Raw genomic sequence first — 288,358 nt, 5'->3', positions numbered from 1 at the left:
AGAACCAGTGTGTGTGTGTGTGTGTGTGTGTGTGTGTGACTGTGAGTTGGGGGACTGTGTGTCAGAGTGTATGTTGGAGAGTGTGAGACTGTGTGTGTGACAATCTGTATTGGGGGACTGTGACTTGTGACAGGCAGAGTATATGTGGGTGTGAGAGAGACAGTGTGTGTGTGTTAGGGAAGTGTGAGAGACAGTGAGCCCACTGTCACTTTAAATCCCCCCTTTCCTCCTTCCCTCCCCTGCTCAGCCCACCTCCTCACCCCCACCCCTGCTGACTCACATGGAAGTTTCACTCCTCATGTCCTGGCCCTGTCCCCAGCCCAGCCCGGCCCCTGACAGAGACCGAACAGGGCAGGGAGGAAGGGTCCAGGGAGGGACTCCGCTCTAGGCAGTGGTGGGCTGGGCCGCAGCACCATCAGTGACCAGCCGCACCACTTTGGGCTCCCAAGGGCTGGGGCAGCGGAGCCGGAGGCTGGAGTGAGGGAGGGGTCAGGGTGGGGGTCGGGGAGAAGCCCACTGGCTCAGTGCAGGGGAGGGGCCAGAGAAGAGAGGATTCCAGCCACAGCCAGTGAGGGGAATGGTGTCCAAAATTTTCGGGTGCCCTGCGCAGCCACGTATGCTGCGTATACCTAAGGACGGCCTTGGGAGGGGCAGATTGGGTAATAAATGTACACTCATTAGGCTTCTAACCAGGGCAAGACGGTATATTCCAGAGGTGCAAGGCTGGGGGCTTGGCAGATTTGTTCGTACCTTTCTTTGTGTGATTCATGAGTGGCTCAGGAAGCATTCATGCAATCTCCTGGGGCTCCATATTCATTTGTATTGAGTGATGGCAGTGGCTGGAGGAGTTTGCTGATTGTCACTACCAAAGCATTGTGAGAGACAGCCCAGGCTGGAGAGTTAAGGGAGCACAGCGATACCCCAGTTCCAGTTCGTACCTCGGGGATCGCATAACTCACCCATATGGCCTTTCGGGAATATGCAGTATGACCTATTACTGTAGGTCACTATTTTTCTCACAGTGTAATTCCCCCTACCCCCAAAATAGCACCTATCCAAAAAGACCCACTTCCCACAGACCCAGAGCCACCAACTCTCCCTGCCAGCATGTGTAGCAGCTATGTTATTTAATAAGGATTTGTTACATTTTAGTCTGCCACATTGTCCCTGATTTCACAAGCAGAACAGAATCCAGGGGGGTTTAAACTCTGCATTTCACCAAACAAAAACTGGAATTACAATTAAACAAACATCTGTAAAATAGTCTCAATTTAATTTTATAATGTCCCCCTTGAAATGGCAGTCTAGGTAGAGTTAGCAACAGGAATAAAAACAATTCATATGTTTTTGGAGAATGAGCGCCTGCATATATGCAAGATCCAATTACTTTGTACTCTTGGCCATCAGCCATACCACCTTGGGCTGTGATCATGCCAGATCTCATAAACTAAGCAAGGTTAGGCCTGCTCAATAAAGTATTTAGATGGGGAATTCTCCAAGGAAAACCCAAGTGCTGCAAGAAGTGATGTAGGTGATTCACTAAATAACACTCTTCTCTCTGAGTCAGTTTTGAAGCAAGTAATCTCAGCTAGAGATTAAAATGAATTGTTATATTGGAGGTGGCAGTGTGGGGCAACAGAAAGAAATCTTTACACATGCACACACGCACGTACAGGTAAGTTGATCAGTCTGCAAAATGAAAACTGGGTCGCCCTATAGTTCAGGACAGTGCAGGAGAAGCTAGTATTTATCCTTCTGTGATACTTTCCTTGTTCTTTTCTCATCCAAACCTCTCTCCCTGAAGTTTAGGTCTTACCCTACAATCCCCTTTTCAAAAATACCACCAACACACCCATACCCTCATTTACCAATTGACTCCATTCACCCTTGTTACCAGATGTGCCCATTACTTTGGGATACTCTCATTTATTAGGGTTACTTTTCTGGGGGGCGGGGGGTGTCTGTAATTCTATCAATGTACTGCTTGTATCATTTATGTTTTCATATGGAGTTCTACTTCTCCCTTCTGCAAGTCCCTTCCCAATGGAGCTATCCTGCAGGACCTAGGTTCCCCAGGGCTGGGTTCCTCCAGCCCCAGACCTGGATGAACACACACACACACACACACATTAACAGAGGAAGTCTGTGTGGACCAGGTCAATCAGCACTTTCAAGCTGACCCCTTATATGCCCCTGGGCTCAATAGGCTGGGACAAGCAGCACTTTCAAGCTGCCACCCTTATGTGCCACAGTTACTGCACCGGAATAGAGTAAGTCTGAGCAGGCTGGGTTGAATAGCACTTCCAGGCTGACACCCTTATGTACCCCTTCACTCAGCAGACTGGGTCAAGCAGCACATTCAAGCTGCCACCCTTATATGACTCTGGACTCAGTAGTCTGGGTTGAGCAGCACTTCCAAGCTGCCACCCTCGTATAACACAGGTTCAGCAAATCCCTATCCCCACTTTCACGTTACTATTGTACTGGTAGTAACCCACTTGATGAGCAAACCCCACAGTATTTTTGGGTGCTACAGGCAGAGGTGAAAGTAAGCCAGTCCAGTCCGGTGTACCGGGAAGAGCTGGTATGCCGTGCCAGACTGGGCTGGCTTCTCTGGTGGTGATTTAAAGGGCTCAGGGCTCCAGCAGATGCGGGGAGGCCTGGGCCCTTTAAATCACCACCAGAGCTCTGGCAGCTGGGCTTAGGCAGGGATTCAAAGGTCCTGGAGCTCCGGCCCCTGTGGGGAGCCCCGCGTCCTTTAAAGCGCTGCCTGAGCCTGCAGTGGCAGGAGCACCAAGGCCTTTAAATCCCCACCCGAGCCCTGTCTGCAGGAGCCCTGGGATCCAGGCTCCAGCGGGAATTTAAAGGGCTCCCCACAGTGGCCGGAGCCCTGGGCCCTTTAAATCACCTCCAGAGCCCTACCTGCCACTATCTCAGCCCTAGCCCGAGCCCTGCTGCCCTGGGGTAGTGGCAGCAGGGCTCTCGTGGTGATTTAAGGGGTCCCAAGCACCCAGCTGCCTCTGCAGCTCGGAGCTCCATGGTGATTTAAAGGCCTGGGGCTCCCAGCCACAGCCATAGCCCCAGTGCCTTTAAATCTCAAAAGGCCCCTCCTCTTCTGGTTGAGGGCACACCTCTTCCGGTGGAGGCCACACCCCACTCAGGACTCCAGCGTACAGATAAGTCCTATCACCCCTGGCTATAGGATTCTTTAGCTTAGGTAAGAGAAGCCTTGCTGCAGAGTAAATGGGGAAGCTAAAAACACAAAAGAGTAAAGTTCAGAAAGAGAGGGAGAGAGAGAGAGGGAAGCAACCACCTTAACCATAAAAGTTATTTATTGAATAATAGTGATAACTACACAAGGAGAGCCTAAACCAACGTAACAGTTATATTATTAAAGGTTACAAAAGTCATATTTAGAAAACCTGAGGTAGAAAAGAAAACAAAGAGAGAGAGAGAGAAAGAGAGAGAGAGAGAACACTGGGATCTCACCAATTCATGAAGCTTGAACTGGTCAGGGTTCCCAGGTGATGGTGGTAGCTCAGGGTCCTGACTGCTGGAGACAGGTGGAGCCCCCAGCATGATCAGTCAGGAGAAGATGAAATCCCAGTGGAACTGATGCAGAGTTTAGATCCATGCTTCAGAACACTTACTTGAACATAGGTAGGGGTTTTTGTAGAGAAACAACAATGGTTCAAGGGAGAACACTAGATTTGTTTATGGGTAAACTGATGACTCAGGGGTTTTCTTTAGGCTAGACAATAGGGTCTGATAATCTTAGCTATGGGTGGTGTTCCTTCCAGGGAGCTAACAATGCATTTAGGCTGCTTCAGTATTTTGGATATCAATCAAGGATTCATTACTAGAATTGGTCTGATAACTGCTGAGCTGGGTGTGTGCAGGTGTGGGGTCATTAACATCTGGAGCAGAGATCCCTCACCATGCAGTGCTTCCCTGCTTTTCTGGTCCCAGAGTTCAATGCGGTTCTTGCCTTGGAATCTGTTCTCTATTCTGTATGCTAATGGAGATGCCTCCCTGTCCCATCTTTGATGCAGATGAGGCGAGGGAAGTTATCTTAATCTTGTCACCCTAGTCAGGAGGGGTCTAAGTGTGTCTCTCACCACCCTTCACTGCTTTCTGCAAGTCTTTTCTCTGATTGGTTTTGATTCAAGCAGTCGTTGGGAGGGGTGTCTTTCATGAGTCAGACTGGCTGGATACTGCACCCTGGTTCCCTAAGAACACAGAGCTGACTGGTATCACCCTGCACTGGACCCTTCCAGCCTAACATATTCCTCTCCCAGTTCAGAACCCTACTAACCTCCTCAGCTCCCTCTAGCTCCCATCAGCTCAGAAGCACACCTATGAGAGAAGATTCCTCTCCATGGCTTGAGCTGCCCCCTCAGCTCTGAACCCTCTCTCAGCCAACACAACCAGGATCAGAGAGCACCCACCCCTGCCACATACACACACACTCCTCCAAGGCCATACCCTTTCCCCTTCCAACTGGATAGCCACCATCATACTCCAAAACTCACTTCCCCACAGCTCAGAAATCCCTCCACACTACCCCTACACTTACTGCTGGGTTTCCAAAAGCAGGAACAAAGGGAGCAGGAAGCATGAGCATTTGATTTGAAATAGCCCCAGAGAGGGTTATATTCCTTGCTGTGTGCCTCCTCCCTCTGCTGCCTGCAGTCTTGCTGCCAGAATCATGCCCCCGCAACCTCCCCACCAGTAGTCCTGGTGCTGGAACAACTCCTGCCCCAACAGGAATCTCACAGGGGCAGCAAGTGGTAGTGCAACCTGCAGTATATCAGTCACACTACCAATGTGACATTATCGACTGGGCTCTAGCATCCTTAGCCCCTAACAAGCATCTTTTAGATGGGAGATATCTTTTGGATGGGACAATCCTGACCACTAATGATCATTAAAGATCTCATGACAGTTTTCACAAGCAAAGTGTTATCCCCTATGTCTTGTCCAAATTCCAATCTGGGCAACTACATTCTACCTAGCTAAACATTCAACCTAAGCTTGTAGTTTCACTTTAATAAGGCTTTCATCACATTCCTGTTTTAAGCAGGCCTATATTTTTGCTGTGTGTTATTAAACAACTGTGTTCTATTCCAGCTGTCGCTACATTTTATTGGTGATTAACAGATTCCTACATATAGAGTATATATTCTGTAAAATGCTTTGGGATCCTTTTGAATGAAATATATTAATAATATTGTAATAATAACTAGAGAGACAATTGTGTCTTGTATTAGTAGCCTTCATGTCATGCACTTATTAGATTACATATGCAATTATTGTCATAATTTAATGACAAGTGTTAACTTGATTAACAATAGTTTATAAATTAATTTTTCAAAATGACACAATCAATTTGAAATTTAGTCAATTTTTCAAAATGGGTTAAAAGTATTTTCACTTATTACATCTGTCGCAAACTCTCTCCCTACCATAGTCATAATCTTTTTATGGTTTTACAACCACATTCTCCTGTGTTTAAATGCTTTTCTCTCCCTCTATCCCAGTTGCTGTATGAAAGACCCATACAAAGAGTGAACAAGTGAAAATGATCATATGGAATGTTACGACAAATATAGGAAACAAACAGAATATTAAAAAAATCATTGTAATCTTCAGTTATGACAGTCTTGTTACTTGAAACAATAGTAGGTACAATTGCTATTTTTAGACAGTAATGGGTATTTTTGTTTGTTTTAGCTGATAATGTCCCTTTAAGAAACATTCTGCACAAAAGTGTTACAAGTGAATGTGGAATACTCATTAACATAGATAAATGTTATCTAGTTAAATATTGGAAGTAGCTGGTTTCTATTCTAATCTGACTCATTTGATGTGTTCGTGGTTATTACTACAAAATGTGTAATTGTATTTTTCTATGGTGTGGGGCATTTCTTTTTAGGAGTTTATGAAAAGCTGTGTTTAATTCAGGTTGAAAGCAACAGCCCACAATGCCATACTTCACAAATAGAACTAAGTGGAGATGGGAAATTTAGATTAAAGAGAACAGTCTCTTTAGCATTTCAATAGCATTTCTCTTGAACCACATTAATGGCCTGATCCCACTCAGTGATAAAACTCCTACTGAGGTCAATGGTGTGGCAGGAGCTAATCCTACACATTAAGGACCAGGTTCTGATACCCTTTCATGTTGAATAATGCTTCGCTGTTTGTGGCTCCATTGATGTTAGTGGGACAACTTGTGGAGTAAGGTGCTACTGGGTATCAGAATCTAGGTGAGGGTATCAGAATCTGGCCCTAAACCCCACAACAAACCTTTGAGGTAGGTTAGTAAACCTAGCTCAGCTATTCATTGCAAACTAAATGTATTACTAATCTAGCCCTGGTCTCTGTATAGAAATCATTTGTGAAGTATTCCTGATTCCTACTAACAGGTTTGTTATTTGTAAACAGTTTTGATGAATAATTTTTAACCTTTGATCTGTTCAGGAATTGTTTATATCAATTCGCCTTCATTCCCGCTGTGCGACTGACTGGTCATCTAAACCATTAGTATAATTTCTACTCAGTGACTGACTGGCTGGAACCTTTTAAACAGGACACTGACCAGTAGTGAACAACAAGTGTCTGGTATGAATTTTCAGATGGCAAACCATTTTTGTGTGTGGCTTTTGGGATCTACACTCATCTTCATGAACAGCTGGAAGTCACCTAAATATTTACAAATAGTGAATATGACCCTGCAAATCACAGTGAACTGAACTCAATGCTTTTATTCACAACATATTTGTGATTCAGCTCCTTTCACTGTCTGGCTATGGTAGCAATTTGTGCCTTTGAAAGTCTTCCTGCGTATTGGTTAGTATTATCTCCATTTTATATATGGTGAAACTGAGGCACGGAAAGGTTAGGTGACTCATCCAAGGTTATACCAATTGGTGTCAAAGCAGGGAAAGGTCCCATGTCTCCTGTTTCCAACTCATATATTTTAGGCTGTGATCTCTTTCTCAGGACCCATGTATAGTCTCCCACACCCACACCTAAAACCAAACTGGACCTTTGCTAAAGTTTTTTAAACAGTTGACTAAGATTGTTCCTCCCACTTCCTGTTTAAAGCCAAAACCAGAAATGGGAGCACTAAAATATTGAGACAGAGGCTTGTTCTCATGTACTTAATGGTGAAGATTGAAAGCAGAAGTGAGAGAAATCTGATGAGACAGTATATGTTGCCAGGTGTCTAGCATAATTTTGCATAATATAGTTCAGATAAGCTTCAGATAACCATCCAAAAGTTTGCACACTTGGCTCAACTGAAACCAAACTCAGAAACTTTCAAGGATCACCCACCACTGGTATTAAAAAAATGCCTATTTATCTTTATTATGACAGATGTAGATCCACAATAGGGAGATGATCTGAATAAACTAGGGCTTATCACATAACAGCTGTGGATATTTTCACAAACTGACCAAGTAAATCTGACCAGTGCTCAGTGTGAGTCACTTTACTTTCAGTAAATATTTATAATAAATACTGAATCAGCAGGGTCTGTGAAACAAGCTGCCCTGGTAGTCTACTAACAATCAATTTATTTTAATGAAAAAAACAAGATCAACAGTTTCTGTGATTTGGTCCAACTAAAGTCATATCTTTGTAAGCCAAGCAGAACAATCACAAAAACGTTTCCTAACTGGCACCACAAACCAAAACAGCTGTATACAACACAATGTTAAAGAAATGAAAGTCAGTGGGACTTGGGGTCCTAAATCATTTAGGGACTGAGGAAGTCTATACAACCCACAGCAGGGAGTCTCAGCACCTGGGCTGATGGACCTGGGCTCACGGCATACCACTATAATGCTAAAAACAGCTGTGATGGGCTTGGGCTAAAACGTGGGCTCTGAAGCCCACCTCCTCCGTAGGCTTTAGAATCCTAGTTTGAGCCCAAACAGCTACACAGCTATTTTTAGCATGGTAGCGCAAGCCCAAGTCTGTCAACCTGGGCTCTGAGACTTAATACCGTGGGCTGCCACTTGCTATATAGATGGTGCTTTTGAAAATGTTACCCCAGTCTGCACAGTAAACACAGGTTTTATACCAGTTTTACTATTTCAGTTTGAGGTGTGATTTGTTACTGAAATAACTAAACAACCCTTAGGCCTGGTCATCACTAGGAAATAAAGGTGTGTTCCTTCTAGATTAGACACTTGTAGTGTATTCTTTATGGGGCTGCATCTTTAAACCAAACCATTCAAAGACTCAAGCTGGTACAGAACATGGTAGTTCTCTTATTGAGCAGGGCTTCTTGCAGGGATCATGTGACACCAGTGCTTAGGTATCTGCACTGGTGGCACATACCCATGGTCTTCATGTGGAGTTTAAGGTGTTGGTCATGATCTATAAAGCCCAAAATGGGCTGGGAGCAGCCTACGTGAGGGATCTCCTCTCTCCCCATGTTTTACTGCCCCAGCTGTAGTCAGCATGGGTGCTTGAACTAGCTCCCTCAATCATACAAGAGAGAGGGGTGGAGTGTTTTCTGTTTGAGCTCCAGAACTTGCTCCTCCCTTGGTCTGAAAAAGCCCAAATTTAGTGACCTTCTGGGTATGCTGCTAAAGATACCTGTTGGACATCTTTGGAGACAGCTGAGGGTATGCTTCCTAGATGACGAAGGATCGGAAAAGGAGGTTTGTACATGGCTGGCTGGCTGAGTTACTGCAGAATTGACTCTTATAATGCTGCTGAGATCTGATTGCAGTGCTAGTGATGTGTTACAGTTCCTAGATCCCTGATTAGGCATCTTTTCAGTTATTATTCAAATCTAAATACTACCTGGTAGCTAATTTGTGGTAACTAACATGAGGTAAAATCCTTGTGAAGACAAGTAGTTTACCCCACCCTGCTAATATATGTGAAAACTACAAACTGCCTTGTCTTCTCTAGGATTTATCAGGTAGAAGTTTCCACAAGTTAGCGAATATATCGTAGATGTAGTCAATGGAGCTATGACAGTTTACAACAGCTGAGGATCTGCTCCTATGCATTTATGTTTGAGAAACTGAGATAGTTCTGATGATGCACAAAAGCCTCTCTTTAAAACTTGTAAAACTCATTTTCTAACCTTAGTATGTACATTGTACTTGGAATTGAATAGGTTCTATGCAACCCCTCTGTGTGTGAAGCTTGCTGTATGGCATACAAATATTTCAGTAAAATTTTATACCAGCTGTGACGTTGCACTCCATATGATTTTATGAAAATATGCTAATGAATGTGAATATAATGTAACTGGAATATGCTTCATACAAAAGGTCTCTTGTAAGGTATCATTACAAAGCTTATAATCTACTGAGTATGGTCATCCCATTTGTATGACTGTATCATTCTTGTATGTGAAACTAGAAATATGAAATATAACTCTGAGGTCCTATTGTAATTATGCAAAGTGTGGGCCATTAATGGTGGTTTGGAATCTTGATGGCTCCCATCAACTAGGACAATTGGTTGTAAATGGCTCTGTTTACTTGCAAGCCTTCCTATGAGTCAGGCCAGGAAGAATGAAGCATTGGGGTCTCACAGGACATGTGACCATGTCACCTGGTACTAGAATCCATCTTAAACCTGGGGCTTTTCCATTTAGAAGGAGGGGTGGGGACACAGAGAGACAAAGATTCCCGCCTTGTGCCAAAGCTATAAAAGAGGGTGGAAAAGATCAAAGGGGCTTGCCAGTCATGAGAAATCCCCTAGTTACCACCTGAGCTGGAGCTAACAAGGACTGTACCAGGGGAAAGGATTGGGCCCAGACTAGGAAGAAGTCCAGTCTGTGAAAGAAGCTCATTGGAACATCTCTGAGGGGGAGATTTTTATCTGTAATCAGTTTCTTGATGTATTAGGCTTAAACTTGCATATTTTGTTTTATTTTGCTTGGTAACTTACTTTGTTCTGTCTGTTATTACTTGGAACCACTTAAATCCTACTTTTTATACTTAATAAAATCACTTTTTGCTTGTTAGTTAACCAAGAGTAAGTGATTAATACCTGGGGGAGCAAACAGCTGTGCATATCTCTCTAACAGTGTTATGAGTTTACCCTGTATACGCTTTATACAGAGTAAAACAGATTTATTTGGGGTTTGGCTCCCATTGGGATCTGGGTGTCTGGGTGCTAGAGACAGGAGCACTTGCTAAGCCATTTTCAGTTAAGTCTGCAGCTTTGGGGGTGCGGGTCAGACCCTGGGTCTGTGTTGCAGCAGATTAGCTTATCTGGCTCAACAAGACAGGGTTCTGGAGGCCCAAACTCGCAGAGAAAATGGGCTCAGAGGTAGCCTCAGCACACCAGGTGACAGTCCCAAGGGGGTCTCTGTGAGCGAACCTGTCACACAGCTATACAATATTATTTCAGTTACAATTTGATCAGATTAAAATATGTCATACAGTTTGCAAATCCAAAGATTTAAAAGAAGTAAGATAAGATGGGTCCAGAGTGGAGGGGGAAAAGTATATTTAAAGCAATTTCATAATTTTTTTTGTTGTTTTGCAAAACACTGGCTGGAAACTGTCTTTTGTTTTTTAAAAATTGAAATGTTACATGCAATCCTTCTTTCATATGGGCCGATGCCCTTGCCAAAACCTGAGAGTGCACTGACGCATCGACCAGCGGACATTTGGAAAATGTTTGCTGACCTTTTAAAAAAAAAATACACGTCATTAAAAATCTGAAGTTTCTTCATCACTTGGCTCCTGCACTCCCCTTTCAACCTGCACCAGCCTGCTTCTGAAATAGCATTATTCATTATTGTCTAGCTTTTGTCTCTACTGAATATCAATGTCTATCAACCCTTTCTCCTTTAAATATTTTATTTCAGTATAAGATTTTTCCAGATCACAAATGAAAGTGGAAATGGATTCCATTTGCCTAAAAGAGAAAAGGTTCCATGCCACCCATTCTGGGGTCCTGAGTTAGTTACTTTGCTTAACTTTAAACATTCCATTAGTCTAATTGATCAAATTTGGGTCTAAAGTCAGAGCATATATTGTAGCAAGGAAAGGTTAACTATCATACATGCCAGTTTACAGTGAATTTGATCCATTTGCCTGTACTGACAGAGTTATCACTCCTATATATGAAATAGAGCTGTTAGATTAACTAGTGCATCCCACTTTCAGAGCAGGATCACTCCCTTCACTATTTTGTTTGCCCAGCCTACTTTTAAGTGTCCCCAGCATAGAAAAATGAAACAGTTAAAAGGAAGGGTTAAAAAATTTCTGATAAGCAATAATAGGGTTAAGGTATTACTAAAGAATAGGCCAATTATGGATAAAAGCTGGAAACTCTATGGTATTATCTTTTTTTTTTTTTAAAGTCCCAACCCCATTTTTTTCTCTTTTCAGCTCACCTTTAAGACTCTGGAGTTTTACCTGCATATCCTTAGGAATTGCATTATAGGTAAGGATAAGGAAACCACTTTCTGATATCAAAATGAGATGAATCAACATTTATTTAAGTTAAATAATGCCTGCCTTCTCCATGCTCAGAAAGGGCCTGATTCAAAGCCCATTCTTAGTCTTTCTGTGACTTCAATGGTCCTCGGATTGGGCTAAAACAGATAAAGTGCAAATCCCAATAATAATGTTATTATACTAATTAAATTTCAAAACCCAAGCAGAATCTGTTTAAGGCTCCTATCAGAATTTCAAATCAGCATCCTTTTGCTAGGATATTGCATGTCCTTTAGCACTGTGACATTACCCAGGGTACAGTTTGGACCAATGAAAAGCTGCATCTCCTCAGTTCTCCAACTTGGGGTGCCTTTTACAATGCTTTGCTGTGAGAGTTACCACTCCTGGTCCGCTCAGACACAGCCTCCAGCATGTAAATTAGTCCCTGTTATAGTGCATGAGTGCTATGCCCAGCCACTCTTGAATTACACTGCGGAGCAACACCAGCAAATTCCCAGGCACAGACTTTCCCCCAGCTCTCTACTGGACAGTACAAGCTCATATAAAGTCCATTATGCTATTAATAGAAAACGATCTGCACAAATCCTGTTATGCCAAATCGAATTTCCCAAACACTGCAATCCAAGCACACTAGTTTAGATAAAACAATAAAACAAGTGTATTAACTATAGAAAGGTAGATTTTAAGTGACTACAAGTCATGAGGCATAAAAGTAAGAATTGGTTACAAGAAAATAAAGTAAATCGCAACTAAAACCTAATTTAACAAGCATGCGTGAATTCAAAGCAAAAGGTCTCTCTCACTACATGTTCTAGCAGTCTTACTGGCTGAATTCCTTTCAGCCAAGATCCCTCCACAGTCCAATGATGCTTCCTTTGTCCTTCAAGTGTTGTCGATGCCATGAGTAGAGATGAAGGAAGAGATATTTGGCATCTGTGCCCCATTCTTATACCTTTTCCTCTCTTTGAGAATCATCTTCAGCTGGGGTTCAGGAGACCAGAAAATCTGTGGGGACAGGAATCTCCAGCTGTTTCTTTGCCAAGATATGAATTTCTTGCTCACACCATTTTTCCTGTCAAAGAATGGCCACGTAACCAGGTGAGAGTCCATTTGATTTCATTGACACTTGGCTGAGGCATCAGTTTGTATTTTGTGTCTGAGGAACTGGTTTGTGGATGTTTCCCCATGCTCAGTAACATCATACAGTAGAATCTTATAACTTTATATACAGTGTTGCCATACATATTTTACCAGGACAATAACACCAATAATAATCAGCAAATTATAAGTTTTCAAATTATACCTCATAAGCATACTTTGTACCGAATGTATAATAGTTTTGAAAAAGGGGTCGACATAGGGATACCAACTGTTACAAGTATATCCCATAACTGTTTGGGATTTTAGACTTTGTTGTGCAAAATTATTTTCCAACAACAATTTGGCCAAAATACATAGATAAAGTGTGAGTGAGAAAATTTGCTTGTTATAAAATACTTTCTTTTCGCCACACTCAAGTGCAGTACAATCACTAGTCAGTAACATCATGACTGCCAGAAAACCTCTCCAAACGTATCCATCCCAAGAGGACTATGCTGCTATCAAGTTTACTGTCCAGTTCTAGGACAGAGGTTTAATTGTTTCTTTGCTATAGTGACATTCACTGGGAACAGTGTGCTTAAAGCAATGCTTTCCATGGCAGATTTCTGAGTTACACTTTCTTAGATCTGGCTGAGAATTACTTGGATATTTGTGTCTTTTTTTTAAATAAAGCACCTTCAGCTAATTAGATCCTTCACTTGGCTACATTCTGACACCTCCTTTTGCCAAATAAGATGTCATCGCTTGTGTGATGTGGTGTCCAGCATACTATGCTATTGCAGAAGAGGTGGGAGTCTTAAAAAATGGTATGAATAAATACATTTAAAAATGTCTGCTCTGCTAATCATCTCTGGCATACACCTGTTCATTTTGCCCTGGGAACCAGAGTGTAACTCCTTCTCCCTTCTGGCTTGGGAAACCAAATTAAAGATTTTCCTGGGTGTCTGCCAATGAGATGGTATTTCTTCCTGTACTCCAGATCATTGAAAGACATGGATTAACTTCTCTCCTTTTCCTTCATCAGCTCCTCCTAGGAATGGGAGGATGAATAGCAGAGGTGGTCAAATAGGGGGAAAAAAACTATTTTTCAAATATAATATTCATTATGTGTCACCAGCATGTAAATAATATGTTTGCCAAACAGCTTTCTACAAAATCCTTTAAAGGGTATATGCTGCTACTTTGTCTCCCCTTTCCACTAGCTCTTTTGCTTGCTATTTACTGTTAACTTTCAGGGGTTCTGCTGGTAAGGAGATCTGTGAGAGATGCATGGTAATAATTTCCAGGAATAATTATCTTTAGGCTTTAAAAAAAAGGCAGCATTCATAAGCCACCATCAGTACCATGTTTGGATCTTTTCTACGATTTGGAAATGGTTGACACATTTTAAATTAGTAATGTGAAATTATATGACCAGCTGAAGGCTGTTTACTGTGTAAATATTTCGTTGGTAGGTTCACCAGCCCTTGGTTAATAAAGTAATACTTATTCAAGGCTATTTATGTTGATTTCTTTTAATAAGATGAGTGGATTTAAAGTTGACAAAACTTAGCACAGAGGATTAGGATATAAGATAGTGGCTCACTATTTGCCTTTCACATTTTATAAAAAAAAGTATACTGAATGACTAGTTAACAAAACAAAAAAAAAAACAACGTTCTAACATTTCCCTAATGTGAAATATATTAAATACGTATTAGAGTATAAATATTTGTTAATGGTGTAATACACTGAGGTCATTCTCATGAACCATCCAAAGTTAAACAAAAGTAATTCCCTGCTTTCTGATAAATATAACAAAAAGCATCCTACCAGCCTTAACTTCTGATTCATTTGTGCTTATAACATTGTTGAACAATCATCTCCTTGCGTATAAAAGACATCCAGTACAAGAGGAAAGACGCATGCACTCTTTTTACATCATGTCTTACTGTAAGGGCTTCATCATTCCCTCTGATATATGGCTCACAATATTGCTAATGGTAGTGTGCTCAGTGCCAACAATGTGCTCAGCCCCAGGAAACATATAGTCTTAGGCATCGGTCCTGCAGTGAGCTCTGTGCAGACAAATCCCTGCACCCGTATGGAGCTTATTGCAGAATTGGGGTCTACATGCTTCATCTCTATATTTGGGGCAGATTATGCCTGACCTGTATGCAAGCGTGCAGGGTGGGAAGGGTGCTCAATCCCTGCTCAAGGACCAGGCAGAATTACAGTTCTGGGGTCTGGGAAGCACATGTACTGTTCCATTTCTACTTCCTCAGGGTCACACAGTGCCCCAAAGAAGGAGAGGAGGTGAAGTCATGGCCCTGCAGTGACTCTGGCATGCAGTGGGACATATGCCAAATCACTAAAGCAATGTAGTAGCAGTCGCACTCACACCCTTTGCAACAGGGAGCTCCAAGAGGCATTCTTCCTCCATAAGGAAAAGCGCATCCACTGAGGTAGTATAACTCTGTATTACCCTTTCCTCTGGGCTACTCCAAGCAGACCCAGTTAAGCCCTTTGCAAGCAAGTTGGGGCAATGCACATAAATGCACAAGAACTGCAGCTGATTCTACAAGGTACCCAGCTATGCTCATCGATGTGTCATCACAGGGCAGGATTTAATCTTTAATATTTATTGCAATGTAAAACTTTCCACTAGCTGATCACAAATGTAGCCAAAGCTAAGGAAGCTCTGATGCAAGTTTCAGACAATCAAAATCCTAGTCTTTGTTTAAATACTGTACCATATGGCCCAATTAATATGCATTCTAAAGTGTCTGCAACTCAGCTAGTTACAGGGAGGTCCTCAGGCAGCATTTTAATTACATTTTATAGGTCTCTTGTAGTTTTGCTGCGTTTCATTACTTTGTAGATGAAAATCCCTTCTGTTGCGCACTCGTATGCAGCAAGGTGAGAGCTGTTCAGAGAGCAGTTGCTACAGAAATGGATATTAACTGATTAGCAGTGATGGGTGAACAGGGTCAGATTATATCTGTATTTAGGGGTCTTATTAGTAAGGTGCCCCTGCACACTCTGGAATTTCAAAACCCCAGGATGTGAAAGCCTTAGTCATGACTGGAGTAGGAGTAGCAGTTCCTGTTCTGGGACTAGGCATGGCTGAAGTTCCCACGGGTTGGGAGTAGCTCATCTAGGTGAGATTCATTTATATGCTGCAGACAATTATTATGTAAATCACACACATCCACCTGGCAAACCAGGACAACAACTCTAGCTCTTCAGTTCCCCAAACAGCATCTACCATTCAAACTAAAGGAAAACTGCTGAAGCTGCTAACAGTAGTAGACACTTGTACCTCTTGTGAGCCAGTATCTGGAGAGCAAACAAATTATCCATCTACATATGTTATATGACCAGCCCTGAAGATCTAGGAAGCTGAAAAGGACCACCTCCTGCCCCTTTTGTGCTTGAAGAAGAGTGTTAGAAAGCCACCAGATTCCCTCTCCAGGAGATATTTTTGGTTAAGCGCTGTGGGAAGCCTGTTCTGAAAAAGGGAGAAGGGTTTCTGTGAGAAGTGGGGAAGGGATCCAGGTTTGCAGAGAAGGAGAGTTCTTGACTGCCCAGCCATTCCTAAGTTTTCATGAGACATGAGGGCAGTCCATCTGAGCTGTGTTTGCTTATCTAGCTCTAACAAGAAAGAGAAGCTGTGTACAAAACATGAAGGAGCCAGAGAAGGTCTGGTGGTGTTGAGTGATACTGTGGGTGGTCCTACCAGAAGCCGAGTTAGGGCTATGGTTAAGCAGTGAAAATCTTTTTGTAAAAATTTGTGTACACACTTTTGCCTTTCACTTTAGGCTTTTTCACACCCTGAAACTTAGCTTTTCAGTGACTTTTTTGTAATTCACTCCTCGCTGCCCCTGCTGAAGCATCTGAAAATGGAAAACACCACTTTTGCTCATGGTTTGGTGCTGTGAAACTTTAGGTGGGAATAGTCTGTTTTATGTGCTGCTAAAATAAAATTCTTGCGAGATGAAGTTTATGACATGCAAAACAATGTAAATGATCAACTCCTGCCCTCCATTGTGCTCCACATTGTTGTCTGAAGCCACAAACTCAGGGGAGATTCCTACAGTCAGACACTGATTCCCCCCAGTTTATGCAACCGATTAAATGTAGCATGTGGTATTTGGAAACTGTCCTGCTGTAGGCAGGGCTAGCTCCACTCTTTAGCACAGCACTTTGGGATGACTCTTCTCCCAGCAGATGAAGCTAAGATGCTAGAGGTGTTTTAATTGGTGACAGCTTTGTCCTGCTGACAGTGTCAGCTTTCTTCTCTTGGGAGATAAGGGTAAACCATGATGTGCATGGTATATTGCCCTGCCAATATGCATTAGTGCTCTCTTAATACATACATGACTGCCTGGTTAGAGGGGCAAAAGTGCATGTTTATACTTGGTCATGACACGTGCATATATATTTGCAAGGTTAGAGCCCTAGATGCAAAATACATCTTATTCCAATCCTGAGCTATCCAGTGTGTGTGTGTGTGTATGTGTATCTACACACACTTATATACACACACACATATATAAACACACACATACATACTTGCACAGGCATACATATATGTTATACCTGCATAACGTATATACTACTTTTCAAACTTAAAAATAAAATTGGCTTGAGTTTAGTTTGAGGGATGGGCAACAATCCAGACCAGTTCTTATTTTAACTGAAACAGTTTGCCCAGTGCTAATTTTAACCCATACAATTTATTTATCTGCCAATGGTACTCTCATTCTCCCCACCCCATTACCTCACCTCCCACCACTGGAAAGTGTGATGTCACCAATTTGGTTAGATGTACTCTTTATTTATAAAATCCTACTATTGAAAGATGCATATTCTTCTTACCAGGCTTAGCTATCACTGCAGGGAAAAAGGAGATGTAAGCACTATCTACATATTGTAGATACATCCAGGGAAATAGTAGATTTAGGTCTTGAGCCTAATTATGCAAGCCATTCTCTCCCATTGATGTCATACAGGGAGGGCCTGGAATCTCTATCAAAGGTTGTGTGAAGATAAGTCTGACACCTTTACCTAGGGTGAAAAAAAAGCAAAGAGGAAATGCTGTGTGTAAACTAGAAAATCAGTTAGAGGCCTGTGACAAAGCTGTTTCCTTAATAAAGTTCTTGCAGTTTACAGAAGAATGACTCTGTTATTCTGTACCAAGCTTCAACACATGACCCAGACGTTTTCTGCCGTGCAAGGAATGTAATTTAAATTAGATTTAGAATCCTCTGTGTGCCCAATCATGTCATCTGCTGGAATGTTCAGATTATGTAGAATTAATTTTATGTTTTGTTTAAATAAATAAGTAGGATTCAAGTCCAATTATGTGAGTGTAACTTAAAAATAGAACTAGGACTAAATTCCTCCAGGGGTGTGGAGAGGTCCTGGCAGAGGGACCCAGCAGTGGACAGTTCCCCCAAGAGAGAAGGCTGCAGAAGTAGAAAGCGAGCTCATACTGGGGTATGCATAGGAGGTCAGCACAACCGTAAAACTAATCCACACTGGCTAGAAAGTGGGCGTGACTCAAGCAGCAAGAGTCTCTGCTGATTCAGCACCATCCTGCGGCTGGAGCTCCCAGCCTGAGATAAAGCTGCTTCCTTCCATTTAAACCACCTGCCTATTCTTCATTCAAATTCCCCGTGGGACACAAAGAGCCTTTCTGTGCCATCTGTAGAGAATCTGGCACACCATATTTAACTCAAATATTAAAATTCTGATTCCCCTGTCTTTTTTTCTCTGGTGAAAAGAGCCATGTAAAATGAAATGCTATTGGAATTGATTATCATTTTAAAAGATTGCCCTTTATTGATGATGCTGATGCTGATGTCTTTGTACTGTGTTAAGACATAGTGGTCTCAGTTAAAGATCTGTTCCCCATTCTGCTAGCCACTGTACACACAAATAACAGAAAGCCAGTCTCTGCCCTGAACAGTTTAGCTTTACAGCCCTTTGTGGCATGAATGACTTGCAAGTATTTGGCCTTCAGCTCAGTGAAAATAACTAAGGCTACGATTTTGTTATGGATATTTTTAGTAAAAGTCAGGGACAGGTCATGGGCAATTAACAAAAATTCACAGAAGCCATGACCTGTCCCTGACTTTTACTAAAAATGTCCATAACAAAACGGGGAGGGAGGAGGGTCGAGCACACTACCTGGCTGTGGCTTGGATCTGAGGCTCCTACCCCATGGCTGGGAGCTGGGAGGGACGCCCACCCACCTGTGGCGGCTGGGGAGTAGCAGGGGATCCTCTGCTGTCCCAGGACTGGTGAGCTGTAGGGGATTTCCAGGGGAGCTGTGAGGGTTCCCCTGCCGCTTGTGGCAGCTAGGGAGCTGCAGGCATCCCCCGCATCTGCGGGGACTGGGGACCTCCGGGGGATTCCCCCACTGCTTGTGGCAGCTGAGGAGCTGCAGGGGATCCCCCATCATCCACAGGGACTGGGGAGCTGCCAGGAATTCTGAGCCACCCGCGGGGACTGGGGGAGCTCTGGGGGATTCTCCCCCCTCCACCGGAGGCTGGGGAACTGCAGGGAACCCCTGCCACTCCGGGCAGCAGGGGTCGCCTGCAGCTCCTGGCCAGCACAGGAGGTGGGGGAACCCTGCAGCTCCCAGCCGCTGTGGGCTGAAGTCATGGAAGTCTGCAGAAGTCATGGATTCCGTGACTTCCGTGATCTCCATGACCAAATCATAGCTTTAAACATAACTCATAGCACTCTCAGTAGAGGCTGGTTGAAAAGTTTCCATCAAAATTGGGTTTGCTGGAAAATTGGGTTTTCAAGTAAAAGAGTTTTTCCATAAAGGTTGTCTGGTTTTTATGCAGAATTTTGATATTTCATTGAAAAACGGAACACCCCAAACTCAAAAGGCACATCTCCTATGATGCACTATGGTAGCTCAACACGAGGGCAGACCATGGTGTGTTGTGGGAGAAAGAGTCTGCCGAGGGAGTAGAATGGTGACACGAGTCATCTGACTTACAACTCCCATGAGGCATTGCGATGCCATTTCTGAATCTGAATGTTCCCTTTAAAACCAAAAGTTTTCATGTGAATTTTTGTGGGTTTGGCTGAAAAATTCTGACTTTTGATTTTTTGCCAAAAAGTTTAAATTATCTTGGGGGTAGGGGAGCAGCACATTTTCTGACCAACTCTACTTTCAGTTCATTGCCTACCAGTGAAGCCACCAACACCATGCAGACTTTTTATTATTACTCTTTGTATTACAATAACACCTATGTGTCCCAACCAAAATGGAGGCCACATTCTGCTACATACTGTACACAGTAAGACTCTACCCCAGAAGACCTAGAGTCTAACTAAACAAGAGAGATAGCTGTGGAAAAAACCTATATAGGTCGTCCAGTTCATTCTACTGTGAATACAGGGATATTTCCTAGAACATACACTTGCTGCAAGTAGTTTTTCTCATAGTCTAGTGCAGGGGTTCTCAAACTTCATTGCACTGTGACCCCCTTCTGACAACAAAAATTACTACATGACCCCAGGAATGGGGACTGAAGCCTGAGCCCACCCAAGCCCCACTACCTGGGAGAGGGGGCCAAAGCCTGGGGAGGGCCTGTAACCTGAGCCCCACTCACCAGGGCTGAAGCCTTCAGTCTTCAGCGGTGGGGCTCAGGCTTCATCCCCAGGCCCCAGCAAGTCTAAGCCAGCCTTGACAATCCCATTAAAATGGGGTCACAACCCCATTTGGGGTCGCAACCCACCGTTTGAGAACCATTGGTCTAGTGTTAAATATCTAAAGAATGGACCATACTCTACTGTTTAATGGATCTCACTGTTGAAGAAAAATCCTTTTCCTTAATTTATATAGTGCTATAAATGTGCACTTCTATTTACATTAGATAAAGCATGCCAAAGAATGGAATTCCTATTCTAAGTAGCTTACAGTCTAAAAGGAATGGATGAGTACAATACAGAACAATGGAAAACAGAACAAACAGAGTCGCTAGTGACCTTTACAGCTGGAGTGCTTCCGAGAACAATGCAGTTTTGAGAAAGTAAATGGAAAACAACCAGAAGGTATAGCATGGAAGAAGGTGTGGATTTACGAATGGAAGGAGACAGAGGAAGTAATCAAGAGGGAAATATAACAAGAACATAGGGGGTATAGGAGGAGATAAAAGTAAGATGTAGGAAAACATGAATTTATGGACCGTTTTGAAAATGAGAAATCTAAACTTTGTGGAAGAAGAGGGGGGTTGATTTTCTTAATTACATCCCCCTTACTTTTAGCTACACTGTTCTCTTGTATAATCCTGTACAAGGTTTGGCATTGTTCTAAAGTGAACCCATCATAGCTGTTACAAGCCTAGATGTTGAATGTCATATATTTCAGAAGGATGCTACATTAGGGTATGACCAACCCAGTGAGCCCTAAAGTCTTGAGTCTCTCCCACCTCCCATATTTTAACACTTTAGAACCAAATCCCAATACATCACTTTAGTCTCATGTTGAGGACAGCTCAGCACTTCCACTATATTGCAGCCCTTTATTCTCAGAGACCCAGCTCCCTGTGGTCAGCTCTGTTCCCTAGCCTGCTTCTCCTGTACCTCTTCACTCAGTCTCCTTCCTCCTGCCAGCCAACATACCACAGTGCACATGGTCAGCTTCTCGTGTAAGGCAGCTGGCACAGCAGCAGCTGCTAAGCTCATGCAGGTCCAGCCCACCTGGCTCACCACAGTGCTGTTGCTCCACTGCCTGGTGCTGGCCTTTCTGCCTCTCCACAAGGGCACCTGTTAGGCCAAGTCGTGTTTGGCACAACTGATGAGCATGGCCTTATGCACCAGGAGACGAGAAAAAGAGAGTGAACAGAAAGTTGAAGCTTGAGCCACTTGAGGTCATCCATTGACTTTTCCTCCAGTTATATTCCTCTAGCCCAACAACAGCTACAAACATGCTGAATATGAGAAACAGAAAGAATACATTTTTACCAACTATAAATGGAACTCAGTGGTCAAAATAAGAGCAGGGAAGGAGAGTCTAAACCGTCAATCAGAGCAGAACCCCACTCTGACATATGGTTGAGTTTATGGTTTTGTGTGATACTTAAAAATAACCGGAAAGGACACCACTTTTTAAAAAACACTGACTCTTAAAATAGAGTGTAAATGAAGGCATGTGATGCATGCTTTTATTAACAGCATGGGAAGCATAGTTACTTCTGGACAATCACACCTTTTAGCATCCAGGTTTAAAATTATACCTCAGCTGTCCATTCAACATGCTTCATGATTGAAGAGAGCATTACAAAATATTCCTCTAGAATTACAGCATTCTGATTTATGTGCTCTATTAATTCTATGTGAAAAAAGATCTTTAATAAAAGCAACTTTCTGCTGGTGAAGTATGCAGAGTAGGAGCCTTAGGGGATAAAAGTCCAATGATACTTTGAGTTCTTTTGATCCAAAATGGTCTGTCTCTTTGTGCCATGTTTATTCTCAGATAACCCAGGTTTCTTAATGCACTTTTAAAAAATGTGCCCCCCCCCCAAGAGTCAACTCTCTTTAGGAGGGTGGGAGCCAATTACAAACCTGTGATAGAGTGATCTTCTTAGGCAAATCTTCACCAGGTTGAAAAGAGTAAGCTACTGGGGATGCAAAAGAAGCTGTAATGCACATGCTAGAAACTCTCTGAATAGTGCATCATGATCTAAAGATGGATGTTAACCACGGGCCAGCTTCTGATGCCCTGCTCAAGTTCAGAAGTACCTTGTCTGCACCACCTTGGCCTTTTTGTTTAACAAAAAAAGGTGGACATATTAAGTCACATAGAGATGGAGAAGGATTAAGATTCCATGTAAATGAACTAACCTACCTGTGATCTGCTACCAGCCTAACTGAGACACAGGTCAAGGTGAAATGTGTTTGGAGACCTCAATTAGCTGATTGCCAGCACAGCAAACCCGCCCATTTTCTTAACTTGGTGAGCTTGGCTTCCAGCTAGCTCTACATTCATTAATCACTAAAATGCTCTTAGTCAGCCTTTTCTATTTAATTTCAGTATAGTGGTGATGGTGGTTATACATGAAGTTTTCTGTGGCTGTTCAGAATCTCTTCTTTGCTCCCACAATGGATACGAGAGAAGTTCCCAGATTATTAGAAGAGATGACGCTAGACCACATTAATGACATAACGTTTGCAAAGCACATTGAAGATGAAAAGTGCTGTATAAGTGCTACTCTAAATATTATTATTATTTATACAGTGTGCATAGTCACCAGTGGAAGCCTGGCTTTAAGTCCAATTGGGACGAAAGTGGAAGGAGGCTTTGCACAAATTCTGTATCCCACTACTTTCACTGCATCCGTGCAGCTGGGAAATGCAGATAACTAGCACTTTCAGTTCCTCTGCTGTCTGCCTTAATTACCGTATAAAGTGCAACCAAAAAGAAAGAGATCTGGGCAAGTGTAGGCTGCTGAAAAGAGAGATGTAAAATGTTTTTTTCAAGTAGTCCAGCCCAAAATCCATAATTACAATGGTTAAAACCGGCAAGTTGCATTCAAACCTAGGCAGCTCTGAAATGCTTTAAATATCAATTTGTTTATTAAAAGATATTCGGAGGAACAGCCTATTCTAAAGCTTTTGAATGTCCCCTTACCAGATGATGTGGGGAGGAGGGAAGGGGAGATTTGCTACAGTACAAAAAATTGAATGCCTATGTATGGAGAGGGAAGGGAATACATAAGAGTAAAGGGTTATGTGGGTAAGTAAGGTAGGGGAAGGGCAGTATGAATAGGGGAGAGGAGTAGGAGCATTTATTGAACAAATAGATAGAGCTGGACTATCCCATTGGGTCCCAGCAATGGAGATGACTCAGATGGAGTGGAAGGGAGGAGTATGGGCTCTGTACCTTTCCCCTAAATCCCAATGGAAGCCCCTCCATAGCTTCTCTGTGGAGACAGAACTCTGCAGAGCAGTGTTATTTGCATGGTTGATCTTCACAATATCTCTCTTTAAAACCCCACAGGAATAAACCAGATGATGCATACAAATCCCGTCAGGATTATCTATCTAGTTTTCTCCTCAGCACTCTGAACACCCCACTCAATCACTAGATGATCGAATGCCATAGCCAGTACATGGGAAAGCACAAAGTCCATGTAAAGGGGTCTACTAAAGGGGTCCTACTAAAGGGGTCAGTAGGCAGCATGGAGGTCCTGGGTTGCTGGGGAAATGGTCCTGCTCTCAAGCAAATCTCAGAAGATCCATGAATTTCATGACCTTGATCCTCTTCTCGTTCCCCAGGAATCAAGTCCCCTTTTGACTGTAAGGCAAAATAATTTATGAAGTAAGAGAAGAAAAATAGGCCCTGATGTTGCCAGTGGATAGCACCCGGACAGAGCCTCATCACCTTCAGGGGCCTCTGTGCAGGTCCATCGGACCAGATACATTTTCTGGATCCAGGACATAGGATGTAATGCATTTCAAACATTAGACCTAGTGAGTGTATAGATGAGGTACATTTGAACCAGTTACACCAGTACAATACCCTAACATACACACTCTACACTGGGGTAAGTCATAGTAGCACAAACACCAACTTACACCAAGGCAGTGCATCTGCACTGGGGAGGTTGTGGTAGTATAGCTATATTAGTGTAAAACCTCAGGGAAGACAGGGTATTGAGTAGCTGAAGTTGTTGGGGGAATAATACATAAAGAGATATAAACATGACTTGCATCTCAAACCTTTTCATTTCATTGACTTCAGTGGAGTTATGCCAGTTTATACCAGCTGAGGATCTGACTCAAAAGATATATTTTTATCTGCACCAAAGTATAGATGGCTGTTTGTTGGCTTTATATTTAGCTTTCAGACAACTACCATGAGACGCCAAAACACAAAGGCATATAAATACAGGCTGAGTGCTGGAAAACCTTTTAGACTATTGGCAACAAAACACATGAAAGCAATGTTAGGATTATGACGCCCAGACAAAAGCTAGAAACATTCCAAGTGAAGGCTGATGCTGTATTTTGAACGGGCCCTGCTGGTGTGTTTGTGTTGCAGAATGTACCCCGGTGAGATGTAAATGACTTTGTGAATGGTATAGAAAATGTTGTTCTTGTGTTTAAAGTGTCAGTTTGTGTGATTCCAGAACAGCTTCAACTTTGAGCCAAACTACTTCAGAGTCTTCAGAAGCGGCAAATTCCATGACTCAGCAGAAGCTGAGACTGAAAGTGCTTGTTTCAGCAGGGACTAGTGGTATTAAGATCCTAAAGTATCCAGAGGTTTCTATAATCCCCTAAAATATTTTCCATGCTGTTTTCCCCCATTTAGTTCTTGTACACTTATAAGAGAGGCCAGTGTCGCTAACAAGTTACAATCCGCATGTTTCACGATCACACCAGCTGGAGCCTTTTTCATCCAATGTGATTGTTCCCTAAGTCTTATTTATTTTGGGCCAGATTATGGATTCCCCTTACATAGCTATGCTGTGGGGAAAGGAGGATGGATAAAGAGCCTCCCCACCTTTGCAGAGCATATATAGGAGCTGGAGCTCTGGAGTGTGGGGCTGCTGCTCAATTATTTCATCAGGCCCTTTGTAAGCAACATTCCAAAAACCAGGGAGGGGCAGAAAGGAGGCAGAGCCATAGCTCTGGCCCCATGCTACAGAAGCCAGAAGGGCTGGGGAAGTACACTATGCCCTGGCACCTCTTAAAGTGATGTGGCAGATCCAGAGCGCTACAGGAGTCAGAACACTGCATGGCACTCCCCAGATTGGCACCGCATGGCATTGCTTCAACACGGGACTGTGGCTAACTGTCCCAATCTAGCTCTTCCTAGATTTGACACCAAGTTCTCCATTTATTACATTCATGGTTCTCTTCTACTTTTTTATACAAAGTAGGTGCTAAAGTTTTTAAAAATTGTTTTGCCACTTAATTGAATTACAGTGAAAAGTCATGAGGAAGCTGTATGACTCTGAGTATGTTCACAACTCACTGAAGTAGAACTAAACAATTTAGCTGCACAAACTTTCCAGAGGGGGCTGGGGGAGCTTAAGTTCATGAACATTAGATTTTATCATAGCTCCTCATGGGCCTGATGATTTGACCATTGAAGTTGAGAGGAGCTTTTATGTTGATTAAAATGTGTGAATATTTTATCCACTATCCCACCAGTTGGAAACATGCAACTCTGGACTAGATCTGTCTTGAGGAAAAGTTTAAATGTTTGCCCATTTGCCCCCTTAAATAGGCCTCAGGTCCTGCTTCTTATTTTATTATCCAGGTACTTCTGCCACTTCTGTTTCTTAATAATGCAGTAGGGATTGAACTTTTCATTAGCCACACAGTATCAGCGGGGCAGCATGTTAATCTGTATCCACAAAAACAACGAGAAGTCCGGTGGCACATTAAAGACTAACAGATTTATTTGGGCATAAGCTTTTGTGGGTAAAAAACCCACTTCTTCAGATGCATGACTCCATAAATCTGTTAGTCTTTAAGGTGCCACCTGACTCCTTATTGTTTTAGCCACACAGATTCCATTGGCAGTAATCAGCAATATGATCCCATATGCTGTACACTACTAACCCCTAATAACAATCCCAAGAATGGCTGTCTCTAAGTGTTTCTCTGCTAGTACTCTGACCCCCCTCCAACCAAAATTACCTCCAGCCCTAAATCCCAACATGCTGGTGCATCGGCGGCTACCTATGGATTATTGAGGGTACGGAATGACATTAGCATTTTGGCACCAGTCAATGTTACAAGAGTACTCTATCACTGTATACATTTAGTTAGTTAACAGATAGGGTGCCAGTAATGGTGCTTAAGGATAAGTAGCATAGCTCCTAGGCAGGGCCGCCTCGGGGCGGGGGGGGGGGGGCAAGTGGGGCAATTTGCCCCAGGCCCCGGGCCCTGCAGGGGCCCCGCAAGCCCTTGCCTGGTGGCGGTCCGGGTCTTCGGCGGCATTTTGGTGGTGGGGGGCCCTTCAGTGCTGATGAAGATGCGGAGCGACTGAAGAGCCCCCCGCTGCTGAAATGCCGCCGAAGACCCGGACCGCCGCCAGGTGAGTACAAGCGCCGCAGCTCTCCCACTTTGCCCCAGGCCCCCTGAATCCTCTGGGTGGCCCTGCTCCTAGGTTTGACAGGACAAATAAAACTTGTAACTGTGCACTGTAAATGGCTTCTTCTGACAGCTCTTTACCCCTGCTGTTAATAATAAGTATTCAAGACATGTTTATACAATGTTCCTTTAGCTTCTACCAAAGGCTAAGGGTACATTTAAAGTTTTTTACTAGGATCAGAATACTATTGCTGTTGTCACCCAGTGATGCACCAGCATCATGGAATTTACACTTGAAGAAGTTTTCAAGAGAGACAGAGTTTGGGAAATCCTTGGCTATGGCCAAGAAGCACTCAGTACAAATCAGAGGAGGGCAAAGGCTACAGTGGTAGTATAAAACTTACCTTGCAGTCTTCTGATCTTGGGGCAACGGATGTGCAGAGCTAATCCTCAAGCATAAATTACAGTAACCTGGAGTCAAGTATCAGAGGGGTAGCCATGTTAGTCTGGTTCTGTAGAAGCAGCAAAGAATCCTGTGGTACCTTATAGACTAACAGACGTTTTGCAGCATGAGCTTTCGTGGGTGAATACCCACTTCTTCGGATGCAAGTGGTGGAAATTTCCAGGGGCAGGTATATATAAGCAAGCAAGAAGCAAGCTAAAGATAACCTGGAGGATCGTGGAATAGCTCCAATGGGCAGAAACCTCAGCCAGAGCCTGGCTAAGGGTAGTGGTTTCACAGCCATGACCCCATTTGTCTGGACACACACTGTATGTTAGCAGCAGAGATAAGGGTAGTGTGGGACCCTCTATACCAGCTCTGTGTCACCAGAGGATTCTCCACATGCTGGAATGATCCTTGCAGGGCCAGATACATCAGCACTATGGTCAGAATCGGCTGGAGGATCTAGTGACAAGTGTCTGAACTGAGCAGCTAGTAGAGGGGTGGCAAACTTTAAGAAAGTTTGGGGGCAATCTTCCCTCAGAAAAACATTGTGGAAATATATCATTTGGTGCAGTCTATTGCATTTTAAAAAGTGCTCTTCAGAGGCAGTTTCTGACCAAGGATAAAAGTGAGCCTTGGGCATATTTAGAGAACAGAACTCTATAGGAAGAAGGTAAATGCTCTTCCTTACACCACAGAAGTTGGTCCAATAAAAGATATTACCTCACCCACCTCGTCTGCCCTACACAGTTTAGTTCGAATACTGAAAATGGGAGTGGCGGAAGAATTGTTAAGTATAAAAGAAGAGCTGGGCCTGAACCAGAGACTGTAAATAACACACTGTTAGATTTGGGGGAACGTTGGATACATATATACTGAGCTGCTTAGAAATATGAAGTGCAACCCATCATAAACAGGTTAATTTTCATTGGCTGCAGCATCTGTCAATTAAGCTTCAAGGAATCTCTGGCTACTCTCTGGGTAGTGCCTGCCCCATCCATAGTTCAGCAGCAGGGACAGCTTCTAGTTTCCCTCAGTAGACAGGAAAATCAGAAAAAATATATATATTTTAAATGAAAATATAAACTAAGGCCAGATGCTCCCAACTTCTGCCCAGAACAATGAGGAGAAAGAGTGCAAAAAAGAAAAAGGAAGAAACCTCTCTAGAATTTGGTCAAGCTAGGCATACCACATGCTCCCCTACCTCTGAGCCTGTGGAAAGGCCAGAAAAGGCTCCATAGAAAATTGGGGTGATGGGTGAGGTAGCTGATAGACATCTGTTATGTAAAAAAAATGACCTACAGACAGAGCAAACAACTGTGTAAATAGCAAATAAAGCCTATTGGCACTGCTGAAAAACTTCCTAGAGAGGGGCTTGAAATTCCAGTGACATGGCAAGTGAATGGGGACGGGGGTTCAGGTCTGATCCTCACTGTTGGGACAATGTTTCCAGCAGAACCTGATATATCCAGGTATACCAGGTCTGAAATTAACAAGATGAAAGTCAATAAAGACAAATGCAAAGTACTACCCTTGGGAAGGAAAAATCATATGCACAACTACAAAATGGGGAATAACTGGCTAGGTAGTGGTACTGCTGAAAAGGATCTGGGCTTCTAGTGGATCACAGATTGAATATGAGTCAACAATGTGATGCAGTTTTGAAAAAGACTAACATTATTTTAGTGTGTATTAGCAAGAGTGTCATATGTAAGATACAGGCCAGTCCTGCTCTACTTGACGCTGGTGAGGCCTCAGCTGGGTAATGTGTTAGATATTAGAAAAAACTCTAAGGATAGTTAAGTACTGGAATAGGTTTCCAAGGGAGGTTGTGGAATCCCCATCATTGGAGGTTTTCATGAACAGGTTGGAAAAACAACTGTCAGGGATGGTCTAGGTTTAATTGGTCCTGCCTTAGTGTGGTGGAATGGACTAAGTGACCTCCAACATTCCATTTCTATGATTCTATCATTTGTCTCCTGTCTCTTCCACAAAGATTGCCATCCTCACCTTCTCAAAGGCGTGATCCACACAGAATATTCAGGGTATCTTCCTCTTGCATATATTTTTCTGCAGTGATGACCTGACCAGAAAGTGAAACTGGTTAGAAATCCTGGTGCCCTTTGAAGTCAATGCCACAACTCTCATTGACTATAATGGGGCCAGGATTTTACCCAGAATGTTAAACTAACTAGTCTAGTTTCATTGTGAGCAGTGAAGAAGTAAACAAACAGCATAGCTGGTGAAATGTAAACTAGAGACATTCTTTGCCTGCTCCTATAATTAAGAAATTAGTAGCACATATAAGGAATTTTTTTAAAAGAAGCTATGACTTGATACTATCCTTTGTTAATATTTTGCAGATAATTAAGTGTATATTCCCAAAGTAGAGGTCAGAGTCTGACATTCTGATTCAGTGGAATAGCACCTTTCTGCATGAGTGGTCCCACTGATTCTATGAATTCAATTTCACTCAAGGTACCAGTATCTGATTCTATGATTACTGTGAACTTTCAATTCAAAGCAAATGTAGGGCTTGTGTACATGGGGTTGGGGGGGGGGTGTTAAATCAGATCAAACTGAGTTAATCCAGTTTGAAAATGCGTGCATACTCACAACACAAACCACCACATAAACCCATGTAAACTGCATTTATATGGGAAATGCTTTGGATGAATCCTTAACGGTTCCATCGCACCATAATCTTGAGACAAAAGATAAACAACAATTGTGTGTCAAAGTAAAAGACAATTAGAAAGCTGATTTATACTAAATTAAAACTTTATTGACTAAAGTATGTTCTCCAGACAACATGAGCTGATGGACTATGGCTGCATACATGCAATGAAGTTGAACATGACAATAGTTTAACATGGAATGTCAAACAAATTAGGATACTGTATTATACAAAACCCCTTATCTGTGTTACTGCACAATGAAACCAAGCAATGTATTCCCTTGGTTGATTTGTGTTGAGCTAAAAGGCAATGTGGTTGAAGAAACTGGTAGATTTCTTTAGCATATATTTCAAATAAATTAGTTAGAATTGTACTCTTTAGAAACCTTTTCAGCTTCACTTTCATTCCGAACAAAATCTAAGTGCAAACATCAAAATTGCTGAATTCATCTAGAAGATTTAACTGTCAACATTGGATTGAACCAGACTTTTACAGTTGAGTATATGTTTGTGTGTAGGACAAAAACAAAAAAACCCCCAAAAAAACCAGTTACTGAAAAATTCATGTAGGCATATTTTATTATTAATCCAACTCAAAGCATTTCTTCTAAGTTTCTCACATTAAAGACTAAAGCTTGTTTACAGTACTAAAATCTCTATCATTCAAGCATCAATTATTACATAACAGAGAGAAAGACTAAATGATCTAATGGGTCTTTTCCATCTCTAACAGCTACAAAAGAAAATCATTCATGCCAGCAAGAGCATCACAGCTACTTTTTGGACCTGGTCATACAGTCCTTGCTCAGACAATACTCTCATTGGCATTCAAGAGAGTTTTTCCAGAGTAAGATCTACAGGATTAGGCGCTTTTAAAAAGAACCCCTCTATTCATACCTAACAAAATAATAGCATCCATCATAGGATACATGGAAAATAAGATATTGAATTAAAATAAAAAGTCAGACATGTGCTTTACTGCACTGCAGGAATCATATAATGTAAACACCATAGTGGCCCACATCTCCACAAATACCATCAGAAAACGTCAACTATAAGTTTGCTGTGTGTGTTTCTCAATGCTCAATGCTTGTGAGTGTGTCTTGTGTATGCATGTCTCCAGGGAACCCCCTTCCCCCCACACATCTCAAATACACATACATGTGTGATAGAATTAAATGAAGGTACCTTGATTGTCTGACTCCAACTCTTAAATCTGCAAGTGGTAGCAAAATGTTTTTTTAAGGCTTTCATTATACTGTATGTGTGAGATGTCGAATGTGAATATTGCTTTAGAAAACAAAACGTGGATGATATTGTAGGAATGACGTGGGTGTGCAGAGCATCCAAACTCCACGCACAACAAAATCTACCTGTATGAAGAATCGAGAAGCCTCTGATCAATGTATTTTGGTGAGCCTTGTTTGAAATTTTAGCTGATGTGATTCAAAGGATATAAAGTTATCCATGCACAAGTCTATTGACGCCAAGAGGATCAAAACAGGAAGTTTACATTCAAAGTGCAAATTTTAACAATGGAATGTTCTTGACAGGGAAATGATCAAAGACAATCCTAGGTCTTTCACTTGTTCAACAGGAAAAAAAATATCTTCAGCTTCAGGCAGCATTTCATTCTGAAAAAAGTGATTTTTTTTTTTTTTTTAGTACAACAGAAGACTTTAGAAATGAACACATTATGCACGCACACACTTAGATATTTACACCCTTTCTAGAAAAACAAACGCCTACCTTAGTGTTGGCTAATCTTCTCTTCTTTTTTAGTATTTAAATTCTTTAACTCAGCTGTTTTAAATACCAACATGTACTGTACCACCCCCATGCCACCCCTACAGCCCCAGAAAACACCAAGTAACTTAAAAGATTTTATGATTGTTAAAAACTCCTGGTTGAGACTATTAAGTACCACCTCCACTGGAACAAAATGAACACTGCATGCACCTTCCAATGCATTTCATTTCATAGCTGAACAGCTAGCAATGGTTAGATCTCCAGGTCATCAGGTCTAGGTCTACTACTGGCTCGGCTGCTGGCTCTGCTAGGAGGCCTTTGGTCCACAAGGGTGAGGGGCTGCAGCTCAAGCCCTGATGCCAGTTTTTTAGTGTTCTGGGGATCATCATGGAAATCAAAGGGCTGGGCATGAGAGTTGGAGATGGTGCTACCAGCCTGTCCCATTCTGTTCTGCTCAGCACTGTAATTTGCCCAGTTTTGCTCACTGGCTTGTTTATTGTAGTTACGACAGGAGGAATTGTTCCTGTCACCAGTAACAAGCTTGTAGCCTGGTGGAGACATGGGTGATAAGGGGGCAGTGGGAGAGGAACAGCCATTGAAATAAGCATATTTCGTGGATCCACATTCCTTGGCGGGACTCACAGTACCGGTGGGAGAGTAGGGGTCTGGTTTTCCTTTCACACGATCCTTGACACCCTTGAAAAACACATAGAAAAGCTCAATAATGTTCAAGGCAAGAGATACTAGAGAGACTACCAGCATGAAGATAATGAAGATGGTTTTCTCAGTTGGACGGGAGAGGAAGCAGTCCACTCTGTGTGGGCATGGGTCTCTCTCACAAGTGTAAATAGCATTCAGGCTAAACCCATAGACGTACCATTGTATCACCAAGAAGGCCACCTCAAAGACAGATTTAAAGAGAATGGTGATGATGTAAGTACGGAGCAGTCCTCCTCGCATTTTAACTTTGCCATGCACTTCAATTCCATACTTGAATTTCTTTATCTCTATTTGTTTGAGGTGCATCTCCACATTCACGCCATCATTTTGGACACCCTTGAGCTCTTCTTCTCTCTTGTTCAGTTTCTCTTCTTTCCGCATCACATAGAACACATGTGCCAGATACAAGAGGGTAGGCACAGACACAAATATGATCTGCAGAACCCAGAAGCGCACATGAGATATTGGAAAGGACTTGTCATAGCAGACGTTCTCGCAACCAGGCTGCTGAGTGTTGCACCGGAAAGCAGATTGCTCATCTCCCCAGGCTGATTCCACTGCTGTCCCCAAGAGCAAGATGCGGAAAATAAAGAGGACAGAGAGCCATACCTTCCCTCCTGCAGTAGAATAAGCTTGAACCTTGTCAAGAAGTTTTCCCAGGGCACTCCAGTCACCCATCTTCACAGGATGCTGGCTAAAAACAAAACAAAAATAGTAATAATTAAAGCTATGTTAATTGTATTCACACCTGTAGGTTTATAATGCATGTAAACCACCATAACACGGTCTTTATCTTGGTTGATGGATGTTAGTCTAGAGGGAGATAGGTAGGTGGCCAAGAAAAACTTTCTCTTTCTATAACAAGGAGAGTATTTCATAGTAGTCATTCCACTGGTGAGGTATCTAACAAAAGTCACTATAGGAAGTCCACATGCACAAAATATAGAGCCAGATTCTCTGCTGATAGCAGAACTGGCAGTCCACTGCTATAGTTCCAGGAACTTGGATTTACACTGATTTACACTAACTGAGGAGCTCACCATAAACTATTTATCTTCTATTTGTAGGCTTGTATTTAATGTAACTAAAATATATGACAAGTTAAATATTGCATTGCATTTCAGTGCCCTACGGGAAATGTGTTTGCCAATTTCATTCCACTTTTCAGTGGAAATCAGTCACCATCATAAAAGTTGCCATTCGAGTTGGCACGAATTGGCATCTTTGTTTTCACAGTCTCAGCACAGGTGCCAAAGCCTGAATGAGCCAGATCAAAGTGAAGGCTCAACGGGGAAGCAGTCTGGGGAAGTTTGCATTGACACTGCCCGAATATTCTCTGGATAAACAGAAGATTTCAAACACTTGGCTAGCAATCTAGATCGATCTTCACAAGTACTACATTCTGACTTCAATAAAAAAGTAAACACATTGCAATATCATGCAAAAGCAATGGCAAGGTTGCACAATTAAAATAATAAAAATCACAAAATACATACATTAAAATTCTTTTTGCAAGGTTAACTCAGCCAACTTTCATATCCAGTATATTGTATGTGATATGTTTAAGAATATAGGTCCCAAAGCGGAAAATATTTGCACACATGCTTAACTTTAGGTGACTCATAGTGTATATATTTAACACAGACAACAGGAGCAGAAAATATTAAATATATGAAATGTAGCCAAGCTAATGTTCACATAGTGAAGAAACCTTAATTTCCGCATTTCCTTATATGTGGCTTCCTTATTTTGTGTTGTTTTTAGCCTTGTGTTCATGTAATTTTTGCATTTAACTTTCTATTTATTGCTTTGAAAGAGAAAAAGGAAATAATGGAACAAAAAGGGAAGAAAATCCTTTCTATCTCCCCCATTGTTAACCATATAAGTACCACATGGGTGCCTTCAGCAAATGTGCCGTCCCTGCAGTGTGCAAGTAATAGGTATGCATTTCAAGTGAAATAAGGCTAGCTTAACTGTCTCTGTCAATTTGATATTGAAGTGTCCATTTCTAGATTATGTGTATTTGCAGCATATCTGCAAATACATAAATACCTTAAAATGTAAAGAAATGGTCAATTTTGCATGCTTGATTCCTGGCAGATGTAACAAGCACTGTTGCCTTTGGCCAAATGGTGTATGGTAACCTACTTAGAAATCTGTATCCTGGAAGATCTAACTGGCATTGAAAATTTTGCACCTAATAGAAGCATCCCTTTGGAAGCATGAATTGTCAGATGTAGTGACATTTAGTACCACGTAAACTGAGTAAAAGATTTTCCAATATTCATAACTTTATTAACTCCTGGCCAGTTTCTTTCACACTGGATTAGGGTTGTACTCCTCAGTGAGGGCTATTTACTTGCCAAGTTCTACATTTCACATACTTGTAATCCAGAAATGATTGAAATTGTTTTCTTTAAACTTTCGGGGCGGTGGGGGAGGGGAGTCCCTTCTAACCTCCTTAACCCACATGGACTCATCCTCCTCAGGGTATGAAGGACTCCCCATGATAACCTTTAAACCCCCTCGCATGATTAGCCCTTTCTCATGCAAGTAGTCCTTTGAAGGATCAGGCCTCTTTTAGAATTTAACACTAGAGGCCATGTATCAACCTCCAAAATGGTGATTCTGAGAATTATTGATTTGCCTTCCCATGTTAGTTCTGGGGAAAGAAGTTTGTCCTCACTGGTCCATTTTGACTGAGAAGAAGACTGGCACATTCATTTAAGGGTCTCTGAAAAAAGATTATGAGCCCGACAGCAAATTTTTTTAGCATAAAAGCTGGCAGGTTATGCTACGTCAATAAAACATTGCTTCTCAAGCCATAATTGTTGAAACAAAAAACAATCTGTTGCGGTGTATAATATATAAAGTTTGTTTAAAAGGCAAACTCCTTTCTCCATGTCCTATCTGTGGAAATCAACAAAAGCAAGGGTATTTTTTTTGTTTTGTTTTGTTTTGTTTTGTTTTCAAATAATAGCTTCTTGATTTTATTAACCAGTTTTTGGATGATTTGAAAATACTGCATTAGCAGGCTTTCCCCAGGCTCAGTGGATTTCGTTACAGTGTAAATGTTATTTCAGTTTGAAAGTATGATTAAAAAAACAGAAGAGGTGTTATTTCTAGGCAGTTATAGGCTGCTTGCTTTTTAATTGCACTCCACTTGGGTCCATTAATATAGGATGATATATTCCAGTTTTGATTTACTTAATCCCACACCTGCAGTATTTTTAGAATTTATCTCCTATTTTCCAATTTGTTTCAGCATGCAAAATTGTTGTTTCATTTTATCCTCTGGCAATACAAACTCCAGGAGGACACATTCCTTGCTTGAATTACTCATACAGAGTTCTGAAAAGCAAACTTTTTAAAAAAAAAAAAAAGAGATCAATTACCCTCCAGCATTTGCCAGTGATAAAACACCTACATCAATTCATAACATTGTGCTGTTAAGCAGATAACCTTGAAAGGGCACAAACATATTATTCCTTTGCTTAAGTAGAGACTATTGTTCTATGAAGCACAGTATTTCAGTTTGTTGCAGAGAAAATTCATTGATTGGATCTAAGTTGTTTACTTTCAGTGTACCAACAGAGAATTTCTATTAATGAATTTACAATATTTGTTTACTGGATATTACAAGAGTTTTTCTCCATTTCTGCAATGAACAATTATTTAAATGTTCTTACTGCTTTAAATTGCATTAAAACTAAAGATCTGCTTTAGTGAACAGCCTCTAATATCTCTTACCTTTTATGATTTAGACTGCTTTTAGCAATGTCATCCTAATGGAATGATTGCATCATAGCACAGTAGCTGATGTAACTGATAAGTAGTCAGACCCCCCCCCCCCAAATTCAGCAAGGTACTTAAGCATGGGCCTGGCATGTAAGTAGCTTAAGGTATTACTCATTACTATTTTATATTATGATATAGCTTGTTTTGAGATGGCTAATACAAAACTTGGACTGTAAAGCATTTTAGTAGATGGATTCCTTCTCAGTTCTAGTGTGTGTGCGTAGAGACAGAGACTATGCTATACAGAAAAAAGAAATATGACAATATTCATCTGTATGAGTTTTGGATGTCCATATGTAAAAGAAATTTGATCTGTACACCACAATTGAGAAATTTGAGAACTTTTTTTATGGAAGGCATTCATCATGTCATGTGGTTCATATTTTCCAGGGGGAATAGGGTACTCTGCTAAAGAGTCCAGGTCTGACTGCAATGTCAGTAGGTCACATGGTAATGAGTGGCTCAGGCGTGGGGCTGCAGTGCAGTAAGTGTGTGGGAGCTGAAATGGGGCTGTACAGCTGCAAGAGCAGTTAGGAAATGGACCAAGAGCGCTGGCCCTCCCCTAAACTCTTGCAAAAGCCTGCCCTTGAAATGCAAGTAGAAATAACTAACAAAAAAGAGCCTTTGAGAGGATTCCTGCCCCTTGAGCACCGATCACCATGAACCTTCCCCAAAAGCAGCCAACAGCTGAGGGAAAGGAGCTAAGATGCACGAGACTTGGGGTTGAGGAGGATTTTTTTTTTTTAAATGTTAAATGTATTCAGTCTCACAAAGGTTAGGGAAATGGTACTCTTACGTTCCACTGGGAAGGTGGAAGGTGGAAATGGTACTCTTACATTCCACTGGGAGTCCATCTGTAGGTCTGTAGATGCACTTCAGGGATAGGGAATTTCACCCACAAGACAGAGAGGGCACCCAACATGGTTGCACAGTAATTGTTGCTTAACAGTCATAACTTGTGTTCATTTGTTTTCTTTTCCAAGCTTCCAGTACTAATAACCACTGATGGATCCTCTCCTCTACCTTTAGCTGCTCTTTTTTTAATCTATCTCGTTCTTTTCTACCCAATCTACCTCTATGGAGCTTTACAGAAGGACCAAATGCAAGACAGAAAAAACACAAGAACTTCCAGTTGTACAAGTCAGGTCTCCAGCTGATGAAACCCATTAACAGCCTATGAACCATGCACTCATGTTTTGGTTCAAATTTATCCGTGGGGTAAGTGGCTATAGATCCCTTTGAAATCAGTGAAAGCTGCATCCACTTACTGTAGGCATGAATTTGGTCCTCTATGTTTAACATGTATAAGTTTTCAAATACGGAAGCCTGCAAAGAAAATGTGATATAAATGTGTATCCAGGTGCCCATATTCAAAGGGTGGAGGGAATATTATTTGTTTCACTAGGAACACTGCACAGACTTCCAGCCCCACAAGTGTCTTTTTACCTAAACTGAGGTTCATTTGATTTCAGTATCAGACTGTTCTCATTTTCCAGGCTAGGTACAAATGAGAGCTGAAAGCCCTTTACAATATTTAGTGTGTATACACACATATTGGCTACAAATCAAATCCATTGCATCCTTCCTTTTCCCCATTTGAACTCAGCCTGTTGCTCATCCTTCTCCTATTTGTATGCTTGTTAGGTATCATGGGTCAGTGCCAATGTTTAGCTTTGAAGGTTTTTAGGGAAACACTTCAGTAAACATTTCAAAGTCAGGGGACTTCAGGAGTTCTACAGCGCAGTGTGTGCTGTCCAGATGTTAAGATGGCAAGATGAAGGCTTAGTGCAAGTTCCCTCCACGTGCACAGACACAGAGAAATCAGAGACATGAGTTGTTTTCTCAGGTCTGTTTTGTTGTTGGTTTTAATGAAACTCACTTAGAAGACTCTCAGTGAACATTCTATTAAGAAAATATCCCAAACTGCAGGGCCAGTCAGTTGTACTACGACAGATGGGGGAAAATCTGAACTGGGCACAATAAAACACAATTGTAATGTCCCCCTGAAGCCCCTTCTTCAACCCCCTTGTTTTGTTCTTTAATTACTGGCAAGCACCCAGGCAACAACAACAATAAAGAATCACACCAGAGTTTTGCAATCTGCTATAACTTCAGACAAGAGTCAGTTCTGTGAAAGATGCTGCCCAAGAATTCCATTCCTCTTCAGTCCTGTACTACAGCTTTCAAGGCAGATTATCAGAAATGTATCCTGACACATATTGGGAGTATTCTCAGACTGCTTCCCTTAAGAACTTTCACAGGCATTGCCAGCGTGGTGAGGCAGATATCTGAGTGCTGCACGGCTCCTCTAAAATCCCTAACTGGGGTTGCTAACACAGAGTAACTATATACAAACTGGTTTAAAGAAATCCTTAACACACTTCTGGATTTTATCACATCCATTTAAAAGAAGGGGGAAAAATCCAGTAAGACAACGCGAACGTCACCAGATTAGTAGCAGCAGCATTTTAACAAACCTACTAATTAATAACCTTGCTTTGCACAAACTATTAAACATCTATCAAGATTTCCATATGAAAGCAAAATGTGGGGGGGGACATATGGGAAACACTGAGGATACGGTCTCTCTGTTATTAACTTCTGAGACCTTTTCAGTAGAACAAGGGATTCCAGCACACTGATTACTTTTAAATTATTATTTTTTTCTTAAACTAGCAAATTTAGACCTAGAAAATGGTTCACATTGAATTATTTTACCCAAATCCAATAGAGAGTCTCATAATCCAGTTTTGCAGATGAAGTTTTGCCATAGTTTACCTGTTGTAGAACTAGGTTAGTAGTTGAAAATTAAAATTATTTAGGGAAATGTTCAAAATGTAACAAAAACAAACAATAAATCTCCAGAAATGTTAACTGGATAACGTCTTTAAAAATGTTGTGCTGTTTTTTACAGTTGTGGTTTAAATACGCCAATAATGGGGAAAACAATAGAAAACTCCTGAAATCAAACAAAGTAAAAACTTTCCAACTTACCCCTGCTGATGATCAGTGAAGCAAGCAAACAAGTGCCTCTTTGGAAGAGTGAGCTAAAATGGAAAAGCAAGTTCAGGCTTTCAGACCTGTCTATTTAAACTTTAAAAGTCTACTGCTATTTTGTAGTTTTCATCCTTCCTTACCCACTAATGAAAGAAAAGTGCTGATACCTCGTAAAAAGTTTTTTTCTAACTTGGAACACTGGGAGAGCTTTTAACCAGCCACTGAAGGGAGGAGGGGAGAGGAGGGAAAGCTAGGGAATGGGGAGGAGAAAAGGGGGAGGAGGAAAAGCAAGAAGAGACTGCAGAAAACATTTTGGAATAAAGGAGAACATTTTGAGTGTATTGAAGTTGGACAAACGAAGGGTCACTCAGTAAGGAATATTTGAGATATACTAAGTGATACACTGAGTGGTAGTTTATCCAGAATGGGACTTAGGGTTACCTGGGACAAATGAGGTGGTTTAACTTTCTTAAGGAGTGTGGAGTCTTAGGAAAAGGGAACAGAGTGAGAGGAATCAATTTGTAACCTGAGCCAGGCTGCCAGGCTCTGGCTTGGGATAGACTATTTTGCCCTCTTCATTCTCCTCCCTGTGGAGTGGCAGTCACTACATAAGAAGTTTATCTTTAGTTTCTTGGCATATCTTTAGTTTACTTGCTTCCGTTTCCCTTAGGTGCTCAACAGAAAGTAACAGTGTGTTTGTTAATGTTACTTTTTCAGCCCTCTGGTTGCCTCAAGAGATACACAGCACATTATATATTTGGTGAAGATTTCAGGGGGGCAGCAAACTTACATTCCAGAAAATTCATGCCAGGAAACTTCAGTATAACACCCACAAAATAATGCAGGGCATTCAATCTCAAATAATCAGCATGGAGTAGTCATAGCATTTCAGTTCATTTCATTAAATGCACACAAGAAAAAGAAGAAAAAAAAACCTTCCAATTGGATTGAAGCCAAACTGGCTTTTGCCCCGACCTGCTTGTGATAAACCCCCTTACAACAAATGCTTTCTCTGTAAAACACAGTGAATTTTGTACTGTCCATTATGGTGAGGTTTCTCAGACACAGAGTCAAACAAGTGTCCCTATGAACTGGACCGTTCTGGACACTACATTAGGAATTTTATTTTTTATTTTTCTGTATCGTGTGGTGTTGGCTCCTTTATTGCCCTGGCCTTGGCAATGACTAGGATGGTTTAACAACTACTCCAACAGCTCCAAGTGACTGGACAGCTCCCTAGGACCATTTTTCTGTGATGCTCAACAGCTAGGGTTTTACAGGTTCATTTTGGGCCCTAATCCTCAGGGAAGGGTACTTCTGGATTCATTCAGGGTCCACAGCTTCTGGTTTCACTTAAGAGACTAAGAACAGGGAGAAGGCAAAATAATACCCTGATTTGGGGTAAAGTTCCCTACTCATCTTCTTCTTGGAACTATGGATGTCAAAACATGTAACCCTAAGCATGGATAATATCATAGTCTTTTGCTTAGCTCTTATAAAGTGCTTTTTACCCAGAGCTCTCAAAGTACTTTACGATTAAGGTAAGTATCATTACTCAGATGGGAAAAATAGGGCAAAGATATTTGTCCACAGACACACAACAGGTTAGTGGCAGGGCTGGCAAAGGAACCTAAATATACTGACTCCCAGTCCAGTGCTCACACTGTCTCCTGTTTTAAAAAGATAACATACGGGTTATCCATACACCACTAAACCCTCCTTTTCCTGCGGCCACAGCCTGATACACTTGATTCTCCATCTTGTCTGGTTTCCCTTGATATTGGGCTGTTGTGTGAGGTGTTATTTAGTTATTATTGTAGTTACCAAGCCCTGAGAGTATTGTTTTTTCTTTACTGGGAACTTTAACTCTGGAGAGAGAGAGCAGCTGGGTAGGAGGATTGGGACTATGTGCATTAGAGGGCCCTGGAACCTTGTTGAGAGTTAAAATAATTTACAAGCCATGGGGTTGGGTCCCTTCTTCCCTCCCTCCCTGAATATGGGTGAGGCTAGCCACTTAAGTAAATAAAATGTTCCTAATGCAACCTTGTATAGACTTTAGTTATTAAGTGGCATATGGATACAAAGCTCGTATTAGGTGACCATGGGAGTATTACCTGGACCCAGAAGGCCCCACACCTACTAAGGTGGGTGAGGAGATTTGGAGTGGCTTGTTTGCCATTGGTGGAAGTGTTGTTCCTCCCGAAGATTGCCTTAATTTGAGAGGGAATCAGATCCTCCCCTACAGTCCTACAGTCTGGCATGCTGGAATACAGTGCTGTAACCTATATGAGATACTTTCAGGGTCCTTGGGTCCAAATCTGACGTAGTTTATTTTTTTCTCCTATATCTGCCTGGAAGGTCTTTGTAATTCTTCATGCATGTTGTTCTCAAAAGAAAAACTTAGAAGTGTTTCCCCACCTAAATAAACCAACAGTAAATGTCAGCAACCCAACTTCATAGTGCAACCATACAATAATGAGCCAGTGCATATAAGCACTATAGGAAAAAGAAATTTGGTAATAATAGTAAATGTAATACTTGGCATTTCCGTCTGAAAGGACAGTGTTCTGTTTCAAACTTCCAACAGGATATTGTAAAGAAATAAGAAAGATTATTATTATTGTTGTTATTTTATGGCAAATACCTTGCCAATGTCTCTTTAAGAAGTAGACTTGTTTGTCACTGAATTCGTGTTTCATGGTTCGATTTTACCAGCTCTGCCACAAAAGGGGCCAAAATTCCACACACCTTTATTTGTGTGACAAATTAAACTAACTTTCAAACCAAGTGAACATTTTCACCCAGCTGCCCTCCAGCCAGACTCCTCGGTGTTCAGCAGAAATTTTGAAGGATGTCAGAGCTGTGATATTTGTAAGTCTGTTCCTAACAAAGAAGGACTAGGGGGTGAATGAAAAGATGGACTTGGGCTCTCACATGGAGATTTACTGTTATTGAACCCAAACATCTTTCACTTTTTTGGAATGAAATCTTAGAGCATGGAGTACTGGGACCAGTATTGCCATCTGATGATGTCTGCATTTTGAAGCAAAAGTCATGCTGTATGAAGCAACACTTGAGCGTGGCAAACGTGTCTGGGTTTGATCTGGCAAGCTAGAATGCAACCAGTGCAGGCAAGTTCAGGTTCCTACCCAAACATTTTATCCTCACTCAGCTTCTGTTTCATAGATGATTATGACTAAAACTCAGAGTCAATGTATGCAGTATTTCCTTTAATTCTCTGTTCAGTAATCACAAGAGTAAGATCCTTTATAGTAGGGAAATAGTTCAGAGATTGCAGTTCTGTTTCAATTTTTTTGGTCCAGGACTCATATTTATCAGAGAGAGGAAATTAACTACACATTCTGACAGTTTATTTAATATTTATTGTCTTTAATACAGCACTCAGTCCAGTATTCCTTTTCTATTTATTACACACACATATGGTATGGTGAACATATATAATTCTACACAAAGGCTTTATTCTGCAAGACGCTATTTTTTTAATCAATTGGTTCACCAGAAAAGTCTGAATAACTGAGTTTCATTTGAAATATAGCATTAATATGTCTGTATCAGGTCACTGATGTTAAAATCTGTGTGTCCAAATTGGTGGGCATTACAGAGGCAAAATTTCCCATTGACTTCTAATATCCACTCAGAGCAAAGGAGTGTCACTATCCTATTGGTGCTGTGGATGCACAGCACAGTCTTCCTGAACTGCAATCTGAGCATGCGGCTTTGTCTATACTGAAACTTTGTCTGCAAAACTTTTGTCATTCAGGGGTGTTAAAAAACACACATACACACACCCAACGACAAAAGTTTTACCGACGAAAAGCGCTGGTGTGTGAACAGCGCTTTGTCAGCAGGAGCGCTCTCCTACCGACAAGGCTGCCACTTGTTGAGGGTGGAAGTTTTTTGTTGGTGGGAGAGATTTCTCCCGCCAACAAACAGCAGCTATACTTCATGTCTTTTAGTGGCACAGTTGTAGTGGCACATCTGTGTGTCGCTAAAAGGTGGGTAGTGTAGACAAAGCCTGAGTGTGTTGACTGCAAATCTAACTTCACTGTACTCCCCTGTGCTGCTCAAACCTCCTTAACTGCAGTTCAGAGAATGAGGCCATTCAATGCAAAGTACACTCAGCTGTGCACACATGCACAACACTGGTTTTCTTGGGTGCATTACAGGGGAATTAGGCCTCTAACTAGGAAAGTAACATAACTATGACCCTAGATGACCAGAAAAATTTCAACATAATTCTTTGTTGTATGCTTAGGGTTATGGTTGGTACAGAGCTGCAATGCCCCACGTCTTGCTGATTCAGAATGCACGTTACCATAACTGTGCATGGTATCTTGCTTATCTTAGTTCTTAAATATGCAACCTTAACATTCTTTTAAAATAGTGGGGTTTTGTTTTTAAATTGTGAAATTAACAAAAGGAAGAATTATATTCTTCATAGCTTTGAAGTACTGCTTGTGTCCAACAAATTGACCATAGCCTTGGTAATTTCCATAATCTAGGACCATTGGGCTAGAACCCCCCAGAAGACCTTATCCCACACAATTTAGGACTGCAGGAGGGAGCACCACAAAACGCACAGGTCAAATACAAGCCCAAAAGTCTTTAGACTGTAAACCCAGGGGACAGGAATTGTCTCCTTTCTATGCTTGTACAGCACACTCGGGCCCCAATCCTGACTGAGTTCTTTGGGTGCTACTATTATTATAAATATTTACTGAGAATGAAAAACAATTGGGATATTCAAAAGATTCCTTCTTAGCAAGCATTATTGCCATTCCTTTCCACCCCCAAGGTATTGTGACTGTAGGGCTGTTGAAAAAAAGGTAGCAACAGTCTTTTCTAATGATTTTTACTCTCCTTTTACTCAAAATCAGGTAAACTATTTTTGATCAAACATTACAGTTAAAAAAATATAGGATATCATCTTTGGGCAGAGATCAAGATTGAAGAATTTCAGCTGAAGTTTTCCAAAAGTTAGAAGTGACTAAAACCAGGTGGTTGGAAAAGAATCCATTATTCAACCTTAACTATAACAATCACTGTCACTCCTGCTGTAGTAACATTTTGCGATTCTATCCTGACATCTGTCTAGGATCTCAGAGTGTTTTACAAACATCATTGAAAGTTAAGCCTTACTCTACCCCTAAAAGCTATGTAGTATGAAATATTTTAACACATAGGAAAACTGAAGCATGGAGAAATTAAGCAGCTTGCCCATGGCCACACAGCCAGCCATTGGAAAAGACAGAACTAGATCTGAGATCTACTAAATACAGCACCTCTCTCCAGTCTTTCTGAAATACTGTTTAAGCAATAAGAACAATTAAATCCAGTTTTGTTTTGTTTTTTAAATTACAACAGGTGTTGCTGAAGTAAATAGAGGTTTGAAGTGAGGACAGGCTGCAGGGGATGTGGCTCTCCCCACCCACTCCCAGTATAACAGCATGCAACTGAACAGCATTCTTCACAACTGAGATCTCACCAGTGTTCGATCATGGCAGTGCACTCAGTGCTGCTTGCCCACTTCTCGTGCCATATGCTGAGACATACTAATTCACCCCAATTTTATTCACTGGTTGGTGGACAGAATGTGGGGAGGGTAATGAATAGTTCCTCTGATTCCTTTTGACTGTGCTAGCAGAGCTAGCAGAACTTCATAAAGAGAACTTAAAGACTGAAAAGTGATGGCTCTGTTCAAATAAAATAAAAAATTAACTGACCAGTGTAACCGATTCTGGTTAATATGCACCCCCGCCCCCTCCGAACAAATCACCCTCCATCAAAGCAGTTGCATAAATTAAAAAGCCAGTCAGAAGAGCATTTCAAGCAGGGAAAGAAGAATGTGTCTATAGATACTTAGGAATTTGGCTCCACCTTCTGTACACAGTGAAAATAAACATGAATTAAATTGTGTCTCGAATGCCATTTTTACTTGTTATTGTTTTTACTTCCCAGTTCAGTTTCAAAAGCCTGCCCAGATAGGTTCTCATGTGTTTTAATGAATCTTCATCTCCACGTGTTGAAGTAGAGGTTTTTCAGTAATTCAGTTCCAAAGAGTGGGAGTATTTTTTATTTGGGAATATTTAAAATTCATTTTAATTTATAATTTTATATGGGAGTATTTTTAATTCACTTACGTTAGGGAATTGAAGTCAGGGTAGCGGCTGGGACTATTTAAAGATGTGTGATCATTAGATTCTTTTAGACTTTTTTGCTGTGTAGAAGGTGAGTGAAAGTCATTCAATTAGGGTATGTTAGAATTTAGAGCAGACTGTGCAGCACTTACTTACATTGGCAAATATTTACTCTCATTAGTAATCCCATTGAATTTCTTAGGACTCTGCCCACGAGTAACTGCTTGCTATAGTGAGCAAGGGCTCCAAAATCAGAACACTAACTAGAAATTTATGTATGAATACAAGGAGAAGAGGTTGCAAAAACCCTAAAGGTTTAGCAGTTTAAGACATTTTTGAAGTTATATTATTTTAAAAATGCTTCCATTATCATTTGAATGCTCTTATAATTTGACGTACAATTAGTCTGCACAATAATCTGCATGCCCGTGGTAGTTATAATAAATGAAATGATTAACATGTAAGTAATAATACTTACCAGAGCATTTACATAGCTGTTTTTTCTCCAAAGATTGCAAATATTAATTCATATCTGGTAACACCAATATCTACAATATCTCACAAGGCTGGGTTGGGAAATCTTACAGAGTGTCAACAGTATGCAAGGGGAAGAGAACCTAGGAGAACTGATTCTTTTCACCCTGAATTTAGAATTTTCTGGGTTTTCTGAGTTTCATTCAAATCCTTCAGATTATTGAAACCGAGTTTTTCATTTGGGCATCTGGATACATGAGTGTGAGGGTGGGAGACAAAGTGTTTTATCCACAAGATCAAACTAGAGAATTTAATTATAGTGTTCTGCAAATGACTTAGTACCAAGAGGTGTTTGGAAATACATTTTTTCTTTGAGTCCATGCTGTAAATTAGAAAAGAGACAGTGAGAGCCAATCATTTGTCAGTTGTGCATTTGTTATTCCTTCCCTATAGAAAGACCACGATCTAACTCAATTGCTAGCTTTATTTTTAACATATCAAAATTAGAAAAAAGTTTTAGGCAGCACTTTTGTGTGCACACAGTTATATTTAGATTGACTAGCTCATCCAAATGTAACTTGGTAAACGTGGGCACTCACCAGCATGCCCTCTTCTTATTCAACAACCATGACACGAAAGACAGTTGGTAATATGCCACACTGTAACTTGTTTGGGGTGCAGATAAGAGTAACATCACATGACCTAATTAAAATTACAACCCCCCACCAAGATTGACGACTGAGAGAAACAGTAATTGGTGGGATGACTATTAACTAACACTCTTTCTCTTAGGACTAGTTCAGGGGAAACAAAATCAACAGATGGTTTTGATATTATTTATGAGACTATCCCAAAAAGGTGGTTCCACATTATACCTCTGAGTTCTTTAAGGCACATCAACCAAATAGACAAAACAGTTTAACTTTGAAACAAAACTTAAACAAAATTGTAAATGTAACTGAACTGTGAAGGATGTGCAATTGAATTACACAGTATACAAGGTAAATAACTGAGTCAAAGTAGCACTATGTGTAAAGAAACAAAAAAGATTGAATTTATATTTCTTTATGTGGTTTTTAATCATTTTAGCCATAGTTATGTATTTGAATAGCAGTTATTTAGCTGAATGTTGTAATCAATCCAGATATACTTAAATCATCATATTCTAATATAACCTAAAGTATAGCCTAATCATCCTAGAAACAAACACAAGATATAAAAAATAAAGTGAGAAAAACTATATTAATACCATAAACACATTATTAAACCAAAATAGGTTTAAGTCTAATAATTCTTTCTATACTACCTTAGAATGAAATAAAAAGTTTCTAAAGCTTAATCCAGTATTCAAAAGCAAAAACTTTCAATCAGGTAACAACCATATAGCTCAATGCTAATATTTATCTACACGTGGGTAGTTGAAACCATTACAAGTGCAATTCTAGCACACTTCATTACAGTTCAAACCAAAATGGATACTGAAAATTGGTTTGACAAAGATTCTAATTCCAGTTTTTTTAACTGTTTAGGAAAGCAGTACTTTCCTCTTTCCCCGGTCAAAATCTTTCACTCCCTTCATAGCACAGTGTTCACCAGTAGAATATGAGTGACACATATTGTTTTGCTCAACATCTCTACACTGAAGCAGGATAAGACAATCTCACCCTCCACTCTGAAGTCTTCTGGAATCCCTGCGTAGAGGTGTTTTTCATGTCCTCAATCTTTTGGAAAGATTCTATTTCCCAAGGCAACTTTGGTTAGGATACGGGATCCTAGTACTCAAAATCCTCCAAAAGTTTTGTCCATGGAGGATTTGGTTAAAGAAATGCTTCTGTTTTGGGGAGAGGAAGATGACCTTTTCAGGACTATAAGAAGTGAGTAGAGACTCTCTGGATCAGGATCAAGACAACTCTTCACTCAGGGTGTATGGATCTTTAGATGAGGCTGCTACTCCACCAACCGGTGGTGGTAAGGGTCTCCTTTTATGCACAAATTTTCCATTCAGTTGCATAGATAGTTTTGGGCCATCCCCTTGTGGACCATCTTCTGATATCAGCACTTTTACCATTGGATAGAGCAAATTTGTGGGATGACCATTCTTCAGGTTATAGATAATATCCATCACTTAGGCTAGTCAGGGGTCACTGACTTCTTTCCACCCATACAATAGCTGGCATTCAGACCTCACAAAGGTGCTTTCTAGAATCTCAAAATTCTAAAAGATAATTCAGAATATTATGCCAACAGTATTATTCTGAGGTCTTTTAGTTCTGTTTTCTGCTGTTAATTTGTTTTCTAACATTCAAGAACAGCTATAGCAGTCTCTTTGCATTCTGTTATATATGTACAATACTCTTAAACTCCTTCAGTCTTGAAGCTTAAAGTTCATTTTTCATTTACTTAAAACTAACTTCAATTCCAGTTTATCTGTTCCAGCCTCAAATATAGGAAAGGTTATCCCCAAAGTTTGCTAAACATTGAACAACTTCCAAGGCTCATTATCAAATTAACATTTAAGTTCCAAACACCAAAATATTCTTTGCCATTTCAAATTAAACACTTTTACCTTAACCAAAATTAATGCAGTAAACAACTTTCTTTGTGGGGATGGGCATGAGGCAGACAGACAGGGTCATGGAAAGTCTGATTTCTCAACCTCCAGCAGCCCACCTGGATGGTTCTTGACGATTGCACTTTCTGCCTGCAGGGAGGCAGAAAAGCAGCCAGCATGCTAAAAATTTTGCATTAGGTCTCTCAAAATGGATTTTTTTTGGTATATTTGACTTTTCACCTTGATTCAGGATGGAAAACTTTCAAAAAAGTGAAATTTCTCATGGGAAGGGACTTCCATTTTCCAGCCAGCTCTATTCAAAACAAAGATGAGGACCTGCTTTATTTCAATACTAATTCCCATCTAGTTTCTCCAGTATTTTGACTATATTTTAATGATGACCCTGTAGTAGTGGGGTGCCTTCTTGTGGCTGGTGCCTCCCTTTTGATGGTTGTTTACATTGCATTTCCGCTCCCCATCCCCCACTCTCCAGGACTCGCATTGCTTCCTCTTTGTGACCCAGCCCTCTTCTGGGGTATTGAAGTCCCACTGTATGAACCATCCACGTGCCATTCCAGACAGTTTTCCAGCCCAAGGCCAGGTCCTGTGCCATTTTCCTAGCAGCTAGTTGGGGAACCTGGGCCCAACTGGGAATTCTAGTCCAGGGACCCTACGTCCAGCAACTACGGTCTGTTTTCTCCCAGACCATGCCACTATCTTCCTGGACTGCTTCCTACTTCTCTATCTTCTGCCCCCACCCCCACTACCGCCCCGCTCTGGGTTTACCAACCCAAACTCTCTCTTACCAGTGAGTAACTGAAGACTACTTTTCAGCTCTGACTTCTTGCCAGACTCTGTAGCCCCAAATAAATCTTCCTTCTCACAAGAAGTGACTGCAGACCACTTCCCCTGCAGCCCCTTCTGTTCTCAGCTTCATCCCTTTATACGAGCCCAACCTGCTACTTCTCAACAGGACTTCATGTTCCATTAAGCTTTACTGGTCCTTGAATCTCTTCCAGGTGTGGCTTATAAGGTTAATTGACCTAATTTAACCTGCTGTGCCTTTTGAGGGGTGGACATCCCATCACAGACCCCTTAAGTGTGACTGTAGAAATCTTACTAAAAAGAATTACTTGTGTGCCTAGTATAGATGCCTAAATTATGGTATTCTTTTGATGTCTCTATGACAGATATTTACTTTGTGGTTGGTACAGAAGAACATAAGAATGACCAATGGTCCATCTAGCCCAGTGTCTCTGACAGTGGCCAGTACCAGATGTTTCAGAGGGAATCAACAGAACAGGGCAATTATCGAGTGATCCATACCCTGTCATTCAGTCCCAGCTTCTGGCAGTCAGAGGTTTAGAGACACCCAGAGCTTGGGGTTGGGTTAATTGTCATTGATGGACCTAGGGTGACCAGACAGCAAATGTGAAAAATCAGGACAGGGTGGGGGGTAATAGGAGGCTATATAAGAAAAAGACCCAAAAATCAGGACTGTCCCTATAAAATCGGGACATCTGGTCACCCTAGATGGACCTAGCCTCCATGAACTTATCTAATTATTTTTTGAACCCAGATATATAATATTGAACCCAGGGTGAAGTAGAGGGTAAATCTTTTCTCTTGCATGCCTTGCAGCTGAGAAGGTTTCAAAGATGAGAGAAGGTTGGTTGTCTGTTCTTCTTCCAAGCAATGTATTTCTCTTTCAAAAGAGCAAATAATGGTTCCAGACAATGTGAACCTATAAACAAGAGACAAGGTCTTTCTTTATGTGCTCTGCAGAGCACATTGCTGGCACACAGTACATAATAATAACAAATGCAATAATAATAAATAATACAAATAGTTATTACAACATATAATATAATACAACATCGTATCTGGAGAAATTTTGACCAACTCTAATTTTAATATCTATTAGCAAAGTTATTTTCCCCAGCTTCACGTGTATAGCTATAACTAAAGATCTTTGTCTTATATAGTGTGACAATGATCTCTTTTAATTTTTGGCAATGTGCTGAGAAGCCAAAACATTGATACTTGTTTTTTTAACATCTGTTTCCAGACATAAAATAAAAAACTCAAGGTACCGAACCATAGAAAAGTGTGTGAATAAAATATTTTGTTCATCTCTGACTTTTAAAGATGTGCACAGAACAAACAAATACAATCTGTATATATCTGGTAACTCTCAGATGTACCCATGACATATTAACTTCTGGAAATGGTGAATGCTTAAGATATTTCAGGAACAGGCAATCTTTGTAAGTCTCTGTTTATGCTTGCTAATAGTCTGGCATCCCACAGAGTAGATTCCTTCCTTGAAACATAGAAATTAGTCTCAGGTGTGGAGCCAGTTAGCCTGATAAAGGTGGAAAGAGCTTGCCAAAAAGATTTCTAGAAGAGGAACCGTGCCACTGAGCTAGAAAGATTAGACAGCCTAAATCCTAGGAAAGTGAGAACACAAAGCAACAGCTGCAATCCCAGTGTTAAAACCAAGATGAATCCTATTTCTATTATTTCAGTAACAAATATATGGTTATGCTATATACATATCAAATCATTTCATGACTCAATGTCCACTTAGTGTAAAGTGATACCTATTCACACACAGGGCAAAATTATTCTGTCTAATCCCCACTGTCAGATCTCCATCGCATACTCAACATTTGTTCCATGCACAGAATTCCCAATGATGTCAACAAGAATTCTACATACAGAGCAAACAGGGTCTATGCTGTAGAAAACCATACTGTAGTTCAGAGAGAAGAATTTTGCCCTTTGAGTGGCCATGTGTGTGTGTGTGTGTATATATATATATATAAAACAAAAGACAGGCAACCGTGAGTTATGTGGATATACATTGTAGCCCTAAGGATTAATCTGCTGGTCTGTATAAATATCTTTCTTATAAATTTAAGTATTTGATGTAATAGGCTTATAGATTTATATTAAGAATAAGTGGCTGTAATGCAAGACACCTACAGGTCAAACATCCTATATGACACTAAGGCAACTTTAGCACATTTTGGGACCCTTACTCAGAAAAGTAATAATAGACAAAATACCTACGCAAATGTTTGGAGACCTTTAACTGAACCAATAACAGTAAAGGGTGGAAAAAGGGGATTTTTGCCAACAAATCTAACAAGTACATCACAAATGCGTACATACCTGTCATTCATACGCACATACATACTGGCCTATGGGGCAAATGTACCCTAACATTTCCTTGGGGAAAAATTAAATTTGGGCATAGGAGGAAGGATTTCCAACTAATGCCCTATAAAAAGGTGAGACAGCTCACCAATTAGGCAGGCAATCTACCCATCTATCTGCTCCTGTCTACTCTTCATTGCCTCCACCTTCAACTACGTATCGATGCTACCCATGTACAACGACTATTAACTATTAATAGGCCGTAGTATTATTTCTTTTCAAACTGTAAGTGAAAAGGGATTTAATTTCCCTTATGTTTTATTTTAGTTAAAGCATATAGAGTTAAATTAGAAAGATTAATTAATTAAATAACATTAAATTCAGTGGATAAATTACATCAACACTACTAACACACCCCAAATCAGGCTACAACATAACCTTTCATAGCTAGTCTAAATATACATTAGCTTTAGGAAAACACATTCTAAACAGCACTGTACACTAAACAATGTACGACAGTCAGTTTTGACTTCTCTATAATCTCGCAAATGTGGGCTTGGCAGTCCAGGGAATAATCATGCACTTGTTTCCCTTTTATTTTATAGGTTGTCCTGCAGAAAAGTTCAGGCCCGTAGAGCTTGCCCATGGCATCCAAGACTAGATGGCAACATCTTTATCTCAGAAGAAAGGAAAGGTCATGAAGGAGTGAAATACAAACATGAGTACTTTTTCTTATGTTCATGATATAATTTAGAAAATGCATGCAAAGTAATAATACTGTGTTCAGTGTTAATTCTGAATCTTAACTCTGTCCCTTGTACTTATGCCTTAAAGTATGGTCTATCTTTATGCCATTACAAATTATTTGTCAATTAATACAAGCTGGAATTTCCAAACAACTTCACAGATAAAAAATTACAGATTGTTATACAAAATTTTCAGACTTTGGTTGACTTTTAAAGAGACAAGTATGACTAAGGATAGAGTTTACCCCACAGAATCTTTATTCCTAGTGATAATGCATGAAGCACAGCTTGACTTTCAGGTCCCAAACTCAATTTGCTGCATTGGCACTTAGAAAAAAACATCACTGCAAACTGAGCAAACGTAACAGGGAATACACTGAGAGAAAGGAAGCATGGAATGCCACAGTGCAATTTGTACAGTCTCCTTTCAGATTTTAAAACACAATTTTAAATTATTAAATAAAAGTCAAATTTATTAAATTAGAATTTTCCTCCAGGGTTTTTTTTTAAAATATCACTAAGACAGTTGTGAATCAATGAGTGCTTTCCCCAGTGTGAGGCTCTTCTTCAAAGAAAAAAATATGTATGTATTTATTTATTTATTTATTGGTTTAGGAACAGAAGTGAAGTTTAGAAAGTTTGGGTTCTCTAGAAACTACTGGATGTTAACATTTCACATCACTTCCCACTAGAGGGAGATGTTACATAACAAGCTCTTCCTCCCTCTCCTCCCACCCCCAAAATCCCTCCCAATCCCAGTACATCTGCTCTAAATCTGCTCACTAATTGTGGGTTACAAAAACACTTATTCATGACCTGCACACTTTTTATTATTCATTGATATCTGTTTGAGATAACAAAACAAACCCCAATATTTTCAGCAAATACTTTTTAAAAAAGTGTTGTGTTGTTGTTGCAAGAAATACTTGGCTGTGGGTATCAGCTATTGACAAGCAAAACTCATCAGCTTTTTGTTTGCAGAGGTGAATCATTGTGCTTTCAGTAGATTCTCCCTCTTCTCATTTCACTTTGACCTTTAGGTTTGAATGAAACTAAAATCCCAAACCCACACAATGTCTTGAATGGGTTCCACCTGAAACTATAAATTGACCCCAAGTTGCTTGAAACTCAGTTCAGTTTTTTGAAACTTATCCCAGGCTTGTTGGAACCATGCACTACATTTGCCAAAAGGTTTACAGACCCTGACAAAGCTCTACAAAGCTGACTCAGTTTTGATTTTCCAAAGAAACCTAAGGTGAATTTTTGAATTTTTTTTCACAACTCTACTACAACTCACTGTGGCCACTCTGCAAAATCCCTCTGGGTTCGCCAAGAACATGAATATGATAATACCATTTATTGTGACTCAGTGGTGCCTCTCTTAATTTGCCTCTCGCCTGTGCATCTCTGCAACATCTACAAAGCACATTACATATATTATACAACCATTTGGGCTTGCACCCAAGTCTTTCCAATGACTTGTTGCAAAACAATCACATCCATTGCATTGTATGTTCTTTACTATGGTTGCATTTTAATTCATACAAATATTCAAGCTTTTAGCATCATGCTGTATTCTAGCAGCAATAAAAACACATCATGTATTGCCGTCTGTGGTCTAATCTGTCAATGATCCATCTATAATAAGCTGATAAGAGATCACTGACAACTGATTTGATCTACTCCAATTGGGAAGTATTTAACTATTGTGGAACTAGTTGCTTTACCAACTGTTTAAATCTCACAAGAATTTCTGACAAGTGCTGAAGTTTCAATAATGGGGTAGTGCCGCTGAGCAAGAAGGCCGAGGATTTAGATCCCTGCACCTTTGTCTATCTACAAAGGCACTGCAATTCTTTTAAAGTAAATTAATAGAAGCAACACCTCTGGATACTAATAGTTTGGGATTTAATGTCACAGAAGAAAAAAGCTTAATTTGCTAGCATTGTAGGTCACTTCCAGAAATACCACTTTATACATTTGAGACATTCAGGGATGCTGTACAAGCAAAATGGGTCAGCGAATACATAGATAATATGGTGCATCTCTGGTACATGTAGGTGACAGGAATTTAAAATCCTACTCATTTCTGTTCATAAAACAAAAAATATACCATTTAGTTAAATAATGGGTATCTGTCCAACTCTGTTGAGGAAAGTGAAAGTTACTATAAAGGACAACAAATCGGTGGATTTTTCCAATTTTGAGATGCAAAGGGTGGAAATCGGAAACCCATAAATTGTACTATTTCCACCACTGAATTTAAGTGGTAGTATCAGTCATGCTGAGCTGGCTGCAATATCCACCCTAAACATTATACTTGATGAATTTAGCTCCTTTTCCTGTTCATAAATGATTTTCACACAGACTTTGATTGTTACAAATTTATTGATTATTCAGAATAATTCAGCTAAAGGTTTATGTGAATATATTTCAGCCTAAGGAATGCACATCATGAACTATTCACTGTGACTGCTGCTTTTAGTATTCAGTGTCTGTAACTACTATTTGCACTGTGTGAGTGTGCACATAGGTCATATGGTATTATTTTTATTTTTATTCTCTGATTGAATGAGTCTTAAACCCATAAAGAACTTTGCAGATGTCCACCTAAATGAACACTTCTGGTACAAATACTTGTGTAAATGCACATTCACGTGAATATTTCTGACACTTTGCCTTTCAACAAATATTCTTTCAAACAATGTTTTCCTTTCGCTAATATCCACAAAAAGCTGTAAAGTGTTATGAATATGCATTAGCCAAACACAAGTTATTTAATCAAACATGTTACATTATTAAGCTCAATGCAAGGGTACCTTGATTTAACGTAATGACCTGTCATATGCAGAAGATCAGACCATATGTTTTAATGGTCCCTTCTGGCCTTAAACACTATGAATCTTATTCATCTATGAATGCTGTTGAAGCAGATTTGTGTTTTTTATTGAAGTAAGTTTTCATAAACACTTTCTTGCAGTATTTATTTAAGGATATCACATCTACTCTGGTGGTGGGTGTGTTAGAAGTCTAGATAGATCAAAAAGGTAGGAAGGTCAGTGGAATTTACAATTCAAGTCAGTGACATACAAATTGAGAATGAAGATGGTAGCAGCAAAATAATTTTTAGTGCAGATACAAGAAATGAAAAATAAAGGAAAAACTGCCAAGGACTTTCTGTACTGAAGGAAGGAGCTCAAGAATGAAAACATTCTTAAATGGACTGTTGAGGAGCTCAAAACCAAAATAATAGAAAAAAAATGTCACCTACACAAGGTTACCATATTTTTCTTTTCATAGCTTGCGTTATTTAAAACTAAACTGGTCAAAGCACAAGATAGTATGCTGTAGGAAACAAGCCCTCCAATGGCAAAGGGATAAATGAGATGACCTAATAAGTTATTTCCATTCTAATTCTTATTATTTTACATTCATTCTTTGTGGGATGTGAATGTAAAATGTAGTCACAGGAAAATCAGACCAAGTTGTGTTTTGATTGTGTCCTCTTTGAAGGTTGCAGAGATTTATCACCATGAAGTGAACAGTGGAACAAGATATTGTCAAAGCAGTGGGTGATTTTTAAACATTGACACAAAGAAGATGAAACATTCACCTGAAAAAGAAACATCAGATAAAGCTTAAAACTTCTTATTGAAAGCCATGCACTGCGTGATGGATGAGCACAGATTCATTCAAAGCACAGCACTCTAGTAAACTGTAATCTCTGGAAGAAGACAGCATATATATTCAAAACTTCCCATTAGTCAATCAATAAAGAATTACACCTAATAGGATAGAAGCTATATGAATGTGGGTGGTTTGTACTGACAGTGTTTTTAAAAATGCCCCTAAATGTATATTAGGCATCAATAACAACAATAAAATGGCCCAATAGTGACATTTTAAGCAATAATTCACAGCAAATATCATACTTGACAAATTTAGCCTCATTTTGTGCTCGCTGAATGTCTGCAATAAGACTGAGATTTCCTTGGTTGTAGTCATTATTCATATTGACTCTGTTAGCTTGTTGCAAAATATTTGTTTTGGTTTCTACTTGGATTGATTGTAAGCAGTTTACTTCAAGTATTCATTACTCAGTAATTAACTCTCATATTGGACCAAATATTACCCAGCTATTGCCGAATTGCAGTCTTGGAGACCCTTTGCATCTCAAAATTGGAAAAACAAAAACAAATGGGATGCATTTAAAACTGACTTATTCTAACCAGTGAACTATAAAACTATGAACAAGTCAAATCTTTCCTATATTCAGAAGAACACTACGCAGTACTTGTGTTGGAGTTTAACTGACCCCATGATCAAACATATTTTAAAAAAGCTACATACTATACAGATGTTGGGGTCTCACTGAAGCCATGTTTACAGAATGAAAATATATAGCAACAGTAACAATATAAAAGGCACAAACAAAGCAAAGTGGCAGTAAATGGCCTACTATTTAAAAAAAATTGAGTGAATAGGTGGCATGTTCTGAATGTACAAGGTTCATACACTTTGTACATTTGTATGTATTTTTCTGTCTAGTTCTCTGGAGCAGATGTAACATCTTCTCCGTTTCTTAGACTGTGCATCAGTACCCAGCATATTAGACACTATTTCCCTGGAAGCCTGAGGCAGGGCTGCGATGTTCCTTTCCTATATCAGTGGCTTCACCATTTCTGTACATAGGTCTCTGAGAAACAGCTGTCACTTACTCAAAGATTTATTATGCCATGTGCAATTCAACAAAATCCAAACAATATATGTATTCAGACATGCCATGCACATGTGCAATGCAACAGTGAGTCTTTTCCCCAGCAACACCGACTGACTTTGCCCCAGCAATAGCATCTGTCAATTGTGGGCTTGCCAGAAAATGTGTCTGACAATTGGGGCTTCCCCAGAAACTCTTTCTAGCAAGTGTAGGCTTCTGAGAAAATAATATGATGGCTTTATCTCAAAGAAACTCAATTTGCTGGACAACTGTTATGATACAGGACACATATGTTATCTGGATTTCAGAGACACACCCCTCCCTCCCACCCCCATGACCCTTTTGGTGCATTTTTTGAAAACCCCAAACCACTGAAACTACAATGATAAAAACAATACTGAAAGAGTCATATAATCAAATCAGAACTGTGGCCTCAAAACAAAAACAATCTTATGCTGGAATACCTGAGTAATTAATTTGGGTTTTAACTGACTCAGTGGTTTGAGCATTGGCCTGCTAAACCCAGTGTTGTGAGTTCAATACTTGAAGGGGCCACTTAGGGATCTGGGGCAAAATCACTACTTGGTCCTGTTAGTGAAGGCAGGGGGCTGGACTTGATGACCTTTCGGGGTCCCTTCCAGCTCTATGAGTTAGGTAGTGACTTTTTTCACTACACTAAAATAACAATAGGTATACAGAGAAAACTAACACTAACAGGTTGTTCTCATCATAGTTTGAGAATTCTTAAAGAAAGAAGAGGTAGCCATTTGCATATCATGTTTTACTTAAATGTTTATATGAGTTTGGCGTCCAAGAGCCCCTCAAACACCTTGGAAGTGTAGTACTTTCATTTTCCCCATTGATTAACATTCATGGGTCTAATTCATCCCAGTACCTTTTTAGTGACTTTTTTGCTACACAGAAACCAAAATAAGTAGGATGATAAAACCAATGAAGAATACTTGATGTATGAAGAAGCACAGATTTGACAGTAAAAATCTTATTTACACGTTGGGGTCAGATAGACCCCAAAACAGTAGGAGGGTTAAAATTTGAACCACATTAGGTGTTTTTGGTAGATCATGTAAGTCACATGTATTGTTTCTGTGTGCTCATGGGCCTAGCATAACTCTTAAAATCACATGTAGGGCTTGCACAAGTTAAAGGGGCTTTGAATCTCTCAGGGAGAAGAAGCAGACAAGCAGGTTTAAAGAAGTTTAGAACACTTGCAACCTTTCTCTTTCTGGGCCAGATAGGCCTTGTCTGAAGTATCATTCTTAGAAGCATTAGGATACTGCAAGGCTTAGAGTTGGATGCAAACACAGTGGAAATGTAGCTTTCACTTGTCAATTTCATGTGACAGCATCTACACCTGCAATGCTATTTGTGGATGGTTTGGGCAGCTCCTTGTCTAGCTCATTTAATTGCCCGTGTGCCAGAGTTTTGGGAACCCTGTCCCCCGGCTGTCACACAGTGTAGTGTTCCACACAAACTATACCCATGCTGGTACTGATATTTGAGCATACAAACTTAACATTCACCTTGCATGAACATTCCCTTGATCAGGTGAATGTTCATGGAAGCAGGGACCTTCAAGAGAATTAGGCACTCAACTCCCCCTGGATTTTAATGGGAGTTGAGCACCTACCTCCCTTAGATTCCTTTAAAAAAACAAGTTGGAAAGCAAACACTAAACGGGGCACAAGAACTGCCACAAAAAAAAGGGTCACAGACATTTTTAGATTTGAGCAAATATAGATAATGTTTTTCGGTAATCACTCAGCTACCATATTAACAATCCCTTCCTATTCCTTCGTTTTCTGCCATGCAAAGCATTGTTTGCCAAAGGGGAACACTGTTGGATTTTCTCACTACTATGAATCTGGTGGTGCAAAAACAGCTGGCATGCAACTGTATTTTACTTTGGAGCTTCATTACTAACATTCTGACTATTGCTATAATTTTGAATGAGTGCAACTTCTGAAATACTGCTACAGTGGAATGCAGTGTTTCCTGATTTGCCATTAAAGACTGAGACAACTTTTTCAAAGTTTTTAATAGGAATTCAGATCAGGGCCCTATAAGTGGCCAACTATAAATCAGGACAGTCTGTCAAAATAGACCCTTGATGGCTTTATACTCATCATAATACAAATCAAAATAATACGGAAACCATAATAATGAAAGGCTATTTCCACCTCCACCCACCCACCCACCCACCCACCCACACATACCTGCCCCTTCAGTAAGATTCTGTTTTAGTTCATTATCATTTCTTCTTTGGTAGCAGGAAAATACTTTAGTGATACAAACTTGTTCTCTACATCCCAGAGAATCTTTTAGCAGTCAGACTTGTGTCATAACTATAAAATGTGGGTTGGATTTATCCTGTGTTTGAAAGATGAGGCACATAGTTCTATAAAATATACTGCAGTTGTGCTAAAAATTAAATGGAAGTAATTCTGTAGACAGATCTGTACAACTGAACTGAGAAATAGAACATGATATTTTCCATTGTGACTTTAAACAGGTGAGTAGTCCTATAGATTTCAAAGCTAAGCACATGCTTCACTACTTTGTTTGATAAGAATTTAATTTCAGAATGACTAATTATCCCTTGGATTATCATACCTATTTAAAATGTAATGATTGTGGGTAAATGGAAACCATTCTATAGAATTAAGAAATGAGAGTCAGCTTTGCTCAGAAAAATAGGGCTCTCCCTGCTGAGTTTTGAGACTCTCTCATTTGCCAGTGTGAATATGCTGAGAAAAATCTTAAACAGTACTAAAGAAACAGACACGAGAGTTGGCAACAGATTCAAATTGTTCCAAACCAATGGAGCTATTAAATATTTATAGGAAGTTGAGTGTATCATTATCCCATTCCTAATGCAAATATGTTTTGTAGAATATTTTAGTGTGTACAGGGGAAGCCAGACTGTGTCTGTGTGTGTGAGAGAAGCATCACTAAGTACCAGAACATTAAGGCCCATATGTTCCCAACAGCTGCACAACTGGAAAATAGTCTGAAGTTGAGCAATTTCGGTCTAACGGCATCCACATGAATGCACAGGATGCATGGTATAATGTCATTGTCAGATTGCCACATATGTTGCTGTCAGCATAATGGTTGTGGAATCTGATCTTAAAAAGCCTAATTCTACCACCCTTACTCATGCAGAGCAATATCTTACTCTGCAAGTAGTCTCACTGATTTCAAATAAATGAGTAGAACCTTACTGCACAAGAATTCCTATTGCAATTAAATGGGACTACTTCTGGGTTAAAAGAACAGGAGTACTTGTGGGTATCCGACAAAGTGGGTATTCACCCACGAAAGCTCATGCTCCAAAACGTCTGTTAGTCTATAAGGTGCCACAGGACTCTTTGCTGCTTTTACAGATCCAGACTAACACGGCTACCCCTCTGATACAGGACACCTTAGAGACTTCTGGGTTAAGGTACTACTCAGAGTGAGCATGGGTGGCAGAATTAGGCTGAAAATGAGGGATATGCCAGGAGCAAAAGTGAGACAAGTCAATTGAAAGATAATATGCAATATGTGTTACTCTTCATAAAATAAGGTTTTCATGCTCAAATATCCATGCCAAGTTACCACCCCATACCTAGAGTAACTTGTGATCTACAGGACAAATAATCCACACTTGGGCAACATAAAATTAGGGTAACAGTTTCCTTTCTCATTCCAAAGTCACTCTTCAGATATAATGAATTTGAATTTGAATTTGATCCCTCATTAATTATGGACCAGACTATGACCCACTTAGTCTTACTGGTGTCTGATTACTCACACGAATAGTCAGACTGAAGTCAATTAAGGAGTAAGGGGTTCACAATCAACCTCTACATTATTTCTAGCATATTGTGTCATAGCAAATTGATATCATTTATATATCCTAATTGCCTGACTATAAATTGGAGAAGGATGAATCAAGTTCTAGGTATCCATTATGAAACTTCCACCTGTCAGGTTCATGGCAACTGAACCTATATTCCCGCTCTGTGGTCCAGTAAGGGTACCCACTCTATGCTCCGGCTTCCCAGACATCATCACTTTCTAACAGTTTTTTTTTCAGACTGCATAGTTCCCTGCCTATACTGTGTTTTTCCCAGCAAACTAGGCTGCCTAAGCAGGCCTGTGTCTGTGCTTTGCTTTCTCCTCAAAAGCTATGAGCAGTTGTGATTGCCCAGAGTTATAAGTTATCTCACAGCCCTTTTTAAGCAAGCACATTTATTCTTAACTTGGAAGCATTGCAGAGAAAACATATTACAAAGAATAAAAGAACTTACACACATGCCAATAAGCCAGTGGTTCTCAAACTTTTTTACTGATGACTCCTTTCACATAGCAAGCCTCTGAGTGTGATCCCCCTCCCTTATAAATTAAAAACACTTTTAAATATATTTAACACCATTATAAATGCTGGAGGTAAAGTGGGGTTGAGGTAGAGGTTGACAGCTCGTGATCCCCCCATGTAATAACCTCGCGACCCCCTGAGGGGTCCTGACTCCCAGTTCGAGAACCCCTGCAATATGCTTACCAGAAATCCCGCCCCCCCCCCACACACAAACACATGGAGTAGGGCTCTGGCAGCCCTTCAAACCACAGTAGGGGGTTTTCTGTGGTTACAAATTCATAAAAGCCTCTGCTCAGAATAAACACCCACATAAATAAACCAGTCTGTCCTTTATACAGCTTGGACCTTTGATCTTCAGATTCTGGGAATCTGCAAACAATGGTTCTCTCTTCAAGGTGTAGCTTCAAAAGGTTGGGTCTCGAGGTGGGAATTTTCATGCATCGCCCCCCCATCACCACCACTCCCATACACCCTCAGATATTTCCTAGGAAACCTATTTAACTTTGTCCCAAAAGTTTCTTCTTGTCTGGTACATTGTTTAAAATAGTCCTTTGAAGCTTATACCACTTAACTTAAAACAAAAAAAAGGAAGCCTGCTAAACAACCAGTGGGGCCCCTTGACGATCAAAATACAAAAGGAGCGCTTAAAGACGATAAAGTCATTGTGGAGAAACTAAATGGATTCTTTGCTTCAGTCTTCATGGCTGAGGATGTTAGGGAGATTCCCAAACCTGAGCTGGCTTTTGTAGGTGACAAATCTGAGGAATTGTCACAGATTGAAGTGTCACTAGAGAAGGTTTAGGAATTAATTGATAAACTCAACATTAACAAGTCACCGGGACCAGATGGCATTCACCCAAGAGTTCTGAAAGAACTCAAATGTGAAGTTGCGGAACTATTAACTAAGGTTTGTAACCTGTCCTTTAAATCGGCTTCGGTACCCGATGACTGGAAGTTAGCTAATGTAACGCCAATATTTAAAAAGGGCTCTAGGGGTGATCCCGGCAATTACAGACCGGTAAGTCTAACGTCGGTACCGGGCAAATTAGTCGAAACAATAGTTAAGAATAAAATTGTCAGACACATAGAAAAACATAAACTGTTGAGCAATAGTCAACATGGTTTCTGTAAAGGGAAATCCTGTCTTACTAATCTATTAGAGTACTTTGAAGGGGTCAACAAACATGTGGACAAGGGGGATCCGGTGGACATAGTGTACTTAGATTTCCAGAAAGCCTTTGACAAGGTCCCTCACCAAAGGCTCTTACGTAAATTAAGCTGTCATGGGATAAAAGGGAAGGTCCTTTCATGGATTGAGAACTGGTTAAAGGACAGGGAACAAAGGGTAGGAATTAATGGTAAATTCTCAGAATGGAGAGGGGTAACTAGTGGTGTTCCCCAAGGGTCAGTCCTCGGACCAATCCTATTCAATTTATTCATAAATGATCTGGAGAAAGGGGTAAACAGTGAGGTGGCAAAGTTTGCAGATAATACTAAACTACTCAAGATAGTTAAGACCAAAGCAGATTGTGAAGAACTTCAAAAAGATCTCACAAAACTAAGTGATTGGGCAACAAAATGGCAAATGAAATTTAATGTGGATAAATGTAAAGTAATGCACATTGGAAAAAATAACCCCAACTATACATACAACATGATGGGGGCTAATTTAACTACAACGAGTCAGGAAAAAGATCTTGGAGTCATCGTGGATAGTTCTATGAAGATGTCCACACAGTGTGCAGAGGCAGTCAAAAAAGCAAACAGGATGTTAGGAATCATTAAAAAGGGGATAGAAAATAAGACTGAGAATATATTATTGCCCTTATATAAATCCATGGTATGCCCACATCTCGAATACTGTGTACAGATGTGGTCTCCTCACCTCAAAAAAGATATTCTAGCACTAGAAAAGGTTCAGAAAAGGGCAACTAAAATGATTAGGGGTTTAGAGAGGGTCCCATACGAGGAAAGATTAAAGAGGCTAGGACTCTTCAGCTTGGAAAAGAGAAGACTAAGGGGGGATATGATAGAGGTATATAAAATCATGAGTGATGTTGAGAAAGTGGATAAGGAAAAGTTATTCACTTATTCCCATAATACAAGAACTAGGGGTCACCAAATGAAATTAATGGGCAGCAGGTTTAAAACAAATAAAAGGAAGTTCTTCTTCACGCAGCGCACGGTCAACTTGTGGAACTCCTTACCTGAGGAGGTTGTGAAGGCTAGGACTATAACAATGTTTAAAAGGGGACTGGATAAATTCATGGTGGCTAAGTCCATAAATGGCTATTAGCTAGGATGGGTAAGAATGGTGTCCCTAGCCTCTGTTCGGCAGAGGATGGAGATGGATGGCAGGAGAGAGATCACTTGATCATTGCCTGTTAGGTTCACTCCCTCTGGGGCACCTGGCATTGGCCACTGTCGGTAGACAGATACTGGGCTAGATGGACCTTTGGTCTGACCCGGTATGGCCATTCTTATGTTCTTATGTTATAACACGTTGCTGGGTTTACATTGGCCACATCTCCCCCCTACAGAAGTTACAGCTAATCCCATAATAATACATAAACTTTGCATTCAACGCAACATACTTCAAAGACACTTAATTGAATAAAGTTTTTCAAGGATATGATGGGAAATTACCCTATCTATCACACCATCATTTTTGATGTTCACTGGGACAATTCTCTTCCTACAGCAAAATAAATAGTTCTTCAAGGTGAGTTGAATTGTGTTGCTTTGAAATATGTTTTTGCATTAGGAACCTGACAAGTATCACATTTATGCGCTCTGTATTCATTCTTTGAAATATAACTACAGTCAGTTTCTAATATGCCAAACAGCTAAGCCTGTTTTCCCTGTCGTCTGTGAAGGAGTATTTTCTTGATATATCAAGAGCCATTGCAGCTAGCTGCCCACTTTATTGCCTCCCGGGAAAACAAATAACTGCAACTTCTAATATGAATGATAATTCCACATTAAATTGACAAATATTGTTTACAACACTGAATTCAAAACAGCTAAAAATAATTTAGGCAAATAAAGATATAATTGCTTGAGAAACAGCTATGTTAGAAAAAGCTTGCTGTGGTCCATGGTCAAGTTAAAAAAGACAATGGGATAAACTGATCCACCTACAAGGATCCATAAATACCTACATTTTAGTTTTGACTTGGAAAATTAGCCTTAATTTTGCTGCATGTAACTTTACCTTTCATGGCCCTGATCCTGCATCAGATCTGCATGGGCAGGCTCTTATGTCTGCATGGAGTGGCTTAGAAATCAGTGGGGCTCTGCATGGGTACAGAGCATGTAACAGCTCCAGTTGTAGGCTTGGGGCCTAAATGGCAAAGGCTTTGTACATGCTGCTGTTTAGTAAAAATAGCACAAACTAAATTTTCCTCTCAGTTACACTCTTGTAATTCCACTGAGATGAAAATTTGGTTGAATATTGTTATATGGCTGAACAGTTCTTTATTAACCTGGGTTTTTGTGAAATCTTATTCATCACAGTAGGTGCACTTCAGCAAGGCCTCCATACAAATAGTTACTAGTTAATGGTCGGGATCATTATGTTTGTATCAATCCACAGGAACCGTAAGATGATGATACCAAAATAAAATAATAATTGCTAAAAAATAGTGCAAGCGCTGGCCAAATTTCAATTACAATAATTCTGTTTAAGTCTTCCCTTTTGTTTCCATCAGAGAAATTAGTATTCACTAATTCACTGTCCTAATACCACTGTCATGTAATGTGTCTGGAATGGAATAGCTACTGCTTTTCATAAAGTAAGTGGCTGCATCTTAGATTAAGTGATCCCTGTATTTAGTCTTTACAAATGAACACTATAGGATTCCTCAAAAGGAAAAGTTCTCTATAAATGTTAAAAACTATACAATTTAAAGTTGAAGGATGGACTTGTGGTTAAGGTACTGCATTGGGACTTAGGAGATCTGAGTTGAATTCCACCACAGACTTCCTGTATGAACAAGTCAATTAATCTTTCTGTGCCTCAGTTCTCCATCTGTAGAATGGGGGATAATAATAATTTGTTTCTCGCAGCCCTTGTCTGATTTAGCTATTTAGATTGTAAACTATTTGGGGTAACTAAAGTTTCTCTAAATGTGTATGTAGTACCTCTAGAACAATGGGACACTGATATTGACTGAATTCTCTATGTACACAGTACGAAAAACAAATAATGATTTTACACAAAACTAGAACTGATTTATCTCATAGTTTTACATTCTGTTGAGTGGTTTTCTATAAAAGCCTTGTCCAAATGAAGTGTTCCATTTTTGTCTGGCATTTTTCTACTTTCTCCAGTAAACTTTAAAGATATATATCTACTCTGATGTTTTTGAGAAAAAATCCACTTAGACCACCAAAAGAGGCTAGAGCACATAAGGAATATAGAAACAAAATGTATGAACAGGAAGATTAAATAAATAAAATAGTTTTGAATTCATTTGCCACACTATTCTGTTACAGCAATAAAATATCAGGAAGACAGTTCTTAAGCAGTGTATTTTAAGTTAAATTGGCCCAGTTTAAAAGCTGGATTTTATTAACAGATTATTTTCAATCATTATCTTAAAATTGTTCCAAAGCATGTTCAGTACATCTTCAGGGTTATTTACAATCCTCACTGCCAAGGACAACTTGCAAATACTAAGCAGGATTGCTTTGCATTGCACAATTCTGCACATCAGTGTGTTTCACATAACCCAGTGAATGACCAGTTAACACTTGCTGCAGCGTCCCTCCACCCACGCCGCTTCCAGCAGCTCCCATTGGCCTGGAGCAGCAAACCGCAGCCACTGGGAGCCGCGATCAGATGAACCTGCCGACGCAGCAGGTAAACAAACCGGCCCAGCTCGCCAGGGGCTTTCCCTGCACAAGCGGCGGAAGAAGTTTGGGAACCACTGCTCTAAATAATTCCTAGAGCAAATCTTTTAGAAAATCATCCAATCTTGATTTTAAAATTGTCAGTGATGGAGAATCTACCACCACCATTTGACAGTGGCTCATTACATTCACTGTCAAAAATTTACACCTTATTTCCAGTCTGATTTTGTCTAGCTTCAACTTCCAGTTATTGGACTGTGTAATACCTTTCTCTGCTAGACTGAAGAGCCCATTATTAAATATTTGTTCCCCATGATACTTATAGACTGTAATCAATTCACAGCTTAACCTTCTCTTTGTTAAACTTAATAGCTACTTGAGTCTATCACTATAACACATGTTTTCTAATCCTTTAATCATTCTCTGAACCCTCTACAATTGATCAACATTCTTATTGAATTGTAGGCATCAGAACTGAACACAGTATTCCAGCAGCGTTCACAGCAGTGCCAAATATAGAAGTAAAAATAACCTCTCTATTTCTACTCGAGATTCCCATTTTTATAAATTCCAGGATCTCATTAGTTCTTTTGGCCACGACATCACACTAGGACCTCGTATTCAGCTCCTTATCCAGCACGACCCCCCAAATCTTTTTTGCAGTCAATGGTCCCCAGAAAAGGGTGATCCTGTAAGTATGGCCTACTTTCTTTGTTACTAGATGTATACATTTATATTTAGCCACATTAAAACAAATATTATTTGCCTGCACCCAGTTTACCAAGCATTCCAGATCACCCTGAATCAGTGACCTGGCCTCTTATTTATTTACCACTTCCCCACTTTTTGTGTCATCTGCAAACTTTATCAGTAATGATTTTATGTTTTCTTCCAGGTCATCAATGAAAATGTCAAATAGCATAGGGCCAAGAACCTACAACTGCAGGACCCCACTGGAAACATGCCCACTCAATGGAAATTCCCCATTTACAATTCAATTTGGAGACCTATCAGTTATTCAGTTTTTAATCCATTTAATGTGTGCCATGTTACGATACTGTTTTAGTTTTTTAATCAAAGTGTTATGCAATACTAAGTAAAATGTCTTATAGAAGTCTTAAGCAGAAGTCAACACTATTATCTTTATTAGCCAAACTTGTAATCTCATCCAAAAAAAGATATAAAGTTATTTTGGCAGAATCTATTTTCCATAAACCCATTTTGATTTACATGAATTACATTACTCTCCTTTAATTCTTTATTAATTGAGTCCCATATCAGCTGCTCCATATCTTGCCCAAGATTGATGTCAGGCTGACAGACCTACAATTATCTGAGTCATCCTGTTTACCCTTTTTAAAAATTGGCACACCATTAGCTTTCTTGCAGTCTTCTGGCACTTCTCCAGTTTTCTAAGACCTACCTAAAATCAATATTAATGATCCAGTGAGCTCCTCAGCCAACTATTTTAAAACTCTTGGATGCACATTAATCTGGACATGCTGATTTAAAAATGTCTAACTTCAGTAGCTTTTGTTTAACATCCCCCAGAGAAAGAATGTTACTATCACCATATGATGAGACTATATCACCTGTTTTTCCCCAAATATTGAACACTTCTGCCTTTTCTGATTTTATTTTATTGATAATTCTATGATTTCCATTTAATAGCCCATATTTATCTATATGTTATGCCAGTCAATGCTGACCTAAACCTCAGTGGAGTCCAGTGATTGATAATGCACAGTGGGAGGTTGCAAGGCTGTAACAGCAGCAGCAAATTCCCCGTTGTGGGGGAGAAAGAGGGCCTCTGCTGCCAGAACAGTAGGCAGGAACGGATGGGTCAGGGCATGCAATGATTCATTTCCTCTCCTTGGCAGAGCTCCTGAAGATAACCAGTGGAAGTTACTGAGGGCAGTGGACCATATTGTCAGTGAATTCGCAAACTCAGAAATGATGTATGTGGATGCAAATGAGTCACAGGGAGTCTAAATGTATGTCTACAAAGCAGCTAGGGTGTAGCTTTTGCTACACAAATGGCAGCTTGGGCTAACTGCCTGAGTGCAGTCTTGCCCAACCCTCCTGGGTGCATACTTGGGCAGCTTGTTGCCGCCTGAGCCACTGTGGCCACGCTGTGATTTTCAGGCACTACCTTGAGCAGAGCTAACATGTTTTCATCTATCTCAGCTGGAAATTACTCCTCCCAGCTGCTGTGTAGATGTACCCTAATTAAGGGTGAGGCACTGTCTATGTTGTTGTTACTCACATATCAATAGGGGTGAGCAGAAAAAAGTAACTTACATGAGAGTCTATGAATATATACGTTTACATGGATAACTCCCTACTTAATTTACTTTTTCTTGCACTTTCTTCTGACCCTTGGTCATATGATTAACACCATTTTAATCACCCCTCCACTCACTTAGACTCCTAGATATTCCTTTAGAATGATTCTCCTCTCACTTATCCCAGTGTAAATGAAGAGTGACTCCCTGATGGAGTTACACTGGTGTAAAACAGGGATAAGTGGGAGAAGAATCAGGCCATTTTAGCCTCATTTAGACACCTTTACATCCACTTACCAATGTACCACCTAATCAATTAGACACACAGATTCTACAGGAATGGGCAGCAGTATAAAACAGACAGATTAGATTTATGAGCTATAATCACAATAGAAGTAATTGTATGAAACTGGGCAAAGGAAAATGTAGGTTGTTTATCAGAAAAGTTTCCACAATGCCCTTGTCTAGTAGAATGCAGAATACTTTCCCATGGGTTGTGGCAGAAACCACACGGAGAACAAACTAGACAAAACAAAAAAAGTGTGGACTGGAAACACCATCTGAAATATCCCATGAGAAAGAAAACCTGCACAAGCATGCAGAGAGACAACATGACCTCAAGGACCAAACCTTCAAAGAGGTTTCAGCTTTGAGTGTAAATTAAATATACAATCTGTAGGCACAAACAGGTTCCATGGCTTTAAAATGGATTTTATTAGATCTTCAAACACCAAGCACCTGACTGTGTGCAATACATACAAATAGCTATCAATACCCCTTTGAAAAGTAGGCATGACAGATCACTTCCTTCTCTAACTTTAATGATTTTCTAGTAGTGTATATTAATCTATAAACATTTCACAAACATTAACATACTAAATACTGTCCAGCTGTCTGCAAACAGTAAGGTGGTATTTCCATCAATGAGTTCTCATAACATCAAACAACATGAGATATTCATCAATATCATTGGGTTCATTTGTATTATCTTAATGCTTAAGGTGGACTTACAACCTTGGGCTCGTTTGTTTGGTGAGGAATATGCCATTATTTACACTATGATAAATAATGAATTTTCATATCTGTATCACCACGCTTTATTTTCTCTTACTTCCCTCTTCTCAGCTGTCCCTGATTGTTGTGTCCTTTCTTCTTGTTTTCCCATGCTCATCTGCCTCTCTCATTTCTCCCTTCCGCTCCAGTCAAACACATTGGCTCTTGGTCTGCCACTGACTTCAGGCTTCTATTCTGTTTTTTGGCAGCTCTAAAGTTGTGGTTTTATATTCAAAAATACTGAAGTGGGAGTATTAAAACTCTTGGTTGAGCTTCCTTAAATAGAAATTGCAACTTTAAAGCTGTTGCTACTATTGACAGGCACAAGAGTATACATTTGCAGATTCAAAGAGCACATGCCATTGCTTAGAAAAGAAGGGTATAAAAAAAGAAAAAGCTGGAGAGTTTCAGCTGTAAAATGTGTTTCCCTCATGCTGCTGCAATAACTTCTTATTTATTTTTGCAAGATTGTTTGGGTTTTTTTTCATTCCATCATTTAGACCTAATGTTGGTATCAGACAGTCATAGGATTGTAAATATGTAGGGCAAGATTTTCAAAGGCGACTAGCATTTTTGGGTGCTCAATTTGATATACATCAAGTTCCAGAGGATGGATGCTCGGCACTTCCTGGAAATTAGGCCCCTTTAAAGTTTCTCAAGTTGGGCATCCAAAAACTGAGGCACCCAAAATCACTTATCACTTGGGAAAACGTTAGCCATAGAGTATTATTGTACTGTGACAGAGCCACTCTGAAGGGCCAGGTTACAACATGCTGAACAGTACCTTACACCAGTGTGGGCTGAGGGATGTGCTGGCCACCGCTTCCCGCCTCCCCCATTGGCCTGGAGCGGCAAACTGCGGCCAGTGGGAGCTGCAATCGGCTGAACCAGTGGACGCAGCAGGTAAACAAATCAGCCCAGCCCGCCAAGGGCTTTCCCTGAACAAGCAGCAGACCAGCTTTGAGAACCACTGCCTTACACGATGAGCAGTCCTACAGAAGTCATTCAGGTTGCTTATGGCATAAGGTTCTGCTCAGTGTGAACACGAGGATTACAGCCTGGCTCTCTGCAGTTAAGAGAGAGTGCCTACTGCTTTGATGAGTGCTGTTATTGTTTAGTAGCAGAGGAGAACTTGAGAAATCTACCCAGTTTCAAGAGACATGTATGGAGAATTCTCCTGCTTGATCCAGTCCTACATCATCAACTGTCTCTCCCAAATCTCATCTCACTGCCAAGTCAAATTCAACATTGCAAAAATTGAGCTTCTGGACCCCCCCCCCCAATCCTGCCTTCTCCCTCCCTTCTCTATCTCTGTCCACCATCCTCCCTGTCACAACCTTGGCATCATCTTTGACTCCTCTCGTATCCAGCCTGACATTAAAACCTATCTGTCTGTCCTTACAACATCTCCAAAACGGATCTTTTGTGTTCCAACCCTACCAAAACCATAGCCCATTCCCTCACCACATCTTGCTTTGACTACTCTAAACTAATCCCTTCTGATCTCCCTGGTTCCTACTGCATGCCCTTTCATGACATTGAACAGGCCATCACCAGATCCTCCTGCTACAGGTTTTACCACCACGAGGGGAAGTTCTGGCCCTCTCTCAGAAGTTTCATCCAGAAGTTATGGGGTTTGTTTGTTTGTTTCATTACTACCTGAAATTAATAGAGAGGAAATGAAAGGATAACTCTGTGGGATTCATTTAACTCATCAAAGCCAAAAAAATTGGAGTTAAGGTAAAAACCTTAGCCACCACCAATATGCAGGACAAGGTTAGTGTAGACAGGAATATCCAGCATCTGGCTGGAGCATGTTAAACAGCAAATGTAAAGTCTATAGCACTTATTTTTAAGTTAACATAAAAAAGTATTAGCTGACTTTTTCTAAACATTATTACAAATAATGTGTTCCTGGTACCTTCATGGATTTTAAAAGCAAACACAGAGAATCATCAACTTATCACATTTCACTGTTGCTTGTACAGATGGTTGTATGAGTTTTCTTGTATACTGTACACATGATGAAAAAAGATAGACTACACCTTCCTAATCCTAATTACGTACAGTTCATCACAACTGGGGAGAAAACCTGGCACCACTGAAGTCAGTGGGAGTTTTGCCATTGATTTCAGTGGGCCAAAATTTCACTCCAAGTGTCTTATGTTCAGGAGAGGCCCAAGGCTATGATTTCAGTCATGTAAAGCTTTATTTCCATGAGTAATCTTTGCTCAAATGAGTAAAGCAGTATCAGATTGTGCTGCAGGATAACAGGAGTTTAGCGGTTCAGGATGGACTAGCACTGCCAAAGCTGTGTCTGGATTGTCCCTGAGAAAGAACTACAAATTAAAGGGGACCTCTGTACATAGATCTCTCACCTGAATAACAGCAAGGCTCAGCTATCTCAGTGGCACAGTCCCCAGGCCCATGAAACCTTCTGAGAGCTCCACGGCTTGGGCTGCACAGGGAAAGGGATGCAGTTGTTGGAGCAAGAAGGGTGCCCATCTTTCCTTCTCTGGCTCCAGGGAAAACAGCTAGAAAATAATATAGAAACATGAATAAAATTATCTCAGTCTAAAAGATACAGTTAGTTACTTTGAGCAGTAATAATGTTTCCTAAGATTCTCCAACCCCCTCCTTAAAAGTTGTGACCAAATATTCATTTAACAAACAAATCTGGCTTAGATTTCCAGTTTCGTCCTCATAATTTGGTCACATTTTGAGAGGTTTTCACTGACTTGCTGAGGCTGGCTTAATTCAAATTAGGCTAGTAATAATACCAAATGTACCCTAAAAGTGTATTAAAAATATTAATTTGCTATGATCAGTTTAACATACAATTAGACATTTTCATTTTTCTTTCCCAGTCATCACCCAAGCAACTAATAATTACCTTCTGCAACACATTTAAAATATAATGTGCACCTGTAGGTTGAATGACTATTACCATAGTATTTACTTTAATACATTCTTGTATATAGAAAAATATAAGCATAGGATGGCATTCATTCATTGTCAATACCTCTAGGAGTTAATAAACAAAAATGTAATCTTTATTATAGTAAGGGTATGTTAGAATTCTTTAAATGGTACTGAAGAACAACATTATTTTCCTTTAATGCTTTTCAAACCATTTCAGAAAGTCAGACAAACAGTAAGGCATGGTTTACTGGCTCCCTAGACTCTGTGCTACATCCCTCTTGATACTCAATGCCTTGTGGACACATCTGTTTTGCTGATTTCATGCTTCTCTGTTCTCTTTCACTTTTGCAGACCACTGGACCACAACCACAGTCACATTTAAGAAATGTTCCCATGTCGCGGTTTCTGAAATTTGGCAGAGAGTACTATATTTCCATCCTCTGAGCCAAATGCTATTCCCAGTCAGTGCGAGCTGTGTGCATGTATTTCGGTGCCAAATTTGGCCCTTTGTGTTGATCCTGTTTCAGAATGGATTTCTGTGACTCAGCACTTAGTCTGGCTATTGGGATGTTGAGTTTTGTTTTTTAAAGAATAAGCAAAACAGATAATTCTTCATTAATGAACAGATTAATTCATTTTTACTCAAGTTTAGTTTTATTTTTTTCTTAAATCAAAGAAAAAAATTAAAACCACATTTCTGAGAGCTGCTCATATCACACAACCAGATTTGCTTTTCCCTTTACAAGGGAAAGAATATATAGTATTGAGCCTTAATAGATTTCATTTAAAACCGAAGCAAGATGAGATACTAGCCATGTTCAAACAGACTCTAAACTCCCATGATTTTCACAAGATGTGTTTTTGTTGCCTTGTATACATTCCAAACTTCTGAGCTCTACTCAAACAGTTGGATGTGGCACAAAATATACCATAAAAATGATGTATCACAAAATGCTGCTCCATTCTCCACAGAATGTGGGAAATTGATTCAGGTCAAAGCAATTATTAATAGCTTGAGATCCAAGATTTGCTATATTCACTCCTGGACCAGTCACAGATTTAAGGGCCCAGGGTCTGTTACTATTCAATATTTTCATTAATGACTTGGATAATGGAGTGGAAAGTATGTTTATAAAATTTGACGATGACATCAAGCTGGGAGGGATTGCAAGCACTTTGGAAAACAGGATTAGAATTCAAAAGACCTTGACAAATTGGAGAATTGGTCTGAAATCAACAAAATGGAATTCAATAAAAACAAAAGCAAAGTACTACATTTAGTCAGGAAAAATCAAATGCACAACTACAAAATGGGGAACAACTGGCTGAGCAGTACAACTGCTGAAAAAGATCTGGGGATTTTAGTGGATCACAAATTGAATACAAGTCAACAATGTGATGCAGCTGCAAAAAAGGCTAATATCATTCTGGATTGTATTAACACGTATGTCATGTGTAAGAAACGGAAGCTAATTGTTCCATTCTATTCGGAACTAGTGAGACCTCAACTGAAATACTGTTTCCAATTCTGGGCATCACACTTTAGGAAAGATGTGGACAAACTGGAGAAAGTCCAGAAGAGAGCAACAAAAATTATTAAAAATTTAAAAAAAAACATGAGGAAAGGTTAATAAAACTGGGCATGTTTAGTCTTGAGAAAGGAAGACTGGGGGGGTACCTGACAACAGTCTTCAGCTATGTTAAGGAATATTATAAAAAAGGATTGTGATGAATTGTTTTTTGTGTCCACTGAAGGTTTAATCTGCAGCAGGGGAGATTTAAGTTAGATATTAGGAAAAAACTTTCTGGCTATGAGGGTAGTTAAGCTCTGGAATAGGCTTTCAAGGGAGCTGTGGAATCCTCATCATTGGAGGTTATTTAAGAACAGGTTGGACAAACACCTGCCAGGGATGGTCTAGGTTTACATGGTTCTGCCTCAGCACAGAGAGGACTTGATGACTTCTCAGGGTCCCTTCCAACCCTACATTTCTATTATTCTATGATTTCATGAACCATCAAAGCTAAATTCACCCTCAGAAAGCTGTGATTTCAAATGTCTCAGTGATATATACTGTGCTGCATTCATTTCTAGCACATGTAAAGGGCACTGAGATCCGCAGAGGAGAAAGAGAAGAGTACTAGGGTACGATTAGATATCTTTTCACCACTGGACTTCATGTTAATCTGATCACCTTCTTGTTTTTCTGGCCCTTGGGTCAAATTCTACCCTGATATATATATATATATTACTCACTTCTCCCACTGAGGTTACATCTGTTGTTGAAGCCCCATGAATGCTCCTAAGGGCAAAATTGGCCCTTTATTTATCTAAAAAATATAGTGTAACAATACTGTATTTGCTATGTTGGCCCTTGTGAAACTATGTGTTCAGTTTCACATTGTAATAAAGATTGCATGTATATTACATAAAATAATCAATGTTAAAAGAACACTATTTAGGTTTCAAAGACAAGCATACAAATACCGTTATTGCAGTTGCTGCTGCAGCTACTGCAACCTTAATTCTGATCCCTTGTGTGTATAGCCTGTGCACTGGTCCTGTGGAAGAAATAATATGTGAGCATGTAATTGAAGACGGTATTGTGATACACAGCCATAAAGGAGAGGGGGACTGAATTAAGCTTTCATGAGCAACTGAAAATCTGACATTTCCAAAATTTCAAGTACTTGCGTTTGCAATGTAAATAACATTTGAGGGTTTCCTTTTTCAAATGTAATTTCCCAATTATTTTAAAGGAAAAAGGTAAATACAGCGTCTATTGTGTGCATCTAAAACAAGCTCCTCATCATGCATCATCAGCAAAGTTTCAAACCTTAGCATAACAGATTTCCCCTACTTGACCTATAGAACTAACTGGCAACAAGAGGAGGGATGGACAGCAGCTGGGTTTATGTCCTGGAGTCTGAGGGGCAATAGCTGGCTAGGAGGAACCCAGGTTGAGTTTGTCAACTTTCTCTTCTCCCTGCAATGCCTACTAGGTGGTGCCACAAGGTGCTGCCACCAGGAGTGGAGGGAGAGGGCAATGGGCTGCTGGGGCCATGTTATGCATCTGGTAGGTAGTGGCTGGGGGTGGGGACATTGGCCTGGCGCCTTCTTTATCCAGCTCCACAGAAGTTGGCACCAAAGGGGTGCATGGGCTTCTGGGACCTTATGCTGAAGAGAATTTCAGGGGACAAATAAGAGGGCTAGCCCACTGCCAACAATTGAAGGCCTGCTGTAAACAATTTAAGTGTGAGAACTTCCCAGAGAAAAGACTGCAAGAATGTCCTATAATGAAAGTGTAAAACAAGCTATCTAGAGAGGTCACTACCAGCTCCCTATAGAATATATGATGAAGAGAAAAGCTAATAATTTGAAGAAGAAAGAAAGAAAGAAAGAAAGAAAGAAAGATTATTCAAAGTTAATAGAGGAGCACAGGGAGTAACACACTTCTAGCTGATAACTGAAGTTGTACTAACAACTACCCATGCACAACTTTGAAAATATATCCTAAACTTTCCCAGCATGACATTTGTAACAACCCTGGGAAGTGCCATTAGCCAACATAAATGAATATGTGACTTCTAAGAAACTGAGCCCTGACATATTTTTTAAGGTTTCTACAAAGTCACCTTCAAATTTGCCCAGCAAGAAATGTTCAGCATTCGATTCATTAACTAATTTACTTTGTTCTTCCTTCACATTTCTTGGCTGAAAATCCAACAGGAGTTGATAAAAAGATGATAATTTATGAGACAGTGGGTCAAACTCATCCCGTAGTCTAAATTAATTGAAGGCAGTAGAGTTGCATCAGAGGATGTTTTCTCCACACTATTTTTAATACAGATCTGACAAAATTGTGAAAGATGCTGTTTTATAACATTTTGTATAAAATATATAGTGCCTCCAAGGAGCACTGACACTCCCCAGAGCACCAAACAAAAGTAAAAATTAATGGCCAGGCCTTACAAAAAGATATGTTTTAAACATCAGACAGAAACTTTCATTTTCCATTTATTTCAACCTTTCATCTAACCATTTCTTCATCCTTCTCAAATTTGTACAAGAAAGTTGCATTAAACAACAAAAAAATGAACAAAAATGCCCCAAATTCCTGTACATTTGTGCCCTCAGGTAGACCACCTGCATGGATCATTTAGGATGCTTAGTTTTCAAACTCCTTGTGACTTTCTTGTCTTCCAAACCATTTTTTATTGCCTTTCTTGCACGGTTTAATAGTCTTGCTTTCTCTCTCTCTCATAAAACTGCTGCAGGCCACAGCACACATGCTGTCAGAACTTTTACTTTTTGAGAATGTTAGTAATTTATTTTTCCAGTTCTTAAAGCCACAGAATGGCATCATGTGATTCGGTAGGATTGCTTTCTTCACAAGACAGTTGTGCAAGTCTTTCTTAGATATACATACAACCTACAGGATCAGCTCCAAATCCCCCTGAAGTCCAGTAGAAAAACTCCTGTTGACGTCACTGGGCTTTGCATCAGGCCCCGAAACAGCAGATTATTTTTTTAAGGTAAAATAAAATGCACTTACTGTTGGCTAAGTCAGGCTATTTTCATGCTGCCCATAGTTATGGCTGGTGCACAGGCACACCATCCCAGAAAGACCATTGGGAGACATCATTCCTCAGATATAGATCCTGGGGCTTCCCTATTGTGATGATGGGTGGGGCTTGTGTACATGGTGAGTTGGGGGCAGAGCCATGCAAATCCCACCCAGTTGTTCCTCGGGGTGCTTCTGGTGTGCAGTCCTAGGATTCCTCCAAGCACAGAGTTGTAATCCAGGTAGCCCTTAAGTAGTGATGTAAAGTGGGAGGGAAATCCTTAGTTCTTCTTGCACAACTATTTAAGAGCCAGGCATAATCAAGAACATATGGATGGTCCTACTAGGTCAGAACAATGGTCCATCTAGCCCAGTATCCTATCTTTGGACAATGGCCAATGCCAGATGCTTCAGAGGGAATGAACAGAACAGGCATTTATCAAATGATCCATCCCCCGTCATCCAGTCCCAGCATCTAGCAGTCAGAGGCTTAGGGACACCCAGAGCATATTGTTACATCTTTCACTATTGTAGCTAATAGCCACTTATGGACCTATCCTCCATGAATGTATCTAATTCTTCAACTACCAATACCTGCAGAATTTATTTTCTATCTGGTGTAGGCATCAAAGGGAATGAGAACTGCCACTGCTGACCTAATACAAGACATATTAAGTTAATTTGTGTAATAAGTGTAGGCCTCTCCTGCTTCAGCCATCATCCACATGGTCAGTCTTGTTCCTGAAAAGCACAGCTAGCATCAAAACAGAGAGCAACTGCACTTTATACTATGAAAAGATAGCACCGAAGACTTGGGGCGGGGGGTGTACATTAGAAGAGAGGGGGACAATTCATCTCTGGTGCAGTTCAGTCAATGTCAGTGGAATACTGGGTATCAGTCCTGTTTGATTTCATACTATGGATTTCTTATTTGGTGCATGATAAATATTCTAGAACTTTTTTAGCTCCACTGCTCAAAATTGGATACAGCTGGTCTGCATATGTCTTCAAAGCATGACAGCTTTGTATATGCAGTGAACTGTATGAATCCCATCAAAAACTGAAGTTTGGAAGCAATTCACCATTTGCATGCCTGAAAGGGAAAACAGATCTATTTGACGTCACCAAAATTAATGGTTATCTTCTAAGTTTGTCTCATTCTAGTTTCAGATTTTCATGGGCAGTCTATCAGTTATTATAAATTACTTGAGCACTTGGGCTTGACAATGACTGAGCTTCCCCTTTTGGTTGAAATTCACAATTAGTACTGAGGAGACTGATGATCCAACTCCCATGATGATTCTCTGTGTAAATTCTGGTTGCTTAAAATAACAAAATCATCTTCGCTACAGTTCCCCTTTTCTCCTGGGTGAAGGAAGATGTTGAATTTTATTTCCAGCATCCAAATTACTTTGAACGTATTACTTGGGAATGATACAGCAGTGCAAAACTCTTGCTGAGTCAAGACATTCTGACGAAATAGGAGAGAGAAAGGGGTTATAAAAATGCAACAAAACAGCATGTATGATTTAGTCTACATAGCTTGCATTCTCCATTTATTTGACACAGTGTATTGTTATACACTAAATTCTAGTTATTAACAATGAATAAAATGTCTGAGAGGATATTTTGCCTACAGTTAATGTCTTTAAAAAATTGCGAAGTTGAGTCTTGAGGACAAAAATAGTTTGCCAAAGATCTTTACAGAGGATAAAGCTAGTATCTTGGCTATGAAAGTTAAGCCAATGACACATAAATACTCAGGTGCACCAAATTAAAAGTCACATTCCAAGGAGAAAGCCAGTTCTGTGTCTTAAGATTTACAAACTAATTTCTTGAAAAGGCCATTAAAAAGTGACAGTGTGGTTGTAAGACGACATTGTACACACAATTTGTTATTTTAAAATTGTAATTCAAATAATTATAATTAAGTTATCCATAATAATTATATTGTCATTTGTAAATTTTGTACATGGGGATTTTTTTAATGAATTTCTATAACAGAAAAATATTAGTGAATTAAAAAGAGGTTCAGATAAGAGCAACAAGAATAGTCAGAGGGCTGTGACTGATTCATAAAGAAGGATTAAGGGAGTTAATATGTATAACTTAGCAAAGAGCTGATTAGGTGGCAACATAACAGCCCACAGATATCTGTGGCACATGTGGGTAAAAGCAAGAGTAATGGAAAATTTAGACTAAATTTAGGGGGGAAAGTCCCGCCAATTGTGGACTGTTCTCTGAAGGGAAGTGGAGAAATTTCCATAACTTTGGAATTTTGAAACTAGATGAGATGAAGCATTAGAAAATTTACTCTAGGGAGTAATCCTGCATTGGAAGACAGATGCATTGCATGAATGTATTGGTCTTTTTGTTCTGTAAATTATAAATTTAAGTCACAGCATTTTTGTTTTAGAACTAAATTGGCAAGGGGGACCAAAGTCTTCAGAAGAGTAGTCAAAAAAAATCCCTCACCGCCATCAATTACAATATTGCACAATTGGCTTGGAGAGTTATGGTGGATTTTCACCTTCCTCTGAAGCATCAGATATGGGTCATTGCCAGAGGCAGATTTCTCACATGGGGCTGAAGGCCTGATGTAGTATAGCTAATCCTATGTTCCTTTTAAACAATGATCCAAACCCTGCTGAAGTCAATGGGAGTCTTTCCACTGACTTCAAAGGGGTCTTAATCATCTCATAAAGAAATAAAACCAATGCCCAAGGATCAGGAAAGCCCAAGAAGTTAGATCCTGAACGCCCTTTGTTTACTAAGAGGGGAATTAAAATAGTGAAGAAGTAGGTTGGGGAGACCTTGTAAAGGGAAGTAACAGCTACAGTGCATGTTCCCTGTCTCCTGCAGCTCATCCTTGGGAACAATATGTTGGGGATCTGCTTGAAATTTGCAGGGGCCTAGAAGACGGGGCAGTTTGCAAGATTGCCAAGCAAAGAAACAAATATGTGCCCTGATCCCTAAGGAAGGGAATAACCCCCCTCACCAGTTTTATCATGGAAGTTAGCAGATTGGAATGAAGAAGCTAGTGGCAGCTTCCATACATAGGGAAGCTGTGTGTGTCTGGTCAGAGATTTGAGATCAGGTCCTGAGTAGCCTATGCATCTCCTCCCAATTTTCCTTCTGCTAGGCCACTATTCCAAATTTAAAAATGGAGGTTGTGCAGGAGATGAGGCAAAAACGAAGAAAGTTTTTTCCCCTCCTAAATAACTTTCCCCTTCCACTGCTTTTATGTCAAAAGGGAAGGATCTGGGACAAAGTTGGGAAAACTCATAATAATGTATGCTATAGACACATACAATTACTATACAGATCTACACTACTACAGTTTTATACAGTATATAATCTTATGCTCCTGGCATTCCAGGCTTGTAAAACCTAGGACTTCTTTAGGCTGCACACAAACAGGAATGTGCTGGAAATGCATATGAAAAAAAAACACCAATCATATTTAAAGTGGAGAGAAGAATGATACATTCTGATATCTGATTGTTTGCAGTAGATCATTTATTTCGCTTTCCAATTCAAGGACTGAAAGTACTAACAGCTGGGTGTCAAAAAAGACATTTCCTGGCTTTTTGCCTCGACAGCCAGTTTAAATTCAACTCTGGCCAGTATTAAGGAAAAGAAGTTTAGTGCTTTCAATTCCCTTTCTGAGAGACTATTGTTCCCATCACAGCAAGATCTCACATTTAGCACAGTTGAACAGAGTTATTAGTGGTTTTTCCTTTAAAATGATAGGACTAAATAAGCTTACAGAGGAAAAAAAAACATTCTCATTGCAACAGAAGATAATTTTCTCAGATTAGCAATGATTTTCAGTGGGCAGAGTCTTACAGAAAAGTCCTGTTTTACACTCACCAACAGTCTAGTTAGCTGAGCACTTTAAAGAAAACCAGTCCCCAGAATGTTGGTTAAACGAATCCCCAAACCACTGAAAATAAAACATCAAGAATAAGGTAATGAACTTGGATAGTGTGTATATGTACTACCGCACTCTACTGGATAGAATCAGAACTATTCAACTATGGGTCATAGGTCCTGTCCTGCTAACAGCTAATGAAGATTTTTTTCTTTAGTTTCAGTGGCATGGGGGCTTGTGCTCAATGAAGAGGATCTGAGTTCTTTAAGTGATGCTACCATAAAGCTATCCTGTGCATCATATCATGAAATCCTAGATGGTGAAAAATGTGTTATGATACAATCTAAGATGTACAGTTATCCTATACAATAAGTATGATGAATTAGTTCAGTAATATTTACTCTTCCTCTTCAAGAGGATTTAGACTTTGACAAGTAAATTGCTGATTTTCATACAGTTCCACCAAATCTACTAGATGAGGTAAGACGAAGCCAAATGGAGGATAGACCTCACATTTACTATCCTTATGCCAAGCTATTTGCACACAGCCTGTCCTACAGAAAGTGAACATCAGCTAAATGACCAGTCTGTACCTGTCACACATGAAAGCAAGTTTTTCTAGGTGTTTGCTCACAGAATCTGAAAAAAAATATTAATTATTAGCTCTACAATCCTGTAACTATGCATAATACAGACAAACACAATATGACAAGGGTCTCTGCCCCAAAAAAGTTTACAGTCAAGGTGAAACTTACTACAAAAGACAACATGCTGACCTGAGTGACTCTGTATAGCCAGAAAAAAGATTGACTAAATATGGCATGGAAACAATGGCTTCCTTTGTATAGGGTGGTACCTAATACCAAGGATTTCATACTTAATGATGCTGCATTTGCTGCTTCCAATGATTTTTTCCATATCTCATGCACATCTTCTGTGTAATTTTTTGTGGATGGTACAACAGATGCAATTCTGAATTACTCTGGTTTTCCTCCTTTAAATTAGGTCCTTAAGGGTAGATAATGTCATTTATGGAGGAAGAGAATGCTTGAGCTGGACATTTTGTCAGATATTTTAGTTGTACGATGGCTGCTGAACTTCTACCAGATCACACCCATTGATTTTGCAGGATAAAATATGTGATGAGTTGGTTCCTTATGAAGATATAATACTAGAGGTGTCACATATAAAGAAGGATAGTTTTATGATGAAAACACAGGGTTGGGAGTAAGCAGATATGTGTTTTATTTCTGACTTTGCTGCAGATATGAGGACTGATCCTGTTTCACTTAGGGCTTGATCTGAAGCTCACTGAAGTCAATGGAAATATCCCCATTATCTTTAGTGTGGGAATTGGATCAGGCTGTTGCCACTGGTCTTGCACTAGTAAACTTCAATTCTTCCGCTTTCAGTTGAGTTGGAGTGTTACAATTTACTTGAGCATAAGGGGAGAAAAACCAGGCCATTTATGTGTGACCTTAAGCCATAAGCAAGTTTTAAGCATAGTAAATGTAGTAGGAGGGAGAAAGAACACACACGAGTATCAGAAGTCCAGTCACATAATAAGACTTAAGTTGTAATATCACTAGGGAAATAACATTATACACCATTGTATTAAAACAGAAGCTTATTTTGGTTCATGGAGAATATAACTGATACATTAATCTACAGGAGGATGAGTGAAGTGAAGTTTAGATACAGGAACTAACATCCATGAGAGTAGCTCACCTACAGCTCATCACTTTTTCTCATATCATGGGATGACTCCAGTTCAAAGTAGCATTCTGTAATGTTGGATGGACAAAAGTGTCTTGGGGAAGAGGATTGTCCCACTGTCTTGTGCTACAGAGTTTAGCACAAGCTATCAATGAATGTAAAAGTTTGTAATTTGCTGCCCATGAGCTAAATCCTGCAGTGTTCACTACAGCTAAACAAGCAGTATTCTGACAGGGCTTTAAGTCACGTACACCAGACTGACCAATACTTAGGATAAGGTTAGGCTACTCTGTGGTTGGAACCTGTTTAATCTAAGATGTGTCTGGGAGCTCATATAAATGAGCTCACATCTCCTTCACTGACTTGCAATAGATCCTGATCCTTCTCTTTCCTGTTCAAGGACCGCAGAGAATACTGTTGTCTGGTGGCAACAATAACATCCACAGAAAGGGAGGGAGAGTTGGTATTGGTGGAGTGGAGAGTGGGAGAATTGAAGGGGGTTTGCTGTTCTTCCCTACTTACCGTTTCCTGAGGTATGGGGGTGTATTTTCCTTCTGGGTGGACCACTATCCCTGGCTGACAGCTCCATTTCACACAGCTGTTAGCTGGCTCTGGTGTTGGTAGTGATGGGGCCTGGCTCTTACTCAGTCTTCCTCTTCCTCCCCCACACAAGCACAGAGTCTGGAAATCTGCCTTCAGAGAAGGTGAAAAGGCTAGGTAGCTAAAGGGCAGTTCCAGGGTCACGGCTGAGGGGCCCTCCTCTGTCAGAACTGGATTACTGTCGCATGGGTCAATGGCTGCACTAGGATTTGGCAAGCTGAGATTCCAGTGGGAGTTTTGCATGCCTAAGAGCAGATTTGGCCCTATAAGAATATTTACCCCATGCTTAGCTAGTGGAACTAATTTAGGAGCAAAGAGAAATTAAGTCATTAGGACTGTGGAAATACACAGCATGCCAGACATTTTCAACTATTAGCAAACAGCTTAAATCTAGTCATAATATTTACTTTATTTAATTCTAACCTCTATTTTTGTAACTTGTTTTTGATGAACCAGCTTTTCAAAAATCTTTGCATAAGCTGTTTTTTGGGTTAATATATATACATTCTCCCCTTGGTAATTATAATTGTTGGAATGTATTCCATCTTCTCATCACTGCATAGTATCGTTTACAAGATGCTTAAGTAATTATTTACCTTTTAGCTTATTTTCTTCCTGTGTTTCATGATGCTAAATAGCAGCCAAAGTAGAGAATGTGTTGCCTTTTATTAGAGCAATAAAAGAAACAAGCTCTGGGACCAGAAAGGTCCCTCTGCTAAGGTACTGACAGGTTTAACAGCAAGGCTAATTTATACAAGACTGGCTATTGACCTAATTAATATGATTTACATAGTAGATACAAGAGAGGCTTAATTTTCACTTTATGAGAGGGTGGCTACATCAAAAACTGCTGCTGAAAGATGTTAAGATATTCTCACTAGTCTCTGTGCATAGTAGACCAAAATGGAAATCTGTGTAAGCATGGTCTGAATGAATGCTCCCCTGACAGCTAACTGGGAGGGGGAATGACTTTGGGTGTGTTTATGTAAATACAGTTTGCTCCTGCTCTGCTTACATATTCAGCAGATACAGCCATGTCAAAGTGATCAACTGGTGCTGGGTACAAATCACCTTAATACTGAAAGCAGGGGTAGTGAAATATGGTTACCAGTGTTGTAATTATTGTAGGAATACAGGAAAGCCATCTCTATTGAGGGAAGGATAGCTCAGTAGTTTGAGCATTGGCCTCCTAAACCCAGGGTTGTGAGTTCAATTCTTGAGAGGGGCATTTAGGGAACTGGGGTAAAAATCTGTGTGGAGATTAGTCCTGCTTTGAGCAGGGGGTTGGACTAGATGACCTCCTGAGGTCCCTTCCAACTCCACTATTCTATGACTGTCCTTAACTTGTCCCAAATAAGGTAGCTACCCTTCTCCTTAAGCCAGGGCCTCAAATGTCAGAGCCCTGTGAAAGTAGGAGGGGTGGGGACAGGTATCCCAGTCAGGGACCAGGGCCAGCACAACCCAATAGGCAGTTGCCTAGGGTGCTAACATTTGGGGGGCAGAGACCACAGCAGCCAGACCTTCTGCCGCCTCTGTCAGGGGCAGCATTTTGGGGGCAGGACCTTCTGCCACCTACAGCAGCAAAAAAGCTGGCGGTGCTCCTGCAGGGAACTGCACATCCTCTTTAGACTGGTTTAACATGTTTCTTCTCCTCCTCCCTCCCCCCCCCCCACAGAGTTCAAAGAATAGAGTTTAATAGATTTCATTAGGCACCTCTTTGTTATTTTAATTGCTCAATCAGAGCTAAAAACCAGTTTAGGTAGGACTGTGCTTCTGCCCTGCCTTCCCAGAACTGGAAATCACTGAGAGCTGAAATCACTTGTGGCAAGACTGTGTTTCTGCCCAGAACTAAAATCACTAAGAGACTGATGGGCAGAGGCCACCCTGGGAGCAGCGAGCAGGCAGCCGGCTGGCGAGAGCAGTGAGCAAGCTGGTGGCCGGCAGGAGCTTGAGCAGCGAAGCGATCATGGTGGCATTTACACACACACACCCCGACACACACACACACATTCCTGGCTGGAGGAGAATTCACACAAATGTACCTTTGAACTCTGGGTCTGTGCTGGGTCTGTGCTGAACTGGCACAACACCTGTGACCCGGATGTTAAGGGGGGCGCTCACTACAAGAACTTGGGTGTTGGACTCAAGAACCTGAAGCAAAGGACACTGCCCAGCGTGTTCTGGGGCGGGTGTCTTGCTCATGCTTTTATGATTATGAATCCTGTGTGTGCTGTTTTCTCAGATTAATGCTGGGTTACTTTTATTAAAGAAACTCTTTCTACCTCAGACTCTGCTTCCAAGAGGGGAAGAATTGCCTCGTAAAGGCACCCAGAGGGTAGAGTGAAATTTTCCCAGGTTACCCAGTGGGGGCTCGGGCCAGTTTGGGTTATATTGTTGAAAAGGAACCCCCTAGATTTTGAACCTGGCTCTTCTTGCTGCCCTCTCCACCTGGCAGAAAGGTTACCCCTATCTCAGGCAGCAGGAGAAGAAGCATCTACGGTGAGATTTTTAGGAAGAGTTTCCTCCTATTTTGGGGCTTCCCAGAAGTATGTCATATACTTGGGCTGGAACACAAGGTGAAAATCCAGAATAACACCAAATTCAAAACAAGTAACTGAGGAGCCCAGCAAAGATCCTGTTAGGCTTCTCCAGGTCAGCTGACTCCAGGAGGATGACGAGACTAGCAGAAGATCCTTGGGCCTCCTTCTCCCTCTAAAGATGCTTTGTCCTAGGGAAGGACCACGGAACTTTCCTCTCCAGATGACTTGTCATCTGATGATGGTGTGAACACTTTGATAGGTGTGTCTTAAGGAGTTCTTTACCAGTAATTTTTAACTTGCATTTTAAAATTTCTGGTTTAATTAAAGACTAGATTGTACCAGGCCATGCATGAATTCCCAAAGGCTGGGCCACAAGGTGTTTTTGTCCCCATCATCTTCCCTTGTGCAGGAGCCCAGTCCCAGGGGAAAGCAGAAGAACTAATCCTATGGAAGGCTACTGCCACTACCTGCTCTCAGCTAATACCCAAATGGTAGGTGTAATTTGGGGCAGGACTATTCCCCTCGCTAATCCTCTATATCAGGCCCAAAGTTGGCCCCCCAAAGGCAGAAGCACATGCTGCCCCTTTCAAAATGTAGCAGAGCTCTCATTCTAGCTTATGCTAAATCAGAGTCCCAGGAGGTTCTTCCACACCCCATCAAAATGCAGATCGTGTCTTAAAGCACTGACCGAAATGTCTATAATATTTATATTGCACTTTGGAACACTCTATGGTTAAGTGCCTTTTTGCTCATACTAAAAGCATCGGGACCATTCAGCTTCATTTTGTGGATCTCTCATACTAAAAATGCACAAGAGACAACCAAAGCCATAAAAAATCTGCTTAACACACACATAAACATAAAGCCCCTCCAGCAACATAGTATTACACTGCACGCAAGATTGCAGCTATAACATCCACTCATACAATTTCCATTTAACACAACCTCAACAAAAACCTTCAAACAACCCATTTTAAACTCAAATGTACACTGTAGAAGATTGTGGAATGATACAATACTGTGCTATAATATAACTGTTAAGTACCAATTTCTCTTTGTTATCATCAAAAGATACCTCATTTAGAAAGTCACTAACAGTGTTTAAGTATCAGTAAGTTACACTTTTTAAAGAACTAAAGCTAAGGCACCAGCTATGCTACTAAAACTTACAAGAAATGTGGCAATGCTTATCTAATGAAGGTTTTAACTCAGCCTCACATATGTTCCTTACATCCATTCTGTACCAACGTATAGTGAAAATAAATTAGTACCATAGGAGATGTATTAGGGAAAACAGAAGGCATAAGTTCATTTCACACCTAAGTATTAATTAATTTGGTCAGGCTTTTCTGGAATAATCAGCACTTGCACAGCTTCATTTGTTTTCAATGAGCCTCTGCAGTCTGTCTGCTTAAAAATCCATGGGGCCATAAATGCACCAGCCTGAATAGTAATGATCAAAGAGCTCTTGTGACAGTCTTTCACATTATAGTGCATACACTGCACTCACACTAAAAGTACTAGGTGTGATTCTCTCACTAATATTAGCATAAATCAGGTGTAATTTTATTGACATCAGTAGAGTTATATTGGAGCAAGAGGAGAACAAGAGCGGGGATATGTCTACACTATGAAATTAGGTCGAATTTATAGAAGTCGTTTTTTTAGAAATCGTTTTTATACAGTCGATTGTGTGTGTCCCTATGCAAAATGCTCTAAGTGCATTAAGTCAGCAGACTGTGTCCACAGTACCGAGGCTAGCATCGACTTCCGGAGCGTTGCACTGTGGGTTCCTGCGAGTAGCTATCCCACAGTTCCCGCAGTCTCTGCCACCCATTGGGATTCTGGGGTGAAATCCCAATGCCTGATGGGGCAAAAACAGTGTCGCGGGTGGTTCTGGGTACATGTCATCAGGCCCCCCTCTCTCTCCCTCCCTCCCTCCATGAAAGCAACGGCAGACAATCATTTCGTGCCTTTTTTCCTGGGTTACCTGAGCAGACATACGTCTCCTGGGTGCTGGCAGACGTGGGACTGCATTGCTACAGAGCAGCAGCTCATTGCCTTTTGGCAGCAGATGGTGCATTACGATTGATAGCCATCATCATCGTATTCCCGGGTGCTCTTTTAGCCGACCTCGGTCAGGGGCGCTTGGGCAGACATGGGAGTGACTCAGCCAGGTAATACCCATCTTCTGCCGAGCACCCAGGAGATGACGATGGCTAGCTGTTCTACTGCACCATCTTCTGGCAAGCAGCTGGGAGATGATGATGGCTAGCAATCGTAATGCACCATCTTCTGCTGAGCACCCGGGAGATGAGGATGGCTAGCAGTTGTACTGCACCGTCTGCTGCCAGCCTAAAATGTAAAAGATAGATGGATCAAAACAAGAAATTGACCTGATTTGTTTTGTGAAATCAATGGCCTGCTAAACCCAGGGTTTTGAGTTCAATCCTTGAGGGGGCCATTCTGTGTGACAGTTGTTTGTGTTTCTCCTTAATGCAAAGCCACCCCTTTTGTTGATTTTAATTCCCTGTAAGCCATGTCGTCAGTCGCCCCTCCCTCCATCAGATCAATGGCTGACAATTGTTTTGTACAAAACCAGGCAAGGAGGTGACGGCAGCGCGATGAGGAGAGGGAGATGGTCATAGACTTCTCACAAAGTACGGGCTGGGCAATGTGCCCCGGCAATGTGCACATCATGCTGATGAGCTCTGCATGAGCTCTGCAAACATGCTGGCCAAACAGGAAATGAAATTCAAAAGTTCGCGGGCCTTTTCCTGTCTACCTGGCCAGTGCATCTGAGTTGAGAGCGCTGTCCAGAGCAGTCACAATGGAGCACTCTGGGATAGCTCCCAGAGGCCAATACTGTTGAATTGCGCCCACACTATCCCAAATTTGACCCAGCAAGGCCGATTTCAGTGCTAATCCCCTCGTCGGAGGTGGAGTAAAGAAATCAATTTAAAGAACCCTTTAAGTTGAAAAAAAGGGCTTCATTGTGTGGACAGGTCCAGGGTTAAATCGAGGTAACGCTGCTAAATTCGACCTAAAGTCGTAGTGTAGACCAGGCCTGGGTACCTCCATTTGTCTCACATTGCTATCCATTTACGAAAAAGCCAATATTAATGATGTTGTGAGAATTATTCAAGATAGTAGAATCTGCATAATGAATTATACACCAATGCTTTCATACCAGGACACAAACAACATACTGTTAAGACATGACAGGTTAAACTGACTTTTTGAGAAACATGAAAACTCACTTTGCTAGAAAAATGACATAAAGGACTGGCTGAATTTCAAGCATCCTACCTATCAGTCATATAAAACCTCAAATTTCCAATGCATATCCACACTGAAGCAAAATCCATTTTCTTCCATATGGTCAGTACCTTCATTTCATCATTTTGGTTATAATTTGCTGTAATATCCATCTGACTCAAAGCCTATCGAATATGCAAAACAAAAGCCAAGTTAGAAAAAATAGCTTAGCTATATAAAGATATGATAGAGTGGTACTTTATTATTATTCATAAGAATCACCACTGACCTTCCATAAAAACAAAACAAAACAAAAAAAACCATGAAAAATGGTAGACATTTAGGCCCCAATCTTGTGAAGACTTGCATATATATATTTAACTTTATGTATGGGAGTAGATTTCAATGGGACTACTCACATGAGTAAGGTTAAGTACGCATGAAATCTTTTCAGGATTTGGGGATTAAAATGGTCCAGTTAAACAGGACATCAACAAAAATGGTAATTATTTTAGAAATCATTACCTATGAGGAAAGGCTGAAAGAAATTGGCATGTTTAGTCTAAAGAAGAGAAGACTGAAAGGGGACATGATAAGACTTCAAATATGTTTGAAGGGGTTGTTTGTAAAAGGACAGTGATCAATTGTTCTCCCTGTCCACAAAGGGCAGGGCAATAAGTAACAAGGTTAGTTCACAGCAAGGGAGATTTAGGTTATATATTGTTAAGATATTTCTAACTACAGTATAAGGATAATTAAGTACTGGAACAGGTTACCTAAGGAGGTTGTAGAATCTCCATCCTTAGAGGCTTTTAAGAACAAGTTTGACAAACACATGTCAGGGATGGTCTAGGTATACTTAATCCTGTCTCAGTGTAGGAAGATGAACTAGATGACCTTTTGAGGTTCGTTCCATTTCCACATTTCTATGGTTTCTATAATTAAAGAAACCTTGACCATATGTGAGCAGATAGGAGGAAGATCAAGGATCCAGTTCTGCAAGGTCAAACACTGATTAACTCCAATAGTTGAGAGTGTGCAGCAATTCTCAGGACTGAGCTTCAAATTACACTTGAAACAGGGCATTACAAGGATAAAATGAATTTTAAAAATCAGGTTTAAAAGCTATGGAATTCAATGAAAGGTTATTCTCTAATTCATATCAAGAACTATTTTTCTATAAAATTCCATGAAAATTACACTTAATTTACTGTTGTTTGTTTCTTCAATAAAAAAGTGGGAGGAAGAAGAAGAATTTGCTTACATTATATATATATATAAAAATTTCACCACAACTAGGGCACCTATTAACATGATTTTTTTTAAAGTGACTGATTTCATCACTACATTTATTGTATTGAGTTCTATGCAATATATTACACATCACTGCCATAAGGTATATAAAAAATAAGGTAATGAATATGAAACACATTGACATTACAATTATTTAGTGCTACAAAGCATCAAAGGAAGCTAGTGACATTAAAATGCTATGCACTGAGCAGGGACATTTCATTAAAATTCTTCAAGATACTAAATGAAAAGAGCCAAGTACACTTCAGCAGTAAGCACAACTGCCCAGATCCCCAAAGGTATTTAGGTGCCCAACTCCTACTGAAATCAAATTTGGGGATTTGGGTCCATCCTTCTTAAAACCAGAGGGTTCTGATTAAAGTTACTGGACCTATGGCAATTTACATCAGCTGAGGCTCTTCCCCTGATTTCTTCATCCCTTCAGTGAGCCCATCACCTTCCAAGGCAAGCACAGTGCTCAGGCAAGAAAACAGTACTGAGTAAGGGGGGGGGGAGGCCAGGAAGAGGAATAGAGAAAAAATATTCATTTACTTACAGAAATTATAATCATACTTCACTCTTGTGTAGCACCACTCATCTGAGAATCCTGAGACCTTTATAAACATTAATCAACTAATAAAAAGCTCACAACATCCATATGTCCCCATTTTGCAGATGAGGAAACCAAGGAATAGAGGAATTAAACCCAGATCCTCAAAGTTATTTATGCACTGATGGAAATCAAAACCTTTGAGGAACCGGGCCTAAAAGTCTCAGCTAAAGTCAAATAAGAAATCTGTAGGAGAGCCAGGAATAAACCTTGATCAGCTGACTCTCAGTGCCACACTTTAACCTCAAGATGATTCATACTTCTTGCCTCTAGAGCCTATGGTGCCATTTTTTTTGAGTGGCATAACCTAGTACTGTAGATTGAGAGTTTGCAATAAATTATGTTAGACAGAGCTTTCCATCTTCAATGCACTTTGCAAACATTAACTAGCAGGCAGTTCAGTTTCCATGGGGTTACTCTGCTGAGAGTGTGAACAAAGATGCCAATTAGAGCTGACTGTGATAGTGACTTTTGTGATGTGCACATAAAATAGCACATTAACCACTCCCTAGCCGATATGATGCCCTCTCACAAACTCCCAAATTGGCAAGCTTTTTGGCTGTTCCTGCTTTAAGGTCAAGGAGTGAGAGTTCATAGAAAATAAAAACTACTCTTTCATAGTCCATCTAAGTCAGGGTGGAAGCACATTTGTAAGGTAGTTGCAAGGAAGTCTGCACTGTTACTTTCTATGCTATACTTGTACTGTGGCTAACAGGGGACTTAGTTCTGCAGTGGTATCTATGTGGCATTTTTATGAACATTATATTTACTTTTAAAAGTACTAAAAATAAAACATTACTTTACTTCCTTGTCAACATACTAGTTTCAGCCTGAGAAATACTGTGCAAAGGGGTTAACTCTGCAGTATAAGTGTACAAGGGAGTTACTAGATAGCTTTTCTCTTGTAGGCACCTGGAATCAAATCTGGAATTAGATCACAAATGGGAATGAATTTGATGGATACAGCCACTGCTGGACCTTTACTTATGCCACAAACCTCTACAGTAACTATCAGTAAAATATTAACTATTCTCTTTCTTACCTGGAGCTTATTTTATGATGCATGGTAATTAAATATATTTGCAGACTTATTGGGCCAAATTCATCCATAACATAATTCCAATGAATTTATTGGAATTATACTAATTAACTTTAGAAAAGTCATACATGTAATGCATTTTTTTCTCTCCAAGAGATTAGGATTAATTATCTATTAACACCATATGTGTGTGTGTGTGTGCACGCTAATTACCTTCTATTACACAGCATAATTCACTTAGGAACCAAATACTAACTTCAGTGTACAGATAAAAGAACAAAATGTCATGGTGAGAAGGCATTAAAGCTATTTTTGTTATAAAATTCCTTCTCCCTTTTCCACTACTTCACACCAGCAGCTGTTTACATGAGATCTAAAAACTTTTCTAGATGTAAAATTACAGCAGTCTTCAAGAGCAATTAAACAACTAAAAGAAAATAAAAGTACAAAATATTGTCTTCCTGAATTGAAATAAACACTGATATTACTATTCATAATGCTTTTAATTTTTTTTAACAGCACTTGGGCAGTTGCAAACGTCATAGCTAGTTTACTGTTATTCAAAATACTTCAGAAACAAAGCATAATTCTTTCATGGTCCTATATATACACACTTCCACTAAAAAGTTGATATAGCTTGACATAGTCTGGAAAACTAAGGGCCAAATTCTGCCCTCACATACACACACATTATTAAAGTGAGCATGAGCATCTGAGAACAGAATTCAGTCCCAAGGAGAATCATAGAATATCAGGGTTGGAATGGATTTCAGGAGGTCATCTAGTCCAACCCCATTCTCAAACCAGGACCAATCCCCAACTAAATCATCCCAGCCAAGGCTTTGTCAAGCCTGACCTTAAAAACCTCTAAGGAAAGAGATTCCACCATCCTAGGTAACCCATTCCACTGCTTCACCACACTCCTAGTGAAAAACTTTATCCTAATATCCATTCTAAACCTCCCCCACTGCAACTTGAGACCATTACTTCTTGTTCTGTCATCTGCTACCACTGAGAACAGTCTAGATCCATCCTCTTTGGAACCCCCTTTCAGGTAATTGAAAACAGCTATCAAATCCCCCCTCATTCTTCTCTTCTGCAGACCAAACAATCCCAGTTCCCTCAGCCTCTCCTCATAAGTCATGTGCTCCAGCCCCCTAATCATTCTTGTTGCCCTTCGCTGGACTCTTTCCAATTTTTCCACATCCTTCTTATAGTGTGGGGCCCAAAACTGGACACAGTACTCCAGATGAGGCCTCACCAATGTCGAATAGAGGGGAATGATCATATCCCTCAATCTGCTGGCAATGCCCCTACTTATACAGCCCAAAATACCGTTAGCCTTCTTGGCAACAAGGGCACACTGTTGACTCATATCCAGCTTCCCATCCACTGTAACCCCTAGATCCTTTTCTGCAGAACTGCTGCCTAGCCATTCGGTCCCTAGTCTGTAACAGTACATAGGTTTCTTCCGTCCTAAGTGCAGGACTTGTCCTGTTGAACCTCATCAGATTTTTTTGGCCCAATCCTCTAATTTGTCTAGGTCCCTCTGTATCCTATCCCTACCCTCCAGCATATCTACCACTCCTCCCAGTTTAGTGTCATTTGCAAACTTGCTGAGGGTGCAGTCCATGCCATCCTCCAGATAATTAATGAAGATATGGAACAAAACCAGCCCCAGGACCGACACTTGGGGCACTCTGCTTGAGTTGAGTAATCTCAGAAAGCATTTTTGAAGCACTTTAAAAATGAACCAAGCAAACCTACTTGTGTATCATTTCTAATTAGATCTCCCCACCCCTTTGTATTCTCCCTGAAAGGAAAGGTACAGGTCACTACATATGAACATTACACATTAAAAGCTAAGGAAGCAGATATCTTAAGTGTCTGGCTCTACATACAAATAGAAGGAAGATGGGAAACACTTGAGGTGATGCTAGAGAGGAAATTCTGTCTTGTTGGGTACTGGTATTACAGAACTGTAGTGGGAAAACCCTATTCATGGAATGTTATAGTTCATATAAATGAATAAAATTTGTGTAAAGATGGGGGACAGAGGAAAGGAAGAGAGAGTGTGGTTTCTCTATACAAAAGCATTGTAACTCAGATGGAACAATGAAGTAATTGATAACAATGACACATTGTACAGGTTAAGTTGAGACAGACAGAAAACAAAAGGGAATTCACAGAAGTGTCAGCTGCAGAACACCACATCAGGAAAGAGGGGGAGTTGATGAATTGCTTCTGAAAAATACTAGTTTGACACTCTCAGAGGAATTAGTATTTAGCTAATTTACTAATTTAGGAATTAGTACAAAGAATCTTGAGCAAGAGATCGTGGACTAGTTGTACTCATTCACTGTAAGGAAGACAAGACTAAATGCAGGCAGTTATAAAGGTATTCAGCTTCTGAAAGGCAAACCTGCTGAAATTAAAAGGACAGTGTGACAGGATCTTATGGATACTAAATAGGGACTTACTAGGAGGAAAGAAGAAAAATTACTCATGTTCAGTAAAAGAATAGGAGAAGTACAAAAAAACAATTGACAATCCAACAGATTCCTTATAAAACAGAAGGGTAGTAAAGATTTATTTAAAAATCTGAGGCCCCCATGCGTCCCTACGTAGGGATAACTCACATAGGAGTATGTAAATTTATACCCATGGAGTTTCTTCCTTATTTTTCCATCAGCTGTGGTCGCTCAACTGACAAAATAAGTGAGGCTATCAGGGGATCCACTGGAGGCAATGAGCATCCATGCTTTTGTACTGCTTCCAAACCACCCTTAGCAGTATGGCCCCTTCCCTTCTGCAGAGCTGGAACTCCACAAAGCACTACATGTGTGGCTTCTAAGGCGTGGTAAACGGGGAGAGTTTCCTGCAGATATCATTTCTCTCTTCCATGATGACCCTCCCACTATACTGCAGCTGGGATCTGCAGGTCCCAATCCACTCTGCTTGGAGAAGTGCACACAAGTCTCCAAATGGGGATAATATGTATCAGATGACTCTACAATGGATGAAACCACCAATAACTGCTTTGCCCCAGCCTGTAACAAAAATGCTTGAAAACTATGTGAAGTATATTGAGTTCAAAACAAATGTGATGTGAGGAGGTAGATAAAAAGGATGTTGTTTGAATTAAAATATTATGTTGTCTGGTTTGGAGATAAAATTGGCTGACTGACTAGAAACAGAGTGATTATAAATGGTGCAAAATCAAACTGTGAAGAAGGACTGAGTGGGATTCCAAAGCACCATTTATATTCTCCACTTGCTGTCCATAGATAACTTTTGTAGTGTTAATGGGAGAGATGCCCAGACATCGGTTAGGCAACTCACCCCACAATGTTCAGTAATCCAAAGCTCACTGAAGTCAATGGAATGAATAATTTTAACTGTGTGTGAAAGCAGAGTGTTTTATTAACACAAAACATTTTAGTACTTTAGGAAACTTCTCCAGAAATCAACCAACCCCTTTAATCTGTGAATTTCTATCAGAGATTTTCTAAAAGCAAGCAAACAATAATAATCTGTGTTTTATTCTTTACTTTGTATTTATTCCATGCTTGTATAATGTGCTCACTTGGTATCTGAGATATCAAGCTGTAGTTTTAATATACCACATTCAAGTGGCATGATGATTGGTACAACTCTGTTTTTGTTTATAGTTTATTGCTTTACCTTGCATACATTAACTACAAAGAATGAATTTAAATCACACCTTTTAGTAATTCCACCACAAAAGAAAAATCACAATGGGAGATATTTTTGTGTAGTAATTGCAACAAAAAAAACCCACACTGTCATATTATTTTCCTTAATAAACTAATGCTTAAACAAATGTCAAATTTCAGGTCAATGGCTTAAAAAATCTGAGAGATTTGCATGGCAGCAGTTAAATATTGCTGCCACCTTCATGTTACAGATGGTATAAACCACAAAAAATAATTAGAAGAAAAATTACTGTTAGATTATATTGGAAAATTATGGTAAAACCACCAGTTCGCACTTATATCGTGCTATACATGTTCATAGTACTTTTCACATTAGCAATATGAAGTAGATTTTGTTATCCTCACTTTACCAATGAGAAAACTAAGAAACCAGATTGGACTCTTCCAGCTGGTATGCATACTTCCACCTTTTCATGTTCTCTGTATGTATAAATATCTCCTGTCTGTGTGTTCCATTCTATGCATCCGAAGAAGTGAGCTGTAGCCCACGAAAGCTTATGCTGAAATAAATTTGCTAGTCTCTAAGGTGCCACAAGTACTCCTGTTCTTTTTGCAGTATTAAGCAATTTGCCTAAAACCATACAAAAACAGTGACATACCCAAGATTAAGTTCTTGCATCCCCTGAAGTTATACCAAAGAAGAATTTGGCCCATTAAATCCTTGCCTTTGCCATCCAGACAGGTACTACTGTCACTGAGACTTGTTTTGCTATTGACTCATTGAGATTGTTATTCATTATTTAAGTGCAGAGTGTTTTCTCTGTATTGTATTGCACAGGGTGAAAGACTTTATGTGTGGTGTTATTAAGGACTAAACCCCAAGCTGGGAGCAAGAAAGTTCTGGGTTTTAATATTGGCTCTACCTCTTAGTCACTATAATAGTGATAAAGGCCATTAAGCCTTCATTCTTACCTATTTTGTAATGCAGTAAATAGAATAGCTTAAACTAATTACACACCAAATCAATAAGCAGTGCTCAAAAACATTATTAGGTACTGCAATAATTTAATGAGATGGGGGAAAGAGAAAAGCACAAATAACTGACCTAATGCTGATGCCTGATACCTTTTAACACTGAGATTTATACCCACATTTAGAGATGAACAATCAAACTATTTTGGTAGCCAATTAGAATACAAAATAAAACTATTCTAAAATATTGTAATTTATTATAATATCTGAGATCCTCTATATCCAACCAAGGATGCTGTTCCAAAGAAATCAGAAGATGACTAGGGATGGCTTGGTCTGGCCTCCCTTAAGAAAGTGTCGAAAAATGAGAGCATCTCAAAATGTATGAAGGTGTGACTGAAGAAAAACCCAATTTTTTCCATAACCATTTATGGGCATGAATCATGGAAAGTTAATGCTGCTGACAAAGAAAATGGAAGCTTTTGAAAAGTAGTGCTGGCAAAGACTCTTATGTATCTTCTAGGTGGGGAAAAAAAAAGTTGAATGCCTATGTTAGAAATACTGTTGGAGAGAAGCATACCCTGAAGTCAGAAATCAACAGACACAAACTTATGCACTTTGGTCACATTAGGCATAACAAGGAAAATAACACTGAGAAAGTTAGCATGGAAGGTATGGGGGGGGGGTGACATCATAGCAGGGGAAAACCTGAGAGGAGGTGGATGGATGGTGTGTAGCATGCATATCACGGGAAGGTAAGCTGCTGATTGCCCAAAGTTAGCAATGGATTATGAAGGCTTCCAAAATTTCTTCTACAATGTCACAGATTTTCACACATGGAATAAATTTATTTACTTATTTAGGGGAAACAGTTTCTTTAAAACAACTCCAAAGATAATTTTCCCTTTCATGGACCACAATTTTTCCATCTGTCATTGCCTTTCTCTGATAACATTTATTTCACCTTTGCCTGAAATCATGAGGAAACACTGAAAGCAGTTCCTAGATGTCTGCATTAATGTAATTATATTCAAAGACTCTGTATTAAAACAAATACAAAGAGAACTCATGGTGAATGCATAAATACAAATTTTGTCTGTTTGTTTTGTTTTTAAGAGAAAGCCTGCCACAGTTAGCTTAGTGTTAGTGTTTTCCATTGCCACTTGGAAGAAGGCCTGTCTTAGGGCTTGTCTACAGCAGTTGCAGCAATTTAACTTAGATTAGTTTAGTTAAACTGGTGCCATTTTTGTTTATTATATCAGTTTAAAATGGCTAATATCAGTTCAGTTTCTATTTCACTGGTGATAGCTAAACATATACAAACCAAGTTTAAACTGATGTACTAGAGTCCACAAACAAACATTGCACCAACTTAACTAAATCATTATAAAATCACACCTTTATACTGGTACAATTTTGTATGTGGATCAGGCCTAAAATTGTTATTCCTGGCCTCTCCTATTCCAGGAGAGGTTAGAGATTGGGACAACAAATCAGAAAGGACTCTTGCATAACAGTCCTGAGTGCCAACTCAGGGCTATCAAGTCAGATCACAAATATGAACTTTATTGATAAAAATGTAGGTTCATGTGTTCACAACCTGTGATTTTGCCACATACATTTTATAGGAAGTTTTTCTGTGGATATTTTGTGAAGAAAGAAAGAAAGAAAGTAAAGCTTGTACAGTAATTTACTTCAACTAACATGAGCAGAAGGGAGCAAAAGCCAACAGAACTGGGTTAGAAGGCATGAGAGGGAAAACATCAATTCCTCTTTGGGCTCCGCATGAGAACCTGGAAGTGTTTGACCCAGAAACTGTAGGACAGGAGCTCTATATACTGGGAGAAGCATACCAGAAAGCAGCTGTTCTCTGCTGCATCCTGTCCTTCAAGCTTGGTGATTGACTGCACAAAAATTAATACTGCTCCAAGAAGCTTAAATTCTATTCCAAGTATGCAACCTCTGTAGCGAAGGGAGAAATCTCCTGCACTTCCTTGATGAGGGCCAATTATCACCCTAGAAAGTACACTGCAGTCTCAAAGAGAGCTTTCTCCATTGATCCCCAGGATTTGCAGGGATGAAAGTCTTGCTCTCCGGCCTCATGGTCTCTTACCTTTTGTGACCAGAGATTTTGCCTCTGTTGCCTGAAATGCCTTACAACATTTTAGATTGAAGATTTGCAGAAACCTCGAGAAGGGTTTAAATTCAGAAAAATTATAAAGTGCTTAATTGGACATAAAATGAGTGGTGATAGTATCAGGATCCTTTGCAATGCTCAGAACAGTAATTACTTTTAGGAATAAATCTTTAATTAAATAAAAATTAAGAATAGTTTAAATTAGAAAATCTAATAAAGGCGGCTATCGGGTGATTTAATATAGTGGGAGATCCCACATCTAGGACACATGGGGGTCCATTGCCTATGATGTAATGATTCCACTTCCTGTGATGCAATGGTAAATTCCATTTTCTGTGGGGAATGACTCAGCAAAATTCCATAGCGATCCATTGAAGCCCATAGGAATACATGGGGCTTTCAAACAGGAAGTAGCTAGGGTTCATCCAAAGGTCAGCTGAAAAACTCCACAGGAATACATTGAGCCAATAAAAGTCTATGGGAGAAGGAGGGGCTACTAGTACACATGTCTAATTAGCATATAATTAATATATGCTAATATCTAGAAGCTGATTGGTTGAGCTTGAGTGCACATGACATAAATCCCTGAAAGTTGATTGGCTGAATTATGATAATAAATTATAGCTAATGAGCTGCCAATCTTATATAAAGGAGACAGCCAGCAGGCTAAAACCTTGTAGGGGACAGGAACCTGAAGGAGAGTGGACTCACAGAGCTGCGGCAACCACACCAGCAGAACCTTGCTGGGTAAAAAAGCTAACTATTGCCTTACAGCAGCAGAATAGCTAGCTACCCATGATTACAACCATTGACAATGCTCGTCAGCCTCAGACAACGCTCACTAGTGGCAATCGTTCACAAAGCAGCTACTACTGTAGCAGCATCACAAGCCACAGCAACGGCTTCTGTTAGTAGCTAATGGCCTTTCCTTCCTAGCAAAGCAGTTAAAACAGCACTGCAACCCACACTTGCTAGCATCGTTCCCAAGCAGCTCTTGCAACAGCAGTAACAGCAGTCCATGCAGGGTTCCAAGGTTGCCTTGGCAATAGCCGTTTCTACCACCCAGACAGCAGAGGCCACCGTTGCAGCTATAGGGGGTCCCTGGTATACATCCCCTTTTCCGTTGTTTCGGATATCTATCGCTAATCAATAGGGGAATGTGTTCTGATTCATGTTGGTCCTGATCTGCATATCTGTGGTTTGCACAGATCGGGACCGACGTAAATTGGAACATGTTCCCCTATTATACAGTACAGTACTTGCATCCCCCAGTGGCCCACAGGGCCGCCAATTAACTCCTCCCCCTTCCTCCCTCATGTGTGTCCTGCCTGCCATAATCAGCTGTTAGGCGGTGTTCAAGAGGCGCGGGGGAGGTGAGGGAGGAGTGGGAATGGGGGACTCCTTCCCGTCCCTCCCAATGCCTCCTGCCTGCTGCGATCAGCCATTAGGTGGCATTCAGGAGGCGTGGAGGGAGGGGGAGAAGTGGGGATGGGGTGCTTGGAGGAGAAGGCGGAACTGGACGGGAAGAGGCGGTGCGGCCCAGAGAACAATACTGTCCTGTACTCATCATGAGTGCAAAATGCGTTCAAAGTGTTAAGAGTGGGCCTGTGTCTAAGAGGCAACATAAGAGTGTAACATTAGAAGTGAAATTAGATGTTATAAAGCATATTGAAAGAGGTAAGCATGCAGCTGATGTTGCTCGTATTCTCGGTTTACTTACTTCTATGGTATGTTCAATTTTTAAGAGTGCTGCTTGAATTCGTGAAAGCACTAGAAGTGCTACAAAATTGTCATCAATGAAGATAATGAAACAGAGAAGCTGTACAATGGAGAAGATGGAATGTTTGCTGATTGAATTGATGACCTCCATGAAAAGAAAATGACTGTGAATTTAAGCTTGATTCAAGAGAAGGCCAAAAGCCTGTACACCGATTTAAAGGAAAGAGAGGGAAAGAGCTCAACAGCAGAAAAGGAGGCCTTCAATGCTAGTTGTGGGTGGTTCTACAGATTTCAGAAGTGTGCCAATCTACATAATGTAAAAGTCACAGGAGAAGCGGCTAGTGCGGATGAAGAAGCAGCTGAAATGTTTCCTACACAGCTATACACAATTGTTTCTGAAGGTGGCTACTCTTCAAAACAAGTTTTTAACGTTGATGAGATTGGCGTTCACTGAGAGAAGATACCAACGAGGACTTATATTTCTCATGCTGAAAAGACTGCCCCTTGGTGCAAAGCTTCAAAAGATCACTTAACCCTTCTGCTTAGGGGAAACGCAGAAGGCAATTACAAGTTGAAGCCCTTGCTTGTTTACCACAGTGAAAACTCAAGAGCAATGAGGGGCTACGCCAAGTCTTGTCTTCCCGTAGTTTGCTGGATAATTTGCTTCTGCTGGATAATGCAAGCCCATGAACTGGACTATGAAGCCCTCTGCCCGAACGTCAAGGTCCTATTTTTGCCACACAATACCACATTGTTGCTGCAGCTTATGGACCAGGGTGTAATGGCCACATTCAAGGCTTACTATCTAGAGAGGACGTTCTCCATGCTGATTAAGGAAACGGCAGGGGAAGGAAAGCCCAGTGTAAAGGAGTTTTGGAAGTCCTACAACATCTTGCACAGCATGGAAAACATTGACGCATCATGGGAAGAGGTCACTTTGCAATGTATGAACAGCATTTGGCGCCGTGCATGCCCAGATGCTGTCCACAGCTTCATGGGATTTGATGCCATTCCTGCTCTTGAGCAAGAAATTGTCAAGTTGGCAAAGGATGTCAGCTTCAAGGAGGTGAAGAAGGATGATGTACAGAAGTTGTTGGAGTCTCACGCTGAACAACTGACAAATGAGAAATGGACTGAGCTGGACCAACAACGGATATCTGAAGAAAGCAAAGATGATGATGATGATGATGACGACGACGTAGGGCAGGAAACCAGGAGTTTGGCAACAAAGAATCTCTCCTGTTTCTTTGGATTGCTGGATGAGATGATGGAAATCATACAGAGCGGTGATCCTTTTCATGAATGGTCTGCCCATGTCCCCAGAGCTCTCAATGATGCACTGGCTTGCTACAGGGAGAGCTATCATTCAAAAATTCATGCAGGAGAACAGACATTGATAAAATCCTTTTTTAAGACTTCTGCAACCAAAAAGTCAGCCACGGAAAAGCCAGCCCAAGAAAACCCAGCCACCACCCCTTCCTAAATTTAGCGTAATTGACACTGTTTATACTATCTTACTGTACTGTATTTACTGTATTAAAATGTTCTGTGTTTGAATGGTAGGGTTCTACATTATTTTATTAAATGTTTTATGTGTAAAATGTGTACTATTTAACCTGTCATTGCAAAAAGGTACACTGTTTAGGCAAAAAGAGCATTGTCATAGGTGAGTGTGGTGAAGTTGTGAACGGATCCCCCCGTTATTCTATTATTTCTTATGGGGAACAATTCCCCGGTATATGTTGTGTATACCTTTCCAAGTACGCAACCCCAATATATACAGGCGACCCTCTGTACCTCAGCAGCAGCCAAGCAGGCTTGTATATATGCTCCCTGAGGAGAAACTTTACCTCAGTGGAAGCAGGCAGCCCCTTGAACAACAGCACAGTTTGCCATCAGCGCTCCCTGAACATCGCTCCCAAAGCATAGATCAAGGGTCTGAAACTCCTGGCTCGTGGGCCATCTGCAGTCTGCGACCCTCTCCAGTGTGGCCTGCGGGGCTCCAGCAGTTTTAGGGCCGGGTCTCTCCCTTGGGCCCACCCCCTAGGTGATTTACAATGGCCCGGGGCCCTGGCAGCGCAGCGGAGCTGAGCGGCATCTGCCTGCTCGTTCCATGTGTCTGCTGGCCCCTCCCTGCGGCCCCGGAGCAGGGCGAGGCTATGCCTCTGTGCACTGCCCCTGTCCCGAGCACCCCTGAGGCCAATGAGAACCTGCAGGGGCGGTGCCTGGGGGCAGCAGCGCATGGAGGCCCCCCTCTCCACCTTGGAGCCCCAGGTAAGCGCCACCCCTCTGACCCCCTCCCAGATCCTGCACCCCCTCCCCTTTCCCACATACCCCTCCCGCCCCAAACTCCCTCCGAGTCTGCACCCCCATCCTTCCCCCCCGCCCCCAAACTCCCTCCTAGAGCCTGCAACCCCACCCTTTCCCCCCCACCCCCAAACTCCCTCCCTGAGCCTGCACCCTCCCTTCCCACACACACCATCCCTCCTCCAAACTCCCTCCCAGAGCCTGCAACCCCACCTGCACCGCCATCCCCTGCCTCAGGCCAGAGCCTGCACCCAGCACCCAAACTCCATCCTAGAGCCTGCACACCAGGGCCCCTCCCCCACCCAAATTCCCAGAGCCCAACCTCTCACCCCTTCTGCACACAAATCCCCTACCCCAGGCCTCCTCCCCCACCCAAACGCCTTCCCAGAACCGTAGGCAGGTGGGGGGTGGAGTTGGGGGGGGCAGAATTTTGGGAGGTGGATTCTGGGTGGCATGAGTGGCATTATTGGGCCGCTGGGAGGATTTGAGGACTGGCACTGGTCCTAAGCTAAATTGAGTTTGAGACCCCTGGCATAGAGCAGAAGGACTTCTAACATGATTCAGAGGGATGATTAAGAAAGCCCTTATAAGTCCAGTCTTTCTTTTATTTTACTATCCTAGAATGTATGAGCCTACAACACTATAAATCCTTGTATGTGCAGGTAACCCCATTGTACCTGAATCTGCTCTCCTACTGGTGTAAATCTGTACTAATAGCACTAAAATCAAACGAATCACACCAATGTAAAAGCATAGTAAGGGACCGGATAATCAGGTCCACTAGCTTCTCCTCTGAGTGAGGGTGGGCAGGGCGGAGTCTTTATTCCTTAATGTTGGAGATGCAGAGAACAGATTTTTTTCTGAAATTGTTTTAGGTAGTGCCTGGTTGTTCTTCCATAAACTCTGGACTTCCCTGGAAAGTTCTCCAAATTACTGACCCATGGGTAAAAGTAACCCATGACTTCTGCTCTCTTGCCATTACTTTATGATAAAGAGTGGGTGTATGGGGCTAGGGTGACCAGATATCCCGATTTTATAGGGACAGTCCCGATTTTGGGGTCTTTTTCTTATATAGGCTCCTATTACCCCCCCCACACCCCCGTCCCGATTTTTCACATTTGCTGTCTGGTCACCCTATATGGGGCAGATAAATTCCCTAAGTGTTTAGAGGGCAGACAGGCAAGAGAGCAGATGGACACTGTACAGAGACAGACTTCCTCTGCTTTGCACAATGATCTAGAACAGATATCAGGAGATTCCCGGAGAAAGCTGACAGCATGAGAGTATGGCTGAAAGCAGGAGTTGTGTGCAGCCATGTTGTAGCCCTGCTGGTCCCTGGATATGAACCAGACAAAGTGGGAGAGAGATAATATGCTCTATTGCACCAACTTCTGCAGGAAGGGACAAGCTTCACAGAGCTTTTCCTCTCGTTTGGAGACGGTAACCAGGAGATGTGCTCGTGGGATGGGGAGAGGGAGGAAGTGGGGTGGGTTCGGGTATGTGTCACTTAGCAGTGACTTCCCTCCCTCCCAGTGACCCCACCCCGCTCGGAGCGCTCGAGTAAACCGCAGCTGGGCCAGTCCCTCCCACCGCGCCCCGCCTCTCGCGATGTTGCTAGGGGGGGCGCGAGACGGCGCAGCAGGCGCGTGGCTAGTTGCTAAGGCTCGGCGCTTCCGCGAGCGGTCGCTGCGAGCAGTTGGGGGAAGCGGCGCTGGAGCCCCCGCCGTTGTCCCAAGGTGACTCCCGCCCCCCGGGAGCGCGGCGCGGCGCGGCGCGGCGGGGGAACCTCCAGCCCCACGTCCGCTCCTTCGCACTGGAGGCCTCCCGGGGCCTGGCTCCCGGGCTGGCACCTGCCCCTCCGCCGGGCCTGGCGCAGTGACTCGCTCCCAGCCCCTGCCCGGGCTGGGATCCCGGCGGGGAAGCGGGTGTCTGTGGGCGGCTGCCGGGCCCGCTCCTGTGCGAACCAACCGGGCGATGCTGCTCGGGGCGGGGCGAGCGGGGTCAGCCTGGATCCAGGGAGAGGGCCCCGCCCCGGGGGGGGGGAGTGTGTGTGGTGATGTTCAGCCCCCGCCCCCCGGTAACGCTGAAACAGACGCGCTGAGTTAAGGCCCCAGCCGCCCCCCGTCACCTAATGTCCGGGCAGCCCCCGTCGAAGCGGCTCCAGGACGCTGCGGAGCCTTAGCCAGGCCGGGGGAGCCGCGTTCCCAGCCCCACGAGTCAAGGGTGTTTCCTCCGCCCTGGGCAGCGGTGAGGCGGCCGCGAGCCGGCAGGGTAAACTCGCCCCACCCCCCGCGGGTTTCCGGCCACTTGGCCACTGCACATTAACGGGGTAGAAGCCTCCGCGTCCGGGGCAGCCAGCAGTTCAATTGTGGGGGGGTTTGAAAGCGGCTGAGTTGCTTCAAATCTGTAGGTTTGACAGGCACCTTCTTTAGGGGGGGAGTGACAAGGGCCCGTATTCTGATTTCAGCAATTGATGTGGATGAAGGTAATTGACATCACTTATGTTGTCAAGTGCACAGAGTACTGTTATTTGTAACCACTGTAAATTAAAAATCAGGCTGCTCTCTCAAAATTTTGAAAGGGACCTTGCCAAAATGAATAATGGGTATGTGCCCATTTATGTTTCTTTATAATATATAAGAAAGGTCTGAAAAACTGCTCCACCCCTCAAAAAACTCCCTCCCCACACATTACCTCCACTTGTTTCCATTAGAAATTCAGGTAATTTCTAGTCTGGACTCCTAGCAAAATGATTATATCATAGGTGTCAAGAGTACATGTTGAGCAATTGAATGGAATAGGAATTTTTAGTCAGACAGTTTTAAAATGCTGTTAATTTATTATTGAAGCTAAATTGATTTTAACATTTTGGATTAACATGGCTTTTGGTAAAATTCATTACCCCCTACTCCTTTGTTTAGAATGTTAAAGTTTAGTCCTACAAGCTTTTTCTCATGGATGGACCGTTATTCTTATGGAGCTGTGAACAGGGATCTGACTACATGGATCATTTTACAGGACAGGTCATAGACATCACAACGGAGAGGTCCTGTATCAAAACCAGGGAAACCTAGACTTGACATTTCAGTTAACCTTCAGTTAAAAGGTAGATCTAAATCTTTCAGGGAATCAAAAAACAAACAAAAAAAAGTGTCAATTAAAATAAAACACTTTTATGTTGTCCCTTTCAGCTGATGGTGTTTTAAACCAAATGAGTTTATTCAGAGCAAACTAGAAACAGTATTCATGATGTTTTTACAAACACTTTGCAATGGTCTCTTTCTTCCTTTGTTTTAATTTTTAGATGTGCCTGTTAACCAATACTCTAAATTTTTACACAATTTAAAAACACCAGGTTGTTTGTGTGTGTGTGTGTGTGTGTGTGTATATATATATATATGTGTTGTGTATATATAAAAAACCATTAAAATGTTAAATGACTCTTACTAAGGGGTTGAAGATTACATGTGGAAAGATCAAATTCACAAACTGATAATAGAAACACTTGTGAGGATGTGTCATTTACCTCCTTGGAATGCATTGAGTTTGATTAATTTTTTAGAAAGACTGAGGTTTTTAAAAATAGGGAATGGACACCATGGAGTTGTAAGAATACGACAGGGAATGCAGCCTATTTTAAAGCTATTTCTGACATGCTTTTTTTGGTAGCAAGAAACTTGAGCTAATTTTGAATTGTGTTTGATCAAAATGAAATGTTGTTGTACAAGTTTACTAGTTTGGCAAAGGAAAATGTTAAACCAATTAAAATAATGCCTGAAAATAGTATTTTAGTAGAGTTGCAAGCCCTGGATTGTATTAAATGTGACTCTAATCAATGATGTTTTGCCACAATTTGAATTCACTTTTGAAATCTCCACTATCATTAGATAAACAATTCAAATTGTGAACGTTATTGACTGTTGAAATATTGTTCAGGTTTTAAATATTAGAAATCTTCTGTGGAAAGTGGGTCCTTAAATTGTTCTGGGTATTTTTTTTTTTTTTTGGGATTCGTTAATAGTGGTTGTTAGTGGCAGTTATTCATTGTAGAGATTATATTAACTTTGCATATTTCATTTATATACAGGAGTTTAAAAGTTTTTTAGATTACTTTTTTTGAAATGATAAAAAAGCACTAATAGTCTCAAAATCATCCTTCCTTGATACAGATTATGAAAAATCCAATCACTGCTGGGGAGTAGGAAACTTTCCTTGGAAAACAAGACGCTTAAGCTATTACTCTAGGCAGAAATAAAGCTTTCCTTCCTTCCTTCCTTCGAAAGAGTAAACCTTCACAACATGAGCTGACGCAAGGATGTCTTGCTGCCTTGGCATACAGACAGCTCTAATGCCTTACTTTTGCTGCTCATAGTTTTCTTAGGCCTCTGTAGAGTGAAATTTACAAGTCTCTGGTCAGGCCACTGTGATATTGACAGCCATGTGGACAGTTTAAAAATGATGTTGATTTCACTTTGCTCTTGATGTTGGGAAAACTATGAGCACCAGCCAAGTCAGGCCCTGGAGCTATTCTTGGGGAGGAGAATCCAAAAATCAGAGGTTGTGGGAGGATGTTGAATAGGAGAGATCCTTTGGACTATAGAAGGCCCTGTGGTGAACTGAGAAAAGAAAGTAATTTCTCCCTTCTAACATGCAAACTGGTCCATGCTGTAAATTTATCAAGCACATATTAGTCAGAGGCTGGTATGAAAGAAAGTGCTTATAAGAGGGGTTCCAGTCCCAGGGCATCTTCCTAATAAGACTCCCAACACCCTTTCATTTTTCAGACATGCTTATGTATATGAAGGGTTGGGAGATGGGTTCTGGGTTTCTCATCAAGGTATTCTCTCTAGATCTTATTGGTGAGGAGGCCCCTATATTTTTATATCTGCTGCTATCTAACAGGCTTAGTCCTCTGAGTAGTAAGTGTTCAAGGGCTTGTCTGCATAAAAACTGGAAACAAAATAAATCAGTTGTAGTTCTCTCACTTTTAGTTATTTCAGTATAAGGCTGAGTGTGGGCATCTTTATTTCAGATTAAGAGTGTCCTATTTCAATTTAAATTACGTAGATAAGAAATTGATGTGCTGTTTTGAAGTAGGGCACTCATAAATGGAAATAAACTTCTTAAATCCTTTCTCTGTATGAATACAATTATATGTATATTACAATTTTTGGCAAAGTGAGGGTATAACTTCATATTATTGGTGACCAGAGGAAAAAAAGTGACATTTGTATAAGAGATTAGTACTCTTATTTTAGGATATTAAGAAAACAGACATAGGAAATGTACAGTTACAGTACTTTCATATGTTTCACACAGATGTCTCATTTCTCTTGTGAAGATGAAGCTCTGTTGCAGTCTATGCTCAGACAATTACTGCAGAGTGTGAAGGAAAAAATCACAGGAGCACCATCAGTGGAATGTGCCGAAGAGATTCTTTTACATTTGGAAGAAACAGATGAAAATTTTCACAAGTAAAAGTATTTTTGTTATTTTAATTTTATGGAGTCATCTAAGTGCTGTCAACTGTTCTATGAAGGGAAAATGTTTACTACCTGTATTGACTTATATATAAGAAAATACTTTTAACTTCCCTATTACCGATGAGCTCTGGAAGAATGTTACTTCAGAGATTTAATAAACTATATTTTACTAGTTCTTATTTTTTTTCTTCTGTTGGTATTTTCTTTCTTCTTTGGCTGAAATATTATCAATAGAGTAAATGATTCTTCAGGGAAAATCCATTGTCTCTAAATTTATTTAATTAACTCTGATAAAAGTGCTACATTCAGAGACAAACGAGCTAGGAAAAAAATCCTAATTGAAGGTTGCCAGATGATTTTTGTAATTGCTGTTGGGGTCCTTATTATTGTTCCTCATGTAGGTGAAATACAAGCAAGATGGATAAAATATGATCTTTTACAGGCACCTTTCACAGTTAGTCCTTAGCCAACTCTCTCTTTTTATATATTTTATAGGATTTCTGTTAGAAACTAGAATTTATTACATTTTGAATAAAACTCAAAATCTTCTCTATTACCTGTAACGACTTTTGTATGTCCAACTTGTGCTGATGCACACTCACATATTTACCTAGGTACTGTGTTCAAATTCTCCTGAGGCCACACTCATCTTTGCACTTCACCTCCATTACACAAACACAATATTGTAATAGTTTTGTGCTCAGGCTTCTAGCTAATGGAATGTATTTTGCTACATGGCAGATTTTATGACACAGTTGTGAGGTCTGAGAGAAGCCATCTAAGTTATATGAACTGAATGATGTTTAAGCTTTCGTGGGTGAATACCCACTTTGTCAGATGCACACAGTCATCATCTGAGAAAGTGGGTATTCACCCACGAAAGCTTATGCTCCAATATGTCTGTTAGTCTATAAAGTTCCACAGGACTCTTTTGTTGCTTTTTACAGATCCAGACTAAGCCAGCTACCCCTCTAATGCTGAAAGATGTTTAATTGTTAAAACCCGGGTTCTGTGACCTTCATTTCTTCTGCAAAAGCCAGTGACCTCAAAAATATCTTTAAATAATGCAAGGCAGTGCATTAACTGCACTCCTTATACTTTAACTAGGTGTCAGTGATGTGTTGTTAGTAGCAAGCTACCCGACATCTCTGAACTTGGGTGATAGCAAGTAAGTAAAGTAAAAACCAGAAATGGCTCTAAGCTATTTTTAAAACTAAATTCAGAATTTTAATGCCTTCACGTTTTCTTTTAATGATTTTAGATTTAGGGTTGTGCATTTGAGCAGTCCAAAAATAAATGGTCAGTGGACTGGTCAAATGTTCGTCAAAGTATTTTAAAGTACTGATTAATTAGAACAGTAAAAAATAAACAAAATATGATTTTTATGGCCTCCAACAGGCTTAGTCTTAGATGCTTATGCCTAATTACAAAAAAAACCAAATTACTTAACTATGTTATTTTAACTTAGAAAAATGTGCACAACAATGAAATGAAGCTTTAAAAATGAAAGAAGGACCAGGATGCAATCAAAAAAGATAGGCCATTGCCTGCATTGAGGAATTCTTGCTGGAATATTTGACAATATTTGGCCATGATCAAATAATAGGCAGTTATCTGATACTGTTTAACTGGTCAATTGACTGACTTTCCAAGCCTATTTATGTCTTAAATGGTTTTATTTCTAAAATTTATTTTTCACCTGTAACTTGTACTATGCAATTGTTAATGCCATTTTAATGCTAATATCGCTGCAGCCACTCAGACTTTGAGCTCTAGATCAGGGGTTCTCAACCTTTTTCTTTCTGAGGCCCTCCCAACATGCTATAAAAATTCCATAGCCCACCTGTGCCACAACTGTTGTTCTGTTTATAAAATCCAGAGCCAGCATTAGGGTGTATCAGGCAGGGCAATTGTCTGTGGCCGTGGGCCTCAGGAGGCCCCATGAAGCTAAGTTGCTTGCACTTGGGGTTGGGCTTCAGTCCTGCTGTGGCGGGGCTCCGGCTTCAGCTTTTTGCCCTGGGCCCCAGTGAGTCTAATGCTGACCCTGCTTGATGGACTCCCTGAAACTTGTTCGCAGCCCCTGAGGGGGACCCAGACCCCAACTGAGAACTGCTGCTCTAAATCAGTGGGTGTTGAACACGAGAAGAAAAGTGTACATTTTTACAATTACATTTTAATTTCTGGACAGTAACACATTTTGAATTAAAATAAAGTGACTTGCACATTATAAAATGTGAAATTAAGTTTTCTGATGTTTCTGAAGAAGCATTTGTAGCTTCTGGCAACATACTCCCCTCCACAAATGGTGTAAAAGTACACAGAAAATTCTACAAGGTTCATCTTTTGGAGCTCATCGTGCTCAAAGAAAATGAGTTGAGGGATTGAAAGAGAGGAAAGGAGATGATCCTAGAAATGCTATGGGGAAAGCAGTCTCAATCTGGAGCAGCAAAGATGAGGGTTAGCTTCTTGGGGGTCCTCGGCTTTTCACTCTTCTTAGCAAGTTTCTGTGTGAGCCATGCTGCTATTGACTGTCCCCCACCACTTGTGCCTGTGCTATAACACAGTTAGGAGTCAAAGATACTTAATTCTAATCTTACCAGAATTAACTTGCAATGAATTTCAGTAAGAAAATCTAGTTATGCTTGATGGAGCATGCATCACAGTCACTGTACTGGAGTTTTTGTACTGGAGTTGTACCCCTGTGACGTTCTTCTTTCAACTGAACCATAGATCCCTGGTGGTGTAGATGGGCTTTCATTGGTTCGCGAAGGGGTGGCAATATGCCCTGGAGACTCTGCTCCCCCAGTTCCTTTACCCTTTTCTTCTTCTTTGATGTTGAACAGCAGGAAACATGGAGCCCTTAATTCGAGTGTGCTGCAGAAGGACAGAATGGATGACACTGCTCTTTTCAAAGTTCAGTCAAAGCTGATTCACATCAATAATCTAGGATCTTTGGATTTTTTTTTAAATAATCAGATTTACTTTGTTTTCTTCAGACTTGGGGAACACTAACAATATAGCTTGATTGGAACTTGCATGCCCGTGCAGAAATTTGACTTCTCCATTATTTTGTTACAGACTAGTGAAAAAGATGAAAGAATGCTGCAAGGAGCAACACTGTAGTGTCAACTATAAAATAAATTTTGTCTCTCTTTAGGACTACAGTCTTTCTCTGCAGCAAATACACTGTGCTGTGATCTCTAAATTATTGTTATTATTTGAGAGAATGAAGCAGTTACTGCAAAAAAATAAATTTTCTGCAAACATAAAAAAAAAATGAGAAAAAAGACTTATGAAAACTTTCATTTGACAGACTGCCACAGTGCTGTTTTTTTATAGTAAGAGTAATGGCTGAGCTAACCTTATAAACAAGTGAAAGGAGAAAAAGACAGAAAATGAATGGAGAAGTTAGTTACCTTTTTCCTTGAAATGCATTTATGTTGCCTCTACTAGCAGTGACAATAAAATATGAAAGGGAATAAATGGAAGAGGAAATAATTTAGAGCCATTACACTTAAAGTGACTTAAGGTAGTCAGGAGTTTAATCTGATGAAAAGAACATTATATGAAATAGTTGGTATAAAAATGACTTGACTCTCTTACACGTTTTTAAAACGTTCAAGAAAAAAGAAACTACAGCAGCAACTGCAACAGCTGCTTTTGTTTTCATGTGCACTTTCCAGGATTGGACAGTTCATGTAATAAAGCCAGTATATCATATATAAGCACGTTCACTCCATATATTGATCCTTCTCAATTCACAGAAAGTAACTGCTCACGTACTCTCACTTTGCATCCACGTTTGATATAATGAAAATGTAGTATAATCCTACAAACAACTGTTGTGCAGTTGCTGTTGTGGTAACTTGCTGTATGTCTTGCCCCTAATGCAAAATAAACAGATTATCAAGATTACATTGCTCATGTAGTGTGGACATCTTTTTAAAAAGTTACTTCAAATAAGCCTGAAGCTACAGACTAGTCCTCAATGTGGACTGTTGCTTTTTGTTCATTTGAAAGCTAGTGATTCTAATTTAACAAAGTTATGACTGTGAAAATTGCTTAATGAAACTACAACATAGAAAATTTCTTTAAGGTTCCACGTACACACGTAAATATAGATATGCTGTTTATGGCCCTGATTTAGTAAAGCACTTAAGCACATGCTTATGTCCCATTTGCTTTAATGATGTAAGCAACTTTTGTCCTGAATAGGGATGTTTCTTGCATGGAGGGGCATGATCATGCAACTAGTGAATTGTGCACTGGTTGGTTCAAGAGCTCACTAGTTCTGCTGGAAGAGCTTGTAAACGGAGTTCAGATTTTTTCCTTGACAAACTCCAGTAATTTAAATGCAAAAGACTGCATTAATGCGATGTGAAGATTGCAAAGCTAAAATCAAAAAGTCAGGAAACTCAAAAGTTAAGCTTTCAACAAGTTTTAACTCAACTGCATAGCATTTATGTGCTGTTGTCCAGCTATACTGAAAGAAGGACAGAAGATAGTTGATATGGGTTTAATCAGGCTGCAACTTTATTATTAGATGTCTGGGACTACCTGGCAGATAAAATTGTGCATTGTAGGTAACCCCAAGTTCATTCCGTAATTACCCAGGGGGCTTCTGCCAGCTCCCCCTCTTTTTCCATCCAGATCCACCCAGCAAATCCATTGCTGGGACTTTACCATCCACTCCCCCTTGTAGGAGGGTTAAGGTGAGCTCTAAGAAAAGGGGGTTGGTTCCCTGCCATACCAATCATAGGAGTCCTCATCCCCCTTTTCTTTTTAAGTCCTTTTCCAAGCCATTTATCTGGTCACTGTATACCTTTTCTGTGGAGTACCTGCACTGGACATCTGCCCCACACTTAAATAATGAGTTGTGACATACAGCCTACTGCCTTTCATGCCATGCATGAAAAAAGCACTTCCTGAACCCACTGTGGGGAACATGAAAAAAACCCAAATCCACCTACGCTAATCTGGTGGTAAAGGAAAAATTCCTTCTCAGCCCCCCTAAAGAAGGGGTGGCTAGTGCACTGCCCACATCAGGTCTTGACCAAACCTGGTATCTCAACACCTAAAGGGGAGGGGAGGGAAAGTGGGTGCTGCCTCCGCTTGCTCCATGTGAAAGTGGCCTTCACACACAGGGCTGCTCCATTTAAACCCTTCTGCTCATCCAGTTCCAAGGGATTGAGTCAGCGTCATCATGTTGGTTCCTTGTTCCCTTTTGCAGCAGTTTTCCTCTCTCTCTCCTCCCAGCCATAAAACACTGTTCCCTTCAATAGGTTAGCCAGACAAATCCTCCCACCCTCTGCTTAAAGGTGTGGTGTCATTTTCTCTAATAATTTTCCTAGTTACATGTATAACTTGGATCAATTATTACTAATTGTCATAACGTATGCTTCAAGGTACTTTTTTTATCAGTGCATTAACGTTAATGTTCTTGGAGCCTTAACTTTTGCATTTCCTAACACTTTATAATTTTTGACTGTGGCAGCCTTAATATGTCATCAGTATAGATCTTTGCATTTAGGGGAAGATTTTCATAGGCACAAAAGGGAATTATGACTTACTGAGATATTCTTTTCATATGATATACCGATACTGAAGACATTCAAGAAAAGCAAAATTGTTTGTTTGGTGCATAGATTCTGGAATTAGGGGTGGTGGGGGTGTGGCAGCTCTCCCTGATTTGAAGTGGTGTCCATCATATACAAGATTTACAGTTTGGTTCTATGGCTCTCAGCACCCCACCTATACAAATTGTTCCAGCACCTCTGGTTTGGTGTCTGAACTTTTCACTCGGCTGAAAAACTCTTTAATTCTTAAAAGTACTGATACTTATAGAGATGTGTCTGCTGGAAAAATGTTGCATATGTAATGTTGAAAATGTTTGGAAGATGAATATCATGAAATACATTGCATTTTAATTTCTGGATATTTGTTTCAGCTATGAGTTTGTGAAATACCTTAGACAATACATATGTAGCACTCTGGGCTCTGTGATTGAAGAAGAAACAGAAAAATGTACCTCTGCTCAAAATCAGGGTGAAGGATCTGGTTATGACACTCTTGTCCAACATGTTACAAAGAAGACTCGGGAATCAAAAGAGTGAGTATGTGCACAAGATACATATAAAATTCCATTAAAAAAATATGCAGTTGGCAGGATTGTCTGGCACATCTTACTCTTTTTTCCTTTCATATTTTTGAGTCAATAATTCTTAATTATAATATTTATGGATGAAGGTACTTTGGTTCTAAAATCTATTTTTTTGTCATTTATAACTTTCCTCACAGATTGTCTTTTGGGTTGAAATTCCTCATGATTGTCTTATCTTGGAAATGAAACTATATTGCTGTCTAGGAAGGTTTGAAGACAATCCATTGAACTATTTAAGATTTCTGACTTTGTGTGGTTAGGGGATTATTTAGGATTTTGGTGGCACTTAAATTCAAATAGCTGTATTTTAAAATTCACACTTGATTTACAAATAGTCCTATATGATATATGAGGTCTTTGTCAAATATAGATGTGTGTATCTGAAAAATAATTTGTTTATGCACAATTTTTAAATTTCCTTATAGATTTAAGTGGACACTGAACATGATTATCTAGATATACATATGTTGAAAGCTGTAATTCAACTAAAGTGGATTAGTTTCACTTTTTAAAAATCCTGTCTGCATACAAATTCTCTGGTCTATGTTACACATCAGAACCATATTTATAATCATGTTAGGGGACATGTGAGTTGTAGCCAGATTTCTTGAAATAGTGGTTTATTTAGTGAAGGAATGACCTTAAATGGAAAGCCCATGTATATGCCAGATAATTCTTACAACCTGGTTAGCCATCCCTTCTTTGCAGATTCTCTTGATTCTCTTGCTTCATCTCTATTTGTTGTGTTGTGAATAGAAAGTGATTTTGTTATCAAACCCATTTGTTTTGATTTTAAGTTCTCAGTTCATCAGGAAGTGAAAACAATCAAAGTTTGTTTCCGTGTTGATAGAAATTCATTTTTAAATGCTTGCTTTCAGAAGACTTCACATCTAAAAGGAAACAAAACAACTGACGTTTTAAACTATGTTTAAATGGTGTCTTGTACATGCCACCTGTTCCAAAATTTGTCACATTATAACTGCAAGAAATTCAGTGCTCTGATAATGTTCTGTTTGGGTCTCACAGTCTAGTAGGTATGATTTCAAGACTATGGTAGCCCCTATCGTGGATAACTATAGTCTCCTTGTTATTAGCTTGATATATAACTATTTAAGTGGATGGGGGGGTCTGTCTTGGGAATTTGACCTTTTGATTATGAGCTATACATTTAATGATAATACTTCTGAAATAATTTTGGTAATATATAGGTAGGTCATACTACAATTGTCAGACACATAGAAGAACATAAATTGTTGGGCAAAAGTCAACATGGTTTCTGTAAAGGGAAATCATGTCTTACTAATCTATTAGAGTTCTTTGAAGGGGTCAACAAACATGTGGACAAGGGGGATCCAGTGGACATAGTGTACTTAGATTTCCAGAAAGCCTATGACAAGGTCCCTCACCAAAGGCTTTTACGTAAATTAAGTTGTCATGGGCTAAGAGGGAAGATCCTTTCATGGACTGAGAACTGATTAAAAGACAGGGAACAAAGGATAGGAATAAATGGTAAATTTTCAGAATGGAGGGGGTAACTAGTGGTGTTCCCCAAGGGTCAGCCCTAGGACCAATCCTATTCAACTTATTTCTAAATGATCTGGAGAAAGGGGTAAACAGTGAGGTGGCAAAGTTTACAGATGATACTAAACTGCTCAAGATAGTTAAGACCAAAGCAGACTGTGAAGAACTTCAGAAAGATCTCACAAAACTAAGTGATGGGGCAACAAAAGGGCAAATGAAATTTAATGTGGATAAATGTAAAGTAATGCACATTGGAAAAAATACCCCCAACTATACATACAATATGATGGGGGCTAATTTAGCTACAACTAATCAGGAAAGAGATCTTGGCGTCATCGTGGATAGTTCTCTGAAGATGTCCACACAATGTGCAGTGGCAGTCAAAAAAGCAAACAGGATGTTAGAATTATTAAAAAAAGGATGGAGAATATCTTATTGCCCTTATATAAATGCACGGTAGGCCCGCATCTTGAATACTGTGTACAAATGTGGTCTTCTCATCTCAAAAAAGATATACTGGCATTAGAAAAGGTTCAGAGAGGCAACTAAAATGATAAGGGTTTGGAAAGGGTCCCATATGAAGGGAGATTAAAGAGGCTAGGACTTTTCAGCTTGGAAAAGAGGAGACTAAGTGGGGGATATGATAGAGGTATGTAAAATCATGAGTGGTGTGGAGAAAGTGAATAAGGAAAAGTGATTTACTTATTCCCATAATATAAGAACTAGGGGCCACCAAATGAAATTAATAGGCAGCAGGTTTAAAACAAATAAAAGGATGTTCTTCCTCACACAGCGCACAGTCAACTTGTAGAACTCCTTGCCTGAGGAGGTTGTGAAGGCTAGGATTATAACAGGGTTTAAAAGAGAACTAGATAAATGCATGGTGGTTAAGTCCAATAATGGCTATTAGCCAGGATGGGTAATGGTGTCCCTAGCCTCTGTTTGTCAGAGGGTGGAGATGGATGGCAGGAGAGAGATCACTTGATCATTACCTGTTAGGTTCACTCCCTCTGGGGCACCTGGCCTTGGCCACTGTTGGCAGACAGGATACTGGGCTGGATGGATCTTTGGTCTGACCCAGTATGGTCATACTTATGTTCTCATTCTTATGTTCTTAAGAAGAAATTTGAAGTTTTATTGCAGGATGAAATCATTGCATGAGCAAGTTCATTAATTAGTGCCTAATTGTTATTTACAAATTACTTGAGAAACACGTTGCAAAAATATCTTTTATAAGTCAATCATTTACATTGAGAGACTACAAATCAGTTCTTAACCAACCACTGTTGGCTCTCCTTTTGGCACTAAATATAATAGTTTGTGGGATGTGCTTTTGAACTAAGCTTTTGAACTTCATATGTGTAAAGTTACCCATGTGTCTAAGTCTTGCAGGATTAGGGCAAAGCTCCCATTGACTTTAATTATGCAGGATCAGGGCCCAGGGCCTTCCTGAGCAGTTGCAATGCCAGCTTTGTTCTTTAATGTGAAGTCTTTAGCTGTCTCTCCCTCAAAAGATATACTAGTTTATATTAGCATAATTACAGTGGGAGTAGTTTAATGCTTTAAGCATTAAGTTTAAAATACCCCAACTCCTTGAATTCCTAGGTTTAAAACCCAGTAGCACTAACTCAGTTCTTTTGGGCTTTTCTGCATAGAGACTTAGTGTGCAGCAAGCCAGGATGTAAATCTACAGCGCACTAGCTTCTCATGCACTAACTGGCCATGTGGGTCACTAAAAGTTCAGATTGAAACTGTAGTTTGTCAAAGTGCCCTATGGAACTTTTAGTGCACGGTAGCAGGGTTCACATGGTGACTTAGTGCACAGCAAGTGTGAATGTGCCATTCACTGAGTCTCTGGGTAGTTAAGCTTTTTATCATTTTGTGGTGTATATAAACATAGTTTAGTGCAGTTTACTGTCTGTGGGTCTTTGGGCAAACCTTAAATATACAAGCTATGCCTGATGTATAGAAGCACCAAAGATCTCAGTGACTTTTTTTTTTTTCATACCAATGCTTGACCAAAGTTGCTCCTTGCCCAGTGTTGTGCAGCATGCAAATTTTGTACTGGGCTGCTGCCCTGCATCCCATACAGGACTGCATTTTAGAGGCGCTGAGCATATATAGTCTATGAAGTTCCTTGATCTCCTTCAGAATGAAAACCACTATTATACATGTAAAATACAATATTATTGCATAATTCCCTTTTACAGATCAAGTTTTGTTTTCTTGCATGTACATACAGTATTGACTTCACAAAGGTCTGGCAGCTGACTACTTTTCTCCATCTCCATTCTGTTTCTTGAATGGAGGGGGTTTATTAAACATTACAGAAATGGATTTGAATTGGTATTGGGGCCACACAGCTTACTGGAAGAGAGACTAGATAATGATGTGCGTTTATTTGAATTTGCTTTCCCACATGAATTATTTTTATGACTACCTGGTTTCATGACAGGAATTATCATAAGTATATATTTCAGTATCCATCGGGCAACAGTTCAACCTTGGATCACATTCTACTTTGGAACCATGTGACTAAAGTCATCTGGCATGGACAGGTATTTAGGAATACTCATCTTGCTCTGGAATCTGATCATTGACTCCTAATAGTAGAAATGATGTTCTGTTTTAGTACCTACTGCATCAAAATACTTCAGTGTTGATAAGCTTCATGTTGAAGCTATCACTAACAGTTATGTGGTAGCGATTTCCAATAAATATTCTGTATTGGATGACTAGTTGTCTACCACAGAGGAAGAGTGGACGTTATTTTGGGAATCTGATACAGAAATCACTGGAGAACAGCTAGAACTAAGGAGTATGAAAAAGCAACAGAGGATTACAGATACCATCAAATTTTATGGGGAAAAAAGAGAAGTGCAGTGTAGAATGGGTGCAATAAAAGTTGAGGCAAGTTAATGAAGAAAGGAGGAAGTGGACAATAGAGGAGAAGAAATGTGTTGAACAAGTAGTTAAGAGGGTTCACCAAAATTACCATAGTCAGTGGTGGAATAGTATGGCACAGCACATTGAGGAAGCCTCTGAAAGACATGACCAGAAATGCATATTTGAGATTTTGAATGTCATAATAAGACATCCATTCTCATGACTTCCACCAATTAAGGACAAAAATGGAAAATATTGCCAGGATATTGATGCACATTTTAAACGTTGGTGTGAGCATTTTTGAGAATTTATGAACAGATCCCTATCAAGATGTAAACTACAACTTAATCCAAAAATGAACTCAGTAGAAAATATGTCAGTGACATTAGAGGAAGTGATACCTGTGGTCAAACAGTTATCAAATGATAAAGTACCTGTCCTGGGTAACATTTCAATGAACTGCTAAAGAGTGGTTGTCTGGGTTTAGTTCACTGGCTTCATAGAGTTGTCTTAAAAGTTTGGGAAATCAGACACATTCCAGAAGGCTGGAAAAGGGGCTCCATCATGCCTTGAAAAGCAATCATATTGCTCAAATTATTGTGGAATAGCAATGTTATCAGTCCCAGGGAATGCTTTTATGATCATAAAAAAGATATTGCCTCAACTCTATAACAAGAGGCAACCAGTGTGGTTTCCATAAAGGTGATCTACAATCCATTCTGTGTATGCCTTGTCGAATGCTATTGTAAAATGACAAGTGCAAAAAAAAAAGAAGTTAACATTCCCTTTATTGACTTTGCAGCTGCTTTTGACTCAGTGCATCAATGAGCACTATGGTTATTGCTATGTCAGGATGGGGTACTTCATGATTTAGTGTGCCTAATGAACACTTTTCCATGGTACACTTAGTTGGGCAAGGGTCAACAGTTATTACGGACTAGTTTTCAGTAGAATCAGGAATAGGCCAGAGATGCATTCTCTCACCTACATCATTTGATATTCTAATAGACTATCTGATGACAAAGCTGAAGGAGGCCAAAATAGGCGGTGTGAAATGTAAAGATTCATTTTTAGAGGCTCTTGAGTATGCAGTTGCCTTATTTGGAGAGACTACTGACCAACTACAGCTAATGCTGGAAAGGCTGTTAAGAATTGTAGAATCAATGGAACTTAAGATCAATGGTGATAAAACGGAAGTTATGCACTCTGCCTATAAAATGGCTCGCCAACACTGCAGGTAGATGATGGTAATGACAACAAATGGGTGAATAGTTTTATCTATCTGAATATTTGGTTGACAACAGGCGGTTCTATAACTGAAGTCACATGTTGGATTTGTTTTACATCAGTGGTGTTTCAGCATCTTCAAAGCCTGTCTTGGGGCAGCAGGATTTCTGTGACAACAAAGATGCAAGTGTTTAATGCAGTGGTATTGATGACAAATGTGATGGGTGTGACTCATCACAGTGGTGCCACCTGCTGGCCATCGTGGAGATTAGCTCCGCATATCGATATGCCTTTTGATGGTGCCTTGCCCCCGTCATGTCTGCTCTTGGACCCACATCACTCAAAGGACCGCAGCATCCTCTTCATGATACAGCTGTATCATGATCTGTGCTGCCCCTTGCAGGGGCCATGCAGTCAACTGTCTAGCTACTGGCCTAGTGACAAGTGTGTGTTGGGGGGGACCCGGGCCCACCCACTACTTTGGGTCCCAGCTCTGTCGATGCGCAGCCATGTGCTGCATCCCCTCCAAGTCCTCAGTATATTTCCCTGGGCCACTTCCCCCAACCCCCAGCACCTTCTTTGCTCTTACCTCAGGGCCTCAGCTTACTAGTCCTAGTGGCCAGCCAGGAGCTCCCTCTTGCTTCCCTGTTCCTGCCCAGTACTGTTCTGTCCAGGGTGCTAGCTACCATCCACCTCCATGGCACCTAGTTCTCCCTCCTTGAGGTCCAGGTCTCCTCTGGTCTCCTCTGCAGCTCTTCGTATATGGGCCTTCTGAGCCTGGTTTGGCTGCACCTCACAGCCTCTCCTATTGGCCACTTCCTGTGCAGCCTCTCTAGGGCTCTATTAACCCCTTACATGCTAGTGTGGGGTGGACACCTCATCACAACAACCCTTTACGGGGAGCAGAAACGTGTCCATTAGAAACAGCTGAGGAGAGAAGACTAAATAGTTTTCAGTGTCAGAAGTTACACAGTATTCGTAACACCTATTAGTTTGATTTTGTCACAGACAGTCCTGGTAAGTTGCAGTCTTGTACCAGCTGAGAACAAGACAACTGTAATAGTGGGGTCATGCCCAACATACAGAAGAAGATACGGTTCTAAAGAAGGCTTATGGAACTTAGGTAAAAGGAAGCAGAACAGGAAGTAAACAACAAATGAGGTTGGAAGATGAAATTGAGGGGTTTAAGAAGCCTAACTCTTCCCATACTGACTCTTGATGAAGGAAGAAGATTTGCAAGAGAATATTTGAGGTGGAAGTTCATTCTGCGCAACACCATGGCTAGCTACATTATAGCCATGTAGATCTTCTGCTTATTAAACATTATACATTTTAGATTAACTTGTTTATCTGAAGGATACTCTGTCCATGCATTCTGTACTGCTGCTTCCGCAGAGGACTTTTGTGGAACAAAAAACCTTAATTAAACTTGTGGAGACAGTAACGGTAATGAGGATCAGATTTGGTCTCTTGTATTTTGTTAGGGCCGTATTCTGCTGATGGCTTGCACATTGTTCCTATTGAAAGACATCTCAGTGCAGAATACAGATTAGTGACAAAACTGGGAATGCGGGTCCCTATTCTGTTTGTTATAAATTTTAATATTGTTATTTGAATAGTTGTAGGAGAGCCACAAAATTTAAAAGCTTTTTGGTTTATTTTTAAAATGTATATATCTGTAGTTTTTAAGTTTGCACACACATTCTGTTAATTACTTAGGATCTGTATAGTGTTTTGTATTTATTTTAAAACCTTTTTAGTTCACTGAGTAAATTCAGTGAAATGTAAATAATGGCACACCTTATTCCATTATTCATAATTTAATTAGTGTTTTTTATGTTATTTAGTATTAACATTATCTTGACTTTGAAGGTACAGAGAAATGATGCATTCCTTGAAGAATGTCATGATGGTGGTGGTGGAATCTCTGATTAACAAATTTGAAGAAGATCAGATGCGTAATAAGGAGATGCATAGGAAAACCAAGAAAGAGCAACATAGTGCTTACTATACAGACAACTGCTCTGATAGTGACTCATCATTCAATCAGGTATGATATTACGATCTGGACTTGTATTGTGAAATAGTAAGAAACTTATACTTGTAGTAGAAAGAGAGCCTGAGACATAAGCCTTTGTATCAGAGGCCTGGTATGAGGCCGGACCTGCTCACAGAATCTGGCAAGAACAGGGCTAATATTGCAGAAATACATTTTCCTAAGAAGTGCTAGTCACAGAGTACTCACGCAAACACATCCCAATATCAAGTGGTACCGGTACGAGAATTTCCAAATATCAAGAATGGTACAAAAACATTCCCCAAGGATAACAGGAACACACTGATCCCTCCTAAAATATAAGGTCAGGCTGACAGAACGTAATATAAATGTTTTAATCAAACCAGCATGTACAAGGTGATGGGTGATAACTAGCCATGTCAGGGGACAGTAACTAACTGTGTCAGAGGGGCAGTACTAGCTTGTTTGTATTGGGGTATGAAGATATATCTCAGAGGGAGTATCTTTGTCTAGTCAAGGGAGGAATGGAAAGTCTTGCCATTCACTGAGCTGGTCCATTGTTACAGGCGTACATGTATTACTGGTCTGGTAGAGTCTGTGGGATACTAGTGCCTCATTGACAATAAACCTGGCTGGGTTCCTTCATCCCTTAACGGATCTTGTGGTCATTGGGAGGTTCACTCGAAGTCTGCTGTGCCAGCTGTCTGCGCAGGGCTGGGGCAGCACACAAAGGGATCACACGCACACAACCAAACATCTATTAACATGTAACCACACTTGTGATCTTGATTAATTTGATGTTTATGGTTCTCCGTCAGAGTAGTGAATAGTGATGAGATGGCAATTTCACTGTAAACCCCAGTTTTCAATTGATTACACCTTTTTTCAAAAAGTTCCCTGTTTGTTTGAGTATCCTCACATGTGGTCTCAACCTTGAAGTGATTTTTTTAAAGATGATGTCTAAAGAATCTTTTCAGTTGAGTAGTAGCAGAATTGAATCATTTTTAAAAAATGAAAGCCTAGATTCTGTAGCCAGATTCTTCTGCAAAGGGTCAATTCTTTTGCAGTTCTGTTGCCTTAGAGTTATGGAAAACATGGTTCCTTGCATTTACAATGTCTGTGAGCATGCAAGTGCGTGGACATATATAATCTGCAAAATATGTGCAAATAATGTGAGAAAAAGGTGGTTTACATAAACACAATATTCAGTTTAACTTTTTGCATTTTTACTGGAAGAACAGTATAATACTGTATATGTATTTATTTTCCAACATGCAATACTATGCTATATTATTAACTGCATGCCACATTACCTAGAATTGTATAATAGTTCTATAATACAGAGGCAGAATGGAGAAGACAGAATCTTATTACTGGACCTTTAAGTTTGCGTTTTCTGAACTTTGGCCATTTAAAATCTCAACTTTAATGTTGCATTAAGATAAACGCTAACATTCTAATTGTTCAAAAATAAATTTTCTATCCATAAAGTCTGATGATTTTAGTCATTAGTGATGCATTTTAATAGGATTTACTTAGTGAACATTTTACATTGTGTGTTACAGAGTTATACATTCATGAATCAAGAACAATTACAGCTACTTGTGGAAAGGCTTGACCCTGCTCAACCTAAGGAGGTAAGTCATAAGAATGTCTAAAATGTCACTCATATAAATGAAAACTTATGGTATATTTGAGAATATGGTAGATAAACATGGGTGAAATCCTGGCTCCACTGAAATGAATGGCAAAACTGTAAATACTTCAGTGGGTCCATGATTTCATCTTATGGACTTCAGCTTTATAGTTACAGTAATACAAATAATAATAACAATAGTTACGGTTGCAATCATCATTCCATTTCAGGGGTCGGCAGCCTTTGGCACGCGGCCAATCAGAATAATCTGCTGGTGGGCTGCGAGACATTTTTTTTTTACGTTAACCATCAGCAGGCATGGCTCCCTGCAGCAACCAGTGGCTGAGGTTTGCTGTTCCCGGCCAGTGGGAGCTGTGGGAAGCAGCGGCCAGCAGGTCACTGAAAGGTGTCTGGCAGTAATTTGCTTCATATATTTTGTTGTTTATTTTTTGCAGTGCTATTACTCCAGGTTGTGGCATTTGAGTAATAAAGTAAAGCAATTTAATGATGTAGTATAAATCTTGTATTTGATAACAAAATATATAGTTGCTATGGGAGAGCAAAATACTAATAGGAATCAACATAATCCTTAGATTAAGGTAAGGTAATAGGTAATAATTGGAGATATATCAATCTCCTAGAACTGGAAGGGACCTTGAAAGGTCATCAAGTCCAGCCCCCTGCCTTCACTAGCAGGACCAATTTTTGCCCCAGATCCCTAAGTGGCCTCCTCAAGGATTGAACTCACAACCCTGGGTTTAGCAGGCCAATGCTCAAACCACTGAGCTATCCCTCCCCTCTATAAGCTATCCCTCCCCCCTATAGATTAATTTAATTATGTATTTTAAAAAGTGTATGCTTTTGTGTTGTCCTCACTGTTTTGTCCAAATTATCTTAACAATCTACTAGCAGAAGAGATTTTTTTTTAATTCTTGCTTTTTGTGTCCTATCACTATGAGCTGATTCCCCACAAAAATCAGATTTTTAAGTATTTCATTGTAATGGTGCTGTTGACAGCATTGCTTTGTTTATATTTCTTCATTATTTCAGGTGCGCCAGGAAGCAATGCAGACATTGTGTTCTGCGCCTCCCTCTGATGTACTAAACTGTGAGAGTTGGTCTAATTTGCGTAAACATCTGACAATGTCTCTCTCGGATCCTGATTCCACATTCAGTGTAAGCAAATGGTTTATATGTAGCAATCAGATGTTTATCCATTCTAAACAGTTCACAGGAATAAACATGTCCATTTGTGACATGGTAGTCCAGTGGTCTGGCATGAGGTAACTAATTTGTATATTTATCAATTAAATTGTTCTTGAGGTAAAACAACTTACCACGTTTGTCCAGCACTTGATTTAAAGGTGACTGGCACAGGATTTTGTAATAACTGGACTTGTTCCCTGTATTGATTTTTTTTTATGATGTATGAAGATGCCTAAATATTGTTTTTGGTTTTTATAGATTTTTTTTCTGATTATTTTCCCCTTAGAAATATCTGTTTTTTCCTGGTTTTGCTAGAAGTCTCAAAGGATGTGTATTGTGTGTTCTCATACTTTAATTGAAAGGGTGTGGGTGTTTGTATTGAATCTTTAACAAAGATTTCCTTTCTCCAATATTATTTCATTAGTCATTGAAGTTAAAGTAAAATGTAACACTTTTTAATTACTATATCTATCTAGTGTACTGCACACTGCTTTATTCAGTAATTTCACTCCAGTATAGCCTGGAGGAGTTCCACAACTCTTAGAAGTGCTATTAGTGAGAGAAATTTTCAAAGGCATAAATTTGAGCAGCATGTCCATCATCCATTGTCTTTTAGTGGGAGTTTGGTGCCTAATTTCTTTAGATCCTTGTGAAAATGTCAGCCTACGTTAGTTTTAGGCAGTCAAATGAATTTCTGTGAAAACTAATCTACACGTTATAATATCAATCAGTTGGAGAATGTACCATGCTTTCCATTCCAGTAGAATGTGGTACAAGCTGGGTCCAATTCTGATTCTCTGAACCTAAAGATCATTGTTTAAGAGGCCATGACTTGAACTAGCGTGCGAAGAGATAAAGGATCTTAAAAAGTGAAACAAATTGGCAGAGATTACTGGAATTCACATCAGACCCAACAAATTACTCAGCATAGAGTTTACATATGTTTGAAACCTCACAGGTATATAGTTCAGTATTTGCATTCAGTTGCCATTTTTCAGACAAGCTTTACACAGCCAGTTAAATTCACATTTAAATCAGTGAGTATATGACTGTTATCCAAATTTTGCTTTGTGTAGACTGATCTTGACTGGGCTAATTTTAAAATGAATATAGTAAAGAATTTTTTTCTATTGAGAAGAGAACTTCATTATTTCTGTATTATAGTGCTGACTGTGGTACTGTATATTAAATTTGCACTTTAAAAGTTGTGTATGGAATGTTATTTAAGTTGTATCTTTTGCTTTGTTCTCTGCAACAGTATAAAAAATAAAATGTATTTATCATTTTGTTAAAAAGATTGCCTAACTACTATATAAAATGTGATGGTAATCTCTCACAGTAAAGCAGTGTATTTTCTCATTGTCACAAAAGATATGATACATCATGAAGATACAGTGTTGCATATGCACTGTTCAGAAAAAAAAATGATGCTTTCTTTATTACTTTTGGCATGATCTCTGGGACACATCTCCTGTGGAAAAAGCAATGCAAATTAAGTGATGTGGTTTTTTTTCCAGTGTGGAAGTGCCCTTTATATCTGCCAAAACTAAAATTGTGAAAGCTGCGCCAAGTGCTGCCATTTATCTCTCTCCTTGTTCCTAAGAAGTGCTTTCATTGGTTTAAAAGCCGTGGATAATCTTCATATCATTAGTGTTACTGTGTAAGTTACTTGCATTTTGTATGACATTAAAACAATTAAAATATACTAATATAGGCCCTGATCCTGTACCTGCATAGATCAGTGCAGTTCCATGTGGGAGCAGCAAATTGCAAGATCAGGGCACTGTTCCTTTTAGATTGTAGGATCTTGAGATCACAGACCTGTTTTGTACCCTGGTAATGCACCAGGTGCATCTTTAGTGCTATTTAAGTAGTCTGTAATATTGAGCATAACACACAATACATTTTAATTGCACCATATTATGCACCATGCTAATAAGGTTATTTGAGCATAGGTTACTAATTTTATTTCTTTTTCCTCTTAGGACAAAATTTTGAGATTCTATGCAAAGATCTTTTCATCTTCTCCACTAAATATGACAAGGGAAGTCTATACAAGCCTAGGTATGTGCATTTAATCATATTTTAAGAGTTTTTCATGTTTCATATGCTTTTCTGAAATCGCTTTAAAAAAAATCACAACCTAATGAAGTCTATATTACTAGTAATTCTGTTTTTCTCCCCCTCTTTTCAGCGAAACACTTAGAATTATACTTTCTTTCTGGAGAAAATTGTGTTCCTACTATTTCAGATGGTATAGACATAACTAACCCAGAAATAATTCGTTTACTTAAAAAGGTATAAGTTAGCTTTCTATCCCTTTTATTTTTTAATTATTAAAATATTATTAATTTAAAAAAAATGATAACTTTTATGTTCACAGGTGCGTCTTCTAAATGAGTACCAAAGAGAGGTTCCCTCTTTCTGGATTCGTCATCCAGAAAAGTATGTCACCTTTTTTCTAAGATAAATATTTTTTACATTACTGTTTAAAGGCATAGAATTTTATCAGAAGATTAGTAATGTGTATCGAAATGTCTGGATTGTGGGGGTGTTGGAGAGGGACTGAGAGCTGGTTAAGCATGGGACAAGGGAAAGGCCAGTGGATCTGTCATGGCATGGATCTATTGGATCACAAAACTACTTAGAGGCTCATTATGGATAGTGGTTTACTACTCCTTCCCTTCATTACTATTTTATTTTATTTTATTTTATTGGATTCTTTACAAATCAAAAGGCAAGGCCCCTATGCTGAGAATTTTGTAACCTAAAAAAAGAACACATGAGGAACTGGGGCTGGAGGGTGACAAAGGAAGTGGTGGAACTACTAGTGATATTCAGTGTATGTCTTATTGTTCCTTGTTTTCTTTCTCTTGTGCACATACAAAGGGTCTATATAAGGAAAGCACTTTTTGGATGGGAATGAGGAAAAAGGAGTTAAAGGGCCGCGTTGAAGAAATTAGTTTAAAGGAGCGATGCTATCCGTAGGTTATAGTAATGGGTGAAGTCCAGCTGTGTAGACACTTGAGGGAATGAATTCACTCTACAGTCGCTGTGTGATTTCAGTAACCCTTTTAGTCTGGCCTTGCTTGACAGATTTCATAGTGATCTGCATTTTCAACTGTTTCAGTGCATAGTTATGGATTGATTCAGGAATCAGTTGGTGAAATTCTATGGCCCATGTTATGGAGAGGGTCAGACTTGATTATCATTGTGGTTCCTTTTGGCTTTAAAATTTGGGAATCTCTGAATAAACATGTAGGATGATTACTGCATGTACAAAACATTTTTGTGCCCCCCTATGCCTTTTTTTTTTTTTTTTGGTATCATATTCTTTTCCTCTTTAATTTAGTATACTACTCAATTTCTTCCAATTAATTAGTCACAGTCTTAGAGAAAGTCCCTTTCCATTTCCCATCTGCCAGTTCAGGGCTATTACTTCATTATCTCACTCAACTGCTATCAGCTATGCAGGTGTCTTAGTGTAAATATATTTTTCGATGTATACTCTTTCCATTCCCACCATCCTTATTTTCTAATCATAAAGAATCATTTGACAAATAACCCTAGCTTTCTTCTCTCCATAGCTAGTTCAGCTTCTGGTTTTTAGTCTTCTGTGCCTTTCAGCCTTTTCTCCTACTATCTTTCAGCCTTCAGGGTCCCTACCTTTGGGGACGCAGGCAAACACTTTTCCCTGCTAGTTCCACTCCAGCTTGGCATCAGCTGCATGATATCAGTTCTCCATCAGTGCACTCAAAATAATCTACCTCCTCTCCAGAGTCTCTGGAAACCTTATCCTGTTCTTGCATCTTCTAGCATATGCCAACAGATGTCAGGATCTCCAATACTCAGTATGACTGCATGATGCAGGAAGTGTTGGTGATTGAGTATGTAGCACTCTTAATTCCAAGTTATTGATGGTCCAGTGCCACAGCATATCAGAGGTGCTTTGCTTTTGGAAGTGTTTTCTTTCAGATGAGAGAAAAGTGGCTAATCACTTTAATTAAAAGATCAGTGGCATTTTCCCCAACAGTCAGAGGCTTTGGCCTCAGGATTCTGGCCAAATCCAAGTCTGTGAGGCCTTGGCTACACTTGCAAATTTGCAGCGCTGCAGCAGGGTGTGAAAACACACCCTCTCCAGCGCTGCAAATTGCGGCACTGCAAAGCGCCAGTGTGGTCAAAGCCCCTCCCAGCGCTGTACGTTATTCCCCACAGGGAGGTGGAGTATGGACAGCGCTGGGAGAGCTCTCTCCCAGTGCTGGCGCTTTGACTACACTTAGCGTTTCAAAGCGCTGCCGCGGCAGCGCTTTGAAGTGCAAGTGTAGCCAAAGCCTGAGTAATTACATTCTACCTACTTAAATTCCCCTGCAGTTTCAATTGAAGGATAGTATATTCTTTTTCCTAGCAATTTGGGTAGTAGTTTTTATGCATAGTTAAACATTTACCTTCCTTTGTCTTGGAGGAGACTGCATTTCAATGGTGGGTAAACAATTAATAATAATAATTACTAGCTAACTTTTTTATATACTGTTTTATATATTGTTGGGAAGATGCTATATAAAAACATGCATGTTGTTATCCATTTTATTCACTGTAACACAGCAAGGCTGAAAAAGAACTTTAAAAGATCAAATTAAATGTAATTCAGTTTCCATTTACAGTGTATATATAATATTTCTCAATTCAAAAAGTTTTCCAGTATTATAAGCAAGATTATTTTTGAATGGTACCAATATAAAATTTAATTCGATTTAACACTTGACCAATTTTTTTTTCTAATAATCTCTTAAGGTATATGGAAGAAATAGTTGAGAGTACCTTATTGCTGTTGTCAGTAAAACGTGAGCAAAGACACCTTGTCTGTCCAAAACTTTTGGATCCAGTCTACTTCTTGGCTCTGCTTGATATCAAAGCCGTGTGGTTTAAAAAATGGATGGTAAGGAAAAATAGAAGGATCTGCTGATGAATTTTATGTATTTCAGAATGTTTAACTCATAAAGATTGGAAACAGTGATTCCAGGTTGTAACAAATTCTATAGACCAGCATTTCCCAAACTTGGGACACCGCTTGTGTAGGGAAAGCCCCTGGTGGACCGGGCAGGTTTGTTTACCTGCCTCATCCGCAGGTCCAGCCGATCGCAGCTCCCACTGGCCGTGGTTTGCTGCTCCAGGCCAATGGGCGCTGCTGGAAGCGGCGGCCAGCACATCCCTCGGCCCGCGCTGATTCCAGCAGCTCCCATTGGCCTGGAGCAGCGAACAACGGCTAGTGGGAGCCGCAATCAGCCGGACTTGTGAACGCGGCAGGTAAACAAACCAACCTGGCCCGCCACTGACTTTCCCTACACAAGCAGCGTCCCAAGTTTGGGAAACACTGCTATAGATTATAACATATGGTATATATACCTGCTAACGGGTTTTGGGGCAGAAAGTAATTGGTGCAGAAGTAGTTTAAAATGCATCTTTTGTGACAGTTTTTAAGTAAAGGTGATTATATTGTAATGAAAGGTTAAAATTTAAACATCATAAAACAATGAGAAACATATATAAAAAGTTGTGTGTGGCAATAGTCCTGGGCCATGTTAAAGACAAGGGTACAGGTGGAAGGATAGAGAATAGCTTCATTGGAAAGGTGTGGTTTTGGTTCCTTTTGAGGTTAGAATTAGCTATCTTCCAAGGGAGCAAAAAAGGATCAATTTGCATTCTGCCCCTCACAACTGTACCATTCAGGATTTGCATAGCTCCATATGAAGCCATATCCTGTCATCTAAGAATAGTTACTGGTTTTCTAGTTTGGTACATGTGTAACTGCACATTGTGTTTGTTTTCATTCTGGCCTATCTCTAGAACTACTGTAGTTTTATTGTAATCCTCTCTTTTTTATGGCAACTCTAATCTAATGGCAATAGAAAAACATACCTGTATGCAATAGTGATTAACATGAGTTAGAACTGAATTCTGTGCAGTAATTATTGGAATAGAATTGGAGAGTTTTGATTTTTGTGTTGCAAAGTAAAAATTAAATCAAATGATAGATGTTCACATTATTTCCATTTTACAATTTTAGCACGCAAATTATAGCAGAACAGTGGTACTAAGGCTCCTTGAAAAGAAATATAAATCTCTGGTAAGTCTATATTTGTGGTTGCCATATTCTGCTTGGAATTTATTTCCATTTTGTTCCTTGTGGTTTGAGCAGTTATTTGTTCCTGTCCTCCATTGCGGCTGGTCTTTCTTCCTTTGGTGGACCATGTGATAGTTTTTTAAATTGGCCAAGTCTTTGGTTTAAAAAAATTGTTTTAGAATCTGATAGTCTTTTATCAGTGCTAAATGCAATATGGGGCATGTGTGCAGATTTGAATAAGCGGAAATTGGAAAGTTTGATATCAGCTATTTAATAAATGAGACTGTTGTTTAATACTATTTATACATGTTGTATTATAGATTTGTTGCATAAGACATACATATAGATGATGATAAACATGTGGAAAATTGTCATAAAAACAAACGTTTTGAGTTTGGTTTTAAACTGTTTAATGAAAAAAGACCCCTCCTGTTAATGCAATATTAAGATTATGAAATCAAGCATCATCAATCAAAAATTGTAAGGCTAAGACAGAACATATCAAATATGTAAAGCACCAATGCTGCGACTTGTTCCATGTGAGCAGACCCCTGTGTGACAGTTATGGGGCCTGGGAAGTGTAAGGAGTTCAAACGACTATATTGAAATGTGTCAGCAGACATGGACTTTTAGCACAATGTGTTAAGTGGGTTTCCTGGGGAATCCTTGGAGAGTGAATAATGCAAATTCCACACCCTGGGCCATACAAAAGCCAAAAAAGATGGCTACTGACTTGTTACCTTGGCCTAAGCTCTATAAGAAACAGCTGAACTGTCCACTGGGGTCTGGTTCCTGGTCTAAAAACTGACATGAACTTGTAATCAAGGGGGCAAACCCAGCTGTGGGGTTTGAAAGACTGACATCTGCCAGAACCCTGTGTTTGAATTAGGGGTGACCACTGGTAAACATTTAGCATTCATGTAGGTTCTTTTTTGGTTTTATATGTTTTCTCTGTAATGTTTTTGCTTGAAGAATAAATACATCAGTGCTAGCAATATTGTTCAGGACTTATACATTTGACTAATATAGATGGATCCTCTGACCAAACATTTCAAATTTGGATCGCAAAACTTAGGCTTCTAAGTTCATATTTAAGCACCTAAATAAAAGTAGTCGATATTCAGAATTGCTGGCCACCAACTAATCCCATCAAAATCAGTGAGAGCTGCAAGTGCTCTCTAACTTTGAAAATCAGGCCACTTATTTAAATGATTAAACATCAATTTAGAAGCCTAATGTTAGGCACATATGTTTGAAAATGTTGACCCCAATCTTTCAGATCATCTTAATCAAATATCTAGCCTATAGCAGCATACACATTTAAGCCAGTGCTGAATTTGATCAGTCATATTCAGTGATATAGATACCATTGTATGGTACATTGGGAGGGAGAAGAAAAAGAAGAAATAGTTTGAGGCTTTGAAGACCAGATTAGGGATCCTTTTGAAGCAGGAGAAAAACATCTATATATGTAGTGGGCAAAGTGACTTTAAAACATGGCTATTAAATGTGAAAAGAGTCCATGAGTGAAATTATTTTAAAAGGATGATTAAAATGTGAGATAAGTTAAAGGAAGCAGTTGGCTTTTTAGTCATATGTAGCTTATTCTCCTGACATCTTTATGATGCTACCCTACAATATGTTTTTATTTAGTTAAGCGGTGGGAGGGGAGGCATTGTCTGGCTTGCAGAAAGAAGGGGTATATCACTTTAAGTGTGGGGAAGAGAGGCACAGACCCTGTTGCAAAAGCACTAGGAGTCAGTTGACTCATTCCTCAGGGACTGGAAGAGCTGGGGAGTTGATAAAGACAAGCTCAGCAAGAGAAGCCCCTTTTCACCAGACCAGGTGGAACAGCAATGAGTTGGCTGGAAAAAGGGGGGTTGGCGGAAGCCCCCAGGTAGATATTGAAATGAACATGGAGTTACCTGCCGTATATTATTTTATCTGCTGGGTTTTCTCAGACATCTAATAATAAAGTTGGGGGCTGATTAAACCATACCCAGTGTCTTTGTTCTTCTTCCAGTATAACTGGACAATGTTGTGATTTAGATTGGCCTGCTGAACTTCTTGACAGCCTGAAATAATTCCCACCACACAGTTTCCATATCAATGTTCTTGTATAACACTAAATACTGTACTACTTTTAGCTTTCATAAATATCTACACAGTACCCTTTTCGCAGAATAATCCTTTTGATACCTGTAGATCAGAGGTTTCTATTGATAAACATTATGGACTTGTCAGTGGCACTTGTATTGCTTTGGAAAATTTTCCCTCCTTTTGGTAAATGGCTGATGTGCAATCATATGAAAATTCAGGCCCTGTTGTTAAGAGGCAATCCTTGGATCTAAAGGAGAATTAATTTATTGTGAGGTGTTAGAAGTTTTATTGTAGTGTGCTTTTTTCAGATTAATGCATCTGTTCAACAGTGTGTTTACTACTTTGAATCATGTGAATCAGCAGTTGATGCAACTTCCAGAGTTAATGTTTTGCCCCAGCAGTACAGCAGTAAGTAATTATTTTATCATACATTGTACACAGGGCTGTCCAGAGGATTCAGGGGGCCTGGGGCAAAGCAATTTTGGGGGGCCCCTTCCATAAAAAATAGTTGCAATATTATAGAATATTATATTTCCGCGGGGGCCCCTGTGGGGCCCGGGGCATGGGGCAAATTGCCCACTTGCCCCCTCCCCCGGGCGGCCCTGGTTGTACAATTATATATATATGTGTGTGTGTGTATATATATGTATAAAACCTAGATTTTTATACCATGCTTATTACTGTGATATCTGAGCTCCACATGGCAAAAGAAGAATATACCCTCATGCTTTCACCCCACAAAAACCTCTTTATATATAATCTTTTGGAATAGCTCTTTGTCTTTTTCACTTGAAATGGAAAAAAAAAGTATATTTCAGTGACATTTGCTTATTTATGCTGTCTGGGAAATTTCCTTTACAGATATAGTACTACACATTTATTGGTGGTTCAAACAGGAATACATAATAGACAGGTATGATACTGAAAATTATAACAGAATTGTGAGAAATGTTCTTTTTTTTTTTTTTTTTTTTTAAGGCAATAACCAGAAGACTTTCTACTCAGGAAAAGAATTACAGTATATCTATTTTGTTCATTCACTGTGCCTTTTAGGAAGATTGTTGATATATAAACAAGGCAGAAACCTGTTTCCTATACGGCTGGAAAATAGAAAAGGTATGGGCAAGTGGAGGAAAAAGGAAGGTGTTTAATGACAATGTGTTTGTAGTTCAGCTGTGTTTCAAATGTGGTATTGTAGATGTTAGTTAGATTGTTCCTATTATTATTATTGTTCCTATTATTCAGCACTCGGAGTCTTTGTTAGACATAGTGGGGCCCAATTTGTTCATCCTTGATAGTAAGTAAATTTGTATTGTTGTCTGAGTAGTGAAAGTAGTAATGGAGCAGTTAATGTACTAAGAATGGTTAAATTATGATGATATTGAGATAATAAGTTAAATCCACAGTCTTGTTGCAAATTTATGGAAAATTCCCTTTACAATTAACTTCAACTTGTAATAGTCTTGAATGGAGTTTGTCCAACTATTCATAAATATCATACATGTATTCAATACCTTTAAAAAATAGGTCACCTCCTACTTCCACAGAAGATGTGGTAAAAGTTCAGTTGATTTAAATGGGAGAGGATCAAGCCATATAAGATGATCTGGAAGTATTTACAGTGGTTAGCTAAGTGGCTACAGTCCAAAATTACTGTAGTGTGTCATCTGTAGATAAAGCCATTAATCACAATAAAACAAGAAGTTGCTTACCTATGTTTAGAAAGTTCATTTTGTTATGAGGTTAATATAGTGCTTTATTTTATAGACTCCTTTTTTTCCTTTGTGATTTTTGTAGATTTCATATCCCTAACCGACCTGTTGGTACTATTTATTCGATTTATTTATTGCTCTCCCACTTGCCCAACGACAACTCTGACAGTGCACACAGGTAATATTGCCCCTTTTAATTAATTTCTTAATTGTATCACTTTGTGAATAAAGGAAGAATTCAATACCTTTTGTATCTGGTTACTTTTAATTTGGACATTTTAAATAACAGCTTTGCAAACTTTTTTTTGTTTTCTTTCTTTTTATATTATTTATATTAAAAAAGTAAACTAATACTTCTTGTGTTTGTCAGGCAATTATTCTCCAGCAATCCTTGTTACAGAGGTGCTGCAAATTCTGTGTGACCGAACTGAATGTGCTACTGAATGTTTATATACTAATACAGTGATAGATGCACTTCTTCATCCCATTCATAATTTACTGAATGGAAAAGAGGTTTGTAGTGTTCCCCTAAATAAACTTTAAATGTTTGTTTAAATCTTACTATATCAAAGAGATGTGTGTGAAAAATCAGTACTTTTGTTAAAGTGTATTCTGTGGTATTGGAAATCAGTACAACCTGATAGTGTGGATGTTGTTATCCATTATAAAGGTGCTTAATTGGTATAGTTTATTTTCATTACAGTATCACCTTTAATGTATGGATAGTCCATTCTCCATGCTGATTCAGCTCATGGACTCTTTCCTGGCAAAAACAACAAGGAGTCCTTGTGGCACCTTACAGACTAACACATTTATTTGAGTATAAGCTTTGGTGGGCTAGAACCCACTTCATCAGATGCATGGAGTGGAAAATACAGGAGCAGGGTACCACTCTGAAATCTTTCCTGGCAGTATCATTAAAGGTGATAATTATGATGAGGATGTGTACGTGCTTCAATTTGAACAGAGGCCATTTACTAATTTTCTTTATGTCAGTGAAATTCAGATCTCAGTGGTTCAGGAGCCAAATTAGCTATCAACATTACTCAAAAGAGCCACAGTAGTGTGAAATCATTGTTTCATTTACTATAGTAATACACACATGCACACTCTCATAGCAAATAAGTTAATAACGTAATTGATTGACCAATCAGGATGCTTTTACTATGTTAGTAATAATTTAAATTGGTTAATAATTAAATCACATATTGTTTTAATATCATGTGTTGCAAAGAGCCGCAGAAGACACATTAAAGAGCCCCTTGTGGCTCGCAAGCATCAGAGCTGGTCTACACTAGCACTATAAATCAATCTAAGTTAAACTAGGTCAGTTATGTAAGTTACGTAACTGAAGTTGACATAATTTGGATCAATTTACAGTGGTATCTCCGCCGTGCTATGTTGACAAGAGATGCTCTCCCGTCGACATAGCTTCCGCCTCTTGGGGAGGTGGAGTACAGATGTCGATGGGAGAACGCTCTCCCATTGACTTAGTGTGTCTTCACCAGACCTGCTAAATCGACACCGCTGCATCAATCGCAGCACTGCCAATTTAGCCAATGGTGTAGACATGGCTTCAGTTTGAGTATCACGGGTTTAGGCCATTGAACATCCATCATAAGGGTGATCATCGGTCACTACAGACCTGAGCCAGACTTGTACAAGCATATTTTACAGAAACATATTACAAATGTAAAAAGAAACTTTATAAGCCATTTACCTAAAAAACTAATGTATTTTTTTAACAAAACAGATGTATATAAATTGCCCTGAAACCTCTTTAATACATATAGCTGATATTTTGGCAAGGATTGCTGCTGTAGAAGATGGCCTTTCTCTTCTCCTTTATGGAGGAAACATGAACACTGCCAAAAAGGATAGGTAAGAGAGTACTTAAAAAAATTATGTTACTGCACTACATATGAGCCTGAAGTCATGTATTGTCCCCCTGTTATATATAAAGTACATATGTTTTGTTTTTGCTTTAAATAACAAAGTCTAATTACCAGATAGATTAAGGGAGTGTATCAGTGGAATGAACTCTGACAGGACACTGTAGTGTGAATGGCAAGGTGAAGGGGCACTTTTATAGACAGCAAAGAAGCAGCAGATTTTGACTGTTTAAATTTTTCCTTTGTAACATGAGGGCTTTGTCCTTTCAATAGATTTTTTAAAAAAGTAATTGGAGAATTCTTGGGTCAATTTAATGCTCGTGAAAGTAAGGAGTAAATAGTGTTGGAACAGAGTCAGCTCTAGAAAGGTCGATCACATGCCCCCTGCACCCATCTGTCTGTCTGTGCCAGCTTTAGATTTTTGCATTTTTCTCTCACCTAAAATCAGCTATCTGCCTAGCATAATAAAAACAAAAAAACCAGCTGATTGATAAAAATGTAGTTTACATTTACTGTTCCTTGTGAAAAGGATGTTTTCTGACTAGGTGAATTGTTGTCCATCAACAATAAGATTACCCAAACTTAATGTAGTATATATTGATTGGAGATTGACATAAAGTGTGAGCTTTCTTCTCAGTGCAGTGCATACTATCTCCACAGCATTCCCTTTCTGGAGGTTTTGGTATCTGAACTTAGATCAAGTGTATTGCATTGCCACGTAGGCTATCAGCCTCTGTTATCTTTGACATATTGATCTATAAAACAAAATAATTTTGCAAAATGAATTAACTTATTTTGTAGGGAGAAAGGAGGTATTATAGAGATTTGATCAGCAGTTTTACATAGATTATTATTTCCCTATTATGGGCTGTGTGTGCTCCATCCCTGTAATGGGCGGTAGGGCTTAAACCCAGCTACTGGGCAGACAAGTGGAAACTAGCCTTTAAAGACTGAGCTGCAAGTTCTGGAGAGAAGAGCTGACAGCAATGGCTTGTTAGGCTGTTTGGAGATGGAACTAGTAAATATGCTTCCTAAGTGAGGGAAGTCATAAAAAGGTAGCAATTTTTTGGGGTGGGGTGGAGAGAAAGGTAGAGTAAGAGCAAAGTGTTTCTGACTAGGGAGAGGAGGTCATTATCTTCTAACCTGGGAGACTTCTGAACCCAGCCTCCAGCTAAGGAAAAGGAATAACTGTTTACCTGGATTGTATTGGTGAGGATTATAGTGATGCTGTGGCAGGATGGTGAGACCCCATTCAGTGTGGGGTAAGTTCACCCCATCCTTAGAGCTGCACTCTGTTTCTAGGCAGTGGGACATAAAGGCTCAAGTCATTAGTATTGCCCTGGGCCGCAGGGCTGTAAGGCCCAATGGCCAGAGTCTCTATAATCGCCCTGATCTGCAGTGCAGTAGAGTCTCATGATCCATGCCAATGGGGAAGCCCTTCTCTGCAGTGAGGCCTAGCGGCCAGAGTCAGTAGAGATACCCTGGGTTTGCAGGGCATCAAGGCACCCTACTGGCCAGAGTCCATACAGTTACCTCAGTTTGCAGGGCAGTGTGGTCTAGAGGGTCAGATTCAATAGAGCGCCTCTCTGGGGCGGTGCTGTATGGCCTAACAGCCGAAGTCAATAGAGTTGACCCCTGGAGTAGGGCTGTATGGCTTAGTGGCCAGAGTCAATAAAGTTGCCCTCCAGGGTGGGTGGGGCTGTATGGCCAGGCAGCCAGTTAAGGGGTGGGAGCCGCCACTCAGGAGAGTGAGTGGCAGCCAGGTTTGGGGGGACCCGGGACCTCCATGCTCCACTGGGTCCCAGACCAGAGCCTTGGTCAGTGGCGAGGGTGCCTGCCACCGAGTCAGCAGGGATCCGTATGCAACATGCTGACTATCGTTTGGCAAATAGCTAGTCACCCTCCCGGGCTACTTCCACTGGTGGTGGTCTGTGCGTCTTCGGGGTCTCCGGGTTCCTCAGCTGGTGCAACTCCCTGTAGCTCAGACTTCCATGGAGTGTCCACAGGTAGCTGGATGTCTGCTTGGGTCTCGGTTCCTCTGGCTTCCGCAGTCCAGGGTTCCTGGGCAGGAGCCGGCAAGGAGCATCCTTCCTCTCCAGGGGTCAGCCCAGACTGAGCTGGGCTGCTCCCTTATACTGGTGCTACACCTGGAGCATTCCCAGTAGGGACATAGGGACATGGCTTCTTCTGCCCACAGTGAAGAGTTAACCCTTCTCCGTCCAGTGCAGGGTGAGTTCACCCCAGATGCTCAGAGACAGTAACCATTCTAAGAACTGTCTTTTGTTGCTTTTCCCAACCAGATTCTTAGCTGAAGAAAGCAGCTTTGTGTGGTTTGTGGGTACTTGGAGGAAAGTGGTTTAAATCACTGATTTTAATCTTGCTTTACAACCCTTGCACTTTTTAGTTATTTTCATAACGAAAGGTTGATTCTCATTGCTTGATAACCATTAAAATATGTTGATTTGCAATTAGATATAGCTTCACTTTACACTTGATTTGGTACTTCTTGCTGTAGAAATTGCATGAGCTAATCAAAATGGTTAATTTTATGCTGTTTATTAGTGACTACAAAACAATGTTTTAAAAGGGCTATTTTGTTTCCAGTCTTACAGCAGCTCATACAATTGTTCAATTTACAAAGAAACTCCTTGATGAAAATATTTCTGTTTTGTCTGGAACCGAGATGTTGCCAGCCCTTAAAGGAGCTTTCATTTTTGTGTGTCGTCAGATGTATGGTACCTGTGAAGGTCTGCAGGTGCTGATTCCTTATTGTTTGCATGAATCCATTGCTGACGCTTGGAAGAAGGTAACCATCTTATTGCAAACATACATTTTTTGTGAACAATAAAATATCTTTACTGTTCTTCATATTAAATCCTTTATATTTAATTTACACTGTTGTAGGGACACTGGTGTGCTTGAGAAGACCCTTTATTATACAACATTGTGCTCTACAGATAATTCCCATTCCCGAGTCGATTCATTTGCATGCAGGCATGGCAGGATCTGGGAAATTTTATACCATACCTGATGAGGTACATAGGCTGCCCTCAGTTGTCCACACATGAATTTATTTTTGACGATTGTCCATGAAAGAGCTCCTCTGGGGTTGTGACTCGCCACTGGTCAGTGCTCATCACATTTCAAAGGAAGATTTCAAAGTATCACTTTCTATCACCAACCATTCCTAATCGCCACTTATGGTTCCTGGTCTTGTAAAATTAAAACAAAAAAAATGCTTTAGTCATTTTTTAAAATGAATTTTCCTTTTTTTTGAGGGGGTGGGGAAAGACACACAAAAAAGGAATTTCAAACTGAAATTATTGGTTAGACCTGTGGTTCCCAAACTGGGGTTCACGAAATGCAGGGCAGGCCCGTCCCTGCACTCACAAGGCGGCGGGAAGTGGACCCGGCCCCAGCCCACTCCACTCTGATCCCCTGGCTCCCAGCTTTGGGGGGACAGGAGGCAACTGCCCCCCAGAACTCACTGGTGGTGCGGCTGGGGCCGGGTCACTGCATTTCCTGCTGCTCTTGAGTGCAGAGCTGCCACCTGCTGCAGTCCATGGAGTGGGAGTGGGGCTGAGGCAGAGCAGGGGCGGGGGCTGCGGCGGAGCAGGGGCTGGAGCAGCACGCAGCTGCGTAGGGCACCAGGAAATTTGGTGCCCCAAATTTCCTGGTGCTCTACGCAGCTGCATACTTTGCGTATGGATGGCCCTGCCTATTTCATTGACTAATATTTTTATTGCTCAGATAGGCTCGTCATGCACACATGAGCTACATGTTCTTATCTAACCATGTTGTGAGCTTAGCATAGTCATTGTCAAAAGAAAAAAAAACATTTGTTGCACATTCTGAGAGTGTAGTTGTCAAACCGTTCATAACATAGTCAAATCAAAACAAATGTTTAAGAGGATGAAGATTTTCATGCCAAATTTCAATTTTCTTCCCTCAAGCACTTTGAGGCTAGAGTTGATTTAAAGTAAGTCATTGAAATATTTCAGTTTTGAAAGTGGTAGAATTTTTTATTTTCCTTCACGCTCAGAAATGAATGGAATATTTTGGCTCAAATGTTCCCAAAATATTAACTTACAGACAGAAACCAGCTCAACCCTGGGGGAAAAATAGGCTTTGAAGGTTAAATTTTCAGAAAGATATGAGACTGAAAATGTGGGGAAGGGAGGAGTTAGAATGGAACAGCTACGGCTTCCACTACATTACTGTATATACACCCTATGATTAATGTGAATATAATATATATGTGTGTACAATATTAATTAAGTAATAATTTAAAGTAATATAAACAGTCACAAATCCAAATTTAAGCATTCATTTACAGTAATCAAAAGTCTGAATAGGAGATACTTTGAATCATCAGTTTATTTGGATATTTCCTGTCCCTGTTGCACACAGGTACTGCAGTGAAAGGCAAAGGTTAATTATCCAAAATAGTGAAAATAAAATAAGTTATTACCAGAATCTCAATTTTATAAAGATAAATTAGATTTCTAATTGAACAAAGCTGATCTTGAAGCTAGTGCTATCTGTTGCATTGAGAACGCTGGACTAGAATTCTGCTGACTTAAGTGAACTAGTTTACATATATTGTGCTGTAATTTATGTAACTCAGCAAGTTGTCTATCCTTGTGATGAGTATGCTATTCAGTCTAGCTTAAACAGTCTGTCTTACATCGTAACAATTAAATAAAGTATGAAATCTTGCAAGCTTTTGATGGGCATTTTCAATTACCTGCTGTGATGAAGTGCTACACACCTCTATGCACATTAAATTCTCTTGTCATAGCACAGAACATCATTTGGACAAAAAACCTAAATTTGATGTACAGAAGATGAATATGAAGAATACTGAGAATGTAAATTCCATCAAACATATAACTGTGATACAGCTGCTGTTCCGGTATCCCACATCGAGGCCAAGTTGAGATTACAGAGTGAATGTGCCCTAATAAACTGAATAAACTAGTAAAACAAACTGAGTTTTTAGCTTCACCATCTTGGGTATTTTTCTTTGTAGTTTTCCATTCCTGGTTTCTTAAAATTAGCTTCAACTTATAAAAAGCTTTACGAGTTCCAGACATTGGTAGTGTACCAAAGTGTTTGAACAGGTGATAAATCTCTGAAATTAGGAGTTGCTGGTTTTAAAGGATAAATCTGATGATTTTTAAAAGGTTCTAGGAGTATCAGAGGCAAGCACATTGCCATTTTGTAAGGTGTTGGAGTCCTCACCCAGCAACAAACATAAATTACTTACTCATAAAGTGAAAAGAGGTTACTCATTGTGTGGAGTAGTTTATTATTAAAAGGTAATTCCGAAGTAACAGTGGGTGCCACCTCTCAACCTAAGCACTTTTTCCCAGGGTTGGTTGTTTTTAGGGTTCTCTCTTTCAGGACCTGTCTGACTCAAACCCTAATTTCCCTGGCCTAGGGCAATACTCCCATTTCCCTTCTGTTTATGGTGCAATCTGAAGTAGAGTACTTCCACAGTGTGTCAGCATTAAGAAACCTGTAGATCCTTGCAAGGTTCCGACAGCTGCTAAGAGTGGGGCAATCGGAGAATCCCATTACTACCCTCCAAAATAAAAACTGTAAAAGTAGTTTGAAAATATAACACAAATGTGTCAGCTTTTTCTTGATACTAATATGTGGACTCACTGTTGGGACACTTATAAATCTCAATTTTTTGTACTTACAAATATTTTGATCATGGTATCTCTTTCCCAACTAATGGACCTGCTCGCTCTAGTAACTCTTTTAGCACTGCCCTTCTGAACAGGAGCACTTTTCAGTAAGACAGATAAGGAACAGTTTCACTCTGCAGGCTAAGCCACTAAAAAGTGCTCATGATCAAGTATATGGCAGTAATAGAATTCTGGGACAGATGCTGGCATGATTGAAAAGAAGGAGAGTTGACAGACCCAGAAAAAGCAATAGCATACTACACAATGATATTATGGATGTATTTGATGATGTGTATGTTACAATATAACTTCATTATGCTCATTGAAATTACACATCTGAAATTATATAATCTATAACATCCACTATCATTTGATTAAGTAGTGTAATGTCCCCATCGTTGCTTAAAACCTAAAAATCGTAAATCATTGATCTTAAAGTATTTTCTTCAAAAAAAAATATCAGATATCTTTTACATTAGCATCCCCATCAAAGTTGTTGACTTTTGCTGAATGTTGATAGGGTTGTTTGGTATATTTAATTTTGCATCGATTCAGAAGGTACTTCTTACTTCAGATCAGATCAAAGTTCATATGCAGTAAAGAGACCAGTATCCTACAGTTAAGAACACTGATCTCCATAGATGCAAATGGAATTAAAAAGTTCGTTCTTTTTGTGTGTGAAATTTTGTAATTAAAAAACAAGACTAAGTTATCTACAAAATTTCAGTGTGTGTAGTTTTATTTTAAGCAAGATTGGAAAAATATGTTATTTGCAATTCTTTCTATACCACAGAAGATATGGAAATAGAATTACAATTTTTCAGATTTTTTTCAGGATTTTTTCCCTCTGCTGATAAATAAGTGATATAGAAAATATTTACTTAACAACCTTAATATTTTCACACCTCTGATAAATAGTCCACAGTGTTTTACAACTTGGCAGATAAGTGTTTATTAATGTAATTGAACTTCTTTGATTCAGAATTCTGGCACACTATGCCAGGACACTCTGGATCTAAGTGTTTATTTTGGAGCATATTAATTTTGCTTTATTTTGTATATTGTAATGTTAGGTGTTATTTCCTGACACTGAATTTCCTTACCTCACATAAAAGGGTACTGATAATATCTCAGTATAGTGACAGTCATCGTGTTTTGAATTATACAGTGCCATTGTCAAAGGAAAGCATAGGAGTTTTGGTGGTTTTTTAAAAAAGCCAAAGAAAGCATTGAGAAAAAAAAAGTACCAAAACATTTGCAGGACATAAAAAAAGGCCTGATTGGAGAGTCAAAGGTTTTTTGGAGACCATGGCCTCACTTACATTTCTGGGTCAATTGTGACAAAAGAGCTATGGAAAAAACATAATAAAAAGGAGGGACTCAGAGTACAGGATATCATATCCAAATGATGTTGGATGGGTTGAAGTTGGAATGGTGATTGGAGTAGCACAGTTTGGGTGAATTACTCCTTTGCTGACTGTGGTCAAACAAGAACTGACTAGGAGGTTTCAAGAGTTAATGTTCAGTCATTAGTAGCTGGGGTAGTGACTTGTGCTTCCATCAGCTACCACTGACCAAAAAAACCCTCAAAAACTTGGGAAGTTCTGCCTGGCTTACACTAAGGAGCTAAGACCCAAGGGTGAGACTCCTACCAAAATGACATAGAGAAGCAGAATTACAATGTAATTCCCCACTACAGAAGCACGTACTACAGTGTGCAGTTTTTGTATTTTTTTTTGCTACTGTCATTTAAAAAATAGTCTAGTAACTGAAAAACTATGAAAGAAAGGTCCATAATAAAACTATATTTTATTAACAGAAATTATAGTATCAGAGGGGTAGCCGTGTTAGTCTGGATCTGTAAAAGCAGCAAAGAGGCCTGTGGCACCATGTAGACTAACAGACATATTGGATGCTGATGAAGTGGGTATTCACATACAAAAGCTCATGCTCCAATACGTGTTAGTCTGTAAGGTGCCACAGGACTCTTTGCAGAAATTATAGTGTCACCTTGAAATAAAGTATGAAATCGTGCAAGCTTTTGAAATATATTCCCTTTAAAACATATTCAGGATTTATTTCATCTAATCTATTTTATTTTATCTAACTGAGGCACTTATATGGCCCATTACTATAGTAGCTGAGTGCCTCAGAATCTTTAATATCTTTATCCTCACAATACCCCTGTGAAGCAGAGAAGGACTATTTATCCCCATTTTACATATGGGAATCTGTGACACACAGAGACTAAGGGCCAGATTTGTAAAGGTATTTAGGTACCTAAAGTTGCAGATAGAAGCCTAAATACCTTTTAAAATTTGTCCTTAAGTGCCTTGTGTACAGGCACATGGGAAGCCTGTTGACTGAGCAGGAAATTGAATTCAGATCTCCCAAGTGCCAGGCTAATGCCCTAACCATTGGACCATCCTTCCATCCTTTTTGTTATTGGTAGTCAGAACTTCTAAGAATGATGTAATAATAACTGTAGTTTTTATTTCATAGGCTAGTTCACTTTCAGAAAGGATTCCTACTCCTGTACCTGGGACAGACTCTATTTCATCAGGAAATCAAGAGTCACAAAACATGTAAGTACTGCTGTGTCTATCATATTTGGGTAAAATACACAAGTCCACCGCAGCCCAGATTTGTTGACCTTCAGGACAGTTATTAGGCCCATCTGTTTTCTTAGGCTTTTGCCAGGAACAGGTTGGTAGCTACAAGAAGGTACATATCTTGAGCTGAGGTTTCTCATTTTAGACCTTCCTAGCACAGGGGTCATTGAGTTATAAAGTTCTTCCCAGCTCTATGTAGTTATACTAAGTTCTATGTAGATGTGGCTCATAATTTGCTGTCTATGTGGATCAAAAATTGTCTGGGAAAATATCAATTAAAAGATGTAAAACAAGATAGTTGACACAGTTTTTCTGTGTCTTTGATTGTGTTATTAATTAAAAATCCTGTATTGTAGAATACCATCAATGCCTTCAAAATATCATATAGGGAGATTACCAGAATACTGGCTGAAAGCCAGTCACACAGTGAGAGAAAAGGCATCTCTCCTTTGATGTTAATACAAACTTCATTTCCCAATAGATGTTTGTATGTTAAGTTTTACATGATGAAAAATACATGCTTGTGAATGTGGGGTGTAAAAATATGTAATTAAACACTATTGATAGACTTGTATGTGTCTTTTTTTCCTTTTAATTGCTGTGGGATAGTTTCTAAAAGCTTCCATATGTAATTTGTATAGGAATTACAATATTTGTTTTTGGTGTATTTTTTTCCCTTTTGTGAAGTGACTGTAGTGACTTTAAATCAGTGTTGAGTAAGGAAACCCTACATGAAGTGCTCTGCTGGAGATATCTATCAATAGTCAATTCCAGTGAATTATAAACTACAATCCCTTCCTGACTGCTGAATTTGACAGTTTTTTTTATGGAATAAGAGACTCCGAGGAATTATTTTTAGATGAAGCTATTGCTTCCCACTAAAACAAGAAATGACTTCAAGATTCTAGGTACAGTGGCTAAAGTCTAGGATGGTGTTTGACCATTGTTGGAAGTGTGGTTTCTGCTTATTTCTGTCACTGCTGCTGGTGGGAATCAAACATCCACCAAGGAAGCTCAAACCCAGAAATGAGAATCCAGTAAGGCAATGTGTTCAGGGAAGCAGGATTACAAGGTGAATCCCATGGTGATGAGATGGTGTCTGGTGAGAGATTGTTTCAATGCTGGGCTTCTCTTTCTTGGGTAGAGGATGGTTTGGGTGTGTTCACACTTGCTTCTAATAGTCATCTTTTCCCCTGTCACCCTACCAATTCATATATATAATATGTTTCTCACTGGAGTCACTAGTTTGTGGACACATTTTAATCCCCCTCAAAAGTGGAATAGTTTGGAAAGAATGCACATATGCTTACTGAGCCCAGATGTGGGTTATTGTATGTAACAGTACCTCATTTTCATAAACAGTGCCCCCATTTTCTAGCATTGTTTCATGTCTAGTATAACACCTACAAAACAGTTTTAATAATATTTTGCAGTTATATAGTGCTTTTTATCTGTAGTTCTCAATATGCTTTACAGTGATGAGAAAGCAATCTTATTCCCACTTTACAGATGGGGAAATTGAGACACTGAGAGGTGACTTACCCAAAGTCACACAGTAAGTCAGCAGTAGATTTGAGAATTAGAGCCCAAGTCTTCTGGCTCTTGGTCATGTTATCTATCCACTAGACCATCCTATCTTACCATGTGAGATCTTTTTTGTGATCTCGAATTTCGATGCAGTATTTGTATACTATGCAGCTGTTCCGTACATAGTTTAACCCCCAAGAAGTAGTTGAACTTGCTACCATACACATAGGTCCAGTGAAAGAGATTTTTTTTAACCTGAAAAGTTTATATTTTCTCTTGCTTTTCACTTTTTTTATTTTTAAATCTTTTTTGATTCATTTAATTTTTCTATCATTTTCAGTATGGTATGGGAAGAGACTTTATTAGATGATTTATTAAACTTTGCTGCCACTCCAAAAGGTCTTCTTCTGCTTCAGAATACAGGAGCCCTCAATGAATGTGTAACCTTTATGTTCAGCAGATTCTCAAAAAAACTCCAGGTACGCATGTCAGAGTCTAGTACAATCACTTATTTAATTAAAGTAATTAGAAGGGAAAACCATAAACCATTGTTTATCTGTTATCTTATTGGAAGAGTTGAGTTAAACTGTAATCTTACATTCTCAATGTATGGTAAATTGATTTTATTTCAGTTGTTACTCTGCAAAATGTCAATAATAATGTCAGATATTGTCACTGTTACCTTTTAGCTCAAAATGTTAAGCAAAAGGATACTTTTTACACTACATTTAATTTTGGGACCTAATCCTTTAGTCAGACTCAGTGATGTATGTACAATGAAATATATGTACAGTGGTTGCCAGTAAAATGGCAAGATCTAACATGCCAGACATCGAATTACACAGGGAATTATGCATTCAACTATGGAGGAAAATATGTTACCACGTGGAATTTTAAAAGGTTTTGTGGCCCCTAGTCTTAATCGGTGAGTGCAAAGGATTTGGGAGGTTATAGTCTTAATAAGTTGTTGTTCTGTGTGCAGAAGTTGCAAGTTGCATGTGCTTTATATTATGCTATTTATACTTTGAAATAGCAAAAGGAGAGATTCCTTTACTTGCTAAACAAACATGCTTGTGTTGTAATCTGACCCTGACTGGTCTATATACATTTGTTTACAGAATTTAAAGTTCTGCAGGGAACAAGTAAAAATACATAAGAGAACATTTGAGAATATGAGTATCTTGGGTTATATTCTCCAAACTTCCTTTATTTCTTACATTTATTATGAATAGGTGAGTGGATGTGAAAGGTTTGGTTATGGAGTGATGGTTACACAAATGGCAGCGACATCTCCAGGTGCAGTAGCTCTGCAGCGTTCAGGTAATTTTAAGGGTGAACTTTATCATCGGCACTAACACATTGTAATATCATGAATTAAAATAATATAATTCTAAACAAAATAAAGTCAGATGTGATTAAGATAGATATGCAATACTAACAATGACTAGTTTGGAGTCTGCTGTTTTTTTTTTTCTTGGAAAATTATTCTTTTAAATGTTTTTTTCTTAAGTACAGAAATGCCTTATGCATTTAAGTTTTTGCAGATGGAAGAATATGATCTTGTATATTCATAGTAAAAGAATGTTCCTCTTTTTATTTTTATTTCATTTGTTTTGATTTCAAAGAAATGTATCTATCCTTTCACCTAAATGCATGAATACATTAATGAATGTTACAAAATAAACCGGTAATAAATCACAAACCTTCCTCATTCATCAACAAATCATAATTAATAAATACCAACTTCTTCTTCGAGTGATTGCTCCTATGCATTCCAGTCAGGTGTGCGCGCCGTGCTTGCACGGCTCTTCGGAACATTTTTACCCTAGCAACTCTGGCGGGCCGGCTGGCGCCCCCTGGAGTGGCACCGCTATGGTGCTGGTTATATACCCCAGCCGGCCCGTCCGCTCCTCAGTTCCTTCTTACCGCCCGTGACGGCCAGTTGGAACAGGAGAGTGCTCTCTGTCCTCCACAGCCCTAGCGTTTCTCTACTCTTGTATGTATATAGTTGTTTAAGTACTTAGTTGTTAGATAGTTGAATAAGTTAGTTAGTTATAGTTTAGGATAAGGGAATAAGGGGGGGTTTCCCCTCTTCTTCTGCAACCGGTGCGGGCTCATGCCCAAGGCACCGGGGTTTAAGCCCTGTGCGACTTGCCAGCGGCACATGCCGGTCGGGGATCCGCACGACTCCTGCCTGCGCTGCCTCGGGGAGACTCACTGTCCAGATAAGTGCCCTATCTGCACGGCCTTTAAGCCTCGAACGAGAAAGGAGCGGGACAGTCGTTTGAAACAGCTCCTCATGGAGGCAACGCTCCAGCTCCCGGCACCGACCCCGCCGGCGCCGAGGTCATCATCGGCGCGCAGTGCACCAGCGGCCCCGAGCCGCTCCGGTACCGAGGCTCCTCGACCTCCGCAAGCGGCACCGGCGACCCGGCACTGTTCCCTCTCCCCATCGAGGAAACGTAAGCCGGCGAAGGCGACCTCGAAGCTGCATCCTTCGGGACCAGTAGCCCAGCCATCACCGACGCCTCCGGTACCGGCTGTGGCGGTGCACAGACCGTGCACCGTACCATTGACTCCGGCGCCGCAAGGGCCGTTGAGTCCGGTACCAACCTGCTCCCCGGTGCCGACCGCGGTTGAGCTACAGCTCCCGTCCACGCCCGAGACGTTCTCGACGGCGAGAGAGGTCATAGAGCTCACAGAGGCACCGAGCCTCCGGCCCCCGGCACTGCCGGTGCGGGCTGTTAAGTCAGCGGGTAAGCCGGCTATGATGCGGCCCCCTTCCCCCGACGGACGGGATAGACGGCGCTCCAGGTCTCGGTCTCGCTTCCGGTCCCGAAGATGGTCACCGTCGTGCCGCTCCAGGTCCCGGCACCGCTCACCATCGTGGTACCGTTCACCTTCTCGACACCGGTCGCAGTCCTGGTACCGCTCAACATCGCGGTACCGGTCGCACTCCCGGAGACACTCCCGGTCCCGATCGCCGTCCCGTCGGCACCGCAGAAAGTCCGATTCCCGGCACCGTTCCTGGCACCGTGACTCCCGAAGCTGCTCCCGGCACCGCTGGTCGAGATCCCGGTCGAGCTCCCGGCACCGGTCGAGCTCCCGGCACTGCGGCAGTCGATGGTCTTGTTCGCCATCTCGGTACCGCGACGACCGGCACCGATCCTCGGCACCGTCTGGGGACAGACGGCGCAGTCCGTCAGCGCCTCCGCACCTCCGTGGCCATCTCGTCACTCATCGGTCGCTTCGCGGGCAGACAGCAATGGCCATCTTCCGGCTGCCCTGCAATGACAAGTTCACGGTGCGCAGCAGTGGGGCTTCTGGGTCCCCTGGGCCCAGTACGAAGCTCAAAGGCTTCCTTTCCCTCCGAGGACCCCAGCCTCCGAACGCAGGGTACCGGAGGCCACAGTAAGCAGACCGCCCCCTTCGCCACCAGGTGAGGCTCAGTTACCGCCTGATCCCGCGGAGCATCCACGGTCCGAGACAGCTGCCCACCCCATAGAGGAACCACTTGCGGAGGCCGTGGTCCAAGGTCTGTCCTCGTCATCTTCATCAGACGAGGCGGTGGCGGGGGCTTCTACGGCAGACCCTCCACCTATTGACTTGCGGGCCCACCAGGACCTTCTTCGCCGGGTGGCGAAGGCTATCGACTTCCCTGTAGCGGAGGTCACTGAGGACAAAGACCAGGTGACAAATGTAATTGGAGCTGAGGCTACAGTGCGGGTGGCCTTGCCATTCATCCGCACTATTCAGAAGAACGCCACTACCATCTGGCAGTCACCGGCGTCCGTCCCTCCCACCGCCCGCGGTGTCGAAAGGAAGTACTCCGTCCCCCCCACAGGGTACGAGTACTTATACACCCATCCTGCACCAGACTCGCTCGTGGTCCAGTCGGTCAACGACAGGGAGAGGCATGGTCAGCCAGCGCCAGCGCCGAAATCCAGGGAAGCGAGGCGCATGGATCTGTTGGGCCGAAAGGACTATTTGGCAGGGGGTCTCCAGCTCCGGATCGCCAACCAGATGGCCCTCCTCACCAGATACACCTTTGACATCATGGTGTCCCTGGCGAAATTCGCAGAGCTGATCGCAACAGCCTCGCGCCAAGAGTTCACGGCCCTCCTGGAAGAGGGCAAGAAGTCCTCCAGGTCCTTCATCCAGGCCGCTCTGGACTCCGCGGACTCGGGTGCTAGAACCCTGGCTTCAGGAGTAACCATGAGGCGCATCTCCTGGTTGCAGTCCTCCACATTGCCACCGGAGGTGCAGTACACTTTGCAGGAACTACCCTTCGACACTCAGGGTCTGTTTTCTGAAAAGACGGATTCCAGAATTCAGACCCTCAAGGACGGTCGAATAGCCATTCGCACTCTGGGTATGCACACACCGGCTACCCAGCGAAGGTCATTCCGGCAGCAACCCTACCGGCCATTTAATCAGCCTAGGTCGCGACCCTATAACAGCCACCGACACGGCCTAAAGCGCCGTAGACCATCGGGCAACAGGCGTAATCAGACCCATCCGCCTTCAAAGGCCCCTCAGGGCCCCAAGCAGGCGTTTTGATGGGACGCCCGAGGACGGCCCATCAGACTCTGTACCGGATCCTTCCCGTTTATTTTGCAACCGCCTTTCCCACTTCTTTTCAGCGTGGTCCCAAATAACAACGGACAACTGGGTGCTTCAAACAATCCAGTCTGGTTACCGCCTTCAATTTGTTTTGCCCCCTCCTTCCCACCCACCTTCCCCGTCCCTCTTCAGGGACCCCTCTTACGAGCAATTCCTCCTACAAGAGGTCGAGACTCTGTTGAGCTTGGGTGCCATAGAGGAGGTGCCTCACGACATGCGGGGCAGGGGATTCTATTCCCGATATTTTCTCATCCCCAAGGCGAAAGGAGGTCTATGTCCTATACTGGACCTCCGGGAGCTCAACAGGTACCTGCTCAAGCTCAAGTTTCGCATGGTCACCCTGGGGACCATCATTCCCTCCCTGGATCCGGGAGACTGGTTTGCCGCCCTCGATATGAAGGACGCGTACTTCCATATCGCGATTTACCCTCCCCATCGACGCTACCTGCAGTTCGTAGTCAACAACGTGCACTACCAGTTCGCAGTGCTACCATTCAGCCTATCCACCGCGCCGAGGGTCTTTACCAAGTGCATGGCGGTGGTTGCCGCAGCCCTCCGCCGTCGTCACATACACGTTTACCCGTATCTCGACGACTGGCTGGTTCGCGGGACATCCCGGCAGCTGGTAATGGACCAGATGACAGAAATACTATCCCTATTTCGATACCTCGGCCTTCTCATCAATGCCGAGAAGTCCACCTTAACTCCGTCGCAGTGGGTGGAGTTCATTGGAGCGGTCCTCGACTCCAGTTTGGCCAGGGCCTGCCTCCCTCGATCTCGGCACCAGACAATGGTCTCCATCATCCGAGACCTTCTCACCTTTTCCACGACAACGGTTCAGTCCTGCCTGCGCCTCCTGGGCCACATGGCGTCCTGTACGTTCGTCACCACGTACGCGAGACTCCGCCTTCGCCCGTTCCAATCCTGGCTAGCGTCGGTGTACCGCCCGCATCGCGACCCCATCGACATGGTGGTCACGGTCACGAAGCCAACTCTCGAGTCGCTCAGCTGGTGGCTGGACCCAGAGGTCGTGTGTGCAGGAGTCCCGTTCCACCCTCCTCGCCCATCCGTCACCCTGACCACGGATGCCTCAGCGTTGGGGTGGGGGGCTCACCTGGGCGACCTTCACACCCAGGGTCTCTGGTCGCCCCAAGCGCTCGCTCTTCACATCAACGTCCGAGAGCTGTGAGCGATCCGTTTGGCGTGTCACACCTTCCGCAGCCGCCTGCAAGGCCGCTGCGTGGCAGTGTTCACGGACAACACGACGGCGATGTTCTACGTGAACAAGCAGGGTGGAGCCCGCTCCTCCCTCCTCTGCACGGAAGCGATGCTCCTGTGGGACTTCTGCGTAACACACTCGATTCACCTAGAAGCGTCCTTTCTTCCAGGAGTGCAAAACATGCTGGCCAACCATCTCAGCAGGTCTTTCCTCGCCCACGAGTGGTCCCTTCGACCAGATGTGGTACACACGATTTTCCAACGGTGGGGCTTTCCCCAGGTAGACCTGTTTGCCTCCAAGGAGAACAGGAAGTGCCACCAGTTCTGTTCCTACCAGGGTCGCTCTCAGGGCTCCCTGTCAGACGCATTCCTGTACTCCTGGACGGATCACCTCCACTACGCCTTCCCTCCGTTCCCGCTCGTACACCGTGTGCTACTCAAACTTCGGAGGGACAGAGCCCACCTAATACTCGTCGCTCCGGCCTGGCCGAGGCAGCATTGGTACACCCTGCTGCTCGAGCTCTCCGTTCGGGAGCCCATTCCCCTTCCATTATGGCCGGACCTCATCACGCAGGACTTCGGCAGACTCCGCCACCCGGACCTGTAGTCCCTCCATCTTACAGCTTGGTACCTGCGTGGCTGACCCACGCAGAGAGGGACTGTTCAGCGGCAGTACAGCGAGTCCTGCTTGAAAGCAGAAAGCCTTCCACTCGCTCCACCTATCTCGCGAAATGGAAGCGCTTTGCCCTCTGGTGTGACCAGCGCGGCCTTAATCCCTTCCTAGTCCCTCTCTCTACAATCCTGGACTACCTCTGGTACCTTAAGGAGCAAGGTCTCGCGGTCTCCTCCCTGAAGGTACACTTGGCAGCCGTGTCCGCCTTTCGCCCAGCCATAGAAGGTCGATCCATCTTCTCGAACCAGATGGTTTCCCGCTTCCTGAAGGGCCTGGACCGGTTGTACCTGCCGATAAGACGTCCTACCCCGGCCTGGGACTTGAACCTCGTTCTGGCCAAGCTTATGGGAGCCCCCTTCGAGCCTTTGGCCACGTGCTCCCTGCTCTACCTCTCGTGGAAGACGGCTTTTCTCGTCGCTATAACGTCGGCAAGACGAGTGTCTGAGCTTCGTGCTCTAACGGTTGGTCCACCTTATACCGTCTTCCATGCAGACAAGGTGCAGCTTCGCCCACACCCTGCCTTCCACCCGAAAGTGGTGTCGGCCTTCCACGTCAATCAGGAGATCTTCCTCCCGGTCTTCTTCCCGAAGCCGCACGCCTCACCTCGGGAGCAACAGCTTCACACCCTGGACGTCCGCAGGGCCCTCGCTTTTTATATTGAGCGGACGAAGCCCTTCCGGCGTTCGACCCAGCTGTTCGTAGCGGTTGCCGATCGCATGAAAGGCGAGCCGGTCTCCTCCCAACGGATTTCCTCCTGGGTGACGGCATGTATCCGGACATGCTACGAGCTTGCTCGCGTGCCTGCATGCCGCCTCACCGCTCACTCCACGAGAGCGCAAGCCTCGTCTGCCGCCTTCCTGGCACATATTCCTATCCAGGACATCTGTAGAGCGGCCACCTGGTCTTCTGTCCACACCTTCGCTTCCCACTACGCGTTGGTGCAGCAATCTAGAGACGATGCAGCCTTCGGCTCAGCTGTCTTACACTCTGCCACGTCTCACTCCGACCCCACCGCCTAGGTAAGGCTTGGGAATCACCTGACTGGAATGCATAGGAGCAATCACTCGAAGAAGAAAAGACGGTTACTCACCGTAGTAACTGTTGTTCTTCGAGATGTGTTGCTCCTATCCATTCCAGACCCGCCCTTCTTCCCCACTGTCGGAGAAGCCGGCAAGAAGGAACTGAGGAGCGGACGGGCCGGCTGGGGTATATAACCAGCGCCATAGCGGCGCCACTCCAGGGGGCGCCAGCCGGCCCGCCGGAGTTGCTAGGGTAAAAATGTTCCGAAGAGCCGTGCACGCGCGGCGCGCACACCTGACTGGAATGGATAGGAGCAACACATCTCGAAGAACAACAGTTACTACGGTGAGTAACCGTCTTTTCTTTAACTGATATACCATCTTCATAACCCACTCACTTCTGAAAAGCCTGGGAAGATGGATAGGTCTGAACATCAAGAAACTAGCTCTTTAGGAACACTGATTGGTGAGGAAATGAGTTCCAGAATCAAGGATTCTTCACTAAACATGCTGTGCCAGAAAGCGTCTCTAAGTTAAACCAGGGACTGGCATCACAGCTCAAATAGCCTGCACCTAAACCATATAGTGTTTCAAAGATTAAAACTGATAACTTGAATTGCAACCAGTGTAGTCCTCATACTGAAGACACAACAGTTCCAATTTTCTCACTAATCTTTTAAAATTATCTGTATACATATTTCAGCTCCTGCACAACAGAATGGAGCCCTGTTGTATGTCACATAAGAGAAACCTTGTGGCTGATTGAAAGAAAAAAAAAAGCCCACTACTATTTTCTGGAGTCTCTCAGGAAATGAGGAACAGATTAAATTGAGTGACTCCTTCTGTTCCTCTATGGTCCGCAGCCACGACACATCCTATGGTTAATAGTATTGAAGGCAGATGAAATACCTGAAAGAATCAGCCCAGATCTTCTCCCCTACCAGAAGGCATTTATACAAACATGATGGTGGTCATAATTATCAGCCTATCATTTACAGTAGACAGTACTCAGAAGATATGTATTTCTACTTATCTTTCCCTTAATTTTCATTTTAAGATATATATTAAGATTTCTTAACATATTTTATAATCAGCTAGCAATATACATTACCAGGACCAGCCTTAGACCATATGACGTCCCAGGTGAGGAGCATCTTTGGTGCCCCCCCTCCATTTATTAAACTTTTGAATACCTTGTTTTTTTATTGCAGTTGTATCCTATTTCACGACTTTGATGCACAATTTGCATGCATGATTTATCCCTGGCATATAAAAAGATAAATTTGCACACTGTAAATCTGTATTTATTCATGCCATATATAAGCAAATAAAAATAAATTAGTTTCTAAGCTTATAGAAACTTTTTAATTTTAAGAATAACAGAAATGTACTAATATCAAGAAATTGACAGCTTAGAATGTTAACCCTAGTCTTTTAGTTCAAAAGGTCACTTTTTCTCGCCTTTGCCCTCGCACACTGAAGCACAGTGTCGGAGAGTTCCAAAGACTGGCCAATGGCATTTTCAAGTGATAAAATAACAAGTGATGTCAGTCTCTTGTCAACCATCATCGGTCGAAGATATGTTTTAACAAGTCTGAGCATTGAAAAAGCTGCACTCACCACTTGTAACTGTGACCAGCAGCATGAGCAGAATCCTCAAAGCTATCCACACATTTAGGAAGCGTGTCCTTGCGCTCTGCATCATGAATGAGTTGGAGAACTTAGAGTCAAGAGGGCTTCCAGTGTTGCCAAATGTCACAGATGTTGTCCAATACAACGTAGAAAACTTTATCAATGACGTCTGAACATTCCCCATGTGTCAGCATCTGGTGAAGGTCCGTACAATTTTCCTGTCCGCCAGCAGCTTATTAAGGTCATACAAAAATCCCCAGGTCTTTTAGTGGTGCTTCATTTGTCCAAACCTTTCTTCAGTGGACACTGTAGCAGTGTCAACGAGTGAGCAAAAAAGCTCCCTCTTGATTTTTTTCTTTCGCGCTTCCCATCACCTAATCTCTACCCTTGTAAACAAACTGTTCTGATCAATATGAGTATCCTTGAATATAGGCTCAACTCCTAAGATTTATGCCATTTCTTTGGTAGCAGTGATGGCATCTTCAAATCCGTTGTTTCTGTAGTCCACAACGAAATCAAGGCAACTTCTCATCAAAATAAAATAAAAAAAATAAAGGTAAATAATTGGAGATATACCAAACTCCTAGAACTGGAAGGGACCTTGAAAGGTCATCAAGTCCAGCCCCCTGCCGTCACTAGCAGGACCAATTTTTGCCCCAGATCCCTAAGTGGCCTCCCCAAGGATTGAACTCACAACCCTGGGTTTAGCAGGCCAATGTTCAAACCACTGAGCTATCCCTCCCCCCAAAGTAGTCCATCAACTGAGTTTCTAATGCCTTGCTTCCAATGTTTACTTGGAACAGGATATTATGCCAAACCACAACTGAGACCAGAAATTTGAAGTCAGTGATCTGGTTTGCCAGGCTTTGCATCTCGTGTCGGATTCTGGTCGCAGCTTTTCTCAACTGCACCAGTTTCATCAGAGCATCATAAACCTCAGTCATTTGGTACCTCACTGTCAATATGGCTCTCCTGGTGAGTGTCACTTACTGACTTTCTAGTCAGACTTGTAACACTGTCTGTGAGGATCTACTACCTGATAGTTTTCAGAGTAGCAGCCGTGTTAGTCTGTATCTGCAAAAAGAATTTTTAGTCTCTAAGGTGCCACAAGTACTCTTGTTCTTTTTACCTGATAGTTGATGCTGAAAACAAGATGTATATCCTTTGCAGTACTCCGAAGAGATATTGAATCTAACGCAGACGATGCTGCATCTGACACAATCAGGTTGAGGGAATGGCAGCCACAAGGCACGAAGAAAGCTCTTGGATTCAACACAAGGATCTTTGCCTGGATGCCACTTTTTCTTCCCTTCATGTTTACGCTGTTGTTGTAGCCTTGGCCGCGGCAGACCTGAATCTTTATTTTTGTTCAAAATATTCATAAACAGTTCTGTTTGGCCTTTTCCAGTAGTGTCATCCACAGACAGGAAACAGATAAAAACGTTCCTTTACTGTGACTAATGTCGGAAGTGCAGTTCATTATTATGGCGTAGTACTTTGCTTTGCCAAGCCGCATCAATATGTTATCAAGCACCTGCCTTGCCATAAAGTCAATCAATCAGTTTTGAATTGTTTTGCTGCAGTAATGGTCCACATCTTCTTTACAAGCTACTTGACATAGGTGTTCACGCATGATGACATCATATTTCTCCAGGAGTTCTATCAAACTAAGAAAATTACCATTGTGTTTAATGAACAACTTATCTGACTTTGGGTACGTCTACACGACGGGATTATTCCGATTTTACATAAACCAGTTTAGCAAAACAGATTGTATAAAATCGAGTGCGCGCGGCCACACTAAATACATTAAATCGGTGGTGTGCGTCCACGGTCCGAGGCTAGCGTCAATTTCTGGAGTGTTGCACTGTGGGTAGCTATCCCGTAGCTATCCCATAGTTCCCACAGCCTCCCCCGCCCCTTGGAATTTCCGGGTTGAGATCCCAGTGCCTGATGGGGTAAAAATCATTGTCGCGGGTGGTTCTGGGTACAGCCTCACCCCTCCCTCCCTGAAAGCAGCAGACAACCGTTTCGCGCCTTTTTTGCTTGGTGAACTGTGCAGACGCCATAACACAGCAAGCATGGACCCTGCTCAGCTCAATACCGCAATCGTGGATGTTTTAAACACCTCGCGCACTCTCGTGCAGTATATGGTGAACCAGGACCTTCAAACCGAGGCGAGGAGGAGGCGGATACGGCAGCGCGGTGATGACAGTGATGAGGATGTAGACACAGAATTCTCTCAAACCGCGGGCCCCTGCGCTTTGGAGATCCTGATGGTAATGGGGCAGATTCTATCCATTGAACGCCGATTTTGGGCCCGGGAAACAAGCACTGACTGGTGGGACCGCCTTGTGTTGCAGGTGTGGGACGATTCCCAGTGGCTGCGAAACTTTCGCATGCATAAGGGCACTTTCATGGAACTTTGTGACTTGCTTGCCCCTGCCCTGAAACGCCACAATACCAAGATGAGAGCAGCCCTCACAGTAGAGAAGCGAGTGGCGATAGCCCTGTGGAAGCTTGCAACGCCAGACAGCTACCGGTCAGTCGGGAATCAATTTGGAGTTGGAAAACCTACTGTGGGGGCTGCTGTGATGCAAGTAGCTAAAGCAATCACTAAGCTGCTGCTACGAAAGGTTGTGACTCTGGGAAACGTGCAGGCCATAGTGGATGGCTTTGCTGCACTGGGATCCCCTAGCTGTGGGGGGGCGATAGATGGAACCCATATCCCTATCTTGGCACCAGAGCACCAGGGCACCCAGTACGTAAACCGGAAGGGGTACTTTTCAATGGTGCTGCAAGCACCATTGATCACAAGGGACGTTTCACCAACATCCACGTGGGATGGCCAGGGAGGGTTCATGACGCTCACGTCTTCAGAAGCACTACTCTGTTTAAACGGCGGCAGCAAGGGAATTACTTCCCAGACCAGAAATTAACAGTTGGGGATGTTGAAATGCCTGTCGTTATCCTGGGGGACCCAGCCTACCCCTTGATGCCATGGCTCATGAAGCCATACACAGGCAGCCTGGACAGTGGTCAGGATCTGTTCAGTTACAGGCTGAGCAAGTGCAGAATGGTGGTGGAATGTGCATTTGGCCGTTTAAAGGCGCGCTGGCGCACATTACTGACTCGCTCAGACCTCAGCCAAACCAATGTCCCCAATGTTATTGCTGCTTGCTGTATTCTCCGCAATCTCTGTGAGAGTAAGGGTGAGACCTTTATGGCGGGGTGGGAGGCTGAGGCAAATCACCTGGCCGCTGATTACGCGCAGCCAGACACCAGGGAGATTAGAAGAGCACACCTGGAAGAGATGCGCATCAGAGAAGCTTTGAAAACGAGCTTCATCAATGGCCAGGGTACAGTGTGACTGCTGTGTTTGTTGATGAACACCCACCCCCCTTGATTGACTCATTCCCTGTAAGCAACTCCCCCTCCCCCTTCGAGTACAGCTTACTTATGCAAATAAAGGCACTATATTTTAAAAATCATGATTTATTTATTAATTCATTATAAAAAGAGGGAGAGAAGTAAGGGTGTGGTTTGGGAGGAGGATAGGAGGGATGGAGAAGGGCAGTAAAAAAATTTCACAGTAATGACAGCCTTCTGGTTGGGCTGTCCACGGGGGTGGAGTGGGCGGGTGCACGGAGCCTCCCCCCATGCGTTCTTACACATCTGGGTGAGGAGGATGTGGAACATGGTGAGGGTTGAGGGTGGTTATACAGGGGCTGCAGCGGCACTCTGTGATCCTGCTGCCGTTCCTGAAGCTCCACCAGATGCCGGAGCATGTCAGTTTGATCACGCAGCAGCCCCAGAGTTGCATCCCGCCACCGCTGATTTTCCTGCCGGTCTTCCTGCCGCCACCTCTCATCTCGGGTGTCTCTCCTGTCCTCACATTCACTGGCATCTTTCCTGTAATTTGATACCACGTCCTTCCACTCATTCAGATGAGCTCTTTCCTTGCGTGTAACTTCCATAATATCCGAGAACATTTCATCTCGCGTCTTCTTTTTCCTCCGCCTTATCTGGGCTAGCCTTTGGGATGGAGTAGGGAGGCTTGAAAAATTTGCAGCTGCATGAGGGAGAGAAGTATTTAAAAAGATACATTTTACAGAACAATGGTTATACTCTTTCACAGTGAACAGCACTATTCACCTTACATAGCACATGTGATTTCCCTACAAGGTCGCATTTTTCATCTTAATACTGAGTGCCTGCAGCTCTGGGGTTACAGATCTCACAGACACAGGTCCGGGCATCAGAATTCAGCTTGCATGCGGCCATGGTAAGCCACTGTCTTTCGGCTTCTGCAGTGATTTACCCCTCCCCCCAACGCATGGCTAATACCATGCTAGCTCCCTGCTAATCAACACCCTTCCCCCCACCCCCACTGCCTGTCTGGTAGCTTGGGGAAGATCCCCACTGACCAAACACGAAAAAGATCATCGGCATTTCACTCCTCCCCTCCTCCCGCTTGGCTACGTGCAGGAAAGGGTTTTCTTTTAAGGTGCTGCAGTCCACGAACCCAGTAGGAAAATGGCCATCCCCCTTACTTAAATTCCTGATTTTCAACCAGGTTACCCTGAACGATATCACTTTGCTGAGGATAACACAGCGAGATAAAGAACGGATGCTTCTTGAATGCTAGCAATCACCGGGACCATACGCAGCTATACTTTGCCATGCAATGATACCTGATTACTTGCTACATGCATGGCGTGGTAAAGTGTCCTACCATGGTGGACGGAACAAGGCTGCCTTGCCCAGAAACCTTCTGCAAAGGCTTCTGGAGTACCTCCAGGAGCGCTTCATCGAGATGTCCCAGGAGGATTTCCGCTCAATCCCCAGACATGTTAACAAACTTTTCTAATTAACTATACTGTCAGAGAATGCATCCCAAGTCCTCAGGGCAAATCAATCATTAAAAAATGCTTGCTTAAAAAACAATGTTTGATATTTGCAAAGGTACACTCACCAGAGGTCCCTTCCATGGCTTCATTGTCTGGGGTAGTGGGTTGGGAGGGTAATTCCGTCAAGGTGAGAAAAAGCTCCTGGCTGTTGGGGCTCACGGAGTGCTGTGTGCTCTCTGCAAGGTCGTCCTCCTCACCTTCTTCATCGTCATCTTCCCGTCCGCATAATCCTCAGCCATGGCAGAGTTTACAACCCCCACCTCAGAATCCACGGACAGGGGTGGGGTACTTGTGGCACAGCCTCCTAAAATAGCATGCAGCTCAGCGTAGAAGCGGCATGTTTTTGGCCCTGCCCCGGACCTTCCGTTTGCTTCTTTGGTTTTCTGGTAGGCTTGTCTGAGGTCCTTGACTTTCACTCTGCACTGCAGTGAGTCCCTGGTGTGGCCTTTATCCGTCATAGACCTTGCAATTCTTTCAAATACTTTTTCATTTCGCCTTTTTGAACGCAGTTCTGTTAGCACTGAATCCTCTTCCCAGATAGCGATCAGATCCAGTACCTCTCGTGCAGTCCATGCTGGGGCTCTTTTTCGATTCTCAGGAGACTGCATTGTTACCTGTGCAGATGAGCTGTGCGTGGTCACCTGTGCTGATGAGCTCTCCATGCTGGGGAAGCAGGAAATGAATTTCAAAACTTCGCGGGGCTTTTCCTGTTTATCTGGCCAGTGCATCAGAGTTCAGAATGCTGTCCAGAGCGGTCACAGTGGTGCACTGTGGGATACCGCCCGGAGGCCAATACCGTCGATTTGCGGCCACACTAACCCTATTCCGATATGTTAATCCCGATATTAGCGCTACTCCTCTCGTTGGGGAGGAGTACAGAAACCGATTTAAAGAGCCATTAAAATTGATATAAGGGGCCTCTTAGTGTGGACGGGTGTGGCGTTAAATCGGTTTAACGCTCCTAAAACCGGTTTAAACGCGTAGTGTAGACCAGGCCTTTGAGAAGTGTTGCTTCTGTAATTTATTGGAAACATCATACCCTCATTCAAAATTCTGAGATCATTATCGGCAGATTTTAGGATTGCTGGTCATAAAGCAGGATCTGAGGTATTGATTTGTGATGTGCATTTTTTCTCACTTCTGTTTCTGTCATCATGCAAGGCTGATTCTTCTTTATCATTTCATGTAAAACAGATTTTTCTTTATCATCACTCTCCTTTATGCTGCCTGGAAAACTGGACGATTCTCCATCACTTTCCTCACATTTCCATTCCTTCAAGTAAATCTGCTAATTCCTTACTAATAGGACTGCCATCATTTACGCTTCACTTCTCAATTTCTTCTGCACTGGGATGATTGCTACTGCCTAAAGCCCAGTCTATGTCGTTCTATTTCAGATATTTTCCCTATCAGATTTGTCCATTGCTGCAAACTAGATTGAATTGAGCTTTTCACTTCCTATAGTGAGCTCCTGAAGGCTTCTTCAGGGGCATCTTTTATTTTCTATGGGGGGAAAACAGTCAGCATTAGGGAGAGCAAAAGTCTGTGTTCTGCAGACTTAGAAAGTAATCAAACATTACATGGTAAGCATGGCAAAAGAAATAACAGTATTTCTTTTATATCGTTGCATAGATAGGGGGTTTGATAGATATTTCTGGCATCTCATTAGATATGTCCTTTATTAGTCACTACTTACACTCTTCAAGTCTTAAAATACAAGTACACTTTCACAATTACACAATAAAACAAAGTTTGCTATATTGCAATTGGGCTCTCACTTCATTCTTATATCTCATTGACTGATTGGCGATGCCCTGTCCATTAAAAATCCACAAGGACATGGCTAACAACAGTGTAGGAGGGTCAGGGAAAATGTAGTTCTCAGAAAGTCTGGAAGGTTCCATGAGTTTCTACAAAGGTCCAAAACATTCTAAGTGGTTAGTGAAAAATTAATCCTCATGCAGAATACCTGAAACGTTTTACTTCAAACATTCTATTTTCCCTTTTGTTGGTAACAACAAAAACAGTGCCCCTAGCACAGGGCCCCCAAAGCCCAGCACCCCAGGCGGTCGCCTGGATCACCTGTCCCTAAATCTGACCCTGTATATTACAGTAGACTGGCACGGGCAGCTGTGCAAAACCACTCTCTCTCTTTAGGTAAATCTAGTTGACTTTATTATGCAAGTGCAAGTGAGTTGTTTCTAGACAAGTTGTCTTAAATCCTGTGTCTTTAGACTCAATGATATTGTGTAATATATCGTTCCCAAATTGTGGTCTATAAAAGCTAGCTTGTGACAAAATACTGGGTCATCTTTGTTTCCAGCTACTTAATCTCTTAAAAAACAAACACAAATGGAAAAATATATTACCTACGGTAATATTACTTTTCCTTGTAAACAGTTGCTGTAGTTGTCATAATGATGTTATTTGATCATCAGTGGGAAGGACGGTGGTGTACCTACCATATTATGGATAGAAGAGGAGAGTAGTCCCTGAGGCAATCTCTTTTTAAAATTTGGTCCACATTGTATAGAGTTTTGAGTTTTATTTTACTTGTTTTTTAAGCATTTTTGTGACTAAATCAAATATTAATTTTTAGGGTTTATAAAAACACTTATAACTGAATTATGGGCTATTCTGGAGTGTGGAAGAGATGATCTTAGAGTAACTCACCCCAGTTCTACTCCAGTAGATCCTATTGACCGAAGCTGTCAGAAGGTGAGAAATTATCTTATTTTGTGCAATTTATTACTACTGTGTATAAATACACAGGTGGTTTCATTAATATCCTAAATGAGACATTTCATCAGCATTGTTTCTAATTTAGCCACTTAAGGCAGAATTGGTGTAGTACAACAAGCAAAACAATGACTTAATGAAATAGGTTCCTGTGTTTATATGGAGGGTCACAATTGCAAGGGTCATTTAAGTCCATTTAAAACTATATCATAAAAAGAGTGATAAAGAGGATCATCTTGACAAAATGAGGTCTTATAATAGCATAAATTGAGATTTATGAGCAGTGTTGTAGAACAGCATATAAATGTATACCTAAATTGGCTAATGTTTTAGATGGTATATGATTTGATTTTATATTTGATTTTCAGTTAGTTTGATTTTCATGAGGTTACATTCTTTCAAGTGGAAAGCTCTCTTTCTGATAGTGGTTACTTTGTCTTACTTTGTCAAATTTTACGAGCATGGGATGATATAAGTAGTATAGCATTTGAAAATCATTCAACATTTATTGCCATAATTGTACTTCATTCAGACCCATGGAAGAATTCTTAGCTTTCACTGAGCTATTCGTTTCTGCAATGTGACAGCCCATCAGTTCACACAGTTCTCACAAGGTGCATGGGCACTACCCTTAGGCTACCATAAATGTGTCTTTCATTAGGATATGAGTAATGTTCCGCATTTGTTTGGGCAGCTCTGCCTGTTTTAAACTTCACACTGCAGAGCAGGTGAGGCTGAGATCTGGGCCTAACTTCTTTACATTGTTGTAATTAACTGCCAATTACATGCTATCAAATGTCTGGTTATATAAATACAAAAGTTCACAGGAGCAACCTTTTTAAGTCTTTTCTAGCGCTGGTAAATTTGCTATCCTATCCTGCTATTTATGAACTGATAGGTGATCAGGAGATACCAAATAAACCAGAATATTCTCTCCGTGAAGTTCCTACAAATGTTACTGTAAGTAATTTTTTCTTTGATTTTTTTTCAAAATACTACAATATAGTTAGACACTTTGCCTGAGCAAGTATTATGTTAATAATTAAAGACATGCTCTATTTTCTGCTCAATGATAGATTTTAAAGTGTTTTTGCATTTTTTATTATGTGCAGCATGAGGGCAGCATATGCACATAGTATATTGGGTAATATAAAATCTTTACATAATTTGAAGGTCTTACTTTCCTTCCTCACTTGTGTTATAAATCTGTTCCCAGGGATAATAATGATATGTATGAACGTCTCCAATTTAGTGTGTGTGTGTGCGCATGCGCATATGTATGCATATATTTGTATCATAGATTATTGTGTGTGTGTATGTATATATATATCAAAGCCTTGATTCCGCACCATTGACTTTAATGGAAGCAAGAACATTAAGCACGGACACTTTAAAAAAAAAAAAATATATATATATATATTTGTAACGTTTAGAAAAAAAAATGCTGTATTTTTACACATAAATTAACCTTAAGTGTAAGAAATATAAGAAGATGCATAATAATTTTACAATGCCTTATTTTTTCAGGATGTAATTGACAGACTTATAATTTTGAATTCAGACGCTAAAATTCACTCCTTATTCAATTATGAACAATCACACATCTTTGGTCTGAGGTAAGATCCACTCTTCAAAATGAGAATACAGTACGGCAAATTTCTGTTGGTTTCCAATAAACCTATATTATTGCTTCTTATTGTGCATGAAAGTGAAATTCAGTTAGTTAGTTATTTTTTTTAACATGGAAAAGTTGAATGAAAAATGCATTATACAGAATTAGGAAACCAGCAAAGCCAATATTTATTTAATATTCCTGTACCTGATGCAATAAAAGCAGTTGCACAAGGTTATTCAGCATGGATGGTTGAAAAGCAAATGTAGTACATCCATCATGACACGTGAAACAAACTTCTTGCTAAAATACTGAAATAAATTGAGGATTTTACATTACCATGTGCATCTTTATATATTTAATTTATCTACAATGAATGCATTTCAGAAGTTCATTCTGTTTTAATTATATTACCAATTCCAGCAATATTCCCTCTGCTTAAAATGGGAGGTACCACTAGAACCAGTAATATGTCTAGAACTTGAATGAACATTTTAAATGTGGCTACTGACTATGATGCTCATCAATATAGTGTCTGTGTGGTTGCCAAGTATTTAAAAATAGAAATAACAATCTATAGTTTTCTTTCTGCTTTCCTAGCCTGAAGGATAAATAGTTTGCTTAGGATATCTCTACTAAGATGTGATCCATACTGTGAAAAAGTTTGATAATGTCTGATTGGACAAAATAATGGTCTCAATGGTTTATGAAGTCCAAAGTTAGTTTTCTATAGCCTTACTTATACAAAATATCAGAGTAAATTAATCTGTACTGTACATGCAAATAATAGTGAACTATGTACTGTAGATTACATCAAATAATCCAGGTAACATCTTTCATCTGGCAGGACAGGTATGAGATGTACAGTGGCAAAGTTTTGTGATATGATAAGTACAGTTTGTACCATGAAACTGGGAGTCAGAGATTGTTTCATAAAATAATATAGGACTATAGGAGTCTTAAATTAGGTAGAAGTGATGAGTCTGCAGATAGCATTTGAAAAACTAGTAGTTACTTAGGCACAACTGTGAAATCCTAGCACCATTGAAGTCAATGGCAAAACTCCCTTTGATTTCAGTAGAGCCAGGATTTCACTCCCAGTTGGTCAGGCTGTTCTAAAAAGGAACTATGAGTTTTGTCTGTGTTTATACTGAGGTTTTCATTAAGGCCTGTCTACACTGCAAACATAAATAAATGGGGTGTTCATTGAACCATAAAATCATGAACTCCAATGTATGTTTTATACACAGAGATAAAACTTTCAGCTAATCTCTTTGAATGGGTTCAGAGCTGACTCCCTGATTCCTTTTAGATTGACAAAATTAAACAAGTACACATATTCCAACCTGATTGTGAATGCTTTAAAAAAGTGTGTTTAACAAGCTTGTACCCGGTGTACGTGGGTACCACAACCATGACACTTGAAACCATTTTAAAAACACCTATTTAAGTAGATCAGAGGGGTCTTAACATTTAATGAAGAACTTGAAGCATAGAAGGAAATTTTGCACTGGATTATGAAAAGGACAGAAAGTAAGTGAAAGCTTCTGAGGATAAGGAAGTTGTTCTGTTTCTCAGTTCATGTAAAGAGACAAACTGCCTCATTTTTAGGCTTGGTAGAACACTTTTATTTTTTTATAATTTTGACAGATATCAATATTTAATTTTAATCATTTTTTCTATATTTATTTATTTTAAATTTTCATAGTTGTGAAAAATGATGGGTGTTAAGCATTTTTTTTTTGTTAATTGGATTTTTCTCAGTTCCTGGAAATTATGGGTGGTCAGACAATGGGAGAGGGGGCCAGACACTAATTATTTAATGACCGTAGACACTGATATTCAAAAAGTTATTTTTAGAACTATTAAACCAAAAAATTGTCAACATCACATGTCAAAATGTACAAAGTAAATAGCCTTAAATCAAATTTTAATTCTCAAGCAGCAATTTTTCTTGCTTTGTCTATCTGTAAATTTCAGTTATTACTGATGGAAATATTTTTTCGTTGGTCTATGTGTTGTGATAGACCCAGGCTAGTTGGGAACAGCAGAGTAATCCTGTTGGTTTCCAGGGAGCGGATAAAGGACCTCCCTCCAGCCTAAGGGGAGGATCCACAGGTAGCAGCAGAATAGTAGAAGGCAGATATACTGGCCACTGGATAAGCAGTTTTCTGTTCTCTGACTGACTAGAGCAGTGGCTGCTCCAGGCTAATGAGAACACCTGACTCCAGTTAACCTTCTAAGAGTCAAGTGAGGCTGTTAAGCACCTGACTCTAATTAAGGCCCCTCTGATGCTATAAAAGGGCTCACTCCAGTCAGGCCAAAGAGAGCCAGGGAGCAGAGGAGAGGAAGTGTGGCTGAAGGGCTGGGTAATGAAGACACCCTGAAACCACTGGAAAGGGAGCCCTAAGGTAAGGGTGAAGAAGGCATTGAGAGAGAGAAGCGGGGGAGCTATGGGGAAGTGGCCCAGGGAAATGTAGCAATTCTGAGAGTGAAAGGTCGGCTGCCAACAGCTGCTGCGATTAGGATCCCTGGGCCGGAACCCGGAGTAGAGGGTGGGCCCGGGTTCCCCCCAATGCACCACTACAGAAATACCTCCTGGGAAGGGAAGAGGTCCCTGTCAGGACAGGAAACTCAACTGTTCTTGAATAAGCCTGTAGGGACAACAGAGACTGGGAATTCTCTCATCAACCTTCTTGCTGGCTTATGATGAAAAGGGCTCAGTAGACTGTAACCCTGGCCCTAGAGAGAAAAGGGCTATTTGGAGGGTCACAGTGAGCCTCTGAGGTTAGCATAAACCGCCTGGAAGCACGGGACTCATGGGGACAAGGTCGGAACTCTGCCACAGTGTATATAGTGAAATCAACATTTATCAGCATTTACTGATAAACATTTAATTCTTCCAAGCCTATGCATGTTTATTTCCCCACCAGCAATGATGCTGAACTCCTTTGTAAAGTTCTTTGAGATCTACTGATGAAAAACTCTATATAAACCAGATAGTATTATTATTATTGTTGTTGCTACTATTATTTTAGGGAAAAAATAAGTAATGTGCTATTCACAATATGAAAAATGTCCTGCATATCAAAGTAGGTAATGTTTTAACATAATATTAAATGGCTGCTACATTAGGAAATCTAAGGAAAGATTCTTTAACTACTGAACCATAATTTTCGGTGGGGCCGCCTAAGCTCCTTTTATAACCTCAGTGATGCCTTGGATCTACATTTCCCACAAACGTCCCCCCTTCTCCTGTCTTCCCTCAAAGGCCCTGTTTATTGCCAACTTTCCTCCCGTTAGAAGAAGGGAAGATGCAACTCACTCTAGAGCCTTTCAACACTGCTCATTACATTTATTAGAATGACAAAGTGAGTCACTAAGTCCTCTGATCTCTAACAAACTCTGAGCCCCGTATAAGGGTATACAATATCAGAGGTGGGAGTACAAGCCATGATCTCTATATTAAATGACTTGTCACCTTCTTTTCAAATATTTTTAGCCATAGTAGTAAGCTTGGCATTTAGTTTCCATTAAATAGGTATCCAAGAAAAATTAGCAAAGTCTATGATATCTATCTTCTTTGTGATATCTCAGGTGGCTTAAATATGCTTTCTTAAGCTGTCAGTTTGATTAAAGAGAAAACTGTATATATTATTGTCAAACAATATCTACAGTATTTATGAAAAGAATAATTTGAAGGGTGTTTTGACAAGTGTTTGACCACAAGAAAACACTTCATAACAAATATCGTTATGATTTATTACATAGCTTTCTTCTGTATTTATGGTCTTAAGTGAATGGCTTAGGTGAGACCAAAAGCACCACAAATCAGAGACAGTCTGCTATTTCTTACCCAAATATATTTTAAAGCAATATATTAATATTTTGGAAACTATATTTTCAAAACTGTTTAAACTTGTCCCTTTACTGTACTGATGGTCACTGATGTTTTAATACTTTTAAAAATCAGACCACAAAATGCATTCCTCATAAAGTGTACAGGATAGTGGGTTAAAGCTGAGAAAAAATGAAAATATTCTTAGTATCCTCTAGTTTTATGTTGCACATTTATAACATCAGTAACTCATTTCAGCTGAATACTGTCTATTCTTGAGTGTGTTTGAAGCATCCAGCTTCATGTTACATTTCCCTTTTGTACCTTAAGTTTGAAAATTGTTAGTAAATAGCCTGAATGTTTCCTTATTGTTTTAATGTTTTTTCATGAGTTTTGGAAGGTGCACACATACTATTTAACTGGTAATAGTATTAGAATTCGTAAATACAACTTTTATTCTGACTAATTCAGTTCCTTATACAAGGATTCTGTACCATTACATACTCATTTCAACTTCCTGCACCTTTCAACTCCATGGAGTCAAACTTCAAAGATATATATTTCACTAGAATCCATTTGAAATTAATTTTGATCTACTTTCCTAAAATTGCTGAGTACAAAGATGTCTGGCTTTTTCAAAAGAAACATTGTCTTGTATAGTCAGCATGCTCCCCTGCCTAATTCGTTCACTGATATCAAATTTGCTAGTATATGAAGCAACTGTAATGTCAAGCACTGAATTGTGGCATCATTGAACAAAGCTGGTAGGAGCAGCAGGTTAGTTATAATGGATAAAGGATCAGTGTAGACACAAATATCTAGTTAAATTGACAAAGAAGAGAAATCAAATATTGTAAAATTCAGTAGCAGCTGAAGATTGAGAACAATCTATCACAGCATGTTTTTGGTGATTTTTTTTTTTAAATCAGTGTAGTAGACTTAACAAACTTATATAAAAAGGCTCTAAAGTCTTTCTCTCTTTCGATATCAAGAGAACAGGACAATATGTGACCAAGAAAATATGCTAAAGTAGCTTTCATAATGCTAAAGTAGCTTTCATAATGTGTTCTGTACTGTGGGTTGTTGGGATGGTCATTTGAAGGCCTGTATGCATCTCACTCTTTGAAAGCAAGGATGGTCAATTTAGTTTTAGCTCATGGTTAATACACAGAATTCTTACAAATCTTCCACCTAGAGCACAGAAATTCTAAATTTGCTTTCTTGCATTTCAAACACAAGTTTTGGGTTAAAAACTCTTGTCTCCCTCAGTCATATGCTGTGCTGGTCTAACTTCAAATTTCATTGTACCTCCTAAACTTAGTCTTAGTTTTTAATATAGTTGTTATAGATCATTTCCCATAATAGTGACCTTTTTCAACTGAAAGATATACAGGTATCTAATTAATCTTTTAAGCTTTTATGTTATATTTTCTGGTGTTACTGTTTTCTTTTGAGTAAGCATGACCATTGTTCCTGAGTTGAGGGTCAGATCTCCTTGTTGGTTGTGATGAAGATAGATTAAAGATGACACTGTGTGGACCCCATTATCAGCTTCCTTTTTTAAGTGTCTATCTGTTCAGCACTATAGAAATCAAGGTAGAGAAAATGCTTGGTAGAAATGCATAGTAGAAGTCACAGTAAAGAAAATAAGACATGCCTTTGAGCTGTCAGTGTCTCAAAATCCATAAAAAGGGGCCCCAATGTAGGTGGCCGACAATTACAGGCCAGTAAGCCTGATATCAGTACTGGGCAAACTGGTTAAAACTATAGTAAAGAAAAGAATTTTCATACACATAGATGAACATGGGGAAGAGTCAACATGGTTTTTGTAAAGGGAAATGATATCTCACCAATCTATTAGTTGAGGGGGTCCTGGAGATTGTTCACAATGGGTATTCCATCCATTTTACCTCCCTTCTCCCTCCACAACACCCTTCCCCATCACTCTTCAGGGACCCTTCTTACAAGAGTTTACTATGACAAGAGATAGATAATCTCCTCCAGTTAGAAGCCTGGAACCAGTACCTCAGCATGTATGAGGCAAAGCTTTTTATTCTAATACCCAACAGGAAGGGAGGTTGGAGACCCATACTAGACATCAGAGCACTCAACAAGTTTGTCAAAGCTCAAAAATTCAAGATGGTCATGCTAAATATGAGTATTCCAGTATTGGAACAGGAAGATGATTTTCAGCCCTCAACCTTCAGGACACCTACTTCCATATCTCAATCCTACCGTCTCACAGATGGTTCCTCAGATTTACCCTGGGACAAGAACATTACCAGTACAAATGACTCCCCTTCGGGCTATCATCTGCTCCGAGAGTATTCTCCAAGGTTCTCTCAGTAATGGCAGTACACTTATGCTCCCAAGGGATCACGATTTACCCCACCTGGATGATTTCCTCCTCAGAGCCTGTGACAAGAGGCTCGCCAAGTCACCAAATCTGCAATGAACTTGTTAATGGAGCTGGGCGTTCAGATCAATGCCCAGAAATCAACCATCTTTCTGGTACAGCGCCTGGTTTTTTTAGGGGTTGACTTCGACTCGGTACAGGCCAGAGCTCTCCTACCTCAACACAGATTCTTCTCCTTGGCCACACTTGTAGAGACCATTCAAAAGAGCCCACAAATATCAGCCAGACACTGCCTTCAACTCTTGGGGCATATGTAGGGCCCTACCAAATTCACAGTCCATTTTGGGCAATATTAGAGTCATAGGATTTTAAAAATCATAAATTTCATTATTTCAGATATTTAAATCTGAATTTTCGTGGTGGTGTAACTGAAGGGGGTTGGGGGGGGGTGTCTCGGTATTGGCACCCTTAAATCTGCACTGCTACTGGCAGCGGCGCTGACTTCAGATTTGGGTGGCCAGAGAGCAGCAGCTGCTGGATGGGACTCCAGCTCTGAAGGCAGTGCAACCGCCAGCAGCAGTGCAGAAGTAATGATGGCATGGTATCGTGTTGCGACCCTTCTGCACTGGTGCCTTCAGAGCTGGGCCCTCGGCCAGCAGCCACCACTCTCCATCCACCCAGCTCTGAAGACAGCACAGAAGGGTTGCAATACCATGACACCCTTACAATAACCTTACAAGCCCCTCACCCTCAACCCCTTTTGGGTCAGGACCCCCTGTTTGAGAAATGCTGGTTTCCCCCGTGAAATCTGTATTAGGGTAAAAGTACAAAAAAGACCAGATTTCATGGGGGAGACCAGATTTCACGGTCCATGACGTTTTAAATTACTGGGAATTTGGTAAGGCCCTAGGCATAAAGCAGTGGGCACAGCATTAATACCACCTGCCAGACGTCACATATGATGCCTCCAGATGTGGTTCAGCTCAGTTTACAGACCAAACAGCGACAGAGTGCAGACTAGACAAATCTGTCACTACCCACAGGATCAAAATCTCCTTTGACTGGTGGAAAGACGCAGGCAATGTTTGCACGGGGATCCCCTTTTCACAACACGTCCCCCTGTCTTTGCTTCTTACCACCAATGCAATGCTCATAGGATGGAGTTGACATCTAAACGACCTCAAAACACAAGGCAGGTGGTCATCTATGGAAATATCCTTTCATATCAGCCTCCTTGAGCTAAGGGTAGTTAGAAATGCCTGTGCTCATTTCCTCTCACTAATCAAGGGATCACATGCGAGAGTCCTTACATACCATATGGCATGTATGTACTACATAGACTGACAAGGGGGAGCCAGGTCACCCTCCCTCTGTGTGGAAGCGATAAGACTATGAAATTGCTGTATCGCCCACAACATCACACTGTCCTCAGCACACCATACTTACTTGCAAAAATGGTCCAGGTTCCAGATTTGGTGAACTTCCCAGAAAATCTTCCTGAAATCCATGGCTCTGCCAAAGATCTTTGACTATATACTGACCCTAATAGGATTGGGACTGTCTCTTAGCTCTCTGAGTTCACAGAGCAGCTATAGTAGCCTTCCCCCAACAAGTAGAGGGATACTCAGTGCTATCACATCTGACCACTAAAAGATTCCTCACAGATAGAGTTAACCTTTCCCCACAACCCCAACTTCCTACCCCCACATGAGACCTAAATCTGGTATTGAAAGTACTAACTAGGTCTCCCTTCAAACCTATGGCATCTGTTCGCTTACACATCTCTCAGTAAAAGCAGCCTTCCTAATAGCAATCACCTCCGCTAGGAGAGTAAGGGAAACAGCAGCTCTAATGGCACAGCCCCCTTACACAGTATTCTTTTGGGACAAGGTTATGTTCAGACCACATCCAAAATTCTTCCCTAAGGTAACCGCCCCATTCCACATGAGCCAATTGATTCATCTTCCGACCTTCTGCCCCAAGCCTCACCAAAAGAATAGGGAGGAATACCTGGATAGGACAAAGGCTTTCAATAAGTCTCCTAAACTTTTCCTCTCTATTGCGGAAAGATCCAAGGGCTCAGCAATATCAGCCCAGAGGCTCTCTAAATGGGTCTCAAACTGAATAAGAGTGACCCCTCCAGATAGGATTCGTGCACACTCCATGAGGTCGATCTCCTCATCCGTTGCTTTCTTCAAGAATGTCCCTATATGAGAAATCTGTAGAGCGGCGACATGGACATCAGTCCATACCTTCACAGAACAATATGCAATCACTAATGATTCCACCTCCAATGCGATTTTTGGCTCCACAGTACTGTAATCTGTAACCAAACTCCAAAGCCCCAGCCATCCAGTAGGGATACTGCTCGGGAGTCACCTACAGGGGAGCACCCATAGGGACACTACTCGGGGAAAAAAAAAGAAGTTACCTTGTGCACTAACAGTGATTCTTCAAGATGTGTGTCCCCCTGGGTGCTTCACAACCCACCCTCCTCCCCTCTACTTCAGAGTTCTTGTCTATGACTCTGTGGTAGACAAGGAGCTGAGGGGGGTTAGCCCACATGCACTGGCTAGCCTCGTAGCAGGGCGCGAGGAAAGGTAGTGCATGTGCTGTCCAAAATTCGTTGATTAGCAGCTCAAGGATGCAAGCACACCTACAGAGGAGCACCCATAGGGACACATATCTTAAAGAACCATCGTTACTGCACAAAGTGAGTAACTTCTTCCCTGTTGCTCTGCACTGAAGCAGATAGTCATTTCAGCTTCTTATCTCTCGGGTATATAAAACACCATGGCAGATGACCTCAGCAGACATTTCCCCCTAAATTATGAATGGGACTCTCAAGTCCTCAACAAAATATTCCTAGCTAGGGGGTTTCCAGAGGTCTACCCTGTCTCACTGCAGCCACCATGAAGTGCAGAAAATTTTGTTCCAAAGGAGGATTCAATCTCTAATCTCTTGTAGATTTTTTTTCTTATTACATGGACAAAGGTGGTATTTTTTGTGTGTGTTTTTTGTTTTGTTTTTTAATGCATATACATCAACGCTGTTGCTTTTAAAGGTTCTCAACAGGACCAAGCAAGGCTATTTTGATTGCACCAGCTTCGCCAAGACAAGTTTGGTTTCCTTACATCAGACTTATTTCTTGCCCTCCATGGTGGTTTCTGATCAGTTCTCAACTGTTGTATCAGAATGTGGGTCCAACACTCAACCCCAATTTGAACGTTCTGCAACTCCAAGCATGGGTCCTCAGTAATTCTTGGGACTTAAGGCATTCTGTTCATCAGGAGTATGTGCTCTTAAATAACAGGAAGGAATTGACAAAACTCACTTTCCTCCAGAAATGAAGAAGATATCATCTTTAGTGTAACTGTTGTCATATGTCACCTGTCCAGTTGTCTCTTTTTACACTCTTGGATTATCTGTTGGAATTGAAAACATCATGTGTCTCGAATCAAGGTTCAGTCAAGATTCACTTAGTGTCAATAACAAGTTACTGCTTGCCAGTAGAAGGTTTCTCAGTTTTCACACATCTGATCAAAACAAGGTTCCTTAAAGGTCTTATGATCCTTTTTCTGCAAGTTAGAGATCCTGCTCCACTTTGGGATATAAATCTTGTTCTTAATTGTCTAATGAAACAGCCTTTTGAGCCACTAGCTACATGGTCTGTTACATTTGTCTATGAAAACAGCCTTTTTGGTGCCCATCACTTCTGTTTTGAAGGGTTGGAGAGATTGGGGCTCTACTGGTGGGCCCTACATTTACTATGTTCTGCAAGAAGAAGGTATCATTATGACCCCATCCAAAATTTTTACCTAAAGTTTCTTCTGAGTTTCATATTAACTGGACTATTCACCTTCCAGTTTTCTTTCCTAAGCTGCATCAGTCTACACAGGAAGCTATCTTCCATACACTAGATGTTTAGAGGGCATTGGCCTTTTACTTGTGCAGAACCAGACCATTCAGGAAGTCCCTAGACTTTTTGTTTCTATTGTGGTTAGGTCTAGGGGATCCATTATCTCCACACAGAGACTCTCTAAAAGGATCTTTGGATGTATTATGACTTGTAATGATTTGGCTGATGCTCAATTTCCCCTATGAGTGATTGCACATTCTACTAGATCACAGTCTACCTCTGTAGCCCTATTCAAGGACATTCCAGTTGCTGAGATTTGCAAACTTGCAATGTGGACTTTGGTGCATACTTTTCCCAGCCATTACACTTTGGTTCATGCTGCTAGATTGCATGCTGCAGTAGGCAACACAGTTATCTTCAGTGCTGGACTCTTTTCCGAATCTCCCACCTCCTTAAGGGGGTTAGTACTTAGGGAGTCACCTGAAGTGGAGTACCCATCGGGGCACTAATAAAAGAAGATGGAGCTGTCACTCACCTTGTGCAGTAACTGGATTTCTTTCAGATCTCTGTCCTTGTGAGTGTTCCACTGCCTGCCCTCCTTCCCCTCTGCTTCAGTTTCCTCTGTAGGACTTTGTGGTAGAGAAAGAAAAGAGGGCAGTTTACGTGCTCTATCCTATATAGCCTCAGTATGGGGCACAAGGATGTGCTGAATGGGCACTGCTACCAAATTTCCAGTCAAAGATGCCGGGCACATGCGCACCTGAAATGAAGCACCACAGTGACATGCATCTTGAAGAACTCCAGTTGTTGCACAAAGTGAGTTAGCTCTCCTTACAGTTACAGTGTCCTATATGCATTTTTCCCCTTTAGGCACAGTTATGCTTATATGGAATTCTAGAAAACTGTTAAGGTTTGTTTCAAAAGTCGCATGTTTAGGAATATATTTCCCAAGAGTAACAGAGTCCTGTGGCACCTTATATACTAACAGACGTATTGGAGCAGAGTGTCTGACGAAGTGGGTATTTACCCACGAAAGCTTATGCTCCAACATGTCTGTTAGTTTATAAGGTGCCACAGGACTCTGTCACTTTTTACAGATGCAGACTAACATGGCTACCCCTCCGATACTTTTTCCCAAGAGTATGGCTCTACAATGAAAAGAGGAATTAGATAATTATTTCCAAGTTTGTACAGTAAATATTTTGCAATGTTACAGTATATTAGGTTGTCATACGATACACCATGGTTAATGTGCTTTTTCCTTTTCATTAATTTCCATTTTAGTGGCAAAAATGCAGAATAATACAGAAATGTATCTCATATATATATATTTCCAATGATTTACAGAACAAGTCAGGAAACAGATTTAGGAATGGGAGCTTTAACGGCTTACAGTGTATGTCTATCTGAAAATCAAGCAGCCTGTTGAAATATGCCTCAGAGCAGTATGTGTTAGTCAATATTTCATCTAGTTCACTCTATTCAAATTCAAATGAATGCATTAAATTCCATAGAAGCTATGAGATGTGCAGACATACATTTGTTAGACAAATGTTATGAATTTGACATAGCTTCGAGGGTTTAGGAGATCCAAATACTAAACACTGTAACATACTTTTCAGTTGTGCTTTAAAGATGATTCTCTGTTCTTTTGCACTGTAATATTCACTCTTTCTGTATCCACAATTGCATCTTAATGACGGGCATAATAGTATCATTTTAAATAATGTGTTCAATTAATTGTACCTGTAGTATGTGTATTGTTAATGAGCTAAGTGTGTGAACTAATGTCTGAAACACAATGAAGGGAATATTAATTAATTTGTTCTGTAAGAGGGAAGCCTTCAATCTTCCACATTCCTCTGTCAGGTCAGTATACTATTTAAGTTGTCCTTTTTTTTTTTCTTTTAAAACAATGCCTCTTACATTATGCTCATCAGCAAATTTTAAAATTAATAATGTGTACCTTTTTAAAAATTAAAAATGATTCAGTTTAAACCACAGTGACACTTTTCCATAAAGTAGTTTCCATATGTAATTTTTCATTTTAAAATGTTTGGAATATATTCCTTTTCATTTGTGGACCTTGTTTTTCATTGTTGAATCATAAATTCTCTCATTAGTTTCAGATATTCTCCCCCGGCCCTGTTCTGCAAACATGCAGATACACCAGCAGCACTAAATGGCCAATGCAATTATCTCCATTTTTAAACAGGTTGACAGTCAGCCAGTAAGAGTGGCTGATGCGTCTGATAACTCTTACGATTACTAAAATTTGATTAATGCCTACTCCTACAAAGCTCATGCTCCAAAACATCGGTTAGTCTATAAGGTGCCACTAGACTCTTTGCTGCTTTTACAGATCCTGACTAACACGGCTACCCCTCTGATACGCCTACAAAGAATCCTGTGATGCTATTGGTCAGTTACCCTCATGTTTCGCAAAATACCTGTGAATTTACTTTTACTTAGGCATAACTATGTCTCCATGAAGGAAAGAAGGCCATAGACAGTGGCTTCTCCTGCCCCATGACTTGCATCCTTGGGATCTATGGTACGCCTATAAAGGGTCTTTCTTATGGTCCAGGAAGGGAAGAACAACCTCCTGGAGGAGGTACTTCTTCCCTCTCTCAACCCCATTTTAAGATCACTAGATCTTCTGAAAGCAAAGGACACTTTCTAGTGCTTTGGTTTTATTGCCACCAAATCCCAGTTAATATTCAGTCATTAGTATTTTGTTAATTTATTGTCAGATATTCTGGTTATTATTGTAGATGTGTTTTCTGTCTAGAAAGTAATGCATAGTTGCATTTTTTTAAGAAAAGCAAATACATTCTGGGGCAATTTTATAAGACTTTGAAGGATGTGTGACATACTGTGATAATGTAGCTTTTCAGTCAGTGAACTATAGATGACTACTTCTTCCATATCACAAGTGACCCCGAGGATTAATGTAACCTTACCATGAAAAATACTATTTCAAACCTTGTTGCTTTACTTAATCCTTCCAACTCACATTTGTTGATACTTAATCAAATTAGAAAAGAAAAAAATCAAGCTACTATCTTATAAGCTAGCTATCTTTATAGCTGTTTCGGATATCCTCATTTAATAAATAAAACCAAGTTTTAGGTAATCTGTCTGTACTTCCAATTTTGTTTTTCAGATGTGAAAAATTTAAATGAAGGGCCAAAACTGACAAGCTAGGTTCATATGGGAAAATTATTCACCAGGAATTCTGTTTGTCATAATTCCTTCTTTTCCCATTTAGCTAGCAACAATAGTTACAGATAGCATTGTAGTAACCCACACCCTGGCACTAGCTGTGATGCAGCATCACAGAATGCTATTTTGGGGGAAGAGAGAGCCAGTGAGAGGACAGCTCAAGCTGGGGAGGGTGCTTGAAATCCACCTGAAGGGGCAGTTGGAATAAAATCTGTTAGACAAGGAGAAGAATGTAGATGCTGAGGTAGCATGAGCACTGGTGTCTGGGTAGGAGAGGGGGTGATAAAATAAAAGAAGAACAGGAGACTAAAAGTAGGGGACTGGGAAGTGAGAAGGAGGAAGGAAGGAAAATAGGAAAGGTTTCAGGTTAGGAGAAGTAGAAAAAATATACGTAGGTATGTGAGAAGGCACTATGAGAGAAAGGATGTAGGGGGAAATAAAATCTACAGATATACTGGGGAGAGTGTCTAAAGGGAAAAATCTGAAAGGAAATATAATAGGTGAAAAAAGGAATTGATCAAAAAGCTGTGTTAGATTAAAACAGATCCAACAGTAAATGAGAAGCCCACCCACAAATGACCTACAGTAAATGAGTAGAGAGAGTGACTGTTTGAACATCTATTGAAGGAGTACAGTTCAAAGGTGCCTAATGGACAAGTGAGGGCTCACTAGGTGAAGAAACCCCCCTTGTGGATAAACTCGATTCAAAGAGGTTCAGCCATGGGAACACTGAAGCCAAAGAGAAACAAAGAACAGGACAGCAAGAGCAGAGCTGGACCTACAGCCAGGGAGAAGAAAAGTTTATTCTTCTCTGAAGTGACACAGTATATTGTTAAGTAATCTCTCTCGTTCTTGTTACTAGCAATGCATTTGGCACTACCTGCACTGCATGTACAAGCTCACAAAGGTTAATGAGTTGGTAACCTACAGTTTTTTATTATAAGTAGTAAGTCTTTGGTAATATTCAATATTATTGATGCTCCTGATACAATTTTTGGGGTTTCCCTTATAAAGTTTTAACCATTTAAAATTATTCCTTTTTGGCTTTGCCTTTGTCTCTTTCACAGTTAGCATAGTCTAGTCTAGCTGGGTCACCACAGCAAGCAACAAGGCAAAAGCTCCATCAGTCAAAACTAGTATATAAAGAACCTATCTACCAAATTTCTTTCTAGTTAAAAATTTCCAGAGCAAAGTAATGGATGAGAAATTAAGGGGGAAAAAAATAAACCAAGAGATGCTTCCAAGTAGAGAGAGAAGTGATATAGGCTGGGAGGAAAGAAGATGCAACAAACAGAATTACTCATCAGTAATTCCTCTTGTTCATTCCCTCTTCTCCCATCCTATATAGTGACAGTTAAAGAGAGCAGATGTTGAGAGCAGAGAGTCAGAGGAGTGAGTTTACCTGATAGTAGCTTTTGGAACACCTAATAGCCAACAAAAGTCAGCAGAAGAGAAACAGATACAATGGCAGATCAAAATATAAGGAGATGACCAAGTGGCCACCTTGCAAATTTCAGAGGCAGATTCTTCTGCACTTAACAATTTTAGATTTAGCCATTTGTTTTGGTTCATAGGTTACAATCTCTTATACACAAAGTTACTGTAGTCTTGGTTGCTTTTGACTCTTCTGACAACCTTCAAAGCAAATTGTCAAAAGTATTCCAATAAGTTCCTAATACATAGAAGCAAACCTGTACATAAAAAATGATTTTGATATAGCATTGATGTTGAATGCATTGCAATAAAATGTCTTTGATTACTCATAAGTAATCCAGCGTAATAACTTTCATAGCACAAATATTTCACAAGAGTAGCTAAAGAAATACAAATATGATTTTCTTATTTCTTTTGGTTCAATAAATCTTTATAAAACATCAAATATAAGTATTGATATCCTTGGCATATCTGCATTCATACTTGGAATACATTAACAAATCAGTATTTGTCTTGAAGGGAACATTTTATGAGTAAATCAAATATAAAACCACTATGCTACTAACAGAAATCAGATTAGGCAAAGGGCTGTACATTCAAAATGGAGTTTTCAGCTTGGTAAAGATGTATAGGAAGAGTTGTTAATCTCACACAGAATTCATGAGTTGCACAGACATATTTCCCAAATTGTTACACGTTCTATCAGGAGTAAGGCCCTGCAGGTGCTCCATCTCCTGACAGGTTTACAAATAAGCTAAGCTGCCTCGTGGTCCGCCCTGCCTGATTGGCTGAGGAAACTAGCAGTCTGATTCTTACGCCCAGCAGGAGCAGTAGCTTTCTGGCTGCTAAAAGCACACACTTGTGGATTCTTTGCCTCCCTGTGCTTGCAGCATTCCAAGCCTGCTACTGTCTTGCTTCTGTCCTGATGTGGCCTAGACCCTGCCCCGCACCCAGCCTTTTTCCAGTCCTCTCTCAGCTTATTTTCTGCCTTGGAACCAGCCCTGCTTCTGCCTTCCCTGACTTCAGGTAATCTGGTTCTGATCCCCATTTCCTATTACTAGTTCTGACTCTGTCTTGACCCTTGGCTCTGGTATTTGGACTCTGGCTCTGATTCCTGGTTCTGACTCCTGTGCTATCCACTAGGCCTGACTCTTGCTCCAGCCACTAAGCCAGACCACCTGTGATTCAAACTCGAGAAGTAGAGGAGGGGAATGTTAGCTTGAAGTATATTGTTTATATATAGTATATTGATTAATTTGATCCTTTTAATGGCCAATCTTGTGTAACATAGCCGAGTTCTGGATGAATGCCCCAATGGAGATTACTCATGGAATGTTTTGAATCAGCGCCATGCCATTCTCTTTCCTGGGCCAGATCAGAGGGGGTTGTTACTCTCTTCTGCCCACAAGCGGGGATGTTCTTCTTCGAGTGATTGCTCCTATGCATTCCATGTAGGTGTGCGTGCCGCGCGTGCACGGCTCTTCGGAACATTTTTACCCTAGCAATTCCGGCGGGCCGGCTGGGCACCCCCTGGAGTGGCGCCGCTATGGCGCTGGATATATACCCCAGCCGGCCCGTCCGCTCCTCAGTTCCTTCTTACCGCCCATGACGGCCAGTTGGAACAGTGGAGTGCTCCTTTACCTCCACAGCCCTAGCGTTTCTCTGTTTCCTACGTGTATATAGTTGGTTAAGTTAGTTAAGTTGTTAAGTTAGTTGAATAGTTTAGTTAGATATAGTGTAGTAAGGGAATTAGGGGGGTTTACCCCTCTTCTTCCACAACCGGTGCGGGCTCATGCCCAAGGCACCGGGGTTTAAGCCCTGTGCGGCTTGCCAGTGGCACATGCCGGTCGGGGACCCGCACGACTCCTGCCTGCGCTGCCTCGGGGAGACCCATCGGCCAGATAAGTGTCCGATCTGCACGGCGTTTAAGCCGCGAACTAGGAAGGAGCGGGACTCTCGCCTAAAGCAGCTCCTTATGGAGGCGACACTTCAACCTCCCGCGCCGACCCCAGCGGCACCGAAGTCGTCATCGGCGCACAGCGCACCAGCGGCCCCGAGCCGCTCCGGTACCGAGACTGCTCGACCTCCGCAGCCGGCACCGGTGTCCCGGCACCGTTCCCTCTCTCCCGCGAGGAAACGGAAGACGGCGCAGACGGCCTCTAAGCAGCATGCTCCGGGACCGCTTGCCCAGCCACCACCGGCACCTCCGGCACCGGCTGCGGCGGTGCACAAGCCGTGCACGGTACCGTCGACTCCGGCGCTGCAAGAGCCATTGAGTCCGGTACCGCCCTGCTCCCCGGTGCCAACCGCGGTCGAGCTACATCTCCCGTCCACGCCCGAGACCTTCTCGATGGCGAGAGAGCTCATCGAGCTCACAGAGGCACCGAGCCTCCGGCCCCCGGCACCGCCGGTGCGGGCTGTTCAGTCAGCGGGCAAGCCGGCAATGATGCGGCCACCTTCCCCTGACGGACGGGTTAGACGACGGTCCCGCTCCCGGTCCCGCAGCCGGTCACCGCCACGCCGATCCAGGTCCCGGCACCGTTCACCATCGCGGTACCGCTCCCCGTCTCAGTACCGGTCGCACTCCCGGAGACGCTCCCGGTCCCGGTCACCCGACCGCCGGTACCGAAGGAGGTCCACTTCCCGGTACCGTTCCCGGCACTGCGACTCCCGCAGCCGCTCCCGACACCGTCGGTCGAGATCGCGGTCGAGCTCCCGGCACCGAAGCAGTCGATGGTCCCGCTCTCCATCCCGGCACCGCGACGACCGGCACCGATCCTCGGCACCGTCCAGGGACATACTGCCGGCATCCACGGCGCAATCTATTAGCGCCTCTGCCCCGCCATGGCCTTCTCGTCAGCCCTCAGTCGCCTCTCAGGCGGGCAGCGGGAGAGATCTCCGGGCCGACCCCCAAGGCCAGGACCGCGGACCGCAGCAGTGGGGTTTTTGGGTCCCCTGGGCCTACCACGAGCCTCAAGGGCTCCCCTTCCCTCCGCGGCACGCAGGCGCCGAACATAGGGTGCCGGAAGCCACGGTGAGCAGGCCTCCCCCATCACCACCGGGTGAGGCCCCGTCGCCACCTGGTCCCACAGAGTATCCGGGGTCCGAGGCGGCTTCACACCCCCTGGAAGAACCACCTCCAGAAGCGGTGGTCCAGGGTCTGTCCTCATCATCCTCGCCAGATGAGGCGGTGGCGGGGGCTTCTATGGCAGACCCCCCTCCTATTGACTTGCGGGCCCACCAAGACCTTCTTCGCCGGGTGGCAAAGGCTATCGACCTTCCCGTGGCGGAGGTCCCGGAGGATGACGACCCGGTGACCAACGTGATTGGAACTGAGGCCCCGCTGCGGGTGGCCCTTCCATTCATCCGCACTATTCAAAAGAATGCCACTATCATCTGGCACTCACCGGCGTCCGTCCCTCCCACCGCACGTGGAGTCGAACGAAAGTACTCGGTTCCTCCCACCGGCTACGAGTACTTATAGACCCACCCCACTCCGGACTACCTCGTGGTGCAGTCCGTCAATGACCGAGAAAGACATGGGCAGCCAGCCCCGGCGCCAAAGTCTAAAGACGCTAGGCGCATGGATTTGTTGGGCCGGAAGGTCTACTCGGCAGGGGGTCTCCAGCTTCGGATTGCCAACCAGATGGCTCTCCTCGCTCGCTACACCTTTGACATCTTGGTGTCCCTATCAAAATTTTCGGAGCTAATCCCAGCAGCCTCACGTCAGGAGTTCTCGGCCCTCCTCGAGGAGGGCAGAAAAGCCTCCCGGTCCTCCATCCAGGCCGCTCTGGACTCGGCGGACTCAGGAGCCAGAACCCTGGCCTCAGGTGTGACCATGAGGTGCATCTCTTGGCTGCAGTCCTCCACCTTGCCGCCTGAGGTGCAGTACACCCTACAAGACCTCCCATTCGACACACAGGGTCTCTTCTCGGAGAAAACGGACTCCAGGATTCAGACCCTCAAAGATGGTCGAATCGCCATTCGCACCTTGGGTATGCACACACTGGCTACCCAGCGGAGGTCATTCCGGCAGCAGCCCTACCAGCCCTTTACTCAGGCCAGGTCGCGGCCGTATAATAGTCGGCGAGGTAGCCGGAACCGCCGTAGACCATCGGGCAACAGGCGCAACCAGGCCCAGGCGCCTTCCAAGGCCCCTCAAGGGCCCAAACAGGCCTTTTGATGGGACGCCCGAGGATGGCCCATCAGACTCTTTCCCAGATCCTACCCCATTATTTTGCAACCGCCTTTCCCACTTCCTCCCGGCGTGGTCCCAAATAACATCGGACAACTGGGTACTTCGTACTATCCAGTATGGTTACCGCCTTCAGTTTGTTTCGCCCCCTCCCTCCCACCCACCTTCCCCGTCCATCTTCAGGGACCCCTCTCACGAGCAATTCCTCCTACAAGAGGTCGAGACTCTGTTGAGCTTGGGTGCCATAGAGGAGGTGCCGCACGACATGCGGGGCAGGGGATTTTATTCCCGATATTTTCTCATCCCCAAGGCGAAAGGAGGTCTCCGACCTATACTAGACCTCCGGGAGCTCAACAGGTACCTGCTCAAGCTCAAGTTTTGCATGGTCACCCTGGGGACCATCATTCCCTCCCTGGATCCGGGAGACTGGTTTGCCGCCCTCGATATGAAGGACGCGTACTTCCATATCGCGATTTACCCTCCCCATCGACGCTACCTGTGCTTCGTGGTCAACAGCGCGCACTACCAGTTTGCGGTGCTACCCTTCGGCCTGTCCACCGCGCCAAGGGTCTTTACCAAGTGCATGGCAGTTGTTGCCGCAGCCCTCCGCCGTCGTCGCATACACGTCTACCCATATCTCGACGACTGGCTGGTTCGCGGGACATCCCGACAGCTGGTAGTGGATCAAATGACCGAAATACTATCCCTATTTCGGTTCCTGGGCCTTCTCATCAATGCCAAGAAGTCCACTTTAACTCCATCACAATGAGTGGAGTTCATCGGAGCGGTCCTCGACTCCAGTTTGGCCAGGGCCTGCCTCCCTCGACCTCGGCACCAGACAATGGTCTCCATCATCCAGGACCTACACACCTTTCCCACGACAACGGTTCGGTCCTGCCTACGCCTCCTGGGCCACATGGCGTCCTGCACAGTCGTGACCACGCACGCCAGGCTGCGCCTTCGCCCATTTCAATCTTGGCTAGCGTCGGTGTACCGCCTGCACCGCGACCCCATAGACATGGTGGTCACAGTCACGAAACCAACCCTCGATTCGCTCAGCTGGTGGCTGGACCCAGAGGTCGTGTGTGCAGGAGTCCCATTTCGCCCTCCTCGCCCATCCATCACCCTGACCACGGATGCAGCGGCGTTGGGATGGGGGGCTCACCTGGGAGACCTTCACACCCAGGGTCTCTGGTCGCCCCAAGAGCTCTCCCTCCACATCAACGTCCGGGAGCTGTGAGCGATCCGCTTGGCGTGTCTCGCCTTCCGCGCCCGTCTGCAAGGCCGCTGCATGGCGGTGTTCACGGACAACACGACGGCGATGTTCTATGTGAACAAGCAGGGCGGAGCCCGCTTCTCCCTGCTCTGCAAGGAAGCGATGCTCCTGTGGGACTTCTGCGTGACCCACTCGATTCGCCTGGAAGCGTCCTTTCTTCCAGGAGTGCAGAATACGCTGGCTGACCATCTCAGCAGGTCGTTCCTCTCCCACGAGTGGTCTCTTCGTCCAGATGTGGTGCACACAATTTTCCGGAGGTGGGGGTTTCCCCAGATAGACCTGTTTGCCTCCAAGGAGAACAGGAAGTGCCACCTGTTTTGTTCGTACCAGGGTCATTCTCCAGGCTCCCTGTCGGACGCATTCCTCTGCTCCTGGACGGATCACCTCCTCTACGCCTTCCCTCCGTTTCCGCTCATTCACCGGGTGCTACTCAAACTTCGGAGGGACAGGGCCCACCTAATACTCGTCGCTCCGGCCTGGCCGAGGCAGCACTGGTACACCCTGCTGCTCGAGCTCTCCGTTCGGGATCCCATTCCCCTTCCGTTATGGCCGGACCTCATCATGCAGGACTTCGGCAGACTCCGTCACCCGAACCTACAGTCCCTCCATCTTACAGCTTGGTACCTGCGTGGTTGACCCACGCAGAGAGGGACTGTTCGCCGGCAGTACAGCAAGTCCTACTTGAAAGCAGGAAGCCTTCCACTCGCTCCACCTACCTCGCAAAATGGAAGCGTTTCGTGCTCTGGTGCGATCAGCGCGGCCTTAATCCCTTCCTAGTCCCTATCCCTACAATCCTGGACTACCTCTGGTACCTTAAAGAACAAGGGCTCGCGGTCTCCTCCTTGAAGGTGCACCTGGCAGCCGTGTCCGCCTTTCGTCCATCCATGGGAGGTCGGTCCATCTTCTCCAACCAGATGGTTTCCCGTTTCCTTAAGGGCCTGGACTGCTTGTACCTGCCGATACGACGTCCTACCCCGACCTGGGATTTAAACCTCTTTCTGGCCAAGCTTATGGGAGCACCCTTCGAGCCCCTGGCCACGTGCTCCCTACTCTGTCTCTCCTGGAAGACGGCCTTCCTCGTCGCAATTACATCGGCGAGACGAGTTTCCGAGCTCCGTGCCCTAACGGTTAGTCCACCATACACCGTCTTCCACGGAGACAAGGTGCAGCTTCGACCACACCCGGCCTTCCTCCCTAAGGTGGTGTCGGCCTTTCACCTCAATCAGGAGATCTTCCTTCCGGTCTTCTTCCCGAAGCCGCACGGCTCACCTCGTGAGCAACAGCTTCACACCCTGGACGTCCGCAGGGCCCTCGCTTTTTATATCGAGCGGACGAAGCCCTTCCGGCATTCGTCACAGCTGTTTGTAGCGGTTGCTGATCACATAAAAGGCGAGCCGGTCTCCTCGCAGCGGATTTCCTCCTGAGTGACAGCATGTATCCGGATATGCTACGAGCTTGCTCGCGTGCCACCATGCTGCCTCACCGCTCACTCGACGAGAGCGCAAGCCTCGTTGGCCGCCTTCCTGGCCCATGTTCCCATCCAGGACATCTGTAGAGCGGCCACCTGGTCTTCTGACCACACCTTCACTTCCCACTACGCGTTGGTGCAGCAATCCAGAGACGATGCAGCCTTCGGCCCCGCAGTCTTACACTCTGCCACGTCTCACTCCGACCCCACCGCCTAGGTAAGGCTTGGGAATCACCTACATGGAATGCATAGGAGCAATCACTCGAAGAAGAAAAGACGGTTACTCACCGTTGTAACTGTTGTTCTTCAAGATGTGTTGTTCCTATCCATTCCAGACCCGCCCTCCTTCCCCACTGTCGGAGTAGCCGGCAAGAAGGAACTGAGGAGCGGACGGGCCGGCTGGGGTATATATCCAGCGCCATAGCGGCGCCACTCCAGGGGGTGCCCAGCCGGCCCGCCGGAGTTGCTAGGTTAAAAATGTTCCGAAGAGCCGTGCACGCGCGGCGCGCACACCTACATGGAATGGATAGGAGCAACACATCTCGAAGAACAACAGTTACAACGGTAAATAACCGTCTTTTATGACTGTTGTACACTGTCAAACTCTACTCCTGGTAGTTTTCTCTCTATCGGGGAGCTCAGTCAGGTTATATGCTGGTGAAAGCTACCGTCCATTCTGGACTAAATTCAGCCCGACATCTTTATAATAGTTGAAGTGTTCTTTTTCTAACTTGGCTATTTTAAACACATGAAATATTGCAGTCCAGATGTTGCTGTTTCTTTTTGTGCTTTAGAAAAATGCTCAGAATGAACCTATGATCTCATAGATAGGCACAAGTTAATAGAAAATAAATAGAAATACAATTTTAACAGGATGTAAACTGAGCAGATCTGAGTTAAGAATAGTCATTTTGGTTATGCATTCCTTGGTTATTATCGCTTGAATATGCAAGTATTAAATTATTGCGAGTATGACTCCTGAATTTTTCCTGTTTTCAAAAGAAACATATTGAGAACACTGACTAACAGATACAAATGTCAAATAATATGTATTTCCTAGGTTACAGCAGATACTATATGAATGCAAAATGTAATGCTAATCAGATGTTATTTGTGATGTGTTTTACTTCTATGATAAAAGAATGAAAGCAGCAACAAAAATTTTAGTGATATATTTTTCCATAAATAGGGCACTTCCGATTAAATAATTTTTTGATGTGATGTTACAGTAACCAGATTTATGCAAAAAATACAAAAAAGTTTACAATTTCAGTGCTTCATATATTATCCTGGTGATACCTCAGATTCTACCATAGGTAACATCAAGCTAGAAAGAAAACATTATCATTGTGAATTTTGCCTGATGTTATAAAATAAAATAGTACTTAACTTGCTGTCATGTGTTCTGGAGATTATTACCTTTACCTACCAGAATGTTCTGACATAAAAAAAACCCAGATGCATTGTCTTAATCGCATGCTAAATCTTTTGTTGTCTTTGATCTTTGCATGAAATTTGACTAAACAATAGAGTACTTACAGTAGAGAATATAAATTTGTGTTTTTTATCTTGACTCTTTTTCAACTGAACTTAATTAGAAGTTACATCAGGAACGTAGTCAGTGTTGTATCATTTCTTGACATTTCAGAGCATTGGTTGTTTTATTAATTTCACATCATGCTTGTTTTCTGTGAGGTGCAGTCAGCAGACTAAGCTGACCAGCATATGTTTGTGAATGTTTTTTTACAGTTGTTCAGTATAAATTAAAAATCTATTGGGAGCTAGTCTCGAGTTGCATAACCCCAAGTAAACAGAGTGGCTACTAAAGGGATATAAAGGAATGCTTTGTCTCTTAGTTCTGTCCGGGTTTCTTAAAGCATAGATACTGGAACAACTTTTATAGTGAGGGTGATGAAAGCCATTAAAACAAAACTGTAAACCCTCCAAATAATGGAAACCACTTCAAACCAGGGAGTGCTGCCTCTCCCCCAGCACTTCTGGTTCCAGCACCTATATCTTAAAGCACTTTTTTTTACTTTGAGATCTCATGTTTATTCTGGTCTGCCTTAGTCTGTATTAACAGATTCCTAAATCATGCTGTTATTTCAATGTGTTTCCTTCTACAGGTTGTTAAGTGTGCTGTGCTGTGATCTAGATACACTTCTACTTTTAGAGTCTCAATATAAACTATCACAAGTGCTTCTAAATGCCCAGAAGGAGAACATCATAGAAACTTCTGAAGGACCTGGGTAAGAAATGATCAATATAAATATGATGTTATGTAGACTCAGTCCAGCAAATACTTACACATTTGAATAGATTTATTCATACAAATACTCCAACTGAAATCAACTAGACTCCTAACATGTAAAATTATTTACATGCATGTTTGCAAGATTGAGGCCTTAATCTTTAATAGTAAAAAAATGCAAAATTTACAAACTGAAAAAAAGAGAAATGTGTTGCCTTTAGTCTCTTTAATATACAGTAATCCTAAAGGCAACTTGTAATAATAGCAGGCACAACATTTTCAGATGTAAATGTGTTGTGTTATTAAAGGACCCTTATAAAGGTCTGTGGTGGTGCGAGGACTCACCTGTGCGGCGCCTCCTGCTGGTAGTCCTGGGAATTAGCTGTTCACCAGCCCCAGAGCGCCCTCTGTAGGCCGGTGTCTCTCCTGTTGCTGTCCCCCATGTCCCTCCTGGACCCCGGTGCCCTTTTACATCAGGGTTCTGCCCCCTGCAGTAACCCACAATCTGGATATCCCCTCCCTGGGGAACACCCAACCCCCTATGCCCACCTTGCCTGCAGCCTGGGGTTTTATCCAGCTGGAGCTCCCCAGCTCCCTCTGCCCTTCCCCAGCACTGCCCCACCTCAGGTACCCTATGCAGTTCCTAGGTAGCCAGGTCCTTCTCTCTCATAAGCTAGAGAGAGAGTGTGAGAGCTCCTGGCTTACAGCCCAGTTATAGGGCCAGCTGTGGCCTGATTGGGGCATGGCCCCAGCTGTGACTGTTTCCCCAATCAGCCTAGCCTTTTCTCTCAGCCCCGGCCTTCTCCAAGGGCTGGCTTTTAACCCCTTCTTAGCTGGAGCTAAGTTCTGATATGTACAAATAAATATACATTGAATTTTCCTCTTTGTAACCTCAGCCCTCTCTCCTCCTCTTATGACTTCTAATTGCTAATTACCAAAGTAAAATTATCTTGTGTAAATAGACCACATCTCCTTAGAGAGGCCTGCAGAGCAGCCCCATACAGCACAGTGTGATGAAACATTACTAAAATTAGAAATCAGTTTGTTCTTTAGCTCTCTCAGTATGTTGCACATTAAGAACTTGTCACAGTGTTTACATATGTGATCGGTATAGAGCTGAGACTCTAATAGTATGGCCTAGATCCTCAACTGGTTTATGTCGCTGATTTATACCAAGTGAGGATTGGGCCTGTTATCTTTCTAAATAATGGCTGCACACTGTTCTTATAGCAGACTCTGTATATGAAAAGTGAAAGTGTTTTTCCTTTCTAAAACAAATTTCCTTTGGGCTAGATTGTGACTTTAGGCACAGTCTTGAGCAACGGGTGGCATGTACGCTCTGAATCACTATGCCCTCCATGCTTTATTTTGCTCCTGGAATAGTAATATGCTTCTGGTCTATATCAGCAGCAAATTTTAAACCCCCCCCCCACTAGAGCTCAGGTGCTCTTGCCACTGAATTGGCAGGTGTAACCAAGAGTCCCCCAAATTCTCCATCCCAACCCACCGACTTGCTTCTCATCTGCCTCAGGTGGGAAGTAGGCATGCAGAGCCTACTTATTCCTATGTGCCCAAGACCCCAGGTTCCTTTAGCCAACTTAGGGATGTGAAGTTGTTTTTACTGCTCTACTAGTAGCTGAAAGCCCATGCTGTAGCACAGATGTAATTTGTGAAGTCAGAATGACTTTGCTACTCAAGTTTATGGTTTTGTGGTAAGTACGTCTGAGGGCTGGGGAATGTGTGTTGGCTGGTAGTTTTCTGTTGATTTGTTTGGGTGATGAAAAAGAGTTGTGTGTTTGGGGTTATTCTTCTTCGAGTGATTGCTCCTATGCATTCCAGTTAGGTGTGCGTGCCGCGCGTGCACGGCATCTCGGAACTTTTTACCCTAGCAACCCCGGCGGGCCGGCTGGGCGCCCCCTGGAGTGGCGCCGCTATGGCGCCCATTATATACCTCAGCCGGCCCGTCCGCTCCTCAGTTCCTTCTTACCGCCCGTGACGGCCAGTTGGAACGGTGGAGTGCTCTCTGTACTCCACAACCCTAGCTCTCGCTACTTCTCGTTGTACATAGTTTGTTTAGTGTTAATATAGTTAGTTCTGTAGTTAGTTAGTTAGTATTTAGGTAAGGATAAGGGGGGTATTTCCTCCCTTCCCTTCCCCGGTGCGGGCTCATGCCCAAGGCACCGGGCTTTAAGCCCTGCGCAGCGTGCCAGAGGCCTATGCCGGTTGGTGACCCTCACGGCTCCTGCCTCCGTTGCCTGGGCGAAGGACACCGCACGGACAAGTGTGCGATTTGCTCAGCATTCAAGCCGCGGACCCGTAAGGAGCGAGACATTCGTTTAAAACAGCTCCTCATGGAGGCGTCCCTCCAACCCCCGGCACCGTCCGCGCCGGCACCGAAGGCTTCATCGGTGCAGAGTGCACCCGCGGCACCGAGCAGTTCCGGCACCGCGGCCCCGGTACCTAAGCCGGCGGCTAAGAAGACCCGGCACCGCTCGCTTTCGCCTTCCGCCAAACAACAGCTGGCGAAGGCAGTGGCAAAGGCCCGCACGGAGGACGCCGCACGAGTAGCAGCGGCCGTGCGTAAAACGTGCCCTGGGCCCTCGACTCCGGCACCGCAAGCGCCGTCGAGTCTGGCACCGCCACGCTCCCCGGCACCGACCGTGGTTGAGCCAAGGCTGCCATCGACGCCGGAGACATTCTCCTCCGCGCGTGAGCTGATCCGGCTCATAGAGGCACCGAGCCTCCGGCCCCCGGCACCGCCGGTGCGGGCTGTCGTCTCAGCAGGGAAACCGGCCAGAATGACACGGCCCCCCTCTCTGGGCGAACGGCACGGAACCCGGTCCCGGTCCCGTTCCCGTTCCCGACGCAGGTTGCCGTCCCGTCGTTCGGGATCTCGACGCCGCTCCTCATCGACGCCGGTCCGAGTCCCGGTACTGCTCCCAATCTCGGTACCGGTCGCACTCCCGGCACCGATCCAGGTCCCGGTCACCATACCGGCGGTACCGCCGGAGGTCTCCATCCCGGCACCGTTCACGGCACCGCGACTCTCGGAGTCATTCCCGGCACCGCAGATCCCGGTCCCGGTCGAGCTCCGGGCACCGGTCGAGCTCCCGGCACCGCGGTAGTCGACGTTCACGATCGCCGTCCCGCTGGCGATACACTTATCGTCCCTCGGCGGCGTCGGCGGAGGGACTCCCGTCTTCAGCGGCTCAATCCCTCGGCGCCTCGGCACCGCCTTGGCCATCCCGCCCAGCATCGGTGGCCTCCGGTGCGGATGATGCCACCCACCGATTGCCGACCCCGCAAGGACTCCATCATGAACAATGGGGCTACTGGGTCCCCTGGGCGCATCACGAGGCGCAGGGCATCCCATTTCCTCTGCGGGATGTGACCACCGGGACCAGGGTCCCCGAGGCGACAGTTAGCCGCCCGCCTCCCTCTCCTCCGCACGAGCCCTCCGCTCCTACGGACCGCCAATCAGCCACACCGCACGACTCGGCGGAGGCTCAACCAACAGCCCCGCCGACTGAGCCAATTGTGCAGGGCATATCTTCATCGTCCTCGCCGGACGAGGCGGTGGCAGGTGCTGCGGCCAGCGAACCCCCGCCCATTGACCTTCGGGCCTTCCAGGACCTGCTTCGCCGAGTGGCGACGGCCATGGGTCTCCCCGTCGCGGAGGTTCAAGAGGACGAGGACCCGATCACCAACGTGGTGGGCGCGGACGCTCCTGTCCGAGTGGCGTTGCCCTTTGTGCGGACAATTCAAAAGAACGCCACTACGCTCTGGCAGACCCCCGCTTCCATTCAACCCACAGCACGCGGGGTCGAGCGTAAGTACTCAGCCCCCCCAACGGGCTATGAGTACCTCTACTCCCACCCAACCCGTTCAATCCATCAACGACCGCGAGAGGCACGGCCAACCGGCCCCTGCACCCAAGTCCAAGGACGCCCGACGCATGGACCTGCTCGGCCGTAAGGTCTACTCCGCAGGGGGCTTGCAAATGCGGATTGCAAACATCATGGTCCTTCTCGCCAGGTACGTCTTTGATATTCTGACGTCCCTGGCGAAGTTCACGGAGCTCCTGCCATCAACATCCCGCCAGGAGTTCTCGGCCTTGCTGGACGAGGGAAAGAAGTCCTCCAGGTCCTCTATCACGGCCGCCCTCGACGCCGCGGACTCCGGGGCTCGGACCTTGGCATCCGGCGTGACGATGAGGCGCATCTCCTGGCTGCAGTCCTCCACCCTGCCGCCGGAGGTGCAGTATACCCTACAGGACCTCCCCTTCGACACCCAGGGTCTGTTTTCCAAAAAGATGGATTCTCGGATCCAGACCCTGAAGGACGGTCGCATCGCCATCCGTACGCTCGGGATGCACACGCCGGCGACGCAGCGCAGGCCCTTCCGGCCGCAACCCTCCCGCTACCAACAGCGCTACCGGCCGTATGTTAACCGGCGACCGGCCCAGAACCGCCGTCGTCCGTCAGGCAATCGGCGGAACCAGGGGCAGGCCTCGTCCAAGGCCCCCCAGGGGGCCAAGCCTGCTTTTTGATGGGACGCTCGAGGACGGCCCATCTCTCTCCCTACCGGATCCTACCCCCTTATTTTACAACCGCCTTTCCCATTTCTTTTCGGCGTGGTCCCAATTAACAATGGACAACTGGGTGCTGCAAACAGTCCAGTCGGGATACCGCCTTCAATTTGTTTCGCCCCCGCCTTCCCACCCACCCTCCCTGTCCCTCTTCAGGGACCCCTCTCACGAGCAAGTCCTCTTACAAGAGGTCCAGACTCTGTTGAGCGTGGGTGCCATAGAAGCAGTGCCTCAAGACAGGCGGGGCAGGGGATTCTACTCCCGTTACTTCCTTATCCCCAAAGCGAAAGGCGGGCTACGTCCTATCCTGGACCTTCGCGAGCTGAACAAGTACTTGCTCAAGCCCAAGTTTCGCATGGTCACCTTGGGGACCATCATTCCCTCTCTGGATCCGGGAGATTGGTTTGCCGCCCTCGACATGAAGGACGCTTACTTCCATGTCGCCATCTATCCCCCTCATCGACGTTACCTCCGATTTGTAGTCGGCAACACCCACTACCAGTTTGCTGTGTTGCCGTTCGGTCTCTCCACTGCACCGAGGGTCTTTACCAAATGCATGGCGGTGGTCGCCGCAGCCCTCCGCCGTCGTCAGATCCACGTATCCCCGTATCTAGACGACTGGCTGGCCCGCGGGCAGTCTCGTCAACTCGTGATGGGCCAGATGGCGGAGATCCGGTCGCTCTTCCGGCGGCTCGGCCTCCTCATCAACGCCGAGAAGTCCACTTTGATTCCTTCTCAGCGAGTGGAGTTCATCGGAGCGGTCCTCGACTCCACCATAGCCAAGGCCTGTCTCCCTCGCGCCCGCCACCAGACGATGGTCACCTTCATCATGGACCTAGTCACCTTTCCGACCATGACGGTGCGCTCCTGCCTCCGCCTCCTGGGCCACATGGCAGCATGCATGTATGTGACCGCGTACGCGCGGCTCCACCTCCGCCCGTTCCAGTCCTGGCTCGCGTCGGTGTACCGGCCTCATCGAGACCCCATCGACATGGTGGTAACGGTCTCCAGCGCGACCCTCGAGTCCCTCCGATGGTGGCTCGACCCGGAGATCGTGTGTGCCGGGGTCCCGTTCCACCCTCCGCGCCCGTCCGCCACGCTCACCACGGACGCCTCGGCGCTCGGTTGGGGGGCTCACCTGGGCGATCTCCACACCCAAGGCCTCTGGTCGACCCAGGAGCTCGCCCTGCATATCAATGTCCGCGAGCTGCGAGCTATCCGTCTAGCCTGCCAGACTTTCTGCCCCCACCTGCAAGGCCCATGTGTGACAGTGTTCACGGACAATACAACAGCAATGTTCTACGTGAACAAGCAGGGCGGAGCACCCTCCTCCCCCCTCTGCAGGGAGGCGATGCTCCTGTGGGACTTCTGCGTGACCCACTCCATTCACCTGCAAGCGTTTTTTCTTCCGGGAGTGCAGAACACGCTGGCTGACCGTCTCAGCAGGTCGTTCCTCTCCCACGAGTGGTCCCTCCGTCCAGATGTCGTCCACACAATCTTCCGGAGGTGGGGGTTTCCCCAGATAGACCTATTCGCCTCCAGAGAGAACAGGAAGTGCCACCTGTTTTGTTCATTCCAAGGTCGCTCGCCAGGCTCCCTGTCCGACGCCTTCCTCTACCCCTGGACGGATTGCCTCCTCTATGCCTTCCCTCCGTTCCCACTCGTGCACCGAGTGCTCCTGAAGCTTCGGAGGGACAGAGCCACCGTCATATTCATAGCGCCGGCCTGGCCGAGGCAGCACTGGTACACCCTGCTGCTCGAGCTCTCCGTTCGGGATCCCGTCCCCCTCCCGTCGTGGCCGGACCTCATCACCCAGGACTTCGGCAGACTCCTCCATCCGAACCTGCAGTCCCTCCATCTTACAGCTTGGTACCTGAGTGGCTGACCCACGCAGAGAGGGACTGCTCCGTGGCAGTTCAGCAAGTCCTGCTGGAGAGTCGAAAGCCTTCCACTCGCTCCACTTACCTCGCGAAATGGAAGAGGTTCGCGCTTTGGTGCGATCAGCGAAGCCTGAATCCATTCGTAGTTCCGGTACCTACCATCCTCGAATACCTTTGGTACCTTAAGGAGCAAGGTCTTGCAGTCTCCTCATTGAGGGTTCACCTGGCAGCAGTGTCCGCCTTTCGTCCATCGCTGGAAGGTCGGTCCATCTTCTCCAACCAGATGGTTTCCCGCTTCCTTAAAGGCCTGGACCGCTTGTACCCGCCGGTGCGGCATCCTGCCCCGACCTGGGATTTGAACCTCGTCCTGGCCAAGCTGATGGGTCCCCCCTTCGAGCCCTTGGCCACGTGCTCCCTGCTCTACCTCTCCTGGAAGACAGCTTTCCTCGTCGCCATTACATCCGCGAGACGAGTCTCTGAGCTTCGCGCACTAACGGTGGGTCCACCTTACACCGTCTTCCATGCTGACAAGGTACAGCTTCGGCCGCATCCGGCCTTCCTCCCCAAGGTGGTATCGGCCTTCCACCTCAACCAGGAGATCTTCCTCCCGGTCTTCTTCCCGAAGCCACATACCTCACCTCGGGAACAACAGCTTCACACCCTGGACGTCCGCAGGGCGCTTGCCTTTTACATCGAGCGGACGAAGCTTTTCCGGCGTTCGACCCAGCTGTTTGTGGCCGTCGCCGACCGCATGAAGGGTGAGCCGATCTCCTCCCAGAGAATTTCCTCCTGGGTCACTGCCTGTATTCGGACCTGCTACGAGCTTGCTCGCGTGCCGCCATGCCGACTCACCACTCACTCGACAAGGGCGCACGTCTCGTCGGCCGCCTTCCTGGCCAATGTTCCACTCCAGGACATCTGTCGAGCGGCCACCTGGTCTTCGGTCCACACCTTCGCCTCCCACTACGCGTTGGTGCAACAGTCTCGAGACGACGCAGCCTTCGGCTCTGCGGTATTACACTCCGCCACGTCTCACTCCGACCCCACCGCCTAGGTAAGGCTTGGGAATCACCTAACTGGAATGCATAGGAGCAATCACTCGAAGAAGAAAAGACGGTTACTCACCTGTAGTAACTGTTGTTCTTCGAGATGTGTTGCTCCTATCCATTCCAGACCCGCCCTCCTTCCCCACTGTCGGAGTAGCCGGCAAGAAGGAACTGAGGAGCGGACGGGCCGGCTGTGGTATATAATGGGCGCCATAGCGGCGCCACTCCAGGGGGTGCCAGCCGGCCCGCCGGGGTTGCTAGGGTAAAAAGTTCTGAGATGCCGTGCACGCGCGGCGCGCACACCTAACTGGAATGGATAGGAGCAACACATCTCGAAGAACAACAGTTACTACAGGTGAGTAACCGTCTTTTCTGTGTGCTGGCTGTGTTGATTTGTCTCTGGAGGGCTGTGCTGGGAGATTTTTGTTGATTTGTGTGAGTTGCAAATGAGGGGTGTGTACTGTCATGAGGGGCTGTGTGTGTTTGGGGTTATTGTGAGTGCTGGTTTTGTTGTTGTGTGGGTGGATGCTTTACATGTGGCAGTTGGGACAAGTAATCCACAATCTGCAGTCTCCCTCATACAGCTAATGAAATTGTTGCATGCAAATTGTCTTTAAGGTGGTGATTGATTGAGTTACCTCTGATATCACAATGATCTAGGACTCTTGGCATGGAATAGATACATGGCTTGCTGTCACGTAGGTAAAATTCATCAAGTCAAAATGGCTGAGAACTTAAAAAACAAATAGACATGAACTGCAGATCCCAGTGATGATTGAACCTTGGGGTAGTCTGAACAAAAAGAGCACTCAACCATGCTTGTAGCTGTTGCTTCAGTCTGACTCAACAGACATTCTAGTCGTAGAGTGACAATCCTGGAATCTTCTTATATAGATTTTTCCTTACACAAGTATGTAGTCCTAGTCACAATCTAGATCTATAATTATAGTTTGTCCCTAGAATTATTAGCATCCTTAAGAATATTTTCTGAGAGCAGCACTCAAAGGTAAATCAAGTTTGTTTGTTTTGTTTTTTCAGAAATTTTATAATTGATGGTCTATCGGTAGAGAGAAACCATATTCTTGTTAGGATAAATCTTACGGGAGGACCAGCGGAACGGATTTTGCCTCAGAGAGTACTAAATAAGGTTAGAGGGGAACGTCTAACAATTGTTCTTGTGCTGGTCGTAGGACTTCAGTATTCCTACTGCTAATTCACAATATAAATATTATTTAGCATCAAGAGACAACAACTGCCTGCACATCAAGAGTGTTAACACCTTCCATTGCAAGAAAAGAGATTTGCTTAGCAAAGATGTTATTTCTAGTGTCAGTGGGCTACTAAGTGCTCAGGTAATGCCATGTTCATGTCAGGTTATCAATTTTTTTAAATAAATATCTGTTTCTCTAGCTCTGGAAGTGATTTTTTTATTCTTTAATAGATTTCTATCTGCAACATCTTCCTTTTATAAGATTTTTTTTTACCTATGGGCATAGTTTGTGAGTGGAATGGGGGGCGTGACCCCCTAAAACTGCAAGCCTTGGGCAGGTACGGAATTTTTCCCTCATGCGCGGCCCCGTTGGCCAAGCTAGAACTGCCCTCTCAAATATATGCCTATGGTTTTAACCTGCTTGCATTTCATCTGCACTATCAAATACCTGTATCTCTCATCAGTATTCTCACAGTGCAGTATTTGTTAAGCAGGTTCTTTTGTTAAGTGCTATGGTTTTCTACTGACTGTCATTCTCATAAGGAGAAGATGGAAATTACTGTCAGCACAGAAAAGACAACTAGATCAATGTATAAAATTGGAAATACAGTATTTCTTTTGAAAGCTGTAATTTTCCTTTCAATGAAAAAAATATTAAATGCAGAATTGTTAACAATAGTGTACAGTGTGGAACAGAGCAAGTTACTTAAACCTTGTGGCTCATATACTTATTGGATTTCATATTACTTTTAATTATAGAAAATCATACAATTAAATTGTAGTATCAATAATTCTGACAAATCTGTTGGAGATTCATTGTACAATAAGCAAACTTTACCTGTGGATGAGTCGGGTAAACTACTATTAATTTACCTTCTAATATCACTTTGTTCTGGTTCTTTTTTCTAGGGCACTGATCCATATCCCTGGTCAATGTTTTCATCATACCCCTTGCCAAGGTGCTATCTTTCAGAAGCTCCTAGGAAAGCTGATTTTAGACAAGGTACTAAATATATTAATAGTTCAGATTCCAAACAAACATTTTATGTCAGTTTATTTTCATTCTTTTCTTAGAATGAAATCTTATAAATAGCCTGGGATTTATATTATTGGAACCATTTGTGGCCAAATGGGTGAATTTGTTTTTAGTTGTTGCTTTGTATACCAATCATTCTGAAAAGCTCTGTTTAGTAATCCATTTCTTATGCAAACCTCAAGATTAACCTTTTGGCTAATCTCAGGTGGGAGACACATGAGACATAAACATATCATCTTGTTTGGCAGCTGGAGTAAAACAATATGTTTAAGATACAGGATTTATTTTGTACTCTGTTTCTTGATTTGGGTCTCTGTTTGCAGAAGGTGGTGGTGTGTGAAATAGACAATGTTTATAACAGTTGGTTCTTGCACTGAGAATCAGTGTGGAATGTATGCAAAGTGAGTAGTCTGTAGATTCATCTAGACAAAGCATATACAGAAACCATTTTAAGGTTTTATATTGAGCACATAGTAAACTAGAACTTGGTGAATAATTTATAATGAATAATTTCTCATGTGGAATTTGCCTGTTCAGTTATCTGTCAGCAGATCACAACATACTCAGATGTAGTCATGATGAGAAATTATTTGTAAATTTATTCAGCAAGTAATTCTTTCTCTCTTGGTCATTCACAATTATTCAAATCGTGAATACTCAGAAATTAGACTAAGGTGGCCATGATTACTGCTTTCTTCATTTCCTTACCTGAGATTTTGTTATAGCAGAAGTTGGCTTTTGGAAATCACAGTCTGCATCTGTGCACTGTGCCCCCCTTCATTCTCCACCCCACTCCCCAATCTAGGAAATGTAGGAGTTGATAAGAATCTCAATTTTGTATTTTTAAGATAGTTTCTAGCACCATCCCCCTTTTTTATTATGTTAGCTTTGAAAACATAAACTGACGTAAACCAGTTTCTAAGGTTGAAACAAAAATAAGTTATATTTGTGGAGTGAATATTGGAAATGGCAAACATTTGTTTTGCAAGGCTGCTCAAATGTTATGGCAGACTTTAGACAGGGTCCTCTTCTCTCCAGCCCATGAGCTGGTGCACAAGGATTAATATGATAGCAGATCCACTTCTCCCCTTTCTCTAGCTTCAGGTCAAATGTAAGAGTCCTTGTTGAGCACAAATTAGAACCGACCAGCAAATATTTTGGGCCCAATCTGGATTTTAAAAAAATCTAGCTCCGTGGAAAGCTTTAAGACTACTGAAGTCAGGAACAATGAGCTTCTTTTCCACAGCCCCATACTTTACATGATGTGTGCATGAAGCTATAATGAAAGACATAATTAGAACTTTAGAGCTGCCTCTGACAATGACACTGGTGGTGCTGAAGAGGATGGTCTAAGTGGTTGTTCTAATTAAAAAAAAATTGTGAGCAAGCCCCTTGAAGAACTCTGAACCTAAAGAATATGGAAAACAAGAGAAAGACAAGCCAGAGAGGAGAGGAAAGAAAACTTCATGAAAAGCCAAACAATAAGAACAAAGAACAAGAAAAAGCGAAAAAAACACTAGAAAGAAAAAGGACAAGGCTAAAGTAAAAAGAGGAGAAAAAGGAAGAGAAATGGAAATGAAGATCCAAAGAATGACACTGAACATTAGTAGAGAACAATCTGTAAATGTGGCAGAATTCTCCTGTTAGCTAACTCAGAGGTATTTTGTCTCCCTCTTAAAATTAAATGTGAGGCCCTCACTAGTCTTTCTGATATATTAAAATACATTAGAAGTTATGCAAGTCAGTTACTAGTTAGACACCAGTTCTGTTGTCTTCTTGCTACCCCATGCAACCGCGTATAAACCTTGGATAGTTCAGGAAGAATTAGTAGCAAGAGAACCTGGTGATGGTCTGAGCAAGAGAACAAAAATTGTTCTTCAGCCAGAGACTATTACCAGCAGAAGCATAGCGGAAGTCATGTAGAGCACACAGGAGCAATAGGTACCACTTCTAAAGAAACTTATGAACTATAGCAGGACAAATTTACAAAGCGCGTCTAGATCAGACGCGATAGTTCGAACTCCGAGAAGTCGAACTCACCGCGTCGACCCGCGCGGTAAGTGTAGACTAGGGCAAAGAGTGTATGGTGTAAGTCCCTAGTAGCCCTGAAAGTGGTTAGAAATCCTTTCTTCCCCATCTACCTTTCCAACCATCTTAGTGCCCCCTTCCTCTTGTTCAGCATGCCTTGGATGCTGATGGCAACAGGATTCAGTGGCAGTTACTGCTCTGCACTGTTAGGGCCTCTCATCTATAGAGAGTAGCTATGGACTAGTAACTTTTTTTCCTTAAGATCTCCAGCAGTCACTGCATTAGTAATGGCAAGGAGGTAGTAATAAACTTAAAAAAGGGGACCGTTTTTTCATAACAAAACCACCAAAAGTATTGATAATCTGAGGGGAAGTCAAAGAAACATGGGTTAAAAAACAGCCGTTTCTCTCTCCTCCTCTTCAGATTCCTTGTCATTTGAAAAAGAGGAATTCTTCTTTGAGTGATGGTCCCTATGGTATTCCACCGTGGGTTATGCACCATGTGCCAGGAGCTGGGGAATTTGAAACCAGTCTCTGTTGGTCCATGCATGTGCCCTGGCTCACCATGTGCCTCCAACCGAGGAAATAAAGTGTTGGGAGGGTTGACTGTCTCTCGAGTTCCTTCTCACTGCTTCATGGTCTGGATTGGGACCTTTCATTGTCTGCATCATTGGCTTCATTCTGCAAAATAAAAATAATCTAGTTTGTAAATAGTTTTTAATAGTTTTAATTGTTTAGCATTAGAATAGTTTCCCAGAGGCATTTCCCCCTCCATCCCCATACCCAGTTCAGTTACTGGACTATGCCCAGTACTCCAGAATTTAAACTCTCTGCTTCCTGCCCGTGATTCTTCTATGTCAGTGATGACCACCAACACTGCCTGTACTGCCTTGGGGAAGCTCACATTGGTAAGATGCCGTATCTTCCAATTGTTCCCTAGCTGTACCTGAGAAGAGTGGGAACTTTGTCACCTGGAACTAGGGTACTACTGAGCCCACCACCCTGGGTTCCATTTACACTGCACTGCTGTGCAGCCTGCCAAGCCCTCCCACAGGTCTTACACTGTACTTTACCAGCACATAAACAGGTAGGGACACACCTAGCTGCAGCTACACACACAGAGGCTGAAATCAACTCTGCATGGGAAGGCTCAGCTAAGGCACCTCCCAGTTCCTAAGGCATGCACCCCCTTCTGGAGTGTAAACCCAAAATTATACCATCTTGTGCTGCACAGAGAACTGTACGGCATACGCTCATAAAATTCACCTTCTCTCTCAATGTGGAGAGGAATATACACAGCTTTCTGCTCCAAGTTATGATTTCAACACACTGGTTTTAGACAAAACAAAACAAGTTTATTACCTACAAAAGATAGGATTTTAAGTGATTATAAGGCAGTGGTGGGCAATCTGCAGCCCGTCAAGGTAATCCGCTGGTGGGCTGCGAGACAGTGTTTACATTATCAGAGGGGTAGTCGTGTTAGTCTGGTTCTGTAGAAGCAGCAAAGAATCCTGTGGCACCTTATAGACTAACAGACGTTTTGCAGCATGAGCTTTCGTGGGTGAATACCCACTTCTTCGGATGCAAGCAGTGGAAATTTCCAGGGGCAGATATATATATAAGCAAGCAAGAAGCAAGCTAGAGATAACGAGGTTAGATCAATCAGGGAGGATGAGGCCCTGTTCCAGCAGCTGAGGTGTGAAAACCAAGGGAGGAGAAACTGGTTCTGTAATTGGCAAGCCATTCACAGTCTTTGTTTAGTCCTGAGCTGATGGTGTTAAATTTGCAGATGAACTGGAGGTCAGCAGTTTCTCTTTGAAGTCTGGTCCTAAAGTTTTTTTGCTGTAGGATGGCCACCTTAAAATCTGCTATTGTGTGGCCAGGGAGGTTGAAGTGTTCTCCTACAGGTTTTTGTATATTGCCATTCCTAATGTCTGATTTGTGTCCATTTATCCTTTTCCTTAGAGACTGTCCAGTTTGGCCGATGTACATAGCAGAGGGGCATTGCTGGCATATGATGGCATATATTACATTGGTGGATGTGCAGGTGAATGAACCGGTGATGGTGTGGCTGATCTGGTTAGGTCCTGTGATGGTGTTGCTGGTGTAGATATGTGGGCAGAGTTGGCGTCGAGGTTTGTTGCATGGGTTGGTTCCTGAGCTAGAGTTACTATGGTGCGGTGTGCAGTTGCTGGTGAGAATATGCTTCAGGTTGGCAGGTTGTCTGTGGGCGAGGACTGGCCTGCCACCCAAGGCCTGTGAAAGTGTGGGATCATTGTCCAGGATGGGTTGTAGATCCCTGATGATGCGTTGGAGGGGTTTGAGCTGGGGACTGTATGTGATGGCCAGTGGAGTCCTGTTGGTTTCTTTCTTGGGTTTGTCTTGCAGTAGGAGGCTTCTGGGTACTCATCTGGCTCTGTTGATCTGTTTCCTTATTTCCTCGTGTGGGTACTGTAGTCTTGAGAATGCTTGGTGGAGATTTTCTAGGTGTTGGTCTCTGTCTGCGGGGTTAGAGCAGATACGGTTGTACCTCAGTGCTTGGCTGTAGACAATGGATCTTGTGGTGTGCCCGGGATGGAAGCTGGAGGCATGAAGGTAGGCATAGCGGTCGGTAGGTTTTCGGTATAGGGTGGTGTTAATGTGACCACCACTTATTTGCACCGTGGTTTCTAGGAAGTGGACCTCCCGTGTAGATAGGTCCAGGCTGAGGTTGATGGAGGGGTGGAAGCTGTTGAAATCATGGTGGAATTTTTCCAGAGTCTCCTTCCCATGGGTCCAGATGATGAAGATGTCATCAATGTAGCGTAGGTAGAGAAGGGGCGTGACTGGACGGGAGCTGAGGAAGCGTTGTTCCAGGTTGGCCATAAAAATATTGGCATATTGTGGGGCCATGCGAGTGCCCATAGCGGTGCCACTGATCTGGAGATATATATTGTCATTAAATTTGAAATAGTTGTGTGTGAGGATAAAGGCACAGAGCTCAGCAACCAGTTGTGCTGTGGCATCATCAGGGATACTGTTCCTGACAGCTTGTATTCCATCAGTGTGTGGGATGTTTGTGTAGAGAGCCTCTACATCCATGGTGGCTAGGATGGTGTTTTCTGGAAGGTCACCAATGCATTGTAGTTTCCTCAGGAAATCAGTGGTGTCACGGAGATAGCTGGGAGTGCTGGTAACATAGGGTCTGAGTAGAGAGTCCACATATCCAGACAGTCCTTCAGTGAGAGTTCCAATGACAGAGATGATGGGGCGTCCAGGATTTCCGGGTTTGTGGATCTTGGGTAGTAGATAGAATAACCCTGGTCGGGGTTCTAAGGGTATGTTGATTTGTTCCGGTGTTAGTGTAGGGAGTGTCCTGAGTAGATGGTGCAGTTTCTTAGTGTATTCCTCAGTGGGATCTGAGGGAAGTAGCCTGTAAAATTTGGTATTGGAGAGTTGTCTGGCGGCCTCCTTTTGGTAGTCAGACCTGTTCATGATGACAACAGCACCTCCTTTATCAGCCTCTTTGATTATAATGTCAGGATGGTTTCTGAGGCTGTGGATGGCATTGCGTTCTGCAACCTGCCAACATGAAGCATATTCTCACCAGCAACTGCACACCGCACCATAGTAACTCTAGCTCAGGAACCAACCCATGCAACAAACCTCGATGCCAACTCTGCCCGCATATCTACACCAGCGACACCATCACAGGACCTAACCAGATCAGCCACACCATCACCGGTTCATTCACCTGCACGTCCACCAATGTAATATATGCCATCATATGCCAGCAATGCCCCTCTGCTATGTACATCGGCCAAACTGGACAGTCTCTAAGGAAAAGGATAAATGGACACAAATCAGACATTAGGAATGGCAATATACAAAAACCTGTAGGAGAACACTTCAACCTCCCTGGCCACACAATAGCAGATTTTAAGGTGGCCATCCTACAGCAAAAAAACTTTAGGACCAGACTTCAAAGAGAAACTGCTGAGCTCCAGTTCATCTGCAAATTTAACACCATCAGCTCAGGACTAAACAAAGACTGTGAATGGCTTGCCAACTACAGAACCAGTTTCTCCTCCCTTGGTTTTCACACCTCAGCTGCTGGAACAGGGCCTCATCCTCCCTGATTGATCTAACCTCGTTATCTCTAGCTTGCTTCTTGCTTGCTTATATATACACCTGCCCCTGGAAATTTCCACTGCTTGCATCCGAAGAAGTGGGTATTCACCCACGAAAGCTCATGCTGCAAAACGTCTGTTAGTCTATAAGGTGCCACAGGATTCTTTGCTGCCTCTACAGTGTTTACATTGACCGTCCTCAGGCATGGCTGACCGCAGCTCCCAGTGGCTGCGATTCGGCCTGATTCAGCAAGGAGTAGGCCTCCTGCTGTGAAGTCCAACTCTGGTGTGGGAGAATTACCCCCCACAGACTCCAAGGTCGGGTATTGTTGGGAAGCTAGGAAGTACTCTCATAAGCATGAGTTTTCCTCTAAGTCCACTTCAAAGAAATTGGATTCGGCTGTAAACAAACCCACCAACTCAGCCCATGAGGACTTAAGACATACTAAGTTCCAGTTGCATGACCAGAAAGCACAAGCCCATGTTCCATTGGTACAGTTATTCCCGGCTCCTCCCAAACCCCAGGATCTGTCAGCACCAACGGATTCCAATCACTGCCAACTTCAGATACCACCCTCCTTGCTGGCTCCGATGGTCTGGACAAGAAGAACCCCTCTCACATTGGGGAGAGCTGAATCTGTGGCCATCCCCACAAGACATTTTCGCTCTTCTGAATCCAGAATCCCCTTCTCCATTGGGGCCCTCCATTTCTAGGGGGATTGTGGGATTGTTGTGCATGAGAGTGTGGGAAACTGATATGCAAGTTTCTAGGATGAGGCTAGTTCTTATCTGCTGGTAGGCAGTAATAGGATAATAAATTAAAAAGCTGTCTAGAATGATGTTACCCAATAAAGTTACAGCTGCTGCCTGTGTGTATTTTATTAACCAATTAGCAATTGCTTGATTGCTTGCTTTAAGTGTATAAAGATGTATGCTAAAAAAAAATAAAATAACTTTGCTTTCAATCATATTAATGGTCAAGCTCTGTCCACGCACGCCTGCGCTGCAACATGGGATAATATCACTTCTGAGGGTATGTCTACACTACAAAATTAGGTCGAATTTATAGAAGTTGTTTTTTTTAGAAATCGTTTTTATACAGTTGATTGTGTGTGTCCCCACATAAAATGCTCTAAGTGCATTAAGTCGGCGGACTGCGTCCACAGTACTGAGGCTAGCGTTGACTTCCGGAGTGTTGCACTGTGGGTAGCTGTAGGTAGCTATCCCGCAGTTCACGCAGTCTCCGCCGCCCATTGGAATTCTGGGTTGAGATCCCAATGCCTGATGGGGCAAAAACAGTGTCGCGGGTTGTTCTGGGTACATGTCGTCAGGCCCCTTCCTTACTCCCTCCCTCCCTCCATGAAAGCAATGGCAAACAATCGTTTTGCGCCTTTTTTCCTGGGTTACCTGAGGAGACGCCATACCACGGCAAGCATGGAGCCCGGTCAGCTCACCGTCACCGTACGTCTCCTGGGTGCTGGCAGACATGGGACTGCATTGCTACACAGCAGCAGCTCATTGCCTTTTGGCAGCAGACAGTGCATTACGATTGGTAGCCATCATCGTCATATTCCTGGTTGCTCTTTTAGCCGACCTCAGTGAGGTTGGTCAGGGGCGCCTGGGCAGACATGGGAATGACTCAGCCAGGTCATTTCCATCTTCTGCCGAGCACCTAGGAGATGACGATGGCTAGCACTCGTAATGCAGCATCTTCTGCCAAGCACCCAGGAGACAACGATAGCAAGCAATCGTACTGCACCGTCTGCTGCCAGCCTAAGATGTAAAAGATAGATGGAGTGGATCAAAACAAGAAATTGACCCGATTTGTTTTGTGAAATCACGGCCTGCTAAATCTAGGGTTTTGAGTTCAGTCCTTGAGGGGGCCATTCTGTGTGACAGTTGTTTGTGTTTCTCCTTGATGCAAAGCCACCCATTTTGTTGATTTTAATTCCCTGTAAGCCATGTCGTCAGTCGCCCCTCTCGCCAACAATGACAGACAATTGTTTTGTGCAAAACCAGGCGAGGAGGTGACAGCAGCGCGGTGACGAGAGTAATGAGGACATAGACATGGTCATAGACTTCTCACAAAGTACAGGCTGGACAATGTGCCCTGGCAATATGCACATCATGCTGATGAGCTCTGCATGGTCACCTGTGCTGATCAGCTCGCCACGCTGGCCAAACAGGAAATGAAATTCAAAAGTTCGCGGGCCTTTTCCTGTCTACCTGGCCAGTGCATCTAAGTTGAGAGCACTGTCCAGAGCGGTCGCAATGGAGCACTCTGGGATAGCTCTCGGAGGCCAATACCGTTGAATTGTGTCCACACTACCCCAAATTCAACCCGGCAAGGCCAATTTCAGTGCTAATCCCCTCGTCGGAGGTGGAGTAAAGAAATCAAGTTAAAGAGCCCTTCAAGGAAAAAAAAAAAAAAGGGCTTCGTTGTGTGGACAGGTCCAGGGTTAAATCGAGGTAACGCTGCTAAATTTGACCTAAAGTCATAGTGTAGACCAGGCCTGAGAGAATTGACTGCTGGAAGGAGCTGATCACCCGGCCCATGCACAGAATACACCTCCCCTTCAACAGCACCAATGCTATTGCCACTGGAACAAGAATCAGCCTTTTCCTCATTGCCAGATTCTGAGCCATCCAATGAAACACTCTTCCCTTACCCTACATGTTCTCCACTACCCAAAAGACCTGCACTGGTTTGAGACCAACTTCCACCTCATCTAACTTGAAGCTGCTGGTACCCCATTGGGGCCCCCTCAACCACCTATTGACCCCTCCAACTGGCCATTTTGGAGGCCTTGGGAAGAGTACCCTCCTACAGAGTCGATCCAATCTGCCAGGGAGTCACTTCTTGTCTCCTCTCCCACCAAGGGCATGCTCAGATCTGTCCCCAGGTCTGACAAATGCGGAGGAACATTAAACTCCAGATCCAGTGGTTCTGCCAGAACCTGCAAGACTGGCACTGTCATCTCAAGACAAAGTGGTGACTTCTACATCCCCTCCTCGCCCCCCATGACTTCAGGAAATTCCAGGATCTTCTCTGCAGAGTTGCTGGAGAACTTTAGATTCCTTTCAAGGAGATTCAAGACTCCCAGCCAGGGACGGCTCCAGGCACCAGCACGCCAAGCGCGTGCCTGGGGCAGCAAGCCACAGGGGGCGCTTTGTCAGTCGCCGCGAGGGCGGCAGGCAGGTTGAATTCGGCAGCATGCCTGCAGAGGGTCTGCTGGTCTTGCGGCTTCAGCAGACCTCCCGCAGGCGTGCTGCCGAATCCATGGGACCGGAGACCTCCCGCAGGCAAGCCGCCGAAGGCAGCCTGCCTGCCGTGCTTGGGGTGGCAAAATACCTAGAGCCGCCCCTGCTCCCAGCACAAACTCGTAGGCATTCTGCATGCTCCCAGACCCAACAGAATAGCTCTCTCCATTAATGAAGCCATACTGGAGCCAGCTAGGACAGTTTGCCCCCCTCCCCCACACACACACCTGTGCTTCTAGTCCCAAAGGGGCAGAGAAACGTTATTATCTGCCGGCCAAGAGTGCAAAAAAAATTTCTCACCTCTCTTTACAGTTCACTGGTGATCTGTGCTGCTTCTCTCTCCAACCCTATGGAGAAGAGGATGAAGTCTGGACCAGTGTCTCCTCTTTGCTGTCCCCTCTGGCAAGGACCTCAAGGGCAGCTGGTCCCTTTTTCCCCACTGGAAGAAGCAGAGCAGTGGCTCCTGTTTGTCTTTTGTTGGAGAAGCCTGTGGTGCATCAGGAACTCCTGTTAGTGCTTTGTCCTGAAGCCTATAATAAGGGAAGCACTGCTGACCATTCTTGTCATGCACATGCACATTCCAAGGATGGCATTGTTATGAGATGCAGACAGCAGCCTGATACTGTTTACTTGTTAAAATAAATACATTTTGCATGGGTGGAAGACAGTGTAAGTTCTGGGGTGAGGAATGATATTTCATTTATTGATTTGTTTACTTAAGAAATAAATAAATAAATAGAATACGTTTAATGGGTTTCCATTGGGGTCACTGAATCCCAGCTGTCAACTCTCAGGTATGAGTTTATAAATCTTTTGAAGGGGTGGTACACATTAAGTGAATTCTAGTTCATAACTCTCTTCTTAAAGACATGCTTGTGCCTTCTGTGAGTAAAAACACCAAAAAATGGAAAATAGATTCCTTTTAAAATAACAATTGTCAGAATGATTCAAATGGGTTATTATTTCTGTGATTCATCCACTTACATGAAATTTGTCTGCCATAGTCAATGAGCTCATTCATTACTTAGCATAGCAAGCCCTCATATCAGACACATTTTAGATGTCAAGCTTCTTGACATCCAGTAACTATTGATAACAGTAATAACACTGTAGTTACTCCTTTATCACCACTTCCCCCCTTGCTAAGGTGCTCACACCCATTTTGAAGAATTTGTGACTAACAATTTTGTAAAACAAGTATAAGAAAACTGGGTAAACTATTTAAAAAGCCAAACAATTTGATGATATTTAAAAGGAACGTGGGGGCTTCAAAATGATTTAAAGCTGCAAATGCCTGAAAAAGTAAAGTTCTGTGATACCATGTTACAATGCAGGGGTGAATAAGCTAAGATGGATGGATATCCAGGGGACCAAGTTCTACATTTTGTTGTTGCTAAAGTAAAACCAAATCATCTGCAAAGCTATTGTGGGTAGTGTCAGCATGTAGATATCTGTCAGATTCACAGAGACATTCCCAAACATAGCTAGGTTTCTCCCCTGGTGTAAGAGTTTATAGACCACCAAAGACAATTTAAAGTCAGTCTGTCACTTTATAGATTGCCATCAAAGAATGCAGGATGTGCGTAACATTATCACAGCTACTCAGCAGGTGTACAGTTGGACTCAGTATTTACTGCAAGATGAGAACACTGATGGAAGCCTACTAATAGGGAATTAAAATATTCAAGCCTTGTCACCCTGAACTCATTTGTAGCTGTTGAAAGATGAATACATGTACCTTCTGTGAAAAGTGAGAACATTTTCATGCCATCTTGGACCTGTAGCTTTGCATGGAAAGACTATAGTCAAAAACATTTCCAGTGGTTTTAACCTGCCTTGTGCAGAACATACCTTTTCAATAAATGGGGAAGATGAAGTAAGAGAGCCCTTTCTCTTAATGACGAGCCCTTCGTGGCAACCAGACATCTTTGTTTACCGGATTGAAAATAAGGTTCTTGTGATGCAGACAGAAATATCACCCATCTCCCCTTTATGGCAGAAACTTGAGCTGGCAGGATTTACCCAAAGGACATAATGCTTCAAACTTTCCAAGAAGCTACTCTGTGCTGGCAGGTGCTAGGCATTTGTCCATGTGGTTTCTGTTTTGTTAGGAAAGGATATGTGGAAAATAAAATCATAAGATGTGATTTATTTGCATGAATTATCACAGCCAGGAGTTAGAGACCTACAGGCTGAAGCACTGGACAATAATATATTGTGTGTCTCTTCTGTTAATGTGAATTTGAAACATAATTTATGATGAAACTTCAAATGACTTAGAAAGGTCATTATTTGCTAGAGGAAATAAATTATGTAAATTCCATCTGTTTACACTGTAGCAAGATACCCTGTTACTTTTCTTTTACCTTAAGTGTTCAATTAAATTTCAGTAATATAATTTGGGGTAGAACTGCTAAGGGGTAAGTGTTTAGAATAATACACACAGTCCTCTTGTTGTTTAGGGGCAATACCAAATTAAAAATAAGTGAGATTTCTTTATCTGTGATATTAACGATACCATAAGTTATTCAAAGCAAAATAATACTAAAAATTAAATTAACTTATCATGATTTATGCTTTTAATTTGCATTTTGCATTTCTTGTCACATGCAAAATTACATTTAATAGATGCATTGTCTAATTTTCAGGAGCAGTATGTTTTGATGATAAAGATCAGGGTTTCTCAAACGTTCTTGTGTGTAGATAACCTCCTTGTGGAGAAACAATCTCACTGACATTTCTTTTCTATTTAGAATTGCATGGACCACCTCCTCTCCCAACTTTTCTGTTTTTCCATTGTGAATGTACAACATCCTCATGTTGTCTACAGTAACATTTGCTCCTCTATCATGCCAAAGACCCCACTGTCATTCTCTCCTCTCTAGCTAAGGATCTGTGCAAGGTGGGAGCTTTAGGCCTCCAGTATAGTTCAGGACCTGTGCAAGACTGGAAATCTAGCCACATAGAGTTCTTGAAGTTCCCAGAGCAGCAATCCCACAGCCCAGGACCCTCCACACGCAGACCTCATCAGCCACTGCTCCCAAAGCTTCCTTCTTTTTCTGCCTCTCAAAGCCTAGAATCCCCACAACAAACCTGTTCAGACCCTGTTCCCAACCCTGTTTCTCTGCTCAGAACCTTTTACCCATACACCCCCTCAGCCCTTGTTCCCTGAGCTTTCTTCTGTCTCTATCTAGAGCTTTTCCTTCAACTTTTGGGGTGGGGAGCAGCAAGCCTACTGCTCTAATGACTTGCCCTTTTTGGATTCTGCTTCCCTCCTTTACCCAGCCCCACACCCTTTACATACTCCTCAATCCTGTCATCAAGCTGTCCTGCTCTTTCCTCCCTCACTCCAGTTACCAGCTACTTCTGTCTTCCTGGTGCCCTGCTTAAAGCGCTGAACACAACTATCTTCCTCACCTGCATTTCTCTTCTATGACCTGGTCTTCCTTCCCTGCTTCCGTCCTTTGTCCACCATTTTAAGAACAGCTGATAAAGATAATTAAATGGCAACCCACTTGACACTGAGAGAAAAACCTTATATAAAGTCTTTAGTTAAAAAATACCCTTAATAGGATTTGTATTCAATAGCTTGTGAATTATAAGTTGGACACTTTGCCCATTAGGCTTATTATTTTGGTTATTATCCATGTGAATTTGCAGGTTTTAAATTGATCACAGTGAGATTTTGCTATTGTCCCTTGAATGCAGTAGAAACTCATTCAGATTTTCACAATAAAAGCAATCAGATATAAAGGCTTATGGTATTTATGTTCCCCAGTTCATGCCAAGACACTTTAGACACAAAAAGCTATCTGAGTAATAGTAGAGTTTGGAGGAGAATTAGAAAGTAGTTTCTTTTATGGAGAGAGATTAATTTAACTTTAGGAGAGCTACAATGTTCTGGTTCAGACCAGTTTCAGAGAAACTGTACATATACAAATGCACTGCAGGAAATTGAGTACTAACCCACTTAACCAATAGAGCACATCATAGATGTATTATGTAGTTGGAGTTCTAACTGACTGATCATACCTTTAGGGCAGGATATTCTTGCCTAGCAACTTCTGAAACTTAACTATTTTCTCACAAGTTCGGTTGGAGGTAACCATTGCAATTCAAAAGTTAAATCAAGATACATTGGTTTATTACGAATCAACTGAAATATATTTTACATTCTAAGTTCGAAGAAATGGCATTGTCTATTTAACTATAAACCTGTTAAGAGAAACCTGGGTGGAGGAAAAGAGATGGTGATAATCCTTGAAATTCTGTCCATAAAATAAACTCCATCCATATGCCAAAATGAGACAATTCTCACAGAACATAATGCAGATACACCTCTACCCCGATATAACGCTGTCCTTAGGAGCCAAAAAATATTACTGCGTTATAAGTGAAACCACGTTATATCGAACTTGCTTTGATCCGCCAGAGCCCGCGGCCCACTCCCCCCTCACCCCCCCAGAGCATTGCTTTACCACGTTATATCCAAATTCGTGTTATATTGGGTCGCATTGTATCAGGGTAGAGGTGTATTAAAACATGATTATGTGTGCCTCTTGGCTCCTAGAGCTTGGCTCCCCATTGGTGGAGCCTGAATATGCCCGTGAACTGTGCTAGGCTCCTTGGGTTTGGTTCCTTCACCATTTTATTTTATTTTTTGGGGGGGGGGATATCCCCCAAACACCATTTGTAGCATCAAAGTGAGACGTCACTCACAGTGAATTGTTCAGATCTGTCCTTCATTACATGAGAAAGGAAGGTTAATAATATTGACATATAAATTATAATCTCTGTCTGAGTTAACACTTCAGTGAGGTGAAATGGGGCAATTTACATCTCTCAGAGCCATTCACCTTTCCAGACCCTCTGCAGACTCAAGCAGGCATCTCTACATCAGTTACATTTTTGAGATTTTCTTTCCAGTTGGAGATTTATTTATTTATTTATTTTTAAAATAAAATAAAAGGGGGGGAAAGAAAGCTGATATTCTGGAAAACAAGATAATATCTTCAGAAAGATGCTTGTCTGACATATGGACTCTTTCCAACGCTGAGGGAAACTTCTACCTGTGCTGCAGTAAGGGTGTTATGTACAGGAATGCTGATTAGAGTCTGGTCTTTTTTGCTCTGATCATGTGACATAGAATTGCAAAATGTTACATCCACAAAAAAGTTACATTGCAAGGTCCTGTGTCCACTGACACCACTGGTACTTTTTGTGCATATCAGCTGTATGAGACATGAGCAAGCCAGATGCTAGCTGCTTTTGCAGGATCAGACGAAGTGTTTTGGGGAATGAAGTTACAGGGATGAGTTTAGCGCTAAACTCTATCTGCATGATTGAATGTGACTGGTGAAGAGATTGTGTGGATATAAAGTGGACGCAGAATTCTGGGAGGCATAACCTAAGCACAGTGAAGACTCAGTTGTTGTAAAGTCTGTAGGCAAGAGACAGGAATAAAACAGCACGTAGAAAAACATTACTGAAAAAGCCATGGAGACTGACTGACTAACTATGTGAAGAGAGATAAGAGACAAAAGATCAGATTAAGAGACCAGGAGGAACCAGGAGCGGTGGTGAAATGGATGAAATCCTAGCTCTGTTGAGTCATTGGAAATTGTGCCATTGACTTCAATGGAGTCAAGACTTCACCCTGATCTTTTATTTTGTTCTCCTGCAACAAAAATCTCAGATTTAAAATTTTTATTAAAGCTAATGTTAAAAGATTATATAATACACAGGTTAAGAAAAGAGTGTCTGTACATCTGAGTATAACTACATACCAGCCGATCCTTAGTTGCCAACTTTAATTCCACCAGAGGACTTTGTAAAGCAAAATAACTAATTAACTTGTAAATTGATACTTCTGCACTGTTCTGAAATTATCTTAAACCCTAGCCTTTGCAACATATTACAGCAAAGGGGAAAGAAACAACTACAAGTCCTGTAATCCTGCCTCACATTAAATATTCAGGCTCTCATAACCAACTATTAAAGTCAGCACATATTATTTGGAAAGACATTGACTGAGGATTTAATTATTTGGAGATAACAAGGGAATTTCCTTGTTAATTAATTTGGAAGAATTATTAATGTTAATAGTTAAGTAGTGTAATCAGCTTTTCTGATTTATTTTGAATTGGTTAAATAAATCCCAGTGACAGGGAAACAATTTATAATGAGTACACTGTTAAAATCCTGAGACTGGTTTGAAATAAATGATGTGCAATGTAATAATTCTCTGAAAACCAAAAAATAAATATTCTCGCTCAATTCAAAGCAATAAGGTTACTTGCAAGAAGTGTTTTTGCTGTAGAATAATTTAAAATTGAATATTAAGGTATTATTAAGAAGTAAAAAATAAGAACATTTGTAAAAGGTCATTTTCTTGCTAAATAAACAAGATAGCTTGTTGATTCCTAAAGATATGTCACTTGCAATTGCATGACTTCAATTCTGAAGTTACTTTTAAAACCTAGAAAGGGGATAATCAAGGCCCTGATCCTTTAGTAAGATGTGTCCAGGGTCAAGTGCACTCCTGAAAAAAGCCGAATACTCTTCAACTGCAGCTCTTAATGCCAGCGTCAAGGCACTTCCCCATTCTCAGTAGGAGGTGGTGTGGGAATTCTGGAGGTGAGACATGACCCAGAGTCCCCCCATCAGATGTAGTGGGTACAAAGACCTGGGATAAAGCACAAAAAATCCTGCTTTCTATCTCCACAGTTGGATTGGTTACGTCTCCCATGTGATGGTGAACAGCCATCATGGGATATACATGATTGTTACTTATGGAGTGCTGAACAATCTTTTTTTTGTGAGAGCATTTGAGGGCTGCTCAAACACTGGCTAAGATGATAGCAAAGAGATGGAGAAGTCAGCTGAGCTTCCTGTTCCTCTCTGAACAGTACTAGTGTCTGTACTCACTCCCTGTGAAGCTAAGGAGCAGTAGCCCTCAGGCCTATCTGTAGCTTGTAGCTTTTTTACTGTTTATTTTTTAAAATGTTGCTATGATAAAGTTGATTTGTGTTTTATTTTTATTTTAGATAGTGATCTCAACAAGCTGTTGGCATTCTTTAAAAATCCAGATAAACAGCTAGTGTGGATTGAAAACTGTAGAAAACAGTTTTGCAAAATCATGAAAGCCAAACCTGATGTCATCAGTGGAACCAGTGAGTATATATATATAGATATATAGATATATATTTTTCCCCCCCATTAGGCACTTGTAAACAATTATTTTTCACATTTTCACTGAGGACTGCATTGCTTTTACTGTATCTAATTATGCATTGGCTGGCTTCCCCTCCCCCTCCTTAGTATCAGCAAATTACTGTTTCCCAAGGTTCAGCCAGTACATTTTAGAAAAGGACCAAATGGATGAGAAAAGTTTCATTTCTTTTAACAGCACTGTTTAGGAAGAACAGGGATTGGTATTTTGCTTGTGGTCTCAGCTTAGCATTGTCATACATTAACATTCAGATATACAGGCTACCACTTTGTCACACCTTAAAGTAGAACATCAGGAAACATCAGGGCTGAGGCAGCACTGGAAATACTGGTGGACTAATGCACTCAGTACCATTTTTATGACTATTACACATTTCATTTTTGGTGTATCCCACAGATACCCAGAGGGAGTTGCTCTGTCTAATATAGAGGCTGACACAGTGGCTATGGCTCTGTTCACTATTTTCAGCTGAGTAGATTTTTCTAAAGGAGACCGTGTCATATTATGGATCAGATTTCATCTCCCAATTATTTACTAAATTATGGAGAATATGTGGGGTAAAACAGCTGAGGTGTACTCCATATCACCCAGAGACAGATGGTTCAGTTGAAAGATTTTATGGGACTCTAAAAACTCCGCTGGGAATAAATGGAACCAAGAGGGCAAATGGCTAGGATATAATGTTACCCTGTCTGTTATTAGCTTAGCGGGAAGTAAACCAAGATTCCACAAGGACTCTCATTTGATATCCTGTGTGGGAGAAAGGTCAAAAGTCCCTTGGATTTCATCATAGACTCCTGGCAGGGTGATACTGAGGTTAAAGGGGGGCCAGTGGCTGAATATATTCAGAAGTTTAGGAAGGATTTAAAGTCTGTGATTTGAAGTTCCACACGGTGCTAGGTTTTGTGTAGCAAGCTTTCTCACAATGGCAATGAACCGTAAAGAGACTCTTTACTGGCAAAATGTTCTGAAACGGTTCATTGCCATTGTGAGAATGCTTGCTACACAAAAACCTAGCACCGTGTGGAACTTCAAATCAGCTGTATGTGCCAAATAATGGAAACTTCCTTAAAATTGTGGCGCTTATGGCTGAGTTCGATGCTGTACTCCAGGAGCATCTAAGAAGAGTCACCACCCAAGAAATGTACACACACCACTACCTTGGAAAAACAATTCAAAATGAGATCATACAGTTACTGGCAACAAAAGTCAAACAGAAGATTGTGGCAGATCTGAAGTCAGCAAGATAGTACTCTGTTATTCTGGACTGCACACCTGACATCAGCCATACGGAACAAATGACTTTAATGGTGCGTTTTGTAACAACAACAGAACCTAGTGAAAATGTCCCTGCAATGGTGACTGTCAGAGAGCATTTTCTAGAATTTGACATTGATGATACTGCAGAAGCCGGTATGACAAATGTGCTTCTTAAAAATCTGGAAGATACAGGAATTGCAATAGCTGACATGAGAATTCAGGGCTACGATAATGGTGCCAACATGAGAGGAAAGAACAGAGGAGTGCAGACATGGATCCGAGAGTTAAACCCTCAAGCTTTTTTTGTCCCATACAGTTCTCATTCATTGAACTTGGTGGTCAGTGATGCAGTATCAGCTTCTAGTGAGGTTGCTGAATTTTTTAATGTAATTCAAAGCATCTATGTATTTTTCTCTGCATCAACTCATCAATGGCAAATTTTGAAGCAGCATCTGGGAACATCCTCTCTGACACTGAAACCACTGAGTGCCACACAATGAGAAAGTCAATTGGAGGCGATAAAGCCTATCAAACACCAAATTGGGAAGATAGATGATGCCATAGTTGCCATCATGGAGGATAATGCTATGACAGGAACTGTTCGTGGGAGAACAGTGGCAGAGGTAAGTGAAATCACCAGAAACATGCATAACTTCAAATTTCCATGTGGCTTAGCGTTGTGTCATGACATACTGTTTGAAATAAATGTTGTAAGCAAGAGACTCCAAGGTGTTAACCTTGATATATCTGGAGCAATGGAACAACTGGACAAAGCAAAGTCATATCTACAGTCTTACTCTTCAGATAAAGAATTTCAAAATGTTCTGAAGAGTGCCCAGAAGTTGGCAGACGAACTTCAAACTGAAGCTGTTTTCCCACCCATTCAAGAATACAAGAGTCACTGAAGAAGAAGACATTTTGATTATGAGGCACGGGATAATCCCATAAGAGACTCCAAACAACAATTCAAAGTTGAATTCTTTAAGCAGGTGCTATATTGTGCAATACAGTCAGTTGAAGAACCTTTCATGAAGCTCAAGGAACACAGCAGTATATTTGGGATCTTGTATGATATTTCAAAACTCCTCACTATACCTGAAGAAAATCTACACCAGCAATGCAGGACACTAGAGACAGTGTTGACACATGCTGACGTGCCATAAGAACATAAGAAAGGCCGTACCGGGTCAGACCAAAGGTCCATCTAGCCCAGTATCTGTCTACCGACAGTGGCCAATGCCAGGTGCCCCAGAGGGAGTGAATCTAACAGGCAATGATCAAGTGATCTCTCTCCTGCCATCCATCTCCATCCTCTGACGAACAGAGGCTAGGGACACCATTCTTACCCATTCTGGCTAATAGCCATTTATGGACTTAGCCACCATGAATTTATCCAGTCCCCTTTTAAACATTGTTATAGTCCTAGCCTTCACAACCTCCTCAGGTAAGGAGTTCCACAAGTTGACCGTGCGCTGCGTGAAGAAGAACTTCCTTTTATTTGTTTTAAACCTGCTGCCTATTAATTTCATTTGGTGACCCCTAGTTCTTGTATTATGGGAATAAGTAAATAACTTTTCCTTATCCACTTTCTCAACATCACTCATGATTTTATATACCTCTATCATGTCCCCCGTTAGTCTTCTCTTTTCCAAGCTGAAGAGTCCTAGCCTCTTTACTCTTTCCTCGTATGGGACCCTCTCTAAACCCCTAATCATTTTAGTTGCCCTTTTCTGAACCTTTTCTAGTGCTAGAATATCTTTTTTGAGGTGAGGAGACCACATCTGTACGCAGTATTCGACATGTGGGCGTACCATGGATTTATATAAGGGCAATAATATATTCTCAGTCTTATTCTCTATCCCCTTTTTAATGATTCCTAGCATCCTGTTTGCTTTTTTGACCGCCTCTGCACACTGCGTGGACATCTTCAGAGAACTATCCACGATGACTCCAAGATCTTTTTCCTGACTCGTTGTAGCTAAATTAGCCCCCATCATGTTGTATGTATAGTTGGGGTTATTTTTTCCAATGTGCATTACTTTACATTTATCCACATTAAATTTCATTTGCCATTTTGTTGCCCAATCACTTAGTTTTGTGAGATCTTTTTGAAGTTCTTCACAATCTGCTTTGGTCTTAACTATCTTGAGAAGTTTAGTATCATCTGCAAACTTGGCCACCTCACTGTTTACCCCTTTCTCCAGATCATTTATGAATAAATTGAATTGGATTGGTCCGAGGACTGACCCTTGGGGAACACCACTAGTTACCCCTCTTCATTCTGAGAATTTACCATTAATTCCTACCCTTTGTTCCCTGTCCTTTAACCAGTTCTCAATCCATGAAAGGACCTTCCCTTTTATCCCATGACAGCTTAATTTACGTAAGAGCCTTTGGTGAGGGACCTTGTCAAAGGCTTTCTGGAAATCCAAGTACACTATGTCCACCGGATCCCCCTTGTCCACATGTTTGTTGACCCCTTCAAAGAATTCTAATAGATTAGTAAGACACGATTTCCCTTTACAGAAACCATGTTGACTATTGCTCAAGAGTTTATGTTTTTCTATGTGTCTGACAATTTTATTCTTTACTATTGTTTCAACTAATTTGCCCGGTACCGATGTTAGACTTACCGGTCTGTAATTGCCGGGATCACCCCTAGAGCCCTTTTTAAATATTGGCGTTACATTAGCTAACTTCCAGTCATTGGGTACCAAAGCCGATTTAAAGGACAGGTTACAAACCTTAGTTAATAGTTCCGCAACTTCACATTTGAGTTCTTTCAGAACTCTTGGGTGAATGCCATCTGGTCCCGGTGACTTGTTAATGTTGAGTTTATCAATTAATTCCAAAACCTCCTCTAGTGACACTTCAATCTGTGACAGTTCCTCAGACTTGTCACCTACAAAAGCCAGCTCAGGTTTGGGAATCTCCCTAACATCCTCAGCCGTGAAGACTGAAGCAAAGAATCCATTTAGTTTCTCCGCAATGACTTTATCGTCTTTAAGCGCTCCTTTTGTATTTTGATCATCAAGGGGCCCCACTGGTTGTTTAGCAGGCTTCCTGCTTCTGATGTACTTAAAAAACATTTTGTTATTACCTTTGGAGTTTTTGGCTAGCCGTTCTTCAAACTCCTCTTTGGCTTTTCTTATTACACTCTTGCACTTAAGTTGGCAGTGTTTGTGCTCCTTTCTATTTGCCTCACTAGGATTTGACTTCCACTTTTTAAAGGAAGTCTTTTTATCTCTCACTGCTTCTTTTACATGGTTGTTAAGCCACGGTGGCTCTTTTTTAGTTCTTTTACTGTTTTTCTTAATTTGGGGTATACATTGAAGTTGGGCCTCTATTATGGTGTCTTTAAAAAGGGCCCACGCAACTTGCAGGGATTTCACTTTAGTCACTGTACCTTTTAACTTTTGTCTAACTAACCCCCTCATTTTTGCATAGTTCCCCCTTTTGAAATTAAATGCCACAGTGTTGGGCAGTTGAGGTGTTCTTCCCACCACAGGGATGTTGAATGCTATTGTATTATGGTCACTATTTCCAAGCGGTCCCGCTATAGTTACCTCTTGGACCAGCTCCTGCGCTCCACTCAGGATTAAATCTAGAGTTGCCTCTCCCCTTGTGGGTTCCCGTACCAGCTGCTCCATGAAGCAGTCATTTAAAGTATCGAGAAATTTTATCTCTGCATTTCGTCCTGAAGTGAAATGTTCCCAGTCAATATGGGGATAATTGAAATCCCCCACTATTATTGTGTTCTTAATTTTGATAGCCTCTCTAATTTCCCTTAGCATTTCATCATCACTATTACTGTCCTGGTCAGGTGGTCGATAATAGATCCCTAATGTTATATTTTTACTAGAGCATGAAATTTCTATCCATAGAGACTCTATGGAACATGTGGATTTGCTTAAGATTTTTACTTCATTTGAATCTACACTTTCTTTCACATATAGTGCCACTCCTCCCCCTGCATGACCTGTTCTGTCCTTCCGATATATTTTGTACCCCGGAATGATTGTGTCCCATTGATTGCTCTCGGTCCACCAGGTTTCTGTGATGCCTATTATATCTATATCCTCCTTTATCACAAGGCACTCTAGTTCACCCATCTTATTATTTAGACTTCTGGCATTTGTGTACAAGCACTTTAAAAACTTGTCCCTGTTTATTAGCCTGCCTTTTTCTGATGTGCCAGATTCTTTATGTGACTGTTTATCATCTGATCCGGCCCTTACATTATACTTTTCAGTCCTCTGCTCCTGATTATAACCTGGAGATTCTCTATCATCAGACTCTCCCCTAAGAGAAGTCTGTGTTCGATCCACACGCTCCTCTGCAGCAGTCGGCTTTCCCCCATCTCCTAGTTTAAAAACTGCTCTACAACCTTTTTTATGTTTAGTGCCAGCAGTCTGGTTCCACTTTGGTTTAGGTGGAGCCCATCTCTCCTGTATAGGCTCCTCCCATCCCAGAAGTTTCCCCAGTTCCTAATGAACGTGAACCCCTCCTCTCTACACCATCGTCTCATCCACGCATTGAGACTCTGAAGCTCTGCCTGCCTACCTGGCCCTGCGCGTGGGACTGGGAGCATTTCTGAAAATGCCACCATAGAGGTCCTGGATTTCAGTCTCTTCCCTAGCAGCCTAAATTTGGCTTCCAGGACATCTCTCCTACCCTTACCTATGTCATTGGTACCTACATGTACCACGACCACCGGCTCCTCCCCAGCACTACACATAAGTCTATCTAGATGCCTCGAGAGATCCGCAACCTTCGCACCAGGCAGGCAAGTCACCATACGGTTCTCCCGGTCATCACAGACCCAGCTATCTACATTTCTAATAATCGAATCTCCCATTACTAACACCTGCCTTTTCCTAGAAACTGGAGTTCCCTCCCCCGGAGAGGCAACCTCAGTGCGAGAGGCAACCCCAGCACCATCTGGAAGGAGGGTCCCAACTATGGGAAGGTTTCCCTCTGCTCCCACTGACTGCTCTGCTTCCCTGGGCCTTTCTTCCTCCTCAACAGCACAGGAGCTGTCTGAGCGGAGGTGGGACAATTCTACAGTGTCCCGGAAAGCCTCATCAACTTACCTCTCTGCCTCTCTTAGCTCCTCCAGTTCCGCCACCCTGGCCTCCAAAGCCCGTACATGGTCTCTGAGGGCCAGGAGCTCCTTGCACCGACTGCACACATACGCCACCCGCCCATAGGGCAGGTAATCATACATGCAACACTCAGTGCATAAACTGGATAGCCCCCACTCTGCTGCTGGGCTTCTGCCTGCATTGTCTCCTAGTTAGTGGAAGGGTGGTTTACAGAAAGAGGTTTTGAATGTAGTTTGGTTTATAGGTTTTAGGATTTTAGGGGGGGGCCACAAGGAAGGGGTTACGGCCGGCGAGGGACTCCCGCTCCCTTCCCACTCCCCTTCTAAACTCCCTTGCGAAACTCCCTGTTAGCAGCCCCTGGTCGCTTGTGCGCGGCTTTATAAAGCCCTGGCCTGAGTGAATGCCCCGCCCACTGATTAAGGCTCAGCCAATTACCAGAGGCTTCGAGCTTTCAAACCTGCCTCCAACTGCCAGCCAGAGCACACGGTCCCTCAAACAAACAAACAGACTGACAAACACAAGCTCAGCACACAGCAAGTAACCCCCAAACACAAACAAACACACACTACAGACAGTCACTTACCCCACAGATGCTGTATTAGCTCCTCCTTCACCTGGAGAACTCCCTTGCAAAACTCCCTGTTAGCAGCCCCTGGTCACTTGTGCGCGGCTTTATAAAGCCCTGGCCTGAGTGAATGCCCCGCCCACTGATTAAGGCTCAGCCAATTACCAGAGGCTTCGAGCTTTCAAACCTGCCTCCAACTGCCAGCCAGAGCACACGGTCCCTCAAACAAACAAACAGACTGACAAACACAAGCTCAGCACACAGCAAGTAACCCCCAAACACAAACAAACACACACTACAGACAGTCACCCCACAGATGCTGTATTAGCTCCTCCTTCACCTGGAGAACTCTCTTGCGAAACTCCCTGTTAGCAGCCCCTGTTCGCAAAGTGCCATATTGATGCGAGTGATTTAGGTGATGAACTGAGAGCCCTTTCAAGATACATTTCAGCAGGATCAACTCCAAAAGCTGTTCTGGAATATATGTGCACATATAAGATGACCACCCTCTTTCCAAATGCTTTTGTTGCTCTGCGCATACTTCTAACACTTCCTGTAACAGTTGCCAGTGGAGAATGCAGCTTCTCCAAGCTGAAGTTAATAAAAACACATCTACGCTCTGCAATGACACAGGAGAGACTGGTCAGCCTTGCAACCATCGCAATAAAGTATGAGCTGGTCCAGACTGTGGACCTTCAGCAGGAAGCAGTTCAAATCTTTGCAACCAAGAAGGCACGGAAAACACCACTTTGATTATTCAAACAGATAAAAATGCCAGTGTTTACTATGCAGACAAGAAAAGTTACATTTGCTATTCATTTATCAGGGGGTAGCCATGTGAGTCTCTATCCACAAAAAACAACAAGGAGTCCAGTGGCACCTTAAAGACTAACAGATTTATTTGGGCATAAGCTTTTGTGGGTAAAAAACCTCACTTCTTCAGATGCATGGAGTGAAAGTTACAGATGCAGGAATTATATAATGACACATGAAGAGAAGGGACTGAAGCGCTGATCAACGGGGAGAGCCTGACTGAAGGGCAACCAGCCAGCCTGTGGTGAGAAGCTTCTAAGTTTGTAAGGGCACTGAAAGTGTTAAGATCAGGTTAGAATGTGTTTTGCTTTTATTTAATTTGACCAAATCCTACTTGTTGTGCTTTGACTTATAATCATTTAAAATCTATTTTGTAGTTAATAAATTTGTTCATTTATTCTACCGGAAGCAGTGCATTTGATTTGAAGCATGTCAGAGACTCCCTTTGGGATAACAAGCCTGGTACATATCAATTTCTTTGTTAAATTGACGAACTCATATAAGCTTGCAGTGTCCAGTGGGCATAACTGGACACTGCAAGACGGAAGTTCCTAGGGTTGTGTCTGGGACCGAAGATATTGACTAATGTCATTCAGTTGTACAATCTAAGGAGCAGCTTACATGCTAGAGGCTGTGCGTGAATAGCCCAGGAGTGGGCTCCCAGAGTCGGGGATTAGAGTGACCTAGCAGATCACCGGTTCAGATAACACTAGAGGAACATCACAGGGAATTCACAGAACAGGGCAATTATCAAATGGTCTATCCCTTCATCCAGTTCCAGCATCTGGCAGTCAGAGGTTTAGGGACACCTAGTGCATGGGGTTGCATTCTTGACCATCTTGGCTAATAGCATTGATGGACCTATCCTCCATGCACTTATCTGATTCTTTTTTGAACCCAGTTATACTTTTGGCCTTCACAACATCCAGTGGCAACAAGTTCCACAGATTGATTGTGCATTGTTTGAAGTAGTACTTCCTTTTGTTTGTTTTAAACCTGCTGCCTATTAATTTCATCGGGTGACCCCTGGTTCTTGTGTTATGTGAAGGGGTAAATAACACTTCCTTATTCACTTTCTCCACACCAGTCATGATTTTATAAACCTCTATCATATCCTCCTCAGTCTTCTCTTTTCAAAGCTGAACAGTCCCGTCTTTTTAATCTTTTGTCATATGGAAACTGGTCCATATCACTAATCATTTTTATTGCCCTTCTCTGTACCTTTTCCCATTCCAATATAACTTTTCTGAGATGGGGCAATCACAAATTATATGCAGTACTCAAGGTGTGGGAGTACCTTTGGATTTATATAGTGGCATTATGATATGTACTGTCTTACTATCTATTCCTTTCTTGATGGTTCCCAACATAGTTAGCTTTTTGACTGCAGCTGCACATTGTGTGGATGGTGTCAAAGAACTATCCACAGTGACTCCAAGATCTCTTTATTAAATGATAAGAGCTAATTTAGACTCCATCATTTTGTATTTGTAGTTGGGATTATGTTTTCCAAAATGCACTGCTTTGCATTTATCAATATTGAATTGCATCTGCCAATTTCTTGCCCAGTCTCCCAGTTTTGTGAGAGCCTCTTCACAGTCTTCTTTGGACTTAACTATCTTGAGTAGTTTTGTGTCATCTGCAGACTTTGGCATCTCACTGTTGATCCTTTTTTTCCACAACATTTATGAATATGTTGAAAAGCACTGGACCCAGTACAGATTCCTGAGGGACCTGATTATTTATCTCTCTCCATTGTGAAATCTGACACTTATTCCTACCCTTTCTTTCCTGTCTTTTAACCTGTTACTGATCCATAACCTTTCCTTTTATCTTCTGACTGCTTACTTTGCTAAAGAGCCTTTGGTGAGGGACCTTGTCAAAGGCTCTCTGAAAATCCACTACCCTATATCCACTGGATCACCCTTGACTATGTGTTTATTGACCCCTTCCAAGAATTCTAATAGAGTCATGAGGCATACTTTCCCTTTACAAAAGCCATGTTGACTCTTCCCATGCAAGTTGTGATCTGTGTGTCTGATAATTTTGTTCTTTACTGTAGTTTCAATCAATTTGCCTGGTACTGAGGTTAGGTTTACCAGCCTATAATTGCCAAAATCGCCCCTGGAGACATTTAAAAAAATGGTGGTGTTAGCTATCCTCCAGTCATCTGGTGCAGAGGCTGATTTAAGTGATAGATTACATATCACATTTAGTAGGTCAGCAACTCCTAACAGCAACAACTCCTCCTAACGGGCCTGACAAATTCACTGTACCTGGCATATCGCTTTCATGGTATTTGCCCATAAATGGTGTTGTCAGGCTCTTTAGGTGTTGAGAGCCTTACCCTCTGTGCCATAACATTGTAAGGTCAGATAAGGGAGCGACAACTGAGACCCCACTACCAGAGACTATACCTGCTGAATCAATGGGATCAAATGACTAGAAGCAGACTGCTGATTGGACCTCTTTGGGCATACATATTCTTATTCCTATCCCACCCTTTGTCTGAACAACTAGTTGCTAGGTCTGTTACCACCAAGCTGTCTGAGACCAAGTTCTTGCTTCTTTGCTTGGCTTCTACTCCTTGTTCCTTTCACCACTCCTCATCCTTTCTCTTTCTACCATGCCCTGCTCCTTGTTCCTGATTCCTTTCCTTGACCCCTGCAGCTGTCTCTATCCTTGACCTTTGGTGTGACTTTTGAGTCTGATTACGGCTTAATCCTTAGCATGACTCTGGCTCTGACACTTGGTGTGGCCTCTGACTCTGGTTTTCAATTTGGTGTGACTCCCACCATGACCCTGATTCTGTCCTTGGTTCCGACCACTTGGTCAGACCACCCTGTTACAGGCTCTGATAGATGTCATGTGAGGTCTCTAATAAAAGCGTTTGTCATAATCATAACAAGTATATACAAATCATATATAAGGAGTTGTGTATATGTACTAAAAATATGATTTAAAGTCTGTCACCAACCAAAGAGAAAAATAGGTTTCTTCCAGGCAGAAGGTAAGATGTGTATCTCTGTCAAAATGTAAATTAAGCATTGTAAGCTAGCACAGTGAAGCCCCATTTACGAGGGAAGTCAACAGGAGTGTCGGAAGTCAATAGGGAGACAAGACACATGAAATTGAACCACAGGGGGTTGCCCTGTCTCATGAGGCAGACAGTGAACTTTGGAAAATTTAAGAGGAAGACAGAAAAGCACCATGTTCTGCACCAAGCAAGTAAATGGATAACAAGTTTACATTTATCAAAGCATTTGGAAATGCTGCAAAGGACATTTGTGGTGAGATAAGCTACTTTAGACAGATGGTTAGCTGGAGAGAAGGCAGACTTTTCTCATGGTGCTGCACCCAAGACCATGACCTTCAGTGTTGGAATTTTTTTGGTGTCATTTTTATCAAGCCATGGTTGCAGTCCTCAAAGCTATAGATTACCAGAGCTTCTTAGACAATGGCCAGGTGAAGCTATGGAAGAAAGCCTCTAACCTGATGAAATCTCTCTCCACCATGGACATATTAGAAATTTGGAAGGCTGGTGAATGAGAGTGTAGATGGGAATGTAAACTTCTGTGTTGATGATGCACAAAAAGGAATGGAATCCACCTCACTCTGTCTTAACTGAGTTGCCTCTTCAGTGCTGATGAGAGTAAAAAGTATAAATATTTTTGCCACTAAAGTAGGAACAGATACAACTCTCACAGGAAAAGAACTGTTGAGTAAAAAGGTGGCATTTTCAGAAAGTCACTTTTCAACGTATGTTATACTTTAGAAAGGTGGTCAATATAACTAACAAACATAAGAAAGCTTAAAGGAAAGCCAATATGTGTTCCCTTTACAGAGAGACAGTGCAACCCAGGGGACCAGAATTTCACCTTTACTTATAAGGTAAAATAATCTAGGGGCTTTAGTGCCAAAGTAACAGAAAATTTAGTAAATAATCTGTAAAGGAAGAGATTCAGTGTAAAGATAATGAAATAAGGAACTTTCCACTACTAGTTTGTTTTAATGTGGCTCAAGTCAGCAGTGATCAAAAGTTGCTAAATTCTCAGGCTTTTCCTTCTCATAAACTCTGTGTTATGAGTTTATAGTTTTTGATGACTGTAGTTCACTGAGAGTCAGGATTTTTCTTCCCCAAGCACTCCGTAGAAAGGATAAACAAATGGGGGTCCACAACTCAAACCAGTAAGTGATTTTTATATGAACTTCTGTCAGTATAATAAAGATAAATTGAAATGTAATACATTTTAAAATAGATTTTTTTCTAGCATAAAAATATGCTGACTTTTTCACACCTACATTCTTGCATCTCTCATGTTGACTTCCCAACCTTCTAAGCAGTTTTTCTTAAAAGTTGTGCATCATGCAGAATATAAAATAATTGGAATGTGTGCATAATCAATTTATTTGAACGCAGCATTTTTACTAGTTTGCTCTCTTTGCTTGAGCTATATGAAATTAGTGTTGAAAATTGTCAGTGTATCCTATTGAGTATAAAAAGAAACAAACAGTTGTGAAGAAAAACAATTTTAATCTGAAAACAGAACACTTGATGTTTTAAACAGTGAGCTTCCAAAGGAAAGAACAGAGATTTATTCTTTTGTGCTTTGTAGTGGGCCATATCCAATGTCAAAAGCTGATGTGCATTGTTTTCCATAACATCACTGAAAAGATATCAAAAGTGACAACTGAGAATTTAAAGCAAATATTGCATTTTGTTAACATGAATCCAAAAGCTCTATACTGTATAAATATCTTTGCATTGAACAGCATGGGGAATAGCTAAGCAAGAAAGTACCCATAAAAGCATATATCACATGGATTCTGGAAATGCATAAAGAAATGTTATGGTACATGAAGAGAACATTACAGCAATGGAAACTGAATGACTTGAAAAGCAATTTAATTATTTCCAAAAATACTACCACAAGATAATACTTTAACTGAGGAAGATACTGCTAACCCCAGGGTGCTAAAGGCTCTTGTTCAAATACGGTACATCTGAATGGGGCTAGTTCAGAAACAGCAAAATTCCAGCTAACTGTGTTGGTTTGGGAACGCTTGGTTTTTAATAAAATATATTTTATGGGAGACTTGGTTTGCTGTTTGCTCTGCATGTGTTTTATGAGTGGATAAATTTATTAGGATTATTTTTTTCCCTTTTTTTTTTTTTATGAAGGTGAACGAAAGCAACAAACATTGAGTTTTGAAGGGAGTTTAGAGAAGGGAGTGTATGAAACTTTCTGTCCAGGTGTAGTTCTACGCACAGTACCATGACAGACAGCAATGGAACAGTGGTTGTGTCTTGCAGTAGACTGTATTACTTGAGTATGCCACAATTTTTTTTGATCTGGTTGAAAAAAATGACCAATCACTGAGTTGATTTTCATTTTAATAAAGATTTACTTTGCTCTGCAATATTTATTACTTCCGAAACCAGAGAGCTCTGGATTCCAGAAGGTGCCCAGCTGAAAGTAGCTTAAGCATAAGTAGCTAAACTTAGTGCTCACCCTGTCAGCATTAGCTTCCCCTGCTTTTCTTGATCATGTAGAATGTGTCCTGAAGAACTGCTAAGAGGTTGAGAGCCACTACAATTGCACAGGCTCTTCTCAAAAGTAAAATTACCTGTAGGTTTGGGGAGGCTGCATCCCTTTATACTTCTGTAGTTGGTCAAAGTACATCACTACTTTAAACAGAAGAATGCAAATGAAGCTTTCCCATCTCCTCTATGGGAATATCCCATGTAGGGAACAATAATGACCTACATTAAAAACACCAGTGAAAATGTAACAAGGAGAGCATGACCCAAAGCCATGTATCATCACCAGGACAATTCAGATTTAAAAAGGCTTTGATCTTACCCTCAATTTACAATATCCCCTCACCTCTCCTAAAACTAACAATTAAAAAACCATAAAGACAATCATTTTTACAGTTTCTCCAGCCACTGTTTAACCTAATATTTTCTCATTAAATTATACACATTGCTGGTTTAATTGTCCAAAAGGTTCACAGGAATCACATTTTTACAGATCCAGTCTATTAAAAATGCCTTAATTAAGGAAGAAAAATGCCACTAAGAAAGACTGTCTATTTTTGCATACAGCAATCTGTGTCTTGTCAATCCACAGTTGTAAATATTGTAGGAAGTTGCTGGGAGATTACAGACTCTACTCTGTGTGCCAGAGTTTTCCCCATTGGGGAAACAGACCTATATGGAACTTTAATGCATAGGAATCAGCTCAAAAGAAGTCTTCAAGAACTTTAATTATACCACTATTGATTTCACTGCGGTAGTAACAAGGAGAGTATATGCAGTGGCAGTTGGTATAGAAAATGATGATTGTTGCAACACCAAGTTCACATTGAGAAGCATTACATTTTTATTGAGAAAGATCAGTCTCTTGCTACATCAAAGCAATAGAGACTGCACAGAAATTGGGTTATTCCCCTCTTCCGCTTGAATAGGATGGTTGAATATATTTAATATCATTCTTTTTCCCTGAAATCATTCCTCTATAAAAATTAATGTAGACAGCACAAGCATATTTATTCTATGAGACTCATTAAAGCACAGCCTTATGTTCATTTTGTGGGTACCTGAAAAAAAAAATCAATTTAGAGACTGTAGTATTTTCTAGTCAAGAGCACAGGAGTTTGGATCCCTGAGGATGGCAAACTCTGCCAAACTGTTGCTTGTTCAGTATATTTTTCAAAAGAAATACTATTTTCAGAACTATCACATAAAAACCCCTTCTGCTGCTGCCATAGTTCAGCCACTCCGTGATGCAGCATTTGCCTTTGAAATTAGACATTTGTAAAAGCTTTCTTCTTCTTCCTCTTCTTGGAATCAAGTAAATCCTCCAATATAGATTAACATGTTCATATTTATGTATCAGCATGGACCCCACTCTTGAAAAAATATATGCATGTGTTTAACTTTACATTCTGAGAGTAACCCTACCATTGTACTTAAGCCTTTGTATGATTGGGACCACAATTAGCATAACATACTTAAAATAAGAAAAAAATTACTGCTTAGACTTAGACATGGAAACTAAAGAGTTTCTCTTGGGAAAACTTGCAGTTCACTTGTAACAGTACATTTAATATATGACTGTTCACATTCAGATCAATAAAATATGTTATGCTTGAATAATAAATAGGAGCAATGTAACAAGATTAAAATATTGCATAATTCACAAAATTTAAAGTCAATAGAGAATATTTTAATTTGAACTTTTTTATTGGAAGGCATCCATATGCTTGACCCAACAGCCAAATACTTCAGTTCAGTGACTGAGTTAATGTGCGAAGTGACAGTTCAACTGCTAAGCAACTGGTTTTTTTTCAAATTCTAGAACAAAATTGATTCCAGCCATCTGTAAGTATTCATCTAAGTGCCCAGCATGGGTCTGTGAAAACTCAATCAAATTTGTGAGAGAAAAAAATACATAAGTGGAGTGTATTGAATTAAACTTGGTTATGAAGTAAATTGAGGGCTTTCACAAGACACGACATTTCTTTTGAGATAATATTTATGTAAAATGATAGGCTGTTCTGAGTTGCTGTAGCTTGTGTGCTTTAACACCTAAAAGTTTACTTATTGGCTATTATCGTACAAGAGAGGGAATACAATTCCTTGGGTAGTGTCACATTCTGGGGTGAAATACAGACCAGTGAGAAATTGTCACCTCTTAGCCTGTAACCCTGAGTGCCTCACAATGTCTTGCTACTGTAGCCCTCTGCCCGGGATACTAGACTTCCACTTACCCCCCGACTCCCCGCCTTGGTTAACAACTGGTAAGGTGACCCCACACTCTCCCCAGCCCCGAATTTTCCCCCAAAACATGTGTTCTGAAATGTCCAACCTTGTCATGGAACAACCAGAGGAATTATAAGGTTTGTTGCTCCTTTGAAGAGTCAATATACAACAGTTTGATACTTTAACTGGAGTTACCAAACAGTTCAGTTCAAACACAGCACTGGGTTGGTTTAGATTAAAAATAAAGCAAGTTTATTTAATTCCAAAGAGATGAATATTAAGTGAGTACAAGTATAAGGATTAAAGTCAGAAATGGTTACAGGAGAAATAAAGATAAAATGCTTTCTAGCAACTAAAACTTAACAAGCTAGACTTGATTCAAGGTAAAAGCCTCACCATGTGCTTTCACCAAGATGGCTGACCGAACCCCTAGGCCAGGATCTATCTCCTCATGTGTCAAAGGGCTAGTATCATTGTCTTCTTACGTGAAAGATAGATAACTTGGGTTTCTTGGTCTCTCTCTTTTATAGTCCAATAAATCTTTGAAATGGATTCTTCTGAATAATATGTCAGATAAGTCTATTCCCAGCAACTTGAAGGAAGTTTTCTGTTGCTTCTTCCCCTTCTGGAGTTGTCTGCTAAAATGCAAATTACTTTAGTTCCTGCCCCTTCTGGTGCAACTTAATGAACATTAAAAATGTCCTCCTCTGTCGTGATAATGTAGGGTTTGCCTCCACCCACTTGTTAGCTTGATGGATCTATTCAACCAATATGTAAATATAGTCTCATTGTCTTACAAAGTACTATGGAAGTAACTCCCAGGTGAGGAAACTACATTCCTTTGTTTGAGATAAACTTGTTTAATACCTTTACCTAGTCTAGGGAACCTGGTCTAGAACGTATGACAATGACATCCTATAAGGGGAATGCATACATTTGCATATTATGTTGCTATATACATTTTACCATGATGTTATTAACCTGCAAGTTATTAGTTTTCAAATGATATATCACAAGGCATATTTTGTAGAGGGGTGCTTAGGGCCATGAGTAGTGACCAAGTTCCAGCATCCTGCTCGACCCCACAATACAGACATTCAGAGTGGAGCACAATCCCCATGAGAGCTTCCATGGAAGGAGCAGATCTTTGAGTAAGATTGTAGTGATAATAACGCGTAGAAGCATCCCTTGAGATTTGTTCTTTCCCTCTAATATCTAATAATATATACTGTATTTTTTATATTTTGGAAAGTTGGCCATTACTCTTGTATAAATATGCAAACAATTGATTTTGCACTGTTTATCAGAAGGAAGTACAGAACCCTTAAAATGCATTGTCTCTTGTCTTTTGTCTTCAAGTAACATTTTTATCCACAGTCTACATCTACATACAAATGTGGTAAGTTACTGTAGTCTAATTAGAGTTAATTTTCTTTGTATATTGAAACCATGTAACAAATTCTGAAGTAATCCTTGGAGGATCTAAAGATAATAAATAATTCCCTTTCAGTTAACACTGAATAGATTCTCAGTGAAGCTATTAAAAATTTAATTTGAATCAGGAATGTTATGAATCCAAGAGCACAATATTTTGAACTTTTTCCCCATATAAATGTGCATAAACATTCAGGAGTTCAAATTGCTTTTGTTGTCCACATGTTGTAATTTTGTTGGGTAATGTAGTTCCGCATTCCATTCATTGCCGCTAATGTTTTAATGGGTTTTTTGCTTATTACAGTTTTGGCAGAATTAATTGAAAAGTTTGTGTTGCATCTTTCTGAAAACCCATCAGAATGTTACTTCAGCACTGAAGGATATGAAGGTAAGTTTGCAGACACTTCATATTTGAATTTAAAAGAAAAATAATATATCCATAGCTTTTTGACTATTAAAAAAGTAGCTAGACATCTTTAATATTCTTTGTTTAACAGTTCATGTATTCATTATTCAAATCATGGGGAACATTTAGTGTCCTTCTGGGGCCTGGTCTACACTGAGGGGATGTGGGGGGTCGATCTAAGATACGCAACTTCAGCTATGAGAATAGCGTAGCTGAAGTCGACGTATCTTAGATCAACTTAGATTGACGTACTTCGCATCCTCGCGGCGTGGGATTGATGGCCGCCGCTCCCCCATCAACTCTGCTTCTGCCTCTCACCCTGGTGGAGTTCTGGAGTCGGCAGGGAGCGCGTTCGGGGATCGATGATCGTCTAGACGAGACGATAGATCGATCACTTCCCACCAATCCGGCGGGTATTGTAGACATACCCTAGAACAGGACCTGTTTGTTGAAACATACTATGGCTAATGTTAATGAAATTTTGAACCTTCTTGTAGTATATGTACAGTATATAAAGAGAGAGACAGAATACATGATGGTGTGGTATAAAGGTTTTATGAATGTTTGTTTTGGAATTAATTACATAGGTGACTGAGTAATGCTGCCATTCCAAACAAATGCCAGTAAAACCCATCATGTATTTATTGTTTATAAGTCACACATTTAACCAACAGCTATTTTAGAAATGTCTTAAATAGTTTAATTGCAAGTGAGGGCTGTGTTTTTTGTTGTTTTTTTTTTATGCCAGCCTTCCCTTCTAGTTACTGTGAGTCCATCTACATGTGTCAGGGAACTAAAATACAATTAACACACTTTTTAAAACTCTAAGAATGACCCAAACTAACTTTCCCATACATTAAATGCCAAGACTTTATAATTAAATTTTCTCCATACTAGAAGGAAATATTGTGTGTCCTATTGGAAAGCTGGTAATCTTCCCATTTTGAATGGTCTTATGCTCCTTTTTCTATCCCTACTAGATAAAAAGATACCTTACCTTAAATCTGTTTCTTGTGCGATGTTGTCCATCCTGAACCCCAGTAGAGGTTCATAGGGAGAATTTAGTGAAGGAAGAAAGACCTTTTTTTTTTTTGTAAGGGGTTTGTTTTTGTGTAATTGCAACTCTTGGAAACTACCCAGAAGTTATTAATATTTGAATAAATATTGATGCATATAGATTAGTGAGCAGAGTGCAGGTGAGTTAGTCAAGGATAAAGGATACATACAATTTTATCACCTGGCTCTGCAGTTTAACGGCATTTTTATTGCCACAAAATATGTAGCATAGCATAAGAGTTAATTGAGAGCTGGTCAGAAAAAATTAAGTAAGACATTTTGTATTAGAATTTGCCCAGTTGTTGAAATCTAAACATGTTGCAGAAATGGTTTGTTTTTGCTTAAATTCTGACAGAACCCAGGCAGACTGCCCCGGAGCCAAGGCCCCCTGTATAGCTGGGTGGAGAACAGTTTCTCAAACCATTTTGAAAATTTTTGGTTTTATTCCAAATCAGAGTAAACCAAAATTTAAAGATCTTTAAATCTTCCATGAAATGGAATTACCATTTTCTGCCCAGCTCCATTTATTTTTTGTGAGCTTAGGGTAGTTGTCATTCATGAATGACTGCATTGCATCCTGGTCCCTCTGAAGTGTGGGAGGCTAGAAAGCGGGATCAGAAGACAAGCCTAATTCTGATCAATTTTTAGATAAGATGAAGTTTCTCCTGCACATGTCAAGTACAGCAGAAAGCGTGAATAGGCAAGGGAAATGTTAGGATGCATGTTAGGCTTGGGAAACACCCAGCTTCAATATTCAGTAGGCTTTATACCCATTAGCTTCATTACTCAGAAGTGGAAAAAGTAAAAAAGTATGGACGCAGCAAGAAAACAAAACTGACTAAAGAAAAGGCCTCGTTTCTGGGTTACCTTGGGTTTTACACTTCCTCTTTCCATGGTAAACAACTCAGGCTGCATGACAGCCCTTTTCAGAATTTCCCAGTAGTATTTTAACCCAATAATTCTTATAAACAAAGCAAAGTTAGACACACGTTCTTGGAACATGACTGAATGTTCAGTTCTGAAAACAAACATTCAAGTATACATTGTGTTGTTCCTTAACATTACCGGTACCAGGCTCTCTGAGAATTCATTAATCTGTAAAGCATTAGTTCTTATCAGTCTCTTTTCCACAGTTGTATCTGTGCCATTGTCACAAATAGTGATACCCCTAATTTTATTAGTTTTCTTATTCTTGCCCTGTATAAAGTCCTCCACTCCGTCTAGGTCATAAAACAAATATATTTGTTATGATTATGAAGAAGATAGTATTAGACAGTATTGTGACATACAGAAGTTTGAAAGTAACACGTGTAACCCTTCTGACAGGTGGAGCCGGCAGCAGCCAGGGCTGGGCTCAATATCTAGAGGTTCCTTTTCAACAATACAATACAGAACCAGCTCAAGCCCACACCCAATAACCTGGGAAAATTACACATCACCCCTGGGTTGCTCTGAGAGACAATACTTCCCCACTTGCAAGCACTGAGTATAGAAAAGAAACTTTAAATTGAAAGGAGTGTAGTCACCTAACATTAATTAGGGAAAATGCCGCAAGCATGATTCATAATCATAAAACTGTGAGCAGGACACCCACCCCAGAGGACCTGGGACAGTGTCTTCTGCTTCATGTTCTTGAGTTCTACAGCCAAAAGTTCCTTTTCTGTGCCCCCCTCTGCTCCCTCCTCATACCCCATTCACAGTGGCTGTCCTTGGTCTGTGAGGAGCCACGGCTCAGACGTGCATCTGTGTGAGTTCACCTCCCACCCGGGGAAGAAGGCAGCTTGCTTGCTCCGCCATCTGACCACTTGCTCTGTCTGGCTGCCCTGCCAGCCGTGGTTCCTCTCTTCTGGCCACCCCACTAACTGCAGTTCCTCTCTGCTGGCCACCTCGCTACTATGACCCCTGCAGGTCAGCCTCTTTAGGTTTCACCCAGCTCTCAGTGATTTTCAGCTCTTAGGCTGGGCAGATAGGCTGTCCCACTACAAGTTATTGTCAACTCTTTTGAACACTTAAAATAACAGAAGGTTCCTGATGGAGCCTGTTTAGCTCTATCTTTGAACAGTGGGGAGGAACAGGTAAAATCAGACCTGGGATTCTTAGGGAGAGTCCGCACCACCTGGCTGGGATACCTGTCCCCACCCTCTTACTTTCACAGGGGTCTGGCATTAGAACTCCTGGTTTAATGAGGTCCTTTCAGCTGAGGGTGACCCCGTCATTTGAGACAGGTTAAGCACAGTTCTGCTCCCCTTTATTTATACAATAAAGACAACAACACTCATAACAACATTTCACTACCCCTACATTCAGTACTAAACTGATTTTGTAACCCAACACCAGCCAAAGTTGATCACTTTGAGCAACACTGCTCTGTCTGCTGGATATCTAGGCACAGTAGGTGTGTTCATGATTTTAAAGTTCTGTGTCTCAAGATCTTTCAGAGTGAGATGTAAGTCCTAGATTCTGTTGGAAAGGTGTGATTCATTCATAACTATAATTTGCTCCTGAAATCTCTTCCCCCTCCCAGCTAGCTGTCAGGGGAGAACTCATTCAGACCCTGCTTACAAATTAATACACTTAAGGCCAAAAAATAAGCCCTTTTCCCCTCATATGCTGTGAAATGAGTAGGGCCAGCCAGAAAGCAATTCTGTTTCTTGAAAGCTTTCAAGGTTTGGAACTTGTTTTTGTTCCATTGCTGAATGAAATGGGAATCAGGATCTATGCTTCCATGACAAATTTAAATGTTAGGTTCCAGCGGCAAAGTAATGAAATAAAAATAGAAAACCATGATCATTAGGAACTGAGTTTCCTTATCTCTTGGATATCAAGTTTGCCACTCTCTGATCTGATAATGAATGGTTTCAGAGTAGCAGCTGTCTCTAAGGTGCCACAAATACTCCTGTTCTTTTTTCTGATAATGAATGACCACCTTAATACTTAGCCTTTCCAAGTTCCTCTATCAGAAGGTCTTCTGGAAGAATTTTTCTAAGAAAGGGGACAACTGATTCTTGACCAAGACTAATTGTATTGCTTGTGTTACATGATACTGTCGTTCCTTCACTAGCCTGTTAATACAATCTCAGCCAAGTCTTATAAATACTAATATTTAATACAAAAATAAGGAATGGCTTCTTCCCTACCAGCTAGTGCATTATTAAGGAATTAGCCCATGGAGGTCTGTATTTAAAAAAAGAAACAGCCCAAAATAAAAATAAATCAGTCAATCTACAGAAACAAAAATATAAGAAGACAGACCTTCCACAAGAATTACTACATAATATTTAACCAATACTGTATAAGTAGATTTTAGGATCACATCTCTTCCCAAACAGCTCTCCCACCTCCACCTCCAAAGAAGCTCACAGAATATCTGATGGATGGTGGTATGCTCCAACCTCCCTCTGACGTTACTCCTTGGGATTTGAACATTGAACAACAGAGGCTTTAACAGAAGCCAGATGTTTTATTTTAATAAACAGAAGCTATAATTTGTATGAAAGTAGTTTCAGTACAATGCATGGATACTCAGTGTTTATCATGTTCCTTGAAATAAGAAATTTATTATCTTTAAAAAAATGACAGCCCTTAGGTAGCTGAAATTAGAATAACACAATCATCCATCTGTTGTGGACTCCCTCAGGATTTCAATCTATTGTAAAATGTGCAAATCTGAAAAAATCAAATTAGGTTGGGTTGTTATCCCTTTAAAGATCAGAGGAGAAAAAATAACCGATAAATCTTTATGCAGTTGCAATACTTAATTATAAACAGCAACACAAATCTTAACTGAAGTTAACTTTTTATTATCAGCATTGAAAATGGACTCTGGTTTGTACTCAGATGAGAGCACATGCACATAGTATGTCATTACAAGTTAATGAATTCTCTCTAACCTCCTGCTGCCACTGGTACTTTCCTTTTTGCTTTTATTTTCCTCTGACCTAAAAAATGAATAGTCTAGAGCTAAACTGTGGTTCTTGTAGCAAGTGTAGCACTGAGCAGGGCAAGAAATGAGAAATTGCAGTGGTGATGGAGGGGGAGGTATAGCGTCTCCAGAAGGGAAAGGAGACCCCAGTCTCTTCCTATACTTGTAGCACAGATGTAGTTTTCCATTTGTCCCAATGCTGACTTCCCAGCCCAACCCCCAGCCAGACATGCTCTTCTTGGAATATGCCAGTAGCTCTAGCAGCCTCTCCTTACGTGCAGGAAGTACAAGCAACCTCATTATGGCTGCCTCCATCACAGTTGCAGTGGGCTGAGACGTTGAGTGCCAGTCCTCTGTTCCTTTCCTCCTACCTGCTCAGGAGCAGATACAATTTGATGCAAAGGCTACATCTGCAGTTATAGTCATGTGGAGAATACAGGCAGCTAGCTTGGGTATAAAGAGCAGCATAGAGGGTGAGACACGGCTTGGCAAGTAGAGTGGCATAAACACCTGAACCCTTATTGCAGTGTTTCTCAAACTGGGATCGCCGCTTGTGTAGTGAAAGCCCCTGGCGGGCCAGGCCGGTTTGTTTACCTGCCCCATCCGCAGGTCTGGCCGATCGCGGCTCCCACTGGCCACGGTTCGCTGCTCCAGGCCAATGGGAGCTGCTGGAAGCGGCGCGGGTCGAGGGACTTACTGGCCGCCGCTTCCAGCAGCTCCCATTGGCCTGCAGCGGCGAACCGCAGCCAGTGGGAGCCGCGATCAGCCAGACCTGCAGATGGGGCAGGTAAACAAACCAGCCTGGCCCGCCAGGGGCTTTCCCTACACAAGCTGCGACCCCAGTTTGAGAAACACTGCCTTATTGTATGTGTCCTACATAGCTTTCTACATGCTCAAGCAGCGTCTCCCACGCTTACATTGCTATTTTAGCAATGTAGTGTGCCTCTGCATACCCACTGTCAAATCCTCTCCCTGCCTCAGCCAAAGGCTTCAGCAGAAAAGAAAGGTTTTGGCAGTAGGGAGGCAGTGGGGAAAGGTTCTGGCAAAGGGAAGCCTTTCCCTGCTGCTTCCCCACTCCTGGAGAGTTTCCCTGCTATCTCCTCCCTGCCGGAGACTTTCCCCTCTGCAGTGATACTGGAGGTAGCCTGCTTTTCACATGTAGTGCCTGTATTCAACACTCCACCAAAAGTGGAGATATAGCCTTAGTGTCCTATTAATTAAAAAGTCATATAAGTGAGGAGGTAATTTGATTGATTTTTAGATCGTTATGATGAAAGCCATTTTTTTACATCTGTCCTATTTTGTTTTCTTGTTCTTACATATTCCTAGTCTCCAAATGCAAGGTAGAATATGCTACTTGTATAGATAATGAGAAAAATCACTTCACCACATTCTGCTTTGGTACATTAAGATCTAAAGCCCAACATACAAATATAACAGCGAGAATGGACTTCGTTACAACACAATAGTTGCCTGCCATGGATACAATATGTTTAAAATTTGAAGGGTAGATTAGATCTAAATGTGTCCCTGTAAATAGGTATAAATTCTTGAATTTATGGAGGATTGTATCATTCAATATACATCTTAACTGATTAGCTTGTCCTCTACACAATTCAGTTAGCCTGAGATGCGCTCTAAGAGCAATGTTGTCAGATTTCTGTTAAATATCAAGCTGTCATTACAAATGTACTGTGCATGCACAACATTCATAACTTCAGGCTTCATAACTTGGGCTAAATGTGAAGGTGTGGTGTCAAGAGTGTGGGGGGGGAGAGAAGGCCCTACACCCCTGGCTTCCTGTGATTCACCATGACTCTCAGCCAGCCAGTAAAACAGAAGGTTTATTTAGATGACAGGAACACAGTCCAAGACAGGTCTTGCAAGTACAGACAACAGGACCCCCTCAGTTAGATCCATCTTGGGGGAGGGGCAGAGCCCCGTCGGGAGGCCAGAGCCCATCTGGGCTCCCCTCTGTTTTCCCAGCCAGCTCCAAACTGAAACTCCCTCCAGCCGCCTCACTCAGTCTCCCCCCGGCTCCTCCCCCTGCCTTTTGTCCAGTTTCCCAGGCAGAGGTGTCACCTGGCCTCCAACCCCCTTCCTGGTTCTCATGTTACATGCTCAGGTATCCTCCCTCAAGGAAAGTCTCCCATCCCCCTATGCAGACAGTCCCAGCAAAACTCCCCTGCAACCTTCCCAGGTCAATACTCCCCACTCATTATTCAAATAACGCATTAATAACATTCCCACTTCGTCACACGTGGTAAGAACAAGCCAAGGGGTGATCTTTACAGAGATGTGATAAATAGTGGGTATGTGCTTCCTTTTCATGGCTCGCTGCTAGCATAGGGACCTTTGCTCTGTGCCCAGGGAGACCTTTTTTTCAACCAAAAGTACCGTTTAGTTTGTTTATGTTTGTTGCAGTTGTTTCTTTGGGTAGTTTACATGGATTGATTCTAGGCCATTGGAAAAGATTATTTACAGGATAGATGTACTATTGTCCCAGACTCTAACGGAAAACAAGACGACACAAGGAATATGGTTTAATAAGTCACAACTTTATTAACACAGATGAGAAACTAGCTAGTAATAACTCATCCAGTGTGGGTCACCTTTCCTTCCATGAGCCGTATTACCTGGGGGAAGAGCTGCCCCCAACCCCTTCCCTCCAAGCCCTTTACCAGGTTCCATTAATGTTGCTAGGAAACCACTGGTCCTCCCTTCATATGAGGGTTGAGACAATGGGGGAAGGTTTGGCTCTTGCTATACCAGACATTACACCCACCCCTATTTTTGGGGATGCCTTCTAATACTAATTCTACTTCCAGTTTATCAGGGAATTGGACCCCCTATTACACATGAATCTGCACCAGACATTTGCCAGATTGTGACAGCATGAACTCCTAACCACCCAACCTCCTACCAGGTCTCTGGGCTGCTCAGAGGAAGGTGGAAAAACCCACACCAACCAGGCCAGTCTGGCAACAAGGCAAAAAATCCTTCCCAGCCTCAAAAGCATGACTAGTGTGATGCCAACAGACTCAACTCTGGTGGCAGGGCTGTTCGGCCAATGCTGAGAAGAGAGAGATCAAAAGACACTGAAGGGTCTGTTAAAAGGTACCTCTGGCAAAGAGGGAGGGGGAAATAGCTCAGCTGCAAGTTGGCAGAGAGAGATAGAGTCGTTATGCTGTAGGCCAGGGGTTCTCAAACTGGGGTTCGGGACCCCTCAGGGGGCTGTGAGGTAATTACATGGGGGGTCATGAGCTGTCAACCTCCACCCCAAACCCTGCTTTCCCTCCAGCTTTTATAATGGTGTTAAATATATAAAAAGTGTTTTTAATTTATAAGGGAGGAAGGGGTCGCACTCGGAGGCTTGCTATGTGAAGGGGGTCACCAGTACAAAAGCTTGAGAGCCACTGCTGTAGGCTGACACAGAGACTGCCTGAGAGTCGGAGTCTGCAACATGCAAGCTGGAACTTGGTGCCCAAAGAGAATGGAGGGGTACCAAGGCACAGCTGTGACTACCTAGGGTTTTGAGGGAAATAACAAGCGTAGTTAAGACAATATGCATATAGGTCTCTGTTATTTTAAACCTACTTCTCTAAGCTCTGTGTACCAGTTTGACAAAATAAATCATACTTTGTTTTGGGGAAACTGTTTCTGTGTCACTGGATACTATTACTGATCAGAGGCTCCTAAAGTAGAGCTTTGGTCCAACCCCACTTAGACCTACTAGGAAACTAGGTAATACAGCTCGCAACCAGGGAGGTGTAAGCTGGAGATGCAGTTGGAGTGTGGTTGGATTGCAGAGACCCGCCCCCAAAAGAAGTGGAGGCATGGGACTACTACTTGAAATACGTGCACTCGGGGGAATAGTAGGAGAGGGTCTCAAAAGAGGCCTCCTACCCAAGGACTGTAATGGGAACTTTAGGGTCCATAATGATGCCCCTGGATGGTAAAGAGGTTTTAAATCCTCACCTTGGGTGCACAGAGCTGCTCTCTTCAGTGTTGCCAATAATTTAGGGAGTCCCCTTTTCCCCACTGTTCCTCCACTCCAAGCCCATGAGGAGAGGGAGGAAAGAGGGAGCAATCCTTAAAGTGGCACCAGGAGTTTCTTTCCACTGCTGGAGCAACATTTCCCCACCTTTGAGGCTGTGGAAGGGGGTGAAGGGTGGACATTTGTGCTAGCTTTTACTCCCATGCCCATTCCACGACTCACAATGGGCAGAGCTTTTCAAGAAGTTCTTGAAACACAGCAGCACAGAAGTGCATCCCACAAGTGAAAATATGCAGAGAGGGCTGCCCAAGATCAATAATCTGCAACTAAAAATGCCTTCTGAGAGCAATGATACAATTGCTCAATCATACAAAAGCAGAACATACAATTCACTTCACATTATACTTATAGAGAAGGCTTCAGCCTGACACCTGGCTTTATATTAAAATCCTTTTGTAAGTTTATAAGTTTGTTTCCTCATGCATTTTTTTTCTTTTCTAGAGCAAGTTCTTAAACAGATTAGCCATCAGATGGGCAATCTTGTATTTTTACTAAAAGAGTTGTGGGTGTAGTTTAAGTAATCCAAAAATTAAAGGTTAACTTCTAAATTGCACGGCATATCTCATAATTCCATATCTAATTAAATGAGAAATGTGTAGATAGAACAATGTTCATCTTAAACTACAGAAATCTACCCATATCTGATGTGATATTAAATCTGCCAACACTTTAAATAGTTTTTCTTAAACTTTAATTATTTCACTATTAACTAAAAAGTGCCCATTAGATGTCTAGTCAACTTTATTGGGGAGAAAAATAAAATACGATTAATGACTCAGTGGGTGCAACAGCAGCCTTTTAATCTCTCTAAGGTGAGTGAAAAGAACAAAGGAAAAACAAAATGGGGCAAAGGGAAGGGGCATATAGAAACCGAAACATAAGTTTTGTTGTATTTGATTTGATGCTGAATGTTTGAGGGAATGCTTATACTGAATACCATAGAGTGTGCGGTAAAGTTTATTATCTAACCATTTCTTTCTGTTTTTAACATAGTCCATTAGTCCAAAATACTTGGTTGCCTCCCCTCTTTAGAGGTGAGTGGGTGTGGCTCAAGGTGTTGATTAGCAATTTGTCCATTTAGCGCTGCCACTTCCTATTAATACCCGGACAGCTAAAAATAATCCTTGCACAAAATTTAACATCAGTTCAAGTAAAGTATAATATTATGAAACCTAATTTAGTAAATAAACCTTTACAGTTAGTAAGCGCACAACCAATTTTCTTCACTACTGATAGGAATACTTGTTGGTTCGAAGTTTGTGTTCTTTAAGTCATTGCATCAGGACAAATTGTGAATCCAATTCTTGCCAGAGACACGAGACACACATTCTTCAGACTCGCAGAGGTCAGCAACTTACAGCACGCGTGCCAAAGGTGGCACGCGAGCCGATTTTGCCTGGCACACGGCTGCCAGCCGGGGTCCCGGCCGCCAGCCCCGCTCAGCCCGCTGCCGGCTGAGTGAAAGGAACCCCAGGCCAGCTGAGCGGGGCTGGCGCCCGGGACCCCAGACCAGCAGCAGGTGTGCCCCCCGGTTCCCCCCTCACCATGCCCGGGTTCTGCGGCTCCCAGGAGCATGAGCTGCCGGGGCGAAGGGCACACAAGGACCGCCGCCCGCATGCAACCTCTGCAGAAGCCCCCTGGGGAGGGCGGGCACTGAGCCTCAGCCTGGGCAGGTGCCCCCGGGCTCCCCCCTCACTGTGCTCGGGTTCTGCAGCTCCCAGAAGTGTGAGCCGTTGCTGCCCCTCCCGCAGCTCCCCCCTCCCGCTGCCTCAGCACTCTGCGGGGGAGGGGCTGTGCGTGCAGCAGCCCGGCAGCGTGTTTTGCCTCCACATGGAGCCAGCGTCTGACCAGTATGGGCATGGTAAGGGGAGTCCCAGGGTGCAGTCAGGGAGCAGGGGGAGGGTTGAATGGGTCAGGAGTTCTAGGGGTCCTGTTGGGGTGGGGAGTGGTTGGGTGGGGTGTGGGAGTCTTGGGGGTCTGTCTGGGGGCAGGAGTGTGGATAAGGGTTGGGACAGTCGGGACAGGTAGGGTCCTGGGGGGGTCTCAGGAGGGGGCAGCCAGGGGACAAGGAGCAGGGAGGCTTAGGTAGGGGCTGAGGTTCTGGGGGGCAGTTAGAGGCAGGGGTCCCAGGAGGGGGCAGTCAGGGGATGAGGAACGGGGGTTGGGAGTTCTGATGGGGGCAGTCAGGGTGGGAAGTGGGAGGGAGTGGATGGGGGAGGGGCTAGGGCAGGGCTCTCCCCTCTTTTTTGATTGTTGAAATATGGTAACCCTAGGCGAGGGGGAAGCTGGGAGCACATGGGGGCTGGTGCCCGCATACATCCACTGCAGCCTGTAAGAGTCCCCCGGGAGGGTGCCGGACCGCAGCCTGGGCAGGAGGGGCGGGGAGGGCCGCAGCTGCTCCCTGATAATGGCGCCACCACCGCCTTTGCAGGGCTGCTGCCCCCCCTGCGCCGCACCGGCTCCTCCATGGCTGGGGCTCGCTGCTGCCACAAGCAGGACGCTCTGGATCTCCGGTGCCTCCGGAAGGCAGCTCCTCCCTGCCGAGCTGCTGCAGCGGCCTAAGCCCAGCAAAGCCAGTGAGTGGACTCGGGGTGGGGTGGGGAGGAGAGGGCTCGCGGGGGGCCTGTGAACCCTCCAATGGAGTTCAGGGGGCGGGGAGGAGGGAACCTGGTCTGGGGAGCAGCCCCTGGGCATGGCTGGCCCCACGGCTGGCCCCTGGGGTCTATAAAGGCTCGTTGGGATTTGCCCCTCAATGAACCGATGTGCAAAGGGGGTGGGGGCGGGAAAGGTGGAAGTTTCACCTAGGGTGCAAAATATCCTTGCATTCGCCCTGCCCCAGGGAGTCCGTGCACCCCAGGTTAAGAACCACTGCAGTAAACTGATAAGATCTGAATTTTAATTTAATTTTAAATGAAGCTTTTTAAACATTTTAAAAAACTTGTTTACTGTACATACAACAATAGTTTATAGACTTATAGAGAGAGACCTTCTAAAAAAGTTAAAATGTATTACTGGCATGTGAAACCTTAAATTAGAGTGAATAAATGAAGACTCGGCACACCACTTCTGAAAGGCTGTCAACCCCTGCTTCAGATATGCTTAGCATTTCCAATCAAGAGATATCGTTGGGGAAAAACTCTTTCAGATGGTATTGGTCATTTCCTTTTCCATTGAAACTGATCCTTGACCTTAGTGGCCTTAGCCATCAGAGTTTGAGGTCCTGAAACTTATCAAATATAATAAACTGTTTATTTTCTCTTTTGGTTTTGGTCTAGGTTTTCTAACTTTGAAGTAAATAATGGTTTATAAAAAATACGAAAACCACTATCTAAAAAACCTAGTTATTTTCATTTTGGTTTTGATCTTTTCTCTTCTTCCCTTTGGTTTTTACTTTTGCCAGCAGGATGTCTAAGTAGCAATCACCATTTAGTGTATTGTTTACGTGTTTGGAAGGTGAAGAAATCCTCTGTCTGGTTATATCTGCTTATGCTCAGAACTGAAAAATGTGTCTGCTTTCAGGAAGGAGCTTATTGGGGAGGAATGATTCTATAGATTTTTTTTCCTTATTTTGGGGGTGCTTTTAGATTGTTTTTGCTTTATTTTATTATTTCTTAAGTGGAACCACAGGCCATTCAGAGATGGAGGAAGCTTTGTGTTTTCTAAAAGTATCCCAATACCCCAATGGATCTGAAATGAGAACAGACTTGCTTGGATTTTAATCATCGTGAGACATACAATTAACGAATATTGGGAGGAAACCTCTTAAGGCAGGCAGTTCCTTCTGGGACTCAGAGTGGATGTTTGTCTGTTTGCCAAGATTACATAGTACCCAATTGAAGATCTGGGGGATTTTTCTGCTCCTTGCTATGCTTCTGTAAAGAGATTTTCGCAGAAATGCACTTTAAATCATTAGTTAAGGCACTCTGGAGTGTGCCCTCGGTGCCCTAAAGTCCATTAGCGTCTCTGCACTAACTCCCCGTGTGCACACTCTGTGCAGGGAGCTGCTGCACACCACCTACTGTGGGCTTTTCCCCCATGTTGACTAGCCCTATGTGTAACTCTAATCTGAGCAGAGGCTCCCCTGAGTGTTCCTTGTACCATTTTGTGGAATCCTGGCTATGTCGTGTGGAGGAGGCCTTGTTCTGCATCAGACTTGGGACCCTTTTCTCTGGCAGATTATGAATTCATGAGCTGAGAACAGGGTAGGCATAATTCCGTGTTTGCTGAGGATTCAGTAGCTGCCTCACAAATGGAACACTTATTTGCCTTGGAGCTGTGCTTGTTTGTGAGCTCTGTCATGGTGTTGCATAGTGGGGAAAGAGGAGAGGTATCAGTAAAGAGAGTTCCAGCAAGATTCTAGTACAACCCACCAAAATACTCAATCCACATGTAATACAAATAGAGATTTTTTTTGTTTAAGAGGTAAATATCAAACACGAATATGGACTATGTAATAATAATGTCTATAAGAAATCAGCCAATTAATGATAGCTTGACAGGTTGGGAAGAGATTGGCCCTTTATTTATAATTGTTTAAAATAAAAAATACAAATATATGTTAAACTACAACCACACGGACCTTCTTATGTTGTTTGTCTTAGATTACAAATTCCTGCTGTCAGGAAACATATCTAGGGCCCTATCAAATTCACTTTTTGGTCAATTTCATGGTAATAGGATTTTAAAAATCATAAATTTCATGATTTCATCTATTTAAATCTGAAATTTCAGGGTATTGTAATTGTAGGGGTCCTGACCCAAAAATGAGTTGTGGGGGGTCACAGGGCTATTGTAGGGAGGGTTGTGATACTGCTACCCTTACTTCTGCCTTCAGAGCTGGGCAGCTGGAGAGCAGCACTTGCTGGCCAGAAGCCCACCTATGAGGGCAGAGCCACTGCCAAAAGCAGTGCAGAAATAAGGTTTTCATGGTAAGGTATTGCCACCTTTACTTCTGTGCTGTTGCCTGCAGAGCTGGGCCCTCAATCAGAAGCCACCACTCTCTGGCCACCCAGCTCTGAAGGCAGCAGCACAGAAGTAAGGGTGGCATGATGTGGTATTACCACCCTTACTTCTGTGCTGCTGCTGGGAGGGCGCTGCCTTCAGAACTGTGTGCCTTGCTAACAGCCACCACTCTCCAACCACCCAGCTCTGAAGGCAGCAGAGAAGTAAGGGGTGGCAATATTGTGGCCCTCCATAAAATAACCTTGTGACTCCCCTTCAACTTCCTTTTGGGTCAGTACCCCCGATTTGAGAAACACTGGTCTCCCCCATGAAATCTGTATCATATGAGGTAAAAGCACACACAAAAGACCAGATTTCATGGTCCGATGCATTTTTCATGGCTGTGATATAGGTAGGACCCTAAACATATTTGTCTACATACAGAACCAAGACATTGGGCCATGTTTCTGACTGTATTATTAATATTAAATTATACTAATAAACCACAGTTGATAAGCTTGCTGCCACCACATGGTCCTCCTGCTGGAAAGAGAGAGAGCCAGATCCTTATGTGGGAGTAAACTGGTGTAATTCCACTGAAGTCAGTGGAGCTGAGCCAATTTATGTGATAATCTGGGTCAGAATGTCTGAGGACAGGTCTACACTAAGGGCGGGGGGTCGAACTAGGGTACGCAAGTTCAGCTACGTGAATAGCGTAGCTGAACTCGAAGTACCCTAGTTCGAACTACTTACCCGTCCAGACGCCGCGGGATCGAAGTCCGCGGCTCCAAGGTCGACTCCGCCACCGCCGTTTGCAGTGGTGGAGCACCGGAGTCGACCAGAGCGCGCGGGGAGTTCGAACTATCGCGTCCAGATTAAACGCGATAGTTCGAACTCCGAGAAGTCGAACTCACCACGTCGACCCGGCAGGTAAGTGTAGACTAGCCCTCAGTTGCATTAGCAATGGCTGTCAATGCAACTAATAGCTTTGTTGAACTTGAGGTTTTTCCAGTTTAACTGTAGAGGAGATAGACTAGTGAAGATGTTGTGAAGCAGAATGATGTGAAATGGAAATTAATACTAATTTAAGTTAAATAGTAAACTGTCTGTTTTTTCCCCAGCACTAAAATACAATACAACTTATTGCACAGTTTCATTCAGAAATTATTATAATAATTTTAGAAAGTTCTTGTCTTTCAGTCATCAGTTTTACTAATTATATTTTTATCAGCAAGGAGACTGATATCCAAGCATAACCTCCATTGCTATTTGGTACTGTAACTCTTTAGGCTCCTGACTGATGTTGTAGCTTTAGAAGACAAGCATGAATAACTGGATTTATTCATATTCAGTTAATTTGCCTCTGCAGTGTGCTAAAGAGGAATGTGGTTGGCACCTTTATAACTTGATTAGTTTCCACTAAACTAAGAGATAACATCTCAAGGTCTTCAGCCTAGGTCTCCTGTTCAGACAGTTTAATGGAACAAACTGTCAGTTCTATCCAGTCTAATCCTTAACTCACCAAGAATTTTTGTTACAAACTACTCTTGCTTGTTTTTTCATGCCAGACCTATCAGTACAGTCATTCTGCTTTCTCTGTCTGCTGTCTGACGGTTGCTAGTAGTTCATGGTTTTTGTTTGTTTGCACAGTTGCATTACTTTATTAGCCAGTGTCTGTTATCACTAAGGCCTGGTCCACACTAGGACTTTAATTCGAATTAACCGTGCACCCGTCCACACCACGAAGCTATTTAATTCGACATAGAGGGCTCTTTAGTTCGACTTCTGTACTCCTCCCTGACGAGGGGAGTAGCACTAAATTCGACATGGCTATGTCGAATTAGGCTAGATGTGGATGCAAATTGACCTTAGTAGCTCCGGGAGCTATCCCACAGTGCACCACTCTGTTGACACTCTTGACAGCAGTCCAAGCTTGGATGCTCTGACCAGCCACACAGGAAAAGCCCCGTGGAAATTTGAATTCCTTTTCCTGTCTGGCCAGTTTGAATCTCATTTCCTGTGTGGACGTCGTGGCGAGCTCAGCAGCACTGGCAGCAATGCAGAGCTCTCCAGCAGAGGTGTCCATGCAATCTCAGACTAGAAAGAGGGCCCCAGCATGGACTGACCAGGAAGTCTTGGATCTGATCGCTGTGTGGGGCGAGGAGTCTGTGCTTTCGGAGCTGCACTCCAACAAACGGAATGCAAAGACCTACGAGAAGGTCTCCAAAGCCATGGCACTAAGAGGATACAGCCAGGATACAACGCAGTGCCGCGTGAAAGTCAAGGAGCTGAGACAAGGCTACCAAAAAATCAGAGCGGCAAACGGACGCTCCAGAGCCCAGCCCCAGATATGCCGGTTCTACGAGGCACTGCATGCCATTCTCGGTGGGTCTGCCACCACTGCCCCACCAGTGTGCGTGGACTCTGAGGATGGGATAGTGTCGACGGACTGTTCCTCGGAGATGTTCGCAGACGGGGAAGATGAGGAGGACGAGGCACTCGACAGCGCTTACAACGCTGATTTCCCCGACAGCCAGGATCTCTTCATCACCCTCACTGATATCCCCTACCAACCGTCCCCAGCCATTACCCCGGACCCTGAATCAGGGGAAGGATCAGTCGGTAAGTGCTTTAAACATGTAAACATTTTTTCTAACAGAACAGGAATATTAACTATGCGAAAAGAAGGTCAATATATATGGGGATGGAACAGAAATCCTCTTGGGAGATTTCCGAGAAGCTCTCCTGCAGGTAATCGAAAAGCCTCCGCATGAGGTTCCTGGGGAGAGCTGCCTTATTGGGTGCTCCGTGGTAGCACACTTTTCCGCGCCAGGCTATCATCAGGTACTCCGGGAGCATTGCCTCCACGAGCATGGCCGCATAGGCCCCTTGTTTGTGCTGGCTTTCACGCAGCATGCACTCTCTATCTGCCTCAGTGACCCTCCTCAGGGTGATCTCGCTCGGAGACTCCTGCATTTAATTACAGTAATTTGTGTACTATTAGTATTGGGAGTGCTTCACTGTTCCTTTGCATAACAATGAGTGTCACTTTACAGCCACGTGGTGGAGGCTGCAGAGTGGCATCATACAGGGATCTTTCCCAGGGAACAGACGCGAGGGGGTGCAACAGGGGCAGAGTTTATGCTTTCAGGATTGCCCGTAGCAAGAGGACAGTGGTATACATTGACTTTTAAGCAGCCAAAAGTTTTTGGCTTACCATGCCTGGCTGCTCCATGGATTCTGCTGTCCCGCCCCGCTTGTCTGGTCTGCAGTGCAATCCCCCAGGCAATGAAAGCGAATTCCGAAAATGTGAACTTTCCCTGAGTGAGTGCTGTGCATGGTCTTGTTGACAGAGACTGACTAGACTGTTTCCTCTTTGTGGAAATGTATCTTTATAAGGAAGTCAATCCCTTTTTCCCATCACACAGCTGCACCTGTATCCCGACCTGCTCCAGCATGCCCCTCAGAGAGGCTGGCGCAGATTAGGCGGCGCAAGAAAAAGACACGGGACGAGATGTTCGCAGAACTTATGGGCTGCTCCCGAGCCGAGGCGGCCCAGCAGAGCCAGTGGAGGGAGAACCTCTCTCAGCAGCAGCGCTCACACAGCGAACGGGAGGACAGATGGCGTCTGGAGGACCAGCAGGCGACTCAAACGCTGCTTGGACTAATGAGGAAGCAAACGGACATGCTCAGGCGCCTTGTGGATGTTCTGCAGGACCGCAGGCAGGAGGACAGAGCCCCCCTGCAGTGTATCTGCAACCGCCCTCCCCCACCACAAAGTCCCATACCCCCCTCACCCAAAATAACAAGAAGGAGGTGCGCCAGGGGCCGTGAAAACTGTCACTCCACCCCAGCAGAGTGCTCAAGTACCAAAAAGCTCTCATTCGCTAAATTTTGAGAAGTCCTTCCCTTCCTGGATCACCCAAGCCCAAATCCCAGTTTCGTTCCCTCACTGTGTAGTTGATTATTAAAAATAGTTTGCTGTTCATTACTGTTTCCGTCATGTTTCTTTACAGAAGACTTTGTGTGAAGGGGGGGGAGGGGTTTGGTAATTGCATAGGACGGTCACCATTACCTGGATACATACACGGGGGCAGGATCTACAGCAGGTCACACACACATAGTGCAGTCACTAAGCACCCTGGTCAGTCTGGGAGGTGTTTTTCATGTTCTGTGCATAGGCGGCAGGTGCCCTGCTCCAGCTATATTTGGAGCTGGGTCTCTCCCCCGCTCCTGCCTGGATCGGGCCCTGGCCCCCACGGGTCTCCCCCCCGCCCCGCCGCGCTCCGTACCTGCCTGACAGTAGAGCGGCTCCCCGCAGAAATGCTGTCTGGTGCCCCAGGGTCCTAGCGCCTGCCATCCACAAATGGCAAGGCAGGCTGCCCTTACCCTGCCCTTCCACCACAGCCCTGAGCCTCTACAATGCCCCAGCCAGAGCCCTCATCCCCCTACACCTCCTCCCCCTTCCTTCGCCCCCACCCCCAACCCAGAGCCTGCACCCCTCACCCCTTCCTTTACACCCACCTGTAAACGTCCTGCCCCCAGTCCTCCCCCGCCACAAGGCCACATAGCCCCCGCACACAGAGTCCCGAAAAGGAGGGATGGCAGTCTCGGTTGAAACAACCAGTCCGGCAGTGCAGACCGCTCTAGGGGCAGGAGCCTGTCATTCCTCGAGTGTAGAAGCGGTCTGTACATCACTGCACACCCTACCCACCACAGTCTGCGTCCCTGTTTCAACCCTTTAACGTGAATTCATTAGTAAAGAAAACGTTGCTAATTAACAATATTCCAATAAGTTTATTTTTAAACGTGTGTTGGAAGGGGGTATGATGAAGGGGGTATGGTGAAGGGGGTATGTAACCGCAGAAGAAAGTCAACAGTAACTGAAGCAGGGGCAGGTTCAGCTTCTCTGTAAAGAAACTGAACAGTCACAGGTTACCCTGCTCCCTGATGAACCTAGCTTTCAAAGCCTCCCGGATGCACAGCGCTTCCCGCTGGGCTCTTCTAATTGCATGGGTGTCTGGCTGAGCGTAATCAGCAGCCAGGCGTTTTGCCTCAACCTCCCATCCCGCCATAAAGGTCTCCCCCTTGCTCTCACAGAGATTGTGGAGCACACAGCAAGCAGCAATAACAATGGGGATATTGCTTTCGCTGAGATCCGAGCGAGTCAGTAAGCTTCGCCATCTCCCCTTGAGACGTCCGAAAGCACACTCCACCACCATTCTGCACTTGCTCAGCCGGTAGTTGAAGAGCTCCTTGTCACTGTCCAAGGCGCCTGTATAGGGCTTCATGAGCCAGGGCATTAGCGGGTAGGCTGGGTCCCCGAGGATCACTATAGGCATCTCCACATCCCCAACAGTTATTTTGTGGTCCGGGAAGAAACTACCTTCCTGCAGGCGTCTAAACAGACCAGAGTTCCTGAAAACACGCGCGTCATGAACCTTGCCCGGCCACCTGACGTTGATGTTAGTAAAACGTCCCCTATGGTCCACCACTGCTTGCAGCACCATTGAAAAGTAGCCCTTTCGGTTAATATACTGGCTGGCCTGGTGGGCTGGTCCCAGGATAGGGATGTGAGTCCCATCTATAGCCCCACCGCAGTTTGGGAATCCCATCGCGGCGAAGCCATCTATGATGACCTGGATGTTTCCCAGGGTCACTACCTTTGAGAGCAGTAGCTCAACGATTGCGTTGGCTACTTGCATCACAGCAACCCCCACGGTAGATTTGCCCACGCCAAAGTGGTTCGCTACTGACCGGTAGCTGTCTGGCGTTGCAAGTTTCCAGAGGGCTATGGCCACTCGCTTCTGCACAGTCAGGGCTGCTCACATCCGGGTGTCCTTGCGCTTCAGGGCAGGGGACAGCAAGTCACAGAGTTCAAGGAAAGTGCCCTTACGCATCCTGAAGTTTCGCAGCCACTGTGATTCATCCCAGACCTGCAGCACTATGCAGTCCCACCAGTCCGTGCTTGTTTCCCGGGCCCAGAATCGCCGTCCCATAGCATGAACATGACCCATTGCCACCATGATCTCCACGGCGCGGCGTACCGTGCTTTCTGAGAGGTCTGTGCCACTCTGAGACTTCATGTCCTCACCGCGCTGCCGGAGCCTCCTCGCCCGATTTCTCAGCATCTGACTGTTGAAGAGGTGGACGATAAGGTGCGAGGGTTGACAACGGCCATAAGTGCAGCGATAATCGCAGCGGGCTCCATGATCGCAGTGGAGTGCTGTGGCGTCCGCGCTGTCACTAACAGGAAAAGTGCGCGAACTGATTTCCCGCCGGCGGGAGTGACGGTTGAATGCTGACAGTTACCCAAGACCACCCTCGACACAGTTTTTCCCCCAGCATGCATTGGGGGGAAATCCCAGAATTCCAATGGGCAGCGGGGAGTGCGAGAACTGTGGGATAGCTTCCCACAGTGCACCGCTTCCAATTTCGACGCTTGCCCCGTTAGTGTGGACTCACAAAGTCGAATTAGTGTCCTTACTGTGGACACACAAATTCGACTTTGTAAGGTTGATTCTACAAATTCGACTTAAGTTGATTCGAACTACTCTTGTAGTGTAGACATACCCTAAGTTATGGCTATAGTTTGTCTGTAGCATTACTTAAATAGTCTGCAAAAAATTGGAAGAAATCTAAAACAGTGAGAAGAAAGTAGCTAATGGAAGACAACTGAGGAATCTAGGTGAGGAAAGGAAAGAAAGTCCCTGGAAAGGAAAGAGATAAAGAAATTAAGGCAACAAAAAAATTATATTGGAAAGGTTTGGAAATCCAAAGAATGGAATCTGTAGTAAGAAAGAAAAAGACATGGTATTCTTAAAAAAAAAACAACCAAGGAGTCCGGTGACACCTTAAAGACTAACAGATTTATTTGGGCAAAAGCTTTCATGGGTTTAAAAAAAACACTTCTTCAGCTGCATAGAGTGAAAATTACAGATGCAGGCATAAATATACTGATACGTGAATAGAAGGGAGTTATCTTACAAGTGGAGAACCAGTGCTGACAAGGCCAATTCAAGCAGGGTGGATGTGGTCCACTCCCAATAATTGATGAGGAGGTGTCAATACCAAGAGAGGGAAAATTGCTTTTGTTGTGAGCCAGCACTCCCAGTCCCTATTCAAGCCCAAAATAATGGTGTTAAATTTGAAAATGAATTGTAGGTCTGCATTTTCTCTTTGAAGTCGATTTTTGAAGATTTTTTTGTTGAAGAAGGATGACTACTTTTAAATCTGCTACTGAATGTCCAGGGAGATTGAAGTGTTCTCCTACTGGCTTTTGTATGTTACCAATCCTGATGTCTCATTTGTGTCCATTTATTCTTTTACATAGAGACTGTCTAGTTTGGCCAATGTACATGGCAGAGGGGCATTGCTGGCACGTGATGGCATATATCACATTAGTAGATGTGCAGGTGAATGAGTCCCTGATGGTGTGGTTGATGTAGATGGGTCCTCTGATGGTGTCACTAGAGTAGATATGGGGACAGAGTAGGCAATGGGGTTTGTTACAGGGATTCGTTCCTGGGTTAGTGTTTCTGTGGTGTGATATGTAGTTGCTGGTGAGTATTTGCTTCAGGTTGGGGGGCTGTCTGTAAGCAAGGACTGGCCTGCCTCCCAAGCTCTGTGAGAGTAAGGGATTGTTTTCCAGGATAGATTGTAGATCGTTGATGATGTGCTGGAAAAGTTTTAGCTGCGGGCTGTACATGATGGCAAGTGGTGTTCTGTTATTTTCCTTGTTGGGCCTGTCCTGTAGTAAGTGACTTCTAGATACCCATCTCACTATGTCAATCTGTTTCCTCACTTCCCCAGGTGGGTATTGTAGTTTTAAGAATGCTTGATAAAGATCTTGTAGGTGTTTGTCTCTGTCTGAGGGATTGGAGCAAATTCGGTTGTATTTTAGGGCTTGGCTGTAGATAATGGACCGTGTGATGTGTCCTGGATGGAAGCTAGAGGCATGTAGGTAAGTATAGTGGTAAGTAGGTTTACGGTATAAGGTGGTGTTTGTGGTCATCACTTATTTTCACTGTAGTGTCCAGGAAGTGGATCTCTTGTGTGGACTGGTCCAGGCTGAGGTTGATGGTGGGGTGGAAATTGTTGAAATCCAGATGAAATTCTTCAAGGGCCTCCTTCCCGTGGGTCCATATGATGAAGATGTCATCAATGTAGTGCAAGTAGAGGAGGGGCGCTGGGGGACAGAAGCTGAGTAAGTGTTGTTCTAAGTCAGCCATAAGAATGTTTGGCATACTGTGGGGCCATGCGGGTACCCATAGCAGTGCTGTGTAATGTATAACCTGAAATGGTTGTGGGAGAGGACAAAGTCACAAAACTCAGCCACCAGGTGTGTCGTGGCCTCATCAGGGATACTGTTCCTGAAAGCTTGTAGTCCATCCTCATGTGGACATTCAGTAACAGATTTAAAAGTAGCCATCTTTCAACAAAAAAGCCTTCAAAACCAGACTTCAAAGAGAAACTGGAGAGCTACAATTCATTTGAAAATTTAACACCATTATTTGGGCTTGAATAGGGACTGGGAATGGCTGGCTCACTACAAAATCAATTTTCCCCTCTCTTGGTATTGATACCTCCACATCAATTATTGGGAGTGGATTACATCCACCCTGCTTGAATTGGCCTTGTCAACACTGGTTCTCCACTTGTAAGGAACTCCCTTCTCTTCATGTGTCAATATATTTATGCCTGTATCTGTAATTTTCACTCTATGCATCTGAAGAAGTGGGGTTTTTTACCCACCAAAAAAAAGGGGATAAATTCTACAAGAGATTTTTTTCTTCTTTTTTTAAAATCTAAAAATATTTTCAGATTTTAAAAAAAGAAGAAAAAAATCTCTTGTAGAATTTATCCCCTTTTCTGGTTGTTGCTAAACTATTCATTGCCAGGGATGACTTTTGTCCTTGGTTCATAAAGATATTCTGAAGAAAATCGTATTTTTTTAATTAACTGGATTGCACTAAATAATGGGTATTTTCATCCAAAGAGCACGTCACGTACATATTTCAAAAATCTCTCTCCCCTACTAATAAATTGTCCAGTCTGTGTCATAGAGTAGGAAAGATTATCTGATTTTTTTATTGCCATATATTGTATTATTCTCAATATGAGTTTTTAAAGGGTGTATGTGTGGAATCCTGACATCCATCAAATCATGAAATTTTATATGGATTAAGAAACATCTATTTTACATTTCATTCTTTTTAAAAATAGGATTACACATGTTCAGTATAGTTCTTTTTTTCCTATGAACTGTGAGAGGAAAGTGAATCTGTCCCTTATGTTTAATTCTTTCACTGGATTCGGCGTATAGGAAAATGCTTTCATAGCCTATTTTCTTCTGTTTAATTACTGTTCCTGTATCACCTCTCCATCGAATTGACATTTCAGAGATGTTCTGCCTCTTGTTTGAGGAGAAATCATGTTCTTATTGAGAAAATTGATCTTTTGATGCTTGAGTATTGAAAACCATAGTGTTTCAAGACAGTTAAAGATAAGAGTTTTATTGATAAATGTCTGTCAGATCAGTTTTGTGGAAAATTAAATTGTGCATATTGAATCAGACACAGTTTGGACTTCATTACAATCACAGTCAGTCTTTCTTCCCAAGAACAATAATCCAGCTGTTGTCCGTGGATTGTGATCTACAATATTTAAGTATCCCATACAATTTTGGGTAATCTTAAAAGAACACTAAGGTTTTATAGCTCCTGTTTTTTAAGTAGATGTTGATAGTCCTCTGGATTCTAAATATTTTGTTTTGTTTTGTTAAATCTTCACTTTCAGTGGATTAACTGAAAAAATGAAAAGTCATGACTCTTTACATAGGATGAAAAGTACAAGTTTTATGTTCCCTCTGCTAGCACTGGATTTGCAGTTAACCTGCACTATGTTCAGGACTATGATTACATCAGATAAGCTAGTACACAAAAGCAAGAGTTTTTGGCTTGACAAGGTCCTATATAATGTGGAATTGTTATTAAATCCAAACCCCATGTTAATTTTATCTTCTTTTAAAATGCAGAGAAAAATATAAAAGGGAATATGATAAAGGGAAAAATATTTTCCAGCAACTAAGAAATTATTACAATGGAGAATAAAAGGCAAATAAAATCAATGAAATCAATTATGTTCTTTGAATACCAAGTGGACAATAATAACTCACTGTTATAAATTGAAAAAGAGTCTCAGACTCTGGGCTTTGATGCAATCATTTTTCATAGTATCATTGGCCCTAATTACACAAGGCATTCTGACTTGGGTGCCTGGAAAAAAATAATTCCCTCCTATTGTTGTGGGTTTGCTATTTAGAGACCATTAGAGAAAGACCTTGTCTTGCTCGGAGAACAAATGATTTTTCTTATCTATAAATGATGTTTCACAGATGGACAAGGTCAGTTTCCAATGACCCTCATTCTTTGATGGTTATATCTTATTAATGTTTTAATACACAGCTTGTGTTTTCTTATCACTGTTCTACCGTTGAACTGTCTCTCTTCTTTGTTAAATGTAATTTTCCTGTATTGTGTTTTCTTCACTCTTTCAATAACATTTTGATCTATTTCCTCTGATCCAAATGGAGGGCTTATTTTCTTGGTTTCTCTTCTTAACCTTTTTCACTCCAGCCAGGGCTTCACCTCCCCCAGCTTGTAAATATTTTATCTTTAGTGCAATGGTGTCCATGGCTTGTATGCAAACAAAGAAACTAGAGAGCTCACTTAAATTGGTACTAGTAGCTCCTTTACTTTAGTTTCTTATGCCTGTTCAAGTGGGATGGTAGAAAATACCCATCAAATTAGAAAGTGATCTGATCCATCACAGAATTATCACTTACATTCCGGGAAAATGGTAAATATTGGTTTCTGCTGAGATATATTAAAAATGTGAAAAACAATCACGTATATTAAGAGAATCATGCCATCCACTGGATAGATGACAAAAACCTGCTTAGTGTAAATTTATTAGTACTTTCTAGCCAGGAACAGAAACTAAACTAGAAAATTAAAATTAGAACCTGTTAGACCCTGGACCTCTCCAACTCAGAACATTTATTATGTGCTAATTGTTTGCTGAGGAATCTACACTTGTCTTTGATTGTAATGTGTGTGTGAGAAAATATCCTTTTGTTAGGTCTTTTACATTTAGGATTTAAATGTGTGAAAAAATAACATTTATAGAGGATGCTTAGTTTTAATGCACCAGATTTGATAGTTTTTTGCTCTACTTTACAGCTTTTTAATCCAATACAAAGTGCACAAGGCAGATGCGTACATTACAGTCACGCAGAACAATAAATGATGAACAAGTATCAGAGGGGTAGCCATGTTAGTCTGTTTCCACAAAAACATTTTAAAGAAATTATGAAAGTAATTGTAGGTCCCTTTCAGTTCAATGTTTTTAATATATTTGGTGAGATTGAGAACACTGTATGTGAAAACAAGGTTGGCTTTATACTTGTGAGGTTCTCAAACTGCTGGAAGGGAGGCAATTGGGCCAGGAGTTACAGTTTTGTCTGTTTCACCTGCCAGAGAGAGGATATGATGCTGAGAATGGAGTTATCAAGAAGTAGGGCCTCAATTAGTTGCTTGTTCTAGTTGTGACCATGAGAAACATGCACATACTTGCTTTTTGTTTTCAAACATCATTTGTAGAAAAAAAATCAGAGGGTTCAGTTGCATATAGTTTCCTGTAATAATCTTTGCAGAGATTACTGACAGCACTTCAGATACAAAACGGTGTTCTGGACTTGGCATTAAAATATGTAAAAATATTACTTTCATCCATTTTCAATTAAAATCATCATTATAATGAAAACTTTTTACATGTTTATATTTCTTTTTTCTTTTGTTTTTAGCTGATGATGCAAATGTGAAGAATGAAAGCCTTTCATCTGTGCAGCAGCTTGGCATTAAAATGACAGTCAGGTACATTGTATTAAAATATTTCCCTTGTGTATTTCTAGAGTTTGTTTGATTTCTTTGCGATGACTTTAATGATATTTAATCCATCAACTCAACGTTTTGTACCATTTAAATCTAAAGATCATTTTTGAGAGAATGAATTCTTATTTTAAAGATGAATAAGGTATTAGTACATGATTAAACTATCTGCAACAAATTAAATAGGTTATTATTCATTATTGTTCTAAAGACTAATTGCAACTTGTTTAGTAAGATTTACAGCTAAACTTACATTATAAAATCATTGAAATATAGGGCTGGAAAGGACCTTGAGAGGTCATTTAGTCCATCCCTCTGCTCTGAGGCAGGACAAAGAACGTCCCTGACAGGTGCTTGTCTAACCTGTTCTTAAAAACCTCCAACAATGGAGATTCCACAGCCTCCCTTAGAAGCCTATTCCAACAGGGCTTTGGAGCTGTGCTCCGGCTCCGCTCCAGCTCCAGGCAAAAACCAGCAGTTCCACTGCTCCGGAGCTGCTCCACGGTCCGGCTCCACTCCAAAGCCCTGTATTGCAATGCTTAACTATCCTTCTATTAGAAATATTTTCCTGATATCTAACTTAAATCTCCCTTGCTGCAGATTAAGCAGATTATTTCTTTACTAAATTTCTATACCACTTTCTATAGGAATTTCAGACCCAGACGTTGCAAAGGATCACATCCATGCTTAACTTTAAACACATGTAATCCTATTAAAGTCAATAGGAGAGCTCATGTGAGCAAGGTTGCATAAGTGTGTGAAGGTTTGAGGCATAAATTTCCAAATGATCTTAAAGAATTGCCTCATATGTAGGACTTTGCAATAGTCTTATCTTGATATCACAAAGACATGGATAATGGAAACAAGGTCTGTGTCTGAAACAAATGGTTGAGGCCTTCTAGAACAGTGCAGATTGAAAAAAAAATACAGTTTTGTCAACGGCTGCAATCTGAATGGCCAGGGACAGCTGAGGATATAATAAGACTCCTATGATAGATTGCAAACCTTAGGCCTGGCCTACACTACCCGGGGTGGGGGAGAAGTGTTTCAATCTAAGTTACACAACTTCAGCTACGTGAATAACATAGCTGAAGATCTACTTACCGTGGTGTCTTCACTACGGAAAGTCGACGGCTGTGGCTCTCGACCTGGTGGAGTACCAGAGTCGACGGGAGAGCGCTTGGTGGTCGATTTATCGCATCTAGACTAGACACGATAAATTGACCCCCACTGGATCAATCACTGCCCATCGATCCAGCAGGTAATGTAGACAAGCCCTTAGTAACAAATGTTTGCTGTGCTCCTTCAATAAAATCTAGACCAGTTCACCAGTTTGAGTCCTCTGCCCTAACCACAGTATACACTTAATGACATATAGGGCTATGAGTTTTCAACTTTTCATAAATTCTAGAACTGTATTAAATGCATCCAGGAAAATGTGTTCTTGTTTTTAAAGAATAGACATTGTATGTTTTACTTTTATTTAAACTTAAGTGTCTAAGTTTGTTTAAATTTTATTTTATTAGATATGGTAAATATTTAAATTTGCTGAAAGATGGTGCTGAAAATGATCTGTGCCTGGTGTTAATGCACTGTGACAAATTTCTGAAACAACAGCAAACATCCGTAAAGTCCTCACTTCGTATCCTTTTTTGATGACACAAGTTAGATTGACCAAGACATTAGTGACAGTTGAACTGTCAAAGAAATTTTTCATTTATCTTGTTCTTTGAATTCCTGGTGGTGGTGCAGACTACATAGTATTTTTCATTACATTTTGTGCACACACAAAAGAAAAATCCATTATTATGAAACCTTTCTATCACTAAAATGTGAACTTGACAGAAAAACTTTATTATCTTTGACTGTAACCCTCATCCTTCTCTTTCATTTGATTATTAAACTTGCTTGTGTGTCTTGTCTGGTTTTGATTTTAAGCTCTTCGGGGCAGAATCATGTCTTTCAGTATGCTTGTACTGTGCCCAGAGCAATTAGCTCTGATCCCCATTAGGTCTGCTAGTTTCTTCTCTAATATTGATGATAATATTATTAATATTGAACATTTAGACATCTGTAATTATAATTTGATTTGCACTAAGGTTTTGATCTAACATTTTTTCATATAATTGTGTATTTTACTTGTTTGTATAAAAGAAACACAAAAGAAAAAAATGCTTTGACAGGATATCTTACCTAGTAATGTGTTTGATTTATTATTTTATAAAATATTTAAGGTCGCTGGCAAAATATACTTCATTTTTAAAGCCTTTCAATTTTTTATGTTTACTATTGTTTTATATCTCCTTGGAAATTTGGAAGCTGCAATCTGTTTTCTTACTGAAATGTTTTTTTCCACCCTCCTCTTTATTACATGCACACACTTGTTTACTGTTATAAAAGTACTTATGGGTGTTGGGCTACTGGCGTTAACTTAAAATAAGCGTTCAAGCACCTAGGTTTTGGTGGTTTTGTTTGTGTTTTTCCAAGGGTCATGGAAGAATTATGTGGACTTTGCAGAGAAGAAAATTAGATAGTTCAAAGTCTAGGGGCCTAATTTATCACAGTTAATTTTACTCCAGTTTTATATTGATTTAACGTTAATGGACTTTTTATGTTCAAGAAACCATCTTCAGTATAGCTACACTGGTGCAACACTGGAGCTTCTGCAGTAAGACCCTAGGTCTACACATCTTGACATTGTTCTGTTTGAATTGTTATATTAACTTTCAGAATCCCATTTTTTTTTAAATACCTGATTTGTTGTGATTCACAATCTAATCTATTGTTTGTTTGTTTTTTATTTAGTTGACTCTTTGTTCCTTGGGGAAAAGAAACGTGCTTGTATGCCAGCAATAGTTGGTTGTTTGTCAGAGTTCCTTAACATTCTCCTACAGGTTGTCTGCAGGAAGGTTATGCTGGCTATGACTGGTTTGCATCGTCTGTATTTCTGATAATGTCAGGAGAGAGAGAGAAAACATTAACATTTCTTCAGCAATTTTCCAGTCTTCTCATCTCAGCATTTCTCTGGCTGCGAAGACTGCATGTTTCTGTAAGACTTTAAAAGCTTTTCTTTTTAACGGTGGCTTTGAAATTTTTAAAAGGAATATTTATCAGTTTCACTGAGTTGTTGTTTCACTTTTCATTAACATCCTCTAACTGAATGCTTGTCCCTTAAAAATTCGCTCAGAAATAAATATACAGATTTGACATTTGTTCAAATGGTTGTTTAAAGGCAGTGAAATAATGGGTAGACTAATGGTAATGGCAGTGTTATTGAATGTTAAAGTTGGCAATAAAATAAACTTTATTAGTTGTGTTAAATTCCTTGTGTAGGGAGAAGATACTATTGAGTGGCCTTTTTTATTATTATTACACTGTGCAAGTTCATTGTTTTGATTATTAGCTTAGTTGTATTATAAAATCAATAAATTGCACAAAATATCAGAGTTGTACAGAAAAATACTAAAACGCTTTTAGTAATTAGAACTTCCGTACTGACCAAGTACTGAATGATTCCATATTTCAAATGGCTGGTATTTAAATCAAGCTGGTTACGCAAGCTCCATAATTTTCATCCTTTGTTAAATATGATGTCATCTATTTAAAAAAATCTTTTTTGTTTGGTTAGGTATTGTACTTTGTCAAGTTCTGTGACTGGTGTAAATTAAATTATCAGCTATAGTCAGTCACTAGAAAATTGTGGGCTTATTAGATGATTCTCTAGCTCTTTTTCAAGAGGGTGTTTTATATATTCCCACTTGTAGTACATAGCACCTGGTCCAGTTCTGCAGCTGTTCCAGCACTGAGAAGGTTGGCTTCATTTTGTGAGTCTGTTTGTGCTGACCATCCTCCGTACTGAGGAGTTTGGTATCTTCATAGCTAAATTAACAAGTGTGGAACCTCCAGGCAAAAGTATAAAGCAGTTTTAGGCTAAAGAGCCCCACATTAAATGTTAATTAGCTCCAACAAAACATTAACGTACAATCCAGAACCCACCTCTACCTCCTTCTTGCCCCAAACAGGAATCTTAATCTCTCCCATTATGTAACTCTCAATCCCAACTGAGGTGTCACTATATGGAGTGGGAGATTGTAGTGTACATGCAACCTCCTGTGAGCCAGGACCCAAAGGCAAAAGAAGGAAAAGTTCAAAGGAATGCACATCTTCCTCAAGTCAAAAACACATTACTTACAAACCACACATCCATCTACCCAGAACATTCCACACTGGTAACCTCTCATTCCCTTCTCCCATTCAAATAGAACTTCACTCCTACCCTCCATATATATTCCCATCCACATACACACACCATACCTGGGCAAACCATGACAGCTCCATCCAATTTTCTACCCACTATATAGGATTGCAAAAAGAAACCCTCTTGTATTCTCTGCTCCTTCATTTATAAAACAACAGTCTCTGTGTGTCTGCTTGGGCAACAGATAGGGGGTGAATCACACTTCCTACTCACAAAGGTAACATTCATTAAACCATATATGTAATAAGGAATTGGGCTGTCAACCGAGATAAATATCTGGTAAACATTTTTGTATCAGTTTCTCTCTTTACAGTTTTCCACACATTTTACCACACTTTTCTCCTGCTTCTGGTACCAAAGAATATTAACTTATTTAGTAGTGTCTTTTAAAGTAAAATCATACATTTTCTTTTATAGTAAGTAACAATTATTATTTGTTGTTTGCTTTGTTGGTCAGGTACACCTACCTATTGACACAGCGGAATCTGGCATTCACCCCATCTATTTCTGTAGTGCTCACTACATTGAGATGTTGCTGAAGGCTGAGTTGCCTCTTGTCTTTTCAGCTTTCTACATGTCTGGTTTCACTCCATCACAGGTAATTTACAAAAGCATATTAAAGCATTGTTAAATGTTTGACTTAAATCCACAAAATCAAGGATATTCAGAAAAGGTTGAAGCTACTATGGCTCAGCTATGTAACAAGCTATAAAACCCAGCCACAATAAAATGACTAAAGAATAAAGTTTTAGTCTTCAGCCACACAAAGTAAATTGTTATGAAAATCAGGTAACTATTCATTTTGTAGGTTTTTTTAATATAGATTTTTATGTTTAGGACTAAAAGTACACAGTTAAAACATTTTAAAATGGAAAACAGTTGACTTCAGTGGAACTTCAGCTGAGGAGCTACCCCTTCCTGTTTTATGCAAAAACTTGACCAAAATGTGCTGGATTTTTAAATGGAATCATAAGGGGTAAAAAAATCTCACTGGCATGGTCATTTCCAGTAGGGGCTTAAATTCCGTAGTACATTTGTATGGTGTATTATATAAGACAATTCAGTTTATATTGGCGTTAAAGTTCCTGATATCACAATCAATCATTACAATTAGGTGAAAAAGTAAACCCAAATCCATATATTAATGTACTATTCAGGCTGAGATTTGACTCAAGCACAGCAACCATAGCCCCCCTCGTGTTTTGAAGATGTAAAGTCCCACGTAAGTGCTGTTGCTTCTAGAGATTTACTCAAGGCTATGGATGAACAAACACCCAGGCTCTTCTTTGCCCTGGGCATAACTCATTAAAAAGGTCATTATGTGCCAAGACTTGGGGGCCCAAGTGTGTTCTTTATGGGAATGAGTGTGGATGTGATGCAAGAATTGATTAAAAGAGAGAAAACATGAACTCATCAAGATTTACAATGACTGAATTTGATTCTACTTCCTTACGTGTACTGCTCAGTCTTACCTATAAAGGATAAACTTTAAAATATAAGAAAAAACTGCCTTTCAAAGTGAAAGAAATGGACTATTTTTAAAAAATTAGAAGGGGGAGGAAGTGTAATAGCACAAGTCATCATTTCATACATGACCTGATCCAGCTGTCATTGAAGTCAACTGTCCTTGTCTAGTTTAGGATTAAAAATGTGTTGTTAGTACCCGTTAATGAACATATCCTTACAACACACCTTTTATCCTTCTTTAGACAAGCATAGTGAACAGGATCAGGCCCCAGTAAAAGCTAAGTGCCTGAGTTTCAGAGATGCTGAGCATTCCCAACTCCCACTGGATTCTAGTTCCTACAAGACAGATGTTCTTATCACAGAAAAGCTCACATGAGGGGAATGAATGTCATAGTATTAAAGCATTGGACTGGGATTCAGGAGATCTGGGTTCTGTTCCCATCTGTTCCCATCTGTCCCAAAGCCTTCCTGTGCAGTCTTGAGCAAGTTACTTTAAGGCCTCATTATCAAAGGTGTTGAAATCAAGAATCCCAACTCAGTGAGAGTTGTTGCTGCTCAACTTATCTGAAAATCAGTTCCTTAATTTCTTTATTCTTCAGTTCCCCATCTGTTAAGTGGAGGTAGTAATATTTCCCTACCTCCACAGGGGTGTTATGTGGATAAAATCATTGTACGTGAAGTGTTGAAATACTACAGCTATGAGCAGTTGAACAACGTATTAACTAAATAAATCAATATTGGCATTAACACCCTTATTGGAAGTCTCAGCAGGGATGTTAAAGACTGAATGAACATGGAGATTGAACTAGCCTCCATGCAGTCCCTCCAAGGTCAGAGTTGAGGTATATTGGTGGGGCAGTGTGGCGAAAGGTACTGCATAAGCAGCAAGAATGCAGGCTATTGAGTGGAATAGAGGCTTTCCCTCCAGGGATCTCACTGTCACAAACACTGCACTTACTTTTAAAAATAATAAATAATCTGTCTTTAGAAAAATATATAAGATAACCTTTATGCCAAGTTTTATCAGAATTCACAGTAATACCCACGGCAAGAATAAGTTTTTAATGGAAACACATAGAATGGACACCACTGTAATAAGCACACATCCTCTGGCTACATTATTGTGTTATTTTATTGCAAAAAATAATGTTTCAATTGACTATGAAAGCAACTTTAACATATATAAATGTCAGTGTATAGGAATACACAACTGGATGCAATCTCATTCCGAAGCATAGCCGTTGTAATCTAATTAGAAACACAGTACTTTCTGCTGCTGCATATTTTTAAACACTTAGGGGCTGATTAAGAAAGGATTTGTGGTCTAGAGCTAAATGAAGTGTGCTATACACAAGGGATTAAGCAACAAATTGTGATTTAGAAATGGAAAAAACACGAGCTGCTAAAGCCCGTGTCTTCCATACCATTCAATTAAATCCAAAGGTGCCTCAGGAAAAGACCTACCATTCATTTACAAGGCACAGAAATTCTTTAATTTAAAGGGAAATACACATTAAATACACCTTCAAAGACATCCATGCCATTTAAAAAGAGCTTAAGAAAATTCAGTACATAAAGAATAGTTTATTTTTTCTGTCATTAAACTTTGAAATTTGTGTTTCAACTTAAGCAATTGCCTGTATAGATGTACATTACTGGAATACATGCATTGGGTTCTTCTATATAGCAGTGTCCATCGGGGCTGTACATACATTATTTCAGGGCCATTGATATCAAATGAGGATCATGGTCCCTGCTGCACCACAGTTCTTTTTAACCATCATAAGCAGTGAGGCCAAACTTCAAAGCTCACTTCATTATCCTTTTTCAAAATCCCTTTTTCCTGTTAACAGAACAATAGTTGTTAAGAAGGGAATACGTTTAGGAGAATTAATCTGGAGGGTTTTTTCACTTTTGGGGTCAATTTGTTTTGTTGGATTGACTTTATTGGTTAGGACAGCACTGTTATGTATCGCTTTTGCATTGATCCAAGCCAGACAATATTGAGACCAACATGTCTGAAGCCAGTAGCTGGCTTTGAATTATTTTTTTATCTTATCCTTCTCTGACCACCTCCTGGAGAGTCACTTGTTCTTTTTAAACTCCCAAGAGTTGTGAGCCATATGAGAAGTTCTCAAAGGAGGAAAATGGTTACTGATCTTAGTGTGGTAACAGCAGTTCTTTGAGATGGTTGCCCATAGGAATTCAGACTCCCTGTGTACCTTCTTTAGAGCCTCAGGTGAGGAAGTCTTGAATACATGACATTGGGAATGACTAAAGGGCATTGGAAGCCACGCCTCTTTTATGCTCTTATAACCGAGTACAAGGGAAGAGTTTAAGACCGACACTGCTTGCTACAAACTTATGGGTTTGTGCAGTAGAGGCACATTTTTCTTAAGAGTGAGGATCTACACAGGCCTCTCTTCAAGAACCACAGTTACTATGGTAAATAATATGTTTTATTCAATATACCAACCAGGAAGTGTATCATTTTAAAATGCATATATTAAGCTGGGGTTCTCTGCCTGTTAGTCATGACCACCAATTTATGGGTTGGGTAGGGATTCTGACTAGATCCTGGCTGGATGAGAAGGGGGCATGGGATGGTCTTGGTGTGGAAAAGGGGTTTGTGGTATAGAAAGTTATTAATTAATCACTGAATTACTGTAATAAATTGAATTTGTTTTTGTATTTTTCTAGATTTGTCAGCAGTGGCTAGCTCAGTGTTTCTGGAATTACTTGGACTGGAGTGAGATCTGTCACTACATTGCTACATGTATTTTCCTTGGTCCTGATTATCAGATCTATATGTGTATATCTGTGTTCAAACATCTTCAGCAAGATATTCTGCAGCACACACAGACCCAAGATCTACAGGTTTTTCTCAAAGTAATGTTTTTTTCTTTAGATTACCAGATTAAAGGAAAGCTACACTTTCCAGACTGAAAAGAGATATTATTTTGCCAAACAACTGAATTTCCAGTATTGATTTTATTTTAGTCTCATTCATCTCTCTCTCTCTCATGTCTGTTTTCCATGAGGAACAAAGGGCCTTCACCACTACCTGCTATCTTTGCTGATCTCCTGCTGCATTCTTAGCTTGTTCCCATGTCATTCTGATAGCTTTCAGTTCTGTTTCTTTTGTGCATTTTCATGTTATCCTTCGTCTACCTCATTGTCTCTTGCCCTGGGAATTCCAGTCCAAGGCCTTTACTGCTGTTATTCAGGTCTTTCCTCCATCTATGTCAGGGGTGGGCAAACTTTTTGGCCTGAGGGCTGCATCGGGTTTCGTAAATTGTATGGCAGGCCGGTTAGGGGAGGGGGTCGTGGCCCGGCCCCCACGTCCTAGCTGCCCCTCCAAGACTCCTGCCCCATCCAACCCCCCTGTTCCCTGACGGCCCCACTGGGACCCCTGCCCAATCCACACAGCCTTGCTCCCCATCCCCTGACTGCTCCCAGGCCCCCGCAGCCCCATCCAACCCCTCCTCCCATTCCTGACGGCCCCCCTGGAACCCCTGCCCCATCCAACCATCCCTTCTCCCTGTCCCCTGACTCCTCTGGAAACCCTGCCCCTTGCTGCCCCATCCAACCCCCCCTCCCCCCCGACTGCCCCCCGGACCCCTGCCCCCATTCAACCCCCTGTTTCCCCCCGACCGCCATCCACACCCGCGCCCCCTGACCTCCACCCTGAACTCCCCTGCCCTCTATCCACCACCCCCACACTCCCTGCCCCCTTACCGCGCTTCCTAGAGCACGGGTGGCTGGCGGTGCTACAGCCACGCCGCCTGGCTGGAGCTGGGCCATGCTGCCGCTGCTGCCACCATGCAGCACAGAGACCGGGTCAGGCCGGGCTCTGCAATTGCGCTGCCCCAGGAGCTCACAGCCCTGCCACCCAGAGCATTGCACCGGTGGCAGAGCAAGCGAGTTGAGGCTGCGGGGGAGAGGGAACAGCAGGGGAGGGACTGTGGCCAGGAGCTCCCGGGCCAGGAGCTCGGGGGCTGGGCAGGACAGTCCCACGGGCTGGATGTGGCCCGTGGGCCATAGTTTGCCCACCCCTGATCTATGTCCTAGCCATCTCAATTATTTTTATGTAATTTCCTTTCCTATTGGTTTCTGTTTTGTAATTCTCCAGAGTTGTTTATTTGTGACTTTTTTTCTAGCCACCTGATTTGTCTAAGTTGATGAAAACTTGGAATTTAAATAATATGGTCATAATAAGTCTCCAAATTTCAGTGCCACATAGTAAGACCAACTATATAGTGGTGTTATATATTCAAAGTTTAGTTTGGAGGGAAAGATTTCTGTTTCTCCAGATTGGCTTTAGAGTTACAAACACGTCTGGCTTTTACTCTTCTGGGTTTAAAGTCTTCATCTGTTCCATCCGTTGTATTTACAGTGTTGCCAAGATATTTGAAATAGCAGGCTTCTTCGTCAGTCTCGGAAATTTCTGTTGGTGTTCCGTGTTGTGTGTTAATTCTTATGGTTTGAGTTTTCTTGGTGTTGATTTTTCAACCTTACTAACTGTGCAGAGGCCTGGTGATCATACGTTGGAGCTTTCATGTCTCTGTGAGTATGGTATAGCAAGTTGATGTCATCTGCAAAGTCAAGCTCCTGTTAACTTGTGCGGCAGTCCATTGTCTGACCCTGTGGTCTTTCTCATTACCCAATCCCCTACCAGTAAAAAAGATCATAGGTGACATAAGACATTCTTGTCTGACACCTATAGTAATCTTGAATGATTTAATCAGCTCACTGCTATGTATTACTTAGCACGTCATATTTTCATAGATGCTCTGAATGATGTTCACATATTTCTGAGGGAAATTTCCATAGTGGCACAGCAATTTCCATAAAACAGTTTTATCCTCTGCATGGCTTTTTGGAAATCTATAAAATCAATGTAAAGTGGTAAATGCCATTTGATCAACAGTTCTATGATGACACATAGGGTTACTGTTTGATCTATACATGATTTCTCTTGTTTGAATAATACCTCTTCTTGTTGAAACTGTGACCCTACCACTTTCTTTATTCTGTCTAGAATAATACCTTTAAATACCTTGCTTGGAATAGAACGCAATTGAATGCCCCTCCAGTTTTTACCCTTCCTGAAGTCTCCTTTCTTTGGAAGCTTCACTATATGACCCCTTTTACACTTGTCATTCACTTATACTGTAGTTGTATTTCTTCAGCAAGCAGGGCAAAAGAGAATAGTTTTCTCCAGAGAAAAATACTGATACATATAGGCCTTTTCCAGCTCCTATTGGAATTAGTGGGAAAATTCCTATTGACTCCAGTGGGAAGTGGATTGGACTCTAACTTCCCGTGTATGTATGTGTGTGTCGAATTAGGTGTGTTTCAGAGGTGTAGAGTTATGCAGTATCCTCTTACTGAAGCTTGAAAACATTTGAATCACAAAGTTTTCCCTTCAGATCATTGTTATTTTGATAGCTGCCTCTTTAGAAGGACTTTGCAAGGTTTGCTCATTTATATTATTGTAGGCTTATAGTTAGCATTCCTGCTGCCATGAATATCACCTGGATGGGTTACAAAGCCTGGGAGGGAAACTGTCTTTTCAATAAAATCTTAAGATATTTTATACTAAACCTTGAACAGCTGCCAAGATGATCTCTACCCTTCATTCATTTCCGCAAATATTGCTTGTACAGCATCCCACCAGTTTAAGATTTGGAGAAAGAAGGTGAATTGAGAATTTGAAATCTAATTTAAATGATTAAAATATAGATTTTGATTTGTAGACTTGATAAACAAAGTTACACATTACTTTCAATGGGTAGTTTTCCTCCTAGTTCACGGGTAATATTGATTGGTTCACGATCAGTTTGGCTATGTCTGTGAGAGCAGTTATAGAAACAGGAACAAGACAAACATACCATCTTGGCTGGCTGAGTTTCATTCAGTTTTTTTTTAAACAGTGGTTCTAGATGTTCTAAGGAATCTGCAAACTATGATCTATGAGATTCAACCCCCTTATCCAACCTCCATGTTCTCTATAGATTGTTAATGCTTCACTTTAGGAGGTGAAGGTGCCAGCTTCCTCTAAACAAAGTAATGGTTTGAGCCCTTGTTCAAGAAGCCATTATTTAAAGTTAATAGCTGCACCAATCACTATTCTGTTCTGGACTTTCCCTTTTCTCCACTCATATCTTTGGTCATTGATTTTCTCCTTCTGGGGATGGACAAAGATCAGGTTTCTATGTTGACACTGCAATATTCCAGATGGTGGTGAGCTTTAACAATTAGCATCATTAGAGAACCACTGCCATGACAAACATAAAAAGCACAAAACTTGTATACCATGCTGATGGAGAAGCAAGCTGCATATTTTGATTTAGAGAAACATATGGTGAATGTTTCGTGTTTGTTTTTGTGAAAATATAGATCAAAATAATTGAACAAAATACTCTGCTTCCCAATCACCAGTACATTGGCAAGACACCTGAAAAGACTAAGCATCAGCAGGTGGACTCAACAACCATCTCTACATTCACCAAGGAAATGAGCTTCAATGAATCCCTGACTATGGAAGAAAGACTGTACTCTGCTCCAGTAAAAATCGGGCTTTTGAAAAGCACAGTACTTAATTAAAATACTTCAAGTAAATCCTGTGTATTATGGTAAAAAGAATTAATAATTTTAAAATAATCAGATTAATTTCCACACAATCTATCCCTGCCACAGCATATGCTCCCCAACACACCAACATAGCTGCTTTGGTGGGCAAATTGGTGGGCCAGGATCAAAACTCTACCTACATTTGCTCCCACTTGCAAAGGAACGGGATGTAGTGGCTGTGTTGAGTTTGCTTCCCCTTTTGTGCTGCTACCTTGTGTAGTAATACAAGAGGTAGCTGGTTCGCCATTCCCGGACAATGGGAGCTGCGGGAAGTGGCGCAAGCAAGAAGCAAGGGAGACAGACTTCATCCTTTTGGAGGAGGCCTTATTTGTTCAACTTTCTATATAAAAAAGCTAGAGTCATGAGATGCCATTACATCAATCACTGAAAAGAAAGGGAAATACTTCCATTACAGCTTGCCCACATAGGGTCTTTAGCTCTTCAGGAACTCTCGGTGCTGGAGGTTCCCAGTGCCTCTCGGTGCCGTCGGTACTGGGGCAGATTTTTCAATTGGAGATTGCTTTCTTTTAGTCATTCTCGGTGTGGGAATGTCTGCAACTGCTTTTTGGTAGCCTTTCTAGGAGCAGGTTTCTTGGCAGCCGTTGTTGAAGTGGAGCCCCTGTCAGAGGCTGCCGCTGGCGACCATTGGCCAGAGGGTGACGTGAACTCAGGGTTGGAGGCTGGCATGAGGGATTTCTCCATCATGAGGCACTTCAGTTGAAGATCCCTGGCTTTTCTTGTCCTAGCTGTCAGTTTTCTGTAGTATGGGCACTTTTGAGTAATGTGTGTCTCGCCAAGGCAGTGGAGTGTGATAGTCAGAGACCAGAATCTGCAAGTCAGGCAGCGTTTAAAGCCAGGTGAGCTGGGCATGCCTGAGAGTCAGACTCTTAGAGAAAAAAAAAACAAGGGTAAACCCTGTCTGAGACTAAGGCTGTACGCCTGCGAGAGAGGCAGGGGTAGATAGGGAAGGTAAAGGATTTTTAATTTTTTTTTAAAGGAATTAGAGTAATGCAAGGGGCTAGAGAAACTAACTACAACTAAGCTAACACTATCACTCTGAACTATCTACTATAAATCTTATCTGAGGTAAGATAGGGCACTGCTGATTGCACCGACTCAAGCCAAACGCAGTAGAGAAGGAACTGGGGGATGGTTGGCTGCTCGGGGCGGCGCGAGATGGCAACGGTGCATGCATGGCACAACTGGACACTGCTACCACAAATCTCCGATTGCAAGTGCAAGACATCAAGGCACCTAAAGTGGAGCACCCACAGGGACACTCTTTGAAGAAGAACCCAGAGTTCACACACTAAAGTGAAATCTTCCAGCTTGGCACCCACGGAGCTGAAAAAAGTCTCGGCACTGAGCATTACAATGGCGCCACCTGCTGTACCTATGCTGCACAGCTCTAAATCCTCGGCACCGGCAGTTTCAACTCATGCTGAGCTTCACGGTTCCACAGCCATTCATGAGGCATGTGGACCTGATAGTGGCCTCAACTCCTGAATCTCCTCTACTTGGCCCCGAGGGTACCCCATCTAGATCACTAGTAAGCCAGCTGACTACTCCTTGCAACTCAGCCCCCCCCCCCCGCCACCATATATCTGCAGGTGGTTGGTGTTGAGGAAGAAGAGGATGATGCAGTAATAAATACTCTTCGCCACTTCTCACCCAAGACAGGACCATCTCTTCGCCAACCACCTGCAGATATACGAGGATGGTATGGTCACCCATGGGCACCGCCCCCCATACCATTCCCACCTTACTGGTCATACTGGGATCCATGGGCAATGTATAGGGCTGAAAATTGCAGCCCCCCTAGCCTGCCTAGGTCCAGAACATCCTGTTCTGGCACCCTCCGAAACACAAGAGGAAGACACTGAGGAACCTGAGGACACAGCCAAACATGACACTTCGCTGCCTACTCACCTCTCATCTTCGACACTGGACAAAACCATAATGTCCCCCACACACACACACGATGGGGGATTATTTCAAATCCTTTCAGGACCTCTTCAAAAAGGATGCTGAATTCCTGGACATTTCGTTAGCTCAGCTACCAGAAGCCCAGCACAAGCTCACAGACATACTCCAGGCATCCCTATCAGAAAAGATAGCTATGCCAATTAATGATGCAACCATGGAGCCTTCAAAAATAGTCTGGCAGACACTTGCTACAGCACCACCCTCATGTAAAAGATCTAACAAAAAAAAATTATGTACCACCAAAAGGCCTTGATTTTCTATTTTCACACCCCGCACCAAACTTCTTAATAGTAGAAGCGGTCAACCAAAGGGGGGAAACAACGCCAGTCTCGAATGACCCCATACGATAAGGACTGGAAAAGGCTAGACCTTTTCAGGCAGAAAGCTTGTTCCTCAGCTACACTTCAGTTCCACATAGCCAAATATGCTTCCATTCCAGTCAAATATACACACAAGTTGCTCACCAAAATGTCAACTTTTATTGAAAATGTACCAGATGACAAAAAAGTACAGTACAAGGCAAACTTTTCTGAAGGGTCTCTCATCTCCAGGACAGCCCTCCAGGCCTCCCTTGACTCTGCCAGACACAACAGCATGATCCATTGTGATATCTGTGGTCATGGGCTCCACCTCTCCATGTTCCCAAGGGAGGTCCAGGCAACGGTCGAGGACTTACCCTTCAAGGGGCGGAAACTATTTGCAGACGAAACCAATATTTCATTACACACCCTTTAAAAACACAAGGGCAACCTTAAAAACCCATGGCATTTACATACCTGCAGACAAAAAGAAACAGAGCAGGTTTTACAATCAGAGATTCCAGTCTACACCATACTCTCAGCCCCAAAGACAGTATGACCAACTGCGTAAACAAAAACAGAACAGATGTTGGCAGAACCAAGATCAGTCTTTGACATCTCAACAATCCACCTCTAAAGAATTATTTTGAAGGTGTGGTCAAGGGCACAAGACCACCACACTCTCTGACTCTGGAACCAGAAACGGTCCCCCACTCATTTGGAGACTGTCTGTCACCATGCTACCCAGTCTGGAACAACATCACGACAGACAAATGAGTTTTAGAGATTATCCAGAAGGGCTACTCCATCCCCTTTATTTCTCTCCCACCTACCCATCCCCCTTCCTCGTCCCTCTTCAGGGACCCCTCTCACAAGCACTTGTTACACTAGGAAATAAACCACCTCGTACAATTAGGTACCATGAACCTGTACCATTACAACATAGAGGGAGAGGTTTTTATTCACATTACTTAATTCAGAAAAAGACTGGTGGGAGGAGACCCATCCTGGATTTACAAAAACTCAACACATTTGTGAGAACACGTTTAAAAATGGTGACTCTAAGCACAATAATTCCAGCATTAGAGAAAGGAGATTGACTCTCAGCCCTCGACCTTCAGGATGCTAATTTTCATATTACCATCCACTCGTCACACAGAAGATTCCTGAGATTCACCCTAGGGAAACAGTATTTCCACCACAGAGTACTACCCTTTGACCTATCCAAGGTTCTTGCTGTCACTGCAGTTCACCTATGCTGACATGGAGTACTGATATTTCTATAGTTGGACGACTGCCTCATACTGGCACCAACACAGCAAGAAACAATAAACGCCACACAGAGCACGATAACACTTTTCACAAACCTAGGACTGCAAATAAACGTGCAAAAGTCCACATTGGTTCCTGGCCAAAAGTTGGAATCCATAGGAGCCTGTCTCGACTGTCTAACAGTATTAGCAATGCTACCCCAACAACGCTTCCTCACCCTAGTCAACCTAGTTTCAACGGTGAGGAAAAGCCCACAAACATGCGGCAGAACATGTTTACAACTCTTGGGGAACATGTTGGCAACAACATTTGTTGTCAAGCTTGCCATACTCCACATGAGATGCTTGCAGGCCTGGCTTCGAACAGTGTATATACCGCACAGACACTCTCTCAACAGATGCCTCATAATGCCACGCAGAGTAAAAGGTTTATTAACATGGTGCCCACCATCAAAGAACATCTGCTCAGGAGTCCATTTCCAACAAGGAACTCCAACCATGACAATCACGACAGACGCTTCCCTAATAGGTTGGGGGGCACATCTACTCAACAATACGGTCCAAGGCTGCTAGTCCCCAGCGGAGTCCAACCTGCACATAAACTTACTGGAGCTAAGGGCAGTCCAAAATGCATGTGAATCACTTTCTCCCTCTAATCAAGAACAATACAATCAAGATCTTCACGGACAATATAGCATACATGTTTTATATAAACTGCCAAGGGGGAGCACGATCATACTCCCTATTTATAGAGGTGATATGCCTTTGGAAATGGTGCATCACCAACAACATAGAGATATTGGCATCCTATCTGCCAGGATGTCAGAATACAACAGCAGATGTACTAACCCGGGATTTCTCACAAACCCACGAGTGGTAGATGGATCCCCAAATGCTCAAATCTGTATTAAAACAATGGGGGTTCCCCACCATAGATCTATTTGAAACAGCTCAGAATGCCAAGTGCCCACAATATTGCTCCAGAGCGGGATACCACTCCCTAGGTGACGCTTTCCTCATAAAATGGGAGGCGCCACAGATGTATGCATTTTCTCCGACCCCACTCGTAAGCCAAGTTATTCACTAGATCAAGCAGAACAAATCTAGGGTCATTCTCATAGCACCCACGTGGCCCAGACAAATGTGGTTCCCATAATTGCATCAGATGACAGACTATCCACAAGCTCCATCAGAGTACACTTGGCTATTAGCGCCTTCCATGACAAGGTGGACAGGGTCACCGTATTTGTTCACCCAATGATTAAACACTTCCTTAAAGGCACTGAAAACACTTATCCGACAATGATAAACCCTACACCCATGTGGGACCTCAACCTTGTTATATGAGGACTCATGGGAAAACTGCTTGATCCCCTTGCAACTTGATCTTTGTTGCATTTATCCATGAAGGTGGCTTTTCTCATTGTCATCACGTCCACCGGAAGGGTGGCAGAATTAGGTGCCCTAATGGCATACCCACCTTATACAATGTTCTTTAAAGATAAAATAATCCTATGACCTCATCCTAAGTTCATACCCAAAGTCACCTCTCCCTTTCATTTAAACCAGCCCATTTACTTACCTGTATTTTTTCCTAAGCCACATGTGGACAGGAAGGAGGCCTCACTCCACACATTGGATGTTCTCAGAGCATTAGCTTTCTACATTGAAAGAATAAAAACATTTAGAAAATCATGTAGACTATTTGTTCAAACCATTTCAAAACAGAGACTATCCAAATGGATATCAGGATGTATCCATTTGTGCTACCAAAACAACAATCTACAACCTCTCCCAAGAGTTCACACACACACCACCAGAGCAATAGCAGCATCTGTGGCCTTTCTCAATAATATCCCGATCACTGACATTTTCAGAGTGGCTACCTGGGCATCAGTCCATACTTTCATTAAACACTATGGAATTACTGTGTAATCCACCATCAACAGAGCAACTCCGAAGCCCCTCGCCTCCACTGAAGGGCACTGCTCCAGTCACCTAAAGTAAAGCACCCACAGGGACACTCCTCAAAGAGCAAGAGCGGGTCACCCACCTAGTGTGGTAACTGAGGTTCTTCGAGATGGTTATCCGTGTGAGTGCTCCACTGTCCTCTCTCCTCCCCTCTACTTCAGAATTTCAGGTCGATTCTCTGAGGTAGTGAAGGAACATGGGGACAGTTGGCTGTGCACCGCTATGTAACTGCTCGGAGTGGCACGAGACAGCTACGGTGCATGTGCAGCCCAACCAGGCACTGCTACCACAAATCTCCAATTACAAGCACAGAGCATCAAAACACCTAAAGTGGAGCACCCACAGGAACAACCATCTTGAAGAACCTCAGTTACTACACAAAGTGAGTAACCTTATCTTCCACTAACCTATTCTAGGTCCCAAGATAAATACTTACCATCTCTGTGAATAGATTAGCGAAAGAGACCTAGAGTCTTTACTCAAATAGATGCAGTTCTCGAGACTCTATTTCACTCTGAAATAGCGATCTTCAAGAAGAGGTGATTTCTTCAACTTTCTGTTTGCAGATGTGGTTTAGGGATGTGAAGTGGTTCAGTACATTCAGTTTTATTGATTATGAGGGATTTAGCCACTGTTTAATGTAGAGTGCCAATGTGTATGTTAGGCATGGGAGGAAGTTTTGCATTTGATGCCTTTAAAGACCCTATTCACCATTTGTGGAGTTGTCAGTGAGATCAGGAAAGTTTCTTGAGAGGTCACAGCTAATCCTTTGATCTAACACTCACCAAAATGGAAGGATTCTCTGGCTCCTACTTATGCTTTCTGGTCTGAGAAAGAAAGTATAGCTGCTCAGATCCAAGACATTAAGTCTGCTTCATACATCCATAACCAACTCCATTGAATCAGAGTCTTTGTTGTGAAGATCTTCTGTTCTTTAGGTGTAACCTAAAACCCAGGCCATTCATATTGATCAGTCTCTCTCCTACTCAGCTCTTACTTCCAATGGTTCAGGGACTTCAGTTTCTTCACATTTGCAAGAATCTTCCTCCCAAATCTTCCCCAGCTATATGGGGAACAAATTTGTCAGGTATGGGCCCTTATGTTCAATGTACTGTTTATGGCTTTTGGGACATAAGACTTCATTTTCTGTCTACTTGACATCACTTAGGAGCATCCCTGAAAGAGTCTAGCCAACAGAGAGGCTTAAATTGAGATCTAGCTAGCTGAGGCTCATTCCAGAAAGACTGTTATTATGTAGAAGGGCTCCAATACATAATCCTAAAATAGAGTCCATTTAGAGTCCATTCTGTCAGAGATATAGTCCCCTCCAAGGCTCATCTCCATAATATATCCACATTAGGTTCATTCTGTTAGAAGGTCAGTGTTTTCCAACAATTTATCACACATTGGTATCTGAGATACTGAGGTTATTGTCCCTATTTAGACAAGGAAGTAACCCGCGTAGCTAATATACCAGTTTATAGTAACTTGTGACAGATGTTGACTTTATTGGCTGCTGCTGTATGTCTGAGATTTGTAAGGCTTCAAATCACCATTTGGAATTAAATTTACATTTTTACTCAGCAATGCTCTCTGATTCTGAAGCTAAATTGGATGTTTGTTTTCAGAGGGAGTAGGCAGCCTTCTTGAGTTAAACGTTCCTTAACCCTCCCCCAGGGAATGGCTTCTGCTTGCTACCCTCCTACAGTGGAGTTCTTCAGGAAGAAACAAAATAATACTTAGTAACTGGAATTCTCCAGAAGATTGTATAATTACACAACTGTATTCAGTTGGGGCATTATGAAGCTGAGAGCTTTGAGAGGGGATGTGTCTTGGGAAGCACAGTCCAGGCCAAAGCTCCAGGGAGCACTTGGGGATTGTGCATGCTGCACTTTCCCTTAAGATAGTACAGCATTTTCCTTTCTCTGTGTCTAGCTGATCCACTGGCCAGCGTGTTGGTGGGGAAGGCTATGTCTCCTCTCTCTTTGAGGTGTCTTGCAGCCCCAGAATTACTACCATCAACAGGTCTTGTGGTGCTTCCTTAAGTGCAAGGTCTGTGATTATCATTTGCCCTTGCATGGGGGCTGGGGCAAAGCTACTTTTACCTTTCCTATTTCCATCCATCCACGTGAGGGTCCGAGTATTCTAGCCCACTGCCTCTGCAAATCCACATTGAGTCTCCATCCTTCTCTGAATCTATGGTGTATTATAGCTAGTTTAGATGAAGCAGAGAGGAACTAGGAATGGTTACAGGGATGGGGCCTTTTGTAATTACAGTTGGTCAGCCTTTACCAATATGTTAGTTCTTTGTACTGATGTGTGTGCATCTTCTAACAGTCAAACTGCTTTAGGATGTTTCATGGGTCTTATCATGCAACAAAGAGGTTCTGTAATGTGGATCTGGAGAGGCAATATATCAGGTACCTTTTCTTTCTTTCTTTTTAAGGAACTAAGGTGGGTTCCTACTTGGGAATGTAAAAAGAGTTTAACTCAAGGACCATTTTATTTCAGAAGTCAAATATGACCATGAAGTAGCACCTACTTTCTCTTCTATGTGGTCAGTAGGTACTTTAATTGGCTTCTTATTCTTCCTTGCATAAAATATGCAGAGGGACTCAAAACAGTTTTGCAGACTGTTTCAAAGGTAGTTTAACTAAACATTAGCTGGAATAATTAATAACAAATGCAATTATTTTATTTAGTTTCTATTAGACATACAATATAGAGCATACACACATTTAATCAATACAAACTTGGCTGCCTGAAAAAGGGAGTTAAACTCCTCCTACAACAGGCTCTTTTTCCTCCAGTGCCTAGTGTAATCCTCTCCCATTCCAGTTATGCAAAAAAGATTCCCCAAAATAGGACAAAATTGTGCCCTTGTTTGCACTTGGGTAAGGACATCCTTAGACCCTCATTCAAACAGGGATGTGCAAACTTTCGGCTGGTAGGAAATTGTGCTCCACGGGCTCAGCTAGGGTGACCAGATAGCAATTGTGAAAAATCGGGACAGAGAGTGGGAGTAATAGGTGCCTATATAAGACAAAACCCTGAGTATCAAGACTGTCCCAATAAAATCAGGACATCTGGTCACTCTAGCCTCAGCAGACTGCTAGTTAGGGGAGATGCTTAGCTAATGCACCAGCCTGTATGCCATGTGCCCTAGCACTGTCTAGCTCCTAAATGCTTGTTACAGCATATGCTGCCTTAGCAATAACACTGCTCAGCAGATGGTCAGCACACAGGTTGTTCCTGCTCTAAGGAGTATCAAGTGCACCAGAGAGTTTTTTCTTGGTGTCCCTGTTGAATCCAGCTGTACTCTCGGTTTCTTTTTGCAGAGGATACATCTGCCAGCATCCCTTTCCCTTGTCTACCTTGTCAGTCCCATGGAAGGATTTGGCCTGATTATCTTTTTTTTTTTTTTTTTTTGGACAGACTTATTTTGCCCTGTTAAATATGGACATGAAATCCAGAGCTTTATAAAATATTAATTGTTATTTATGATGACAATGAAGCAAAAGTATCTTAGCCTGCTTTAAAAGAGCATATTTTGAGGATCAGTGTTCATAATTGTTTTTTAAAATATATAACTAGTGCTATTCTCCTAGCTGGCTGTTAGCAAAAAGGGTGGATCAATGTACCGGGAACCTATTCATTATACCTAGCATATTAACAATGTTAGGGCTTCCAGAGCTAGTATACACTTTGAGAAAAGAGTGTTTTTGTAACCTGTCATTTTCTATTTAAGGCTTATTTTGTATTCCTTGAAATCATCAAATGGAATGCTCTCCTAATCGTGAAGAAATGGGTTCAGTCTGAAAAAGCCATTTGTTAGCAAATTTCTAATTAGGAAGAGCTGTCTGAACATGAGCACACTGATTTTTCACTTTTAAACAAAGGGAAATATAGTATCTGTTTGCACCATAAAACACCAAGGCAGTGACATGCAAAAGTAAAATAAGCTACCTTCAAACATCTAAAATTCATTACACTGTAATAGTGCATCTTTTTTCATAGCTAATAATTTTTTTTGTGTATTTGTGCAGGAAGAAGCACTCCATAGATTTCGAGTGAGTGATTATTTAGAATACATGGAAAGCTTGGAGGCAACCTACAGGCCAGTGCTGCTGAGAGACATGAGGAACATTAGAATGCAGAGCACATAGATCAAGCAAACAAGCATTTCATCTTCAAGCTTTAGTTAAGTTCTGAAAGGGAATGCCGATTGTTTTATATCAGTCTCCATAAAAATTCATGCTGTGGAAATATACATATGTTAAAATCCATAATAAATGTTTTCAGAATATAGGTTTTTGAAGGGGACATCATCTGAATTGGATCAACTGAAAAATAATTTATTTCTCCAGCCATACTGTATGTACTCCTTATTTTTATTTGGTAGATTGCTTGAGAATCTGCCCGTAGCTAACATAGGGGTCTTGTTTGTATTCTCTGGAAGCTGTTCCCAAACTAATACATTTTGGTCATCTCCTACCCACACCATCTTACCTAAAACTTTAAAATTCTGCACAGGTCTGGCAATAAGAAGCAGTACTGAGAATAATCACTTGGGTATCCTGTAATTATGTGAATGGGGATGAGCAAAACCAAAGCAGCTTTCCTGGATGCATCTGATCTGACCTTGTGGTTTGGCTGAGGAAGAATAGTTAAACCCAAGTGGAACAAAGGACTGATACTGCCCTCAGCCATAATGGTTTCTATACCATAAATATATATTTGTAATCTTATATGCTAATGTTATATTCTCAGAATGGATAAATGGGAAGGCAGATTACTAAAATATGCAGTATTCAGTACAGTCATTTTATCGATTGGTTTGATTTGTACATATTACCATTATATAAAAAAACTTGCACTAATAAAAGCAAGGTGATTCTGAGGTAAATAAATGAGCAGTGTGGATTACTCTTCTGTCCGATCTGGAGTCAACTTCAGAAAACATGTCAAAGAAGATAAGTGTGACATCAGTTCTGGAAATTAGTGATGCATTTGTGTTTTTATACAATGATTGATTTCAACATTCCGAAATGTGTGTTTTGGTGTGTATAAGCCTGGGTTTCTGAAACATAAGTCAAAATAATTTTGTTATGTATCACTAATACAAAAATGGAAATTAATCTAAAATACTTTTTGCAAAACGTTCATTAAGGTTCATTTATTTGTTTTATCTTTTCTGTTCATTGTGACTTCGACAGTTAAAATACTGACTGGAAAACTGGAGTATATAAAAATAATTCCATTACAATGTAACCTATAGTTCTGTTATTACAATAGCCTGGCAAGTCTATAAAAGAAAATTCAGTGAGTTAGCTTGACATACTGGACTTTTTGCCCCAACTGATATGAATTCAACAAAGGAGTCCTAAAAATGGTACTAAAAGCACAAGAACTACTTTAAAATTACATTTTCCAAACTTGTTTCCCAATGTATAATATAAGTTTATGGTTCCCTTTCTTCCCATTATACCGGTGAGTTATTGTATTTGGTGTAGAGAATCTTGCTGTGCTTTGTTACTGTTTTTAAAAAGCTGCATCACAATAACAGGAAAAACTGAATAGAAAAAAGAGGCTATAAATTAATTTTGAAATGTTCTCTCCCTCTCTTGATTGGGATCTGAGGGAAGATGAAGCAGGTAACAATCTGAATTCATCTTATGTTGAGAGGCCAAATTTTATGTCACCAAGGAAAGTCTTGTGACTAAATATACAACAGTTTGATTAGTTGATAACAGTTGTAAACTGTGCCAACTACTGAGAGTCTTTTTCACCTTAATTTTGTACCATACACATCCTCTGATTTTAACAACTGAGTCAAGGCCAAAAATGAATGTCCAACAGTTTCTTGGATTTCTAAGACCATGTAGTTATGAACGAAGGCTTGTGCTTTCCTGGAATAGCAAAGGTATTGGATTTTCAGTGCTTACCTGCTGGTAAGATCCCAAAGGCTCTCACAGATGGGATGTTGCCCCAGGTATCAAAGGGAGGAGACAAAGCAGAGCACTGTTCAGCTACTCCATTGAATTTGAGATATACAGATTTGTGCTCTGTGCAGACTCACTAGCAACAGCCATTGCTCTCCACCTTTCCTGTAACTGTGTGGGTTACTCATATGTCCATAGTGAACATGAGGTTATAGAGTATCCTTTGGCTGGTTCTCCATTGCCTTCCCCATTAACATATTAGAAAGATGGTATTTTGGCTACATCTTGTCCTAGCATGCTGGGAGAAGATTGGGTGCTAAATGTTCATTTTTGCTCACTTTCATTCCACAGTGAAATCTAAGAGAAGAGTTTTCACCTGTACTTACAACAGGAAATGACTGTGGGGCAAGCTAGCAAATGTTGACTTGTCAAAGGCTAAGTGGGTACGCATGTATGTGCTTGCATTTGCAGAAGATGAACTCCAATTGGAACTTTATTCGTGTATATCAGTAGGAGGAGGTCATTATTTTATCTCATTTAAATTCAGAAATGTAACTTGAATGTACCAATTTATTCCAGATTCAATAATGTGTATCTTGTTCCAGTTTTCTTTCCCTGTCAGACAACTATTAGTCTTATAATTGTGGATGATGTATTTACCTGCATACCTCTAAAAACGGTTCCCTGTTTTAGCAGACTGAGGGCTGTGCACATTTGTGATCTCAGCCACAGCTATTTATTTATACATTGTAGTTTTGAGCACCTGTATATGCATTCTTTTTTCCATTAGATGTCCCTTAGAAAAACAGAGCCAGTAATAATTTTGATCAAATTGTTTTGTTGTAGGCCAAATATGGAGTAAATGCAGAAAGGTTATTAATTATTCTTTTTTTTTAAAAACAACATTTTAAACACCAAGACAACTAATGTGAAATGTTGAAAGATGATCTGGAGCATAATCACATCTTTAAATCCATCAAACCACAAGGAGTCAGACTTGAGAAAACGACCCCTTACCCTTTACAAAGTCTGTGATTCAGTGGATGAGGAGACATCTGCTAGTGACTTTCTAGACCGGGGCTGTGATCAAGTGACAAAAACTTCTCTTCATTTAGAGGGACTTCATACCCCCATTTCTCCCCTTCAATAAGAAGCAGCATCACTCTCCATCTCTTCTTCAGGATGGAGAGAAATCTCGTCAGAAGGGGCTTCATCTCCTATTGCTTCTCATCAGTAATAGGACTACTGAAAACAATCATGCCATTGGTGAAATCGTGTTCCTATTGAAATCAGTGGCAAAACTCCCATTGACTTCACTTAGGCCAGAATTGTATCCTGTCTTTCTTCATTGACTTTGAAGAATTGGTTTGGGAGAGAATTGTGTGAGTGCGCTTGGGAGAGATTCCCATAACCCTCATTCCCCTGCCCCTTCACAAAAGCCATAATCTGGCCCTAGAGATCGGACATTTTTAAAAAAGAAAGCAGTACAATCTTTGTGCACTAATTTCAGTCACCTTTCTGAAGCCAAGTCTTGCAGCAGTGAGCAGGATGTTGAGTCAATAAGGAACATTAGCAGCTAAGTGACATGTTCCAACTGAACACTGCAGTAGTCCCACTAGTAATTACAGAACATCAGATTTGTATTTCACTCAAGATTATTGTACTGTTAGCAAACAGGAGGGCTTTTTACCCAACATCTGCTAAATCAGCAAAGGACTTAGGTAGACACTGAAAAGATTAAAATGTCACAGGATGATGCCATGTTGTCTATCAAATCTGTTTATCAAAATTTCAAGAAGAAAATTTCAGGTAGAAACCTAACCTTTACAATACCTGGATGAGCCATATTGACTGTGAACTTTAAATGTGGATAGACAGTTCAAGATAATTGCGTACTATCTGCCAAAAATCAAAACCACAAAGAGAGAAAATTCAGTATACTGCAAAAGTTGTTCTTATGCCACCATCTATTACAGTAATGTCTCAGAATGGAAGAAAAATGATGTGGTTTCTCTAAGTCGATCTGTGCATGTGGCTAATGTCAGCACCCTATAATGGGGTTTTATTCCCCACTTGAGTGATAGATTGGGTGTGTGTGATATTCGTGGTGGCAGCTTCTATTTCTGCCATTCTGAATACAGTCTCTCTAAAATAACAAGGCACAAATTATGTCTGATAGTGCAAAAAGGAAAATGTAGTTTAAACTAAGAAATCATAGTTAGATTACTGTGCAAGAGTACAGAGGCTTTCCACAAAGATTTTCTATTTTGATATGTGCAAGTATCCAGCATAACAGTTCATCCTGAAGAACACACTAATATTGGGAACAAAGGGCATGCTGTGGTTAGTTCTAGCAGCAAAGCAATATAAACTACCATAGTGCCTCCTGTATATGTGGGCAGAATTGCCAGGTGAGATGGGGTGCTCATGAAAGTTTAAGTGTGGGAAGTATTTTGTTACAGAGCATGTTGCAATGCACTAAGGGATTGCCACCTATGAATGAAGCTAGCTATATAAATTAGGTGTGGCTTCATCAGAACTTTTTAAAATTGAAATCTATGGTGGAAAAAAATAAAACATTTCAGCTCTATAAATCCTGTCTGTGTTGTATCTGAGGTTACCCAGTGTCATCACAACACTTTCTCGTAATGTGAATGAAGCAGTACTGTCAGTTTGGGGACAGTTAATTCCACTCTTAATGGCTCTTGATTTTTTTCCTATATTTCCACCGGTGTGAAATGAATACATACATATGAACACACTCAAAGGTAAAATATTAACTAATATTTGCATTCAGTAGTGCTGGGTTTTTCAGGTTTGGGGTTTGGGTTTTTTTTTGTATATGTAAATTTGAGAATGAGCCAGAAAATACTGACATTTTCCATTGCTGCTGCTTTTTTCTGTCTATAAAATGTGTTTGGTAGGGGCTTTTTTAATAGAAAGAAATTGAAACTCTTAAACTTGATTAAAATAGTTTGTCTTTCTTAAACTGCTGGGTGGATTTCACACATCAGTTATGTATACTGTAGAGTGAAATAAAATAATTATGACAATAGTTAATGGTACCACATATTTATCTGAAATCAGTGTCAGACTATCAAACCTATGTTTTCAATGTTAGTACTGTCTCTTATTTGATTTTTAAAGTACCTAACTTAATTGCCACAATGTTCTATACCTATGCCAGCTAGCAATTGTCCAGGCAGTTGTTGAGTGCTAGGCTGTTAAAATGTGAATATTTAACGAAGTTGTGCATTTTGGATATCTTGAGGATGATAGCTATTATATTATTCAGTTATATAACAATTAATCCACATATTGGCAAATATGCAATACAGAAATTAATGTCTCCTGCCACAGGCATTGGGACACCCAGGGGACTGTTACCAGTTTATTAGCAACCACCCACACACACAAATAATAGGCATTGAAAACAGGTCATTAAAACACCACTTATATATAAAGCCTCCAATGCAAAAACAGCTTTCAGCATCACCACCATATCTTCAAATCATCAGGAATAATAAGATGTATATGTTCAAAGACAACTGCTACTAAAACACAGTGGATGAGTTAAAGGAGTTAAAAGGTATAGTACTTCAAAAATACATTAATTAATCAGAAAGACAGGTGTGAGTACAGAGCCAAGATTCAGGAGTTCCTGAGTGCCAATGCTAATTCTGACAGTGTCCTGCTGTGTTGCCTTGGGCAAGTCAGTTAACTTCAGATTTCCCCATCTGTAAAATGAGAACAATAATAGTCAATTCATATGGGTGTTGTGATGATTAATTAGGGAATATCTGTAGAGCACTCAGAAAATGAAAAGTGCTGTATAAGAGCTAAGTATTAATATCTGACAGTATAAAATCAAAATGATTCCAGAGTGCTTTATGCATGAGAGACAGCACCACTGACATGCATCCAACTATGGGACAGAGGGAAGTAGAGCTTGAACTAAGAGGAAAAACTGCTGCTATGTTCTCTCGATCATCCTAAAACACTCTAACACCACCTGGGCCACAAACATCAAGATACACCCACTCCCTGAGTGAAATTCAGCTGAAATATTCCTCCCTCCAGCCCTGGGGGGGTTAAAAATAGCTTCTGCTCTCTGCTGAGATTCCCCTTTTCTAGCAGTGAAATACAATTAAATGCATGAAAATAAGGAAATAAAATACAGTTTTCTAACTTTACAGTTGTGTGTTGCTTTTTCTCTCTGGTCTATTTACTTCTCTCTCTCTCTCTGGTGCTATCCTTCTGCTCCTCTCTCTTCTTCCCTTGCTATTCACTTTCATCTTCATATTTTCTTTTTCTTCTTGTGTATCAGTTTTCCCCTTTTATCATTCTCTCACCTCTATCTCATCCTTTCTTCTAACCAAGTGGCCTTTACCTCCATTCATGGCCTCTTGTCTCCTGCACCACTCCTGCCCCCACACCTGTTTAGCCAACCCAGATTCTTCCTCTGATTGCAGAAAGACTGTTTTGTTTTAAAGTGGTTTGACTTCCTATGTCAGTGTTTTGTTCACAGAATATACATCAGAATCAACATCAAATGGCAAAAGCCTGCAATTTTATTAATCAGCTGTTCAAGTCCATAAAAAGAATACAGAACCCTACCAACCCCAAATCTCATTAACTGGAAACCATAAAGAGTCCCAGACATAGAATCATAGCAGTGTAGGACTGGAAGGGACCTCAATAGGTCATCTAGTCCAGTCCCTGGTACTCAAGGTAGGACTACATACTACCTAGACCATTCCTGACAGGTGTTTATCTCCTGTTCTTAAAAACTTCCAATGATGGAGATTTCACAACCAATTTGTTCCAATGCTTAACTACCCTGACAGGAAGTTTTTCCTAGTGTCCAATCTACACCTGCCCTGCTGCAATTTATGCTCATTACTTCTTGTCTTATCCTCAGAGGTTACCAAGAACATTTTTTACTCTCCTCTTGTAACAAACTTCTGTATACTTGAAAACTGCTATTGTGTTCCCCCTCAGCCTTCTCTTCTCCAGACTAAACAAACCCAATTTTTTTCAATCTTTCCTCAGAGATCATGTTTTCTAGACCTTTAATCATTTTTGTTGCTCATCTCTGGACTTTCTCCAGTTTGTCCACATCTTGAAATGTTCCCTTTCCCCATGTAGAATAAATTAAGTATCTTTTAATTAACCTCATCCTCCTAACTTTTGCAGCTTAAGGGCCTGTTCCTAAAACCACTGAAGTTAATGGGAGTCTTTCCACTGACTTCAGTGGGCTTTGGATCAGGCCCTAAAGCATAGCATATTACCCTCTTCAGCAAGGATTCCATTCAAGAGTTGCTAGTTGTGAACAGGGCTATCTTAATTCTATAAAAGTAGACTTCACCCATGTTTGCTTCAGCTACCCTTTCTATAAAATGAGGCTAAGACATTGGTAAAATTACTTTGCCGAGCTGGGGCAACAGAAGTTTGCTAACCAGAACAAATGCCTCTGGCTCGAACCAGAGAAGTGTGTGAAGTCATGCCCCCAGGATCCAGAAGGAAGGACATGAAGGCATTAACAGCAGGTGCTGGTGGGCAAACAGATGGGGGTATGATGAATCCTACTGCCCTACCTATTGCCCCAGACAGCTGTGTAAATAAAAAGAACTAAATAATATTATAATGAGGAAACACTAGTCAAATGATATTGTGAAGGAGACACAAAAACAGTTAACCACTTTAAATGGCAGCTTAAGTTCAATGGAGAAAACAAAATTGAGGTCAGTTCTTTAAATTGTAAAATCTGATTTGTCAATATTTTAAGATGTTCAAGGTAAGAATTGCTTAGGACAATGGAAACTGAGATTATAAAACACATTCAGTCTTGGTCTCAATCTGCTCCCAGTAAATTGATAATACTTTCACTGACTTCAGAAGGAGAAGTATTAGGCCAACACTAAACTTTGAAAATCCCACCTCCTGAGCATAAATTCAGTATACACACTTTTTTTAAAAAATGGACAGTTTGTTTCTGTTTTATGTTCTCACTAATAGGAGGAGCCCAAGCCACATTCAAAGTGAGGGCAGAGGTAAGTCTGCCTTAGCAGTTGTGAGGGAGTTGCAATAGCAAGCCTATAGGGAAAACTTGTACCCTGATATGTTGCAAATTGATGACATA

General features: G+C 41.9%; 2 protein-coding genes and 1 long non-coding RNA gene across 16 annotated transcripts; 1 reads left to right on the top strand and 2 right to left on the bottom strand.

Annotated features, from left to right (window-relative positions):
- Nucleotides 1-29,850: 29,850 nt before the first annotated feature.
- On the bottom strand, nucleotides 29,851-39,151 carry GJA1 (gap junction protein alpha 1). Its single transcript, XM_045008423.1, has 2 exons — nucleotides 38,987-39,151; nucleotides 29,851-32,888 (listed from the first exon to the last, which is right to left on the bottom strand). Exon 2 carries the CDS (start codon nucleotides 32,870-32,872, stop codon nucleotides 31,727-31,729), a length of 1,146 nt encoding a protein of 381 aa, XP_044864358.1. The 5' UTR covers nucleotides 32,873-32,888; nucleotides 38,987-39,151; the 3' UTR covers nucleotides 29,851-31,726.
- A 31,583-nt stretch (nucleotides 39,152-70,734) lies between these two features.
- On the bottom strand, nucleotides 70,735-104,846 carry LOC123366535. The gene is made up of 4 exons (XR_006578122.1): nucleotides 104,725-104,846; nucleotides 74,778-74,851; nucleotides 71,749-71,904; nucleotides 70,735-71,029 (listed from the first exon to the last, which is right to left on the bottom strand). It is a non-coding gene; the product is annotated as an uncharacterized LOC123366535 (long non-coding RNA).
- Nucleotides 98,981-285,209, top strand: TBC1D32 (TBC1 domain family member 32). Of its 14 annotated transcripts, none has more exons than XM_045010109.1 (35): nucleotides 98,981-99,001; nucleotides 105,518-105,702; nucleotides 107,916-108,070; nucleotides 114,027-114,188; nucleotides 121,746-121,923; nucleotides 123,456-123,527; nucleotides 124,577-124,702; nucleotides 126,718-126,796; nucleotides 126,927-127,030; nucleotides 127,116-127,177; nucleotides 129,524-129,668; nucleotides 130,797-130,856; nucleotides 133,262-133,361; nucleotides 133,932-134,069; nucleotides 134,751-134,843; nucleotides 135,036-135,178; nucleotides 136,419-136,546; nucleotides 139,162-139,363; nucleotides 144,756-144,838; nucleotides 146,733-146,871; nucleotides 147,625-147,712; nucleotides 163,067-163,185; nucleotides 164,050-164,166; nucleotides 164,734-164,822; nucleotides 188,596-188,718; nucleotides 197,273-197,381; nucleotides 198,354-198,447; nucleotides 214,924-215,049; nucleotides 232,358-232,441; nucleotides 258,302-258,371; nucleotides 259,913-260,028; nucleotides 261,281-261,435; nucleotides 263,102-263,242; nucleotides 266,812-267,000; nucleotides 280,321-285,209. In XM_045010109.1, exons 3-35 carry the CDS (start codon nucleotides 107,916-107,918, stop codon nucleotides 280,438-280,440), a joined length of 3,909 nt encoding a protein of 1,302 aa, XP_044866044.1. In that variant the 5' UTR covers nucleotides 98,981-99,001; nucleotides 105,518-105,702; the 3' UTR covers nucleotides 280,441-285,209. The 14 variants fall into 14 exon arrangements, with proteins under 14 accessions (XP_044866044.1, XP_044866048.1, XP_044866051.1 ...); XM_045010116.1 differs by lacking the exon at nucleotides 98,981-99,001 and adding an exon at nucleotides 104,215-104,332 and having other exon boundaries at nucleotides 107,938-108,070; XM_045010105.1 differs by lacking the exon at nucleotides 98,981-99,001 and adding an exon at nucleotides 104,215-104,332.
- The last annotated feature ends 3,149 nt before the right edge of the window (nucleotides 285,210-288,358 follow it).

Source organism: Mauremys mutica, chromosome 3 (genome assembly GCF_020497125.1).
Source record: "Mauremys mutica isolate MM-2020 ecotype Southern chromosome 3, ASM2049712v1, whole genome shotgun sequence".
In the NCBI taxonomy this organism is placed as follows: Eukaryota; Metazoa; Chordata; order Testudines; family Geoemydidae; genus Mauremys; species Mauremys mutica.
This window is presented reverse-complemented; position numbering and strand designations above follow the sequence as displayed.

Coding starts and splice junctions, on each gene's coding strand:
- GJA1 (XM_045008423.1), bottom strand. CDS start 32,872: ATGGGTGACTGGAGTGCCCTGGGAAAACTTCTTGACAAGGTTCAAGCT.
- TBC1D32 (XM_045010104.1), top strand. Junction 124,703..126,717: donor ATCCTGATTCCACATTCAGT/GTAAGCAAATGG, acceptor TTTTCCTCTTAG/GACAAAATTTTGAGATTCTA. Junction 136,547..139,161: donor AACACTGCCAAAAAGGATAG/GTAAGAGAGTAC, acceptor TTTTGTTTCCAG/TCTTACAGCAGCTCATACAA.